This window comes from Capricornis sumatraensis, chromosome 6 (genome assembly GCF_032405125.1).
Source record: "Capricornis sumatraensis isolate serow.1 chromosome 6, serow.2, whole genome shotgun sequence".
Classification (NCBI taxonomy): Eukaryota; Metazoa; Chordata; class Mammalia; order Artiodactyla; family Bovidae; genus Capricornis; species Capricornis sumatraensis.
Window position 1 is genome coordinate 20,343,797 of NC_091074.1, and position 288,358 is coordinate 20,632,154.

The following is a 288,358-nucleotide window of genomic DNA, read 5'->3' on the forward strand; positions in this document are numbered from 1 at the left end:
TTTTAAATAATTGCTAAGCTTTTATTGATTCCAAATATGTAACTGTAGACTCACTTGAATTTTTATGTAATTATAATATAGAGAACAAAGCTGACAATTTTTCTTTCCATTCTAGTGTTGTTTTATATCTCTTGTTCTGATATAAAAAATGTTGAATTAGAACAGTGAGGGAAGCATCCTTCTCTTGATCCTAAATTGTATAAAGGTGTAAAACTGTACAGTTCTATGGTAAATACTTGAATTATATCTTTTACTTAATATCTTTTTCATTACTTTGCTTTAAAGAATTGTGTTAATTAGTATTTTTGTATAAGGTAAGTCACAGTTATCTTATGTTGAGTATGGTTATGCATAAATAAAATCAGAGGGCACAATTCTTTAAAAATAAAGCTTATTAAAAATAATTTTTGCATTAATTAAACTGATCTCAGTTTCTAAAATAACAAAATTTTAAAAAGTTTCTGATAGTCATTTAAGGTCAGAATGACTTAAGCTTGAAAGTAATTTTGAGTATTCCTGTTGTGTTTGTATATGCATAAAAATGAATGTGAAATAGTATGTGACTATTAATAATATTACTCCAAAGTATTAATTTCATAAGGAAGTATGGACTTATGCAGATTATTAAGTTTATACTTTGAATTATTTGCCTTGCCTAAATAAATAAGAATTACCTCCATGGTTTAAAACATCAAATGAAGTGTAATGAATATGGTATCACACATAGGTGAACCTTAAAAAAAAAAAAGTTGAACCAATAAAAACACAGTAGTAAGTTGTTGCCAAGGGCTTCATGGTGGGGAAAATAGGTAGAAGTTTGTAAGAGAGTAAAAACTTTCAGTTATAATATGAAGAAGCCATGAGGATCTACCATATAACGTGGTGACATGACTACAATCAATAACGCTGTTTTCTATAAATAAAAGAGAAGTAGAGCTTAAATGTTGTCACCAAAAACTGATACATATGTGAGGGGCTAGATGTGTTTAGTCACTTGATGGGGGGAGGGGGATTGTTTCACAATGCATACATACATCCAATCATCTTGATACAGACTTTAAAAATATTTGTCAATTATAACCGAATTTTAAAAATCTAGTAACAAATAAATAAATAGTAATAATGATAAGCCAGACCACTCAATGGGATGCTATAGTCTACCTTGATGCATTCCATGAGTGATTGGAATAAACTTAGTGTACATTTCCTTCAGACTCTTGAATCATAAAATTCTAAATAAGATGACACTAATTTCTCTTGCATTTGTTGTACCTAACTTGTATTTAATTTCCCTACTTGGAGTGAGGTTTGTTGAACTCCAGAGTCTGGATTTCTACTGATATCCTATTCTCATAGGTATACATGCCATAAGGGAAAGATCACATCAAAACAGTCATAAGGAGATTATCTAATTTCTCAGATATTCCCAAAAGCAGGGAGTCCGGAAGGAAGTCACAAAAACTCAGGAGTTTAAACATCAAACTATGCTTGGCAAGCACTGTGCGTTTATCCTTCCTTAAGACAAAATGAGAAGGAGGCGGCAGAGGATGAGATGGTTAGATAGCTTCACTGACTCAGTGTACATGAATCTGAGCAAACTCCGGGAAACAGTGAAGGACAGAGGAGCCTGGGGTGCTGCTGTCCATGGGATCACAAAGAGTCGGATACAACTTAGAGAATAAACAACAACAACAAAAGTAAACATGTAGAACTTGACTTTTAAGTGATATTTTTGGAAACAACATTTAAGTTAACTGCAAGTGATCAATAATTTTTTAATATAAAAATACCTAATCTTAAACATATATCAGAGGTCTCATGTTCTGCTTGTGGGAATATAAAATATAAAATAGTACAACCCCTTTGAAACATAGTTTGGCAGTTTCTTAGAAAGTTAAACATACTAAAACCTTGATGCTGAGAAAGATTGAAGGCAGGAGAAGAAGGGGATGATAGAGGATGACATGGTTGGATGTCATTGCCAACTCAGTGGGCATGCAGCATGCTCTGGGAGATGGTGAAGGACAGGGAAGCCTGGCGTGCTGCAGTCCATAGGGTTGCAGAGTTGGATATGAATGAAAGACTAAACAACGACAGCAGCAACAATCATATGACCCAGATTTCATTCTTAGTTTTCTGTCCAAGATAAATGAAAAGATATGTCCATACAAAGACTCGTATGTGAAGGTTCACTGCAGCTGAATTTGTCAGTTCAGTTCAATTGTTCAGTTGTGTCCGACTTTTTGCAACCTTAAGGACTGCAGCATGCCGGGCTACCCTGTCCATCACCAACTCCTGGAGCTTGCTCAAACTCATGTCCATTGAGTCAGTGATGCAATCCAACTATCGCATCCTCTGTCATCCCCTTCTTCTCCTGCCTTCAGTCTTGCCTAGCATCAGGGTCTTTTTCAATAAGTGAGTTCTTCACATCAGATGATGTGATGCCCAAGTATTAGAGTTTCAGCTTCAGCATCAGTCCTTCCAATGAACACTCAGGATTGATTTCTTTTAGGATTGACTGGTTTGATCTGTCTTGACTAGATGGACATTTGTTGGCAAAGTAATGTCTCTGCTTTTTAATATGCTGTCTAGATTGATATAGCTTTTCTTCCAAGGAGAAAGCGTGTTTTAATTTCATAGCTGCAGTCACCATCTGCAGTGATTTTGAGCCCCCCCCAAAATAAAGTCTGTTACTGTTTCCATTGTTTCCCCTCTATTTGCCATGAAGCAATAGGACTGGATGCCATGATCTTAGTTTTCTGAATGTTGAGTTTTAAGCGAACTTTTCCATTCTCCTCTTTCACTTTCATCAAGAGGCTCTTTAGTTCCTCTTTGCTTTCTGCCATAAGGGTGCTGTCATCAGCATATCTGAGGTTATTGATATTTCCCCCGGCAATCTTGATTCCAGCTTGTGCTTCATCCAGCCTGGCATTTCTCATGATGTACTCTGCATATAATTTAAATAAACAGGGTGACAGTATATAGTCTTGACGTACTCCTTTCCCTATTTGGAATCAGTCTGTTGTTCCATGTCCAGTTCTAACTGTTGCTTCCTGACCTGCATACAGGTTTCTCAAGAGGCAGGTAAAGTGGTCTGGTATTCCCTTCTCATTAAGAATTTTCCACAGTTTATTGTGACCCACACAGTCAAAGGCTTTGACATAGTCAGTAAAGCAGAAGTAGATGTTTTTCTGGAACTCATTTTAAAAATGAAGGTATTCATTTTATGTTTTACCAAAGTTTTACTCATTCATGAGGTAAAAAAGGAAACTTGCAGTAAAAATTTAAAACTCTTCAAACGTCTGACACCCAATTCCTTCAGCTTCTCACAATAATGAATCTGAACTTGCTTAATTTGCAAAAATGAATCAATGTATACACAATTGTTTTAATATATGAACAAGAATTGTTCAGACCTAATTTTATTAGACACGACTGGCTAAGTTTTCTAGTAATCCAGGTTTTCTGCCTCTTTCTTATGAGAAATAATTAACTAAAACAAGGTCCCATCCAGCTGCTAGATTTAAAATATTACTATTGCTTCAGCTTCTCCCAGGTACATTGATCCTTTTAAGTCTTCCTGGAATTAGGATGATAACTATTTTCCAAAAGTAATTTTTTTGTAAGCTTAATGAATTTCAATGATTTGAAGACCAGTTATTATTTCTACCCACTTAGTTCAAAATAAAGTATATACTTTTATGGTGAAGCAGAGAATGGTCAAATTAAACCAACAATTTTTTTTTTTTTACTTGAGTATTCATTTGTGTTTGCCATATAAATTGGAAGGAAGAAGATAATTTCCACTGCTAGAGCATAAAACAAATTAGACATAGTGGTACATAAAAGGCAAACCATAAGCACTCTCTGGAAGAAAATTAATGCCTTTTACAGGATATGAAGTCATTTACCAAAAACCTGTCACAACATTTTTAACCTATTCTAGTTTCCGTGTTCCAGCAACGTATCCACTTTATGTTGACCATATTCTGTGAAACCCAGTGCCAATAATTAAATAAATTGCATTGTACAAAACTTACAGTCATGTGATATGGCTTGAAGCCAACTCTTTGCTTTCATTAAAAAATTCAATTAGTATTTTATTTCTTGACTCTAGAAATTTAACAAAATGATTTTATTACAGGATTCATTTTTCTCAGTGGAATGTGTGACCTCTCCTCTGTCAAAACTAGCTTATGTTCACAAAAATATGAGCATAAAGTATTATGCTGCTAATCATGTTTTTGGAGCAAGGGCATAATACATTAGGCCTCAGGTATCCATAAAGTGGGATTATTAGATTTGCACATAATCAGAGTCTCATGTAATTGTATTAGAGATTCCAATGTGGATTTCCTAGAATTTCAGGTGAGGGCATTGCTCTGAGTCTTAAGCCAGGTCACCTTTGTGCTGGGTATTTGTGAGTGATGCCAACTGATACAGGTGCAGTCTCACTGTCTTGTTATAAATATTACCTTCAGGTTTTAAACCTGGCTGAGATTCATTTTTTTTTAATGTGCAGTGGCTCAGATGGTAAAGAATCGGCCTGCAATGCAGGAGATCTGGGTTAAAGAAGAGACATATAGGGTGGAAAAAAAAATGATGCACATAATACAAATATCTTATATAAACAGAAAACACGCAAAAGTATTATATGCATACATATAGACTTCCCTGGTGGCTCAGATGTTAAAGCGTCTGTCTACAATGTTGGAGACCCGGGTTCAATCCCTGGGTCCGGAAGATCCCCTGGAGAAGGAAATGGCAATCCACTCCAGTACTTTTGCCTGGAAAATCTCATGGACAGAGGAGCTTGGTAGGTTACAGTCCATGGGGTCGCAAAGAGTCGGACACAACTGAGCGACATCACTTCTTCACATATATGTGAATATATAACATTACTATTTATTTAGATAAAGCTTTGTAAACACATAAGTAAGAAAGATCTGAAAGAATCACATACAGTGGAGGTCACCTTTGGTAAGAATACCAACAGACACTTTGACTTTATTTGTGTTACTTGAATTTTTAACTATGTGAAAACACTGATACATTATTTGGCTAGCTAAAAATACAAACATTCACTTTGAAAATAAGTCTAGTCTACATTTCTAACCAATACCATTTTCCTTATGAATTATTTTTTAGATGCAGGTGTTGGATTTGAAAAGGAGGACCAGTGGAGTTCAAAACAAACGAGATGGCAATACAAAAAATTAACCAGATGGATTTGTTATGATGTCTAGACTAAAATGGCCATTATCTCCTATACTGAGTTTATATGGCAGAACAGAGGCTTAGATTTTGAAACTTAAGATTAAAATGTCTGTTTATTATAGCCAGAGTTAGAGCTTTGTGTTAATGGAACTGTGTCCACAGAGACTACCATTTACAATAAGTTCAAAGTGTGTGTGTGTGTGTGTGTGTGTGTGTGTGCATGCATGTGTATTAAGTTATTTCAGGCGTGTCCAGCTCTTTGAAATCCTATGGACTGTAACCTGCCAGGTACCTCTGTTGGTGACATTTTCCAGGCAAGAATACTGAAGTGGGTTGCCATTGCCTCCTCCAGGGGATCTTCCAGACCCAGGGATCAAACCTGCATTCTTATGTCTCCTCGTTGGCATGCAGGTTCCTACCACTAGCGTAACCTGGGAAGCCCATAAAACCTCTTTATTCTAGGAGTCACAAGTCTTTGGGTGCTGCTCTTCTTTGTCTACGAATGTAGTTTATATTATTTGAAAGAAAGTGAAACAAATTTATATAGTCAGAGAACAGAAAGCCTGTCAGAGAATTCCATATACCTTTATCAAATGCGATGTCCAAATATTTGACTGTCATCTGCATTTTCTCCTGTTCTCTGCTTGAAGTTGGGTGTATTAGGATTAATTTGGCTGCAAATAACCAGAAACCTGCAAATATCTTCGTTCTAAGAATATTTAATATAGTAAAAAAAGTGTTGTTGTTCAGCTGCTAAGTCATATCTGAGACTTTGCAACCACATGAACTGCAGCACACCAGGCTTCCCTGTCCTTCACTGTCTTCCAGAGTTTGCTCATGTCATGTATATTCAGATTTATTTCAGAAGCTCAACTACACCAAGAATGCAGGATTTCCATGGTTCTGCTCTACAATACTCAAAGTGTCGACTTTTCATTCTTTCGCTTTATTGCCTCAGTGTTGCAAGATAGTTACCACAGCTCCAGACATCACTTATCCATCCCGACATTTTAAACTAAAAAGAAAGATCTAGGAAAAATGAGTTTTCTTTCTGAAAGTTATGGCTGTTTATCGGCAGAGATAATCTCTCCTCAAAATTCCCCAACAGAACAAGGAAGTTCTTGTCATGTCATTTTACCTGCAACCTGAGTTCCATGGTTACACATACTATCAAAAGAGGCTGGGAAAATACATGGAAAAGAGGAGTACTGGTATCATGATTGGCTTTGACTAATCTTGATTTATTTACTGGAACCAGTGAAGGGACATACTTTCCCTCAATCTAAGGGACCGACTTCCCTGGTGGCTCAGACGGTAAAGCGTCTACCTACAATGTGGGAGACCTGGGTTCAACCCCTGGGTCGGAAAGATCTCCTGGAGAAGGAAATGGTAACCCACTCCAATATTCTTGCCTGGAAAATACCATGGATGGAGAAGCCTGGTAGGCTACAGTCCATGGGGTGGAAAAGAGTTGGACAGGACTGAGCTACTTCACTTTCAAAGGACTGACTGCTGCTTCCATGAGTGAGTCAGAGATCCTTAAGTAAGGAGAAAGCAGGGAGAGTGGGATGACAGCTGCATAGGCCCTGAACAATAGGAATATTTGGTTCGTGTAATCTTGGTCCCCAAAGTGGCATTGTTCTGTCATGGCAAAGAATTAAGATGGAAGTTGTATGTGTAGCCTCTACCTTCAGACCTATTGCTGGTCGTGTCTGACTCTGCGACCCCATAGACGGCAGCCCACCAGGCTCCCCCGTCCCTGGGATTCTCCAGGCAAGAACACTGGAGTGGGTCGCCATTTCCTTCTCCAATGCATGAAAGTGAAAAGTGAAACTGAAGTCGCTCAGTCATGTCTGACTTAGCGACCCCATGGACTGCAGCCTTCCATGCTCTTCCATCCATGGGATTTTCCAGGCAAGAGTACTGGAGTGGGGTGCCATTGCCTTCAGACCTAATTGTAGACAAAAAGGAGTAAAGATCTTCCGACCTTTTTTTTTTTTTTTTTTTTCACTTCATACTGAGAGAGCTAATCCTTAGGTAGGTTGATAAGGAGTTCCAGGGACCTTGCAGAGAAGAAAGGGATCTGGGGCTCTCAGGGAGGAGAAAAGGACAAACTTTTTTTCTGCATTGCTTTGTCTTAGTCAATGTAACAACATATCTTACTCAAGGATGTGTTTCTCCTTAAGATTAGAACCTTCTGACTAATCTTGTTATTTTAAGATGCATATTGTGGGAGTGAATCTGGTAATTTCTTTCTACAGTTCATTCTAATCTTATTAATTTAAGATGTATGTTGTGGGGATGGGTCTGGTAAAAGGATATAAGGTCTTGATAAGACTAACTAGTGGGGGGCCCTCTCTGTCCCCCTTCAGATGTTTATGTCAGAAGCTTTCTCTAACTCTTTTCATACTTTACTAAAACTCTGCTACTCAAAAGCTCTTGAGTGATCAAGCCTAGTCCCTGGTCCCAAAGCTAAATTTCCTTTAGCAATCACGAATCTGACACCGTTCACTGTAAGCTATCAACAGGACAGAATTGTATTGAATAAGTCCAGCTGAGATCTCAATTGTGCCATCTTTTACGTTATATGGGGTAAAATTGTTTTGCTGCCAGGTTAACCTACAAACTCTGGATTAAGGGATTCAGCAGTGAGTGCCAGGTGCTATGAGAAGGGCATTTTCTTTACTAACTCCAGTAATCCTAATGAGAAACCAATTAGGTAGCAATGGTGGGAGGTTTGCAAGGCATTCCTAGAGTAAAGGTTCAGTGATCAGTAGATTGCTTACTGAACAGAAAATCAGAGCAGTTCAAGGGGCTCTTTCCATGACTCATTAAAAAAAAAAAAGGACATTTTTCTGTCTCAGAGGAGACCTTAGACATTTAAGGATCAGAATATTCTTGTTTCCAGTTCCACAGTTATTTAGATAGGCTAAATTAATATTGGTATATTCTTCTTCTGAACCACTTGAACGTCTAATCTTCATATGGTCTATGTTTTCTTTGTTAGTAGTCTATATGAACTCAATTATACAATGTGTGAGATTTTGCTTTCTTAGCTAGAATTATATTTAAATCCTGCTTCTGCTCAGAACCTTTGGTGATTTTGATTGGATATGGGAATTCCTGAATTTTCTCAGACTTATATTTATAGACAAGCAACGAGTTAAATACATGTATGGAAAAATGTGCTATTTTTAAATTACCTGTATTCACTCTTAGAAGTTAAGCTTATTTTCATGCTTCAGGTGTGATTTAATGAATTTTATGTTCTGACATGTCTTAAAATAAGTTTTGTTAGTTGTGGAGTGGGAAGAGAGAAGAGAACAGGGGTGAGATCCCTTGTTAAAGAGCCTAGCATATCAAATGGGACTATAAGTAGTTATGTATTAATCCCAGCAGTAGAGTTCAGAGACTTTTGTCCTGAGTCTCTTAATTACAGGTAATTTTTGCTCCCTGAATCTTCAATATGAGGGCTCACAGAATTGTTTCACTTTCTGAATAAATGACCTACTATAACAAATGCACAAGCCAGCCTAGCCAAAACATTTCAGTTGTACACAACCATCTGCCTCAGATTCCTTCCCTATTATAACCACATCTTGTTTAAACGTATTCACATCCTTGATTTCCTTTCCCTTCCTTATTAAGTGAAAATGTCTTCTACGAAAGTCACCTGAGGAGAAAATGAAACTTTTAAAGGCATAACCCCTCCCACCCACCTATTAGAAGAAAAAAAAAAGTAGGATAAAGAAATGGAGAGAGAATTCATAAAAGTCATTAGTAGAATCACTCAGACACTCCCATGAAAACTGACAAAAGCAGAAAAATGTAGAATGTACTAAGAGGTCTAGATTCAGTGAAATCAGGGAAAACATAAATAGCCAATAGTTTCACACAGCAAAGAATCTATTACTAAAGGAATTGATAAATTTTGTTGCTGCTGTTGTTATTTAGACAAAGAGAATAAGACCCATATATTTACTGCCAAAGATTTAGAAGTTATTTCATCTTATGCAGATAAAATGGGCCAAGTAATGTGTGCAGGATCATAGTATAAGCAGCTTTGTTGTCATTCAGTCCCCAAGTCATGTCTGAAAATTGCGACCCCATGGACTGCAGCTTCCAGGCTTCCCTGTGCTTCACTATCTCCCAGAGTTTGTTCCAACTCATGTCCATTGAGTCAGTGATATCATCCAATCATCTCACCTTCTGTCACCCACTTCTCCTGCCCTCAATCTTTCCTAGCATCAGGGTCTTTTACAGTGAGTCAGCTCTTCATATCAATTGGCCAAAGTATTGGAGTTTCAGTTTCAGCATCAGTCCTTCCAATGAATATTCAGGGTTGATTTCCTTTAGGATTGACAGGTTTGATCTCCTTGATGTCAAAGGGACTCTCAAGAGTCTTCTCTAGCACCACAATTTAAAAGCATAAAATTCTTTGGCGCTCAGCCTTTCTTTAAAAAAAGAAAATTATTTATTTAAATTGGAGGCTAATTACTTTACAATATTGTAGTGGTTTTTGCCATACACTGACATGTATCAGCCATGGGTGTACATGTGTCCCCCATCCTGAACCTCCCTCCCACCTTCCTCCCCACCCCATCCCCCAAGGTCGTCCCAGTGCACTGACCCTGAGCGCCCTGTCTCATGCATCAAACCTGGACTGGCGATCTATTTCACCTATGGTAATATATGTTTCAATAGTATTTTCTCAAATCATCACACCCTCGCCTTCTCCCATAGAGTCCAAAAGTCTGTTCTTTACATCTATGTCTCTTTAGCTATCTCACACATAGGGTCATTGTTACCATCTTTCTAAATTCCATATATATGTGTTTATATACTGTATTGGTGTTTTTCTTTCTGACTTACTTCACTCTGTATAATAGGCTTTAGTTTCATCCACCTCATTAGAACTGATTCAAATTCCATATATATGTGTTTATATTACTGTATTGGTGTTTTTCTTTCTGACTTACTTCACTCTGTATAATAAGCTCTAGTTTCATCCACCTCATTAAAACTGATTCTTTTCAATAGCTGAGTAATATTCCATGTGTATATGTACCACAGCTTTCTTATCCATTCATCTGCCAATAGACATCTAGGTTGCTTCCTTGTCCTAGCTATTGTAAACAGTACTGTGATGAACGTTGGGGTACACATCTCTTTCAATTCTGGTTTCCTCAGTGTGTATGCTTAGCAGTGGGATTACTGGGTTGTATGGCAGAGTCCCAGAGAAGAAGACAAAAAGAAAGGCCATGAGAAAATACTTGAGGAGATAATAGTTGAAAAATTCCCAAAAATTGGGAAGGAAATAGCCACCCAAGTCCAAGAAATCCAGAGATTCCCAAACAGGATAAACCCAAGGCAAAACACCCCGAGACACATATTAATCAAATTAACAAAGATCAAACACAAAGAGCAAATATTAAAAGCAGCAAGGGAAAAACAGCAAATAACACACAAAGGGATTCCCATAAGGATAACAGCTGATAACATCTAATCTTTCAATAGAAACTCTTCAGGCCAGAAGGGAATGGCAGGACATACTTAAAGTGATGAAAGAGAAAAACCTACAACCCAGATTACTGTACCCAACAAGGATCTCATTCAAATATGAAGGAGAAATCAAAGGCTTTACAGACAAGCAAAAGCTGAGAGAATTCAGCACCACCAAACCAGCTCTTCAACAAATGCTAAAGGATTTTCTCTAGAAAGGAAACACAGAAAAGGTTTATAACTCAAACCCAAAACAACAAAGTAAATGCCAACAGGATCATACTTATCAATAATTACCTTAAATGTAAATGGGTTGAACGCCCCAACCCAAAGACAAAGACTGGCTGAATGCATACCAAAAAAAAAAAAAAAAAGAGACACTTATATATGCTGTCTACAAGAGACCCACCTCAAAACAAGGGACACATGCAGACTAAAAGTTAAGGGCTGGAAAAATATATTTCATGAAAATGGAGACCAAGAGAAAGCAGGAGTAGCAATACTCATATCATATAAAATAGACTTTGAAATAAGGCCATCAAAAGAGACAAAGAAGGACACTACATAATGATCAAAGGATCAATCCAAGAAGAAGATATAACAATTATAAATATATATGCACTCAGCATAGGAGCACTGCAATATGTAAGGCAAATGGTAATAAGTATGAAAGGGGAAATTAACAGTAACACAATAATAGTGGAAGACTTTAATACCACACTCACAGCTGTGGATAGATCAACTAAACAGAAAATAAGCAAGGAAACACAAACTTTAAATGTGCAATAGACCAGTTAGACCTAATTGATATCAATAGGACATTTCACCCCCAAATAATGAATTTCATCTTTTTCTCAAGTGCACACAGAACATTCTCCAGGATAGATCACATCCTGGGCCATAAATCTAGCCTTGGTAAATTAAAAAAAAAAAAATTGAAATCATTTCAAGCATCTTTTTTGATCACAGTGGAGTAAGATTAGATGTCAACTACAGGGAAAAAGCTATTAAAAATACAAACATATGGAGACTAAACAATACGCTTCTGATTAACCAACAAATCACAGAAGAAATCAAAAAAGAAAGCAAAATATTCATAGAAATGAATGACTATGAAAACACGACAACTGAAAACCTATGGGATTCAGTAAAAAGCAGTGCGACGGGGAGGGTTCATAGCAATACAAGCCTACCTCAAGAAACAAGAGAAAAATCAAATAAATAATCTAACTTTACACTTTAAGTGACTAGAAAAAGAAGACTAACCCCAGGGTTAGTAGAAGGAAAGAAATCATAAAAATTAGAGCAGAAATAAATGAAAGAGAAACAAAGGAGACTATAGCAAAAATCAACAAAACTAAAAGCTGGTTCTTTGAGAAGACAAATAAAATAGACAAACCATTAACCAGACTCATAAAAAAAAATGGGAGATGAATCAAATCAACATAATTAGAAATGAAAATGGAGAAATCAAACAGACAACACAGAAATACAAAAGATCATAAGAGACTACTATCAGCAACTATATGCCAATAAAATGGACAACTTGGAAGAAATGGATAAATTCTTAGAAAAGTATAACCTTCCAAAACTGAACCAGGAAGAAATAAAATCTTAACAGACCCATCACAAACATGGAGACTGGAACTGTAATAAGAAATCTTCCAACCAAAAAAGCCCAGGACCAGATGGCTTCACAGGTGAATTCTACCAAAAATTTAGGGAAGAGCTAACACCTAATACTACTCAAACTCTTCCAGAAAATTGCAGAGGAAGGTAAACTTCCAAACTCATTCCATGAGGCCACCATCACCCTAATACCAAAACCAGAAAACAATGCCACAAAAAAAAGAAAACTACAGGCCAATATCACTGATGAACATAGATGCAAAAATCCTCAACAAAATTCTAGCAAACAGAATCCAACAACATATTAAAAAGATCATACATCATGACCAGTGGGCTTTATCCCAGGGATGCAAGGTTTTTTCAATATTTGCAAACCAATCAATGTGATATACCACATTAACAAATTGAAAGATAAAAACCATATGATTATCTCAACAGATGCAGAGAAAGTCTTTGACAAAACTTAACATCCAACTATGAAGGCTGTCTTTTCACCTTACTTATAATTTCCTTCATTGTGCAAAAGCTTTTAAGTTTAATGAGGTCCCATTTGTTTATTTTTGTTTTTATTTCTGTTACTCTGGGAGGTGGGTCATAGAGGATCCTGCTGTGATTTATGTCAGAGAGTGTTTTGCCTATGTTTTCCTCTAGGAGTTTTATAGTTTCTTGTCTGACATTTAGATATTTAAGCTATTTTGAGTTTATTTTTGTTTATGGTGTTAGAAAGTGTTCTAGTTTCATTCTTTTACAAGTGATTGACTAGTTTTCCAAGCACCACTTGTTAAAGAGATTGTCTTTTATCCATTGCATATTCTTGTCTCCTTTGTCGAAGACAAAGTGTCCATAGATGCATGGGTTTATTTCTGGGCTTTCTATTTTGTTCCATTGATCTATATTTCTGTCTTTGTGCCAGTACCATACTGTCTTGATGACTGCAGCCTTCCCTTTCTTTATGGTCCAATTCTCACATCCATATATGACTACTCTAAGATCCATAGCTTTGACTAGATGGACCTTTGTCAGCAAAGTGATGTCTCTGTTTTGTTAATAGGCAATCTAGACTTGTCATTGCTTTCCTTCCAAAGAGCAAGCACCTGTTAATTTCATGACTGCAGTAAATATCTGCACTGATTTCAGAGCCCAAGGAAAAAAAAAAAAAAAAGACTGCTTCCACTTTTCCCCCATCTATTTGTCATGAAATGATGGGACTGGATCTTAGTTTTCTGAATTTTGAGTTTTAAGCCACCTCACTCTCCTCTTTCCTGTTCATCAAAAGGCTCTTTTGTTCCTTTTCACTTTCTACCATTAGAGTGGTATCATTCACTTATCTGAGGTTGATAATGTTTCTCCCAGCAGTCTTGATTCTAACCTATGATTCATCCAGCCAGGAATTTCACATGATGTACTCTGCATAGAAATTAAATAATAAAAGTGACAGTATACAGCTTTGACATATGCCTTTCCCAATTTTGAATCAATCAGTTGTTCCATGTTTGGTTCTAACTGTTGCTTCTTGACCTGCATACAGATTTCTCAGGAGGCAGGTAAGGTTGTCTGGTACTCCCATCTCCTGAAGAATTTTCCACAGTTTGTTGTGATCCACACAGTCAAAGGCTTTAGTGTAGTCAATGAAGCATAAGTAGATGATTTTCTGGAATTCCCTTGCTTTCTCTATGATCCAGGGAGTGTTGGCAATTTGATCTCTGGTTTTTCTGCCTTTTATACACCCAGCTTGCACATCTGGAAGTCCTCAGTTCATGTACTGCTAAAGCCTAAGTTAGAGGATTTTGAGCATTACCTTGCTAGCATGCAAAAAGAGTGCAATTGTACAGTAGTTTGAACATTCTTTGGCATTGCTCTTCTCAGAGATTGAAATGAAAACTGACCTCTTCCAGTCCTGTGGCCACTGCTTAGTTTTCCAAATTTGCTACATATTTAATGCAGTGCTTTAACAGCATCATTGTTGAGGATTTGAAATAACTCAGCTGAAATTCTATCACCTTGACTAGCTTTGTTTGTAGTAATGCTTCCTAAGGCCTACTTGACTTCACACTCCATGATGTATAGCTCTAGGTGAGCAACCTAGTATAAGCGGCTACATGACATTAAAACTGCAATTACAGGCACTGCCTCCATTGAGAACTGTGAAATCCCAGTACTCATTTTCCACACTAGGAGTTTCCATCCCATTGATCCTTCTACAATTTTCGATAATGGGATATCCTATGTTGTCCACAGTACCTAGTAGTGGTGGAAACATCTGTTAGTTTGAAAAAGATTAAAGTTGACCTTAGAAGTGGCCTAAAGTCAGTGTGGTTGAAATGCTGTAACCTCCCTGGTAGAACACAGGAAGGAAACGTAATGTTCAAGGAAATGGGAATATTGAATCTATCATCTACTTCCTCTGCCTTTTCCTAATTATACCCAAATTTGGAAGGTCCTAAAAGAAACTTCCGTCACTCAGCATAAGGATAAGTGCTGGTGAAGAGCATCAATATCTTTGAAAATCTGCCAAGTAGCATGCAGTCAGTAGGCTTGCGACGATGATGGGTGATGCTGTACTAGAAATGAGGTTTTTGAAATTTGAGGCTTAACAGATCCCAAGGTTGTAGAGGCCAGTGTCAACATTTCACTATCAATGATATGATATGTTTAGTACAACCTAAGGACAGAAAATTAGACCTACAGGAAGAGGTAAACATCTTTAATTTATCATTAATTCCTTAGGGTTCTAAGACCGCTTATAGCATACTGTGCTTGACATATATGAGAAAAACCTAAATATTAGGATAGTTTCCAGATGAATTGGTATACAGAACTGGGATCCTTTAACCTGTGTCATACAGCCATTAATAACGTCACCATATGACCCAACAATGCCGCCACTGGGCATTCAGTTCAGTTCAGTTGCTCAGTCGTGTCCGACTCTTTGTGACCCCATGAATCACAGTATGCCAGGCCTCCCTGTCCATCACCAACTCCCAGAGTTCACTCAAACTCATGTCCATCGAGTCAGTGATGCCATCCAGCTATCTCATCCTCTGTTATCCCCTTCTCTTCCTGCCCCCAATCCATCCCAGCATCAGGGTCTTTTCCAATGAGTCAACTCTTCACATGAGGTGGCCAAAGTTTCAGCTTCAGCATCAGTCCTTCCAGTGAACACCCAGGACTGATCTCCTTTAGGATGGACTGGTTGGATCTCCTTGCAGTCCAAGGGGCTCTCAAGAGTCTTCTCCAACACCACAGTTCAAAAGCATCAATTCTTCAGTGCTCAGCTTTCATCAGCACTCAGCTTTCTTCTCCAACTCTCACATCCATACATGACCACTGGAAAAACCATAGCCTTGACTAGATGGACATTTTTTGGCAAAGTAATGTCTCTGCTTTTCAATATGCTATCTAGGTTGGTCATAACTTTCCTTCCAAGGAGCAAGGGTTTTTTAATTTAATGGCTACAATCACCATCTGCAGTGATTTTGGAGCCCCCCAAATAAAGTCTGACACTCTTTCCACTGTTTCCCCATCTATTTCCCATGAAGTGATGGGATGTCATGATCTTCGTTTTCTGAATGTTGAGCTTTAAGCCAACTTTTTCATTCTCCTCTTTCACTTTCATCAAGAGGCTTTTTAGTTCCTCTTCACTTTCTGCCATAAGGGTGGTATCATCTGCTTATCTGAGGTTATTGATATTTCTCCTGGCAATAGTTTTTCAACCTGAGAAAACCATAACTGAGGCTCATCTCATGTGGTCTGGGCAAGGAGATTTCTCCCCACTACCTGTAGCACCAGGTTGGCATTTTTGGGGTTCTGTGGCTTTGGCACCTGGAACACAAGGCCTCTCACCACTGTATCTTGTGCTCCACCACACCCTCTGCCTCTGGGGCAGCGAGCATCCCTGCTGTTGCCACATTTCTGAGGGTGAGTTCCACAGAAGGAAGGCTTCTGTCTTCCTAGACTTCATATCCCTTGTTCTGGGGCACCTCAGCCCAGGCCTCCATGTCCAGCTCAGGCAGAGCACCAGCCACCTCATAAGAACCTTTTCAGCCAGGGTCCCAGGGTGTTTCTTTATCCACCTGGGTCACAGAATGAAGATGATGTAGAGCAGAGCCACAGCTGACTCTGACAATCATGTTGCAAGGGTGAGAAAACATCCTTTGTGAGATCAAACCCTGAGCCTTTGGCGTGGGAGCACTGATTCCAAAATCCTAGACTACCAGAGAACTAACCCTAGGGAATATCAGATAGTGCGAACTCACAAAAAGGACACCTCTTGAATACAAGACCCAGTATCACCCAACCACCAGTAGCACCCTGTGCAGGATGCCTCATCTAAACAACAAAACTAAAATACAAACCCAATCACCAGCAGACAGGATTACCACCTCACTCAGCCTTGCCCATCAGAGGAAAAACAAACAAACAAACAAAAACTCAGCACAAAACTCACAAATCTTACACAAACCACTGGATCAACCTTAGAAGGGCAGAAACCAAAAGGAAAAAGAATTCAACCTTGAAGCCTGGGAAAAGGAGACCTCAAACACAATAGTTTAAAAAAAATGATGAAAAGGCAGAGAAATACTACACAATGAAGGAACAAACTAGAAAAACAAGTCCAAATAAATGAAGAGGAAATAGGCAAACTACCTGAAAAATAATTCAGAATAATGATAGTAAAAATGATCAAAAACCTTGAAAAAAAAAAAAAAGGAAAAATGCTAGAATCAAAATTAACAAAGACCTAGAAGAATTAAAGAATAAACATACAGAGGCAAACAACTCAATTACTGAAATTAAAAATACTCTAGAAGTAATCATAGGAGAATATCTGAAGCAGATGAATCAGTGAGCTGCAAGATAAAATGGTAGAAAAAAACTTCTGGAGAGGAGAATGAAGTAAAAAGAATGAAAAGAACTGAGGATAGTCTCAGAGACCTCTGCAACTATATCAAATGCACCAACAGTTGAATTCTAGAGATCCCTTAAGAAGAGAAAAAGAAAAGGTATGAGAAAATGAAGGTAGGAGAAAATCTCTTCTCTACAATGAAGAGATTGTAGTTGAAAATTACCCAACATGGAAAAGGAAATAGTCAATCAAGTCCAAGAGGCATAGAGAATCCCATACAGGATAAACCCAAGGAGAAACATGTTAAGGCATATACTAATCAAACTAACAAAGACTAAATACAAAGAAAGAATATTAAAAGCAGCAAGGGAGAAGCAATATGTAACATACAAGTGAAACCCTATATGCATAACAGCTGACCTTTCAGGAGAAACTCTGCAGGCCAGAAGGGAATTGCAGGATATTTTTAAAGTTCTGAAAGAGAAAAAATCTACAAGTAAGACTACAGTACCCAAAAGGATCTCATTCAAAATTTCTGGAGAAATCAAAAGCTTTTCAGACAAGCAAAAGTTAAGAGAATTCAGTAACACCAAATCAGATTTACAAGTGTAACATGGAGTTATATAGTCAAGAAATACAAGAGGAAAAAAAAAGATCTACAAAATCAACCCCAAGCAATTAAGAAAATGGCAATAGGAACATATATATCAATAATTACTTTAAATGTAAATGGATTAAATGCTCCAACCAAAAAACACAGACTGGCTGAATGGATACAAAATCCAAATATATACTGTCTACAAGAAACCCACTTCAGATCTCAAGATACATATAGACTGAAAGTGAGAGGGTGGAAAAATATATTCCATGCATGTGGGAAGCAAAAGAAAGCTGGAGTAGCAATCCTCATATCAGACAAAATAGACCTTAAAATGAAGATTACAAGAGATAAGGAAGGATACTACATAATGATGAAGGGATCAATCCAGGAGGAAGACATAACAATTGCAAATATCTATGCACCCAACACAGAAGCACCTCAATACATAAGACAAACACTAACAGACATAAAAGGAGAAATTGACAGTGACACAATAATAGTAGGAGACTTTAACGCCCCACTCACACTAATGGACAGATCATCAAAGCAGAAAATTGGTAAGGAAACACAAGTCTTAAATGATACATTAGATGAGATGGATCTCATTGATATCTTCAGGACATTCCATCCAAATGCAGAAGAATACACCTTCTCAAGGGCACATGGAACATTCTTCAGGATAGGTCACATCTTGGGTCACAAATCAAACCTCAGTAAATTTGAGAAAATTGAAATCATATCAAGCATCTTCTCTGCCCACAATGCTATGAGACTAGATATTAATTACAAGGGGCGAAAAAACTGTAAGAAACACAGACACAAGAAGATTAAACAACATGTTTCTAAATAACCAACAGGTTACTGAAGAAATCAAAAGGGAATTAAAAAAATTTCTAGAAACAAATGACAATGAGAAAATGACAACTAAAAACCTATGGGATGCAGCAAAAGCAGTCCTAAGAGGGAAGTTTATAGCAGTACAATCCTACCTCAAGAAACAGGAAAAAACATCAAATAGACAACCTAACTTTACACTTAAAACAACTGGAAAAGGAAGAACAAAATACCCCAAAATTAGCAGAAGGAAAGAAATAAAAAATATCTGAGCGGAAATAACTGAAAAGGAAGTGAAAGAAAAATAGCAAAGATTAATAAAACTTAAATCTGGTTCTTTGAGAAGATAAACAAAATTGACAAACCTTTAGCCAGACTCATCAAGAAAAAACAGAGAAAAATCAACAAAATTAGAAATGAAAAAGGAGAGGTTATAACAGACAATGCAGAAATAAAAAGGATTATAAGAGACTATTATGAACAACCATATGACAATAAAATGGATAACCTGAAAGAAATGGACAGGTTCTTAGACAAGTTTGGTCTTCCAAGACTGAACCAGGAAGAAACAGAAATTATGAACAACCCAATTGCAAGCACTGAAATTGAAGCTGTCAAACAACAGAAGCCCAGGATCAGATGGCTTCACAGGATAATTCTGTCAAACACTCAGAGAAGAGCCCATGGCTATCCTGAAACTCTTTAAAAAAAATTGCAGAGGAAGAAACACTTCCAAACTCATTCTACGAGGCTACCATCACCCTGATACCAAAACCAGACAAAGACAACACAAATAAAGAAGACTACCGGCCAATATCAGTGATGAAAATAGATGCAAAAATCTTCAACAGAATTTTAGCAAACGTAATTCAGCAACACATCAAAAAGCTCATACACCACGATCAAGTTAGGTTTATTCCAGGCACATCAAAAAGCTCATACACTATGATCAAGTTAGGTTTATTCCAGAGATGCAAGGATTCTTCAGTATATACAAATCAATCAATGTGAGACATCATATTAACAAATTGAATGGTAAAAACCATATAATAATTTCAATAGATGCAGAAAAAGCCTTTGAAAAAGTCCAGCACCTATTTATGATTAAAACTTCAAAAAATGGACCTAGAAGGAACCTATGTCAACATAATAAAGGCCATATATGTAGCACTTGGCATGTGAGATGGAGATCCATTTTAAGATAAGAAAAGAGATGGGGAAGGTTGTTTGAATCTGGAACTTGAAGATAAATTTAACAATTCTAAACTATTCATATGAAGTCTTGGTGAGCCAGTTCTTTACTTTTAAGTTTTAGTATACATGATATATTTGTCAAGGATTTTTCTGGAGACACTTGCTTTTTCAGGGCTGAGTCTGGCTGCTTCATTGGCTTTACCAAGTGACAAATTTATTTATTTATATTGCACTAAAGACTTTATTCAAAATTCAGGGATTTAAATCCTTAATTTATGATAAATTGGTGATAATTTTGCAGACATATATAGAGATAATGAAGTTTTAATGAAAGGAAATGAAGAGAAGGTAATGAAGTAATTACTTGCTAATTGCATGTTTATGACTCATAAGTCACTATCCACCATCCTCTTTCTGAGATGAATATGTTTATATATATATATATATATATAATTTATTTACTATAAAAGGGGTATAAGAGCGTGTGTAGGAAAAACATAAGGTATAGTAAGAAAGCAGCAATGAGAGGTGGACAACAACAACAAAAAAGGGAAATCCAGGAAGAGAAGCAAATAAATAACTAATGCAGAGATATTAAGTTAAAACTGTAGGCAAGCAAGCTTTGTCTCATACATGGATTAAAATGAGGTCCTGGTAGATTTCACAGATCTTAGCATGTATGTGTCTATTAGATATAAATAATCATTGTTTAGGAAAAGTACACTAATATCTAATCCTAGACAAAGAAGAAGAACAGAGTACTAGAAAGTCAGAATATGTGTGTGTGTGTTAGTTGCTTAATTGTGTCCAATTCTTTGCAACCCCATGGACTATAGCCTGCCAGGCTCCCCTGTCCATGGGATTTCCCAGGCAAGAATACAGGAGTAGGTTGCCATTTATCAGAATACTTCGGCATAAATCATGGAATTTGCCACATATTAGCTGTGTGACTTGGGGAAAGGTAATTCACTGCTCTGTGCCTAATAATTTCATCCACTACACAGAGATGAAAATAATGTCCTCCTCAGAGCATTGTTTTGAGGATTAAATGAAACAATGCATGCAAAGTAGTTTGCAAGTCTCTGAGACTTAAAAGACTCAATATGAATAAGAGTCAACTCTTTTATTCTAGAGAAAGTGTAGAATCCAACAATCTCTTCTTATAAAAACATTGTGCTAAGTCAAGGGCATATCAGTGTTCACACTGTTGTCAGAGAACACCCCGTTTACACTTGGTTTGGGGATGTTGTGAGTATAAAGAGAGAGAGAGAGCTTTTCAGCCAATGTCTTTTTTTTTTTTTTTCTTTTGTAAGTTTAAACTTTTTGTTTTGTATTGGGGTATAGCCAATTAACAATGCTGTGGTAGTTTAGGTGAAGAGCCAAGGGACTTGGCCTTACATATACATGTATACAATCTTCCCCAAGCCCCTCTCCCATCAAGGATGGCACATAACATTGAGCAGAGTTCCCTGTGCTATACAACAGGCCCTTGTTTGCTATCCATTTTAAATACAGCAGTCTGTACAGAACCTTCGCAAAGTCCCTAACTATCCTTTCCCCCGATAACCATAAGTTCATTTTATGTCTGTGAGTCTTTTTCTGTTTTGTTAGTAAGTTCATTTATATAATTTCTTTTAAAATTCCACATATAAGGGATGTCATATGAATTTTCTCCTCTGTCTGACTTACTTCACTCAGTATGACACTCTAGATCCATCCATATCTCAGCCAATGTCTTTGGAGAAGATGACAATTATCCACATGCCTTCATAATTAATCCTTGTAACATGCAATGCAGGAATCAAAAATAAAGTAACCAGTTAATGACCCAGATCCCCAATCTTGATGTATAAGCTTCCTTCATTGGTGACTTAGCAATAATGATTACATTGTAATATATTGTAATGGACATAAAATAATACACAGTGTAATAGATCAATAGGTGATAAATGTGATGTTGGTTTGAATCTGTCCTCTTCTTCCTTCTCTTTATTCTTCTTTTCTTGTCATAAACCTCTTGTTTTAAAAGGTTTGAAAGATCAGTACATCACTAATCAGCTAGGGAATATATCATAGTTACTTCTTCAGAAGTGGAAAGTGCAGGAACACAGGCTTTTCTGAGATTCTGCGATTCAGTGACTTCACTTGGCCTATTCAGGGTTAAGAGGAAGAAAGAGAAGACAATATGGTCTAAAAAAATAAAAATGGTGTCAGGAAACCTGGGATCTTGTTCCACCTCTTCCAGTCACTTGCTTTATAATACTAGTCTACTCTCCAGGCCCCTCAGTTTTTTGTTTGTTTGTTTGTTGTTGTTTGTTTGATTGGTTTGCTTTTGTAAACAAGAAATGAGGTCAGTTCACCCTTCTTAGAAAGGGTAACATAGATTTGAACTCTTGCATGTATGTTACATATTGGGAAGGAGAAGGGAAGATAAATAGAGGTTGAATGTTATGAAGTAGTACTCAAGTTTGGTTCTCTGTGTGTGTGTACAATCTGTTATATGCATATATAATAACTTGTATATTTTTACATGAATATCTATATAATCTTATTCAGACTTCACACTTCAGAGGTTTGAATACTCTGGTTGGGATGAAGTTAACATTAATAGATTGCAAGATCAATAATGATAACACATTGTATGGTTCTTCAGAATAATGAACATGATAGTTTCCAAGAGCCCTCACCTACTTTTGAGGCTTCTTCTATTTAAAATAATGGATGTGCTTCTATAAATACTGAGCTTTGTAGAGTTATCAAGTCAGTCTAATGTGAAAAATGAGGATAAATTTAATCAATCTGAAATATTTGCAGACATTTGCAACTTATAAATGTTAACCAAATCAAGTAGCCCTCTTCAATAACCACCCATGTTTCACTGAACTTAAAACAACAATAATATCTAAAATACATTGTCTGGGACCCACAGCAAGCCACCCTGAAACCTGGCCCAGTCCACCAGTGGGCTGCCACCAGCCCCAGGACCCCATCAGCCATGCAGCCAGCCATACTGGTACCTGGTTCCACCCATCAGTGGGCCAGCAGTCATTGAATGAGGCAGGGCATGGCCGCCAACTAGGCCAGAAGCTAGACTTACCTACCAGTGTGCCTACAGTAGTTAGCCCCTCCACATTAGAAGGGCTCATGCAGCCTACATAGGGGACAGCCCCAGAGCATATACCTCTGGAGACCGAGGGAAATTCACTGCTGGACCCCAAAGGATGTCTCCTACATCATATAACTTCGCCAAGATTAAGACACATAACCAACCTACCTAATTCATAGAAATAAACACAGAGAATTAGAAAAACTGAGAAGGCAAAGGAATATGTTACAAACAAAGGAGCAATATGAAAATCTCAGAAAGAGAACTGAACAAAGAAGAGATAAGCAATCTACCAAATAAACAGTTCAAGGTAAATATTATAAAGATATTCAATAACTTTGGGAGATGAATGGATGAACAAAGTGAGAATTTTAACAAAGAATTAGGAAATACAAAGAAGAATGAATTAAGGCTGAGGAATAATAACTGGAATTAATACACAGGAAGGAAATCAACAGTAGATTAGAGGATACAGCTACCTGGAAGACTGAGATGTGGAAATTAACCAAGCTGAATAGAAAAAAATAAAGAAAGAAAGAAACGAGGCTGGTTTGAGATCTCTGGGATAACATCAAGGATGCTAACATTCACATTACAGGGTCCCAGGAGGAAAAAAAAAAAAAAAAAACACCTTATTTGAATAATAGCTGAAAACTCCCCTAACCTGGGAAAGGAAACAGATATCCAGGTCCAGGTACCATAGAGAGTCCCAAACAAGATCAGCTCAAAGAGGTTCACACCAAGACACCTTATGATTATAATGGCAAAAGTTCAAGATAAAGCACCTTAACAGTGACAGAGAAAGGTAAATAATTGTGTTCAAGAAACCACCCATAAGACCATCAGCTAACTTTTCTGCAAAAACTCTGAGGCCAGAAGGGAATGACATGATATATTCAAAGTGATGAAATAAGAAGTATCTTCAAACAATGATATTCTACCTGGTAAGGCTATTTTTCAGATTTGAAAGGGAGTTAAAAAGTTATACAGATAAGCAAAAGCTAAAAGAGTTCAGCACCAATAAAATGTTTTACAAAAAAATGTTAAAGAAATTTCTCTAAATGGAAAAGACTACAAGTAAAAATAAGAAAATTATACAAGGAAACATCTCCTTGGTAAAGGCAAACGTAAAGTAAAGATAGTAGGTCAATCACTAATAAAGCTAACAGGAAGGTTAGAAGAAAAAATAGTAAAATTGTCTATATCCACAATACGTAGTTAAGGGATACACAAAACAAAAAGATGTAAACTGTGTCAAAAACTTTAAATGTGGGCAGAGAGGAGAAAAAAATTAAGAAGATGGAAATTATATCAAGCATCTTTTATGACCACAACACTGTGAGACTGGAAATCAATTACAAGCAAAAAAGTTCAAAAAACAAAAATATGTGGAGGCTAAACAATAAGCTATTAAATGGCCAAAGGATCACTGAAGAAATCAAGGACAAAATTTAAAAATATCTGGAGACAAATGAGAACAAAGCACAATGTTCTAAAATTTGTGGGACATGACAAAAGTAGTCCTAAAAGGGAAGTTTACAGAAATTCAATTTTACTGCAGGAAATAAGGAAAATCTCAAACAATCTAACTTTACACCTAGAAGAACTTGAAAAATAACAAACAAAACCCACTATTAGTAGAAGAAAAGAAATCATAAAGGTCAGAGTAGAAATAAATGAAATAAAGAATAAAAAATTAATCCCTTAATGAGATCAAAGAAACTAAAAGGTGGTTCTTTGAAAAGATAAACCGATAAACATTTAGCCAATCCCATCAAGAAAAAAAAGAGAAGGTCCAAATCAACAATATCAGAAAGGAAAGAGATGTTACATCTGACTCCACAGAAAACCAAAAGATCATAAAAGGTTACTTTAAACAATATACACCAATTTAATGGACAACCTAGAGATAAATTCCTAGAACTGTATGTTCTCACAAGAATGAATTAGAAATAAGTAAAAATATGAACAGACCAATTACCAGTGATGAAATTGAATAAGTAATAGTAAAACTCCCAACAAGCAAAAGTCTAAGGCCAGATGGCTTTGCAGGTAAATTCTACCAAATATTTAAAGAAGAGTTAGCCCAGATATTTCTCAAAGTATTCTAAAAACTTGAAGAGGAATAAACATTTTCAGTCATCTTACTGGGCTGGCATCACCTTGACAACAAAGCCAGACAAAGACACCATATGAAAGAAAATTACAGGCCAATTTCAGTTATGAACACAGATGTAAAGCTCTTCCAAAATACATTACCAAACTAAATTTAACAATATATCAAAAGGATATGATCAAGTGTGATTTACCCAAAGATAAATCTAATTTGATGATTTATTTTTGAGATGAAGGATTTGATATCTCCAAATTAATCAACATGATCTACCACATTCAAAAATAAAGAATAAAAATCATCTGATAATCTCAATAAATGCAGAATAAATTGTGACAAAATTCATTATCCACTTATGATTAAAAAAACTCAACAAAATGAGCATGAAGGGAATATACATCCACATAATATAGATCATATGTGACAAACTCAGTCAACAGTATTCTCAATAGTGAAAATCTAAAAGCATTTTTTCTAAGGTCAGGAACAAGACAAGGATGCCCACCCTTGCCACTTTCATTCAACATTATTGAAAGTCACAGGAATCAGACAAGAAAAATAAAAAGAATTCAAATTGGAAAGGGAGATAGATCTCACTGTTTGCATATGACAGAATATTATACAAAGAAAATCCTAAAGCTGCCATCAAAAAGCTGTGAATAAAATAAATTCAGTAAAGTTGGGGGACATACAATTAATACAGAAATCTGTTGCACTTTTATAAATTGACAACTATCAGAAAGACAAATAAGGAAGACAACCCAATATACAATTGTTTTAGAAAGAATAAACTACTTAGGAATAAATCCAACCAAAGAGGTTAAAGACCCTACTCAGAAATCTATAAGACACTGATGAAATCATCACCATGAGGTTTCCTTAGGCCTCTTTATAATCCCTTTCTCTCTCCTTTCTCTCCCTTCTCTCACTCCCAAGCAGCTACTGACCTACTTTCTGTCACTATGGATTGTTTTCATTTTCCATAATTGTATATAAATGGAATCATAAAGTTTGTCCTGTTTCCCACTTTCTTTTAGTCAGCATTATTATTTTGAGATTCATTTGTGTTGTATTTATTAATAATAGTTCATTGCTTTTTTCCATTTTATTGATTCTTTGTTGTTTTATATTTTCTGTTTAATTCATTTATGTCTTAAATTTTTAGCATTTCTTTTCTTCTAATTACTTTGCAGTTTTCCCATGTTATCCTACTTTCTTAAGGTAGAGGCTAAGACCATTAACTTGAGAACTTTGTTCTTTTTTAATTAATGGGGTTCAGTGCTATAAATTTCCTCTTAAATACTACTTTAAAGCATTGTATAAAATTTGATATTTAAAAAAATTTATTTAATTCAAAGTTACTTTAAAAATCCTTTTTGACTTATTCTTGACCTATGGCTTATTTATAAATGTGTTATTTAGTTTCAAAATATTGAGAGATTTTCATTATTTACTTCTAATTTAGCTCCATTTTTGGTTATAGGACATATTGTGTGTGTCTTACATCCTTTAAAAGTGGAAGTGGAAAGTGAAAGTAGCTCAGTTGTGTCTGACTCTTTGTGACCCCATGGACTGTATAGTCCATGGACTTCTCCAGTACAGAATACTGGAGTGGGTAGACTTTCCCTTCTCTAGGGGATCTTCCCAACCCAGGGATCAAACTCAGGTCTCCTGCATTGCAGGTAGATTCTTCAAAGATTTGTTGAAACTTGTTTTATCGTCCAAAATATAGTCTAAATTGTTACAGGTTTATTGTGCACCTAATGTTGTGTAAATAATAGTTGGATTATGTTGGCTAGTTGTATTATTTAAATTTCTGCCTTTACTGATCTTGTATCTATTTTTCTGCCAATTAATGGTACAAATCTCTAATTATAATTGTGGATTTGCTGTTTCCCTGTGGAATTCTGTTATGTATTTTGAAGTTCAGTGATTGAGTACATAAATCGTATTGTTATGTTCTCTTAATAAAATTACCAACTTGTATTATAAAATTACCTTTTAAAAAGTCCTTGATAATATTTATTACTCTGAAATATGTTTTCTGATGTTAATATATCCATTCCATATTTCTCTCCATTAATGTGAGGATGGTATACATTTTTTAAAAATTCGTTAATCCATTTGAACCTTGTATTTAAAGTTCTTTTCCTGGAGGCTGCATATATTTGCACCCTACATTTAATTAATGTGACAACCTCTTTTTTAATTGGGGTATTTAGGCCAAATTTAATGTAATCATTAACATGATTTGCTTTAAATCTGTGGTATAGCTAGTTTTTATTTGTTACTGTCTTATTTTCATCTTTCATATTTTCTGCCTTCTTTGAAAGTGAAAAAGTGAAAGTCGCTCAATTGTGTCCAACTCTTTGCGACCCTATAGACTATACAGTCCATGGAATTCTCCAGGCCAGAATACTGGAGTGGGTAGCCTTTCCCTTCTCCAGGGGATGTTCCCAACCCAGGCAGGTCTCCTGCATTGCAGGCAGATTCTTTACCAGCTGAGCCACACGAATCAAATACTTTAATGACTTTATCTCCTTTTTTGGCTTATTACCTAGAGCTCTATTTTCTATGTGACTGCTTTAAGGTTTATTGTTTACATAATTGTAAACTATATGCATCTACTTGCAGCTGATATTATGACACTCTACATGTAGTCATAGAACCCTGCGATAGTAAACTTCCACTTCTCTCTTCCCAATCTTCATGCTATTGTAGATTTATTGCATTTACATAGGTTAAAATGTCACATTACATTGTTAATTTTTTTAAAGTTATATTTTAATTAGCTTTTTAAAATGAGAAACTTTTTATATATTTGCATATGTAGTTGACCTTTCTGATGCTCTTCATTTCTTTTATAAGAGTCTTTGCTGATGAATCCTTTCAGCATTTGTATTTACGAAAAAGTATTTTAGCTTTGTTTTTCACAGATATTTTTGCTTATCACAGAATTCTAGGTTATCAATTCTTGTTTTCTCTTCAGAACTTTTAAGTTCACGTGAGGAATATCCAAGGCCAGGAAAGGTCCATTCCACAGAGTTGGAGGAAATAATTTCTGACACACAGCACCAGGAATAGTGTCTGTTCCTGTCAGTCTTGAAAATGTATCAGATTGGTGCAAATGTAACTATGGCTTCCGACCATGCATTTTAAATCACTATAACTAGGCTCAAACTAATCTTCATAAATCAAAATAGGAACCAGTAAAATCAACACAGTTTTGCCAACAAGAAATAAGTTTGCTAATTCTTGTAGCATAAAAGTCTGTGTTTTAGGATTTAACGAACTCTTGGAAAGCATTTTCTGCCCCTTGCTGGTTGTGGAAGCATTTTCTCTGCAAAAAATTGTTGAGATGCTTGAAGAAGTGGTAGTCAGTTGATGAGAGGCCAGGTGAATATAGCAGATGAAGCAAACTTTTGTAGCCCAGTTTGTTAAAGTGTTGAAGCCTTGGTTATGCGATGGGTGGCTGGGTGCTGTTGTAGAGAGTAACTGGGCCCTTTCTGTTGATGAATGCTGCCTGCAGGCATTGCAGTTTCCAGTGCATTTTGTTGATTTGCTGGGCATACTTCTCAGATGTAATTGTTGCGCTGGGATTCAGAAAGCTGTAGTGGATCAAATCACCAAACAGTGACCATGACCCTTTTTTGGTGCAAGTTTGGTTTTGGTAAGTGCTTTGGAGCTTCTTCTCAGTCAAACCATTCAGCTCTGGTTGTTGTATAAAATTCATTTTTCATCACACATCTTAGTCTGATCAAGAAATGGTTCTTATTGCACAGAATTAGAGAAGACAACACTTCAAAACAATGGTTATTTTTTGATTTCCAGTTGACTCATGAGGCACCAACTTATCAAGCTTTTTCATCTTTCCAATTTGCTTTAATTGCTGAACTACTATAGAATGAATGGTCAACACTGAGTTCTTCGGCAACTTCTTGTGTAGGTGTGTAGGAGGATCGGCTTAGATGGTTGCTCTGGGTTGTTGTCACCTCCGATGGCTGGCCATTATGCTCCTGTCCTCAAGGTTCTTGTCTCCTTTTCAAAACTTCTTGAATCACAGCTGCACTGTACATTCATTAGCCATTCCTGGGTCCAACGTGTTGTTGATGTTGTGAGCTGTCTTCCCTGCTTTATGACTCATTCAGAACTCAAATTAGAAAGTTGCTTGAATTTGCTTTTTGTCTAACATAATTTTCCTAGTCTAAAATAAATATAAAATACACAGCAAGTAATAGAAAAATCATAAAGTGAGGAATGTGCATTAAAATGATATAACAACATTTATTTAGAATGTATTATAATAACAAATGGCAAATTTCAACAATGCAAAAATAAAAGTTACTTTTGCACCAACCTAATATACTCATGATGGTATGATCACTCACCTAGAGCCAGACATCCTGGAATGTGAAGTCAAGTGGGCCTTAGAAAGCATCACTATGAACAAAGCTAGTGGAGGTGATGGAATTCCAGTTGAGCTATTTCAGATTCTGGAAGATGATGCTGTGAAAGTGCTGCACTCAATATGCCAGCAAATTTGGAAACCTCAGCAGTGGCCACAGCACTGAAAAAGGTCAGTTTTCATTCCAATCCCAAAGAAAGGCAATGCCAAAGAATGTTCAAACTACCACACAATTGCACTCATCTCACACACTAACTAGTAAAGTAATGCTCAAAATTCTCCAATCCAGGCTTCAGCAATATGTGAACCGTAAAATTCCAGATGTTCAAGCTGGTTTTAGAAAAGGCAGAGGAACCAGAGATCAAATTGCCAACATCCGCTGGATCATGGAAAAAGCAAGAGAGTTCCAGAAAAACATCTTTTCTGCTTTATTGACTGTGCCAAAGCCTTTGACTGTGTGGATCACAATAAACTGTGGGAAATTCTGAGAGAGATGGGAATACCAGACCACCTGACCTGCCTCTTGAGAAACCTATATGCAGGTCAGGAAGCAACAGTTAGAACTGGATATGGAACAACAGACTGGTTCCAAATAGGAAAAGACGTATGTCAAGGCTGTATATTGTCACCCTGCTTATTTAACTTATATGCAGAGTACATTATGAGAAACGCTGGGCTGGAAGAAGCACAAGCTGGAATCAAGATTGCCGGGAGAAATATCAATAACCTCAGATATGCAGATGACACCACCCTTATGGCAGAAAGTAAAGAGGAACTAAAAAGCCTCTTGATGAAAGTGAAAGGGGAGAATGAAAAAGTTGGCTTAAAACTCAACATTCAGAGAAAGAAGATTATGGTATCTGGTCCCATCATTTCATGGGAAATAGATGGGGAAACAGTGAAAACAGTGTCAGACTTTATTTTTCTGGGCTCCAAAATCAGTGCAGATGGTGACTGCAGCCATGACATTAAGAGACGCTTACTCCTTGGAAGAAAAGTTATGACCAACCTAGATAGTATATTCAAAAGCAGAGCCATTACTTTGCCAACAAAGGTCCGTCTAGTCAAGGTTATGGTTTATCCAGTGGTCATGTATGGATGTGAGAGTTGGACTGTAAATAAGGCTGAGCACCAAAGAATTGATGTTTTTGAACTGTGGTGTTGGAGAAGACTCTTGAGAGTCCCTTGGACTGCAAGAAGATCCAACCTGTTCATTCTAGAGGAGATCAGCCCTGGGTGTTCTTTGGAAGGAATGATACTGAAGCTGAAACTCCAGTACTTTGGCCACCTCATGTGAAGAGTTGACTCATTGGAAAAGACTCTGATGCTGGGAGGGATTGGGGGCAGGAGGAAAAGGGGACAACAGAGGTGTAGATGGCTGGATGGCATCACTGACTTGATGGACGTGACTTTGCATGAACTGGAGATGGTGATGGACATGGAGGCCTGGTGTGCTGCGATTTATGGGGTCACAAAGAGTCAGACACAACTGAGCGGCTGAACTGAACTGAACTGAGCTGAATACACTCAGGGGGCATTCAATACAGGACAGAAGGATTTGTGTCATCAATTAGAAGTAATTAACCCTAGTCTGAGAACTGCTCTAGTCTCACTTAATGTCTTAAAAGCAAGACCCAAAAGAAACTGTCTTTGAAGTGACAACCACATCAGAATAAAGCTCAAGAGTATTTATAGGAATGAAAAAAGTATCTAGCACCCAGCAAAATAAAATTCACTAGATTAGGCATACAGTCCAAAATTACTAGATATACAAATAAGCAACAAAATATAGTCCATATAATTAAAAGAAATCAATGTAAACTTACCCCCCAAAACATGAAAATTCAGTTTTCAGACGTAACTACGTTTACATTTATTCTTGACACCTGACTCTTTCTGCCTTCCTGGAGATGTATCCTGGATCCCTCATTGTCCCTACTATCACTCATCTTTGGTCATTCCAGTTCATCTTGATCCATTCTAATGTTTTATTACCTTTAGGTAGAATAGATGATATCTATTGGGAGAAGGAGTTGAGACTCCAGAAAAAGACTCTGAAAAACATATAAAATCTGTATGTCTCCTCTCAGTAGACTTTAGGTCTTGCATTCCAATTATTTCTCTAAAGGTAGAAGAAATATTACCAGAAATCGTACCATATTGAAAAAAAAAAGACTACTGCTTTAACTCTAAAACTTGTTGGTTTTATTTTATTGTATATCTTTGGCATTTATATTTTAAACATTGATTATCTTACTTTTTAAAAATAGTGCTCAGTATACATGTTAAAATGGATCATAATTTAAGATAATTATTTGATGAACATTTGTTTAGGTTCCAGATGTTTTTCTACATAGGTCTAAGGTATCTTATCTGCAATTCTGAAACCCAGAAAGCACTTGAAATTGATGATTGAAAGCAAGCAAAAGGTTTTGCAGGTATTTAAAAATTGCTCTTGAAAAAAATATCAGCCTTCTGATTCTGAATTTTATGATTTTATTAAGCTTTCATCAGATTTAAAAGTTGAAGAAATAGCTACTGAATTCTTTAATGATTAAGAATGTTGAGAATTTCATAGTCTTATTGAGCATTTATATTCATTCTCATATGAGTTAATCTCATGAAAGTGAAAGTGAAGTCACTCAGTCATGTCTGACTCTTTGTGACCCAGTGAATTGTAGCCCACCAGGCTCCTCCATCCATGGGATTCTCCGGGCAAAAATACTGGAGAGGGTTGCCACTTCCTTCCCCAGGGGATCTTCCTGACCCAGAGATTGAACCCAGGTCTCCCACATTGCAGGCAGAGGTTTTAACCTCTGAGCCACCAGGGAAGCCTAAGTTAACCTTATACTTTTACCCAATTTTCTACTAAGTTGAAAGTTTTATTGAATGTCATTGTTGTTGTTCAGTTGCTCACCCATGTCCAACTGTTTGCAACCCCCATGGATGGTAGCCCAGCAGGCTTCTCTCTCCATGGGATTTCCCAGGCAAGAATACTGAACTGGGTTGTTGTTTCCTTTCCTTGCTTAATGTATGTCTCTGAAATTAACTACAGATGATCTGATATTATTAATGATAGAATTTTTTGCTTATTTACTTATTTGGTGGTTGAACTTACTTCATCAAAAGTTTACTTTACATGATCAAATTTATAAATACCTTATGGTTCCTACACAGTTAGTTCTATTATTGAAATTTTTTCCCACTACAGGATTAGACCATTCAAGAAATATGACAGTCTCATCTTTCAGTGTTTTAAGAATGCCTGGGAATGAATTAAGATTGGTGAAAAAATATGGGGGGAAAGGATTATTATACATAAAATGTTAACTTATTTAAGTAAAATCAGGAACATGACTAGAAATTAAGCTGTTGATTTACACAAAAGCATCTCAGGTCACTATCCTTAATGAGCATTTGACAAGCATAGCACTTGTAGAGATAACTTATACAATTTATAAGTGATTCATATTATGAAAGTGATTTGCTGAAGATCTCACAGCTAACAATTCTTTCTTCCTTCCTTTTTCCTTATGTAGAACCTGTTAGTGCTAATACAACTATCAGTTGAATTGAATGAATTAATTAATAGTTTATTATGACATTTTAAGTACCAATATAATTAATTTCTTGAGTGCTTAGGAAAACTAACTTCTAAGCTGATTTTATAATCAACTTACTTATTACACTTTTATTAATACTTCAATTTGGTGCATCTTGATCCAGACTTTAATTGAGTTACCCAGTATCACCTTCTTACCATCTTCTAATCATCAACTACTACAAAGATCAAATTATAAAAAATGTTGCATAGAACAACAAAAACCTTTATCTTTTACTCTTCCAGTCAGTAATCCCTCCAACTTAACTGCTGTTTTGACTGTATTCCATCTATTTGTTTCACTTATTTTAAGATATTTATGTAAATGAAATCATAGTGTATGTATCCTTTTGTGTACTTACTCAAGATTGTAGTTTTTAAGATTTATCCATGTTGAACCCTGAGGCCACTTCAGGGTTTGGAATTGAGTGTGAGCTCTGTAGGAACTCTCTTTCATAAAAGAGCAGAAAATTCATAAGAAGATATGATTCCTTCTTACCAGGGATGAGGAAAGGTACCCCTTAGAGAAGAGCACATAAAATTTGAGGTGGTCAACTCCATTCTCTCTCTTCACTGACTTAGCATCCTTCAGTAAACTCCTGCCTAAGATTGCTGAGCCCCTGCTCTACAGTCCTTAATCCCCCAGGATCACTGGGAAAGGAGTAAATGCTGAGTGAAGAGAGGCAGAGATGAGTGGTGGTGGTGCTTTCTTTTCTTTTTTTCTGGCTTGCTGATTCGCTATGGGCTGAATGGAGGTTTTTGACAATGAAGTGTCAAGAGTAACTTTGTCAGCCCTTCTCCAAGATTGTTGTTGCTCAGTCATGGTCAGCTATTTATGACCCTGTGAACTGCAGCACGCCAGGCTCCCCTGTCCATCACCAGCTCCCAGAGCCTACTCAAACTCATGTCCATCGCGTCGGTGATGCCATCCAACCATCTCATCCTCTGTCATCCCCTTCTCCTCCTGCCTCCTGTTTTTCCCAGCATCAGGGTCTTTTCCAATGAGTCAGCTCTTCACATCAGGTAGCCAAAATATTAGAAATTCAACATCAGTCCTTCCAATGAATATTTATGGTTGATTTCCCTTAGGATTGATTGGTTTGCTTTACTTGCAGTCCTAGGGACTCTTAAGAGTTGTCACCAACACCCCAGTTTGAAAGCATCAATTCTTTGGTGTACAGCCTTCTTTATGGTCCAGTTCTCACATCCATATATGACTACTGGAAAAACCATCGCTTTGACTAGTTGGACTTTGCCAGCATAAGTATTATCTCTGTTTTTCAATATAGTGTCTAGGTTTGTCATAGCTTTTCTTCCAAGGAGTAAACATCTTTAAATTTCCCCAAGGTATCAGTGGGCAAAGGATTTTTGAACAACAGGGGACATCTAAATAGTCCACATTGAGTGAAGGCTAGGTGGCATTAAAGGACTGCTCCCGAGAAGATAGAGCACCCATACAGAAGGTATATTAATTTGCTCGAGCTTTCATAAGGAAAAAGACACAGACTGGGTGGCTTCAACAAGAGGAATTTATTTTCTCACAGTTTCAGAGAATAGAAGTTCAAGATCAAGGTGCTGGCAATGTCGTTTCTTCTGACTTAACCACTGGACCACCAGGGAAGTCACCTTAAACACCTCTTTAAAGACACTATCTGTAAAGGTAGTCACTTTCTGGGGTATTGAGGGTTTTGACTTCAGTATGTGAAATTTCAGGAAACACAATTCAGCCCCTAGCAAAGGATAATCTCATAAGGCTTTTTGAAGAGCCCATCCCTACCCACATGCCACATAGAAGTGAGTGATTTCCAGAGAAGCAGAAAGGGAAAAAAGTAAACGTAGAAAGATGAAAGTACAAATACATTCTCCTCTAGCCTGCCCATCTCTCTCCTCTCTAAACTGCTACTACTCTGTCCTAACCTGTGCTGGGGAGGAGAGGCAAATAAGTGCTTCAGGACACTGACTCTTTAAATTAGCATTGAGATTTTAGGAACCAGGATGAACATTTTAATGACTAAACAAACTTAGATATTTATGAAAAGCGACTGAATGTTTTTTAAGGTATGGCAAGACCTATTGGATGCTCTTAGAATCTCTAAGAATGGTCCAGACAAAATAATTTTGAAAACTCCCCATAGGATTCTAGTGAGCACCTGGCATTGAGAAACAGTACTTCGAGTATTAATTTCTACCCACTGGGATCTTCATCATCAGTGAATTCATCACTGTTCCTACATGAGGTCTCTGGTGACTCCAAGCTAATGCCTCTCTGGCCCCTGCCTCCTTTCCCAGCCATAATTCGTAAGCCAGAGTAGCACTGTTCATACAGAAGGACTCTGTGACAAAATGCCCATTCACATTAAAACTTTCACACCTGATAGAAAATGTTTGGTTTTTCAGATTTTTCAGAACATATTCGATTTGTCCTGGAGACATGCAGGAAATGGGTATGTTGGCATTCACGTGTATTCTATTTGTGACTAAATCTTGTACCCTGTCAATACCTTAAAATGTTGGGGGGTCAATTAGAACTGGTTAGCGTCACAAGCTTGCTCTGGAAATTCTGACTTTATTATCTAATTCTACTCCTAGTATTCCATTCAGGATATTTAGATCAATGTATTTTTTGGACAAGCAGCATCAACAAAAACTAGAAGTTTTTTAGAAATACAAAATGTTTTTTTCTCACTTTTCAGAATCTCTGTGGAGGTCTCCCAGAAACCTATGTTTTAACAAGATTTTCAGAGAAGTTTTATGTCCTCCAAAATTTCAGAAGCATTGTTCTAGGTCATCCTATAATGTTTCAAATAAGTCTTGAAATCTCAATGCCTTAACAGAATAAATGTTTATTCCTGGTAGTGGTTCACCAATGTAGATCACGTGACTTCATTTAGGGGCTGTCCCCCAAGTTCAAAGGTCCAAACTCCTTTAATTTTTTTCTCATCAACACATCATCTCAATGGTCAGTGTAAATAGAAAATGAATGATTGAATGGGTTTTTCAAGATAAAGCTTAAGAATAGCATATATCATTTATGCCCATGTGTCATATTCTAGAACTCAGTCACAATGCACCAACTGAACTGCAAAGGAGGCTGGAAAATTAGAGAAATGTGGGATTTATGAGCATGGACAGTTTATACACCAATTGGTCTTTGCGTGGTTCAGTCTGTTCCTTCTTCAGGTTACGGTAAACGTGTTACCTCCTCATGCAGATTTGATGCTAACAGCCATATTTTCTCCTTGCTAGACTTGAGGATATCTAAGGTTTCAGTTCAGTTCAGTTCAGTCGCTCAGTCGTGTCTGACTCTTTGCGACCCCATGAATCGCAGCACACCAGGCCTCCCTGTTCATCACCATTTCCCGGAGTTCACTCAGACTCACCTCCGAGTCCGTGATGCCATCCAGCCATCTCATCCTCGGTCGTCCCCTTCTCCTCTCCTCCTGCCCCTAATCCCTCCCAGCATCAGAGTCTTTTTCAATGAGTCAACTCTTCACATGAGGTGGCCAAAGTATTGGAGCTTCAGCTTTAGCATCATTCTTTCCAAAGAAACCCCAGGGTTGATCTCCTTCAGAATGGACTGCTTGGATCTCCTTGCAGTCCAAGGGACTCTCAAGAGTCTTCTCCAACACCACAGTTCAAAAGCATCAGTTCTTCGGTGCTCAGCCTTCTTCACCTAAGGTTTAATTCTGATTAAAATAATTTGCATAATTTTGATACATAGTGGTAACCAATTACCTACCATTTAATTGTGCTTAAAAATGTATACTCTCAGACTTTTAATTCTCACACTATTAAAAAGTTATTTACCACCCTAATTTGAATCTCAGTTAAATTATTAGAAAAATTTTACATATTCTGATGACTTTGTTTCTGAGATTTTCAGCCTTGTTCTTAATCTAACTTGCTGAGGCATTCCTTTTTCTATCTTTTTTGGTAAGGACTTTTGCCATTTCTGAAGATATTTAGTTTTTCCTGAAATGATGATTGTTTAAAATTTTTTTTTTCTTTTTTACTGATAGAGGGTTTTTGAGTTATTTGTGGTGTGGGATATGTCACGATTTGTATTTGCCATATTTCATCTTTTTGTGGTTATTTAGTTTCCTGTCAGACTAAGGAAGGCCTTCCTTACTCGAACATCATGAAGAGGTTCTCCGTATTTCTCTACAACAACCAAGGCTGAAGAAAAAGAAACAAAAAATCATAGGAAGTAAAGACAATCTGATAGATATTAGAGAATAATAAATCTGAGAAAAGAAGAACATTCTTTTAAAAGAGTTAAAATGACTGGTTTTATGAAAGGCCAAAAGAAAAAGTGGCAGCATCATTGACACATGAGTCCTTCAATAAGAAAACCTACTATTTTTGAGCTGTTGGCAAAGGGGATGCTTAAGAGAAATAAGGCTCATCTTACAGTTTTGTCCTTCAGAGCACAGGGTGTTTATCTGATTCAGTCTCAGAGCCAGAAAAATTGACTGCTTATTTTTCTAGTTAAGTACCTCTAAAAATGGGGTTCTATTAAATAGCTTCTCAGTGGTCAGTAGAACTCATATCTAAGAATTTTCTCTCTCCAGTACACCTTATGGTTTTATATACAGCAGGTATAAAATTTTAGGATTTTATACCCTAAATTGAATTTAAAATTAGATTAAAAACCTTACACTAGGTTACATAATGCTGTTGCTTCCCTATCATCACTGTAATCACTTAGAGAGCCTCTATTAGAAATTCACAATTCCTTTTTCCAGCTTCTGTATCCTTCCACCAAGGATGCTTGATTGTCTGTCTCTATCATCTCCAGAAGATGCCGTAACAATCTCCTGCTTCATCCTGCTCTCTTTCTAGCCTGTTCATCACCTAATCTGTCTTGGTCTTCTTTTCCAAAGAAAAGGATTTGGCTAAATCCTTTACCCTTTTCCTCTGCCCGTTTTCAAACTCTACTTGATCAAGCTTGATTGCACATCAAAGCTCCACCCAGCCCAAAAAAATAGGTCTCAGTGTAAAATGTAAAATTCATTTAACTTTTTAAAAATTTACTAGGATACTGTCAGATAATCTACTAATTTCAAGTATTTTCATTCTTGCTTTTTCTTTTAATTAATTTTTATTTTTGTATAGTTGCTTTGTTTTCCTCTATTTCTTTGCATGGATCGCTGAGGAAGGCCTTCTTATTTCTCCTTGCTATTCTTTGGAATTCTGCATTCAGATATTTATATCTTTCCTTTTCTCCTTTGCTTTTCACTTCCCATCTTTTCATAGCTATTTGTAAGACCTCCTCAGACAGCCATTTTGCATTTTTGCATTTCTTTTTCTTGGGGATGGTCTTGATCCCTGTCTCCTGTACAATGTCACGAACCTCCATCCATAGTTCATCAGGCACTCTGTCTATCAGATCTAGTCCCTTAAATCTATTTCTCACTTCCAGTGTATAATCATAAGGGATTTGATTTAGGTCATACCTGAATGGTCTAGTGGTTTTCCCCACTTTCTTCAATTTTAGTCTGAATTTGGCAATAAAGAGTTCATGATTTGAGCCACAGTCAGCTCCCAGTCTTTTTTATTGACTATGCAAAAGCCTTTAACTTTGTGGATCACAATAAACTGTGGAAAATTCTTCAAGAGATGGGAATACCAGACTACCTGACCTGCCTCTTAAGAAACCTATAGGCAGGTCAGGAAGCAACAGTTAGAACTGGATATGGAACAACAGACTGGTTCCAAATAGGAAAAGGAGTACATCAAGGCTATATATTGTCACCCTGCTTATTTAACTTATATGCAGAGTACATTATGAGAAACGCTGGGCTGGAAGAAGCACAAGCTGGAATCAAGATTGCCGGGAGAAATATCAATAACATCAGATATGCAGATGATGCTACCCTTATGGCAGAAAGTAAAGAGGAACTAAAAAGCCTCTTAATGAAAGTGAAGGAGGAGAGTGAAAAAGTTGGCTTAAAGGTCAACATTCAGAAAACTAAGATCATGGCATGTGGTCCCGTCACTTCATGGGAAATAGGTGGGCAAACAGTGGAAACAATGTCAAACTTTATTTTTTGAGGCTCCAAAATCACTGCAGATGATGATTGCAGCCATGAAATTAAAAGACGCTTACTCCTTGGAAGGAAAGTTATGACCAACCTAGATAGTATATTCAAAAGCAGAGACATTACTTTGCCAACTAAGGTCCGTCTAGTCAAGGCTATGGTTTTTCCAGTAGTCCTGAATGGATGTGAGAGTTGGACGGTGAAGAAAGCTGAGGGCCAAAGAATTGATGCATTTGAACTTTAGTATTGGAGAAGACTCTTGAGAGTCCCTTGGACTGCAAGGAGATCCAACCAGTCCATCCTAAAGGAGACCAATCCTGGGTGTTTTTGGAAGGACTGATGCTGAGGCTGAAACTCCAATACTTTGGGCACCTCATGCCCAAAGTGTTGACTCACTGGGAAATACCCTGATGCTGGGAGGAATTGGGGGCAGGAGGAGAAGGGGACGACAGAAGATGAGATGGCTGGATGGTATCACCTACTGCATGGACATGAGTCTGGGTGAACTCCAGGAATTGGTGATGGACAGGGAGGCCTGGCATGCTGTGGTTCATGGGGTCGCAAAGAGTCGGACACGACTGAGAGACTGAACTGAACTGATAGTTGCTTTATAATGTTATATTAGTTTCTACTCTATGACAAAGTGAATCACCTATACCTACACATATATCCCCTCTTTTCTGGATTTCCAACCCATTTAGGTGACAGTAGAGCACTGAGCAGAGGTCCCTGAACTGTACAGCAGATTCTCATTAGTTATCTATTTTATACACAGTGTCAGTAGTGTGTATTACTCTATGTCAGTCTCAAGTCTCCCAATTCATCCCATGCTCCCCCTTTTCTCTTAGTTTTTCTTTTTAACTCCCCAAATCAGTAGCTTTGCAGACTGTTTGCTCTGGAAAAGTAAACTAAATTTTATTTAATTTCAACTTTGTGCCAGCCTATTGAAAAAAATTTTAACTGCATTTATAATTTATAACATGTATGACACATTATAATCCACATGTTAATTATTCAGTCACAGAAAGGTTGAATTCCGTCTTTAAAATCCATGGAGGAAACTTGATTTATATAGCTCCTTGCAGGAATTTATTGATGATGATATGATGTATATTATTTGTAATAATAATACATAATAATATGTCATCTTCTTTCCATTTGAGGTATACAGATCTATGTCATCTCTTTAAGGGCTGCCTGGGGTTTAAGTGCATAATTATGTTCATTTATTTACCTGGTCCAGAGCAGAGACAGATTCTGTGTTCTTGACTTCAAAGCTGATGCTCTTCTCCAACATAATGTCTAGAAAATCAGAGTCCACTCATTAAATTTGACAGATAAAGTTACTGAGGCCAGAAACAGATCAGGTAACTAGCCTGAAGTCATGCCAGAATTGGAGAAGGCAATGGCAACCCACTCCAGTTCTCTTGCCTGGAAAATCCCATGGATGGAGGAGCCTGGTAGGCTGCATGCAGTCCATGGGGTCGCTAAGAGTTGGACACAACTAAGCAACTTCACTTTCACTTTTCATTTTCATGCATTGAAATAGAAAATGGCAACCCACTCCGTTTCTTGCCTGGAGAATCCCAGGGATGGGGGAGCCTGGTGGGCTGCCATCTATGAGATCGCACAGAGTCAGACACAACTGACAGGACTTAGCAGCAGCAGCAGCAGCAGCAGTAGCAAGCATGCCAGAATTATTGGGAATACTGGAACCATGCCTGTTGCTTCTTTCTCCCCTGAGTTCCAGTGTAGTACTCTTTTTTAATATTTTTGTCTTTCAGAATTAGATGTACAAGAGATGTCTCTCAAACTGAAAACCATCAGGTACCTTAAATCGAGTTAGAAAGAATGTAATTGATGGGTTAAATATAAATCAGAAGATCACTGTGTCCAAACCGTTCACTGCCAGAAAACAAAAAGAGCAAGGAAATTGTTGATATATTTGGAGGAAACAGGTGAGGAAAGCAGTCAGCTGAGAGTCACACATATGCTTCTTACAGAGAATTATTTACGTTCATCAGTTTGGTTTTAACTACTTTGTTATTCCAAAGTCCTATTAAAGAGAGACAGAAGAAAAGGGAGAGGTGAGCAGGAGGGGACCACAAGAGTCAAGTCCCACACAGAAAATAATTTAATCACCATGTTTTGGATTCCTAGGAAATGCATGCCCTCAGGTCAGCACAGACAGCAGAGATCAAATAACACATCTCTGGTTTCGGCTGCCTCCTTGTTTTTATCTGTTCTCTGCATATTTCCAGAGCTTTCTTGTGAGCTCAGCTATGCTTTTTTAAATGATCTTTGTAATTTATCCACTATCAGCGTTTGCATTGGAGGCTTTTTCAGAAAGTTTAGTTAGCCATAAATGTGGAAGTAGAAGTTCCTCCGATTTCTTTTTTGGTCATTGTTATTCAAGTAGACCAAATAAGTAGACCCTGGGATTTCTTTGGAAGGAATGATGCTGAAGCTGAAACTCCAGTACTTTGGCCACCTCATGCGAAGAGTTGACTCATTGGAAAAGACTGATGCTGGGACGGATTGGGGGCAGGAGGAGCAGGGGACGACAGGGAGTGAGATGGCTGGATGGCATCACTGACTCGATGGACGTGAGTCTCAGTGAACTCCAGGAGTTGGTGATGAACAGGGAGGCCTCGCATGCTGCGATTCATGGGGTCGCAAAGAGTCGGACACGACTGAGCGACTGAACTGAACTGAACTGATTCAAGTAGACATACAGAAAAGTACAAAAATCCTCAATTCAATTTTATGAATTTCAAAGTGAGCCCAAAATGTAACTAACAGCAGACCAAGGGACAATACCACCAGCATCTTTGGAGCCTCAGCCTGCTTCCTCTCTGTCCTCGTGCCAGTCCCCACAAGGATAACTGCCATGTAGCCTTCCAACACCATAGGGCAGTCTTCTCTGTGTTTTGTAGAAGTGGAATCAAATAGAATGTGCTCTTTGTATCACACTTCTCACACTCCATGTTATGTTCATGAGAAGTGCCCATACTATATATATGGGTGCAGTTGTTTATTCTTATGGCTGAGTAGCATTCTATTATATGTGTGCATGAGAATTTACCCTTTTGATAAACATTTGGTTAATATGTATACTCTAAACATCCTTGGACATGTCTTTTGGTGAACATATCTACATGGTTTTTAATATATGTATCTCTCAGTATAATTTCTGTATTGTTTATGTGCATGTTTTTACCCTACTTTCTATTGAGTTGTCTGCATTTTATTAACTTGCAGAGTTCTTTATATTTTCTGGATATATGTACTTTTTCAGACATAAGTATTGGAGATTTCTTTTTTTTTCTATAACTTAAAAAATTTTATTTATTTATTTTAATTGGAGGCTAATTACTTTACAATATTGTAGTGGTTTTTGCCATACATTGACATGAATCAGTGTTTTTGGTGAATAATAGTTTTTAATTTTAATAGCCTGATTTTCAAAATTTCCCCTTATAATAAACATTCTTTGTGCCTCTGTAAGAAATATTTGCCTACCCAAGGTCACAAATACATCTTATGTTTTTCTCTGAAAATTTTATTTACTCTTTACATTTAGATCAACAGTCTACCTGGAATTGATTTTTGTATGCTCCGATTTAGTTCAACAAAGCCAAATGACGTATTTCCAGCATTGTTCTGCTAAAACTGCGGTGCTTTTGTATAGGTTATTACAAAACTCTGTATGGTCATATCAGTCTGCTCATGGAAAATATTTTATGGGTTCCATGGAAAGCACAAATTTCAAACTCACTAGTAAGGCTATGAAACACTTCACAATTGTACCCCACATTAATTTTCAAGCATCACGACCTGTAATCCTATGTTCTTCCACAGTGAATTAGCCATGTCCTTCCTATCTCTATAATAGTGTATTAGTCTGTGTTTCTCTCTGTATTGCATTTTCTCTTCTCTATTGTGGAAAACCCTATTGTTTCCTGGCCCAGAAAGAAACAAAGAAGCAAAGATTCCCCATATCCAGACAAAGAATCAAACATTCTTCATATTCACCCCGCATATCCCCCAGTCCAATATTCCCCAAGGCAAATTTACCACTCCCTCAGCTGTTCTTGAACCTATTCTAATACTTCTTAGATTCTATTCTCAATGAAATAGATATTATTAGTATGCTCATTTTGTAGATGAGAAACCTTAAAACTAGAGTTAAATTTTCCAATAATTAATGCACCAACGTTTAAATGAACATGGAGACTCATTGGATATACTCTTCCCTAATAGTTTATGATAGCAGATTTCCCAGTACTCAGCATCATTTCAAGAGCATTGGTATTTTCCTAAAATGTTATGAGAAAAGAACCAAAGGACACTGCCAGAGTTGTAAAGAAAGCTCTTTGTGAGGTTTGCTCCAGCCAAAGTGAAAATCTGTCTTGATACTCAAATCATATTAAATGAAGTTAGAGAGAAGGAATTCGATATGGTCTTCACTCCTAAAGCCCGGGATCTATGCAGGGTTCCCTCTCAGTGAGTCCCGATTAAACAAGTGTGAGAGATGCCTTGACGTTTGGAGAGGTTAACAGATATAGCGACTGAATCTTCTCCATTTCATCCTTATAATGGGGATGTCATAAGGGATAACAAGTTGAATGAGTTTAAGAGATATGATTCGTATTATGACACCTAGAATTTTATGAAAGAACAAATTATTCAAATGAACTTATTTATAAAATAGAAACAGACTCAGACATAGGAAACAAACTTGGCTACCAAAGGGAAAGGGAGGGATAGGGGTAAATTAGGAATATGGGAGTAACATATACATGCTGAGATATATAAAGTAGAAAAGCATCAAGGACCTATCGTACAGCACAGGGAACAATACTCAATATCTTGTAATAACCTGCATGAGAAAACAATCTGAAGAAGAATATATACATATGTACAAAAGAGTATATAAGAAAACAAAAACAAACAAGTTCTCAGAGCAAGTCAAAAGCCCTAAAAGACAGTCCTAAAAGACTGTACTGTGCATGAAAGAGTAATATTTCATCCTGCAGTGAGATTTTTATTAATATTATTATCACCATTACTATTGACAGCATCATATGATTTCTCACTCATGGTAATTAAAATTGCTTTTGTAGTCATTTAAAAATCAGTTTAATACTGAATTGCCATTCTCTTACAGTGTTCTGTAATTTTATATAGCCAGTAAACTGCTTCTCAGTGTGGCTTACATTTATATTCTTAGGTCTTTTTTAAGAAAGTGAGGCTTAATGAGTATGTGATTTTGCTATTCTAAGGAGTGGCAAATAATGATTTGAAATAACTTGGGGGGCAAGAAAATGGATGACTTAATCTGGGAAAAGAAAACAATGGGCCCAGCTCCTCCGTAACTTCAGGAGGTATTCTGATCCTTTTATTTTCTTTCAGGTACTCTCATGTTACATGCATTTAAGTCAAATCTTGCCTTTCGCAGAGCCCTCTCCTCTGTGTTTGAACATTTTTACATGCATGTTTCATGCAATTAGGTTTCTTGTTAATCCCCTATTAAGTGTTTGACACAAGTTTATAATGGGTTCTTTTCTTTAGAATTGTAATTATTCTAAGGGAACTGTCTACTGAGTGTTTGCGGGGTGGCTTAGTTTATGGTGTGAATTATCACCTAGATACATGAATTGGCATTTATATTTTTATAGTAAGATATATATTGCTTTATGACAGTGCTTATTTCATCTTTTTCAGGTCTTTCTTACTCCAAAATTTATGTTTTGTTTTATAATTTTTTCTGGTCCTGTCATATCTGTTCTCTGAACTATGAGTGATAGAACCGTGGTATATAACATGTTACTAGAACTAGATAATTTTGAATTGTGAATTTGGAAAATTGAGAGTGCTTTTTTTCTTTATGAAAAAGCCCCTCAACTTAGGTCAACTAGAATTATGAGTACTCTGTGAAGATAATTTCCAACTCCTACTTTAGAGTTGGTTTCCATATGGAAAGAAGAAAGGCTTATGTGGCTAGCATGGTAAAGAATCTGTCCACAATGCAGGAAACCCAGGTTTGATCCCTGGGTCGGGAAGATCTCCTGGAGAAGGAAATGGTAACCCACTCCAGTATTCTTGCCTGGAAAATCCCATGGACAGAGAAGCCTGGCAGGCTACAGTCCATGGGGTCACAAAGAGCTGGACAAGATTGAGTGACTAACACTTTCATTTTTAATGATCAAAAGGCCAAATATAGTTTGTTTCTTGTTTGAAATGCTATACTAAGAATGGGAGCTTAAATAATTTCTTACTGAATCCTTATAACTACTTTAACCTCTGAAAATTCTGTCTTTAGTTAGGTGATTCTTTGACTTGAAATCTAGGAATTCTCTATTCAAAACCAACTTAAATGTTATTTTCCTGTATCACATTTTTAGTTACAGCCGTCATACAGTAATAGTTTCTGAAACCATGAAACTCCTAGAAGAAAACATAAGCAGTAACCTCTTTGGCATGGATCTTAGCAATATTTTTTTGGATGTCTCCTCAAAGAAAATGAAGCCAATGGAATTACATAAAACTCCAAAGCTTATTCAGGGAAAAGGAATCCGTAAATAAAATGAGCAGACAACCTACTGAATGGGAGATGTTTGCAAATGATATTACCATTGGGGACTGATATTGAAAACACACACATAACTCATATAGCTCAACCTCCAAAAAAGAGAAGAAGCTCTATTGAAAATGGGCAAATGACCTGAATAAAAATTTTTCCAGAGAAGTGATACAGGTGACTGACAGGCACATGAAAAGTTGCTCAACAAAACTAATCATTAGGAAAATTTAAATCAAAACTGCAAATCAAAATTGATCATACCTATCAGAATGGCTGTTATTAAAAAGATAAGAAACAAGTGTTGGGGAGAATGTAGAGAGAAGGGAACACTTGTGCACTATTGTAAGTTGGTGCAAGTGCTATGAAACACGGTAGGAAATTTTCTCAAGAAACTAAAACTAGAACTAACATATGGTCCAGCTATTTCACTTCTATTTTTTATCTGAATAACCCAAAAACACTAGTTAAAAAAGATACATGCACCCTCATGTTTTTTGCAGCACTATTTATTGTATAACCAAGATATGGAAGCAAACTAAGTCTTCACCAAGGGATGAATGAATAAAGATGTAATATATACATAATGGAATATTTGTTGTTCAGTCACTAAATCGTGTCTGACTTTTTGTGATCCCATAGACTCCAGTACTGTTGCCTGGAAAATCCCATGGATGGAGGAGCCTGGTGGGCTGCAGTCCATGGGGTCACTAAGAGTCGGACCCGACTGAGCGACTTCACTTTCACTTTACACTTTCATGCATTGGAGAAGGAAATGGCAACCCACTCCAGTGTTCTTGCCTGGAAAATCCCAGGGACAGGGAAGCCTGGTGGGCTGCCATCTCTGGGGTCACACAGAGTCGGACACGACTGATGTGACTTAGCAGCAGCAGCAGACTGCAGCATGCCAGTTTCATTCACTGTCTCCTGGAGTTTGCTCAAATTCATGTCCGTTGAGTTGATGATGCTGTCTAACCATCTCACCCTCTGTTGCTGCCCTTTTTTTTGCCTTCAATCTTTCCCAGCATCAGGGTCTTTTCTAATGAATCAGTTATTCACATCAGGTGGCCAAAGTATTGGAGTTTCAGCTTCAGCATCATACTTTCAATGACCACTCAGGACTGATTTCCTTTAGGATGGACTGGTTGGATCTCCTTGCTGTCCAAGGGACGCTCAGGAGTCTTCTCCAACACTACAGTTCAAGAGCATAATTTCTTTGGTGCTCAGCTTTCTTTATAGTCCAACTCTCACATCCATACATGATTACTGGAAAAACCATAGCTTTGACTAGACAGACCTTTGTTGGCAATCTTAATTTAGACCATCTAATTTATGATTAACAGGAAGGATACACATAAATAATCAAACAAATGTAAGTTGAAGTAATTAGTGACTGGCTCCTACAAACCGCAGAACCTGGACCCATGCTTTCTCTAGTGGTCCACTCTAATGCCAGTCATTGCTTACCTCAAAGTAACAAAACACACATTTTACTCACTGAATCTTCAAGAAGTGTTAATGAAGAATTTTTCTGTAACAACTTTAATAGTGAATCAATAAAAAGGCACAAAGATGTTCAATATTTTAAGCCAGGAGTTGGCAAACAACAACTTGTTCCCTAATGTAGCCATGCCCATTCATCTGTGTGTTACCTACAAGTGCTTGTATATTACAACAGAGCTGAATAATTGCAAAAGAGACTAAATGTCCCACAAATCCTAAATTACTTTCTGACCCTTCACAGAAGACATTTTACTGACCCCAGACTGGGGCTCCCGCACGTAGGGATGGGGTAACTGCTTGTATATTTCTTACCTTGCACTATTTAACATAGAATTAATTGTCCAACTGGTGTAATTTTAGTATAACACATATCCAAGAAATGAAGAAGGCTGAGTGCCGAAGAATTGATGCTTTTGAACTGTGGTGTTGGAGAAGACTCTTGAGAGTCCCTTGGACTGTAAGGAGATCCAACCAGTCCTTTCTGAAGGAGATCAACCCTGGAATTTCTTTGGAAGGAATGATTCTAAAGCTGAAGCTCCAGTACTCTAGCCACCTCATGCGAAGAGTTGACTCATTGGAAAAGACTCTGATGCTGGGAGGGATTGGGGGAGGAGAAGGGGACGACAGAGGATGCGATGGCTGGATGGCATCACTGACTCGATGGACGTGAGTCTGAGTGAACTCCGGGAGATGGTGATGGACAGGGAGGCCTGGTGTGCTGTGATTCATGGGGTCACAAAGAGTTGGACACGACTGAGCGACTGAACTGAACTGAACTGAACTGAAGAAATGAATTGGTGTTAAATTTTATAATCACCGGATCAAACCAATTCAAAACCAGATATATGTTGTTTCCAGCCCACTAACTTTGAAATCAGTTAGTGACACAAAGGATAAATCCATTTTCACATTTCCCCAATTAAAAACTTATTCATAAGTTCATCTTATAGTAAAAAAGGAATAAGTACACTCCATTCTATCTCTCCCATTGACTTCAGCTAAAACCTTAGGCAAACTCCGTAAGTCAACTATTGGAGATCTCTAAAAATTAAATAAGAGCAGGTGGATTGGGTGGAGATCCCAAAGCCTGAAGAAGGATCACATTTTGGAGACCTGTTTTAAATTGTATTTACTTACTTATTTTGTCTTCCATTCCTGAAGGCAAAAGGAGAAGGGGGCAATAGAGGATGAAATGTTTAGATAGCATCACCAACTCAATGGACATGAATCTGGGCAAATACGAGAAGATAGTGGAGGACAGAAGAGCCTGTTGTGCTGCAGCTCATGGGGTTGCAAAGAATTGGACATGACTTATTGACTGAAAAATGACAAGAACCTCTTTGCTGAGACATCTGTATCTTTTGGAGTTGTGATAGTTACAGGCTGAAAAGGCTTGCTAGTCAGAGGACTAGGAAGGGGGTACACTGCAGGTGAGGGCTCTTAAGACTTTCCTTGCCTGCATCCTAGAAGAGTTTCAGTAATGGAACTGCAACCTTATTGTAAGAGTGGTGGTATGAGCATCAAAACGGGGGGAAGTGATGGTGGCCATGGAGGCCTTCTCAGGCTCTTGTCTCCTGTGAATGTATCCATAGATAGATGGAGTCTTGAATGTACCAGGTGTCAAAGATTCTGTTCTTTAGTAGAGCATCAGGGGAGGGGGCCCTGGGAACATGATCTGCTCAACTTCTTTAGAGTCAGAATAAATCAACACAACTCTTTTCAAAATACTTGGGAAAAATATGTCAGGAGCCATATTGATTCTTTGATATAATTATTATTTTGTAAGAATATATCCTTAGGGAAAAATTCAAATAATTTTAAAAGAAAAAAATATTGGAGCTTTATTATATGAATGAACTGATGTCATTACATAATCAAATAACTTAGGCTAACAACTGCTACTGCTACTGCTGCTAAGTCGCTTCAGTTGTGTCCAACTCTGTGCGACCCCATAGACGGCAGCCCACCAGGCTCCCCCGTCCCTGGGATTCTCCAGGCAAGAACACTGGAGTGGGTTGCCATTTCCTTCTCCAATGCATGAAAGTGAAAAGTAAAAGTGAAGTCGCTCAGTCATGTCCAACCCTCAATGACCCATGGACTGCAGCCTTCCAGGCTCCTCCGTCCATGGGATTTTCCAGGCAAGAGTACTGGAGTGGGGTGCCACTGCCTTCTCCAAGGCTAACAACAGATGTTAACTTGGATTGTGTTCAGCCATTCAGGGGATCATTATGGAAACTAGGGAAGAAATTATATAGCAAAAAATGAGTGGCTCAGTCAGTAAAGAATCTGGTTTGATGCAGGAGACCTGGGTTCAAGCCCTGTGTCAGGAAGATCCCCTGGGGAAGGAAGTGGCAACCCTCTCCAGTATTTTTGCCTGGGAATTCCATGTTCAGAGGAGCATGGTGAGCTACAGTCCATGGGGTCACAAAGAGTCAGACACAACTGAGCAACTAACAGAGGGAAGGAATTACAATTCATATAAAACAGCATTATGTGAAAAAAACTGCTTCAAAGTGGGATCTGAGATATGAGTAAACTACTTGAACAAGGTAATTTTAAAGACTATCTTTAAAAATAAATTTTTAGCCTTACTATATTAATGATATTTTGATGCTGAAAAAACGCATAGTGACTTACTCTTCATTTGAGGTGATTGGTTTAAGAAAGCAATATTTCTAAAGAATCATATATATTGGATAAAATCTTTTAGTGTCAGAGATGTTTACAAACAAAATAATTTGAGTTGCAACTATGGCAAGTATTTTGGTAAAAGTATCAAAATTCTTAGTATTTTCAGTCGATGAGAGCTTGGAGAATATATTGCAAGAAAACTGACAGTATATCTTCCAGTTTTTTATTCCTGAAATTATTTCCTAACACATTTCTTTTTCTATTCTTTTTAATTTGGCCGAATAGCTTCCTTGTTATAAACCATGTTGATAAGGTTGTTGGGATGAAAATAATCAAATGGTTCATATACCTAAAACCTCTGGACTGTGATTTTTTTTTTTTTCAATTTCACACAGCTTTGCACTGTGTCTCCTAGCTGGGGATGGAAGTGGAAGTGAGTGACAGGAGCAAAGCATGTCAGTTTCAGTCATGTTCTCCACTCCTGCTGGGTTGGGTGGAGTGAACTGAGACACTTAAAATACTGCTAACAGCCTGGAATTCAATTCAGTTACTCAAGCATTGATTGATTGACTGCCTGCTCTATGCATGGACCAAATCCTTTGAATTCAAAGAGATGATAAACCTTATGGTTGCCCTTCAGAAGAGATAATCACAATATAAATAATAGTGTAATACAAAGACTATAATAAAGTAGTATTCATTGGTATGGGATTTGTATTGGTATAGTGAAAGACAGGAAGCCTGGTGGGCTGCCAGGGGGCCACAAAGAATCAGACACAACTTAGTGACTGAATAGCAACAGCCCTGGTGTGGGAGCAGAATAATCAACTCTTCATGGGCTTGGGGAGCAGATCAGATGGACTGCCATACCACCACACTGAATTGATCTTCAAAGCACTGAGTAAAGAACATCAAGATGAAAAGACCGGAGCATGAAAAACCTTGTATTTACCTGAGAGAGAGAACAGAGAGAACATTCCAGATCCCACTGCAATCACTAAGATAAGAGGCAAGGAAAGTCCAAGTCAAGGTATCTCTGATGGAGATAGATGTGGATGGACAATTTTGTGTATTATTTGTAAATTATAGTCTATAGTAGTTGTTGATTAAATAAGAAAATCAAGGATGACTCTAATTTCCTAGTTGGGGTATTGGTCAAATATTGATTCCTTTAATTTAAGCCCTACAAACTTGAATTTGACTCTTGGCTTGGGAACCAACTTCCTTGCAACATTACATTTACTGCCATGTTTCAAATTATATTTTGTTTTTTTTTTTTTTTTTCTTCAGATTATGTATCTTTTTATTTTATTTTATTTTTTTTAATTTTAAAATCCTTAATTCTTACATGTGTTCCCAAACATGAACCCCCCTCCCACCTCCCTTCCCATAACATCTCTGTGGGTCATCCCCATGCACCAGCCCCAAGCATGCTGTATCCTGCGTCAGACATAGACTGGTGATTCAATTCTTACATGATAGTATACATGATAGAATGCCATTCTCCAAAATCATCCTACCCTCTCCCTCTCCCTCTGAGTCCAAAAGTCCGTTATACACAGCTGTGTCTTTTTTCTTGTCTTGCATACAGGGTAGTCATTGCCATCTTTCTAAATTCCATATATATGTGTTAGTATACTGTATTGGTGTTTTTCTTTCTGGCTTACTTCATTCTGTATAATCAGCTCCAGTTTCATCCATCTCATCAGAACTGATTCAAATGAATTCTTTTTAACGGCTGAGTAATACTCCATTGTGTACATGTACCACAGCTTTCTTATCCATTCATCTGCTGATGGACATCTAGGTTTGTATATGAGATTCATTACAATAATTTTTGGAACTCTAATGAAACTCACTTAAAGTCTGAAACCTAGACAGATGAGTATTATCACTAAGAATTCTAGAGGTCACAATGAAATGAAAGTAAATAGAAGATAAAAGTTTTGCTAGCATGAATTTAATCAAATTTAAATAATGGACTTTTTTAAGATTCAGGTAAATATCATACACTTTAGTAGAAAGAATAAATAATAATTCTATCTGTTTGGTTTATATGATTAGTGTAATTCTGGTTATCTTACTTGGTAACTTTAATATTTTATTTGAAAATTAGCAAACATATAGAAAAAATTTTAAGTGAATACTTGAATATCTGCTATCTGTATTCTTTTACTAACTTGATTTGTCACATACCCACCAATCTTTGTGTTTTTTGATATATTTTAGATTTAATTGTGAATTTCCCATTTATGGCAAAGGATTGAGTTTACCTATCTACCTGAAACAATACTACCAAAAGAAAAGCAGACCAAACATATGAAATAACAGTTTTCATGACACTGAGATCAGGTAAAACACTTGACTACAATTGCCAGAGTTTACTGCCTTGAGAAAAATACTAGGCTGTGGTGGATTACTGAGAGTCGGTTAAAATGAGGGGCTGGGGAATCAACCCAGGTGAAATTCCTTGAAAGGCCATCATGGCTAAAGCTCATTCAAGAAGGAATAGATAGCCCTATATTCTTAAATAAAATGAATTTGTAGGTAAATATCTCCATGAAAGGAAAGTATTTCTCCACAGATATCTTCAGTAATGAATTCTACCAAACACTTAAGGAAGAAATACCAATTCTGTGCCAACTCTTAGGAAAAATTAAAGAAGAGGGACCCCTTCCCAAATTACTTAATGAGACCAGCATTACCCAGGTATGAAAAAAAGGAAAAATAGATGAAGAAAAGAAACCAAGTCAATAACCCTCATAACCCTTATTGTCTGGAACAATAACCCTCATAAACTCATATGCAAAAAACTCTGGAAAGAATATTTTAGTACATCAAATAGGATAATATAACAAATGCAAAGGATACTAATTGTGACCAAGTAAAATATATTACAAAAATACAGTTTGTTTCATATCTCAAAATTAATCAATATAATTATCATAAATATAGCTAAAAAGGAAAAGCCATATGATTATCACACTAAATGCAGAAAACATTTGACAAAATCCAAGACCTTTTTTTTTTTTCGAATAAACCACTCAGAAAACTGGGCATGAAAGAGGTTTTCCTCAAACCAACTGAAAAGCATCTTCATAACAGACCTTGCAACTAACATATTTAATGCTGACAAATTGAATGCTTTCACTTTAAGATTAGAAGCAAATAAAGAATGTCTACCTTTGCTACTTCTACTCCACATGTTGGAAGTGCTAGCTCATAAAATGAAGCAGGGAATAAAATAAATAAAAATGTCTTTTGCAGCAGACATGATGATCTCATGGATCCTTAAAAAGGCTAATGAGTATGTTTAACAATGTTATATGATAGGTTATTAATATGAAAAGTTATATTTCTACACTAGCAACAAAAGTAGAGGCAACATATATGAAATACATAAGAATAAATCTGCCAAAAGATACCACAAACTTGAATTTAAAAAATATGTCACAAACTTGTACACTGAAAATGACAAATTTTCAGGTACTGAGAGGCATTAAGAAGACCTAAATAGAGACATACTCTGAGGTTCATGAACATGATCACTCCAATTTACTAAGATGTCAGTTCTCTCCAAATTGATTTATAAAATGCAAATAAATCCAGAAAGATTTAGCAAATAAATTCCAGTAGAGTTTTAGCTTATTGTAAAATGTAAAGTAATTTTAAGAAAATCTAAACTACTAAATGGCCGAAATAGCTTCGAAGAAGAACAGAGTTGGGGAACTAACACTACCTGATTTCAAGACTTATTATAAACATGTACTGACCAAGAATATGAGCTTCCCTCATGGCTCAGTGGGTAAAGAATCTGCCTGCAATGTGGGAGACCTGGATTTGATCCTTGGGTTTGGAAGATCCCCTGGAGAAGGGAAAGGCTACTCATTGCAGTATTCTAGCCTGGAGAATTCCATGGACAGTTCATGGGGTTGTAAAGAGTCTGGCATGATTGAGCAACTTTCACTTTCACTTACTTCCATACTCAGCAAGAGAAAATGGTATCAATATAAAAGCAGACTAATATGTCAATGGGATATACAACAGAACAGGCCAAAAATGTGCTCCTCTCTTATACAGAAATAGAGTTCTGTAAAATGTACAAAGGTAATTTAGTGGAGGATTTTTTTTTAATCAAATGGGCAACTGAAATCTCATAGCCAGAAAAAGAAAAAGAAATCCATCCCTTACACCATATACAAAAGTTAACTACAAATGGGTCTGTATTTAGTTAATTATTAGGTGGTTCTGCAGAGATAATCTGCAACCAATGAGTCATAAATGTGGTTTTAAAGAACTAGCCCTTTCCTGAATGTGGGGCAGCTCCAGAGCTCCTAGCAGATTAGGCTGAGTCCTTTCTTTCAACAGAATCCCAGTTCAGCTTCTCCATTCCCCTAATCATGCTTCCTTTACCCCATGGAGTTGTCCTTGAAAATACTCTCAAAAATCTTCCTGCACTAAAATAGCAGATTTCAGAGTTCGTTTCCCAAAGAACTCAGCCTGTATTAGTAATGATTGGGACAACATTTTTAACATGTTGAACATGTTGAAATTGAGCAACATAATTAAGAAGTCAGGTAAAGCCACTGTGGAAAACAGTATGGAAATTCCTTAAAAAACTAAACATAGAGCTACCATATGACCCAGCAATCCCACTACTGGGCATTTACCCTGAGAAAGCCATAACTCAAAGGGACACATATACCTCAGTGTTCATTGCAGCACTATTTATAATTGCCAGGGCATGGAATCAGCCTAGATATCCATCAACAGATGAATGAGTAAAGATGTGGTACACATATACTGTGGAATATTACTAAGCCATATAAAGGAACAAAATTGAGCCAGTTGAAGTGATGTGGATGACCCTAGAGCCTGTATTACAGGATGAAATAAGTCAGAAAATGAAAAGTGAATATATTAATACATATATATGGAACCCAGAAAATGGTACTCATGAACCTACTTGCAGGGTAGAAATAGAGGTGCAGAGAGAATGGACTTGTGGGCATGGGATGGGGAAGACCAACAAAGGAGAAAACAAGAAAACAATATTGGAAGATGTAAAACAGAGAAGTGTTGACTGACTATCAGACTCTACAAAAACAAATACTACATTATTAGTGGGGGAAACATATTTCCAGACCTACACTGCATAATCAAAAAAAAAAAAAGTGCAAAAAGATGCAGATCCAGCTGTTTCTGGACCTAGTGGTGATAGGTGGAAATTTTAAAAAATATTTAAAAAGCAAATTGATGAATAGATAAGTAAATTGTGATACACATATACAATGGAATATTACTCAGCTATAAAAGGAACACATATGAGTCAGTGCTAATGAGGTGGATGAACCTAGAGCCTCTTATACAGAGTGAAGTAAGTCAGAAAGACAAATATCATATATTAATACAAATATATGGAATCTAGAATGATGGTACTGATGAACCTATTTGCAAGGCAGCAATGGAGATGCAGATATAGAAAAAAGACTTGTGGACACACTGAGGGAAGGAGAGGGTGGGACAAATAGAGAAAGTGGCATTGAAACATGTATTACCATATGCAAAACAGATAGCCAGTGAGAATTGCTGTATGATGCAAGGAGCTCAAGCATGGTGCTCTGTGACCACCTGGAAGGGTGGGATGAGGTGGGAGGTGGGAGGGAGGTTCAAAAGGGAGGTGACATATATAGGCCTATGACTTATTCATGTTTATATATGGCAGAAACCAATGCAATATTGTAAAGTGACTATCCTCCAATTAAAAATGAATAATTGAAAAAAAAAAAAAAAGCAAAAAGCTCAGTGGTTCTCAATCACGACAGTACGTCAGGCTTGGAATCACCTAATGGGTTTTAGAGGCTTCGACCCCTGAGTCCCACACCCAGAGATTCTGAATTAATTGGTACCCAAGTAATTCTAATGTATTGAGATTGAGAGACTCTCAGTTTGGATTAGAGAAGTGTGATCAAGATTCTGGCCTGTTGAGGGGAAAAATAACCAAGGCTTCTGACATTGCATTGACTTTTGAACTAGACATAACTATTGAAGGATGGATAGGCTCCATCAAAACAAGAGAGTAATCCAAGAAAGATGAAGCTATGGACTTCAGAAAATAGGCATTCAAACCAAGAGGAAACAAAAGGAACTGTAAATATCCAAGCAGAGGTAATACCCAGATCAGTTCAGTCAGTTCAGTTCAATCGCTCAGTGGTGTCCGACTCTGCGACCCCATGAATCGCAGCACGCCAGGCCTCCCTGTCCATCACCAACTCCTGGAGTTCACTCAGACTCATGTTCATGAAGTCAGTGATGCCATCCAGCCATCTCATCCTCTGTCGTCCCCTTCTCCTCCTGCCCCCAATCCCTCCCAGCATCAGAGTCTTTTCCAATGAGTCAACTCTTCATATGAGGTGGCCAAAGTACTGGAGTTTCAGCCTCAGCATCATTCCTTCCAAAGAACACCCAGGGCTGATCTCCTTTAGAATTGACTGGTTGGATCTCCTTGCAGTCCAAGGGACTCTCAAGAGTCTTCTCCAACACCATAGTTCAAAAGCATCAATTCTTTCGTGCTCAGCTTTCTTCACAGTCCAACTCTCACATCCATACATGACCACTGGAAAAACCGTAGCCTTGACTAGATGAACCTTTATTGGCAAAGTAATGTATCTGCTTTTCAATATGCTATCTAGGTTGCCCAGATAATGGTCATGAAATAGAGAGAAGCCAATCCAAATAGTAAGACAACCAAAAATGTCTATTTATCTTTCTCTGTATGATGTACTTCACTTAGTATGATGATCTCTAGGTCTATCTATGTTGCTTCAAGTGGCATAATTTCATACTTTTTAATGGCTGAGTAATATTCCATTATATATATATATATACCTCATCTTCTTTATCCATTCATCTGTGGATGGACGTTTAGATCACTTTCATGTCCTGGTTACAGTGCTTTACAAAGACTGGGGTACTCGTATTATTTCAGATTTTAATTTTCTCTGTATGCCTAGGAATGGGGTTGCTAGCTTGTATGATAATACTATTTTTAGTTGCTATTGTTATTATTTTTTTTAGGAACTTCCATATTGTTCTCCAAAGTGGCTGCCCAAACTTACATTCCCAGCAGCAGTGTAGGAGGGTTCCTTTTCCACCAGAATTCATTATTTGTAGATTTTTTGCTGATGGCTGTTCTGATTGGTGTGAGATGATATCTCATTGTACTTTTGATTTGCATTTCTCTCATAATTAACTCTGTTTAACATCTTTTCATGTGCCTGTGGGCCATCTGTACATCTTCTTTGGAGAAATGTCTATTTAGGTCTTCTTTTTAGCAACATTTAGTTGTAAATTATAGTTTACAAATCTCTAATGAATGATTTTATATGCATGATTGAGCAGGTAGTCCTGGATGCACAGAAATATGTAAGACCTTATCACTGATTTCAGGTTACTTGCAAACCTATCTAGACATTTGACAGAAACAACAACAATATAATTATGGAGATGTTTTGGAGTCAGAGGAAAATGGTCTCAATTCCCAGCTTTCCTCCAACATTAGCACTCTGTCCGTGAGATGTGTCTGGTACATAATACTCAACAATGTGATTTTCAGTTGCCCTTCTTCCCCAAACCTTTCTCAGTTCTATGACTGTGAGAATAGATATGACCTATGTTTAACTGAATTGTACAAGCAATAGTGCTATTTGTATTTCAAGGAAGAAGCATCTCAGCTATGGAAGAGTCGGGGGAATATTCTAGGAGAGCTGCAGGTGCTCAAATGGGTACAAATAGGGCTGGTGTATCTTTGGTCCTTAGGTCTATGTCAGCAAAGAGTCTTCTCTTAACGGAAAAGAGAAACAATAACCTCCCCACCCTATAGCCAGTGTAAACCCCTGATGGAGTTATCCTAATTTTTATGTTGCCATCATGACAGATAGTCTGTCTCTGACCTTATGGTATTTGTATGGTACAAAATTCAACATCAAAACAGTTTGGCTGGAACTGATTGTAAGGCTCTGGGAATAAATTTCATCATTGAGTTTATCAAGATTGTTGGTTTTTAACAAATGCAAAGAATTGCATAAACAGATTTGCAGTTCAATGAATAAGAATTAAGATGCTTTTAAGACCTAGGTATAAATGTGACTTTAGGTAGTAATTCTATTAAGTCAGACACTCTGGATATACTTTCTTTTGATAAACCTTTTCAGGATAATTACTTGTTTTTCAGCAGAATAATGTTCTTTACCCCAAATCAGTTTTGTTGCAGTTACAGTTGTTATTATTTATTAGAACAGGTAGAACCAAGGGCATTTTCATATGGTGTGAAGTAGATTTTTATTTTTTAAACCTAAGAACAGACTTAAGTTTGCTAGTGAAACAGCTTTGGTAAATACCATCAATTCTGATGACAGATTATTTGCAATAATCCCAGGCAATTTTGTTACACTGCCATTATGTTTAGGTGATAGCAAATTAAAATGATAAAATGTCTTTATCTCTTTCCTGCAGCTGTTTTAGCAGTCCCATAAAATGAGTTTATACCATCAGCTGTACCTGTCCAGAAATATATAAATACAGGTGGCATTGTTCCTTAAGTATTCCACTAGTCACCACGCTGTGTAGACAATCTAATGGTCCATTTCTAAAGAAAATGTTGCAGTGTCTGTTTTTCAATTATTTGAGAAATAGACACATCCCTTGCTTTGCTCAGCATCAGGGTCATCTCAGCATATATATTATAGTAAATTACTATAATAGGAGCACTTGGCATGTTGCATTAAAGTGAAAAGAAAAACAGATTGAATGGAAATAAGAATTCATTCTTCCTCCTCTCTAGTGTGCATGCCCTGGCTACCACTAGGGGAGCTTATTAACCTTCCATTGTCAGTGTTTCTAGAATGTAGAACCAAATTGAACAAGCTGTGCAGTCAAAAAACCTTTCTGTCACTCCCTACTGAAGATAAATGTTTATTTTATGCTAGTTAAAAGCAACAATTTAAATGTAAACTTGTTTTTTATGAATATGAATATATAGTTTATCTTCAAAAATAGATTATTTTTTAAAAAAATATTGAAGTATATTTGACTTACAATACTGTGTTAATATCTGCTGTACAACAAAGTGACTCAGTTATGCATATATATGTACATATATTCTTTTTCATATTCTTTTCCATTATGATTTATCACAAGATATTGAATATAGCTCCCTGTATTAGCAGGACCTTATTTATCCATTCTGTCTATGCTTTGTTTGTAGATTCTTTAAAAACAGAAACATTGTCATAGTTATTCTTATAAGTAGATTCTTATGAATGTATTAAAATATTCATAATCAATAAGAAAGTATTAATGGTGTAACCATTGAATATATCTGCAGTCATGAAGAAAGATTCCATAAAGAATATTTTATGAGAAAATTGCGTATGAAGTCATTTTAGAAATGTGTACATGAAGAATTTTGGAAGAAGAACATTTTTTTAAATTTGGATTTAGTTTTATTCTCCTCAATACACACACGCACACATATATATATTTACATATATATATATGGAAAGTTTGCTTTCATGTATGTATTAATAAGTAGATTTTTATTTATTGTTTTCTGTTTAGGAATCCTGTGAGAGCTTTTGTTCTGAACTTGAACAAAATTTCTGAAATTTCATTCCTTTCACAGATTTTAACTTCTTATCAGGAGCATCACACTTGACTCTGGCCTGAGCAAGTAGCTGAGTAGACCGAGTCCATCAGAAATCAAGTTTCCCCATCTCTGGTCACTTTGTCCCTGAGGTCTGGCTCTTTTTCCACTGTACACGCTCCACGGTTTCCAGCATTCACTTTTCTGCAGGTAAGTTTCTTGGACTGTTTCTGCTTCTTGGCCACCTTTGTTTGGTCTGTATCACTGCTGCACATGATGGATTGGTGTGCCACCTCGTTTTTTATCACTCTTTCCTGAATATCTGAACCACATTGAGACTATCATTATTCTGAAAATAGGGCAGGCTACCTGCTTCTGTGATTTGGACCTAGCTAGTTGGGATCTCAGAGAAGGCAATGGCACCCCACTCCAGTACTCTTGCCTAGAAAATCCATGGACGGAGGAGCATAGTAGGCTGCAGTCCATGGAGTCGCTAAGAGTCAGGCATGACTGAGCAACTTCACTTTCACTTTTTACTTTCATGCATTGAAGAAGGACATGGCAACCCACTCCAGTATTCTTGCCTGGAGAATCCCAGGGATGGGGGAGCCTGGTGGGCTGCTGTCTATGGGGTCGCACAGGGTTGGACACGACTGAAGCGACTTAGCAGTAGCAGCAGCAGCAGCAGTTGGGATCTGGGTTTGCTTCTATCAGACACTTCCTTAAAGCCCAAGGAAGTTCATTACATTCTGCTGGATACCCCAGCTAGTTCTGTTTGGAAACAATATACCTCAGCATGTGTCTGTTATCTTGGTTAGAGGATGCCTGGTGATGGATATTTATGTTAACAAATGAATAAACAATTGGGAACAGTTTGGTTTCAGGTCAGGTCAGTGTTCACAGTCAAGATGCATGAAGTTCAGGAAGGAAATATGACACACCCCTAAGCATCACAAGTCCAGTTTAGAAAGCAACCATAATGAGGAAAGAAATGACTTAACTCTAAAAGCAGGGGACACACAGTCATAGGAAGAGAGTTTATAATAAATCCCTAACCCACCACTCTCCCTTAGCAAGTTATTTTACCCATGTAGTCCTTGTGAAAGAGAAAAATTAAAAGAGCTATTTAAAGCAATTATCACATTTCTTGGTATATGTTAAGATTTTTTTTTTAATGCAAAAGAAAGAAAAATAACAAACTGCATAAATATCACTTTGGTACATTTTAAATTTGAAAACAATGCCTTTTGAGGATCCCTGAAAACAGTCTAGCTTCCTAAAGACCTCTATGCCAATACTGAAATGGGCAGAACCTTTTATCCTGGGGAAGATCCCAGTTCAGATCCATCTATGGTCTTCAGGTCCTTCAAAGAAAGTGAAAATTAGAGCCACTGATTATCATAATTTGGCATGATGGTGCCTGTGTTTTCTTTGTGTAAACTAAAAATTATTCTTCCGTGCTTTGAAACTCACCAATACAAGTGATGAAAGTGATTCTTCAGAAATCTTAGAAAAATGTATTAGCATTCAAGATTTCAGAAATCGATGTTAACCAAAAGCAAACGCTATATTGCTTTGAAAATGTAAAAATATCAGACACCTCTTGTATTGTAGCTAAGATAGTGTTTTGGTATTTTGATTAGCTTTTTGGCTTTGTTTTTATTGAAGAAGTAAATCAGAAAAATCTCATTATAATGATTTGATCTCTACTTTTATTCAATGACTTAGAACCTACGTGCAGCATTGAAGCTACAAGATACAAGGAATTTTGACAGTCACTTAAAATATGTATCTAGGGATACTTTTAAAGAACTATTGCCTTTGTGTTAATATAAAGCACTTATATCTAGATGAATATAACTGTTTTCTGTGGGTTTGTGGAGATAAGATGCTATTTTCTTGGTTGATAATAGGCAGTTATTTGTAAACAGACCCAGTGTTCTCATTGTGTAAAATGATACTGTTATCCATCCAATTTGGAGTGCATATCATAGATCCTGACTGAGCCAATTTTTGGAAAGGAAGTCAGTATGAAACAGTATTTCATTAACTTGCCTGCAGGCATCCAAAGGAGACAAAGCAAATGAAGGAATTATTTGCCAAAATTGGAGCTACATACATGCCCCAGATAATTAGGATTTGGACCTAGAGCCATTATTCCCAATCAACATTGATGTGTTGGCCTTATATTCAAGCAAAGAGATATTAGTGTGTGTCCTTATTGGCCATATACAATGGTCTCTTGGCTGGTGGTATCTTAATCCTTCAAATCTATTTGCTTATCTACAGAGTAGGGAAATAATAGAATATTATTAATAGGGATGCCTTGTAAATTAAATATGATAATATACATAAAACACTTTGTAAAATGAATAACATAGTATATGCTTTAAAAATGTAAGCTCCTTCTCCAAACAGCATTAATACCTCTTCTACCATTAATATTATCATTAGGAAAATTATTTATTTGGTTACCTCTAATTTTTCCTTTCCTTATTCTTATTTCTATTTGTGGTATAAAGCCACTGCCTGAGATATGAAATCTCCAAGGTCATACTTACATATAAGAACAGGGAAGTCAGGTAGATTTAATGTTTGATATAAATTTATTTATATCAAGGGCAAAAGAAACACTAACCCAGTCTGTGTCACACACATATATCAAGGCCATCACAATTTGTAGAATGTAAATTTTTCAAGCCTAAAGACTGCTTTCCCATGAGTTATTGGCCTCAGAGTCTCCAGCCCTCCCATGTACTGTGTGGTAGTCATTGCCAGGATAAGAATCTACACCTGAGTGATTCAGAGAGTCCTGTACAAGGGGAGTTTTTAGTCTCTAGTGAAAGTCTGTAGTTCCAACTCCCCTTCCTGCCTCTTTTTCTGAATGTCTTCCAGGAAGTAACTCTTTGAACAGGATTAAAAATTTTCTAAGAAGCCTAGAAAAATGTAAAATATAAATTATATTTCATATCCTTTGTGGGCATTTTTTCATCTGTTTTTATTTATTCATTCATAAACCCAATAAAAGCTGACTCATTGGAAAAGACTCTGATGCTGGGAAAGATTGAAAGCAGGAGAAGAAGGGGATGACAGAGGGTAAGATGGTTAGATGGCATCACAGACTCTGTGGACATGAGTTTGAGCAAACTCTGGGAGATGGTGAAGGACAGGGAAGCCTGGCATGCTGCATTCCATGGTGTCGCAGAGTCAGACACGACTGAGCAACTGAACAACAACAACAAAACCCATGTGGGGTGTTTTGCAGGAGGCTGGAGAAACTGTGACATATAGGACAAAAATCGACTTTGTCCCTGTGAAGCTTAGAAGAGTGGTAGAGAAGAAAGACCTTGAACTTCTAATGAAAGTGTGATGAGTGAGATGAAAGAACAAGGAGAAGTGTCACGGTCACAGGCAGGAGGGGATATCTAAACTGAAAGGAGAGGTAGGGAAGTTCATGTAAATTACACCGTTAGGTAAAATTTGTATCAGTTGGATAAGTGGGATCAAATGAGAGCATGGGCTCAAGATAATGTTCCAAAAAGAGAGAAAAACAAGTTTAAATACCTAAAATAATAAATTCAAAGAGACAAATAAACAAAAACCCATCCTATTACTAAAAATGCTGTGTAATAGAAGCTTTTATAGGGAAGATAATTCGTGTAGTAGCTGTTGTGATGTCACGCCATTTTTCAATGTTATTAATACAAGCAGAACATACGTTTCACAAAGTTGTTAGGCAGCGGGGCAGTGTATAGATCTGTGGTGGGGAAGAGTTAGAGAAAGGGTGACTGGGAACTACTGCTGGTGCATTAGGAAAGATGCTATTGGCTGCAGGTGGGGCCCAGGAGCATAGACACCATGGATTCGGGGATTTGGTTTTCATCCATCATATCCTATTTAACGGAATGCTTTTATGCACAGTCCAAGTTGTGGTAGATACTAAGAAGAAAAAGGCATGATTTTTGCTCCAGGGAAACCAGGGGGGAGAAGGAGAGGGGGACTGACTGCAGAAAAAAGGAAGGTGTTTGATAACTTAGTAGCTTTAAAACCATATTTTCCTGTTTTTTGAACAAAGGGTGCTGTATTTTTTTTTTTTTTTTTAACTAGACCCTGATCAAAGTTAGGGGCTATGAAGAGCTGTCTTGTGAGATTCATCTATCAAAATGGAAGTTAACAAAGAAAATTCCACTTATGCATCACACATTTCAGAGTCAGCTAACTTTTGTAGTGCTTGGGTAATAATAGGACTCATTAGCTGAGACGCGGGGAGAGAGTGAGAGAAGATGAGGAGGGAGGTACATAGACAGACAGAGGGAAAGAAAAAGAAAGGGAGGGAGGGCCACTGAGATTGTACTTTGACATTCCTTGGGTTACAGTTGGTGAGGCAAAGTGATCAATTTGCAGAAAACAAGTTTATATACATTATCTTAATTAGTTCTCATTACCACCCAATAAATATAGAGTCTGAAGGCTCTATATTTAACACTATTTTCCAAATGAGAAAATTTAGACACCAGGAGGTTTCAGAACTTGAGTAAAGTCCCTTGGGCAGGATATAGTGACTCTTGAATTTAATCTGCCTGACTTTTGAGTCCATAATTTTAGGGAGTTAATAATGTCAAAAAAAAAAAAAAAAAAGACCTAGTAAAGAAAACATACAGAAAAACAATTGCCATAAGGCAGTAGTGGGCTAGCAAGGGGAAACAAAGGCATTCCATTTTTTGGTTTAGGGTGTTGATGTCTTTTTTAAATGTTTATCTTCTTTTAAAGATAAAAACAAATATCAAGAAACAAGAATTCAATTTATAGCATCATTTCAAGTGATGGGATCTTTTGAAGCTAAGTTTTAATTTATTAGAATGAATGTTGGAAACAGTGTCTCCTTGAGTTAGTAAAATCAGATTCCCTCCATTGGGACTGCAATCAAACAGCACATGGCTAATGGTTGGAAATTCTGATTCATCACATTTCTGCTCTTTTCTAACTCAGTGAGCTTGTACATTTACTTCTGTTTTATTGACTATGCCAAAGCCTTTGTGTGGATGACAATAAACTGTGGAAAATTCTGAAAGAGATGGGAATACCAAATCACCTGACCTGCCTCTTGAGAAACCTATATGCAGGTCAGGAAGCAACAGTTAGAACTGGACATGGAACAACAGACTGGATCCAAATAGGAAAAGGAGTACGTTAAGGCTGTATATTGTCATCCTGCTTATTTAACTTATATGCAGAGTACATTATGAGAAACGCTGGGCTAGAAGAAGCACAAGCTAGAATCAAGATTGCTGGGAGAAATTTCAATAACTTCAGATATGGAGATGACTCCACCCTTATGGCAGAAAGTGAAGAGGAACTAAAGAGCCTCTTGATGAAATTGAAAGAGGAGAGTGAAAAAGTTGGCTTAAAGCTCAGCATTCAGAAAACAAAGATCATGGCATCTGGTCCCATCATTTCTTCGCAAATAGATAGGGAAACAGTGTCAGACTTTATTTTTGGGGGCTCCAAAATCACTGAAGATGGTGACTGCAGCCATGAAATTAAAAGACACTTACTCCTTGGAAGGGAAAGTTTTGACCAACCTAGATAACATATTGAAAAGCAGATACATTACTTTGCCAACAAAGTCTGTCTAGTCAAGGCTATGGTTTTTCCAGTGGTCATGTATGGTTGTGAGTTGGACTGTGAAGAAAGCTGAGCACCGAAGAATTGATGCATTTGAACTGTGGAGTTGGAGAAGACTCTTGAGAGTCCCTTGGACTGCAAGGAGATCCAACCAGTCCATCCTAAAGGAGATCAGCCCTGGGATTTCTTTGGAAGGACTGATGTTAAAGCTGAAACTCCAGTACTTTGGCCACCTCATATGAAGTGTTGACTGATTGGAAAAGACTCTGATGCTGGGAGGGATTGGGGGCGGGAGGAGAAGGGGACAACAGAGGATGAGATGTCTGGATGGCATCACTGACTTGATGGACATGAGTTTGAGTGAACTCCGGGAGTTGGTGATGGACAGGGAAGCCTGGTGTGCTACAATTCATGGGGTCGCAAAGAGTGAGACACGACTGAGCAATTGAACTGAACTGAGCTTGTACATGTCACGGAGAATCCCTGTGTGTCCACCTCCTCACTTTTAGAAGCAGAAAAATAGTGTCCATCTCACATATTTGTCATGAAAAGTAATTAACCATGCATGTCAGCATCCAGCCAATACCATGGCATAGAAATAGCCTTGTTAGGAGATGAATATGATGATCATATGGAAAATATATGTGAAGAGAGGGGCATCACCAAGATATTGCTGCTGCTGGTGCTGCTGCAGCTAAGTTGCTTCAGTCGTGTCTGACTCTGTGCAACCCCATAGACGGCAGCCCACCAGGCTCCCCCGTCCCTGGGATTCTCCAGGCAAGAACACTGGAGTGGGTTGCCATTTCCTTCTCCAATGCATGAAAGTGAAAAGTGAAAGTGAAGTCGCTCAGTCATGTCTGATTCTTTGCAACTACATGGACTGCAGCCTACCATCCATCCTCCTTCCATGGGATTTTCCAGGCAAGAGTTCTAGAGTGGGGTGCCATTGCCTTCTCTGTCACCAAGATGTTAGAAGAGTCATATTGGAATGGTGCTGAAATTGCAGGCAATTAATATCATGGAAATGTTCACTTTTCAACTCAAGACACACAGAGGGGAGGAATATAGACATACAGCTAATCAGTAGTAAATAGGTAGCCACAACTTCAGGGTTAATTGTTCACAGATATGAAACTCAACTGAAGGTTGTCAAATAGTTAATTCTGTACAATGCATCATGAAGGAAACATTGCTTCCTGGATTAAGGAAAAATGAAGGTGTCCATTGTCAGCCAAGGATCTGTCTTGCTGTGAAAGTGCTAGATCTCTAAGAAGCAGATAAATTCTTTCTATGAAAATGTCTCTGTATTAGAATAGTGGGCTTCAGTGTAAAAGGTATCTAATATCACAAGTATATTATTGATAAAATAATGTAATTTTTTTTGTTTTTGAATGATGGACATTTTTATGTCTTCAAAGCATCCATATCTATATAACTATACATGCTGAGAAATTCTTATGTTCAAATCCTCAGAGAAAAAGTTCCCCATGAAGTTACTGAATTTATGCAGAATCACTTTTCATAGAACACATCAGAATAGGCAGTAAGGAGTGAGAAAATGAAGATTACTCAGCATATACACCAAAAATATCTTTTTTTTTTTAACTTTTATTTTATTTTTTTTTATTAAATTTTAAAATCTTTAATTCTTACATGTGTTCCCAAACATGAAACCCCCTCCCACCTCCCTCCCCATAACATCTCTGTGGGTGATAATAATTGAAATTAATGTTCATTTATGGGTATTTTCCACAATCATTACTGATTTAGTAATTGAATTAGCATTGCTAAATTATTTGCAACAGTGGGGCCATCAATTGCAACCCTAATTACATTTTTGCACTGGGTTGGTTCTGAGATCTATGCTCAAAGATATTTTTTCATTGAATAGTTCATGATACAATAGTCATTTAACTAGATTTCCTCAGTTTTTCTGACATATTTATTCAAATGTTCCACTGAGTGAATGTTTCAGTAAATAACTATTACAGACTCTACTTACATAATTCATTAATATGGAGACATTTTCAGATTCAGTTCAGTTCAGTTCAATCAGTCATGTCTGACTCTTTGGGACCCCATGAATCACGGCACACCAGGCCTCCCTGTCCATCACCAGTTCCTGGAGTATACTCAAACTCATGACCATCGAGTTGGTGATGCCATCCAGACATCTCATCCTCTGTCGTCCCCTTCTCCTCCTGCCCCCAATCTGTCCCAGCATCAGAGTCTTTTCCAATGAGTCAACTCTTTGCATGAGGTGGCCAAAGTATTGGAGTTTCAGCTTCAGCATCAGTCCTTCCAAAAAAATCCCAGGGCTGATCTCCTTCAGAATGGACTGGTTGGATCTCCTTGCAGTCCAACGGACTCTCAAGAGTCTTCAACACCGCAGTTCAAAAGCATCAATTCTTCGGTGCTCAGCTTTCTTCACAGTCCAACTCTCACATCCATACATGACCACTGGAAAAACCATAGCCTTGACTAGACTGACATTTGTTGGCAAAGTAATGTCTCTGCTTTTCAATATGCTGTCTAGGTTGGTCATAACTTGCCTTCCAAGGAGTAAGCGTCTTTTAATTTCATGGCTGTAGTCACCATCTGCAGTGATTTTGGAGCCCAAAGAAACAAAGTCTGACACTGTTTCCACTGTTTTCCCATCTATTTCCCATGAAGTGATGGGACCAGATGCCATGATCTTCGTTTTCTGAATGTGGAGCTTTAAGCCAACTTTTTCACTCTCCTCTTTCACTTTCATCAAGAGGCTTTTTAGTTCCTCTTCACTTTCTGCCATAAGGGTGGAGTCACCTGCATATCTGAGGTTATTGATATTTCTCCCAGCAATCTTGATTCCAGCTTGTGCTTCTTCCAGCCCAGCATTTCTCATGATGTACTCTGCATATAAGTTAAATAAGCAGGGTGACAATATACAGCTTTGACGTACTCCTTTTCCTATTTGGATCCAGTCTGTTGTTCCATGTCCAGTTCTAACTGTTGCTTCCTGACCCGCATACAGGTTTCTCAAGAGGCAGGTCAGGTGGTCTGGTATTCCCATGTCTTTCAGAATTTTCCACAGTTTAATGTGATCCACACAGTCAATGGCTTTGGCATAATCAATAAAGCAGAAATAGATATTTTTCTGGACATCTCTTTTTCGATGATCCAGCGGATGTTGGCAATTTGATCTCTGGTTCCTCTGCCTTTTCTAAAACCATTAGATTTTATATTTTCAATAATAGCCAATGATACTTAGTGCTAGTCTTTTGCTCTCCATTTCTTACCAGTGTTGGGTTGCATTAAGGACCTATATTAACTCACTGACCTTTAAAACTTCAAGGTCTATTTAAAAAAAAAAAATCATTCAGAAAGTGCAATTCCCCACTTTCTACACAGAAATCTAGACTGATGGAAGCACTACTCCTTGGTGCAAGTGTAACTGCATGTTGGGATCACTTGTGATGTCTGGGTCCCTCTTAAGAGAGTCTAGTTTATTAGGTACATAGTCCAACCTGGATGTGGGGTCCAGCTTGGGTATAAAGGTTCATTTTTAAATCCTAGATTATTTTAATAAGCAGCAAAATTTGAAAACTACTGAATTAGAATGTACTCCTATGTAAGCAAGGGATCCAAGAACAGCTGACTTCCCCTGCACTCTCTTTTTTCCATCTTTCCTGGAAGCTTTTAACATTTACTGGACATTGACTATGTGTCAGAAAATGTGCCAGGTAGTAAAAATACAAGGCCCACAGAACAGCCCCTGTTCCATTGTTTATTAAGTTAGTTCTGGCCTCTGTCTTTGACTCTGGCCTTGCCTGCCCACAAAGCCCCTACTGTGCTGAACCCAGCCACAGTAACCTCCCCTTAGTCCTCAGTGTGCCCTGCTCTGTACTTCTAGAACCGTTTCTCACAGGTGGTTGCTTCATCCGTGTTGAGTTACTCACTTGCACCTCCTGTGATCTCAGTTTAACACTCACTGCCTTGACTATCATCCCTGGTCATCTCCTTATCATACCATACACCACCACCCCCCCCCCCCTTTAGTCACACATATTTTTATCTATGTGTTGATACATTTTTATGTGTTTAATGTTTCTTTTCCAACTAGACAGAAATCACCAGCAAGAAGTCTACTGAGCTCCTTAATGCCAAATAAAACACGTATTGAATGAATGGAATCATTTGAGCATATAAAAGGATATGGTGGTTGTTTTTTGCTGCATAACAATCTATCCTAAAACTTGGTAGCTTAAAACAATAATTATTTGTTGACCTCTTGTGATCCTGAGGGTTAAGCAGGCTCACCTGGGTGTATCGTCTATTTCACATGATGTCATCTGGGACTGCAGCCATCTGGAGGTGCAGGTGGGTGGAATATTAAAGATGGCTACCTCTCATGGCCAGTGTCCTGGGAGGATGGGATTGGAGAGCTGGTTTCAGTTGGATTGTTAGGGCTACTTGACTTCTCTCCCATGTAGTCTAAGGTTCTTCCCTTTCCACCAAGCCTCTGCACTTGGTCTCTCCAACAGGAAGTTGGACTTCTTAGTAGCTCTTGGCTTCCAAAACAAGCATTCCAAGGGAGATGCAGAAGCTGCCAGATCTCTTAAAGGCTGGATGGAAAGCTGGTCCAGTGTCACTTTTTCCATATTTTATTAGTCACAAAAGTCACAGGCCTATTCCATAATTGTTGAGAAAAATATGAAAACTAAAAGAAAATGTCCCTTCTTTATGGTAGAGGCATAAAGAATTTGAGACCATCCTTAATCCATCATAGAAATTTAAGCAAAAATATGGTTAATGTAAAACATTTCTTCATTTTCTTTTCTTTTTGGGGGGCAGGGGAGGGTCAGCTCAAAGGATCTTTTTATTTTAGTTTCCATTTTATTGTGGTAAGAATACTTAACAAGAGGTCTACCCTCTTAATAGATTTTTCAGTGTACAATATATATTGTTAGTATAGGCACAACATTGTACCACAACTTCTATAACTTATTTATCTTGTGTCGCTGAAACATGATACCCATTAATTAACAACCTCACACTTCCCCCTCCCTCCCCCCCACCCCAGTCTCTAGAAACTAACATTGTACTCTCTGTTTCTATGACTTTGACTTTCAGAAACCTCATATAAATGGAGTCACATAGTATTTGTCCTTCTGAAACTGGTCTATTTCACTTACCATAATGTCCTAAAGATTCATCCATGTTGTCACATATTGTAGGATTTCATTCTTCTTTAAGGTGGAATAGCATGCCATCATTGTGTATGCCACATATTCTTGGTCCATTCATTCATCAATGAACATTTATGTTGTTTCCACATCTTGGCTGTTGTAAATAGTGTGGCAGGAACACGGAGTGTGAAATATCTCTCTAGATCTTGATAGCGTGTTTAGATAAATATGTACAACTGGGATTGCTGGATCTTTTGGTAATTTATTTTTACATTTTTTAGCAACCTTCACACTATTTTTCATAGTACTTACACCATTTTGCATTCCTACCAACAGTGTGGGAGGGCCCAATTTCTTGACATCCTCACCACTGCTTGGAAAAGGAAACAATCAAGAGTGAAAAGGCACCCTACAGAATGGGAGAAAATATTTCCTAACCATGTATCTGATAAAGGGTTAATATCTAGAATAAATAAGGAACTCCTATAATTTAGTAGCAACAAAATAAAATTAAGTACCCAACTGAAACATGGGCTTGGATTTAAAGGAGTGAAATAATGCCATTTGCAGCAACATGGATGGACCTAGAGATTGTCATGCTGAGTAAATTAAGCCAAGCAGAGAAGGAAAAATGTCATATGGAATTCCTAATATGCAGAATCTGAAAAAAATTGATACAAATGAACTTATGTATGAGACAAACTCACAGGCTTAGAGAATGAACTTATAGTTGCCAAGGGGAAGAATGGCGGGGAGAAGTAGTTAGGGAACTTGGGACCTCTATGTTCACTCTGCTATATTTAAAATGGATGACCAACAAGGACCTTCTGTACAGCACAGGGAACTCTGCTTAATGTTATTTGACAGCCTGGATGGGAGGAGAGTTTGGGGGAGAATGGATACATGTATATGTATAGCTGAGTCCCTTTGCTGTCTACCTGAAACTATCACAACATTGTTAATCAACTAGACTCCAATACAAAATAAAAATTTTAATATAAACAAACATGGACCAAGGACTTGAATATACATTTCTCCAAAGAAGACATACAAATAGTCAACAGGGATATGAAAAGATGTTCAACATTACTAGCTGTTGTTGTTCAGTCACTAAGTCACGTCTGACTTTGCCAACTCCATGAACTGCAGCACACCAGCCCTCCCTGTCCTTCACTATCTTCTTGAGTTTGCTCAAGGATGGCTATTATCAAAAACAAAACAACAAAAAAAATCAAGTGTTTGAAAAGGCTGGAAAAATTGAAATTCCTTATTTACTTAAGAAAACCCTAACCCCCCTTTGCCATGCTGCTGAAAGCATGAATATCAGCCATACTCAGGGATCTCACTAGCATGGTTGAGTGTTAGGGGTGAGGTGCTGAGGGTATCTTTGATCAGCATCAGGAAGTCCTCACTGTTGACAGAGAGAGTACCCATTGTGGCAACAAGTCTGGTCCCTCAGGGAAGCTGTTTTCATAGTTTTTGCTTTTAGGGGAGAGAGGGAGGGAGGGAGGGGTGGACGTGGTGTTAGGGGACCATGTGTCAATGGACATGCGCAGACCTTGCTTTCCTTGGCGCCTCCCACCTGTGGTAGTACTCTACCCAGTACTCTACAGTTACTCTACTCCATCCTGAGATCTTTCCATTCCTGGCTTTTTCTAGAATAGAAAATAACCTCTGGTAGGAGTCAGCATCATCGGCTGTTGATCGAATACTTTCGTTTCATAATCTTTGGTTTACTTCCGGTCGAGGACTAGTTTTTGTTGTTCTTGTCGTTCTGCCATAGTTCTCCTTTGCCCAAGCATCTCTTCCTTTTCATTACCCTTGGTTTCCCCTTTTATTTTGACATGACTTCAGAAAACTGTCCCTCGTAGTACAGACTAGTTCTATACTACTTCATCAAGAGTCTCTAAGGGGCAAGACTTGCTCTTGTCACTCTTTTTCTGTGTCATCCATGTTACACAATTCGCATCATTTTAAGCAGAACAGTTCATGCTTCCTTATGTGATACAGTTCACTGTGCATTTCTAAAAGCAAGGGCATTTCCTTACATAACCACATAATAATCAAAATTGGAGCATTAACTTTGGTATGTATTTAGAGGTTTTCATTTGTCCCAGCATCCTTTACAGAGAAAGACAATTCCAAACCATGCCTTGTATCAGGAATCAGGTATTTTCAGCATCCTTTATTCTGGAACAGTTTCTTGTTTTCCTGTGTTTTTAATGGCATTGGCATATTTGAAGTGTGCTGGCCTGATATTTCCTGGAATGACTGTCCATTTAGGTTTGTCTAATGCTTCATACTGATCGAAATCATATATTTAGCTTTGACAGGAATACACTTACATTCACAGTTCATCATATTAGGAAGAATTACTGATAACACTAACTTTTCTCAGTTGGGTTTTCTGCCAAGTTACTGCATTTGAAATTACTATTTTCTTTTGTTATTAATATATATATATATATATATATATATACACACAGTGATTAAAAATACTTTGAGATGATAAATATCTTATTCCTCATTGCACTTTCACTTTTTAACATCTATTGATGTTTTTGTTTGAATCAGTTTTTATGTGACGATTGCCAAATGGTGATGCCTCTTTGCTCACACTACTGATGCTCAAGGGGATATTGTCCTGAGTTGAAAATGAGCAGTTCATTGTGAAAATTCTCTTATAAACAAGGCTGATGGATCCTGAGTCAAATTTTAACTGATGTTCTATACCTTTAGATTGTGTGGTTATGTGGATGTAGCTATAGATATATCAATAGGTATAATATATGGATATGCATATATATATATATAATTTTATGGTGTTTGATTTTTATCTTTTACCAGAAGCCATTTATACTTAGAAATTAAGAAGAGCAAGAGGACAAAAAGGAAAGAAACAAACATCTAATTTAGTGGCTTAACTGTGTGCCAAGTTGCTTCAGTCATGTCCTACTCTGTGCAATGCTATGGACTGTAGTTTACTAAGCTCCTCTGTCCATGGAATTCTCCAGGCAAGAATACTGGAATGGGTTGCCATGCCCTCCTCCAGAGAATCTTGCTGACCCAGGGATCAAACCCTTGTCTCTTATATATCCTGCATTGTCAGGCAGGTTCTTTACCTCTAATACCAACTGGGAAATCCCAGTTGCTTAGTTACATAGCATTATATATGGCTTCATATATTGCATAAAACTTAGGAATATATGATCCACCTTGAATCAGGAGATTTGCTAACATAGGGATCATCAGTTCAGTTCAGTAACTCAGTCATGTCCGACTCTTTGTGACCCCATGGGCAGCCGCATGCCCCACTTCCCTGTCCATCACCAACTCCCAGAGCTTGCTCAATCTCATATCCATTGAGTCGGTGATGCCATCCAGCCATCTCATCCTCAGTCATCCCCTTCTTCTCCTGCCTTCAATGATTCCCAGAATCAGGGTCTTTTCCAATGAATCAATTCTTCACATCAAATGGCCAAATTATTGGAGTTTCAGCTTCAGCATCAGTCCTTCCAATGAATATTCAAGGTTGATTTCCTTTAGGATTGACTGGTTTGATCTTCTTGCAGTCCAAGGGACTCTCCTCCAACATCATAGTTCAAAAGCATCAATTCTTTGGTGCTCAGCTTCTTTATGGTCCACCTCTCACATCCATACAGTTCAGTTCAGTCACTCAGTCATGCCCGACTCTTTGTGACCGCCTGGGCAGCAGCACGCCAGGCCTCCCTGTCCATCACCAAATCCCAGAGTCCACCCAAACCCATGTCCATTGAGTCAGTGATGTCATCTAACCATATCATCCTCTGTTGTCCCCTTCTCCTCCTGCCCTCAATCTTTCTCAGCATCAGGGTCTTTTCCAATGAGTCAGCTCTTCACATCAGGTGGCCAAAGTACTGGAGTTTCAGCTTTAGCATCAGTCCTACCAATGAACACTCAGGACTGATCTCCTTTAGGATAGACTGGTTGGATCTCCTTGCAGTCCAAGGGACTTTCAAGAGTCTTCAACACCGCAATTCAAAAGCATCAGTTCTTCGATGCTCAGCCTTCTTTATAGTCCAACTCTCACATGCATTCGTGACCACTAGAAAAACCATAGTCTTGACTAGATGTACCTTTGTTCACAAAGCAATGTCTCTGCTTTTTAATATGCTGTCTAGGGATCACTCAGTATTATAAATTAGCACTGTAACTCTGTAGTAACATTTAGAAGTCATTTAATGACATTAAATAATTTTCAGATGAAGAAATTGAAGCCATTGTTTTTCAATAAGGCTTTTTCTAAAAGGAGAAATAGAGGTCCTTTTCTTAACAGAAATTAATTTTCCTTTGTAAGATGTTTATAAATTCAAATATTTTGCATATTGATATAAAATATTTTTAAAATGATTGAAAATTTGCCTATGATGAGGAATTACTTCACAATTTCTTCAAGTAAGCAATTACCCTTTTGACTTAGTAATGTGATCTGAGTTTACAAAATGACAACAGTTTTCAAAATTTAATCAATTTCTCTCTGTCTGCCTCCACACCCCCACCCTCCCATATATTCTCTACCCTGCCTCTCTGCCCCGAGGGCTGGCCCTACAGATGCATCACCAGGGCTTCTCTAAATTTACATTTCTAGTTGAGTTTGGCCAGTGGTGGATCAGAGTAAGGAGGAGAAAGGATGGGTTATTTCTTCTTCTACCCCCTCAAGGCCCTGGCTCTCTGATTTTGGTCTTATTCTCCCTTTAAAATTATAGTTCCTTTCAGGAATTTCTGTGGCTCCAATTTTCATCAGACTCCTACTGTTTCCTCTCCTGCTCTTTCAGACCCAGATCTTTTTTTTTTTTTTTTTCCCCCGTAAAAGAATGTATGTTTATTGCAAAGAGAGAAAGAGAAAGAGAGTCCAAGAGAGATTATAAGCCTAGTATATAAGGTTAAGAATTTAAAAGCATCTTACATTTTGCCCTAATGGCAACAGATTTAATAGGAATAAAGACTTGTGTTACTTTCTGGTATCAGCTCTCTGTAGACTTGAGAAAATTTTGTGAAATATAGTATGGAGGAAGGAAGCTTGATGGGTCTTCACTGCAGATCATGCAGGCACCACTACGTGTGACTCCTAACATGGGGATTGGTCAGTGGCTGGGCCAGAAGATAACTTCCCTTCTGACTGGATGGGCACTTTAAGATTTCCATATTGTTTCTAATATAACAAATGAGTTGCATGAAATCTGCCTTGCATATCAAGTGGTCTCCCAAATATAATACCATTGATGAGATTGCATTGCATTGGCGCTTTCACAGTCTCACCCTAGGCAGGGATTCTGAGGCTGGAATTTGACTCTGATGGTTCTAGTCTATACCTTCCACTGTGCTTTCTTAGCATGCTTCAATATTCCTTTTTGGTTTCTTTCCTCATCTTTGTAATTTCTTTCTTCACTAAATAATTTTTGAAACCTCACCTTAATTACCCTGCATTTTCTAGCAGAAGTCTAATGAATGCAGGAACACAACTCAGGAATGGAATCAGAGAGATGAAGTTTCCATTAAACAGCTAATGAGTGATGTAGCCAGTAGAAACAGATCTGGGGCAAGTGTAGCTACATTTGCTTATTTTATCTTCATTCGGTGAGGCCCTTGCTATAGACTTTCCGATAAAACCTGACAGTACTTCCTGATTATTCTCCTGGAAGCCTGTAGATACATGTTTTTCTCTTTTATAGAAAAGCAATTATTTTTTTTAGTTATGCAAAACTATTTTCCAAATATTGTTGGAAGAGAAATGGAGGGTAGGAGGCTTAGGTAACATTTTAAAGGACTCATGTCAATGTATGGCAAAACCAATACAGTATTTTAAAGTAAAATAAAATAAAAATTAAAAAAAAATACTTAAAAAAAACCTGCCTGCCATGCGACTTTTGCTTTGCAGATTCTTCCATATATGAGCTTACTTCGCTAAAATGTGAGTCAAATAAAATGCTTCTAGATTAAGTACAGGACTGTTTTTGGAGAGAAATAGAAGAGGGAATAGAGCCTTTCAGAGATAATCTTCTTTAGATAAGTGATTAAGCACTAGAATGGACATCATAGACAGAGTCTAGCCTCATTTGTTTTACTGATGCTGCTTCATTTCAGCAAAATGCCTCTTTATATCTTAGGCAATTAGGTCATGAATTAGAAGAAGAGCTAAGAGGAGAAAATACATATTATAGAGTCATTCCAGTGAAACTGGGGAGTGAATGGATATTTAAGTTACTCTCAGATTCATTAGTCTTAGTATCTATTACTATAAAATTCAGAATCACCGTCATGTAGTCACGTAAATACATTTGTTATGCTTAAATAAATCAAGAAAGGTTCATTTTCAAAAGTGCCAGGTGTTCTGTATTTCCCCAGTGGCAATATAAATCTGAAGTTGATCTAGGCTAAACATCTGTCAAAAATACACACTTGTTTAACTGAATCACCAGTAGTTCAGAAATGAAGCGCTTTGAATAACACATCAGCAAGCAGAAAGATTATTCATTCTATTTAAAAATGCACTAAGTGCCCCACAAAATACTATACATTTTTATAAATATGTTTCTTATGAGATTAAATTTCATAGTAAAATCTGTCTTATAGATGGAACTAAAAAAACCCCAAAATGCCAAATGAAAGTGGAAAGCACTAATTTCCTTTCATTATCCTATCATCTAATTTAGAAGCTGTTCACAAACATAAAAATGATAATCAACTAATAGTTTCATTCTTAATTTTTACTTATTTATTTTTGACTGTGCTGGGTCTTCATTCCTGCACAGACTTTTCTCTGGTTGTGGTGATCTGGGGTTACTGTCCAGCTGCAGTGAGCGGTCTTCTCATTGCAGTGGTTTACCTTGTGGAGCGTGGGCTCCAGGTGCACAGGCTTCAGTACTTAGGGCCCAAGGGCTCAGTAGTTGCAGCTCCCAGGCTGTACAGCACAGACTCAGTGGTTTTAGCCGCTCCATGGCACGCGGGATCTTCCTGGACAAGGGATAGAACACTTGTCTCCTGTACTGGTACATGGATTCTTTACCACTGAGCCACCAGGGAAACCCAGTAGTTTTTAACTACATTGAATTCTAACTAACTACATTCATGGAAAATATTAAAAACTAACATCTCCAAGGAAATCTTCAAGGAAAAAAGGGGACTAGAAACTTATTTGACCAGAGGATTTGTTACATTTTCCTTAGGTTAAAAGAAAAACATTGCAGAAATTAAGTTGAAAACATAATTTAGCTTTCCCAAAATGCATTTTCATTGTATTTTTCTACTTTAGAATTCTATAGGTTTGCTTTTGAGGTTTTGCTGAAGAAATACTCACGCGAACTTGAAAAATATAACCACATAGATTCTTTCATCATTGTTTTCTTTCTGGTACTGAAAATTTTTCTTCCTGAATGTCAGTAGCGAAAGATTATGACTGTAACCTGCTGGGGTAAGCACAGTATATTGTATATAAGATGCTATCAGTTGTGAATATTCATTTTCTACCCTGCACTTAACAACAGCATCAAAAATGTATAACACCACAAAATGTTCATTTCTCACTCTGTGCACTATTTACGATTTTCAGTGGCTTATTTTAGAAACAGCAAGATTTTTTGGAGCCTACTTAACATATGGTATGATGAAGTGGTAGCCTGTGATTGTTTTTATTTCCATTTTAGGCTAATTTTCTGGTAGTTGCTTTGCTGATTTTTTTTTTTTTTTTCTCAGCAGTCAGTTCATTTATTCAATAAGGCATGTGAAGATAACTTTCTTGGTTTCTCTTTTTTGATTGTTTCATTATCTATTTATTTTTATTTTGCTTAAGAAAATTAAAAAAAAAAAAAGCTTTTGACTGTACTGCACGGCATGTATTATCTTAGTTCTCCATCCAGGGATTGAACGCATGCACCCCTACACTGACAGCACAGAGTCTTAACCATTGGATCACCAGGGAAGTCCCAAGAAATATTTTTTGAAGTATGAAACTGAAAGAGCAATGGAAAGTATTACTGGTGGTATCACACTTAGAAGTCTGCAACAATTTAGCTGCCATATCTGAATCTCTCAAGCTGGAGAGCTATGAAAGATCAAAAGATGAGTATCAGGAGTCTATAGCGAGAAAAGAAAGAACTTGATGGGGTGTTCTAAAGATTCTCCTAAGTTGTGTTTCCTCACTATAAGAAAGTTTTCTGTCTGTAGTTAGGGTCAATTATTTTGACTAGAAAAATGATGGTGCAACATGAGCTGAGACTCAAAAATATATATATTAATATCATGAAATATCCATTTTATGTATGAATTGATTTATTTTTGAGTATCTATATTAAATCCATTAAAAGTCACCCTAGATGGATGAGGAGGATTAAGGGGTACAGACTCAGTCAGTCAGTCAGTTCAGTTGCTCAGTCATGTCCGACTCTTTGCAACCCAATGGACTGCAGCACGCCAGGCCTCCCTGTCCATCACCAACTCCTGGAGTTTATTCACACTAATGTCTATTGAGTCAGTGATGCCATCCAACCATCTCATCTTCTTGTTGTCCCCTTATCCTCCTGCCTTTAATCTTTCCCAGGATCAGGGTCTTTTCAAATGAGTTACTTCTTCACATCAGGTGGCCAAAGTATTGTAGCTTCAGCTTCAGCATCAGTCATTTCAATAAATATTCAGGACTGATTTCCTTTAGGATGGACTGGTACAAACTGCTAAGTGTAAAATATCTAAGTTACAAGGTTATAATTTGCAGCACAGGGATTATAGCCATTATCTTGTAATAACTTTATATGGAATATAATCTATAAAGATATTACAAAACTGTTGTACACCTGAAATGAATGTAATATTGTAAGTCAGCTACACGTAAAACAATGTATACATAGTCATCCTTTAAAAATTGCCCTAAATAGCAAATTTCATGAAAAATGCCATCTTTAAAAAAATTTTACTGAAATATAATTTATTTACAATGCTGTGTTAGTTTCAAGTGTACAGCAAAGTGATTCATATATATATATATACTTTAATATTTTTTTAAAAGAAAAAGATTAGTTAGAAGTGAAATTGTTTTATATCTTGCAAATATCTATAATGCCTGTCAATAAAAGACAGCTGAATACTTACATCAACTTTTCTGTGTTCTTTATGCTGCAATGTATTATTTCAGTGAATGCAGCCTCACTCAGATATGAATGAATGATAGAAAAAGAGAAATACTAAAAAATCATTCATATAATTGAGAATATCCTTCCCTGACGTTATACCAAAACTTGACTAGTGGTATTTGTTGAAGGTTAGTCACAGTATGGAATCTGAAACTATATCAATGGACTTTTCATACACTGTTACATAAAAATCCCTCCATATCCCTTTTCCTTTTAATAAATCTTTTACCTGTGCATGATTTTCACCATTTGGAAATTACTGATTCACTGAATTATACAGCTCATCCAAACGTTGACACATTTCATTTTATAGTATCCAAAAAGTCACACATTAATATCACCGCTGATCTCATCAGAAAGTTCTGAAGTATTGTCTTGTTCAGTTCACTGTGAGAGACACAAGTTTTCCAAAATCCTAACTTTTGTTTGAAATCTTCAATTATATTTTTGGTAACAAATACTCGTCAGTTGCTTTTCTTGAAGTGATAAATTCCTCTTGTTCATTTTCCAGGAAATAACAAATACTCAAGCTTTGAAAATCATATTTGTCTGTTAGTAATTCTTTTAAATAAAAGACTCGATGGACATGAGTTTGAGTAGACTCTGGGAGTTGGTGATGGACAGGCAGGCCTGGCATGCTGCGATTCATGGGGTCACAAAGAGTCAGACATGACTGAGCGAATGAACTGAACTGAACTGAACTGAACTGAACTGAATGTTCCGCAGGAAAAAAAAGAAGAACTAGTTTACTTTTCAGCTCAAACTATTGCACAAATATTTTTCCTTGAGACATCATACTTCAGAAAGCAGAAGTTCTCACTTTATGCATATTTCTCATTTGGTTACATCATGAATTGTGCGCAATCAGTGCAAATGCAACAGAGTAAACAATATCTTAATATTGTTATGAGAATAGCTTAGCTTTACTGGATTCAGTTGAAAGTACCTTTGGGGACCCATAGAGCTCTGTGGACCACCCTTGGGGACCCACTGTATTAGAAAGTATATGAAACCTTCGCAGACATTATAGCATGTTATCTTTGCAGGAAGTGCATATGATGGAAACATTTTCCTCATATTGCAGATCTCTCTTCATTTTACAGATAAGAATTAGGAATTTTCAGTAACTAGCTCACTCCATTAATCTACATCCCCCAGTGTGAGATAAGAGTTTCAGAACAAAAGCTGTATTTTTCTTTTTGTTTTTAATAATCGAACCTTGGCATATCATGAAAGACTTTTCTGGTGGATCAGATGGTAAAGAATCTGCCTGCAATGCAGGAGACCTGGGTCCAAGATTGGGAAGATACCCTGGAGGAGGAAATGGCGACCCACTGCAGTATTCTTACCCAGAGAATCCCCATGGGTAGAGGAGCCTGGTGGGCTACAGTCCACGGGGTCAAAACTGGACACGACTGAGCAACTAAATACACACACACATCATAAAAAAAAGTGGTCTTGAAAATCGACACAACTGACTTAGAAAACTGATAACAATCCTGGGAAGACTGGAGATTTCTGCTTCTGTCCCTGATAGAATAAGAGGAGTGGTATCTAACTTTCTTGTCTTAACCATTAAAAAAAAAGTGAAATATATGAAACCATTTTCAGATATTGAACATGCTAGCTGTGATTTCTGAGAGAGAGAAACCAATGAATGCCCTACTTTACCTGGAGGGAGGGAGGCCAGTGGTCTTATGGGGTGAAGAGGAAGATTTGCAAGTTTAAGGAAACCTATTTGGCTAATGTGTGCAAGGTAGAGTATCAGAGAGGACAGCTGTACAAAGTTAAATTTCCAGAGATGCATGGAGGGGTCCCTCATGTTCTCAGTTGAGTATTAGCATGTGAAACTTGAGGAATAACAATTCTAAAGGAGAAGGAACAGCTTCTGGTGCTTGTGCAGGGCTTTACCCAAAAATCAGAGTGGAACAACCTCTTGATACATAAGACATTTGGAAGAGTATTCAGAAGGTTGCTCCCTGAGAAGATGGCTTGTTAGACCTTGATTGAAGTGTGCTTTCATATAATTAACAAAGCTCAAAATCCAGTCTTGAAAAATAACACTGCTGTCGAGTATCTTAGCTGCATCCAGAAACATTCTGTCAATAGGCCTAATGATGATATTTAGCTCATAGCATTATTGGAGAAGGAAATGACAACCCACTCCAGCATTCTTGCCTGGAGAATCCCAGGGATGGGGGAGCCTGGTGGGCTGCCATCCATGGGGTTGCACAGAGTCGGACACAACTGAAACGACTTAGCAGCAGCAGCTGATAGTATTACAGTGAGTATAAAATGAGCTAAAGAATATGTGTAATGAATTCAGAATAATGCCTGGTACAGGCAAGGAAAAATAAAATGCTCACTGCTTCATACTCACTAGGATGGCTACTGTAAAAATACACAGAAAATAATTGTTGCAAAGTTGTGGAGAAATTGGAACCTTTATATACTGTTTGTTGTTGTTTAGTTGCTAAGGCATGTCCAGCTCTTTGTGACTCCATGGACTGTAGCCCTCCAGGTTCTTCTGTCCTAGGAAAATGTAAAATGGTGTAGCTGCTATGGAAAACATGACAGTTCCTCAAAATATTAAAAATGGGATTACCATATGATCCAGCAATTCTAGTGCTAGGGATAGAGCCAAAACAAGTGAAAGCAGAGTCTCAAAGGCATACTGGAACATCCATGTTCATAGCAACATTATTCACAATAGTCAAAAAATGGAAGCAACCCACGTGTCCATCATTAGGAATGGTTAAATGGATTTGCTGTGTATACAATGGAATATCACACAGGCTTAAAAAAGAAGGAAATGTTGACACATGCTACAACACGAACGAACCTTGAGGAACTTCCTAAGGAAAACAAGCCGGTCACCAAAGGACAAATACTATATGATTCTACATATATGAAGAGTCAAAGTTATATAGAGAAAAATTAGAATGTGGTGGTCAGGATGTGGGGATAGGAGGGAAGGAGAAGTTCATTACGTATAGATTTTTAGTTTTTGCAAGATCTAAATAGCTCTGGGGATTGGTTACTTGTGGAGGTACTCAACACTGCTGAACTGCATACTTCAAAATGGTTAAGATGGTTTTTACATTATGTGCTTTTAACCACAATTTAAAAAGAACATTAACAAGTTACAGCAAGACTGTTATATAAGATAAGAAAATAAAAATTACAAATATTATGAAATGAAATATGGCAATGTATTTATCAGTAAGATGAAATTAATTTCTTGTAAAACACAATTTACCCATATTGACACAAGTTAAATAGAAAATCTTATTAGCTCTACATTTATTAAAGAAATTTAATTCATTATCAACATATTCCCAAAGTGAGAACTCTTATGTCCAGTTTCATTAGTGAATTCTCTCAAATTTTTAAGAAAGCTATAACCATGTTTTAAAAGGTTTTCTGAAAATAGAACAGGAGAAAACAGTCCCCTTTTTTGAGGCATGCATATTGGTGATTATAAAACCAGGCTAAGATAATAAAATTTCCAAGCAATATCACTTGTAAACACAGTTTAAAAATCTTTAGGATATATTGTCAGTTATTCTTTTATATGGAAAAATGTTACTATTTCTCTTCCATAGATTTGTTATGATTATATTAAAAGTCAAGGATGGGTTGGTTCTTTGAAGGCAGTGAAATAATTCATTTTTGATATTCTGATTAATCTTGGCCCTAGGGCTTCCCTGGTGGCTTAGAGGGTAAAGGGTCCGCCTGCAATGAGGGAGACTGGCGTTCAATCCCTGAGTCGGGAAGATCCCCTGGAGAAGGAAATGGCAACCCACTCCAGCACTCTTGCCTGGAAAATCACATGGACAGAGGAGCCTGGGAGCCTGCAGTCCATGGGGTCGCAGAGTCGGACACGACTGAGCGACTTCACTTTCCTTGGCTACATGAGGAAAACAAATGAGAAATTGTTTCCTTCCCTTTTTACGAACAGTACTCACACACTACTTCCACTAGGTGGTGCTACGATCCTGAAGAGGGTCTGAGGTGGATAGTTGGAGCAGCTTGAAAGTGTGAGACAGACCTGTCTGCAAGAAACCCACTCCAGCAAATTGTGTCTGACAACTATTTGAGCAATCCCCAGATGGCAGGGAAGCCCAAACATGGAGTGTCTATGGATCGGGAGAGTCCAGTAACAGGGAACCCAGAAGCAAGGAGTTCTTACATCAGGGAAGATTGTTCTGTTCAGTTCAGTTCAGCTCAGTTCAGTCGCTCAGTCGTATCCGACTCTTTGCGACCCCGTGAATTGCAGCACGCCAGGCCTCCCTGTCCATCACCAACTCCCGGAGTTCACTCAGATTCACGTCCATTGAGTCCGTGATGCCATCCAGCCATCTCATCCTGGGTCGTCCCCTTCTCCTCCTGCCCCCAATCCCTCCCAGCATCAAAGTCTTTTCCAATGAATCAACTCTTCACATGAGATGGCCAAAGTACTGGAGTTTCAGCTTTAGCATCATTCCTTCCAAAGAAATCCCAGGACTGATCTCCTTTAGAATGGACTGGTTGGATCTCCTTGCAGTCCAAGGGACTCTCAAGAGTCTTCTCCAACACAGCTCCCAAGTCTTCCTGGTGGTCAGAGGTTAAGCTGCAGAGACTGGAACTGTAATGAGGAAAGGTGACTGAGAAATAAAATAATCCATCAGGAGGCAGCAGGACTCCAAGTCTGAAGGAAAACACTGGGCATAAATTTCAATTGAAATTGAAAGTGAAGTCACTCAGTCGTGTCCAACTCTTTGCAACACCATGGACTGTAGCCTACCAGGTTCCTCTGTTCATGGAATTTTCAAGCGAGAATACTGGAGTGGGTTGCATTTGCTTACAGTAGTGTTAATGACAATATAGATGGGGAAACAGTGGAAACAGTGTCAGACTTTATTTTGGGGGGCTCCAAAATCACTGCAGATGGTGACTGCAGCCATGAAATTAAAAGACACTTACTCCTTGGAAGAAAAGTTATGACCAACCTAGATAGCATATTCAAAAGCAGAGACATTACTTTGCCGACTAAGGTCTGTCTAGACAAGGCTATGGTTTTTCCAGTAGCCATGTATCGATGTGAGAGTTGGACTGTGAAGGCTGAGCGCCAAAGAATTGATGCATTTGAACTGTGGTGTTGGAGAAGACTCTTGAGAGTCCCTTGGACTGCAAGGAGATCCAACCAGTCCATTCTAAAGGAGATCAGTCCTGGGATTTCTTTGGAAGGAATGATGCTAAAGCTGAAACTCCAATACTTTGGCCATCTCATGCGAAGAGTTGACTCATTGGAAAAGACTCTGATGCTGGGAGGGATTGGTGGCAGGAGGAGAAGGGGACAACCCAGGATGAGATGGCTGGATGGCATCACGGACTCAATGGACATGAGTCTGAGTGAACTCCGGGAGTTGGTGATGGACAGGGAGGCCTGGCGTGCTGCCATTCATGGGGTCGCAAAGAGTTGGACACGACTGAGCGACTGAAATGAACTGAATGACAATAATAATTGCAATACTATTACCATTTATTGATAACATGCATGCTAAGTCACTTTTGTTGTGTCTGATTCTGTATGATCCTATGGACTGTAGCCCACCAGACTCCTCTGTCCTTGGGAGTCTCCAGAGAAGAATACTGGAGTGGGTTGCCATGACCTCCTTCAGGGAATGGAATCCAGGTCTCTTGCTGCTAACCTTCATTGGCAAGCAGGTTTATTACCATGAACACCACCTGGGAAGCCCATTGATGAAGTACTGAACTTCAAATACTGTGCAGAGCACTTTAAAAATTGTCTCATCTTCATTTACAGATGGCTAAATTGGAACATAGAGTAAACAGTGTGTCTCTTATTAAACTGTGTTTCCTAAAAACACACAGCTATTGATTAATAGGGCTAAGAAACAGACCTCTTTGGTGCACCTATCTTCCTAACTTCCTGCTGTGTTGTTGGAGAGAGGAGCATGGCGGGCTACAGTCCATGGGGGTTGCGAAGAGTCGGACACAACTGAGCGACTTCACTTTCACTTTCATGCATTGGAGAAGGAAGTGGCAACCCATTCCAGTGTTCTTGCCTGGAGACAGGGGAGCCTGGTGGGCTCCTTCTATGGGGTTGCACAGAGTCGGATATGACTGACTTCTTAGCAGCTGCAACAGCAGCAGCATGAATCTGGTTCTATCATGGAAGATCTTCTGAAATACATACGTGAGAATTAAGGCAGCAGAAGGGGGAGTCGAGTCAAAATGTTTCAATTTCATTCATCAAATCCTCATACCCTACCCTTAAATTTTTAATGGGGTAGAATTAATTAAAATCCAGAACATAATCAAAATGCTTTCAATTTTTTAATGTAATAAGCAGGGCTTTTGACTAATATGAAATACTTAAGCTTTTATATATATATATATATGCTGCATGCATTTTTAATTTTATTTTTTAAATTAGTTTACTTATTTAAATTGGAGGCTAATTACTTTACAATATTGTAGTGGTTTTTGCCATACATTGATATGAATCAGCCATGGGTGTACATGTGTCCCCCATCATGAACCCCCCTCCCACCTCCTTCCCCATCCCATCCTTCTGGGTCATCCCTGTGCACAAGCCCTCAGCGCCCTGTCTCATGCATCGAACCTGGACTGGTGATCTGTTTCAGATATGGTAATATACGTGTTTCAATTGCATGCATTTTTTAAGACAATTATATGTGAGTAGAAAATAGCAATGTTAAAATTGTGCTTGTTCTCAGGAATGAATTGAAATTCTCTTGCATAAGAATGGAGGATCAATTTTTTTTTTTTTTAAGTGAATGACTTCTGGGGAAAATGCATCCTTAGTAATTTCACATTTTGGACAAGTTGAGGAGGTTCTTACAAAATTTCATGTTCATGCTTCTTACAGTAGGGTAGCAATAAACAGGATTTATACCAGAGAAAAATATAAAGCTTCAGACAAAAACAGACAATAAAATGTGTCTTGCAGTGACAACAGCATTCTGTGTCAATAAAGAAGCATTAAATTCAAGTAGAATACCCAGTTTGCCAGGTCACAATATCGTATTTTAGAAAAATCATACACACACAGAGACTTGTCTTTCAGTAAATAATCAAATTTGAAATTACCAAATCAATATTTTCCATTATTTGCAAAGTCTTCTAAATCCATAGTGTATAAAAATATGTGAACTACTTATATTAAGGCACAGAAAACTCAAAACACTCATTTTCACAAATGCAGCTCAGAGTCAAGGTTAATCAGAATTTGAAATAAATTACACAGCTCCTTTAGAAAGTCAGCTAAATAAAAGAAATGAACCAGCCATTTCCATTAAAAAAAAAAATCTTTCAATAAGATTCAGAGTGTTCAATTCAAAATAAGATCAACTCTTTGCATTTGGGAAAACAGAATACCACTAAATCATGTTACCTCTTAGCATTTCAGTTCAGTTAAGTTCAGTTCACTTCAGTCGCTCAGTCATGTCTGACTCTTTGTGACCCCATGGACTGCAGCAGGCCAGGCCTCCCTGTCCATCACCAACTCCCGAGTTTACTCAAACTCATGTTCATTGAGTCAGTGCTATCATTCAACTATCTCATCCTCTGTCATCCCTTTCTCCTCCCACCTTCTACCTTTCCCAGCATCAGGGTCTTTTCAAATCAGTCAGTTCTTTGCATCAGGTGGCCAAAGTATTGGAGCTTCAGCTTCAGCATCAGTCCTTCCAATGAACATCCAGGACTGACCTCCTTTAGGATTGACTTGTTGAATCTCCTTGCAGTCCAAGGGACTCTCAAGAGTCTTCTCCAGCACCACAGTTCAAAAGCATCAGTTCTTCGGCACTCAGCTTTCTTCACAGTCCAACTTCACATCCATACATGATCACTGGAAAAACCATAGCCTTGACTAGTTGGACCTTTGTTGGCAAAGTAATGTCTCTGCTTTTTAATATGCTATCTAGGTTGGTCATAACTTTCCTTCCAAGGAGTAAGTGTCCTTTAATTTCATGGCTACAATCACTCCAAAATAGTCTGTCACTGTTTTTACTGTTTCCCCATCTATTTGCCTTGAAGTGATGGGACCAGATGCTATAGTCTTAGTTTTCTGAATGTTGAGCTTTAAGCCAACTTTTTCACCCTCCTCTTTCACTTTCATCAAGAGGCTCTTTAGTTCTTCTTCACTTTCTGCCATAAGGGTGGTATCATCTGCATATCTGAGGTTATTGATATTTCTCCTGACAATTTTGATTCCAGCTTGTGCTTCTTCTAGCCCAGCATTTCTCATAATGTACTCTGCATAGAAGTTAAATAAGCAGGGTGACAATGTACAGCCTTGATGTACCCCTTTTCCTATTTGGAACCAGTCTGTTGTTCCATGTCCAGTTCGAACTGTTGTTTCCTGACCTGCATACAGATTTCTCAAGAGGCAGGCCAGGTGGTCTGGTATTCCCATCTCTTTCAGAATTTTCCACAGTTTCTTGTGATCCACACAGTCAAAGGCTTTGGCATAGTCAATAAAGCAGAAATAGTTTTTTTTTTCTGGAACTATCTTGCTTTTTCTTTCTTTCTTTTTTTTTTGGTAATTAAAAATAAAGCTTTAATACTTTTATAAACAATAATACATTATTAGTTCACATATATTATAAACACAACAGTTAATATATTAGCAAAATAATTACAGAAATTATAAATGAAATTAATGCAATTATTGGAGAAGGCAATGGCACCCCAATCCAGTACTCTTGCCTGGAAAATCCTATGGGTGGAGGAGCCTGGAAGGCTGCAGTCCATGGGGTCGCTAAGAGTTGGACACTACTGAGTGACTCACTTTCACTTTTCACTGCATTGGAGAAGGAAATGGCAATCCACTCCAGTGTTCTTGCCTGGAGAATCCCAGGGACGGGGGAGCCTGGTGGGCTGCCGTCCATGGGGTCGCACAGAGTTGGACATGACAGCAGATGTTGGCAATTTGATCTCTGTTTCCTCCGCCTTTTCTATAACCAGCTTGAACATCTGGTAATTCACAGATCATGTATTGCTAAAGCCTGGCTTGGAGAATTCTGAGCATTACTTTACTATGGTGTGAGATGAGTGCAATTGTGCTGTACTGCGAGCCTTCTTTAGCATTGCCTTTCTTATGGATTGGAATGAAAACTGACCTTTTCCAGTTCTGTGGCCATTGCTGAGTTTTCATATTAGCTGGCATATTGAGTGCAGCACTTTCACAGCATCATCTTTCAGGATTTGAAATAGCTCAACTGGAATTCCATCACCTCTACTAGCTTTGCTCCTAGTGATGCTTCCTAAGGCCCACTTGACTTCACATTCCAGGATGTCTAGCTCTAGATGAGTGATCACACCATCATGATTATGTGGGTCATGAAGAATTTTTTTTGTACAGTTCTGTGTATTCTTGCCTCCTTTTCTTCATATATTCTGCCTCTGTTAGGTCCATACGATTTCTGTCCTTTATCGAGCCCATCTTGCATGAAATGTTCCCTTGGTGTCTCTAATTTTCTTGAAGAGATCTCTAGTCTTTCTGATTCTATTCTTTTCCTCTATTTCTTTCCACTGATCACTGAGGAAGGCTTTCTTATCTCTCCTTGCTGTTCTTTGGAACTCTGCTTTCAAATGAGTATCTTTCCTTTTCTCCTTTGTTTTTGGTTTCTCTTCTTTTCACAGCTATTTGTAAGGCCTCCCCAGACAGCCATTTTGCCTTTTTGCATTTCTTTTTTCTTGGTGATGGTCTTGCTCCCTGTCTCCTGTACAGTGTAATGAACCTCTATCCATAGTTCATCAGGCACTCTATCTATCAGATCTAGTCACTGAAATCTATTTCTCACTTCTACTGTATAATCGTAAGGGATTTGATTTAGGTTATACCTGAATGGTCTAGTGGTTTCCCCACTTTCTTCAACTGAAGTCTGAATTTGGTAATAAGGAGTTCATGATCTGAGCCACACTCAGTTCCCAGTCTTGTTTTTGCTGACTGTATAGAGCTTCTCCACCCTTGGCTGCGAAGAATATAATCGATCTGATTTCAGTGTTGACCATCTGGTGATGTCTATGTGTAGAGTCTTCTCTTGTGTTGCTAGAAGAGGATGTTTGCTATGAGCAATGAATTCTTTTGGCAGAACTCTATTAGCCTTTGCCCTGCTTCATTATGTACTCCAAGGCCAAATTTGCCTGTTACTCCAGATGTTTCTTGACTTCCTACTTTTGACTTCCTGTCCCCTATAACACTCTTTTTGGGTGTTAGTTCTAGAAGATCTTGTAGGTGTTCATAGCACCATTCAACTTCAACTTCTTCACTGGTTGGGGCATAGAGTTGGAATACCATGATATTGGATGATTTGCCTTGGAAATGAACAGAGATCATTCTGTTGTTTTGAGATTGCATCCAAGTACTGCATTTTGGATTCTTTTGTTGACTATGATGGCTACTCCATTTCTTCTAAAGGATTCTTGCCCACAGTAGTAGATATAATGGTCATCTGAGTTAAATTCACCCATTATAGTCCATTTTAGTTCGCTGGTTCCTAAAATGTTGACATTCACTCTAGCCATCTCTTGTTTGACCATTTCCAATTTGCCTTGATTCATGGACCTAACATTCCAGGTTCCTATGCAATGTTGCTCTTTACAGCATAGGACCTTGCTTCCATCACCAGTCACATCCACAACTGGGTGTTGTTTTTGCTTTAGCTCCACCTCTTCATTCTTTTTGGAGTTATTTTTCCACTGATCTCCAGTAGCATACTAGGCACCCAGCGACCTTGGGAGTTTATTTTTCAGTGTCCTAATTTTTTGCGTTTTCATACTGTTCATTAGCCTTTAATATATATTAAATATAAAGAGCAACTAATTTCATTTCTGTTATTTGATTTTGACTTGAATACATTGTTCCTCTGTCTTGTTTCAGTTATTCTCTGGTGTAAATGCCAGTTTCAGAGTGAACCATTTTAATCTTTTGGAGAAATTTGAATGCTGGGCTTTTTCTACTTTATTTGGATTTTTTTTTTTTTTTAATTTCAGAAACTTATTTGCAGGATGTTTTTGGCAGGAAAATCTCAATGTAAGCTCTTGTTCACTCATTTACTAAATGTATTTTTATCATTCACCTCCTATATGCCAGCAGTGTGCTAATCAGTGATGCTGTAACTGTGAATAACATAGAGATGTTCTTCTTTCATAATCCCCTGAGTGTCTGTTTCAGTAAGAAAAACTAATAATTAAACAAGCTCTTTCTGTAGTCATTTATGTTATAAAACACAAATTCAGGGCATTGTTGGAGCATCTGTCATAAAGATTCACCTTTGTCTTATGGGAGTTGGGTTCAAGTGATTGGTGGAATTACAAGATACAATTTCAGAAAGAATTCTGTATAAAGTCTTTCAAGGCAAGATAGAATATGTACATGTGTGTGCTTAGTCGCTCAGTCATGTCCGACTCTTTGCAACCCCATGGACTATAGTCAGCCTCACTCTTCTGTCCTTGGGAATTCTCCAGGAAAGAATACTAGAGTGGGTTGCTATACCCTTCTCCAGAGGATCTTCTCAACCCAGGGATCGAACTGAGATCTCCCGCATTGCAGGTGGATTCTTTACCATCTTAGCCACCAGGGAAGACCAAGATAGAGTATATTTCAGGACAAATGAAATTTGAGGTACCTCAGACTTTTCAGTTGAGAGTCTGTCTTAAAAACAATTCTAGCAAGGTTGAATTTTATCCTGAAACCTGTGAGAACTTATTAAAAGACATTAAACATAAGAATAATAGAGTTAAAAATGCAGTTTTGGATAGACTACATATTTCCTGGATGTAAAATGGAGAATAATTTGGGCTATGGTGGAGTATGTAGATGTAAGTGAAGAGAAATAGGAGGTCATTTCATTTATCTGAGTGATGGAACATGGTGACTTAGGCTGGCCTGATAGTACTTCATATAGTGAGATCCATGCTCCAAACACCTCAACTTTTTTATATTAAATTCAAGAAATGTGATTTTCTTGGAAGTCCCTTATGAGTCCTTCACATTACAAAAGAAGATCTAATTATAAATGTCCTGGAAACTTATTTCTCTTGTTAACGTTTAGTCCTAAGCTATACTTTGAAATAAAATATTGCCTACTGAAGACTTTGTGGCATTTGCTTCTGTTTCTCTTACTGAAGCAATAATTTTAAGATGTTTAGAGAAGCTTAATAATATCAAATAAAATTTGATATTTAAACATTTTTTTATTCCATTTTGTCTGTGTTTTATTCGCATACTCTCCCTGTGATTAATGAAGACCCTACTTTAGTAGAATCAGTAGATAGATTGAGTGTTAGTCAGTTGTGTCCGACTCTTTGTGATCCCACGGACTGTGGCCCACCAGGCTCCCCTGTACTTGGAATTCTCCAGGCAAGAAAACTGGAGTGGGTAGCCTATCTCTTGTCCAGGGAACCTTCCTGGCCCAGGGATCAAACTCAGGTCTCCTGTATTGCAGGCAGATTCTTTACTGTCTGAACCACCAGGGAAGCCCAGGGAAGATAGATAGATAGATAGATGTATATATGTATATGTTATTTGTAAGTAAGGAAGTATTTTTCATAAATGACAAGATTTTAGCACCAGGGAAGTTATTTTATAAATTAATATTTTACATGATCAGAAAATATTACAGGAAGCAAAGCACTTTGAGTTACCATCTTATTAGGTATGTGAAACAGATATTTCATCTTTTCCTACTTTTTATATTAGTAGACTCCTTTTAACTTAAACAGTAAAGATTGAAAGACAGCTGGCTAAATTAATAATACCTTTTTGGGGCATATTTGTATTAATTATAAAGCAAATGGTAATTTTAGATACTTTTTCATGAGGGAAAACTTAGAATCACTGAAAAAGAGTATAGAGGAGAAATTTATTTTTAGTAATTTGATTAGCATTCAGATATCTAACAAATATCAAAACAAAACAGGCAAATGACATATACCTTTGCAAAGGCAAAAGATTTACCAAAATAAACTTTTATCATTGTAAAATTTGTTTGTAACTCATCCTATTAATCACTAACACACCACTTTTTGTGCATACATTTATGACAGGATACAATTTCATTTTAAATTGATTCAAGCACAGTCATGGGTAAATGAGAAGTAAAGCACTTGGTCAGATTGCCAGAGGCAAGCTGACATGTGGTAAAGAAGGTCACTGCAGTCTGGATGTGTAGACACTGGCTCCTAAGAGAAATGAGTAGAGCTTGCCCAGGTCACACACATACTTCTGTCCTCTTCCTCACCATGAAAAGATTTTGAGACTAAATATTGAGGTTGTTAGTAAACTAATTAAAGGGAGACAGATCCAAACCATGGTTCCAAGCCATATCTAGCCTCACTGTCTCTCAGGAGGGATTAATCAAAAATAGCTAATTATGAAACAGATGCTCGTTGAAATAATTATGATATTGATTTTCTTTTTATCCCCAATTATATACCAACCAAATGTGTATATAATGTAGTGTTATTTTAATTTGAATAATCTAATTCCTAATTATGTTTTAATTCTAAGATATTTTTAATAATTTCTTTTATATAAACATATATATACATATTATTTTAAATAGGGGAATTTATTTTTTAAATTTTTATTGGATTTTAGTTGTGTTATATATAGTTGCTTTATAATATATTATTTTCTGCTGTTCAATAAAGTGAATTGATTATATGTGTATATATGTATACCCTTGATTAATCTGACATTCACAACATTAAGTCTTTGTTCCTGTAATAGGTCGTATATACCCCAATGGAAAAAATACATATATGTATCTTAACCTGGAGGGCTGATACAAAAATGCATTAGTTAGCTAGCCACTACTAAGGTTGAATAGCTGTGTGATCACACTAGGTCATTAAGAAGAGCTTATGAAGTACATTGTGCAACTTTCTACCCAAGAAATTAAAGGAGGAAACATTTGTTAATTGAATCCTATCCAATATTGATCAAAGGTGACTCCATGGGGCATTAATTCCCCTCACATATTTCATGCAAAGATCGGCTCAATAAAGGACAGAAATGGTCTGGACCTAACAGAAGCAGAAGATATTAAGAAGAGGTGGCAAGAATACACGGAAGAACTGTACAAAAAAGATCTTCACGACCCAGATAATCACGATGATGTGATCACTAATCTAGAGCCAGACATCTTGGAATGTGAAGTCAAGTGGGCCTCAGAAAGCATCACTACAAACAAAGCTAGTGGAGGTGATGGAATTCCAGTTGAGCTGTTTCAAATCCTGAAAGACGATGCTGTGAAAGTGCTGCACTCAATATACCAGCAAATATGGAAAACTCAGCAGTGGCCGCAAGACTGGAAAAGGTTATTTTTCATTCCAATTCCAAAGAAAGGCAATGCCAAAGATTGCTCAAACTACCGCACAATTGCACTCATCTCACATGCTAGTAAAGTAATGCTGAAAATTCTCCAAGCCAGATTTCAGCAATATGTGAACCGTGAAATTCCAGATGTTCAAGCTGGATTTAGAAAAGGCAGAGGAATCAGAGATCAAATTGTCAACATCCACTGGATCATGGAAAAAGCAAGAGAGTTCCAGAAAAACATTTATTTCTGCTTTATTGACTATGCCAAAGCCTTTGACTGTGTGGATCACAATAAGCTATGGAAAATTCTGAAAGAGATGGGAATACCAGACCACCTGACCTGCCTCTTGAGAAATCTATATGCAGGTCAGGAAGCAACAGTTAGAACTGGACATGGAACAAGAGACTGGTTCCAAAGAGGAAAAGGAGTATGTCAAGGCTGTATATTGTCACCCTGCTTATTTAAATTATATGCAGAGTACATCAGGAGAAACACTGGGCTGGGAGAAATGCAAGCTGGAATCAAGATTGCTGGGAGAAATATCAATAACCTCAGATATGCAGATGACAGCACCCTTATGGCAAAAAGTGAAGAGGAACTAAAAAGCCTCTTGATGAAAGTGAAAAAGGAAAGCAAAAAAGTTGGCTTAAAGCTCAACATTCAGAAAACGAAGATCATGGCATCCGGTCCCATCACTTCATGGGAAATAGATGGGGAAACAGTGGAAACAGTGTCAGACTTTATTTTGGGGGGCTCCAAAATCACTGCAGATGGTGACTGCAGCCATGAAATTAAAAGACACTTACTCTTTGGAAGAAAAGTTATGCCCAACCTAGATAGCATATTCAAAAGCAGAGACATTGCTTTGCCGACTAAGGTCCATCTAGTCAAGGCTATGGTTTTTCCTGTGGTCATGTATGGATGTGAGAGTTGGACTGTGAAGAAGGCCAACCACTGAAGAATTGATGCTTTTGAACTGTGTTGTTGGAGAAGACTCTTGAGATTCCTTTGGACTGCAAGGAGGTCCAACCAGTCCATTCTGCAGGAGATCAGCCCTGGGATTTCTTTGGAAGGAATGATGCTGAAGCTGAAACTCCAGTACTCTGGCCACCTCATGCAAAGAGTTGACTCATTGGAAAAGGCTCTGATGCTGGGAAGGATTGGAGGCAGGAGGAGAAGGGGACGACAGAGGATGAGATGGCTGGATGGCATCACAGACTCGATGAACATGAGTCTGAGTGAACTCTGGGAGATGGTGATGGACATGGAGGCCTGGCGTGCTGTTATTCATGGGGTCACAAAGAGTCGGACATGACTGAGTGACTGAACTGAACTGAACTGATGAGTTGAGTATGCAGGAAAGCCCAGATGGTTGCTTTGAATGCTCCAAGTTGCCCAGTGGAAAAGCGCCAGGCCAGAAATCAGGAGACATAGAAGTTAATATAATTCAATATAATATTAAGTTGTACATACATGAAACTAGACAGTCAGTAGATGACTTGCCACTACAGCGCTGGTTAGAATAAGAGTTGGGGCTGGGAAGATGGGTAGTATGCTTGAGAAATGTCTGAGGTAAATCTTATCATCACCATTGTATGGATGATGACCTACAGACTGAGGAAGCTCGTTACCCAAAGCCACATGTTGGAAAGTAGCAGAGTCAGATTTCTGCAGTTCTTGAGCCTCTCCTTGCTGTCCCTAAGCAGCTTTTTAACCACCTTGGAGCCCTCTCCCAAATCATGGCCAAATGGAAATAAAGATTTTTGCAGGAAAACAATGTCCAATGTTCTGTTACAATGAACAATGTTCTGTTACAATGTTGAATGTTAGGATAACAAGACAACTGTGAATAGGTTTCACAACATTTGAATGTGAGAAGGTTGTTGTTGTTCAGTTGCTAAGTTGTATCCAGCTCTTTGTGACCCCATGGACTACGGCATGCCAGGCTTCCCTGTCCTTCACTATGTCGCAGAGTTTGTTCAAATTCATGTCCATTGAGTTGGTTATGCTATTTAACCATCTCATCCTCTGCCATCCTCTTCTCCTTTTGCCTTAAATCTTTCCCAGCATCAAGGTCTTTTCCAAAAAATCAGCTCTTTGCATCAGATGGCCCAAAGTATTGGAGTCTCAGCTTCAGCATCAGTCCTTCCCATGGATATTTAGGGTTGATTTCCTTTAGGATGACTTCCCTGGTGGCTCAGATGGTAAACCGTCTGCCTACATTGGAGGAGACCCAGATTCAATCCCTGAGTTGGGAAGATTCCCTGGAGAAGGAATGGCAACCCTCTCCAGTCTTCATGCCTGGAAAATCCCATGGACAGAGGAACCTGGTAGGCTATAGTCCATTGGGTTACAGAGTCAGATACTACTGAGCAACTTCACTTTCACTTCCTTTAGGATCGATTGATTTCACTTTGTGTGTAGGTATCTACTTGGATAAGTGATAGGATGACCTTGTACTTCTCTGAGAAGACCTTAAGATTCTAACCACAAACCAGTAACTAGAAAGATGAATGTATTTTATTTATTCCTGGGCTAGAGAGAGAACTGTCTATGAAGCAATCAAAGGTTTCCTCAGTGAGCAAATCCGGCCCAGTTCTAGGTCTGTATACTGATTTCCCTAGTTGGCCTGCTAAGAGGACACCTGGTCACCAGACACCAATGAGACATTGTAGGCACTGCCTAAGTGAAATAGAGGTTGGTTCTGCCATGCTGGAGGGGTCATGTTTCTACTGCCTCTAGAGCCATTGCATGACTGATCCTGGAAAACCTTTGCTGCCTAATATTCTGGGTCCTTGGAATTTTAGTCTGAGTGCAGAGATGAGGGCAGGGCTATTCTTTCCATTGAATTCACTCTTCTTCTGAGCTTGAAAATTACCCCTTGGACCTTCAACATGCATTTACTGATCTTCCTCTTTTTTATTATTTATTTATTTGGCTGTGTCAGGTCTTAGTTGCAGCATGTGGGATCTTTCATCATGTTACACAGAGCTCTCTAGCTGGGGTAGGCCAGCTTAGTTGCTCCAAGTCATGTGAGATCTCAGTTCCCTAACCATGGATTAAACTCACATTGCCTGCATTGGAAGGCAGATTCTTAACCACTGGACACCCAGGAAAATCTCATATTTACTGGTATTATTAAAGATTATTAATGCTAAAATTTATAATTTCATATATCAAATAGCTTCAGTCTGAACCCAAGTTATTGACTCACAGGAACAGTATAAAAAACAAGTTCCTATGTAGTTTAGGATTGGAATTACTCACAGTAGCAGTCCTGACAATCACATGTATGCTCGTGACTTAATATTGATATTTTTCTCCTCTACAACTATCAAATTGACTTTGTTCCAACAACCTCAAAACAAACAAATGAGCAACCATTGATTTTACACATCAAGTATGTCTTTGTCTATTAATATAAAATTCTCATCATCTTAATTACAATCTACAACGTCAGAAAAATATATCTTTTTACTTTCTCTAGGCTAAATGTGGAAGACCTTCATTTTAGTTCATTTCAGTTCAGTCACTCAGTTGTGTCCGACTCTTTGTGACCCCATGGACTACAGCATGCCAGGCTTCCCTGTCCATCATCAACTCCTAGAGTTTACTCAAACTCATGTCCGTTGAGTCGGTAATGCTATCCAACTGTCTCATCCTCTGTCATCCCCTTCTCTTCCTGCCTTCAATCATTCCCAGCATTAGGGTCTTTTCCAGTGGGTCAGTTCTTCGCATCAGGTGGCCAAAGCATTGGAGTTTCAGCTTCAGCATCAGATCTTCCAATGAATGTTTAGGCCTGATTTCCTTTAGGACTGACTGGTTTGACCTCCTTGCAGTCCAAATGACTCTGAATGTTGAAGGCCTTAGGACTATAATTAAAATGCAAAGGAAAATTATTACTATAATATAAAAGCCTATGCAAAACAGTTAGTATGTTTTTTCAAGTCTCCTATTCTTTTTTCCCATTTTCTCTACATAAATTGGTGTTGTCGGTATAGTTTCAATTATGTTAAATAGAAGAGATAATTGTATCTAAACAGGTGGTTGTCAAAGCAGTATTTTATAACTAAGAATGTTTCTTATTTTATTCAAAGATATGCAAATATAGAAAAACACGTATATCAAGTAAATATTTTTATATCTAGTAGAATTCCTCTTTCTCCCTCTCAGCCCTAGACCTATTAATATTAAAGACAGAATGCCTATTTTTCTATTTTCCTCCAACTTGAGCAAAAATGAAGATGATGACTCTGTGTGTGTATGTGTGTTTTGTGGAAAGGGATGTTTGTATTCAGGTAATTATTTTCTAACTTACCAATTAAGTTTTCAAATATTCCTTTCTCTTTTCAGAGTGAAAGTGCCTTTCTCACATAGTTTCCTATATGCATTCCCAAAGTCTCCTTAGTGATGCACAGAGAAGGAGATATTTTGTTGTTGTTCACTCTCTGGCCATTCTTCTCTCTTTTCCATATAATGGGTGTGAAGTTGTGTCCTAATTTATGGTTGTTTCCTGTTATTGTTTAGTCACTACTTTTTGTCTAATTCTTTGTGACTACATGACTGTAGCCTGCCAGGCTCCTCTGGCTATGGGATTTCCCAGGCAAGAATGCTCGAGTGTGTTGCCATTTCCTTCCCCAAGGGATCTTCCTGAATGAGGGATCGAACTTACATCTCTTGAATTGGCAGGCAGATTCTTTGCCACTGAGCAACCAGGGAAGTCCCCAATTTATAGTTTACTGCTGCAGTTACTGCTAAGTTACTTCAGTCATGTCCGACTCTGTGCGACCCCATAGATGGCAGCCCACCAGGCTCTGCCGTCCCTGGGGTTCTCCAGGCAAGAACACTGGAGTGGGTAATTTATAGTTTAAGTACATTTTAATGTGTTCAGCCCCACATTTTTTATTCTATATATGCAAATTCATTCATTCATATACATGTAATTAATGGATTCATAAATTTGGCTAATATTTATTGCTTTTATAGTTGATTTGCAATGTTGTGTTATTTCCAGGTGTATAGTAGAGTGGTTCAGTTTTATATATATATATATATTAATATATTTTTTTTTCAGATTTTTTCCATTATAGATTATAACAAGATATTGAATATAGTTCCTTGTGCTATACAGTAGGTCCTTGTTGTTCACCTGTTTTATATATAGTAGTGTGTATCTGTTAATTCCAAACTTCTGATTCATCCTCCACTCTGCCCCCAGTTTCCCATTTGATAACTGTAAGTTTGTTTTCTCAGTGAGTCTGTTTCTTCTGTTTTGTAAATAAGATCATTTATGTAACCTTTTAAAATTCCACGTATATGTAATATCATGTGATATTTGTCATTTTCTGACTTACTTCACTTAATATGATAATCTCTAGATTCATTTTATTGCTATTAAAAAAAAATGTGATCCAGGTACTATAATAAGTAAATGGATCTCACAAATAAAAGCAGAAATAAGCCTCTGCCCTTAAAGATCTTCCAGTAAGGTATAAAACCAATTGGCCCTTTGTTTTAAATCTTTGCGGTGGAAAGAGGCCATGTGTGGTTAGGGAGGTATATGCAGAGTATAGAGGAGCAAAGGGAAACACCCAGAGGACTGAGGTGAGGTGTTATTCAGCTGAATCTCAAAGGCCCAGGTAACAGCTCTGAGTACTTTAAAAATATATCATCAGGCTGCCTGTCCTGGACTTGACTAAAAGTTAAGGTTGTTGATCCTTAAAAATCATAGTCCCAGCTTTAAAGAGAATAGAAATTTAACATACATTTAGGATGATAAATCCTGTCTCTTTTAGACTCTCATTCCTGCACATGTATAGCCTCTGGGTACCTGAAAAGAGATGCCACATATTGACTGCTTTAGCCTGTGTTGACCTCTATTTGTTTCGAATACAACCTATAACCCATTGATTTCCCTGGAAACATAATGCAATCAAACTGATTCTCCAGAAACCTAAATCACCCTATTAAGGGCAAATACAGGCCTTGCATCCATTAAGAGGGGTTGGACTCCAGCGTCAAAGGAGTGTAATGCTTAACAGCCTAAAAGCAAACTCACAGTACACATATTTCTGTAATAAAAGTTTTTAGATGCTATTTTTTTTCCCTTAATACAACAAACATTTTGATATGACTCATTAGTTTGTATGTGACTAGGATAACTTTATCATGCTAAAAACTTGAGATCAAGATTCTGACTTATTTGACTCAAAAAGACACAGAACATACTAAATTAACATGCTAGAGATTTTGACTTTTTAAATTTATTTATTTATTTTAATATAAATTTATTTATTTTAATTGGATGCTAATTACTTTTTAATATTGTATTGGTTTTGCCATACATTGACATGAATCCACCACGGGTGTACATGTGTTCCCCATCCTGAACCCCGCTTCCACCTCCGTCCCCATCTCATCCCTCTGGGTCATCCCAGTGCACCAGCCCTGAGCATCCTGTATCATGCATTGAACCTGGACTGGCTATTTGTTTACATATGATAATATACATGTTTCAATGCCATTCTCCCAAATCATGCCACCCTCGCCCTCTGCCACAGAGTCCAAAAGACTGTTCTACACATCTGTGTCTCTTTTGCTGTCTCACATATAGGCTTATCATTACCATCTTTCTAAATTCACATATATATGCATTAGTATATTGTATTGGTGTTTTTCTTTCTGGCTTACTTCACTCTGTATAATAGGCTCCAATTTCATCCACCTCATTTGAACTGATTCAAATGTATTCTTTTTAATGGCTGAGTAATACTCCATTGTGTATATGTACCACAGCTTTCTTATCCATTCATCTGCTAATGGACATCTAGGTTGCTTCCATGTCCTGGCTATTATGAACAGTGCTGCAATGAACATTGGGGTACATGTGTCTCTTTTAATTCTGGTTTCCTCGGTGTGTATGCCCAGCAGTGAGATTTCTGGGTCATAAGGCAGTTCTATTTCCAGTTTTTTAAGGAATCTCCACACTGTTCTCCATAGTGGCTGTACTAGTTTGCATTTCCACCAACAGTGTAAGAGGGGTCCCTTTTCTCCACACCCTTTCCAGCATTTATTGTTTGTAGACTTTTGGACAGCAACCATTCTGCCTGGTGTAAGATGGTACCTCATTGTGGTTTGGATTTGCTTTTCTCTGATAATGAGTGATGTTGAGCATCTTTTCATGTGTTTGTTAGCCATCTGTATGTCTATGTCTGTTTAGTTCTTTGGTCTATTTTTTGATTGGGTTGTTCATTTTTCTGGAATTGAGCTGCATAAGTTGCTTGTATATTTTTGAGATTAATTCTTTGTCCGTTGCTTTGTTTGCTATTATTTTCTCCCAATCTGAAGGCTGTCTTTTCACCTTGCTTATAGTTTCCTTTGTTGTGCAGAAGCTTTTAATTTTAATTAGATACCATTTGTTTATTTTTGCTTTTATTCCCAATATTCTGGGAGGTGGGTCATAGAGGATCCTGTTATGGTTTATGTTGAAGAGTGTTTTGCCTATGTTTTCCTCTAGGAGTTTTACAGTTTCTAGTCTTAAGTTTAGCTATTTAATCCATTTTGAGTTTATTTTTGTGTATGATGTTAGAAAGTGTTCAAGTTTCATTCTTTTACAAGTGGTTGACCAGTTTTCCCAGCACCACTTGTTAAAGAGATTGTCTTTTATCCATTGTATATTGTTGCCTACTTTGTCAAAGATTAGGTGTCCATAGGTGTTTGGATTTGTCTCTGGGCTTTGTATTTTGTTCCATTGATCTATATTTCTGTCTTTGTGCCAGTACCATACTCTCTTGATGACTGTGGCTTTGTAGTATAGCCTGAAGTCAGACAAGTTGATTCCTCCAGTTTCATTCTTATTTCTCAAGATTGCTTTGGCTATTTGAGGTTTTTTGTATTTCCATACCAACTGTGAAATTGTTTGTTCTAGCTCTGTGAAAAATACTGCTGGTAGCTTGATAGGGATTGCACTGAATCTATAGATTGCTTTGCGTAGTATACTCATTTTCACTATATTAATTCTTCTGATCCATGAACATGGTGCATTTCTCCATCTATTAGTGTCCTCTTTGATTTCTTTCACCAGTGTTTTATAGTTTTGTATATATAGGTCCGGGTAGCTGGTATGTAACTGTTATGGTTGTAACATTAATGTTCAAGGCTTCTTTGAAGCTAGGGCTTCCCAGATAGCACTAGTGGTAAAGAACCTGCTTGCCAATATGGAGACATAAGAGACATATGTTCTATCCCTGGGTTGGGAAGATCCCCTGAAGGTGGAAATAGCTATCCATTTTGGTATTCTTGCCTGGAAAATTCCATGGAAGAGGAGCCTGGCGGGCTACAGTCCATAGGGTCACAAACAGTTGGATTCAGCTAAAGCACCTTAACATGCACACATGTGGAAATGGGGAGCAGGGATGAGAATGGTACAGATTAAATGCTGTGAAGCTCTCTGTTCTTGTAAAACTCAGTCATTTTTCTGGTGTGCTCAATGGAAGACCATGAGTGTAAGAGTTTGAACAGATTGTTCCTTGTATTGCTGCCTTTGGTTAATTTACAGAATTTTGAAAAAGTTGATTTTAATCATTTCTGCCAGCATTCTCATTACTTTTATAGAGGAAGTGAATTTTGAACATCTTTACTCTGCCGTCCCAGCAGTGCCTCAGTGTGTGCATGTTCTTATGGACTACTGCTTCTATTTTTATGAGTTAGAATTCTAAAAGCAGGATTGCTGGGTTGAGGGATATAACTGTATTTAGTTACATTAATTATTACAGTTTGCTTTGTACAGTAGCTCCAAAAATTCACATTTTATGGAAAACATTGAGGTTAATAGTATCCTTTTTTTGTTTTAATCTAAGAGATTCAAAGTCTTATTGAACTTATTCAAATTCAAAGTCTTTTCACGGGTTCATAGACTATTTGGGTTTGAGTCATCATAGATTTATTTTGCCTATTCATCTAGTGAACATTTTTACACTATATTAAATACTTTTAAATTAAATATTTATCTATACTAGTGGATTAGAGGGAAAATTTTTATAGTGAAAGAATTTCATATGCTTATACATTTCATGGAATTTTCCTAACAAAAGAAGATGGGGCAGGTGGAAGGAGGTCTGGGAGGGAGGGGATATATGGATACATATAACTGATTTACTTCATCACACAGGAGAAACTAACATAACATTGTATAGCAATTATACTTCAATGAAAAGAAGAGTAACTGTTAAAAAAGCTGGTGAGGATATAATTTGGTATGGAGAAGAAAATAAACACAAGAAAAAATTACATGATGTTAATTTCAGAGCAATCTTTCTCTTACAAGAAAGTTTTTAAAATGCAATGTTTGATTTCTACTCCATTTTCTGAGTTGCAGAGAAAGTTCCAGAAACACATTTTTTTTTCTCTACCTTTCAATGCCTACTGACTTGAACTTACCAGGGTAAATGGCACTATGTCATATCAGACAGTAAAGGATACCTGGAATTTCTGGTCACCCTTGTCTTACTGTGGCCTAATCTCCATAAAATTCTATAGATCTTCTATTCTTTCTTTTTCTACATGTCCCACTAGCACTCTCTCATGATGGCTGTTTCTTCCTCTGTCCTTATTTCAGTGTCTTCACTGACACTTGCAGAGCTTCTCTTTCTCGTCTCTTGCATCCTTGGCTTTGAATCTCAAGCATCATATTTGATCACACACTCTGTGTCCCTTCAACCCCTGTGTTCCATCAGCTGTCTAAAGTAGTAGCTTCTGGTTCCCTGTCACTCTCTCCAGTGATCATCTCTTGAATGATCTTGCCTTCTACCCTACATCCTGCCTAAATACTACTCTGAATGCCACCTTCTGACTTCTAGCTTACTCTGTTTAGCACCCTAGCTCTTATAATCCATTGGCTTTTTCCAGGATTTCCAATGCATTGGTCCTAACACCTTTTTACTTTTCCTTGCAACCAAGATGTCCTCCTTTCCCTCTAGGCCCAGAGTAAATCTCATGATTAATCACAATAAAAGAAATCTGTGTATATCTCAACTCTCTTTTTCCATGATCCTTCATTATATTTGCTCTTGGAAAAACAGTATGGAGGTTCCCCAAAAATCTAAAAATAGAACTACTGAATGATCTAGACATCCACTTCTGAATATGTATCCAAAAGAACTGAAATCAAGGTCTCAAAGAGAAATTAATTTAATTTTCTTAAGGGACTGGATTTAGTTTCTTGAATTATCTGGTTAAATACAACCATCCATCTCTAGTCTACCTTTTATACTTGTGTAGCTAAATACTGCTAGAAAAGAACATGCCATCACACTGACTAATCATTCACAGGATAGATTTATTGCTATCAAATATTCATACATTCCCCCTTCCATTTGACTGGCTGATTAATTTCCATGTATCCCTAAGTTCACAATGCTTTTCTTCCATCCTTACTCCCACTTGATGGTTGATCCGTATTTATACATCACTGAGAAAGTGTATGAAATCAACAGAAAACATCCACATACAGACCTATCAACATCTGACCACAAACTCTTTTCTCCTGCCTATTACCAGAGACAGATTGTTGATGTCTCTATCCAAATCCAATTACAGCACTCATATAGTAGATGCTTGCCAGCTTTCCTGTACAAGGGTGCTATTTCAGAAAGCCTTTTTTCTCATATATGGTTCTACTGCATTCATGTACGCTGTTAACAATCTCATCATCCTAAAATAAAATTTAAAATATTTATCTTGACCCACTTCAAATGCCTACAAGTCTGTTTATTTTCTATTATTTGTGGAAAAATTCCTGTAAACAGTTTCAACACTTTAAATCCTATTCCACTTGTTCATACTTTTCCTATCAATACTTGGCCCTCTAAATTCCCTAGAATATTTCCATTCACATGTAATGAATACTGTCATGCAAAACCCAATGTCTATTTTTGGCTTTAACATTACTTAACCTATCAGAAGTGTTTTTAAAAAGTTTATCATTCATTTCTATTTTATGTAATTTATTCACTTGGTTTATATTACATAACACTCTCAGTTTTCTTATGGTTGCTGATTATTTCTTTGTCTCTTCTCTTGGCTCCCTCACAAATCCTTGGTTTCATGATGTTAGGATGCCAGTGGTCCCTTACTTAGCCTTTGCACATCTTTCTCTGCACAGAGCACATTGATGATATTATTCAGTTTCATGCTTTCAATACCTGTATATCAGCTCCATGTTGATAATTTCTTAATTTATATCTCCAGCTTAGACATCTCTCCCAAAATCCATATATATGTGTGTGTTTGTATGTATATCATGCAAACACATGCATACATACCTGCATCTTCTTGTTCAACACCTCCACTGAAATGTCTAATACCACATCAATAGACATGTCTGTGGAACATGGGAAGATATGCAATTTCATATAGTCCCTGAGTTGGAAAGAATAAGTAGGCCCAGGGCAGGTGTGACGAGATGGTGGAAAACATTTGGTTTGGTCAATGGTTACTAACCCAGTTGGCCAGGAATTTTTAAATACCGATAACAACAGATTTTTACCAAAGGAAGAACCAGTTACTTCTTCCCTCATCTCTTATCCCTAAACCCAAAGCATAGCATTCTTAGGATGAGTCCAGCTATTGGTGAAAGCTTTATAATTACCCCTTTGAGATAAGAATTTAATTGCATCAACACCACTTATTCCTCCAGAATAGAGTATGCCTCAGTGCCTCTTAGCAAGAAGAATGTATTTGTGGTATCCAGGCCAGGGTTTAGTCACCTCATTTTGTGTGTTACACACCATTTGTTCACCATCCTAACCAGCCCCTAATCATGTACTCATTTCTCAAAGTGCAAATCATCAAAAATAGTACCTGATTTTCAGGCAACTATCTTCCTTGAAGTTATCACATCCAATTGACTATTTATTAACTGAAATTCAAATGTATTCATAGTGGTGGATAAATGAATCTTTCTCTTGTTTATGGCTCAAAATTTATTTATGTTAGATATTGAAAGATTTTTATAGTTAGATTGGCTAGCCTGTATAACTTCTCATTTCTAGAAATGGAGAAGTGGGTGTAGGGAAACCTATAGACAGTATATTATATAGTACATCTCTAGAATTTATTCATCTGGCATAACAAACTTTCTGCTTTTTTGACAATAGCTCTCCATTTTCTCCTCCCCTGAGCCCCTGGAAACTACCATTATACTCTCTGCTTCTATAAGTTTGACAATTTAAAATACCTAATATGAGTTGGGCTACCTAGATAGCTCAATGGTAAAGAATCTGTCTACCAATGCAGGAGACACAGGTTCAATCCCTGGGTTGGTAAAATCCCCTGAAGAAAGGAATGACCATCCATTCTAGTATTCTTGCCTGGGAAATCCCATGGACAGAGGAGCCTAGTGGGGTACCATCCATGGTGTCACAAAGAGTTTGACAGGACTAAGAGACTGAGAACCATTATGCATATATCACATTTTCTTTATTCATTCATTTATTGATTGATATTTAGATTGTTTCTCTATGTGAATATTGCTGAAGTAAATATGGGATTTTAGATTTTGGCCTTGCTGTGACTTATTGGGTATAACATCAAAGCACAAGAAACAATTAGGTAAGTAGAGCTACATCAAACTAAATAAAATAAAAGCTTCTGCCCAGCAAACAAAACAAAAGAAACAAAACAAAACTGGAAACCGTATCAACAAAACTAAGAGGCAATCTATAGAACAGAAGAAAATATGTCTAAACCGTGTCTTATAAAGAGATTAATGTATGAAATATATAGGAAACTCCTATAAGTCAGTAACAAAAAGAAAACAAAAGACCTGATTAAGAAAATAGACAAAGGATTTGAATAGCATTTCTCTAAAGAAAATATACAAATGACCCACATGTACATGGAAAATACAAATCAAATCCACAATGAAATATCACCTGATACATATTAGGTTGGCTAGCCTCAAAGATTAAAAAGTAAAGATACACACTGGTGATGATTGGAGAAATTGAAACCGTGTGCACTGGTGGCTCAGACAGTAAAGAATCTGCCTGCAATGCGGGAGACCTGGGCTTGATCCCTGGGTTGGGAAGATCCCTTGGAGGAGGGCATGGCAACCCACTTCAGTTTTCTTGCCTGACGAATCCCTAGGGACAGAGGAGCCTGGCTGGCTACAGTCCACAGTGTTGGAAAGAGTCGGACACGACTGAGCAACTAAGCACAACACGGCACTGTTGGTGGAAATGTAAAATGTGGAAGCTGCTATGAAAAATAGTACAGAGGTTTCTCAAAAAATTAAAAATAGGACTACCTATGATCTAGCCATCCACTTCTGAATATATATCCTAAAGAACTGAAATTAAGGTCTCAAAGAGAAAGTAATTTAATTTTCTTAAGAGACTGAATTTAATTTCTTGAGTTGCTAGATTACCAGGGAGGAAAGCAAGAAACTCCTTAGAGAGATGCCCATGGAGCTGATATTAAACTATACTTTCCAAGAATCAGTGTGTAGCTCAGTAGGTCATGATCAATATGGGTGACAAAGATAAGATTTCTTCAGTAGCCTCTGCAGATACCTGAGATGTACATATTCATTAAGATCTCTGTATATATATCATTATGTTTTGGTTTTGCTTTTGCCTTTTGGCAGTACATTTGTTTATTTTCAACATGTTAACTGGTAGAGCTAGCATTATATTTGAAATACAAGAATATATATAGTTAAAATATGATTGTACGTTTAGAGAGATATTCAATAAAATGTTAACACAGGTTATCTCCAGATATTGAAATTATGAATTAGTTTTCATTTCTCTGTGTTTTTTGTCATTCTAGTTTCTATAGTTAGCAGGTACAATTTATATAAACATACAGTATGAAAAATTATTTATACTAATGAGACATTTACATAGTTGGTAAGAAAAAACAGATTAACTGGAAGACTTAATCCCACTCTCAGAAAATTCTCCTGATACAGAAACATTCCATAACTTTGATGAGAAACAAAATGATAATTTCAAGATTAATTTCACTCATTTAGATTGATAGGGTTATTTGGAATATGGAATGCAGTGCATATGGCACATCTTTCAGCAGATTATTTCTGACAATATCCCTAAAGACTTGATTGGGAAGTGTTGGCAGGGTTTCAGTATGATTAGGTGGAGTCATAGCTTTTAAATTATCACCAGAATGTAGGTAGATTGATGTTTAATGTCAACCCAAGGGAGGTTCTGTGGTAGAGCTCTAAATCTGACTATATTTTATTTAACAATTTCATTAGTGAAAACAGATGACATGATTATCATAATCTAAGTAATAAGGTACCCAACCAGCTGACATCAGACCAAAGAAGACAAGGTCTGATATCTAACAAGCATTATGTGGTTTTAGATAGAGCAAGAAGTTGAAAAGTGATTATATTTCTTCAAACCTATAGACATGGGTATTAAAAGTTGTTGCTCAACAAAAAAGTTGTTGGCTTCGAGTCTAGGACAGCTAGTTGCTTATAAAGACACTGAAGAGGTGATGTCATGAAACTTGATGTATAATGGATAAAGTCAACAAATCATGTATACATGGACATAAAGTATGTAAAACCTGACATGTTTTGAGCATGAGTTTTTCTGAGAACAGTTAGGAACCCATTTTAAGACTACACAGTTCATGTGTGTGTGTTTACATTTCTGAGTCTCAATGTGACTTAACAGTGAGATGTGTGGATTATTTCTGCAAGTGTCCTTCTTGCCAAGTGCTCATAAATTCTGTGTAGGTTCACTGAGAGGCTTCTGTATAAATTTATGGGGCTATCAATTTTCTGGTTAATTGATCTTGTATTTGATGATTCCAAACATGTTCAGCCCCATTAAATGTAATGTCACTCTTTTCCCAGGGGCCAGTTGATTTCAGTGTCAGTAAAAGGTTGCTATATAAAAAAAGAAAAATTTTCTATAATGCTTTGCTCTACTACCACACACAAATTACAAAAAATCATATCATCTTGGGAGTAGGAATTTTTTTTTCAAAGCATGACACAAAGCCTATGGATCATAAAGGGAAAAAAAGCAAATGCACTTTATAACACATGCACATGAGCACAATAAATAAAGCAAAAAGGGAAAATGTTTTTGCAAAGATATTTGAAAAGGGCTAATATTGTCTATAAACATTGATGTGATCTGTAAAAGGAAAACTGGAAAGGTACAGACAAAATGATTCTCAAGAATTATTCAAAGAGAAACAGAAATATTTGACTTTTACTTCCTACACTCTCGTATTTTTAGCAAATCATTTGCATTATTTTGCAATAAAATGCAATTTCAGGCTGAAGTCTTGTCACCCTCTCTACATTTTTTTGGTCTATTTACTCTTTTTCTATTTTAATAATTTATAAAGAAGAAAACAATCTATATGGAAAAATGTTCTATCTATTCATGTGATTCCTCAGGGAATGTGCTTATCTATGAGCACTTTGTGGAGACTCAGTTTTTGTTTCCTGTTTTCCTATTGCACACTTACTCAATGCATGGATAGCTTAAAATAAAGAGAATATTTATTGGCCCTAGATCAAGAACCCAGAGATTTGCTTGACCTTGCAGAAGATTTCCAGCACAGAAATGGGTGAGAATGGGGGTGGAAATATTCAGATGTGAGAAAAGACAATGACCATGAGTCTGTTCACCCTGATGGGTGATAGACATCACTGATCAGAGACCACAAGACTGGGGTGTTCTGGGATCAACATACTTCCATGGGAATATCAGTCACATGGATCTGACTGATATCTAGATTACAAGAAGAGGTTGGAAAAGGTATTCACAGCTGGAGGATTTGTCCTTCAAAACTCTGTGGGCAAGAGAATGCAAGTGCAAATGCATGTGGCAAGTAGAGGATGTCGGTGGGTAGTGACAGCGGCAGATAGAGTTAGAGCTGTAGTTGGGGATGGAGGGTGGGTTAGAGGAAGTAAATCATGGTGTGACTCAGGGATTGAGGTGTCTCTTGTAGGTTCATTGTGTGCCGGTTGCTGTTCTTGGAGAATTCCTCACATCTAAAGAATGTTCACTTATTTTCTTCACTTTTTAAAAAATTGTTATTGAAGTATAGTTGGTTTACAATGTAGTGTTAGTTTCTGGTGTACAGCAAAGCAAATCAGCCATATGTCTACATATATCCCCTATTTCTTGGATTTCCTTCCCATTTAGGTCACTACAGAGGATTGATCAGAGATTCCTGTGCTTTACAGTAGGTTCTCATTAGTTATCTATCTCATACATAGTACTGTGTGTGTGTGTGTGTGTGTGTGTGTGTGTAGGCTTCCCAGGTGGCACAGTGGTAAAGAACCCACCTGCCAGTGTGGGAGACACAAGAGACATGGGTTCAATTCCTGGGTGGGGAAGAGCTCCTGGAGTAGGAAATGGCAATCCACTCCAGTATTCTTGCCTGGAGAATCCCACGGACAGAGGGGCCTGGTGGAGTACAGTCCATGGGATTGCAAGGAGTTGGACACTATTGAGCATGAGCACTAATGAGCATAAGCATGAATGTGTCAATCCCAACCTCCTTTTCATCTCACCTCCCTTCCCCCCACCTTTGTATCCATACAAACGATAGAGTTTGTTCTCTACATCTGTATCTCTAGTTCTGCTTTGCAAATAGGTTCATCTGTACCATTTTTTCTAGATTCCACATAATCACATTTAACACAATATTTGAGTAATAAGAGGAAGTGATATTATCTGGGTGTTCTTTTATGTGTGATTTATTTGACTCTGCATAAAGCTTTCAGAGTTTATCCTCAGATAGCAAGGAGGCCCACTTCATTTCTTCATCCTTACAGTACCCTCATTGATGAAAACAAAGACTCACTCTGACCTGAGAACTTCAATCGGTTGAACTTCTTCAATTCTTCTGGCCCTCAGTGTAGCTGATGGAATGGATTGAAGAAGTTCACCTTTTTACACTGTTGCAAATCACCACCCGAAGACAAGCAACAGCAAAAGTGCATAATTCCTTTCTCTTCCTTTTAAAATAAATCATATGAGGAATTATTTTATTATAATTTTGTTGATAACATAATTATTTTTAAAAACTCCATTTAGAGATAGTTCCATAAGAAAACTCAAATTTGCCTTGTATTCAATTCTTGGCCTTTTCTGATGATGCTAACAATAGAAACGGAAAGTCTATATAGAAAATGCAAAATACTTGTTTTCTGATAAGTTGAGATCTGAGATTCCTCAGATTGCTGAGGTAAGAGATATGATCTGGGTGTGTTGGGATAAGTGAAACATGTTCATATTCAAAAGGGTGCTTGGTGAATAAAAGGAAAAGTATAGAAGTATTCAGTGTTTAGGAAAAAATACAGAACAGTGTATTGGATATGATACCAATTTTGGAAAGAGGAAAAGCTACTTCTACAAACATATCTTGTGTGTGTGTGTGTGTGTTTGTGTGTGTGTGTGTGTCTGTGTAAAGAGAGAGAGAATGTGTGTGTATACAGACATACATATCTGTGTATGTAGGTACAAAGCTGATGTAAATCTATTTCCTCTGGGAAATAAGATAGTACTACTGGGGGCAAAAGATAATTTCATGATTTATGTTATTTCTAACTATAAGGTTTTAATTTATCTTTAAAAAGTGCCTTTATTTCATTATTATGGAGGAAAAGTGTATGTAATAAACTTGTGTTATGTCAAGTGAAAGCACAAATTTGTTAACACACTTTCAATACTTGAGAATATACTTGGTAGCTGAGTTTTCAGGGAGAAATATTATTAAAATTAAATATTAAATCTTATGGAAGCATTCATATATTATCAACAGCAATGTAAGTATGTATAGGCTTCTGGGAACATAGCTTGACATTAAATATTAAACACTTAAAATTTTTTAAATTATTCTAGATCCTCCTTCTGAGGAGACTAAATAGAAAGTTCCCCAAACATATATCTAGTTAGTGTGAATGCTAGGATTTAAATTCAGAAAAGTCATAAATATTTCCTGTAGTATTATTTATTATAACCAAAGGTGTAAAGAATCAAAATTCCCTGCAAGATGCATATGGTTAAATAAATTGTAGTTAAGTCCTCACAATGTCTTTTAAACCAATATTTATTAATATAGGAATGTGGTCATGATATAACAATTTTGTTTTTCACAAACTTGCAAATGGAATTCACATAATGTTATCTTTTATAAATATATACTCATATATAGGAAAATAAGATAAGGATATATAATAAATTGCTACTTGATCTTATCCCTGGTGATGAGGCATGTATATGGTTTTTAATTTTGTTTGAAAAGAAATCTACACTCTCTAATTGAAGAAAATGAGATTGCATTTCCTTTGTCATAAAAAATGAAATGAGAGAAGAATATTTTTTAAAAGGGGAAATTATATTCCCTATAGGATTTATTTTCAATTCATAAAGATTAATGAGGCTTTCTAAGTTGTTTATTAGCTTTGAGTTTCTGGCAGTTCTTAAAGATAGATATTATTTTTCATATTTATCAAGAAGATGAATGCTGTGAGTGATAATATTTATGTAGAAAAATAATTTTTCTTTATTATTTAGCAAAGAGGAGCTATTTCTCACCATCCACAGAAGAAAAGGACAGTAAATCTCTAGTATTTTACAACGATCAGGTCAATTCAGCACATTTTTCTATCAAAGAACGTGCCAAAATGTGAGGATGTATAATCCCTGCAAATGCTTCTATAGAAAAATGCCAATAGCTTCTCCCCATAAACAGAGAGAGAAGGGTGCATTGTCATGAATGATGAGGAGAGGAAAGCACTATGTCAATAAAGTGACATTTTTAGAATTTCAACTGCATGAAAAAAGAGATGTCAGGGTGAATTTTTTTGGTCATGTTGTTAAGAATTTATAGTCTTAGATGTCACTTATATATTGCTATTATTTTACTATACTAATTCTTTTAAACCCATTCATATAATCAGAAACCATTTAGTAATACTTATTAATAACTGCCTGTGCCAGGCACTGTTCTAAACCTTGGGAATACAAATTTAATTGTCTCCAGAGAAACTCACAGTCAAGGAGACCTCGTTGCACCTACATCCAAAAAGGATTCGAAGCAATTACAGAGAAAATGCAAGACAATTATGATGTCTGTGCCTGCCTCTGTTACCAGAAAACAATTAGATTTAAAACGTCATAAATATTCCCATATCCTGGATCACATTCCTTCTCCTTTCATCTAATCTGATATCTTGATGTACACATATTTGTTGACACAGAACAATAAGCAAGTTAAACTTAATTTGGTGGCTGCTACGTAAAGCAGGCAATTCCCACTTCACCCATCCAAATATTGGAATGTCCATCACCTCATTCACAAATGTCAGAAGAGTGGGTTCCATGGGTGACTTATTGACTTAACAGCATGCTTATTTGAAACCTGCCTCAAGGGAGCATAGTGGAATCTCATTTAATATTGATTATGATTATTATAATATTTACTGTCAATTCTTTTTACCAGTTTATAGAGAAATAAATATACATTATTGATAAATGTATGAAAATTTTCTCTAGCCTGTAAATAAAAAAATAAAGCAAAATGAGATTATAAACATTTTCAGTTCAGTTCAGTCACTCAGTCGTGTCTGACTCTTTGCGACCCCATGAATCACAGCACACCAGGCCTCCCTGCCCATCACCAACTCTGGGAGTTCACTCAGACTCACGTCCATCGAGTCCGTGATGTCATCCAGCCATCTCATCCTCTGTCGTCCCCTTCTCCTCCTGCCCCCAATCCCTCCCAGCATCAGGGTCTTTTCCAATGAGTCCACTGATCTCCAGTAGCATGTTGGGCACCTACTGACCTGGGGAATTCCTCTTTCAGTATCCTATCATTTTGCCTTTTCATACTGTTCATGGGGTTCTCAAGGCAAGAATACTGAAGTGGTTTGCCATTCCCTTCTCCAGTGGACCACATTCTGTCAGACCTCTTCACCATGACCCGCCCGTCCTGGGTTGCCCTGCGGGCATGGCTTAGTTTCATTGAGTTAGACAAGGCTGTGGTCCTAATGTGATTAGATTGACTAGTTTTCTGTGAGTATGGTTTCAGTGTGTCTGACATCTTAGTGAGCATTTAAAACACTTAAATCCAGTTTAGGTGAAGGTAGGAGAATCGTTAACTCTCATACACTAATCACGGATTTACAAGTTTATACAAGTTTTCTTTTTTTTGGCAGAGCACTTTAACAGTGGCTCTCGTGTTAAGGTGGAACTTCTACCCAATCTACCACTGGGGTACCTACCATAAAAGGCTTTGTTTTCCTTGTGCTCTCTTCTCAGATCTCTCATCCTTGCTATTCTACCTGCCTTGCTTCTTTCAGTGGCCAAAAGGTTGACAACTTGCTTATTTATCCATGTAGGACAGAGTACATTTAATAACTTTTGCTTGGAGGAAGACAATGAAACCTATTCCCGTGTTCTTGCCTAGAGAATACCATGGACAGAGGAGCGTGGCAGGCTACAGTCCCCAAGGTCGCAAAGAGTCAGACATGACTGAAGCAACTTATCATACACGGGTAATACATTATTGGATTGGCCAAAGAGTTTGTTCAGGTTTTTCCATAACATCTTATGAAAAAACATATTTGGGGGCTGACCCAGTATAATATATATTATTAAAACAAAAACAAAAACAAAAAACCAAAAAACTGCTGCTGGAGTAGCTTTCCTCACAACAGGATATTATTGATCTCCATCATTTGGAGCATATTCAGAGTGTCTCTCATATTATCTCTTTATATACCAAATGATGTACTTGGATTCTATTTCCTATGTATAACATGCATATATTTCTGCTACTCTTTACCATGGTTAGATTAGATTTCAGTGGGAGAAAGAGTCTTTTCTTATCTCCAGCTCTAGGCCATTTTGGTGCTTCAAAGATGAGACACTGATACTACTATACTTGGTCCCAAATTCAGGCTGAAGTTATTTCCTGTGTGACTTCATCATTCTACATCTGGTACCTGTACCCCCATCTTCATGTTAGGAAGTCCTTATAGAGAATGGGACAATAAGGGGGTTAGAATAAGTTGTCTGCTCTAAGTCTTTGTGGTACTATTGGTCAGAAGGCTTCTGTGTTTGTGAGCCCCTGCAGAAAGAAAGAAATTCAATACTTCATGGAAAGAGAATCTTAGCAGACCCCTGAGGACTAGCAATAAATAATTCAAGGTAAAGAGGAATAATCGAATCCAGCACATTTACTGAGGGAGGTCCCAAAGTATCCTTGGCTGAGACTATATTACGATCTGATCTCATATGCAGAGTAATATAAATACAGGGGAAAACAGTAATGGTATTTAGAAACAAAGAGTACATTTCTCTCAATGCTTTTCAGAAACCTATCTTGTGATAAAGATGGATCTAACTGTTAATAGCAGAGGGGCTGATGTAATTTTTACAATCTCTAAATTGTATCAAAGATAAAATTCATTATTATGGTGAGGTTTGTATGCAAACTTGGTATCATTAAAAGTCAATGAGTATTTTTCAGTCAGTCTTAGTTCAGGGATCAGGATCATTTTAAGTAAAATTAAGGACTATTACATACTACCAAGGGATCAAGTAGTTCCACTATGTTCTGGTAGGTCCTATCTCTGAGAAATACTATTATTAAAAGGTACTGACATAGTTCTTTATTAAAGTGAAAGAGGAGAGTGAAAAAGTTGGCTTAAAACTCAACATCCAGAAAACTAAGATCATGGCATCTGGTCCCATCACTTCATGGAAAATAGATGGGGATGCAATGGAAACAATGACAGACTTTATTTTTGGGGCTTCCAAATCACTGAAGATGGTGACTACAGCCATGAAATTAAAAACCACTTCCTTCTTGGAAGAAAATCTATGACCAACCTAGACAGCATATTAAAAAGCAGAGACAGTATTTTGCCAACAAAGGTCCATCTAGTCAAAGCTATGGTTTTTGCAGTAGTCATGTATGGATGTGACAGTTGGACCATAAAGAAAGCTGAGCACTGAAGAACAGATGCTTTTGAACTGTGGTGTTAGAGAAGATTCTTGAGAGTCCCTTGGACAGCAAGGAGATCCAACCAGTCCATTCTAAGGGAAATCAGTCCTGAATATTCATTGGAAGGACTGATGCTGAAGCTGAAGCTCCAAAACTTTGGCCACTTGATGCAAAGAACTGAGTTATTGGAAAAGACCCTGATGCTGGAAAAGATAGAAGGAAGCAGGAGAAGGGGATGACAGAAGATGAGATGGTTGGAAGGCATCACTGACTCAATGGACATGATTCTGAGTAAACTGTGGGAGTTGGTGATGGACAAGGAGGCCTGGCATGCTGCAGTCCATGGGGTTGCAAAGAGTCAGAAATGACTGAGAGACTGAACTGAACTGAACTGAACTGAATTGACATACCACTATGTATCTAGAAGGGCCAACAGGGAGCAAGTGGGGTGAAGATTTATCATCATGTGGCATATGGTTATGGGCCAGAGGAAGTTTAGGCTACAGTATCTATACAGATAATGGCTTGATAGTGTTAAGCAGATAAGAACTGTTAGGTAAAATTCTAGCAAACAGAATCCAACAACATATTAACAAATCATACATCATGACAAAGTGGGCTTTACCCCAGGGATGCAAGGATTCTTTGGTAGCTGCAAATCAAACAATGTGATACACCACATTAACAAATTGAAAGATAAAAGCCATATGACTATCTCATTAGATGCAGAAAAAGCTTTCGACATAATTCAACATTCATTTATGATAAAAAAAAAACTTCCAGAAATCAGGAATGGAAGAAACATACCTCAACATAATAAATGCTATATACGACAAACACACAGCAAACATTATCCTCAATGGTGAAAAATAGAAAGCATTTCCCCTAATGTCAGGAACAAGACAAAGGTGCCTACTCTCACCACTTCTATTCAACATAGTTTTGGAAGTTTTAGCCACAGCAATCAGAGAAGAAAAAGAAATAAAAGGAATCCAGATTGGAAAAGAAGAAGTAAAACTCTAACTGTTTGCAGATGACATGATCCTCTACATAGAAAGCCCTAAGACTCCATGAGAAAATTGCTAGAGCTAGTCAATGAATATAGTAAAGTTGTAGGATATAATATTAACACAGAGAATTCTCTTGCATTCCTATACACTAACAATGAGAAAACAGAAAGAGAAATTAAGGAAACAATTCCATTCACCATTGTGACAAAAAGAATAAAATACTTAGGAATAAATCTATCTAAAGAAACAAAAGACCTATACATAGAAAACTATAAAACATTGATGAGAGAAATCAAAGATGACACAAATGGAGAAATATACCATTTTCATGGATCAGAAGAATCAATATACTGAAAATGAGTATACTACCCAAAGATTCAATGCAATCCCTATCAAGCTACCAATGGTATTTTTCAGAGAACTAGAACAAATAATTTCACAATTTGTATGAAAATACAAAAAACTTCAAATAGCCAAAGCAATCTTGAGAAAGAAGAATGGAACTGGAGGAATCAACCTGCCTGACTTCAGACTATACTACAAAGCTACAGTCATCAGTATGATGCTGGCACAAAGACAGAAATATATATCAGTGAAACAAAATGGAAAGCTCAGAGATAAATGCATGCACCTATGGACACCTTATCTTTGACAAAGGAGGCAAGAATATGCCATGGAGAAAAGGCAATCTCTATAACAAGTGGTGCTGGGAAAACTGGTCAACCACAGGTAAAAGAATGAAACTAGAACACTTTCTAATACCATACACAAAAATAAACTCTAAATGGATTAAAGATCTAAACATAAGACCAGAAACTATAAAACTCCTAGAGGATAATGTAGGCAAAACACTGTTCTCCATAGTGGTTATACCAATTTGCATTCCCACCAACAGTGTAAGAGGGTTCTCTTTTCTCCACAACCTCTCCAGTATTTATTGCTTGTAGACTTTTTGATAGCAGCCATTCTGACTGGTGTGAGATTGTACCTCATTGTGATTTTGATTTGCTTTTCTCTGATAATGAGTGATGTTGAGCATCTTTTCATGTGTTTGTCAGCCATCTGTATATCCTCTTTGGAGAAATGTCTGTTTAGTTCTTTGGCCCATTTTTTTTTATTGGGTCGTTTGTTTTTGGGGAATTGAGCTGCATGAGCTACTTGTATATTTTTAAGATTAATTCTTTGGTGCTTTTTAAAATAGACTGTGTCTGGAGCGTCCCTAGTAGCCCAGTAGTTAAGACTTCACCTTCCAATGCAGGGAGTGTGGGTTCAGTCCCTGGTCAGGGAGCTAAGATGCCACATGGTTTGAAGCCATGAAGCGTCAGTCTATGTTCGATACAAGATACAGGATGCTTGGGTCTGGTGCACAGGGATGATCCAGAGAGATGATATGGGGTGGGAGGTGGGAGGGGGTTTCAGGATTGGGAGCTCGTATACACCCGTGGTGGATTCATGTCAATGTATGGCAAAACCAATACAGTATTGTAAAGTAAAATAAAGTAAAAATAAAATTAAAAAAAAGAATTAATATTGGATAACACAAAAAAACAGAATGTAAAACAGAAACATTATTGCAAAATTAAAAACTTTAAAAATGGTCCCCTTGAAAACAAAATCTTAAAGAAAAGAAGACTGTATTCTGAGATACAGGAAAAAGAAGGATCACAGCTGTGGGGCTGCCCAAAATTAATGTTGCCTCATGTTGTTTTGCCTGATTTCCTGTTTTCTGATGCCTTGTAAAATTCCCAAAGGGAAAACATGGTTTTGGTAAAATTTTTTGTCATCTGAGCCCAATGTGAAGTGCAGGAATAGCCAAAATTGCATATCATATTTTATTGTGTGTCACTTTTTTGTGTGCTTAGAATATATTGTAACTTTTACACACTGAAGGTTTGAGGCAAGTCTGTGTCAAGCAAGTCTATCAGTGCCATTTTCCAATAGCATTTGCTCACTTCTTGTTTCTGTGTCACATTTTCATAATTCTCAAAATATTTAAAACTTTTTCAGTATATGTTTCTTACAGTAAGCTGATGGCTCAGATGGTGGTTAACATTTTTTTTAGCAATAAAGTTTTAAAATTAAGATATGTATTTATTTTAGACATAATCCTACTGAACACTTAATTGACTACAGTGTGAGTTTTATTTGCACTAAAAAACCAAAAATATTCATTGGACTCACCTTAGTAGTAGTAGTAGTTGCTCAGTCGTGTGTGATTCCTTGTGACCCATAGATGATAGCCCTCTAGGCTTCTCTGTCCATGGAATTCTCCAAATAAGAATACTGGAGGGGGTAGGCATTTCCTTCTCCAGGGGATCTCCCTGTCACAGGGATGGAACCTGAGTCTTCTGCATTGCAGGCAGATTCTTCACTGTCTGAGTCAATTGTAATATTTTCTTTATTTCATTGGTCTAGAACTGAACCCACAATAGCATGAATAATATCTCTAATTGGCTATTAAGTGAAATTAATAAATTGATAAAAGTTGATGTCAGGATTCTTTTCAAAACCTCTGAATCAGCTCTATGAAAAGTTTGCAAGATGCCTGACCAGGAAGTTTTCCCATATAGTCTAGTCTTTCCCTGGGCCATTCCCTCTGCTGGAATCCTTTTCCTTGCCAGGGTCTCAATTCTATTCAATCTCTTCAGTAAGAGACTTATACCTCCCACACACCTTTTTGTTGAGCCTGCTCTGGCTGACCCAAACAGAATACATGTCCTTTCTTTCTAGATTACTCTATTCCTTGTCCTTATGCTTTGCTATATCAGCATATTTATCCTCTGCTGAACTCTGAGCTGTTTCAGTGAAAAGTTAGGTGTATCACTAACAGCATACTGAGTGCCTGTCACAGAGTCAGTGTTTGATAATGACATTTTATTTATAATTAATTTAATTTTTTGAAGAGTGGTTGCTTTACAATATTAGTTTCAAGTGTACAAAGTAGTGATTCAATATATTTGTAGATTTTACTCCATTAAAGTTGCTATAAAATATTGGTTTTCTTTTCTATTCTGTACATTACATCCTTGCGTCTCATTCATTTTATACCTAGTAGTTTGTACCTTTTAATATCCTTTCCCTATGTTACATCTCCTCCAACCCTTCTTTCCACTGGTAATCACTAGTTTATTCTCTATATTTGTGCATCTATCTCTGTTTAGTATATTCATTCATTTTAGTTTTTCATATCCCATATATACATGAGCACATGCAGTATTTATTTTTCTCTGTCCAAATTAATTCACTGAGTATAATACCATCTAAGTCCATCTATGTTGTTGAAAATGGCAAAATTTCATTATTTTTTATGGCTAAGTAATATTTTACCATATGTGTATATACACATATGAAAATGAATGTGTTAGTCATTCAATGTGTTAGTCGGACTCTTTGTGACCCCATGGACTGTAACCACCAGACTTCTCTGTCTATAGAATTCTCTAGGCAAGAATACTTGAGTGGATTGTCATTCACCTCATCAGGGGATTTCCCTGACCCAGGGATTGAACCCAGGTCCCCTGAACTGCAGGCAGATTCTTTACCATCTGAGCCACCATGTATATACATTATATATAATGTACATATATATGCCAAAGAATGCACAAAGTACTGCACAGTTGCACTCATCTCACATGCTAGTAAAGTAATGCTCAAAATTCTCTAAGCCAGGCTTCAACAGTACATGAACCATGAACTTCCAGATATTCAAGCTGGATTTAGAAAAGGCAGAGGGACCAGAGATGAAATTGCCAACATCTGTTGGATCATCAAAAAAGGAAGAGAGTTCCAGAAAAGCATCTACTTCTGCTTTATTGACGATCCCAAAGCCTTTGACTGTGTGGACCACCACAATCTCTGCAAAGTTCTTAAAGAGATGGGAATACTGGACGACCTGATCTGCCTCTTGAGAAATCTGGATGCAGGTCAGGAAGCAACAGTTAGAACTGGACATGGAACAGACTGGTTCCAAATAGGAAAAAGAGGATATCAAGGCTGTATATTGTCACTGTGCTTATTTAACTTATATGCAGAATACATCATGAGAAACGCTGAGCTGGAATCACAAGCTGGAATCAAGATTGCCAGGAGAAATATCAATAACCTCAGATATGCAGATGACACCACACTTATGGCAGAAAGTGAAGAACTAAAGAGCCTCTTGATGAAAGTGAAAGAGGAGAGTGAAAAAGTTGGCTTAAAACTCAACATTCAGAAAACTAAGATCATGGCACCTGGTCCCGTCACTTCATGGAAAATAGATGGGGAAACAGTGGAAACAGTGACAGACTTTATCTTTTTGGGCTCCCAGATTATTGCAGATAGTGACTGTAGCCATGAAATTAAAAGACCCTTGCTCTTTGGAAGAAACGTTATGACCAACCTAGACAGCATATTAAAAGGCAGAGACATTACTTTGCCAACAAAGGTCCGTCTAGTCAAGGCTATGGTTTTTCCCAGTAGTTATGTATGGATGTAAGAGTTGGACTATAAAGAAAGCTGAGTGTCGAAGAATTGATGATTTTGAACTGTGGTGTTGGAGAAGACTCTTGAGAGTCCCTTGGACTGTAAGGAGATCCAACCAGTCCATCCTCAAGGAAATCAGTCCTGAATATTCATTGGAAGGACTGATGCTGAAGGTGAAACTCCAATACTTTGGTCACCTGATGTGAAGAACTGACTCATTTGAAAAGACCCTGATGCCAGGAAAGACTGAAGGCAGGGGGAGAAGGGGATGACAGAGGATGAAATGGTTGGATGTCCTCACCAACTCAATGAACATGAATTTGAGTAAACTCGGCATTGGTGATGGACAGGGAGGCATGGCATGCTGCAGTCCATGGGGTTGTAATGAGTTGGACACAACTGAGTGACTGAACTGAACAGATAGAAATGCACACATATATCTATAGAAGAGGATCGTGACACACAATTGATAATCTCAGGGGTTTTCTCTACATATACACAAAATCTAGCTACACTTATTTTTGTTACAGTTCAACAGTTTCTCTTTAGTGAACTCCGGGAGTTGGTGATGGACAGGGAGGCCTGGCGTGCTGTGATTCATGAGGTCACAAAGAATCAGACACGACTGAGCGACTGAACTGAACTGAACTGATATATATATATAATTTCTCACGTCCCCTTTATCTATTTACCTTTGATCAACATTTAAGTGGTTTCCATATCTTGATTATTCTTAATAAAGCTACTAAGAATATTGGTGTGCCTATATTTTTTTGCATTAGCATCTTTTTGGTTCTTCAGATATGTACCTAGGAGTGGAATTGCTGGATTACATTATATTTTAAAATTTTTAATTTCTCCATCCTAAAGGAGACCAGTCCTGAGTGAATTTGGGTGTTCACTGGAAGGACTGATGTTGAAGCTGAAACTCCAATACTTTGGCCACCTCATGCGAAGAGCTGACTCTTTGGAAAAGACCCTGATGCTGGAAGGGATTGGGGGCAGGCGGAGAAGGGGATGACAGAGGATGAGATGGCTGGATGGCATCACTGACTTGATGCACATGAGTTTGAATGAACTCTGGGAGTTGGTGATGGTCAAGGAGTGCTGGCGTGCTGCGATTCATGGGGTCACAAAGAGTTGGACAAGACTGAGCGACTGAACTGAACTGATGATTGTAAATGGGATTGTTTTCTTGTTTTCTCTCTCTGCTAGTTCATTATTAGTGCATAGAAAAACAAAATACTTCTGTATGTTAATCTTTTGTTCTGTAACTTTACTTAGGGTTTTCTATATGCAATATTATGTCATCTGCAAATAGTGACAGTTTCACTTCTTCCTTTCTAATTTGGATGCCTTTTATTTCTTTTTCTTTTGTGATTGCTGTGGCTAGGACTTCCAACACTCCATTAAATATAAACGATGAGAGTGAGAATCCTTCCTAATTTTAGAGGAAAAGCTCCCGGTTTTTTACCATTGATAATGGCATATTAAAATGATATACTCAGTTTGCTATGTGGGTGGGTTAGTCACTTAGTCATGTCCGACTCTTTGTGACCCCATGAACTGTAGCCCCTCAGGCTCCTCTATCCGTGGGATTCTCTAGTCAAGAATACTGGAGTGGATTGCCAGTTCCTTCTCCAGAGGATCTTCCTGACCCAGGGATTGAACCCAGGTCTCCTGCACTGCAGGCAGATTCTTTACTATCTGAGCTACAGGGAAGTAGTTCCTGTTTAAAAACTCTAAAAGATACATACGAGCACTGGGAAAGAAAGGGTCAAATGCTTTAGCTTCCCTCAAAAAGACACAAGAGTAGCATATGATTCACTGCCCTTTTCAATTTCTTCCAACTTTCAGACCTGGTCATCATCTACTGTATGTTTTTCAGAAACTATGGTAACATTTGTGCCACTAAAATTGCCACCTTTAGCTTGAGTCAAATTTCATGAGAAGATTAATTGTCTTTGTTTTTACTTTTCCATGCTTATTTAAATTTATGAAGATATTTTTTTATTCTCTCATATTATCAAAGTCCAAACAACAATTTTTCTAAAGAGGAATGCCTCAGGGTCATTTGTTACAGCATTTATCAATTATATTTGGCTTCATTTAATTGTTTGCAAAATTAGCTTTTGAAAGTACCACTTAATTTTCTTTCCAGTCTCACTTCTCAAGAAGGTAATTAACAGACTAAGTCTAATTAAACATGAATGATAAAGCACAGGGAACTTTTAAATTAAATCATCATTGAACTTCTTCTGTGATATCTATCAATTGGTACTCGGGTACTGAGGGCATTGAATACATTAGAGAACTCAGTGCTCTCCTACCCACACTACCCCATCCCATTTTATCACTGGCTGTAGTTATGTGTCTAATTTATTAATGTAATTAGAATGTCCCATCTGAGTTCATTTCTTAAATCTGTAAGCTATCAGAAATGTATTTAAAAATACTCTAGTAGGAGCTGCAAAAAATAATGTCAACATTGATCTGTCTAATCCCTCTGAAATAAATAACTATGTCCCTGATGCTTAGGCCCTGGTAAGAAAAATATGTCCTGCTGCAAAAACATGTGAGCATCCATTTTGTATTCTAGATGGGAGCTATACTTGCAGCTGGCACCTCCTATCTCATGTTGAGGTATATGACTGAGAAGTACAAAAAGGGACATCTCATCAGAAAACTTTGGGGCAACCCACTAAAAATAATCTCTGAATCTCATTTCTGGAAATTTTTAGATATATAAAATATGTCTGTTACCTTGATTGTGGTAATATTTTCACAGCCATATGCATATCTTCAAACTAGTATACATTTAAATATGGACAGTTTTCTGTATGTCAGTTTATACCTTGATAAAGCTGTTTTAAAAATAGAATTAGTCTCAAAGTGGCTATTCATTTGCTGTCCTTTTGAATACATTACCACAAGTTTGGCACCTTAGAACAAAACTCTTTTATTAACTCACAGTACTGTCAGGCAGATACCTGGGCTGAGGTGGCTGAGTTCCCTGCTCAGGTGCTTATAAGGCTGAAATTGGTGTGCTCTTATTCAGATTCCAAGGCTCTAAGTTGGGTTGGGTCAGAATTCACTTCCTTGCAGTTACAGAACGAGCATTCCTGTTTCCTTGATTGCTGTCAGCTGGAGGCCACTGTCCATGTTCCCCTGCCATGTAATCCTCTCAGTCTTCAAAACACTCGATGGAAAATCTTTTGACTCTGCTTGGGATGCCACAATGAAAGCATTGTGGACTAGGTGGCTTACACAACAGAAATTCATTTCCTCACAGTTCTGGAGTAAGTCCAAGATCAAGGTTGGTTTCTTGTGAGAGCCTCTGGGTTGGTTTCTGGTGAGAGCCTCTCTTCTTGATTGGCAGATGTCTGCCCTTTTGCTGTGGCTTCTATGTGTGTGTAGAAAAGGGGCTGCACTCCGGTGTCTCTGCCTCTTACAAAGACACTAGTTATATTGCATTAAGCCCCCACACTATGACCTCATCTAACGTTCACTGCCTTCTTACAGGCCTTGTCTCTAAAAACAGTCACACTGGCAGTTAGGGTCTCACCATATACATTTTGGTGGGAAACAATTCAGTCTGTGATACTTCCTCATATCAAATTCTCTCGTGCTTTGAAACTCTCTCACCAGGGAGAGTCTGGCATCTTTTAAGGGCTCATATGGTCATATCAGATCCATAGAGAATCTCTGTCTCTCAAAGTCAACTGATTTGGGACCTTATTTACTTCTGGAATACTCCTTCAGAGCACTGCCTAGACTTTAGTTTTAAACAGAATAACGCAAAGTTCATGGGGTGAATCGAGAAAGTGTGTCATGTTGGGGGCGAGAATCTTGGGGTACATCTTAGAATGGGCTAACCCCACCTGAGTCAAAGGATATGATGAATATTGCCATATAGCACTGGTGTAATATTTTATTTATTTTTAAAATTTATTTATTTTTGGTTGCACTGGGTCTTTTGTTGTTGTGGAGAGGCTTTCTCTAGTTGCGGCGAGCTAGGGTTACACTTTGCTGGCAGTGCTCGGACTTCTCATTGTGGTGGCTTCTCTTGTTGCTGAGCATGGGCTCAAGGCTCACAGGCTTAATAGTCGTAACATGTGGGCTCTGTAGTTGTGGCTGGCAGGCTTTCAAGTGCATACTCAGTAGTTGTTGCATATGGGCTTAATTGACTCATGGCATGCGGAATCATCCTGGACCAGGAATTGTCCGTGTCTCCTGAATTGGCAGGCAGATCTTAACCACTGGACCACCACGGAAGTCCTGAACTGATACATTAATTTTTAGGAGGCAAAAATTACCTTTTTGTTAGCTTAGCAGTTTTCCTTTCTTTTGCATTTTGTCTAAACTTGTCCATTTTGCTGTGCACTAACAACAGTGGTGGCACCCACTTTAGTACTCTTGCCTGGAAAATCCCATGGACGGAGGAGCCTGGTAGGCTGCAGTCCACGGGGTCCCACAGAGTCGGACACGACTGAAGCGACTTAGCAGCAGCAGCAGCAGCAACAGTGGTAATTTCCTCAAAGTTTAAGATAGGATAACGACACAAAGGTGAAAGAGTATAGCTTAACTCTCCCCTTCTAAAAAGCCTCATGATGGAAAGCATTCCCAGGGTGCTTTAGATAGCCTTCTGACTTGGAATCTGCCCCTGTGGGTCCTTTAGATGGTAGTAGCTCATGTCCACGAGGCTATATTTCAACACCAGATGACAGGAATTTGGAGAGATTTTAGTATTTTTCAGTTTTTCCCTTGTCATTTAACAGGCTCCTTCAAAAGAGTGGTGCACAGCATGGTGGTACAGAGTCCTGTGCGATGAATGTCTGATCTCCTGCTTTCATATTGCATGACTACCACCTAACTCATGAGGATTCATGATGCTTATTTTCCCATTCTAATTTATCAGCACCACCTCTGATTTTCTCTTCAGTGCTACTATTCTCCTGTGGTGCTCGCCAGTACATTGTCATTAGCCTTTCTTGAATTTACATAGTGCTTACCAGTCATCCTGACTGCCCAAAGCAACAGAAGGAGGAATTCACTTCCATCTTCATTCTTTGTCAGCTTGTAGCAATATATTTTAAACAACAGCAAACCTCTTAAGCTCTTCAAACAAAATGGATGTGAATCATCCATTGTTTTACATTGTCCACTTGTATATTTACATAAGTTCTTCAAGGAATACAGGGTGTTTGCATACTATTTCAGTGGTTCTTGAGTACTTGTCCAAGTTTACAATCACTGCAAAGAAGTGTTCATGATACTTAACTGGCTCTATTCTTTGAGATAATGGCAGTTGATTATCCTAGTGGACAGCTATAATTTTCATCTTAATATTGCATTATAGTCCTGGTTTCCTCAACCAGTGTAGCAGGTGATGATAATAGTGGTGTCTGCTAACTTCTGAGGGCATTTCCTTGGTGTCAGGTGCTAGACTAAGTTCTTTATGCATCTCACTCTACGTATATTGCATACTCCTCATAAAATCACAATTAAGTAGGTATTGTGATTATTCTATGTTCAGTTCAGTTCAGTCACTCAGTGGTGTCCGACTCTTTGTGACCCCATGAATTGCAGCACACCAGGCCTCCCAGTCCATCACCAACTCCCGGAGTTCACTCAAACTCAAACCCATCGAGTCGGTGATGCCATCCAGCCATCTCATCCTCTGTTGTCCCCTTCTCCTCCTGCCCCCAATCCCTCCCAGCATCAGAATCTTTTCCAATGAATCAGCACTTTGCATGAGGTGGCCAAAATATCGGAGTTTCAACTTTAGCATCATTCCTTCCAAAGAACACCCAGGACTGATCTCCCTTAGAATGGACTGGTTGAATCTTCACAGTCCAAGGGACTCTCAAGAGTCTTCTCCAACACCACAGGTCAAAAGCATCAATTCTTCAGCGTTCAGCCTTCTTCACAGTTCAACTCTCACATCCATACATGACCAGAGGAAAAACCATAGCCTTGACTAGATGGACCTTAGTCGGCAAAGTAATGTCTCTGCTTTTGAACATACTATCTAGGTTGGTCATAACTTTTCTTCCAAGGAGTAAGCATCTTTTAATTTCATGGCTGCAGTCACCATCTGCAGTGATTTTCGAGTCCAAAAAAGTAACCTCTGACACTGTTTCCACTGTTTCCCCATCTATTTCCCATGAAGTGATGGGACCACATGTCATGATCTTAGTTTTCTGAATGTTGAGTTTAAGCCAACTTTTTCACTCTCCTCTTTCACTTTCATCAAGAGGCTTTTTAGTTCCTCTTCACTTTCTGCCATAAGGGTGGTGTCATCTGCATATCTGAGGTTATTGATATTTCTCCTGTCAATCTTGATTCCAGCTTGTGCTTCTTCCAGCCCAGTGTTTCTCATGATGTACTCTACATATAAGCAAAATAAGCAGGGTGATGATATACAGCCCTGATGTACTCCTTTTCCTATTTGGAACCAGTCTGTTGTTCCATATCCAGTTCTAATTGTTGCTTCCTGGCCTGCATATAGGTTTCTAAAAACCACTAGTCCATTCAAGTATGACTTAAATCAAATCCCTTATGATTATACAGTCGAAGTGAGAGATAGATTTAAGGGACTAGATCTGACAGATAGAGTGCCTGATGAACTATGGAATGAGGTTAGTGACATTGTACAGGAGACAGGGGTCAAGATCATCCCCATGGAAAAGAAATGCAAAAAAGCAAAATGGCTGTCTGGGGAGGCCTTACAAATAGCTGTGACAAGAAGAGAAGTGAAAAGCAAAGGAGAAAAGGAAAGATATAAGCATCTGAATGCAGAGTTCCAAAGAATAGCAAGAAGAGATAAGAAAGCCTTCTTCAGCGATCTAGGCAAAGAAAGAGGAAAACAACAGAATGGGAAAGACTAGAGATCTCTTCAAGAAAATTAGAGATACAAGGGAACATTTCATGCAAAGATGGGCTCGATAAAGGACAGAAATGGTATGGACCTAAGAGAAGCAGAAGATATTAAGAAGAGGTGGCAAGAATACACAGAAGAACTGTACAAAAAAAGATCTTCACCACCTGGATAATCACGATGGTGTGATAACTCATCTAGAGCCAGACATCCTGGAATGTGAAGTCAAGTGGGCCTTAGAAAGCATCACTACGAACAAAGCTAGTGGAGGTGATGGAATTCCAGTTGAGCTGTTTCAACTCCTGAAAGATGATGCTGTGAAAGTGCTGCACTCAATATGTCAGCAAATTTGGAAAACTCAGCAGTGGCCACAGGACTGGAAAAGGTCAGTTTTCATTCCAATCCCAAAGAAAGGCAATGCCAAAGAATGCTCAAACTACCACACAGTTGCACTCATCTCCCACGCTAGTAAAGTAATATTCTATGTTATGTATGAAGAAATTGAATTCAGAGAGCCAAAGTAATCATGTCCAGTCATGGAAACAATAGATTGCAAAGATAGTGGATGGACCAATTATATCTCAAACCACAGAATATTCTCTGTTGGAACACATCATAAAATATTCTAACAGGTTTTAAAACCTTTTGCCTAGAAATATAATCTGGTAGGCTAGCCAGAGCAAAGGCTAAGGAGCCACACAGAACTGAAATCAAATTCCATTCCAATCATTTACTAATTTTATGTCTGTGTCTAAAGTATTTACTCTTTATACTTTGGTTTCCTTATTTCTCAAAGAGGAAATGAAACATTCCATGATGCCTGTATATATATATATATATATATATATATATATATATATATATATATATTTCATATGACATATGCAGAGATGGGAATACCAGACCATTTTACCTGTCTCCTGAGAAACCTGTACGTGGGTCAATAATCAACAGTTAGAACCCTGTATGGAACAATTGACTCAATCAGGATTGAGAAAGGGGTACAACAAGGCTGTCTGTTGTGACCCTGTTTATTTAACTTACTTGCTGAACACATCATGAGAAATGCTAGGCTGGAGAGTTATGAGCTGGAATCAAGATAGGTGGGAGAAACATCAACAACCTTAGATATGAAGATAATACCACTTTAATGGCAGAAAGTGAAGAGGAACTAAAGAACCTCTTGATGAGTGTGAAGGAGAGTAAAAAGTCTGTCTTAAAAACTAAATATTAAAAAAATATAAGATCACGGTATCCAGCCACATTGCTTCATGGCAAATATAAGGGGAAAAAGTGAAAATAGTGACAGATTTCCTCTTTTTGGGCTCTAACATCACTACAGATGATGACTGAAGCCATGAAATCAGAAGACTGTTACTTCTTGGCAGGAAGCAATGACAAATCTAGACAGTGTGTTGAAAAGCAGAGACATCACTCTGCTGACAAAGGTCTGTGTAGTCAAGGCTATGGTCTTCCCAGTGGTCACATATAGTTTTGACAGCTGGATGGTACAGAAGGCAGAGGGGCAGAGAATTAACACCTTTGAACTGTGGTGCTGGAGAAGAATCCTGAGAGTCCCTTGGACAGTGAGGAGTCAAATCAGTCAATCTTAAAGGAAATCAACCCTGAATATTCATTGGAAGGACTAATGCTGAAGCTGAAGCTCCAGTATTTTGGTCACCTGATGTGAACAACCGACTCCTTGGAAAAGTCCCTGATGCTGGGAATGATGGAGGGCAGAAGAAGAAGAGTGTATCAGAGGATGAGATGGCTTAATGGCTTCACTAATGCAATGGACATGAACTTGGACAAATTCCGGGAGATGGAGAGGGACAGGGAGGCCTGGTGTGCTGCAGTACATGGTGTCGCAAGTAGTTGGACGTGACTGAGTGACTGATAAACAACATGCAGTCAATTAAGAATGGCTAATGGATGCTGTTGCCATTTCAATAGGAAACTATTGTGATGAATTCATGAAGTCAGCAAAGAACACTTAGTTCTCTAGAGTCACCATGGATACTCCATATTGGCTTTCCCTAGGTTAGTACATAATGGAACCTAAGAGGTAAGAGATAAGGGTTCCCTTCTCCTGTTGACAGGTTTTCTAATTCTGCAACTGTATATTTAGAATGCAATTCAGCATTTAAGCTTTTTTTTCATTGTCAAACATTGAGTGAGCTGCTATGTGAAATAATATACGATCATTGGGTTTTAATAGTTCATGTTTAAGTCTAATTGTAGGATGGAAGAAGAAAAAAAACAGCTAACTTTTCTTGGGTACCAAGCAAATTTTATGTACCATAAAGGTGCAAAAATTCTCTGTTTTTATATCTGAGTAATTACTTGCACCATAGATCTAAAACTTTTATAGGAATTTGTAGGTAAAATGTCAGCGGCACCAAAGCATAACCTGACAGGTTAAAATTATTTTGCTTTCCTCTTTGTATTCTCGGCATATGTAAACTCTTTAATACCCACCTTCTCCTAATTTGTTTTAATTATTTATTTGGCTACATTGGGTCTTAGTTGCAGCACACAGAATCTTTATTGGGTCATGTGGAATCTTTTGTTGTAGCTCATGGACTCTCTAGTTTTGGCTCACAGGCTCAATAGTTGCTGCCCATTGGCTGGCTCCAGAGCACATAGGTTTCAGTAGGTGTGCATGGGCTCTCAAGTTGTGGCACATGGGCTCTCACGTTGTGGGGCCTGGGCTCCAGAGCAAGCAGATTCAGCAGTTAGGGCACACAGGCTTAGTTGCTCCACAACGTGTTAGATCTATTTCCTGGACCAAGGATCGAACCCTCATCACCTGCACTTCAAGGTTTCTTAACCACTGGACCATGAGGGAAGTCCCCTGTTCCCCTAATTTGTTTCCCTAGATGCTGTCCTATCCGAGATACAAATTGTCCTAGAGAAAGACTCAGACAAAAACACTCCTGAGTAAATACTTGTACGAAATTTCGTTTCATTTGTCTCCAGGTCCAGACTGGTCCTAAAATAGGCATCAGTCTTCTCAGTGGCTCAGCAGTAAATACTTCCTGTAATGCAGGAGACCCAGGCTGGATCCTTGGGTTGGAAAGGTTCCCATGGGAAGGAAATGGCAACCCACTCCAGTATTCTTGTCTGGGAAAATCCCATAGATAGATGAGCCTGGTGGGCTACAGACTATGGGGTCACAAAGAGTCAGACACAGCTGAGCACATCAGAGTACTCTAGAACTTGATATTGCTGGGCAATTCTTGGTGCTATGGTTAGCCATGTGCAGCTACCAGAGTCCTGGGAGGACAGCTGATGTAGATGGGCTGAGACTGAACTACATTTCCCAGCATCCTCCAGAAGTGCTCACATAACTGATGCCCCTCAGAACCCAATGCCCTGTTTGCCATCTCCTCATCCTGGTGTGCTTCAGAACCAGCTCAGCCTTCTTTTCTCAGATGTGACTTTTTTAAGTGACATCAAGGTCATTGGGTGAATGTTCATGGGCTAGATGGGAAAGGTCACATTCTAGACCTCAAATATCTTAGGAAAAGAAGGTATTGCCTTTTCTTCAAACTAGTATTTTATTTCCAAAGACTATTTGGGCACTAGACGTCCTTGCATGTCTATAGTGGTTTAACATAACCAGAGGTACATAGGTAGATAAACTATCATTCACTGACTTTGGGAGCATTGGTTCATAGCCCTTATTAGAACTATTAATTTAAGCTCTTCATTTAGGAGCTTGATGAAGGAAGTTGGCTCTGAAGCCAAGGAATGCATGTGCCTAAGTGTAAAACTGACCCTTGAGCAACACAGGGGACTAAAGGGTCAACTCTCCACACAGTCAAAAATCTGCTTGTTACTTAATAATCAGTGCTTTGTATGCAGGGCTCCTCTCTATCTCCGGTTCCCTCTGTGGATTAAGCCAAGTGGGGATAGGCTAATACTGTTGTATGTACTACTGAAGGAACTGCACATATAGGTGGACCCACGCAGTTTAAACCCATGTTGTTCAAAGGTCAACTGTATATGTGTATGTGTTTCATACAGTCCTTACCTACCTAACCCATCTCACCTTCTGTTGAGTATCTTTGTTCTTAGAGGCTCAGCAGGTTCTATTATATTTGGGGTGTTTAATGGGAGGGAATCATGATTATGACTTTCTACTTTAGTTTACATTAATTATGAACATAGAGATATTGACATCTGTAACTTTTATAATTTGTGAATGACTACATTCATTTGTCTTTTTCAGAGAAATTGAATATCTTTCAAAACCTCTGTTCTTCACTATCATGTCTAAATAAAGTTACTTGCTCCTTCAAAGACCTGAGGAATAAGATAGCTTGGCTCTCCTGGAAATACCCAACCCTGATAAGATCTTGCTGCTGCTGCTGCTAAGTCACTTTAATCATGTCCAACTCTGTGTGACCCCATAGACAGCAGCCCACCAGGCTCCTCTCTCTCTGGGATTCTCTAGGCAAGAGTACTGGAGTGGGGTATCACTGCCTTCTCCAAAGATCTTGCTCAGTTCAGTCAGTTCAGCCACTCAGTCCTGTCTGACTCTTTGGGACCCCATGAATCACAGCACGCCAGGCCGCCCTGTCCATCACCAACTCCCAGAGTTCACTCACACTCATGTCCATCGAGTCCGTGATGCCATCCAGCCATCTCAGCCTCTGTTGTCCTCTTCCTCTCCTGCCCCCAACCCCTCCCAGCATCAGGGTCTTTTCCAATGAGTCAACTCTTCACATGAGGTGGCCAAAGTATTGAAGTTTCAGCTTCAGCAGCAGTCCTTGCAATGTACACCAGGACTGATCTCCTTTAGGATGGACTAGTTGGATCTCCTTGCAGTCCAAGGGACTCTCAAGAGTGTTTTCCAACATCACAGTTCAAAAGCATAAATTCTTCGGTGCTCAGCCTTCTTCACAGTCCAGCTCTCACATCCATACATGACCACAGGAAAAACCATAGCCTTGACTAGACGGACCTTTGTTGGCAAAGTAATATCTCTGCTTTTGAATATGCTATCTAGGTTGGTCATAACTTTCCTTCCAAGGAGTAAGCATCTTTTAATTTCATGGCTGCAATCACCATCTGCAGTGATTTTGGAGCCCCCCAAAATAAAGTTTGACACTGTTTCCACTGTCTCCCTGTCTATTTCCCATGAAGTGATGGGACCACATGCCATGATCTTCATTTTCTGAATGTTGAGCTTTAAGCCAAATTTTTCACTCTCCTCTTTCACTTTCATCAAGAGGCTTTTTAGTTCCTCTTCACTTTCTGCCATAAGGGTGGTGTCATCTGCATATTGGAGGTTATTGATATTTCTCCTAGCAATCTTGATTCAAGCTTGTGCTTCTTCCAGCCCAGCGTTTCTCATGATGTGCTCTGCATATAAGTAAAATAAGCAGGGTGACAATATACAGTCTTGACATACTCCTTTTCCTATTTGGAGCCAGTCTGTTGTTTCATGTCCAGTTGTAACTGTTGCTACCTGACCTGCATACAGGTTTCTTAAGAGGCAGGTCAGGTGATCTGGTATTCCCATCTTTTTCAGAATTTTCCACAGTTTATTGTGATCCACAGAGTCAAAGGCTTTGGCATATTCAATAAAGCAGAAATAGATGTTTTTCTGGAACTCTCTTGCTTTTTCCATGATCCAGTGAATGTTGGCAGTTTGATCTCTGGTTCCTCTGCCTTTTCTAAAACCAGCTTGAACATCTGGAAGTTTGCAGTTTACGTATTGCTGAAGCCTGGCTTGGAGACTTGTGAGCATTACTTTACTACTGTGTGAGATGAGTACAATTGTGTGGTAGTTTGAGCATTCTTTGGCATTGCCTTTCTTTGGAATTGGAATGAAAACTGACTTTTTCCATTCCTGTGGCCACTGCTGAGTTTTCCAAATTTGCTGACATATCCAGTGCAGCACTTTCACAGCATCATCTTTCAGGATTTGAAATAGCTCAACATAATTCCATCACGTCCACTGGCTTTGTTTGTAGTGATGCTTTCTAAGGCCCACTTGACTTCACATTCCAGGATGTCTGGCTCTAGATGAGTGATCACACCATCATGATTATCTTGGTCGTGAAGCTCTTTTTTGTACAGTTCTTCTGTGTATTCTTGCCACCTCTTCTTAATATCTTCTGCTTCTCTTAGGTCCCTACCATTTCTGTCGTTTATCGAGCCCATCTTTGCATGAAATGTTCCCTTGGTATCTCTAATTTTCTTGAAGAGATCTCTAGTCTTTCCCATTCTGTTGTTTTCCTCTATTTCTTTGCCTAGATCGCTGAAGAAGGCTTTCTTATCTCTTCTTGCTATTCTTTGGAAATCCACATTCTGATGCTTATATCTTTCCTTTTCTCCTTTGCTTTTCACTTCTCTTCTTGTCACAGCTATTTGTAAGGCCTCCTCAGACAGCCATTTTGCTTTTTTGGATTTCTTTTCCATGGGGATGGTCTTGATTCCTGTCTCCTGTATAATCTCATGAACCTCCATCCATAGTTCATCAGGCACTCTATCTATCAGATCTAGTCCCTTAAATCTATTTCTCACTTCCACTGTATAATCATAAAGGATTTGATTTGGGTCATACCTGAATGGTCTAGTGCTTTTTCCCACTTTCTTCAATTTAAGTCTGAATTTGGCAATCAGGAGTTCATGATCTGAGTGAGCCACAGTCAGCTCCCAGTCTTGTTTATGCTGACTGTATAGAGCTTCTCCATCTTTGACTGCAAAGAATATAATCAGTTTGATTTCAGTGTCGACTATCTGGTGATGTCCATGTATAGAGTCTTTTCTTGTGTTTTTGGCAGAAGGTGTTTGCTATGACCCGTGCATTTTCTTGGCAAAACTCAATTAGCCTTTGCCCTGCTTCATTCTGCATTCCAAGGGCAGATTTGCCAGGTGTCTCTTGACTTCCTACTTTTGCATTCCAGTCCCCTATAATGAAAAGGCCATTTTTTTGGGGTGTTAGTTCTAAAAGGTTTTGTAGGTCTTCATAGAACTGTTCAACTTCAGCTTTTTCAGCGTTACTGATTGGGGCATAGACTTGGATTACCATGATATTAAATGGTTTGCCTTGGAAATAAACAGAGATCACTCTGTTGTTTATGAGATTGCATCCAAGTACTGCATTTTGGACTCTTGTTGACCATGATGGCTACTCCATTTCTTCTAAGGGATTCCTGCCCATAGTAGTAGATATAATAGTCATTTGAGTTAAGTTGGCTCACTCCAGTCCATTTTAGCTCGCTGATTCCTAGAATGTCGATGTTCACTCTTGCCATCTCCTGTTTGATTTGGGTCACTTCCAATTTGCCTTGATTCATGGACCTGACATTCCAGGTTCCTATGCAATATTGGTCTTTATAGCATTGAACCTTGCTTCTATCACCAGTCACATCTACAACTGGGTATTGTTTTTGCTTTGGCTCCATCCCTTCATTCTTTCCACTGATCTCCAGTAGCATATTGGGCACCTACCAACCCTGGGAGTTCCCCTTTCAGTATCCTATCATTTTGCCTTTTCATACTGTTCATGGGGTTCTCAAAGCAAAAATACTGAAGTGGTTTGCCATTCCCTTCTCCAGTGAGTCACATTCTGTCAGAACTCACCACCATGACCCGTCCATCTTGGGTGGCCGCACACAGCATGGCTTAGTTTCATAGAGTTAGACAAGGCTGTGGTCTGTGTGATCAGATTGGCTAGTTTTCTGTGATTCTGCTTTCAGTGTGTCTGCCTTCTGATGCCCTCTTGAAACACCTACCATCTTACTTGGGTTTTTCTTACCTTGGGCGTGGGGTATCTCTTCATGGCTGCTCCAGCAAAGCACAGCCACTGCTCCTTACCTTGGACGAGGGGTATCTCCTCACGGCTGCCCCTCCTGACCTTGAACATGGAGTAGCTCCTCTCAGCCCTCCTGCGCCCATGCAGCCACTGCTCCTTGGATGTGGGGTAGCTCCTCTCAGCCACCGCCCTGACCTCAGGCATGCAGTAGCTTGTCTTGGCTGCCACCCCTGACCTCGGGTGTGCTTTTATCTTCCTGAACTATGTATTGGGCTTACCCAATAGCTCAGCAGTAAAGAGTCCACCTGCATTGCAGGAGACATAGGAGAGACACATGAGATACAGGTTTGATCCCCAATTTGGGAAGATCCCCTGGAGGAGGAAATGGCAATCCACTCCAGTATTGTTGCCTGAAAAATCCCGTAGATAGAGGAGCCTGGTGTGCTACAGTCCAAAGCATTTCAAAGAGTCAGACATGACTGAAAATGCATGAGCTATGCATTACTTGAATCTAACATAAAAGTACCAATATTTTCACTTTAGGATGGTTCTATCACATACACAAAATATATATTAACAATCTGATTATCCTTAGAATAATTTTTCCTAACTTTTAGGCTCTGAAGTAATTAGCAAATTTCATTAGTCAAATATTTATGCACTTCAATGTATGTGCCAGTTTCTTCTCTAAGCGTTAGAGATACTATGTAAGTAGCACACACGCATAAACACACACCCTCACTCACTGTTGAGCTGCCTGTATTAGGTTTTTATTGCTACACTAGCAAATTAACCATAAACTTTGTGGCTTAAAAAACATTCATTATCTCATAGTTTGTTTGAGCAAAGATATGGAGTGGCTCAGTTGGTTCTTAGAATTTTTCAAGGTCAACTTAAGATGTCAGCTAGAGTACTTTCCTATCTGGCAGCTCTGTGGAGAATCTTCTTTCCAAGCTCATTCAGATTGTTAACTGAACTTAGTTTCTTGCTGATCTCATCTTCTGGGAACTGCTGGCATTCCTTGGTTCATGGTCCTCCTCAAAGCCAAAAAAAGGCAGAGAATCAGATTTCCAACTTTACCTCCTACCTTGTTCTGCTGTCTCTCTGACTCTACCTTTTTTCTTCTACATTTGAGGGCTCATGTGATTATATTAGAGCCTCCCAGTGGTACTAGTGGTAAAGAACCCAACTGCCAATGCAGCTAAACTTTAAGAGACATGGGTTCAATCTGATCCCTGGGTCAGCAAGATCCCCTGGAGGAGGGCATGGAAGCCCCCTCCAGTATTCTCTGCTGCAGAATCCCATGGACAGAGAAGCCTGATGGGCTACAGTCCTTAGGGTTGCAGAGTTGGACGCAACTGAGATGACTTAGCCATCATCATATATATTAACACATCTGGATTCAGGATAGTCTTTTTAAAGTCAGCTTTAAGGCCTCAATCAGGCCTTAATTAGGCCTTAATCAGGCCTTAATCTCATCTACAGAGTCCCTTACAGCAATATCTAGCTTACCATTTGATTAAATCATCAGGGTATCAGAATCGTGGAAGGACATCAGACTTCTGTCTACCATTTACCTTTTCTCTATGACATTTCTGAAATTTTGTTTTGAGATAGTAGTTTGATCCATAGCTTACAAAAGTGCAAGTAACAATGAGAAGTGAGAAGCAGTCTGTTTTCATTGTCATTTTTCAAGCATCAGCAAGTATCTTAAAGGTACACTTGTGTTTCCTTGTAACAAGTATACCAATAATGGAGTTGTCAAAGCAAACTTGTCTTTTTATTTTATTTTGTTCTCAATAATAATAGTGAGAAGTGCATAACAGTGAGTCAGCTTTCAAAAAATTAAAAGATAATGAATAAATATTGGAAATGCAATTCGCTGTAAAGTGATATCTGACTCAGACTGAGTCTTATTGTTCCAAAAGTACTCCAAGAGAAATTTTATTTGAATTGAACTGAAGAATATTTGGGGAATGCAAGAAAAGTATTCTGAATAATTGGAGAAGATATTTGACATAATCTCTCAGATATTCCTCTACTTCTTTAGAGTCAGAGGTTAGGAGGGTCATTACCCCAGTTCTGCCGAAAATGATCTCAAACTGTTCAAAATATTGTATGTCTGGTCATATAAGTCATCTGGACATCCTTGATAAATCAGATTCTGACTTATCTTTTCTGTAAACTTATATTTGAGGGTACATTGGGGTGGTGGAAGGGGCAGTGGTGATAATCAATGAGAGTGAAAGGGAAGGAGAATATTCATGCAGTTTATTTGTGTATATGTTAGAATCTATATGTAATGAAATATTAGGATATTAGAAATGGAAAATATTTTGGATAAATCACATAATTATAATGTATAAGTTATTTAAGTTGCATAGTTATTTATTTATAGTGGTTCAAATCAATATGTGGTTGATTCTTTTTAATATTTTTATATTAGTTTCACATAAAATAGTCTTCTGTATTTTATAGTTTATAAAATGATACTAGCTCTTGTGTCAAGGACAACATGGATGCTAAATGCAGTTTCCTTTAGAGTTAAGTATATTCCATAGAGCTAAGTATATTCTTAGCTCTATGACTATTCTTTCTCCTTTTAAAGCAATAATATTCAAGATTAAAATCATGTGTCCACAAAATTTGTTACTGTTATTTGAGATTTCTAGTCATGACATTAGTATTGTGAAATAACAATTCAAAAGGGACAGTTTGTAGAAATAACATAAATAATTGAAATTTAGCCTGTTGTTTTTGTAAATTACATAGAAAAAATAACCTGTGAGAGACAGGGGTGTGTGTGTGTGTGTGTGCGTGTGCGTGCGTGTGTGTGTGTGTGTGTGTGTGTGTGTGTGTGTGTATGTCAAGGAGAACCTAACACTTGAAATCAAATTACATACATATTCAACACTTAAGTTATCAAGTATCCAAAAACCACTCAGTGTATAGGTATAGGGGAAATTTTTTTGAAAGGGAGACATAATCCTGACCTTTGAGAATTAAATTTTAACTCGGCAAAAACTGGTTTAAAAAAATAAATAAAAAAAAACTTGGGAAGGATGTATATGTGAAAGCTTATAAAATGAGCATTATAACTTAATAAGAAATAGCTTCACAATGTTCTTCCCCTTCATTTTTATTATTTAGATGACTTTTATTTTCCCTTAAAGGTAAGGAGAGTCTAAAATTCCTTGCAGGTGCTTGTTTATAGGGAGGATACACACACTCACACACACACTCACACATGCACACACATACATGCACGTACACACATGAAATAAATCCATTTACAGATGACCTTCAATTATTTTAACCAAGGCAATTATTTCAATTTACTTTTGAACAAATGTGCAATGGTCATAAAACCCGACAGTGGTCTGTGCCTGTTACTGAAAATTTCATTAGGTATTGGGAGATAATAATGAGAATCTGACTGAATGAGAATATAAAAGCCACTATTTCATTACAGTCCATCTACAAGTCCTTCCAGTTCTGTGCCTTCTATGCTTATCTAGTCTCTGATGAATAGAACTTCTAACGAAAATAATGTGAATTAGTACAGAAGCTTAGATTGAATTAGCATCATAAAATGTTCTACTGATGAGCTTTCTAAGGAAAAAAAGAGAATGTGACACAAACAGCTTTAAGAATATTATTTTCAGTTCCAATACTGAAATTCTGAGAGTAGATTCACATTATTTTCTCAAGCTTTAATGTCAAGAAGGGAAAATAACTCATACTTGAAGATGGATTGGGAGCATTTGAAGGATCCCAAATAAATATATATCCTTCCATTGTATTTATGTAGAATTGCAGATTACAGAATTCTAATGCAAGATTAACAAAGACCAATTGTCCACTGAAATTCCTTATTCTCTTATTTGAAAAGACAGTGTATACTCCCAAGGCTCCTTTGCTGTTGCTGCTGCTGCTGCTAAGTCGCTTCAGTCGTGTCCGACTCTGTGCGACGGCAGCCCACCAGGCTCCCCCATCCCTGGGATTCTCCAGGCAAGAACACTGGAGTGGGTTGCCATTTCCTTCTCCAATGCATGATAATGAAAAGTGAAAGTGAAGCCGCTCATTCGTGTCCGACTCTTCGCGACCCCATGGACTGCAGCCTACCAGGCTCCTTCGTCGATGGGATTCTCCAGGCAAGAGAACTGGAGTGGAGTGACATTGCCTTCTCTGATAGGTGTGGCCGTATATGTAAGTTCTCCTCAGTGAGGGTGAATGCTAGTAATCTGAATCTCTCTCCTGCCTGGACCATAAAACGCGGAGATGGACTCTCCCTCATACTTTTCCTCCTCTGCCGACTGGATCCAGAGGGAGATGGGGCCAAGGAGATGGCACAGCCAGAGATGGAAGAAAGTTGGATCCCTGAATTATTTTAGAGAGAAAGGCCCCCCTACTGAAGAAAATATACACAAAATTGTTACACGAACAAAATAATGGTTTTAATTGTTTTAAACCACTCAAGTTTTCAAGCCTATTTACTGTCAATGGAATATTACCAAACAGACTACCATCACTCAATTCAGAAAAGTGTCTCTTTTTCGAGGTCAATACTTATTGTTTCTATTATATCCAGAGACTGAGTCTTCACAAGATCCCAAGATCAGTAATCAAAAAGCAGCTCTAAATGGTGAGGAAATTTTTATTTAGTTAAGCCTAGATTTGCCTATTTATAATAGTCACATTGGTTCCAAGTTAATCAATACAAATTGCTGTGATTAATTCAAAGTGATTCTTTCCCTTATTTTCTAGCCCTGTTTTCAGGCAGAACAATATTTAACACTTTACCCATAATTAATATACTTTGAGTAGATTTTCTACTAAGTGCTAGAAGCACAGGGTGACAAAGGCAAGCATGCCTTTATGATAAAATATGCATCCCTGTAGAAGAAAGATATTAAAACAAATAATTCCTATTGTTCTATAGGAATCATACACAAAGAATGGTTAGATTTCTAAAAACACCTGCTCTCACCATAATAAAATCATGGATTACACAGACTAGAAAGTAACACATATTATCTAATCAACTACTGCAATTAACAAGTGAGGGAACTGCCGCCTAATAAAGATACTGGCTACCCTATATTCACTTATATTGTTAATCTTTCACTGAAAACTATTTATACAATGAAATCACCCTGCCAAAGGTGATTACATCAATAAGAAAACTTGGATACACTTAATTGAAGCATGTATTTTATTTGAACTCTACTTTGTTAACATTGAGAATTTCTCTGTTCCTTAATAATACCTAAATTTTACTAATAACTTGGTTATAACATATCTATTGAAATATCAAATATGTGGGATTTGACTCATAGTTGTTAGACTTGATTGGATAGTCCCTTGTTAACCAACTGGCTTTATCATCAGGCCAATATAGATCTGGCACTAATTGGTCTTGTTATTTTGGCCAATATAGATAACTCCTCTATGACTAGTTTTATTTTATTAATAATCTAGGCAGATATAAATTGCATCCATTGGAAATGATTCAGATGAAAATAGAGAACTTTGGAAGTCATCTCAAAGAAGAGGAGGCCTATTTATTTAGCTCACATACAGGAAGGTCGAGGTAACTGACTGCTGGCATCAGATCTGCATCCTCAGCAGTGACGTTATGGCCAGCGTGCCCCTGATTACCTTCCTATCCCCATGCTCCAATATGTTGGCCACCTGATGCAAAGAGTCGACTCATTAGAAAAGACCCTGATGCTGGGAAAGATTGAGGGCAAGAGAAGAAGGGGACAGCAGAGGATGAGATGGTTGGATGGCTTCCCCAACTCAATGGACATGAGTTTGAGCAAGCTCTGGGAGATGGTGAAGGACAAGGAAGCCTGGAGTGCTGCAGTCCATGGGGTTGCAAATAGTCCAGCATGACTGAGTGACTGAACAACCCCTGATAACCATTGTATCACTTGATGTTATTTCTACCTTCCATAGAAAGATGAGGGGAGAGTAAATGGCTTTGCTTTATGCATCTATATATTTTTAAGGGATGCTTTTTTCAGAGAATCCACATACCATAATTTAGCCTGAAGTTTTCCACTGGACTCCAAATAGTTATTATATAGGGGTAATATAAGCTTTATATACTGTTACCCCAGAAATCTCAGTTCTGTAAATCATATCAGTATTGAGGGAATGGCTGTTGGAAAGGCAAGTAGCAGTGTCTGATAGAGCAGGGTACCTGCCGTACAAACCAATATGAGAATTCTCTGAGATGACAGGACCAAAGCCCTTACCAGAGGGCCCGGAACAGAGTAATCTATCAGTACAGCAAGCTATTAACTATTGTGATCTATCCAGGATCCCTGAGCTTATCAAAATGCTATGTGTATAAAATACAAGCTTCTAAGAATCCCTTGTAGCACATGATAGGATTATACTTCCCTGTCCTGTTGTGATATGATTAATGAAATATGAGCAGAAGTAATTTGTGTTATGTCTAGGCTGAAGCTTTATTTTTTTACTTTTTTAAAATTGGAGTATAATTTCTTTACAATACTGTATTAGTTTCTGCTGTACAGCAAAGTGAATCAGCTACATGAATACATATATCCCTTCCTTCCTGAACCTCCCTCCCACCCCACTAGGTCATCACAGAGCACGGTGCTAAGTTCCCTGTGCTATTCAGCAGCTTCCCACTAGCTATCTAGTCTACACTTGGGAGTATATATATGTCGATGTTATTTTAGGGTCAATATGCAACTTGCCAGGTTTCCATTTCCTCCCTTGGCAGACTGGCAGTGTTCCAGGTGGATATGTGAACCTGCATCCTTGAGCGTCATGGTGGAGCAGAACGGGCAGTTGGCCAGCCATATCTGAAGCTCAACTGGGGAAGCAAGTGTGCAGTTTTAAGCCGCAAATATTTTGGAGTTGTTAATTGCCCATAGCATAGCTCGGAATGTCCTGATTGACACATATTTCGTTAAATTATTCTGCTAAATAGGCCTTGCTGTTTTTGTCAACTGCAAGTGGGTTTACAGAGTCAAAGGTTAATGATCTGCCATGAATCACACAACTAGCAAGCAATGGAATCCAGATTTGTACTCTAGTTTCCATAGCTCATTCTGGTGAGCACTGCTGGCTGGCTTCAGGACAGTAACTGAAATGGAAGAGATGGCTTTAGTATATGCATTCTTACTTTGTAGCCTTTTATTGGGATTTTTATCAGTAGTGGACTCAATGTTTCATTTTGTCACTGACAAGTTTATGATGACAAGGACCTTTTCTATTGAACAGTAAGATAAAAATAATGAAAAATAAGTCAGCTTAGGATTTATGATTATCTTACAATAATTTTCTTTAACCTTTTTCTCTATTTTCTTACCTAAAAATTAAGGCTATAGTTCTTAATAAATAGGCTTTCACATCATATTAATGAGTTATGTCAAATAAAATATTTTCTTAAGTTTGCACCTATTATTCTAATTTTTAAGTTACGTCCAAACATTAACTATTATGTTCAAATAAATTATAGAACTAAAAAAAAAAGATCCCACTGCGTCTAAATAATCAAGTGTTACTTCTATAATCATCTTCCTTGGTGGTTCAATGGTAAAGAATCTGCCTGCCACTGCAGATGTGGGTTCAATCCCTGGGTGGGAAAGATGCCCTGGAGAAGGGACTTGCAACCCACTGCAGTACTCTTGCCTGGGAAATCCCATGGACAGAGGAGCCTGGTGGGCTACAGTCTATGGGATGGCAAGAGTCAGACACGACTTAGTGACTAAACCACTATTACTTCTATAATCATAAAAGCCAGGGAGAAAATAGCAAAAGCAGGATTTGGTTTCTATGCAAATAGACTATATGTTTACCTTTTCAGATGAATAGGAACATTTACTGGGTTTGAATACCTTGCTGTCTTTTGAGTTTATGAGTGAATACCTAACTTTAAGGGGTTGAATGTTTACTGTATTCTCAATCAAACTACTTTTGTCATATCTGATTCAGAACATATTTTCTAGTTTCAATCAGAGTTTGTAGAACATATCTGATTCCTATATCCTTAAAGAAAGAGGGAAGTTTTTATATCTTTTATTGCAAAATTATCTCTCCTTGAACAACATTCTCCACAAAAGGAGAAAAATAAATTATTCATTTAACAAACATGTCAACAGCCTTCTGTGTGCCAAAGATTGTCCTAGATACTGAATGTGTAAACAAAAGTATGAACTGGCTTGTGCCCTGAAGTGTAGCAGTGGGGAATAATGGGCCAAATTATAGTTATCACAGTTACATTGTGTTAAGGGCTCTATGGAAGTACATGCTTAGGGAAAACAGAAATACTCACCTAGGCTTTACTGAGTCATGGAAAGCTCTATGTTAAAGAAAGCATGAGCCACCCTTTTCAGGAATTATGTTGATTGCCAATGGACATGAAAAGGAAGGCCATTTCAGGAAGAGGTACCTGTCACGGATTAAGGATTGGTGGTGTATTAAAATGCCATGTTCAAGGAAATCTAAGAAGTTAGCTGTAGATGGCTCTTAGAATTCATTTAGAGGACTTACTGCAAGTGAAAAGATTTAAGAGAGTGACTGACAAATATAAGGTACTCAGATCATGGAAGGCATATTCTGTTAAATGAGAATGGGTGCAATTCTTCCTACACACTGGGTATGCATGCTTTTACCCGTTATTCCTATGAACAGATTCATCTCTCAGAAACTTTACCTGAACATCAGTATGAAAGTTGGATTTGTAGAGAATAAGGACCGGGTTCTGTGGGACCATTTGAATACTGTTCCAAAACTTCAGAAGAGATATAATGAGGGTAGAACAGAGCATATAGAGAAGAAATGTGAATTGGAGACATAGGTAAGAAATACACTTGAAAGAAATTCATAATTTTTTCATGGAGAATGAAGGAGAGGTTACAGAGGAATCACAGCTCTCTGATTCAGGTGATAAGGGAAGTGTGAAGCCGTCTACTAGCACAGGAAATACAGAACAAGTCACATGCTGGGTCAAAGAAGAATGAGTTAAATTTGGTATATGTTTCAACTGACATTCCTACTGGAAATAGTGTGAAGTTAACACAGATTTGATTAATATAGGTCAGACTATAGTAGTCTGGAGCGTACACAGGGGATTCATTATTTTAAAGGTGGCAGAAGAATCCCGGATTTTGCGTACGGTCACCAGTACAATGAGAAAGGAAAACATGGCAAAACATATTTCAAGCAATATAAAGAGAGAGAGGATATAGAGTGAGGAGGGTTATACAGACAGGGAAAGAATTAAAGCAAGTTAATATTAAGTCATTGGAAAGCTATGTAGTTTCAACAGTGTTATTTTATTTTTTATTTTTAATAGAAAGAACTTAAGCTTGCATATACGTGAAGGAAAGAAACCAGGAAAGCATTTGGACCATGTTAGTGTTGTCGGTACAGCAATAAGCATGCTGACTTAGGAGGGGACAGGATCTAACACTTAGATAAAAGAATGTGAAGATAGAGAAAGAGGTAGAATGTGGATGGAAACAGGTAATGGTGGTGATAGAACATTTAAAAATGAAAGCATTATTACCTTCAGTGATTTTATCTATAAAAGCAAAAAAAAAAAAATCATAGACTAATATTAAATCCAACTGTATTCAGACCTAAAATTTAAATCTGAAAATTATACAAATTCTAGAAGAATGTTGGAGAAAGTCTTTTTGACTTGAGGCTAAGCAAAGATTTCACAGATGCAATACCAAATGCATGATCCATAAAAGAATAAATTGATAAACTGACATTTCTGAAATCACAATTTTCTGCTTTGTGAATGACACTAAGAAGAGAATGAAAAGATAAGACACAGACCAGGAGGACACATTTGCAAATCACTAATTTGATTTAAAAAAAGGCTCATACTCAGAATATAAAAAGAGCCCTCAAAATTCAGTAAAAAGAAAACAAGCAGCCCAATACAAAGTGCAAAAAGAAAAAAAAAAAAACTGAGTAGACACTACACCCAAGAAGATATACTTTTGGCAAATAAGCACACGAGAATATGCTCAATGCTGCTGTCTTAGTATAATGCAGATTAAAATACACTGTGACATGCTACTATATACCTATTATGAAGACTAAAATTTTTCAAGATTGACAATACCAATTTTTGAATATGAGGCAACAGGAACTCTCAAAGACTTCTGGTAGGAATTTAAAATGCAATAGTCTTAGAAAACAGTTTAGCAGTTTCTTAAAAAGCTAAACATACACAGATCACATGACCCAGCCTTTCTAGTCCTAGATATTCACACAAGATTTAAAAAAAAGAAAAAAAACTCCATGAAAAGACTTGTAAATAAACATCCACATAAGCTTTATTTGTAGTAGTCCCCACCAGAGAACAACACACATGTCTAGCATTAGGTGAATGGATGAATAAACTGTGGAATACACACTCAATGGAATATTGTTCAGGAATGAAAAAGAATGTATTGATACAGCACAACATGGATGTATCTCAAAGAAGGAATGTTGAGTGAAAAAAGGCAGACCAAAGAGAATACATTTCTATAGAACTCTAGAAAATTTACCTGGGGCTTCCCTGGTTGTTCAGTGGCAAAGAACCCACCTGCCAATTCAGGAGACACAAGTTTGATCTCTGGGTTGGGAAGATGCCCTAGAGAAGGAAATGGCAACCCACTCCAGTATTCTTGCCTGGGAAATCCCATGGATAGAAGATCCTAGGGGGCTACGGTCTATCATAGAGTCACAAAGGGTCAGATACGACTTAGCAACTGATGCACACACACTTGTAGAAAATTCAACCTAATCTGTAGTGACAGAAAGTTGTTGCCTTGGTTGCTGGGGCTGTCCTAACAAAATATCACAGACTGGGTGGTTTAAACAATATAAATTTATTTTCTCACCACTCTGAGGACTAGAAGTCTGAGGTCAGGTTTTCGGCGAGGTTCGTTTCATTCTGAGGCATTTGTCTTTCATTTGCAGAGGCCTGCTTCTTTTTGTGTCCTCACGTGGCCTCTCCTCTGTCCACATGTGGCCTTCCTTTCTCCTTGTGTGTCTGAATTTCTCTTTATTGTAAGAACACCAGTCAGGCCTCCCTGTCCATCACCAACTCCCGGAGTTCACTCAGACTCACGTCCATTGAGTCAGTGATGCCATCTGGCCATCTCATCCTCTGTTGTTCCCTTCTCCTCCTGTCCCCAATCCCTCCCAGCATCAGAGACTTTTCCAATGAGTCAACTGTTCTCATGAGGTGGCCAAAGTACTGGAGTTTCAGCTTTAGCATCATTCCTTCCAAAGAAATCCCAGGGCTGATCTCCTTCAGAATGGACTGGTTGGATCTCCTTGCAGTCCAAGGGACTCTCAAGAGTCTTCTCCAACACCACAGTTCAAACGCATTAATTCTTCAGCGCTCAGCCTTCTTCACAGTCCAACTCTCACATCCATACATGACCACAGGAAAAACCATAGCCTTGACTAGACGGACCTTAGTCGGCAAAGTAATGTCTCTGCTTTTCAATATGCTATCTAGGTTGATCATAACTTTTCTTCCAAGGAGTAAGCATCTTTTAATTTCATTGTTAGAAGAGATAAAAAGAAAGGGCTCTGACATTCAGGGATCCTATGGTATAAACATGACTCCTTGTTACAAGTTCCATGTAGGTGACTTCATTTATGTTTAGATGATATACTTCCAGAGATACATGACTTTCTAGAGCAGCTCAGTCCAGTTTGAAGAAATATCAGCTTTTAGACTGCCATGAAGGATAGAAAGCAAGAATCAGTGAAAAAAGCCTTAGCACAGATGATACAAACAAGGATGAATAACTGCTGAATTTACCACTGATAATTTTGCTGAGTGATATTACTATTGTCCAAGATAGTCTCAATCCAACAGTCACAGTGTTAAGAAATTTCACTTTAGTAATGTGAGGGGTTTTTATTTGTGGGCTCAGCCTTAACAGCAAAATGGAAAACTATTGGATACTGACACAAAATATACTGAGGTGACTGGTCAAATTTTTTGGACAAGTTTGGTTCAAAAATTAATAAAAGAGGAGAGGCAGAGAGTGCTCATGCCAGACAACACTTTTATTAATATTTCTCAGATTATTTTATAAAGAGGGCACAGGTTTTATTTTCCATTATTTTCTTCATTTTAATCCTTTAATTCTAGATTCTTCTCCACATTAATAGAGACTGTGCTTAGCTGACACTAGATGGTATTGTGGCTCCTTCAATTCAAATGGCTTCTTGAGTGAGAGGCACTTTCTGTCCTTCTATAATTGGTGTGCTGTGTATGTATTTAATGTGAGATCAGTGCCTCCTAGAAAAATAATCGCTCTTTGTTTATAAAATATGGTTTAAGAAAATATAGGACCAATCGCTTTTCTAGTTTTAAACATAAACAAGATGGGTTTGTGACATTCACAGTGCATATTCTCAAATAACTACATTTGTATTTTGTCAATATAATACTATTGAGAATATAAGAAAGAAAGAACCTGGTAGGGCAAAGGAGGAAAGGCAGTATGCTGCCTATTGTTGTTATGTTTAAATGCTACTGATGCAGGTTAATGTGTCTCTGAGACAATACCATGGAAAGCTCTATTATCCACTTTTTTCTTTAAAAAAAAAATTGTAGTGAGGTCTTCAAATTAGAAATTTTTCCTTAAAATGATAAACCTTTATTTAAATATAGTGCCAACGTTTGAATACATGACTGAACAAATAATTTTATTACTGACCTAGATAATAGTAATAACATTTGTAGTAACAATATATCCAGAAGTTACCAAACGATTATTACCAAACGATAATAGTCTGGATACTTGGTTTACTTGTTTGTTCTCTTTATCAAGAAAACTCTTTTTCTTGTCTGCTTCAAACAATATCTGCCCATATTTCAAAGTCCTGTTAATGTCACTTTCTCAGTGAACCCATTTGGATCTTCCAGTCTGAGTTAATATCTCACGCTCTCATCATGCAAGATTTACTTTTTGCAGAACTTAAGAGCAGCCCATTTTGTCACAATTATCTTGGGAGATATGCATCTCCTCTATAAACATAAGCATTTTGGAGCTAGGGAAATACTTTGCTCCCTGTTTTATTCATTGTCCTCGTTTACTCAGTCACTCAGTTGTGTCGACTCTCTGAGACCCCATAGACTGTAGCCCTCCAGGAGTCTCTCTCCATGGAATTTTCCAGGTGAGAATACTGGAGCAGGTTGCCATTTCCTAATCCAGGGATCTTCCTGACCAAGAGATACAACCCACGTCTCTTACATCTCCTGCACCAGCAGGTGGATTCTTTACCACTAGCACCACCTGGGAAGCCCATTCATTTTCCTTAGGCAGAATGAAGAGAAAGTCTTTAATGAATGTTCATAAATTGATCCTTTTAACTAAAAAAAATGACACACAAAGACAGAAATCTTGAATCAAACTCATATTTACTATTTTATGAATAGACTTTGAGAATATAAAAATTACATCCACTCCATATATGTTGGTATTATTTTATGATAAAGAATCTGTGGTTTATTAGAGAAGAATAATTTATAACCAAACTCTTCAGTATATTTAGATAGTAAGTTCCCAGAGTACAGGACTATTTTGGCTCCATTTAAGAATCTTACATATTTCCATATGATATGTTTTATTCTTGTCTGAGAAAGCTTTTTTCAAAGGCAATTAAATGTAGCCATTTTCCAAGTGTAGCAAAAACAACATATAGGCGATCCAGTTAAGGAACTAATTAACTTTCGGGTATAAATTAATTCAGTCAGATAAAGTGTAAAAGGGAAAGGGGGAGCAGTTTTGCCATTAAAAAAATGAATAATATAGACAATTGGACAATTGTCTTTCTTGATTAGATGTTTCAGAGGAATGGGGTTGAGGAGAATGAGACCAATTCCATGGTCAGCTGCTGTGATAATTAACCAGGAGCACTGAAAGGTGAGGAAAACTAGAAGTCTTGGGTGAATATCCCAGAAATGCCTAATATTAGTATAAATGGAACAGCAGTCAGCAAATGTTGCCAGAGAGGACCAAGAGTAAATACTTTTAGATTTGCTGGCCATGTGGTTTCAGTTACGTATATTCAAATATGTCACTATCCTAAAATATACATCAATAGTAAATAAATGGGGTGGCCTAATTTGGCCTTTGGTCTATATATAAGTAAACATTTATAATATTTTTAGCAGGTCTGTATAAAGGAATAGATTTAAACAAGTTGATAGATACTAAGTTTTAGTTAGAAATTGACCATATTCAATTTAAGCAATTGTATATTTCATTTATTTAAACTCTTACTAAAACTTCATGAAGCTTTTTAAGACTTTCTAGAATAAAATAGTCTCCCCTCATTTCCCCCAGTCATCTCATGCATCCTATTCAACAGTGAGTTTTTTACTAGTGTCTGTTTCATACAGGTACTTTTCCTTCACTAAAATGTGAACTCCTTTAAATCAAGCATTATGTATTATTTACATTTGTTTCAACTTCAAAATATAAAGGCCATATTTTAATATCAAAATGTTCTATGGAATCTCAAATACATGAAATTGCATTTTAGTATCCATTGAAGAATACCTAATAATAAAAAGCTATAAACTTAGAAATAGTTAAAACAAATTATAGTTAATTAGTTGTAATATCTAGATATATATTTAAAAGTCATAAATTATCTAGGAAGCATTATGTATTTAGTTCATAAGTAGTGCTTGGTGCAATTATGGGCTACATGAAGTTTGTAAAGCTTCAAAATTCTTCAGGAATATTCCAGGCCTACCCTTAAGCATTAATTTTAAATAGAGTAACTTCTCCAGTGATGGTGTTAATGTATTTCTGTAACACAATTTGCTAAAATACATATTTATATTAAGTATGATTTTATGAATACTTAAATATTACTGAGTGAAAGTGTTAGTTGCTCAGTCATGTCTAACTCTTTGTGACCCCATGGACTGAAGCTCACCAGGCGTCTCTGTCTATGGATTCTCCAGGCAAGAATCCTGGAATGAGTTGCCATTTCTTCCACAGGGGATCTTCCTGACCCGAGGATTGAACCCAGGTCTTCTGCATTGTAGGCAGATTCTTTATTGTCTGAACCAACAGGGCAGCCCTCTAATCAAAATAGATAGTTTAAAAGGAGGCAATATACAGATTATATTTAACAAATATAATAACAATAGACAAATTATACTTAATAACTATATTTAAACTAATTATATTTAAATTAAATTTATCCATCACTGACTTGATGGACATGAGTTTGAATAAGCTCCAGGAGTTGGTGATGGACAGGGAAGCCTGGTATGCTGTGGTCCATGGGGTCTCAGAGAGTCGGACATGACTGAGAGACTGAACCGAACAGCATATACAGACATAAATGTGCTTTCATAGTAATGAAAAATTGGAAATATTAGAAATATCTAGCTAAAGCCACTATAAGTGAGTATAGAGTGTTAAAGTAGGAGCCAAGGATATAGGCAAAAACTTGATTTAAAAAAAAAGGTATTAAAATGTCACAGATTGTGGCTGAGAAGCCAAGAAGAATGTAGAAGGAATTCAGAATTCAATCCATCAGCAAAGAAATGAGATGAATTCAGTGTCGACGGAACTGTAAATAAAGTCCGAGTAAACTAGTTACCTAATTTGGACTATGAGGAATTGGATACTTGGGGTTTCCTGAGATGTAGGAGGTGTAAAATCAACTCAGTATGTCTACCTGAGGGCTGGGTAGGGACTGAAAACTGTTGCTTAGAGGTTAAAATAATTTTAAACCATCCAAGAGAGTAATTGTGTTAAGCATATGAAAGAAAGTAAAAATGTTAGTCACTCAGTCATGTCCAACTCTTTGCAACCCTATGGACTGTAGCCCACCAGGCTTCTCTGTGGAATTCTCCAGGTAAGAATACTAGAGTGAGTAGCCATTCCTTTCTCCAGGGGATCTTCCTGACCTAGGTATCGAACTCAGGTCTCTCTCATTGCAGGCGTATTCTTTACCATCTGAGACATCAGGGAAGCCCTCTTAAGTGTATAAGGGGTAAAGATTTGAGTATAGAGCTGGAAAGATAAATAAAGTAAATATCAGTTCAGTTCGGTCACTCAGTCATGTCCGACTCTTTGCAACCCCATGGACTGCCACACACCAGGCTTCCCTGTCTATTACCAACTTCTGAAGCTTACTCAAACTCATGTCCATTGAGTCAGTGATGTCATCCAACCATCTTATCCTCTGTCGTCCTCTTCTCCTCCTGCCTTCAATCTTTCCCAGCATTAGGGTCTTTTTCAATGAGTTAGTTCTTCCCATCAGGTGGCCAAAGTATTAGAATTTCAGCTTCAGCATCAGCCCTTCCAATGAATATTCAGGACTGATATCTTTTAGGATTGACTGTTTGGATCTCCTTGCAGTCCAAGAGAATTTCAAGAGTCTTCTCCAACACCACAGTTCAAAAGCATCAATTCTTCAGTGCTCAGCTTTCTTTATAGTCCAATTCTCACATTCGTATATCCTACAAAAGTAAATATTAAATTTGTATAAATTTGGGATAATCTGCCTTTAAAGTTAGAATTCTGATGTTTAGAGAATTCAGCATTTTAACCTTGGAGTTTCAGTTTGCAGGTCATCATTGATATTAAACTTGTGATATTGTTAGAAAAGATAAAGAAAGCCTGATTAAATATATAAATTATCTGAATGTTTTAAATCAATTGATTAACTATATGTTTAATTTATTAGATTTATTCTATTAAAAGGTCACAAATATTTTGCTTTTTTGGGTAATGTATTGGCAGGCACTCAAAGAGAAAATATATTAAATCTATAATTAAAATAATTTAAAGGAAGAAAAATTAAGGAAATTTGCCGAATTTTATAAATGGAGCTAAACATTTAAGGAAATTTGGTCTTTGTAACTTGAGATGATTAACATTGTTTAAAGAATAAGTTAAATGCGAAATTGCTAAATTTTCAAAGTAGATAAGATTTGAAGATTGAAGTCTTAAGAAAAATGAAGTTTAGAAAGTTTTTGAAAGAAGACATACAGATAGCCAATAAACATGTGAAAAAATCATCAACATAACTCAGAATTAGAGAAATTCAAATCAAAACTACAATGAGGTCTTATTTCACACCAGCCAGAATGGCCATCATCAAAATATCTACACACAATAAAATGCAGGAGAGGATTTAGAGAAAAGGGTACCTTCTTGCACTGTTGGTGTGCATATAAATTGATATAGCCACTATGGAGAACAGTATGGAGATTCCCTAAAACATTAGGGAAAAAACTACCATATGACACAGCAGTCCCCTTTGTTGGCATATGCCCTGAGAAAGCCATAATCAAAAAGACACGTTATATTTACCCCAATGTTCACTGGAACACTATTTACAATAGCCAAGACATGGAAGCAACTGAGATGCCCATCAGTAGATGAATGGATAAAGAGGCTGTAATATATGGTGGAATATACCTATATCCTACATATAATTGTGACTGATTTGTGTTGTTGTATGGCAGAAAGCAATGCAACATTGTAAAACAACTATCCTCCAATTAAAAGTAAAACAGAAATGTTTCAGTTTGCAACTTTAAAATGAAGTTGGTCTATAGAAACTCCTCTCAACAAAATCTTTTTGGTTGCCAAGGGCTGGGATGAGAGAAATGAGGTGATGTTGGTCAAAGGATACAAATTTTCAGTTAAAAGGTAAATAAGTTCTGGGGGTCAAATCATCAGTCAGTCAGTTCAGTCACTCAGTCGTGTCCGACTCTTTGAGACCCCATAGACTGCAGCAAACCAGGCTTCCCTGTCCATCACCAACTCCTGGAACTCGCTCAAACTCATGTCCATCAAGTTGGTAATGCCTTCCGACCATCTCATCCTCTGTTGTCCCCTTCTCCTCCTGTCTTCAATCTTTCCCAGAATCAGGGTCTTTTCCAATGAGTCAGTTCTTCTCATCAGGTGGCCAAAGTATTGGAGTTTCAGCTTCAGCATCAGTCTTTCCAATGAATTATCAGGACTGACCTCCTTTAGGATGGACTGGCTGGATCGCCTTGCAGTCCAAGGGACAGTCAAGAATCTTATCCAACACCACAGTTCAAAAGCATCAATTCTTGAGTTTCAAAGCACAGATATGAATAATTGCTAATCAGAAGAGGGAGGGTTTGCAAAGACAAGGAAGAAGCAGTCAAAAAACCACCTGAGGCCAGTTTCTAGGAACCAGAGACAGTCATCAAGATTAGGAGACCACCTGAAGCCAGATTCTGCACGCACCCTAATCTTATCAGCAACCCCATCCTTCAGTTCAGTTCAGTCATTCAGTCTTGTCCGATTCTTTGCAACCCCATGAGCTGCAGCACACCAGGCCTCCCTGTCCATCACCAACTCCCGGACTCCACCCAAACCCATGTCCATCGAGTCAGTGATGCCATCCAACCGTCTCATCCTCTGTTATCCCCTTCTCCTCCTGTCCTCAATCTTTCCCAGCATCAGGGTCTTTTCAAATGACTCAGCTCTTTGCATCAGGTGGCCAAAGTATTGGTGTTTCAGCTTCAACATCAGTCCTTCCAATGAACACCCAGGACTGATCTCCTTTAGGATGGACTGGTTGGATCTCCTTGCAGTCCAAGGGACTCTCAAGAGACTGGTTCCAAATAGGAAAAGGAGTATGTCAAGGCTGTATATTGTCACCCTGTTTATTTAACTTCTATGCAGAGTACATCATGAGAAATGTTGGGCTGGAGGAAGCACAAGCTGGAATCAAGACTGCCAGAAATATCAATAACCTCAGACATGCAGATGATACCACCCTTATGGCAGAAAGTGAAGAATAACTAAAGAGCTTGATGAAAGTGAAAGAGGAGAGTGAAAAAGTTGGCTTAAAACTCAGCATTCAGAAAACTAAGATCATTGCATCTGGTTTCATCACTTCATGGGAAATAGATGGGAATCAGTGGAAACACTGGCTGACTTTATTTTTCTGGGCTTCAAAATCATTGAAAATGGTGATTGCATCCATAAAATTAAAAAAATGCTTACTCCTTGGAAGGAAAGTTATGATCAACCTAGATAACATATTCAAAAGAAGAGACATTACTTTGCCAACAGAGGTCCATCTAGTCAAGGCTGTGGTTTTTCCAGTGGTCCATGTATGGATGTGAGAGTTGGACTATAAAGAAAGATGAGCACTGAAGAATTGATGCCTTTGAACTGAGGTATTGGAGAAGACTCTTGAGAGTCCCTTGGGCTGCAAGGAGATCCAACCATGCACTACTGCTATAAAACCCCTCACCAAATCCTCCTGGATTGGGACACACAGCTTTTGAGGGCAGGAGCCCACTGTGTCATCATTTGCCTGGCAAAGCAATAAAGCTATTCTTTTCTACTTCACCTAAAACTCTGTCTCCAAGATTCAATTTGGCACTAGTGTACAGAGACCAAGCTTTTAGCATCAATAGCTGTTTGAGGGGAGAAGGCAATGGCGCCCCACTCCAGTACTCTTGCCTGGAAAATCCCATGGACGGAGGAGCCTGCTAGGCTGCAGCCCATGGGGTCGCTAAGAGTCGGACACGACTGAGCGACTTCACTTTCACTTTTCACTTTCATGCATTGGAGAAGGAAATGGCAACCCACTCCAGTGTTCTTGCCTGGAGAATCCCAGGGACGGGGGAGCCAGGTGGGCTGCCATCTATGAGGTCGCACAGAGTCGGACACGACTGAAGTGACTTAGAAGCAGCAGCAGCAGCAGCTGTTTGAGAGATGTCAAAGTGAAAACAGATATGAGTTTTGTCTTCATTAAACTTATAATCTAGTGGAGCCAGATAGACATGCATGTATTTAATAATATAGGACAGAATACCTTTAATTTTGCAATGAGTAAGCAGTGGTCTAGAAAAAACATCACAGGGTGATGGATTCCATCTTTAGAGAATGAGTCACTTTTTGGAAAAAGGTGTCTTGGAGCTCAGCTGTTTGAAATTGTTTTGAGTTTTACTTGGCAGAGAAAGTCAGAATGCTTTAGCTACAATTTTTCATCTGGAAAATATAGATAGCAGTATTTTTTTTTTTTTTCCAAAGCGAACAAGCTAGTGGTTCACAGGATTACTCAAAGTCAGCTTCTAATTAAATTACTAAACCACCTTGGTAATAGAAAGGGGAAAAATAACCTATTGGTGAAGCTAGAGATGTAAGTATTGTTCTGCTGTATCACACAAGGAGAGTTTAATGATGATCTTATATCAAACTATCAATTCAAGCATAGTGTCTATTTTCCTAAAATAATAAATTATTTTTGTTGTTTCATCACTAAGTTGTGTCCGACTCTCTGTGACTGCATGGGCTATAGCCTACAAGTTTCCTCTCTCCGTGTGATTTCCCAGGCAAGAAGACAGGACTGGTTTCCCATTTCCTACTCCAGGTGATGTCCCCAACACAGGGAGTGAATCTGGGTCTCCCACATTGCAGGCAGATTCTGTAGAATCTGAACCACCTGAGTAAATACTGTCACAATTGATTTAAATTGTAGGACACTCAGCTAATACCAGAGAAAGGCTTGGTAAAGTGGGGAATCCTCCTCCCACACACACACTGGAACTGGGGACAAAAGCCTTTCTTGTGGTTTCATCTAGGGACCTTGCCTTCTCTGTAACCATTTGGCCTGTTCTAGTAGATAAGAGAGGTTGCCTCATATTTCAGATCAGAGAAATTGATCAACACTCCAGATCTGATTCTCATGAAGTGTCTCTTGAGGCTAGGGTCTACCATGACCACTGAGAAGTTCCAGGATGTTTCATTTCTCCACACACAATTAAACCAAGGATTTTTTCTTTAAGAGAAATTAATACATATAAATATGATTGTTCATGTATAATTTTGTAATTAGCACAATGTGGGAGCTTATAAATGAAAGATTTTACCCACATAAAACAGATTCATCAGAGTAGTTTTAAACCTTAAAGGACAATACTGGATTATTAACTATACAAATAAACCCTACAAAAATTCCAAAGGATAAAAGAAATATATTATTTTAGTAGTTTGAGTGTTGCTAACATCAATATGCCAGCAAATTTGGAAAACTCAGCAGTGGCCACAGGACTGAAAAAGGTCAGTTTACATTCCAATCCCAAAGAAAGGCAATGCAAAAGAATGCTCAAACTACCACACAATTGTACTCATCTCACATGCTAGTAAAGTAATGCTCAAAATTCTCCAAGCCAGGCTTCAGCAATACGTGAACCGTGAACTCCCTGATGTTCAAGCTAGTTTTAGAAAAGGCAGAGGAACCAGAGATCAAATTGCCAAAATCTGCTGGATCATGGAAAAAGCAAGAGAGTTCCAGAAAAGCATCTATTTCTGCTTTATTGACTATGCCAAAGCCTTTGACTGTGTGGATCACAATAAACTGTGGAAAATTCTGAAAGAGATGGGGATACCAGACCACCTGACCTGCTTCTTGAGAAATCTGTATGCAGGTCAGGAAGCAACAGTTAGAACTGGACATGGAACAACAGACTGGTTCCAAATAGAAAAAGGAGTACGTCAAGGCTGTATATTGTCACCCTGCTTACTTAACTTCTATGCAGAGTACATCATGAGAAACGCTGGACTGGAAGAAACACAATCTGGAATCAAGATTGCCAGGAGAAATATCAATAACCTCAGATATGCAGATAACACCACCCTTATGGCAGAGAGTGAAGAGGAGCTAAAAAGCCTCTTGATGAAAGTGAAAGAGGAGAGCGAAAAAGTTGGCTTAAAGCTCCACATTCAGAAAACGAAGATCATGGCATCTGGTCCCATCACTTCATGGGAAATAGATGGGGAAACAGTAGAAACAGTGTCAAACTTTATTTTGGGGAGCTCCAAAATCACTGCAGATGGTGACTGCAGCCATGAAATTAAAGGATGCTTATTCCTTGGAAGAAAAGTTATGACCAACCTAGATAGTATATTCAAAAGCAGAGATATTACTTTGCAGACTAAGTTCCACCTAGTCAAGGCTATGGTTTTTCCTGTGGTCATGTATGGATGTGAGAGTTGGACTGTGAAGAAGGCTGAGAGCCGAAGAATTGATGCTTTTGAACTGTGGTGTTGGAGAAGACTCTTGAGAGTCCCTTGGACTGCAAGGAGATCCAACCAGTCCTTTCTGAAGGAGATCAACCCTGAGATTTCTTTGGAGGGAATGATGCTAAAGCTGAAACTCCAGTACTTTGGACACCTCATGCGAAGATTTAACTCATTGGAAAAGACTCTGATGCTGGGAGGGATTGGGGGCAGGAGGAGAAGGGGAAAACAGAGGATGAGATGGCTGGATGGCATCACGTACTCGATGGATATGAGTCTGAGTGAACTCCGGGAGATTGTGATGGACAGGGAGGCCTGGCGTGCTGTGATTCATGGGGTTGCAAAAAGTCAGACACGACTGAGCAACTGAACTGAACATCAATGTTAAAGAAAAATAATTGGTATCATAAAAACAGTCATCTTCCAAACCCATCATTGAATGTTCTACCTTGTGCTTTAGGGACTCTGTAAATCACATTTCTCCTTTGCTGGCTAGTCTGCTCTTGGGTTCTTTCCACAGAGGGCACTAGAAAGAGACCAAAAGGCTCCAGGGGGAAGAATGGACTTGCACCCACTTGCCTGATGTTACTGTCAGCATCACCCCAGCAGTGTTCATTTATTCCAGCAGCTGCCAGTCAGCTCCTATAGCAGCAGATGGCTCCAATTTCCAGTATTCTTTTATAGTCCCCCAGAGAACCTCATGATGCCCTTTCAAATATATGATTACTAGCCAGATAGCATCCAGCCTTACAGGTCCGAGAGCCAGGTTCTTACCTTCTGAGGCAAGATTCAGGCTCCTTTCTTAGGAGTCTGGATCCTAGCTTTGTTCTTTCAGCCTAAGGAGTGGTTAATTTTTCTTGCTATTACCTCTGTAACCCATTTTTCCTAGTTGAATATCCAGTATATGTTTAAGCAGCTTCCTATATTAATTTTTTCTGTAAAATAACTGGTATAGTTTCACTTTTCTGCTGTAACAATGACTCGTAGAGAGTTAAAAATAGGAGGGACCACCTAGAGGAATAATGTAAACTTCAAAGTCAGTAAGATGAAGATTCAAGACTTGTAACCAAGACAGATCCATAATAGAATCAAGATTTTATTTCTTAACCCTGAGCCTAGAAACATATGGATTTTAGTGTTAAGTAACCCAGTATCTAATGATGACTAGGATCAAGTGGCTTAAATAATTTAGGACTCCTGTGATGTGAAATATTTGGACAAGAATATTTATTCATATTTAGCTCCAAAATTCCATTACACTTATTGAAAAATTTTTAAGGCTATGCTAAAATATAGTCACGTGTGAAAACATTTCTAATCAAAAGAGGTTTAACTTCAGGAGCAGCAACATTGACTCTAGGACACACACACACACACACACACACACACACACACACGTACACACACACACATACGTACACACACAGACTCAGACTTTATGAGACTGAAAAGCACCCAGGAGTTAACAGATCTGGAACAATTAGAGTTAACCATATTCTTCACTCATCATAAGACACTTTATATGAAGCTCTTTTCTCTTCCCAACTGGAATTCCAAGTGAAAAATGAAAGTACATCATACATACTTCACACATATGTGATGCAGTTATAATGAAATCTTTGTTTTTTGAAATTCTTATAAAAGACTTTTCTCATATATTTTCCTTAAAATATATTAAAATTAAGATAAAGGAGGTTCCTTCCCATCTTTATTTAATCTGTTTGGGAATTTATGTTTTTATATGTTACAGTGTGTTTTTGGTGAATTGTCTTGCTCAATTATTGTATTCTCTAAGTGCTGATTCAGGCCAATTTTATATACAACTTATCTTTGATAAGAGGTAACGGCAGGTAAAATAAATATACAAAAGTACCAAAACAACCTTCAACAATAAGTTATATACAATGTTGTACACTGCATTCTGACAGCAGATTAATTTTTCTCTTTCCATGATCTTTATTTCCAAGGTGTCCCTTTTTAATGAATATTTCCAAACTAATAAATAGCATGATAATTTAAAGCCAACAATTGCTGAGGGCTTTCATTTTGTCCATGCCTCAACAGGCCCTGCATCAGTTTTCTATAAAAATGAAGAATCTAAAGCATGTTCAAATCTTGCCTAACATAAAAGGAGTCTCTCCATTCTGCTTAAAGTTTCTGTCATTCACCTTTCCATTGGCGGATAGCCTAGTTTTTCTTGAAAGAAGCATTCATGCACTTGCCTGGGATTTTTAAGTTTCTCATGATATTGTTGTTGTTGAATATTGGGTGCATACATAATGTGGCTACCCTGTAAATCAGACTCTCCAAGCCTCAGGTTTTTGTGTAGTTGACATTTGTTGTTGTTATTAATAATGCTGTTTGTTTATTGACTTTCCTGAACCAATTCCATTAAGTCTCTATGCTTGCTATGTGTTGCCAATGAAATCCCCACTTGGTTGGGTTAGTAATCAACCAATGACAGGACAGAGATTTCATTAAATGCCTTGTTTCTGTTGTCCACTCACCCTTGCTAAGGGTCTATGTGTGTATCTTGGGAAAAAACTTTTAATACTCTGGCAGGCAGTTCATTTCTCTGTCTCACCTTCATTTCCACTTCTACTAACAGAGAGTTCATTCATGTTTTCCAGAATCTTTTCTAATAACTGTCTTTAAATCCACCTTTTCTCATTTTACTTGAAACAAAATATTCATACAATTGAGATTATTTAACAGATTTCACTGTTGCTATGAATAAACATGAGCTCAATTTGGAGAGTGTTCAGATGAAACCGATCTTTGGGGGAAAACAGGAATGACTTATTAGGAAAAATATCCATGTAGCAGAGGTATACATTAAAAAAAAATTTTTTTTTCTGCTACTGTAATAGGATTGGGTAAATGGCATTATAGATCTTGTCTGTTTCTTACATTTGTCAGAGAACTCTGGGAACTAAACAAACACTTGTTGACTGATGACTTGGAAGTTCTTACTCTGTCTCAGGGGAGCCAAACAACCATTGTACATCATCTTTATTCATAGGACTATGCAGTGTCTTTTTTGTGTTCTGTTTATAAATCGATTTTGGAGGCAAATATATTAGTACATACACACATATTTAGCTATAATTTCTCATATTTATATGTATGGAGATCAACTGTAATATGTGTTTCTGTTTTGTATATATGTAATATTGTGACTGAGATGGAAAAGAGAGAAAGGGGATGTCATGATTTATTCTGCATGACATTATATGTGAATCTGCTTTTAAAAAACAGTGTTGCCTATACAGTTCTTATCAGTATTGAGTATCTGAGGAAGCAGATACTGTTTTAAATGCAGAGGGAATTATTCATTCATTCTAGGTTATTAATTCATTCAATATAAAAGTATTTGGGGTGAATACCTATAGATAATTTGTAAATCTTCACAAGACAAGCCCAATAACAAGACAGTGTTCAGTTCAGTTCATTTCAGTCACTCAGTCTTGTCCTACTCTTTGCGACCCCATAAATCACAGAACGCCAGGCCTCCCTGTCCATCACCAACACCCGGAGTTCACTCAGACTCACGTCCATCGAGTCAGTGATGCCATCCAGCTATCTCATTCTCTGTTGTCCCCTTCTCCTCCTGCCCCCAATCCCTCCCAGCATCAGAGTTTTTTCCAATGAGTCAGCTCTTCGCATGAGGTGGCCAAAGTACTGGAGTTTCAGCTTTAGCATTATTCCCTCCAAAGAACACCTAGGGCTGATCTCCTTTAGAAAGGATTGGTTGGATCTCCTTGCAGTCCAAGGACTCTCAAGAGTCTTGTTCAACACCACAGTTCAAAAGCATCAAATCTTTGGCTCTCAGCCTTCCTTATACTCCAACTCTCATATCCATACATGACCACTGGAAAAACCATAGCTTTGACTAGAAGGACCTTTGACAATAAGCCAACATAAATACTGTTACTACACAACTAAATTTAAATGCATAGCCACACCTACAAATTCACTGTTAGATATATTTGCATGTTTTGTCCACTGTTGTTTAATTTGCTACCACACAGACTATAGCCTACCAGGCTCCTTCACCCATGGAATTCTCCAGACAAGAATACTAGAGTGAGGCTGGAGTCTGTTTCTAACAAAGAAGAAATGGAAGCAGACAAGCTTTTATGTCCAGGAGCCCCACAGGGTCCTGCCACTCAGCCTAGGGGCTCAAGTCTATAGGCTTTTTGCAAAACCACAAATGTTAGGGACTTCCCTGGTGGTGCAATGATTAAGACTATGTGCTTCTACTGAAGGGGGCATGATTTCCACCCCTGGTCATGGAACTAAGATCCTGCATGCCACATGGGTGGTCAAAAAATATAAATAAATCATGAAGTTTTGAAGTTTCAAGTTAATTCCTTTTCCTTTTGCATTCATTCTGTGATAATCCCATAGCTACCATCCCTTCTCCAGTCCAAAACATTACAACATCACACTTAAGCAAATCTGTTTACTACTTGGAAGTATGTAGAAGGGAAAAGGAGAAAATCTTATCCATGTGTTGCCACACTTTCCCTCTGTAAGTGGTGCAGTGAAGAGATTGATAAATGGGCACTGTGCACTGCTCTCAGAAATAATGCCTTGTTTATGTTTCTCACAAGAATATTCTCTTCTATCTTTTCTATTTGAAAAAATGAACTGGTGATTTACCTTTTTCAGTTCAGTTCAGTTCAGTCACTCAGTCGTGTCCAACTCTTTGCAACCCTATGGACTGCAGTACACCAGGCTTCCCTGTCCATCACCAACTCCCACAGCTTGCTCAAACTCATGTCCATCAGTCAGTGATGCCATCCAACCATCTCATCCTCTGTCCTCCCCTTCTCTTCCTGTCTTCAATCTTTCCCAGCATCAGGGTCTTTTCCAATGAGTCAGTTCTTCTCATCAGGTGGCCAAAGTATTAGAGCGTCAGCTTCAGCATCAATCCTTGCAATGAATATTCAGGACTGATTTCCTTTAGGATTAACTCATTTGATCACCTTGCAGACTAAGGGACTCTCAAGAGTCTTCTCCAATACCACAGTTCAAAAGCATCAATTCTTTGACAGTCAGCTTTCTTTATACTCCAACTCTCATATCTATACATGACTACTGGAAAAACCATAGCTTTGACTAGATGAACCTTTGTCTGCAAAGTAATGTATCTGCTTTATATTATGCTGTCTAGGTTGTTCATAGATTTTCTTTGAAGGAGCAAGCATCTTTTAATTTCATGGCTGCAGTCATCATCTTCAGTAATTTTGGAGACCCCCAAAATAGTCTCCCACTGTTTCCATTGTTTCCCCATCTGTTTGCCATGAAGGGATGGCCATCAAAATGCCCTGATCTTGGTTTTTGGAATGTTGAGTTTTAAGCGAGCTCTTTCACTCTCCTGTTTCGCTCTTTAGTTCTATCTCTTTAGTCCCTCAACAATTAACCTTCTTAGTTCCAGAATTTGTCTGCTAGCTCTTCTCCTCCTGTTAATCCTCTCATTCTTTTCTACATCCTCCTTGGTATGGGCAGAAACTACATATTCCTTACCAGTCTGGAATTCCATTACCTTTAGGAACACTATATATCCTATTGGAGTCATTACAAAAGGCATGGTCCAATATTCCCTCTATTCATGGGGCCCATGCCTGTGTTTTTTCACCCTGACCTTAATTATGAGAATGTTCAAACTACCAAAGAATGTTCAACCTACCGCACAATTGCACTCATCTCACAAGCTAGCAAAGTAATGCTCAAAATTCTCCAAGCCAGGCTTCAACAGTATGTGAACTGTGAACTCCCAGATATTCAAGCTGGATTTAGAAAAAACAGAGGAACCAGAGATCAAATTGCCAACATCCATTGGATCATCGAAAAAGCAAGAGAGTTCCAGAAAAACATCTACTTCTGCTTTATTGACTATGACAAAGCCTTTGACTGTGTGAATCACAACAAAATGTGGAAAATTCTTTAAGAGATGGGAATACCAGACCACCTTACCTACCTCCTGAGAAATCTGTATACAGGTCAAAAGCAACAGTTAGAACCAGACATGGAACAAGAGACTGGTACCAAATTGGGATAGGAGTACATCAAGGCTGTTATATCGTCAGCTTGCTTATTTAACTTATAGACAGAGTACATTATGTGAAATGCCAGGCTGGATGAAGTGCAAGCTGAAATCAAGACTACTAGGAGAAACATCAATAACCTCAGATATATGGATGACACCACCCTTATGGCAGAAAGCAAAGAAGAACTAAAGAGCCTCTTGATGAAAGTGAAAGATGAGAGTGAAAAAGCTGGTTTAAAACTCAACATTCAGAAAACCAAGATCATGGCATCTGGTCCCATCACTTCATGGCAAATAGATGGGGAAACAATGGAAACAGTGAGAGCTTTTCTTTTTTTAGACTCCCAAATCACTGTAGATGGTGACTGCATCATGAAATTAAAAGATGCTTGCTCCTTTGAAGAAAATCTATGGCCAACGACAGCACAATAAAAAGCAGAGGCATTATCTTGTTGATGAAGGTCCATCTAGTTAAAGCTATGTTTCTTTCCAGTAGTCATGTATGGATGTGAGAGTTGGACTATAAAGAAATCTGACTGCCAAAGAATTAATGCTTTTGAACTGTGGTGTTGGAGAAGACTGTTGAGAGTCCCTTGGACTGGAAGGAGATCCAACCAGTCAATCTTAAAGGAAATCTTTCCAGAATATTCTTTGGAAGGATTGATGCTGAAGCTGAAACTTTCAATACTTTGCCCATCTGGTGAGAACTGATTCATTGGAAAAGGCCCTGATGCTGGGAAAGATTGAAGGCAGGAGGAGAATGGGATGACAGAGGATGAGATGGTTTGATGGCATTACCGACTTGATGGACACGAGTTTGAGCAAGCACTGGGAGTTAGTGATGGACAGGGAAGCCTGGCATGTGGCAGTCCATGGAGCTGGAAAGAGCTGGACAGAAGTGAGTGACTAAACTGAACATTATTATGAGAAAACACATGCTGTGGACTGAATTGTGGAAAGGTTATGTGAACACTGTGAGAAAGAGGCGTCTGTAAGCCAGGAAGTGGATCTTCACTAGAACCTGATCATGCTGGCACCCTGAAGTCAGACTTCAGTCTTCAGAGCTGTGAGACAGTAAGTTTCTATTGCTTAAGCCATTCCATGCTAATTGCCATTGCCATAATCCACACAGACACTCCAGTGCCCAATACCTTCACAGGTTATGTAGTTTTACATAATTTTAAAATTCTACTTCTTAGTAAAGCATTTAAATGCATAGATAAATTGACACATTTTACCTTTAATAATTAAAAAAAAATATTTTTATTTTATTTTACTTTGCAATACTGTATTGGTTAAATTTTAAAAATGATATATTGATGTCCTTATTAAATATACTATGCCATTAAATGCATACTTGTGCTCAGTCATGTCCAACTCTTTGTGACCATTTGGACTGTAGCCTATCAGGGTCCTCTGTCCATGCAATTTTCCAGGCGATAATACTGGAGTGGGTTGTCGTTTCCTTCTCCAGGAGATCTTCCCCACCCAGGAATAGAACTCACATACCCTGTGTCTCCTGCATTAAAGGAAGGTTCTTTACCACTGAGCCATCACAGAAGTCTCAGAAAAGTCCATACCTAAGATAGTGGAACTTTTGATTGTTTTATGTGTTTCACATTCACTTTCTCACAAGTCACATTTCATATGATCTTTTAAGTAGATAAAATTTTTCTTCTAAATCTTATTTTAGTATTAAACAAGTGCTCATTGCAAAAAATATTTTGATCATGCCAAGTATAATATACATGCTCAATTATGTCCTACTCTGCAACCCCCTGGACTGTTGCTGGCCAGGCTCCTCTGTCCATGAAATTTTCCAGGTAGGAATCCTGGAGTGGCTTTCCTCCTTCAAGGGATCTTTTTGACTAAAGGATCAAACCGTCATCTCTTGAGTCTCCTGCATTAACAGGCAGGTTATTACCAGTGCTCCATCTGGAAAGCCCCATTTTCAAGTTTACTCACTAACTGAAAAATATTTATTTTATGTTAGAAACTAAAATTAACCTACTTGCTAATACCCCCACTCATGAAGGCACAAACATTTATCTAAAATTTTTCAATTTGTGGTGTGTTAATACTGCTCTCATTATTATTTCTGTTCTTTGTTGCTGTTCTCACTTAAACAGAATCTTATGTATCAAACACTTAATCATTTTAAATATAAGTAATTTAAAAATGATAAGCACATTAACATACTGTAATAGATTGGGCAATCCTGACATTTTGTAATATAACATAATCACTTGAATTCATAGAACTTTAAAAATTTAATTCTTGCAGTATTGCTTAATATAATTCAGTACAGGTTTATTTCACACTTCTGCAATAGACTGAAACATCCAGAACATTTAACCACATATTTGGGTGCTGGGTCCCAGCTAGCTGACACATAAAACTAGCGATCAAAATTTGTCTGCTTCCCATTATCTATCACAACTGACTCTTCAGATTGTATGTGATTATGTAATATGGTCATTGGTGATATGGGGAACTGCAAAATGAAATGATTGCTGTAGGTTGGCATGTCTGGTGAGGGAGCCACTGATTTGTGTGATTTTCAAATTTAAACTTACCATGTAGAAGAATAAGAATTCACACCTCATCCACACTCATTCTGTAACCACAAGATGACTTGTCTCTCACATCACTTCAAGCAATTCACTATTGCACTTAATAAAGTTAAACTTGCCCACCTTTGTAAATATCAAAGGAAGATACAGGCTACTAGACTGCACAGTATCTCTTCTGACCCTTCAGTTTCAGGGAGGCAGAATTTAAGGGACATACAGAGAGAGAAGTAGAGCCAGTAGAAAACTCACAAAGCTTGGTGAGGCTTCTCTGCTCAAGCCTGGGTCCAGATTTAGCAGGGTAATGTCACATGGAAAATGTCTAATATAAAAATACGATACTGCTGTGTCTCCCAAGGGCCACAGACATCTAATATTTTAAGTTTTTCTAGCATCTCTCCCTCTCTCCCTACTAAAAAAGGTTTTGACTTATGTTGGGAGATCCTGAGAGCCAGAAACTAAACTGGGTGCTCTGGAAATGTACAAAAGTTCCTGAAATAATGACTAGGAAGTAACCCTCCCATCCATGACAAGTGGGGAAGATGGATAATTTTTAAGGCATATGAAATCATGGAAAATGTTAAGAGAGAGCAAGCTGATAAAGGAAAATTTGCCATCATTTTATTGTTTAAAATGATGATGGGTTTTGGTATTTTCATTGGTTTGTAGGATTTCTAAGATTACCCTTTAGGTACATGAAAAGGTACATATATTTAATATGCATGTTAATATACTTTTTAATGGGCCCACACTATATAGTCAACATAGTCATCCTTTCATTTTTAAAGCCAAAAACTCACAAAGAAATCTTTGCTTAATGTACTAATATTAAAATAAATATTCAGAATTCTGAAAGGTATTTACTCTTATTTGTCATTGTGAAGATCTGATCATAATTATGCTAAAATGCACATTTTACAATGGAATTTTCACTCTGTTTTGATGTCTGAAAGGACAGTATTTAATATCCAGTATAAAACAGTATTATTAAAGTTTGTTGCCAGGGTACTATTGAAAATCTAGTGAATTTTTTCTCAGAATATATGGACACTTGGAGCCTCGGTATAAGAATTTTAGTTGATGACTGAAAATTTTCTATTTTCATAATTTCACAACAGAATACATCTCCAGAAGGCATATTCCAATTGGGTAGCAAAAGTTCCTTGTTAAGAGAGACCATAAGGAAGCACTATATTTTAAATGATTTTGCATAAGACCACATGCAACTTCTGAAATTGCTGATGTTATAGAAATAATTCCAAAATGAGAATAAGGGAGATATATGTTAAAACATAGAGGATCTTTAGTAATTGTTAATAAAAGAAGGATATAGGATGAAAATTAGACCGGTTATGGCTTTACTCACCATCTATTTATATACTCATTTCAGTGAAATTTATAATAGGAGTAACAGGTGCTTTTGTGAATTATATTTTCTGTATAGAAGTATCAGAAGCCAAATGAAATTTGATGTTAACAAAGCAACAACCAGTGTTTTCCAAAGCATGTTTTTTTTTATATATATAATATAGCCATTAGTTCAAAAGAGTGAGGTAATGTTACACTACGGCAATAGAAAGTTGTGTTCATCTGTTCAGCCTGCAGTATGTCTAATGTACTTTGTTCTGTTATTTGAAATGATCCAAAATGCCATTTGTGCTAGAAGAAGAGGAGGTAGAAGAGTGTGTTGAGTTACAGCTGTGTCTTCTTTTGCCCAAAAGAAGACTTGTACCATCTAGAATTCTTGTGAATCACTCACCTATTCATTCCTAGGCTTCAAGAAATTCAAACTCATCTTTTACATAACATTTAACATTAACAAAGAAAATCATATTATTTTCCTCATGTTTATGACTTTTGATCCCAAACTGGCCTTCAATGTATGTGATCTCTATATCTATCCTTTCATCACCCCACTCCCTTTTTCCATCTACTTTTCTATTGTTTGATAATTCACTGTTGCAAGTGAATTTAAGGTTCTTTCTCTGTGCCCCCCAAATTCAAAGTTGATAGGTAAGAAGTGAATGCATTCATAGAGAAACACACTTCACAGACAGAGCATGGACCATCTCAGACAGTGAGAGGGAAAGTCCTGAAATATGGCATGGTTAGTTCTTATGAGTTGGGTAATTTCATAGCCTTCCCTTGTAGCTCAGGTGGTAAAGCATCTGCCTGCAATGCAGAAGACCCAGGTTTGACCCCTGGGTCAGGAAGATCCCCTGGAGAAGAAAACGGCTACCCAGTCCAGTATTCTTGCCTGGAGAATTACACAAACAGAGGAGGCTAGAGGGTTACAGTCCATGGGATTGCGAAGAGTTGGACAACTGAGCAACTAAACACACAACAGTGAGTGGGAGGGTTATTCCAGTTATTTGGGGGAAGGAGCTGGGATTTCCACAAATTAGGCCACCACCCACTTTTTGGCATTTATGATTGGCCTCAGAACGCTCATGGCATGGTCAGTGTGTCACTTAGCATATGCTAATGCATTATGCCAAAGAACTGATGCTTTCAAACTGTGGCACTGAGGAAGACTCTTGAGAATCCCCTGGACAGCAAGAAGGTTAAACCAGTCAATCCTAAAGGAAACTGATAGGGAATCCATTGGGCCAAGTCATAGTCACCTACATCTTGGAATTTATGGTCATTTGGAATCTATGGCTCGTTACCCACAACAGAAGTGAGAGCTGGGAAACTGGTTAGTTGATAATAAAGGAGCCATAGGAACAGGCTCCTTGATGTCAGGAGACCAACCTTCGTTACAAGATCTAAAGGAAACAAACTGACCCAATGTTAACTGTCCAGTCCAATACAAAAGCTATTGTTAGTAACAGGTCAAAAGTTATATAATAAGATGTCTTGAATACTGGCAGGTGGGTCTCTCCCCACCCTCTTTTGGTGTCTGTGCCAGAAGCTGTCTCTGTTACTTTCTGACTTTAAATAAAGCTGTTGCTGCTGCTGCTAAATTGCTTCAGTCGTGTCCAACTCTGTGCGACCCCATAGACGGCAGCCCACCAGGCTCCTCTGTCCCTGATATCCTCCAGGCAAGAACACTGGAATGGGTTGCCATTTCCTTCTCCAATGCATGAAAGTGAAAAGCGAAAGTGAAGTCGCTCAGTCATGTCAGACTCTTTGCGACCCCATGGACTGCAGCTTACCAGGATCTTCTGTCCATGGGATTTTCCAGGCAAGAGTACTGGAGTGGGGTGCCATTGCCTTCTCCAAATAAAGCTGTTACACTGCTGTAAATACCTGAGCAATTACATTCCTTTGGTCCCAGAGTGAATTCTTTCCTATGGAGATCATGAATCCATAGCCAACAGCAAACATCGTGAAACAAAATCAACCCTGAGTATTCACTGGAAGGACTGATGCTGAAGCTGAAGCTCTAATACTTTTCCACCTGATGGAAAGAGTCAACTCATTGGAAAAGACCCTGATGTTGGGAAAGATTGAGGGCAGGAGGGGAAGGGGATGACAGAGGATGAGATGGTTGAATGGCATCACTAATTCGATGGACATGAGTTTGAGCAAACTCAGGAAGTAGTGAAGGACAGGGAAGCCTGGTGTGCTGTAGTCCCTAGTGTCACAAAGAGTTGGACACAACTGAGCAACTGAACAACAACAACTATGTATTACAATGAGCATATGATAAGGCTCAAGGTCTAGTGGAAGTCGAATCTTCTGCCATCTTGCACCTAGTTGGTTCTAATTAGTTTTTATCATGGCCTCCAGCCATGCCATTCTTTTGAAAGTTGTTTAAAAGAACTTGCTTCTTCCCTCCTGTTTCAAAAGTAAAAGTCACCTCTCTATCATTTATTCTTGAAGTGTGAGTTCTTCTCAGAAGCAATGTCATCTCTTATGCTTTAAAAAAAAATGTGATTCTGGGCTTCAAGCCCCATTTTTCTCTCCTTTCGTGTGACGGCTTTCTAAGCCTAAACTGTTTGTCTATGTTGCCCTCAGCATGGACTTGAGTAACAGTTTCCCATTCCACTTGCTCTTGTCTGCCACTCATCGGGCCATCCTGCAGCCCCATGCCAAATCTTCATCCAAGGAATCACTCACATGTGCTCTCACACTGCCCCTGTCAGGGACCATATGGCTTCTGTCAGACATGGCTTCTGTTACCTATGCTGGGAACTATCTGCCCACCCGGCACCTCTGTCTCTCCTGGGCCCCAGTATCATAGCCACTTATGCACTGTTATTTTGGCAATGTGTCCGCATGATTGCCACTCATTTCTCCTTCTTTTGTTCAATACCACCACATCTGCCAAGCCTTGCTGACATCATCTGCCAGGCACAACAGTGGACCACCTGGCCCTGTGGCTTCTGCCATCTCTTTCCAAGAGCTGCTGGAAAAGAAGGCTCAAAATTTAAACCTAGAAAGTGGTCTGTGATAACAATGGGAAACAATGACCCCACTTCATCTCTTCATATTATACTCCGAAAAAGGGGCCTTAAAGGACCCTTCTGTTTCTCACTGAGATTTACTGAAGTGTGTTCATTTTTAACTCAAAAGCCCTGTTTTGCCTAAGTCCTACAAAAGAGTCCTTGGGAGTTTGGAGATGCTCAGATTTGAATACCATAATCATCATTGATGATTTGTTGTATGAAGTGTAATGAGAAACAAGTGAATAAATTCATTAATGCTTACTTTGGGTCAGTTTTCCTCAGAGACCCTGAAACAAGGATTTCTGAGCAAATAGTGAATTAATTAAATGTCCATGGGAAAAAGCAATAAGGGAATGCAGAAGCAGAACCTAGACAGGGAAAGGCCAAACAAAGGTGTGATTAGGTAAAATCTCAGCCCCAGTCTGATCCAGTGGGGAGCTCTGATGTGCAAATTAGGTTTCATCAGCACTTCGTCTCAGAGGAGCTGGGCTCTCATACTTCCCATTAGTCATTGGCTGAGGCTACCCTAGCGTGGGCATGACAGAGTCAACTCCTAGGCACTTTTAGCTGCCTGAATAGGTAAAGTGGCTCCAGCAACCAGGGCAGCCATTTGAGAGCAGCCATAGATGCTGGTCATTAGAAGCAGAAAATCCCAAGGCACATAAAATTCAAGGCAGGTGTGGACAGACAGGGTTAACGATATCCATGGGCATCACAGCAGCAGAATACTGACTGGTCCACTATGCTGTCCTGGTTGCCTAGTATGAGAACAAGACAATTCTGGGACCAACACTGCTATAGAGGCCCAAAGCTGTCAGAATCTCACGTGCGTTAGAGTTCAGAAGATCATTTTTGTTCTTTTGGAAACTAAACTTGACCTAAAGGATTTTCTAAGGTTTATTTCATTGAATCATCTATTTTTTGAAGCTGAAGGAAACTTAGTGACTATGGACAACCTCACACTAGTTGGCTTTCCCCACCTGCCAATACCTAGATAACATCTAAATAAGTTAAAATGTTAACTTCAAGATGTTAAATAAATCACTAATACAACAGTTATAGCAGGTGTCTTTGTTAGTATCTTTTACATTTTTTTGTAATGGTTATTTAACTTGCAAAATATTTCAAACATATAGAAAGAACAGGAAATAACAGATACCCATTCTCTCATTATTAGTTTAGATACACAATAATATTAGATTAAAATTGGTTGAGCTGTTTTCTGTATCAAAAAAGAAAATGTTATAAATTCACCTAGAGTGTCAGACTCCATTTTCACCAGTATTCCCAGTAATTACCTCGCCTCTGGAAAGAACCAGTGTCTGAAGAAGTCATATATTATTCCTTAGCTTTTTTGTGTATGATTTTGCTATATTATAGGTAGAGACTATACACACATGAGTATTATCACATGCCTGTGTCTATTTGCTGATAACTTGTTTCACTTAACATTATTTTTTTAGATTTATCCTTTTGACACTTTTACATCTAATTTATTTGTTTGGGCGGTATATTGGATGCTGAGTGTTTCATAACATTTCCTAAGTAAGGTACACAATTATGTTGTATTCCTATTTGATTGTTCCTCAAAACAGTGTCATTTGAATTTTGTACCTGCTGTATACCTGAACAGTTTTCTCGTAGCAAATGTGGCTTTGCTAGGTTGTACTGTATGCATTTTTCCACCTATCTAGGGTTATTTTTTTATAAGTTTATTCTTTGAAAACCTCACTCACAAAAATAATTTATGGATTCTTTAAAAAATATTTTATTTTAAAACAATTCATTACTTAATGTTCCTGAAGCATTATCCTTAAAATAGTGGACAGCTATGATATGGTGATAACCACTACATCTAAAGAGTTAGTCGTTAGTTATTTCTCCTGTTTGCAGATGAGAAGACTGAGGCTCAGAGAAATTAGATCATTTTTCTAAGACCAGAGAACTTATTTCCTGGTTCAGTGAATTTACACCTGATATTTATAGCTAAATATAGCTTGGCAGCATTTATTTTTTGAGAATTATGTGACAACAAAACTTGTTGATATTCACTCAGAACATAAATAGGATCTTCAGTTTTCCCTCCAGTTTCTACTATTAAATCAGCAATTTTGACCCTGGTATGGGATTCAGCTGGAACTCTAATTTTGTCATCGTCCTTATATTCTGTTCTACTTTGGGAAAGTCATGTTGCTGAGACAGGATATAAAAACAGCCATGTTACAGCCTATCAAGAGACAATACATTGTGGGATCCAGACTCCAGATTCAGTTATGAGCCCTACCATTATTATTATGATCACACACAAATTACTTAATTTTAATTTCATCATCTATAAAATGGGGATTGTAATACACTCAATTCACAGTATTATGATGATTAAATAGATCACAGAGTGCCAGGGAAAAGTACATGTCATGTTCAGTTCAGTTCAGTTCAGTCACTCAGTCGTGTCTGACTGTTTGCGACCCCATGAATTGCAGCACGCCAGGCCTCCCTGTCCATCACCAACTCCTGGAGTTCACTGAAACTCACGTCCATCGAGTCAGTGATGCCATCCAGCCATCTCATCCTCTGTCATCCCCTTTTCCTCCTGCTCCCAATCCCTCTCAGCACCACAGTCTTTTCCAATGAGGCAACTCTTCACATAAGGTGGCCAAAGTACTGGAGTTTCAGCTTTACCATCATTCCTTCCAAAGAACATCCAGGACTGATCTTTAGAATGGAGTGGTTGGATCTCCTTGCAGTCCATGGGACTCTCAAGAGTCTTCTCCAACACCACAGTTCAAAAGGATCAATTCTTCGGTGCTCAGCTTTTTTCACAGTCCAACTCTCACATCCATACATGACTATTGGAAAAACCACAGTCTTGACTAGACGGACCTTTGTTGGCAAAGTAATATCTCTGTTTTCAATATGTTATCTAGGTTGGTAATAACTTTCCTTCCAAGAAGTGAGCGTCTTTTAATTTCACGGCTGCAAATCACTATCTGCAGTAATTTTGGAAGCCCAAAAAATAAAGTTTGACACTGTTTCCACTGTCTCCGCATCTATTTCCCATGAAGTGATGGGCCAGATGCCATAATCTTCGTTTTCTGAATGTTGAGCTTTAAGCCAACTTTTTCACTTTCCTCTTTTACTTTCATCAAGAGGCTTTTAAGTTCCTCTTCACTTTCTGCCATAAGGGTGGTGTCATCTACATATCTGAGGTTATTGATATTTCTCCCAGCAATCTTGATTCCAGCTTGTGCTTCCTCCAGCTGAGTGTTTCTCATGATGTACTCTGCATAGAAGTTTAATAAGCAGGGTGACAATATACAGCCTTGACATACTCCTTTTCATATTTGGAACCAGTCTGATATTTCATGTCCAGTTCTAACTGTTGCTTCCTGACCTGCATACAGATTTCTCAAGAGGCAGGTTAGGCGGTCGGGTATTCCCATCTCTTTCAGAATTTTCCACAGCTTATTGTGATCCACACAGTCAAAGGCTTTGGCATAGTCAATAAAGCAGAAATAGATGTTTTTCTGGAACTCTCTTGCTTTTTCCATGATCCAGCGGATGTTGGCAATTTGATCTCTGGTTCCTCTGCATTTTCTAAAACCAGTTTGAACATCTGGAAGTTCAGGGTTCACATATTGCTGAAGCCTGGCTTAGAGAATTTTGAGCATTACCTTACTAGCATGTGAGATGAGTGCAATTGTGTGATAGTTTGAGCATTCTTTGGCATTGCCTTTCTTTGGAATTGGAATGAAAACTGACCTTTTCCAGTCCTGTGGCCACTGCTGAGTTTTCCAAATTTGCTGGCATATTGAGTGCAGCACTTTCACAGCATCATCTTTCAGGATTTGAAATAGCTCAACTGGAATCCCATCACCTCCACTAGCTTTGTTTGCAGTGATGCTTTCTAAAGCCCACTTGACTTCACATTCCAGGATGTCTGGCTCTAGGTGAGTGATCACACCATTGTGATTATCTTGGTCATGAAGATATAGGAGGCATTATATGCTTGTTTGTGCAGTGTGTATGTGTGTGTGTGTGTGTGTGTGCTGTCTGACTCTTGTGCCCCCATGGACTGTAACCCACCAGTCTCCTCTGTCCCTGGGATTTCCCAGACAATAAAACCAGGGTGTATTGCCATTTTCTTCTGACTCAGGGATCAAACCGATGCTTCCTGTGTCTCCTGCATTGGCTGGCTGATTCTTTACCCCTGAGCCACCTGAGAAGCCCATATGTTTGTTTAATATTACTGTTATTCCAAATTGGGAATACAGTAATTCATTAGTGTATATTCAGCATTAGGTTCCCCAGGAGGTAGTTTTTCTGCACTCTCCAGTCAGTACACAAGGATCATGTTTATAAGAGAGCTGTCAAGTCTTCCCAAAAAGCTTCTTTTTTCATGGACATTTTTAAAGATTTTATTGAAGTATAAGTTGATTTGCAACAAGGTGTTAATTTCCAGTCCAGCAAAGTAACTCAATTATTGCATATAGTTCCCTGTATAGTAGGAACTTGTTGTTTATCCATCTATACTTGTTTGCATCTGCTAATTCCAAGCTCCCAATCCTTACCCCTTGGTAATCACAAGTCTATTCTCTATGCCTTTGGGTCTCTTTCTGTTTTATAGATACATTCATTTATGTCATATTTTAGAATCCACATATAAGTGATATTACATGGTATTTATCTTTGCCTGGCTTACTTCACTTACTATAATAATCAATCTCTAGGTCTATCCGTGTTACTGCAAATGACATTATTTCATTCTTTCTATGGCTAAGTAGTATTCCATTATACACACACACACACACACACACACACACACACACAGAGTACATCTTCTTTATCCACACACCTGTCACTGGACATTTAGATCCCTTCTGTCTTGGCTTTTGTAAATAGAACCTCTATGAACATAGGGGTGCATATATCTTTTCAAACTACAGTTTTGACTGGGTGTTTGCCTAGGAGTGGGATTACAGGTTCATATGGTAACTGTTTTCAGTTTTCTGAGGAAACTCCATACTGTTCTCTATAGTGGCTGCACCAGTTTACATTCCCACTGAGTGTAAGGGAGATGCCTTTCTCCACATCCATGCTCATGGATTTTATTGAAGCAAAAAAGTTGTAGGATTGAATATGACATTCATGACACAAGAATATGAACAAAATGGAGTTTTTCAAAAAGTCACCCCAAATTAAAGCAATATCTAGTAAACACAAATAGCCCTCCAGAGTGACTGCAGTGTGATTCTGCTCCAAGGAACCAGTAAAATGCTTAATACCATAGGGCTGTAGCAGCTGCCTGTTACGTGACTGTCTCTGTAAGACATGGATTAAAACAACTGGTGAATTTCCAGGGAAATGTGGATGGAATCTCATTTTCATGTATCATTTAATAATAAAGATAATAATAAAACACATCTAATCATATATTCCTATAAACTTTCCTTTCTTCACATGCAAGCCTCCGTGCTTCCTTCATCATTTTTTGTTTGCCACCCATTTTCCTGCAATTTGGCTTCTTTCTTTAGGACTCTTTTTATTAAAACACAAAACAAAACAGCTCAGAAAGCATTAACATCTAAACCGCACTGGCTAATCATTTCAGTAACTGATTTTAGCTGTAATGAAGGGATAGTCATCACACAGTTAAAACAGCGGTTTCTGTCTCATTTACTCATGCTTTTGGTGTCTTTAAGCACAGCTGGCCATTCTCGTTGGTAGGGTTCTCTGGCTGCCCATTTTATCTTATCTTCATCTGCCTAACAAAGTATTCTGTTTACTTCCATTTTTATTATCCCTTCCCTTATCATAATAACTTCAGTGGCTTCATCTACCTCCCAAATTTAAATACCATTTCTCTGCTGATAACTTTGAAATAGATGTTTTCAGTCTCAACTGGAACAGAAACCAATGTGAGTTTGTCCTGGAAATACAAGTTGAGTTTTACATATGTTGAGAAGTCCTTAAAATTTTAATTTAAGAAATAATTATTTCTGATTTGTCTTTTTACATCTGCAATATGTACACATCCTTCTGACGTTAAGGATTTAGGTGGTACTTGATATATATTAAATGAATGAATGAATGTCTTAAATTTTTATAAAATGCAAAAGCAGCTGCTCTATTTGCCTGTTTGAATTACCAAGTGTCAATGTCTTAATGCTAAGTGTAAATTTTAAGGAAAGGCATCTCTTCATAAACAAAAAAGTTTCATCATCATTTGTAAAATTCAGCAAGAGAGTTCTGTGTGGCTCTGAAGACCATGTCACATGTTCTTAACAAGTTCTCAGAACTGTAGTTCATTATCAAGCTGTTCTGTGGTTTGTGAAAATTACTTTCCCTGGAAGAACTTATAGCTATAATCAATCACTTACTCAAAGATCAGTTAGTGTAGTTGAGTTGACAATGTAAATCAACATTCCCCAACGTCTTCCCTTTCCGTTACTGATCTGTGATTTAACAGTGATTTCATGTTTGTTGTGTTTTGTTCTTGCTCTTTTAAGATAAAGCCTTAACTGATATTATGAAGACTACATTAAGACCTACATTTCTATGGAATAGATAAATTATATTAATAAATAAATTATATGATTTGAGATGATTTGACTCTAGTAAATTATGAACTCAAGGGGTTTTATCAGTTTGGTGACAAGGATATGTTAAGTGATTTCTCAGGTGTTTTCTCCACTAATTCCTAACAATAAGTCAATGAAAGGTATTAATATCCTTGTTTTGGAAGTAAGGAAACCACACAAGGTGTCTGAGAAAGAATGAAAAGAGCCAAGGGAGAGTGTGTAAGTAGTGATGCTAGTGGGAAAGAGAGGAGAACCAGAATAAAGTGGTTTCAGGGATGTTGGATTAAAGAGTTTTTTGAGAGAACTAGTCCACTAAGTTAAGTATCAGAGAAAATTACCTAAGTTGAGATGGGGAAGTGGTAATTAGATTTGGGAGTTAGAGAGTTCTGGTGGACTTGGTAAAACTCACTTTAATGCAAAGACAGAGAAGGGGACCAGAGTGCTCGAGGTAGAATAATGAATGGGAGGTGAGAATCTGACCAGAAAATGTACATCATCTGGGAAAACTTGATGCAAAGGGAAGACGGACAGAATAATTGCTCAAGAAAGTATCTCAAGAGGGTTTTCATTTTCATTGTGATTGTTTTTATTTTGCTCTTTTTAATGGTTAATTAGAAAAGTGATATTGACTAAAACATATATGAGATGATTACAAGCAGGAACCAAGAGAGGGAGTAAGCTGAAAACCCAATAAGTAGGTGTGATGATAGAGAAGGACACTAAGGGGATGGGAAGGTACCAAAGCCCAGGTGCAGGGCTCAGTTCCAGTCAGGAGTAACAAGCAAAGGATTGAATGTCAGAGGAAGACCAAGGCAGCTATTTTAAAAAGCATGTTGAGGGTAAATTGCAGAGCCAACTTCCCTTAGGGACAAAGTAGAAGGAACCCTATGACCCCAAGGCTTAGAGTCTGATGAATCTGATCAGTCAGTCACTCAGTCATGTCTGACTCTTTGTAACTCCGTGGACTGTAGCCCACCAGGCTCCTCTGTCCATGGGATTTTCCAGGCAAGAACACTGAAGTGGGTAGCCATTTCTTTTCTCCAGGGGATCTTCCCAACCAAAGGATCAAACACAGGTCTCCTGTACTGCAAGCAGATTCTGAGCCACCAGGAAAACCCCTGTGAATCTGATCAGACCTTCAGCAAAAAAGGATAGTACAGGCTCTGCAGCAGGATATTTCAGATAATCAGGGAAAATTCTGCCGGGAGCCAGTGTGAGGAATCCCGCCCGTGACAAGGTCATGAGGAAGGAAGCTGACATACGCAAGGCGTGCTCAGACTTCAGGGGCCCCTCTGGAAATTCCTAAGCGTGTACCCCAACAAAAATCTGCCGGCTTTTGTGCTCTGCTTTTCCACTCTTCTGACATTCTCTGGAAAAAGTCAATTCAGGGCTTTAGTCTTCTGCATTTGAAAGAGTGTTTCAATCCAAATACCCCTCTGATGGCTTTCTAGCCTGCCTGCAGGACTCGTACAGCTGCGCATGTGATTGTTTTAGGCCTCCTGACCGCAGGAGGCACAGGAAGCTTAAAACATCATAGGAATGTAGGAGCTTCCGAGGAGTCAAAATCTTTAGAATAGGACTGATCAAAAGTTTCATTTGTTGAGCCAATGCTTGCTGCCAAATTTTCATATCCTTTGTTTTTAGATATAGTTGGTATATAAAAAACAAGTAGTAGACCTAGTATTAGCAACATTAGATCTTTGAGTTAAGTACCTTCTTTGTTATAACCCATTGTGCCTTTGTTCTATAGAGATGTAACTTTAGCGCCTTTAAGGAGATGCAGATTAAAGAAAAACACTTCAGGGGAAACAAAATTAACATTCATTAAGGAAGAGAGCCAAAAAGTGTTAACAAGCCTCTTGGCCAGAAGATAATGTAAATCACCTGAGACCTTTTGTATACAAAATGATGTATAGAAAGAGTCTGGGCGGCGAACGCTACATAATTTTGTGTTACCCATTGATCTCCATGTTTTATCAAAAGTATAAAAGGCCTTCTGAACAATAAAGGATGGGACCAGCTTCTCAGACCAGCTTCTCGGACCAGCTTCTCGGACCAGTTTCTCGAACTAGTCTCTCGGCCTGGTTTCTGGGGAATCTGGCTCCCCCCGTGTCTCTCTCTCTCATTTTCTCTCCCTTTCCCTCTCTCTGCTCTTTACTTTAATTTCAGGCTGAACTTTCATCTGGGGCGCGGAGGCTCGCCAGGTCTACTTACTTGCCGTGGTTGTTAAGACCCGCGCGAAAGGGAGCTTAAAGCGAGGCACCCTTAGATATTCAAGCGGGCGCCGGCGGCCCAACGTAGATGGTGCAAATTCCTTGTCTGGAATTTTATTGGTCTTCCGTGTAAACCAAGCTATTCAGCCCTCTTCCTCCACTTAATCTTCCTACTACACTATAGTTTTTTAATCTAATCTTATATTAATAAATAAACGAGTTTTTCCACGCCAACGCCGTCCACCCTTCGAATTCCCTGGATCCACCGGGGCTGGACCCCGGCAAGATTCCAAGCCAGTCAGGTGCACACACAGCAAGCAAGTTATGCCAGAAAGGGTTAACCAATAGTTCTGGCTTGCTGAAAACTTTCCCATTGCAAGGAAAGGCCTTTCTCTAAAACTGGCTCCTGGCTCTCTCCTGGGAGATAAGCTTTGAGACCTCAGGATATACTGCCTGAGAAGAGCGTTTTCATGTGACCAGATGAGTTTATCCTAACAATGTGATTTGTGTATCACAACTGTTTTTGCTCTCAGGGAATGAGGCCTGAGAATCTGAGGCCAGTCACATGGCGGCCACCTGCCTCCCCAATGAAAATCCTAGACATGGAGGCCTGAGTAGCTTCCCGTGTGTGGTAACTTGTCAACCATGCTGTCAGACATCCCTTCTGGAGAAAGCAAATGTGTTCTCATATGATTCCACTGAGAGAGGTAACCTGGAAATTTGCTCCTGGCACCTCCTGGATATCACTCCATGCACCTTTCTGCTTTGCTGATTTTAATCTCTGTCCTTTCGCTGTAACAAAAATGTGGCCATTAGTACAACAGCTATCCTGAGGCCCATGATTTCTTCTAGCAAATCATTGAACCCGAAGGTGACTTTGGGGATCCTGTCCCACAGGTCAGTGTTATTTACTACTCCTTAGAAAGTGTCTGCCCTTATAGTTTAGTCATCTGTTTGTTTACTATTTCTTTAGGCACGTGGTTCCCACTGTGGTCCAGGCACTGTACTAGGCAGAGAACATGTAGTGGTGAGCCTCGTTCTACAGAGTAGCCTCGTAGAGCTCAGAACTATAGAGCAAACTGACAATCCCAGGGATGACAAATGCTAATCATTAAATACAAACAAATTCACCAAGAGACAGACTGACTGGAAGAGTGAGAGGGGTGGGCAATGTAGATGGTGTGGTGTCCATAGGAAGAGATGCTTTCTGGAAGGAATATAAAAGGATACATGTAGAAAAAAAGCAAATTTAAAGGCCTTGATGGTGGGAATGAGTTGACAATTTTCTTTTGAATAAAAAAAACTACGTTGACTGTAGAATAAATAAATGAGAAGAATGTTGGTAAGAATTTACAGAGCTTGAAGGATATGATTTTTATCTAAAAATATTTTTTCTTGATATTCTGTGTTCACATGGATAATCTCTCCTACTTTGACATGCGGAAATTTTTTTCTTTAATTTTGTCTTTATTCTCATATGTATTTTACTTGATGTTTTGATATAGCAAACTACTTGATTTGATATAGCAATTATTAATCATTGATACCATGTTAACCAATTGTATTTGCATTTGAACCAAAAACACATGGAGAGTATAATGCTTTTGATTTGTAATACAGTTTTTCACAGAATTATAATAATATTTCTCAAAATCTCTATGGTACACACTTCCTATCCAATTGAAAGCAATTAAGGGATATATAAATAGGATATAAGAAATCACCTATAAGCTTTTCACATTGAATTACTGTCTTGTTTAAATACTTCTTGATATAGACACTCATTAATGACATTCCTCCTTCCTCAAGCACCTGTTCCTGGTAAAAACAAGGGCTATATTGATTTGCTGCAATTTATCTTCTCCCAGGATTTTTGTCTTGACAGTGTGAGAAGATTAATTGGAATTAATGGCATTTGCACAGCTAATTAAAGTCACTCTTCCTAAAGTCAAATCAATTCCTTTAATCAGAGGAGTGACAAAGCTTTGCTTGCTTTTACAGTCTGCATGTAAATGTTCCCTGGATGAATCAGAATCTTTGCCAGCATTAGGCATAGAATACAGTAACCACTTGGGTTGCCAGGAATTTCTCTGGCATTTAGTAATTTACAAAACATTGCTATGCCACTTACACATACACTATGGATGTTCTGAACCATATGCAATTCAACAGAATTAATTTACATGTGTTTTACATATAGTTTATTATGGAGCTTACAGTGGTTGGCATCCATATGCATAGATTTCCAGGATAATTCCTAGCCAAGTTCACATAATATGATAGGAAGCAGAAGGTTAGTAATTATTGGGTTAATTTAGGCATCAAATTGATGTTTAATTTGCTTTGTTTGATTTTACCAAATTCTATCAACTCCTTTCTCCACATAGACTGTGTATTTTTGGGAAATGTGTTCATAAGGGACTGAATAATTCAGACAAGAAGAGGACACATTTCTAAGAGAAAGTTTAGAGAGATGAATCAACATTTTTGTCTTGTTTTGCTGGTCAGTGTCAGTGTGGCAGAGACACAGCAGCAAACATGGGAGGGGAGTGTGGGGATGGGGGCCTGCACATTCTCTTCCCCGTCTTGCTGTGTTAAGCAGTCTTTGGTCTGTGGTGGTATGAACGGTCAAGCATCTATCACACGTCCATGGCTCTGTTTTTGTATTGGATACTTACTAGACACAACTTACTGGCCAGGTCACTGAGCCCAGGAAAAACTATAGTGTTCCCTATAGGCTTCAACATCTTTAATCATCTTTAATCAACATCTTTAATCTAAGCTGCTGCTGCTGCTAAGTTGCTTCAGTCTTGTCCGACTCTGTGCGCCCCCATAGATGGCAGCCCACCAGGCTCCTCTGTCCCTGGGATTCTCCAGGCAAGAATACTGGCACCTTGCATCAAATATGCAGAAAGCCTCATGTTGCCCTTCCAGAAGTTTCTCTGAAAAAGAGCTGATGCATTCACGAATATGTGACTCCAAAATTCGGGGAACTATTTGCCTCATGGATCAACTCTTAAACAACAGGTGACAGGAAGTGACATATAAATCTATCACACATCTCACAGGTTCCTAAGAGGTCCTTTTAATAATAGTAACTTAACCAAGTATATTTTAAAGATCTAATTGGCCTTTATTCAGTGATTCATAGATCAGACTCCATCCCATCTAACAAACAGAAGAGAGCTCCAAAGGCTACAGAAAGGGAGAAGTTTTCTAAGACAAGATAAGGAAGTCATAAACAAACCAAATAAATGACTTCAGATGAGGTCATCTCCCTTTGAGGAAGACATGATTGCCATTGCAGTCATAATTAGCCTCCATCATGTGGCATTATTATCTTTTTCTTTTTAGTGGTTGGAATAATTCAATTCCAGTTTCTTATCAAGTTCGATTAGAGTGTAATGTTGTTGTCCATATTCATTATACCGTACATTAGATCTCTAGGGCTTATTTACTATTCATTGCACGTTCATGCCTTGGACAACATCTATTCTGTCTCCTCAACCCCAACCCCTGCTAACCACCTGCTAACTCTTTTACAAGTTTGGCTCTTTTAGATTCCATATACAAGTAATATCATTTGCTGTCTGATTTATCTCACTTAGCATTGTGCACACAAGATACACACCCCTGTTGCAAATGCAGGATGTTCTTCTTTTTCATTATGGAATAATATTCCATTATATGGGGAAACAGTGGAAACAGTGTCAAACTTTGTTTTTCTTGGGCTCCAAAATCACTGCAGATGGGGACTGCAGCCATGAAATTAAAAGACACTTACTCCTTGGAAGAAAAGTTATGACCAACCTAGATAGCATATTCAAAAGCAGAGACATTACTTTGCCAACTAAGGTCTGTTTAGTCAAGGCTATGGTTTTTCCTGTGGTCATGTATGGATGTGAGAGTTGGACTGTGAAGAAGGCCGAGCACCGAAGAATTGATGCTTTTGAACTGTAGTGTTGGAGAAGACTCTTGAGGGTCCCTTGGACTGCAAGGAGATCCAACCAGTCCATTCTGAAGGAGATCAGCCCTGGGAATTTTTGGAGGGAATGATGCTAAAGCTGAAGCTCCAGTGCTTTGGCCACCTCATGCGAACAGTTGACTCATTGGAAAAGACTCTGATGCTGGGAAGGATTGGGGGCAGAAGGAGAAGGGAACGACAGAGGATGAGATGGCTGGATGGCATCACGGACTCGATGAATGTGAGTCTGAGTGAACTCTGGGAGTTGGTGATGGACAGGGAGGCCTGACGTGCTGCGATTCATGGGGTCGCAAAGAGTTGGACACGACCGAGCAACTGAACTGAACTGAACTGATATATATGGAAGGCGGGTTGAATACTTTTGCACTGAATCATGATTTTCAGGTGAAAAGGCACTGGTTAATGCCTTCATGTGGAATGAGGTTTAAGGGAGTTGGGAAATGAGATTCCAGAGATTACTTCTGGATATTTAGGAAAGAAAGAGATAGAAACCCCATTAGATACTGTTGAGCTGAACAGACTGTCATATTTTTCCAGCAAAGATGAGTTTATTTATGATCAGCAGAGTATTGCGTTTTGGGGCCTGCCGCCAAGCCAGGCTAAGGGCAGGTCCCCTATACAGCGAGGGAAGTAAAACTCTTTTATAAAGGGTAAAAGGAAGTTGGGAAGGCCAAAATAAACCAAGGTCATGACTGTTTTGGAGAAAGCAATGGCACCCCACTCCAGTTCTCTTGCCTGCAAAATTCTATGGACGGAGGAGCCTGGAAGGCTGCAGTTCATGGGGTCGCTAAGAATCGGACACGACTGAGCAACTTCACTTTCACTTTTCACTTTCATGCATTGGAGAAGGAAATGGCAACCCACTCCAGTGTTCTTGCCTGGAGAATCCCAGGGATGGGGGAGCCTGGTGGGCTGCCGTCTCTGGGGTCGCACAGTGTCTGACACGACTGAAGCGGCTTAGCAGCAGTAGCAGTAGCATGACTGTTTATTGACTGATCTTTGCCAGAAAGGAAGAAGAGTCTTTCTTTTTCCTGCTAGGTTCTGCTATGGTCATAGGGCATGAGAACTCCCTACCAGCATCTGGTCTTACAACTCTATTTAATTGAGACTTCTATTTATTAATTTTTTTTTTATAGTACCCAGGCTATTTACTTATGTTTCTTAAGGAGATAGTAATCTGAGGCCAATTTGGGGAGGATTATTTACCACTGGTGAAATAAAGTTACACAGCTATAAATATGCTCAAACAAATAATTTTTAAAAGTACAACTTAATCTTAAATGTATATACATATATATTTTATTTTTAGGAAGCCATGATCCATCTATAAAATTCTGTCTGCCTAGGTGATATAACATTCCTCACCTCCTATCCCAGTTCTAATAACCAGAATGAATTTGCTACCTTTTTTTCTCTTACTTTCCATCCATTTTTGGTAAGAATTCTTCATTTTTCTCAGATCAAAACTAAGAAAATCTGTATGTATGTGTAAATGCTAACCAAATATTTTTATATTTATACTTTGAGTCTTCATGGTAGAGAAGAGATTTTATTTCCTCTAATTTTCTTCCGGATTATCTGAGGATGTAAAGAGGAATTCATTCCACCATTATTGTAAGAAGTCTGTAGCTCTTTCTTTGCAGGAAATAATGCTTGGGGAAAACAAGCAAACAAAAAACAATCCAAAAAAAAAAAAAAAGAATGAAGACAACGACATAGCTTTAATACACTTACCCACAGATATTCCCTTTCTCGTTTCTCTTCATATATAATCCTTCAATCCAGTGATTTGTGTGTGTGTGTTGTCTTGTTTTTTACTGCTTATTCACTTTTGCAGCTTCCTGTGTTTCTTATTGGAAATTATAACCCATCAAGTGGATAAACTAATTCAGAAAAGGCAAGCCCAACAGCAGTTTAGGGGAGCCAAAATACTCTATTCTCTCCATTATGTAGAAGCATATTTTCCCTCTGCCTTTCAGTGATGGGGTCTCTAATTTTGAGATAGCAAGGTGAGCAAATGTGTGACTGTTTTTCACTTCCTGTCTCTTTGGCCTTATTGTTCTGATTTAACAAATAGTACTTCCATTAGTAGAAAAGGCTTCTGAGGTTTTATGGATATTTCTACACTGATGAAACTTTCAATCTCTTCCTTTTTAAGGAATGTTTAAATGGGAAGTTCAATAAAATTAATGAAACACTGGAAGCTTAAGAAGCATCTTATGTGGAAGCCCAACTTTGCTCTATGTATTCTCTGATTATGACCAGGTAATTATCTGAGGTCCACTCTACTTTAAAGAGTAGCTAAGCAGTGTGAGGAAGACTCATGGAACCCAGTATGTTATTTCCTGCTGTAATCCAGAGAAGATACAAAACAGATTATATTATATTATGTTATATTTTATTATATCGTAAATCCAGTTTCTTGCTTACTTCCATATGTACTAAATATAGGCTGGGATTTGAAGTGGACCTTAAGTTAAGATAAAGGTTTGATTAAAAAGGATGGAAAGAAAGTGTATATAAAGCACTCCATATCAAATTCTAAGAGCTCTGTAAGTGTTGATTCTATTAAGAATATTGATTGTTTCAGAACTGTGAATAAATAAATGCAAATATCAAGGTATGATAGTGATAGGAATATAGAGTTTAAAATCAGAATTACCTGAGTTGAAATATCATTTTTTTACTGTGAGGTATATGACCTTTATCCATAAATTAAAGCCATTAGCAGATTTGAGCAAATTAGTGGTAATTAAAGTAAAAAACACACAGGCTGTGATTTATAGCCCACTTTGGAGTCAAGAGACATGAAAGCAGGGTAGAGTATAGCAGATGCGATAATAGCTGCTTAGGTTAGGTGCTGGTCCTGGTGGTATCAAAGATGGATGGAAAACGAGGTATGAAATAATGAAGTGAAACACTTTATGGAAACGTCAGGGGAATGCAAAGCTAATGCTTCTCACTTACCACTACCTTCACCCAACAGTTTGATAATACTATCTTTATAATGAAAACTGTCATTGTGTGGTAGATTATAATGATACGTAGGATTTTCTTACTTTGGCCTTTGTATATTCTGTAACATGTTTCACCTTCAAGAAAAAGAGACACTTAATTTCCCTAATAAAAAAAATTTTCCCCATACTTTTGCATACTTTCTCAGGTAGTATTTGATCCAAATTTATAATCAATTCAGTGGATTAATTTGTATTTCACTCCTTGGGAAATTGGACACAGCGACTCTTGTTAAGAAGTCTTCTTTTACATAACTCATTCTAAATTTACTTTCCCATCATCATCTTGTTTGATTCTCTTATGCTCTCTTATCTCCCAGCCAGAATGGTTCTTAACGTTCTCCCAGTGAAACTACTGGTAAATCAGAATATGCCATTTGCCAATTATCCTCACCATCTTCCACAAAAAGAATTGTACTTCTGAGATTTTTTTTTCTAGGTGGATATCCATCTCAGAAAACAGAGTTACCCATATATAATCACATCATGATGGATCCCACCAGTTGTTTCAACTGAAATGAATATTTTGCTGCTATTAAGCCTTTAGCATTTCACTTCCATAGCTCTTATGTTTCAATATAAATTCACATTTAATTTGTTTCCCATTAACATTCCCTGAATCATTCAATAGTAATGTTTTCTATCTTCTTTGCTCATTGAATATCTATTACTATTTATGCATCCCTGGAGATATTCGTTTGCATCCTTCCACACAGAACTATATCTTGTTATTTTGGGCTCAGAGTTCTGAGATTTTTGCATATATTTCAAGTGTATTTCTCTCAATTACAGATTTTTCAACAGTTTCTGACTTAATATTGTTGAAAACACCAATGCATACCATGTATTCCCTCCTATAAATCGTTAGAGCTATGACATAAGACCAAAGGAAATGCAACCTGCAGGCTTTAATCAGAGATCTCCTGAGTGTACATTCTTTTATATACCATCACTGTTTTTTTTTCCTTAAGGGTTTTGGATAGTTCAAGTTTCTGCTTTAATGCTCTGTGAACAGATGTTGAATGAAAAGTGGTAGATGGAAATAGAGATGTAGATGATGTTTTGAGGTGATCATGGTAGCTACTATTGATGATATTGATAACATGCATGCACTGAGGTCATAACAAATGCTTTATATGTATTACTTCAGTTCAGATTCACAATACTTCCATAAGTTAGAGACTCTTCTTATCCCTCTTTTTGCAGACAGGTAAACTGAGCTTCTGAAAGTTTCAGTAACTTCTCAAAGATCACAGAGCCAGTAAGTGAGAGATCAACATGCTGTTCTTCTTTCATTGAATTGTTTATTGTTATTATATATTTATAAAAAAAAAATACAAAACTCAAAATCACTACCTACCTACCCCTATAGTGGGGAAAAATAAGCAATAAAAAGAAACAATGGCTTTTATATAGTTTTCAGTCTTTGGACCCTACTAACTAGAAGAAAAAAAAAGCAACTCTTTTATGTATTGGTGCCAATATTTGCTTCTTTTCAGGTTTTATATTTATTTCTTAATATGCTCTTTACTCTGTGTTTTTTTGTCTCTATATTGACAGTTTTGCAAAAATCACACTCCCCCCAGTTTAAATTTTAAAAGTTGTTTATCATTAATACACTACAGTGATCTTTAAGTGATGCCATTAAATATGAATATGGGATTTTATGAAAAATAAAGTGTCTGATGGTTCATTAGTTATAATGTACTGATCATCAGCGGCAAGATATTTTCTTACACTGCTGAAGATAATATAAATTCTTATGAATAAAAAAATATTACAGTGTAACAATTATGAAACTCAGTAAGCTTTATATTCAGCTCCCTTTCAAATCATATGACTTGCTCTGTGGTCGGTATAAAAGCAACTATCTGGGTAAATCTTAATTTGTTTAATAGTTACTTCAGTGTTCGGATTCAGTGGTAACATAGCAGTTGTGAAAGGCCTGGTTTTTGGTAATTTTGTTTGTTTTTAATTTATTTTCTTCTCCCCCCCAATGGTATTTTATGACATATTCTAAATGCTGTCTAGTTTTGACTAAATATTTAACTACATAATTTATAGTAGTATTTATTGTGAAGCTTTTCCCATGTTTGGAAAAAAGCAGCATTTATAAGGATTAGAAAAACATGCAAGAAATGAGCACTCATTCTTTTAAGAAGAAAAATAGCACTGATATGATCATGAGCTAGAATTAGATTATGTTAACATCTGAGCACATTCCAGCCTCTGATTATCAGTATCAAATGCTTTTTCATTTTCTTGTGATCACTCTCATTTTTAACCAATTTTAAACTCAATTTTGTGATTTACCAAAGTAGACAAGCATGAAATGGATTTTTCATAGGAAAGAGATATTCTTGGTGAATAATAATGTTGTGCTATGGTGTCACTTCTCTAGATTTTAGAATTCTTCACTATGTAACCTCTGTTTTTGATGACCAAAGTGTGTATCTCTTGCTCTTGTGCTCAGAGCTATATGCTTCCTCAACCCCTTGATATTAGGTGGGGCCATAGGACTGAACTTGGGCCAGTGAAATTTGGGTAGAAGTGATATTATCACCTAAGTGATGGTAACATCATCTTCACATTTTTGTAGACAGACCTGAAAGCCAAGTGTGATAGAGGGTGAGTTTTAAATTGAAATGGGCCACTGGACTTCTCACCTTTCCTCCCAGTACTTGGCACATATTCACATACACACATACACACAAACATTGGATGTTAGACTGTGATGTGAATGAGCAATAATGTTTCTGTCTTAAGCCACTGTGATTTGGGATGTTAGAGCAATAAGTCTGCCCTGTATAATAGCATTATTCCAGGTGAAATACAGGCATGGTTAGTGGTTAAGAGCACACATTTTGTGTGAGATAAATCTGAATCCATATTCCAGCTTTCCTTTTAATTGTGTGGTTAATTGATGAATCTTTCTGTGTCTCAATCCCTTTGTTTGTAAAATGAGGATAGTAATAGCTACTTCACAAGTTTAAGTGTTGCACAATACATGCTATTTCATATAGTGTCTAATAAATAGTAGAATTTGATAAATCTAAGCTTTTAGAAACCTTTTTCTGTAAGAATTGCTGTTCATTTAGGTCACGCTCCATCTTAAGTTTACAGAGAATATTTCTCCACTTTATTCCTGATTACTACAATAGAACTTCAGATTTCTCTCTAAATCTCTGTTACTGTCTTTACCTGGGGCTTTGTCTCCAATCTCTCAGGGAATAGCTAGGTTTTTAGATGGTAAGGAAGGCCATTGCTCATTGTTCATGATCTGGTGCTTCTCCTGGTCTTTCAGGGCATTCTCAGGCCTCCCCCTCCCTGTAATTACTGTCCGTGCAGCATGTAAAACCCTGTGCCTTCCCAGTGCTACTGAGATGATCATATTCACTCTTCTTGTATCCCCCACAATCCTTGAAAGCAGAGTAAAGAACTCCTTTAACAGGACACCTCACCTCTGTTATTTACAGATAACAGTTTGATATACTTTTTAACCTTCAATTTTATATTGGGGTATAGTTGATTAAAAATGTGTCAGTTTCAGGTGTACAGTAAAAATTGAATTATGCATATTCTTTTCACAATTAGGTTGTTACATAATATTGAGCAAAGTTCCCTGTGCTTGTTTGTTACCCATTTTAATTATAGTGGTATGTACATGTACATAGACAACAGTTTAAAGACATTTCAAATAGATTCAGTTATCCTAAGGATGATTGCTTTTCCTAAAGTCCTTCATGATTCTTAGCCTGTAGACCAGATTCAGGAAATCTGTAGTGGGGGCTGCTTTTCTTCCCTAGAGGACAAGCTCAAGGATTTGCCTATGAGAACAAGACAAATACCCCCTCAGATTAGGACTGCAAATTCAGATCTGTTCTTTTTACCATTGGAAGTTGTCCCATTCAATATAAAAATTTAATTCAATTTCTTAAGGTTTATTGAGGGCATTTCTAGACATGGGCATAAGGGGATATGTGAGCAGTTCAAGAGGCTTGGAAATTATTGCAGTGGAGAATGAACTAGGAAGAGAGTGGAGCACTTACATAGCAGAGAGGATATGGATATCTCATGCTAATTAAGGCTTTGCTATAGAAACAATGGGAGTTCTTTGAACAACTTTTAAGAGGAGGGTTGAAGTTCAGAAGTTACAGAAAGATTGCTTTCCATCTCCATTTACTCACCTATTTAAATACCAAAGATTTGTGATATTTTAGAAATAGGATTTTAGAAATGCTGTTCATTTCCTCTATATAGGAAGAAATGAAAGTCCCCAGATGCTCAGAGACTTGCCCCAGACCTGGATCATTCTATTACAAATTGCCTCTTCTTACTTCTCTCCTCAGAGTTTTGTATTTGCATCATTTCTTTTCAAAATCAGCTATGTTTACGTAAATAGTGTCACTTTTTGAATTTTTCATAATTGTAGTCAAATTTTTAAAGAGTACGAATGTGAGAAAAGGGCTCACTGACTTCATGTATGGAAATGTGGTCTATTATTCACTGATTCACTGTACCTAGCTTGTTGGCTATTTAACATGTTCAACATGTCCTAACACAACCCTCTTTAAAATGTCATGAATTAGAAAATTATATAGCATTGTGGTCAGAGAAGATGCTTGAATTGATTTCAGTTTTTAAAAATTTACCTAGGCTTAATTTGTGCCCTAAGATGTGATCTATCCTGGGGAATATTCCATGTACATTTGGGAAAAAAATGAAATCTATTGTTTTTGGATGAAATGCCCTGTAGATATCAGTTAACTACAACTGGTCCAATGTATTGTTTAAAACCTGTGTTTCCTTATTAATTTTCTGTCTGGATGATCTGTCCATTGGTGAAAGTGGGATGTTAAATTCTCCCACTATTATTATGTTACTTTTGATTTCCCCTTTTATGTCTGTTAGTGTTTGCCTTACATACTGAGATGACCCTATGTTGGTGCATGAATATTTACAATTGTTATGTCTTCTTGGATGCTCAGCATCCCTCATTGTTAGAGAAATGCAAATCAAAACTGCCATAAGGTAGAAAGGTCTTCATCAAAATATCTACAAACACTAAATACTGGAGAGGATGTGTAGAAAAAGAAACCTCCTTACACTGTTGGTGGGGATGTAAATTGATATAGCCACTGTGAAGAACAGAATGAAGATTCCTTTAAAAACTAGGAATAAAACTATCTTATGACTCAGTAACCCCATGAATGGACATATACCCTGAGAAAGGCATAATTCAAAAAGACACATGTACCCCAATATTCATTCCAGCGCTTTATAATAGCTAGTATGTGGAAGCAGCGTAGATGCCCATCATCAGAAATGGATAATTAAATTGGGTTACATACATAAAATGAAATATTACTCAGCCATAAAAAGGAATGGATTTGAGTCAGTTCAACTGAGGTGGATGAACCTAGAGCCTGTTTTACAGAGTGAAGTAAGTCAGAAAGGGAAAAAACAGATATCATATATTAATTAAATGTATGATATCAAATATCATATATTAACATATATTTATAGAATCTAGAAAAATGGTACTGATGAGCCTATTTGCAGGGAAGGAATGGAGACACAGACATAGAGCACAGAATTGTAGACATAGGGGAGGAAGGAGAGGGTGGGGCAAATTGAGAGAGTAGCATTGAAACAGATATATTATCGTATGTAAAATAGGCAGCTAATGGGAAGTTGCTGAATAACACTAAAGTGGGGAGCTCAGCTTGGTGCTTTGTGACAACCTAGGAGATAAAGGAGGTGGGAGAGAGGGTCAAGAGGGAAGGGATATATGTATACTTATGGCTGATTCACATTGTTATATGGCAGAATCAATACAACACTGTAAAGCAGTTATCCTTCAATTAAATATAAAAGCTTATCTCATAACTGTGCCCAAAGCCAAACCCAAATACACACCTGTCAGTTTTTTCCCTGTTATTCAGAACACTAGTAATAGCTTTTTATTTTCAAGGGTGACTATTTTTCCTTATACCTGTCTACACTGTCAACATTGTAAGTGGAGAGATACAACGATATGGATAGGGTAGAGTTTGGATAGACATTGACCTTTCTGGCACTTTTCTATCTCAGTCTAATGAGACTGACTAAGTGAGATGCATGGCAATAATGGGGAAGAATGACAGCCATTTAGAACATAGCGGCAGCTGCATATTCTACCTCTGGACAGCTGGCTTACAAGTGAGAATAATAAGTTTTATTTTGTTTTCTGCTTGTTTTTCCCATTGGAGTCATAAAATCCTAGAGTTGGAAAAACAGTTACCAGTTTCTATGATGGTTCATTTTATGTGTCAACTTGTTAGGTTATAATGCTCACTAGTCAATCAAACACTAATCTTGGTGTTACTGCAAAGGTAGTTTGTAAATGTGGTTAACATCCGTATTAGATCAACTTTAAGTATAGGGGATTATCCTTGATAGTGTGGGTAGGCCTCATCTGCTCAGCTGAAAGGCCTTAAGAGTGAAACTGGAGTTTCCACCAAGAAGACGTTCTGTCTCAAGACTGAGGCATCAGTTTCTGCCTTTGCCTGAGACTTTAAAAGCTGCTAGCCTGTCCTTCAGATTTCAGATTTGCTCATTCCCACAACTGCATAAGCAAATTCCGTAAAATAAATCTCTTTTTCTCTGTCCATACATCCACGCACCTAGATCATCTATCTATGTACCTACCTGTCTATATGTATTTTTACAGGTAGATCTATGTATCTAAATGTCTATACCTATCTATCTATCATCTATTACTTATCATTAGATATTTACTGATTCTTCTGATTTGATTTCCTCTGGAAAAGCCTGACTGTTACTGCTGTCTAGTCTGATTTCTTACTCAATGCCAACATTTATTTTACATATATGACAAGAGTCCTCCATTTATTGAGTATATTTATTTATTTTGCATTGTTGTATTGATTCATTTCACTATTCTATATTTTAAGCTTCATAATAAAACTTTATACTAAAATGGTTACTCCAGCTTAATTTTCTTGTGGTCTTTAAAATTTATTTAAATAGGCTTAGGGTTTTGTACATTAGATTTTATGATGTCCATTGGACAAATTAGCACAACTCCTTATATATAGTATGCAGTGTTTTAAACTTCCTCCTAATATATTTTCCTCCTAATGTATAAGTACCTGGTGGATAAAAACTGTGAAGGACTATCACATGTTCATATGATTATCCTTTTGCCTCTCTTAGATACTCAAACGGAGAAGGCAATGGCACCCCCATTCCAATACTCTTGCCTGGAAAATCCCATGGGCAGAGGAGCCTGGAAGGCTGCAGTCCATGGGGTCACTGAGGGTCGGACACGACTGAGCGACTTCACTTTCACTTTTCACTTTCAAGCACTGGAGAAGGAAATGGCACCCCATTCCAGTGTTCTTGCCTGGAGAATCCCAGGGACGGCAGAGCCTCGTGTGCTGCCATCTATGGGGTCACACAGAGTCGGCCATGACTGAAGTGACTTAGCAGCAGCAGCAGCGGATACTCAAAATCACTCTTGAATTTGATGTGAATCTTGGGATTAGTGAAATCTGCCTCACCGTTACTCATACCTGTTAGTCCTTTCTTTTCTTTCTAGTGCTTTGGCTATCACCCCTGGCTTTAGGTCAGAATATCTTTCAACCCCCCCCCCCCAAAAAAAAAAACACTTAAAACAATCTCTCTAGAATTGGGCCCAGGTGTGAGGGTTTGGGGGCTTCCCAGGTGGCTCTATCAGTAAAGAACACTCCTGCTAGTGCAGGAGACTTAGAGAAGCGGGTTCAGTTCCTGGGTGGGGAAGATGCCCTGGAGGAGGAAATGGCAACCCACTCCAGTATACTTGCCTGGAGAAGCCCATGGACAGAGGAGCCTGGCGGGCTACAGTCCATACAGTCACAAAGAGTTGGAGACGACTGAAGCAACGCAGCATGAGAGTTTTCAAAGAGCTCCTCAGATGACTCTAGTCCTTAGCCAGGGTGAGCAAAGGTTGCTGCAGAATCATACAGAACTCTTTCCCTTTCCTCACACCACCACTGTAATATTCTGAAGACATTTTTCATATCTCCTTATCTCTTTCCCAAATGAAACACTGTATTTATAACTCATATCATTATGACTGCTTCTCTAGAACATGCACCATGCAGTCTGACTTCCTCTGGGGCTCCCATTAACTGATCAGAACCTTCATTAAATGCAGCATTCTCAGCATGGAGCTTCTGTGAACCTTTTGGAGATTATTAGCCTCCCAGCTGAGATTCAGAATTGATGAGATAAAAGCTCTATTTTCATGGAATCAGTTTTTGTTTAGCTTTTTTTGGAAGTGATGCTCAGGGTAGCTGCCATTGTCTGCTCTGCCTTATGACTGATTCCAAATTTACAGTTTAATAACCCTTGTTTTATTTATTCCTCTTCTAAAGCAGTAGCAGCCTGAAAATATAGAAAAAAGAAAACACGGGCTTTGAAATCTGAAACACCATGAATTGGTTTTTGGTTTTATCAAGTAGTAATGGATGGGTCACTTGGGAAAAGCAGTGTTAGTTGGAAGAGATTTGCTTTCCTCATCTGTAAAAGGGGTCAACGCAGTTGTATTCTCTTGCCATGATAGTGAAGATAAATAGCATTTTAAAGGATAGAATCTGGCATTTGCAAAGTATCTATTAAATTGCATTCATTTTTGTAATGTACATGGATTTAAAGTGTCCATGCCTCTTCTATCCTGATATTCAATGAACTATGCTATAACCATCTTATACTAATGTCTAGTTTTAGTGTGATAAGTATTTATAGTATGCTATTTTGAAAGGTAGAGGTCTAAAAGGCACATGGACTGCAAGTCTTATCTCTGTAGAACCCATTTAACACTTCCTGCCTGGTTCAGGCACAGAGATTTTGGTTATGGACCCACCCCTGATGGTGTTGGTAAACCATCAAAGCCTTGGTGCTCAGATTGGGTATTGGACAATGCTGGGTATACAAACCTACTTGTCAATATCCTACAAGGTAGATCCCATCTTGTTCCCTACCTGCTGTGCTTTCAATTAGAACCGAAGTTCACATCACATAGCATGGATTAAAGGGTCAGGTAGAATGGAAAATGTATTAAGTCTGAGTCAGTAAGAAAATAAAATAAAGCATACGTTCCACAGCTCTTGTTATCTGACTTAAGGGCACAGTGGGGGTGAGGGCACCATTCTCTATCTCAAATTTGGATCTATATTCTAGAAGAGGAATCCTTTATCACCGTGAGTTCCATTGTCTTTTCCTTTGGAGACGTGGGGTAGGAATTAGAGTTAAAAAAAAAAAAAAATCAACCTTGTCCATGGGGGAATATTCAGATGATTTTGACTCCTAGAAATCAGAAGCTGGGAGCCAGCTGTTTACAGGTGCTACTTGAGAAATGTACTCAGAGTCCTGGGGGATACTCTTCAGAGAGAAAATCTCAGTTTCTACCAGAGTATTTTCCTGGAGCAGTTCATTCTATCTGGAGAATGGCTGCCTAAATTTCCAGCAACTCAAGCAACCCAGAGTAAGCTACTGGAAGCTTATACATCCTCTTCCACTTGGTTTCATCATCTAAAAAATAAGAGCTAATTAAAACCATGTCTTAAACTTGCTGAATGTCTTAAGTTAAAACCTTATTATGTGGCTTGGCATAGAGATTGTCCTGAGTATAATGGTAGCTATTATCACATTCTAGATGCAACCACTCAGAAGTTGAACAGCACTGGGGTATATATTAAAGCGTATTATAATATAAATAATAGATTTTATCTCTAAGTAACTTATAGCCCACTTGCCATTTCATTAAGATCCCAAATTGCTTCCTTTATAGATGGGTTCTTACAAACTACTAGTTTACTTGGCCCAAGAGTCAAAACCATATTTAAAAGAATGCTTATGCAGAGGAGCTCGACTCCTATCTTGTCCCCATTTTCCAGGAGAAAGAACTCTTTTCTAATAATTCTAGTATGTTATTATGCTTCCACTGTTTTGAAGGCAAATGCAAACTAATATATCTATATATCCCAGGTGGCTCAGTAGTGAAGAATCTACATGCCAATGCAGGTTTGATTCTTGGGTTGGGAAGATCCTCTGGAAAAAGAAATGGCAACCCACTCCAGTGTTTTTCCTGGAGAATCTCATGGACAGAAGAGCCTGGTGGGCTACAGTCCATGGGTTGCAAAAGAGTAGGACATGACTTAGAGACTAAACAACAAATGTTCAAGCACGCCCTTCTTATGTAAAAAATAACATATTGTATACAGAGTCCTGCTAAGATTTTCAATGACTTCTGATAGTGCTCTTACTGGAAGCGGAAGTAAGGAGGGAGGAGAGAGCAAGAGATTTTTCTCTACATTTGGCCTCCTCTCGAATTTAGTTTTCCGCCAGTGGCCTTGCTTTCTGTTTCTTATGCTCACCTCATAGCATTCTCCATTACCAACCTCGGTGCAAATGGTGACCACTCTTCCACTCCAGGGCCTAGCATGCTGCTGGGCACATAAAAGGAAGTGGTAATAATAACAGTTATTGAGTGAGAAAATAAATATCTCAGGGCCTGTGACATAGGTTTGTGTGGCACACTATGGTGCTCCTGCCAAAACATCCCTCCCTGTTGCAAATTAGCATGTCTTAAGAATTTCTATAGCTCTGTGGAGATAGTATTTTGTATGTCAGTGAAGTATGAAAAAATGTATTTTTTCTTGCAATGAGACAGTTTCAGGTGCTCATAATTGTGCTGTGCACTCAGCCCATTTTAAAATATATTTAAAAACGATTCATGATGAGTTAGGCAAAGTACATTATGCAAATTATATACCTAAAGTATAGTTTTTAGTTCTTCTCATACTTTAAATATTAATCATTTGCTTCAAACGCCTGATTTTTGGTTAAAAAAAAAAAGCACCAATTTTCCAGTACTCAGTTGTATCCTAATACATTTCTATCTAGCTGGAATTTAAGATAAGTAATTGAGAAAAGATATTGGGTTATTTTATGGAAGAGGATATAGAGTCTATGATCACAGCTTAATAGAATTTCCATTAAATAGAAACTGAACTGAAATTCAATCACTTGGTTAAAATGATAATTGTCCACTTACAGTTTGAAATACTGAAGTTAAATGATGGTAGCACGCATTTAGACTTTTATACTCAATTCTGTTGAAAAATAAAGTTTTGGAATTTTGTAACACCCTGTATAGACAAGTAACCCCTCTGCTATGAAAACAGAATGATAACAGATTAAAATAAGACTATGAAATAATGAAAAAAACAAAACAAAACAAAACAAACAAAAAAACAAAAAAAAGAAAACAGAATTGGGTTTTACACTGTTTTACCAAATTCTTTCTCAGAAATAGTTCTTACTCATGGGGTCAGAACAGATAGAAGCAGATTTTATTTTGCTGTATTCCCATTTCTTTAAGGGTTTAAAATCCCATGTTTAAGTTATGGATATATTTTGATTTGTTGGATTGCTATGAGGCAACTTTAGAAGGTCAAATAGCTTGCAAAACTATGACCATCCCAGCACTTAAATTTATCATGGTATCATTAATTTAATCCTTAAAAGAAAAATAATAATCAAATGGAAGCTTTACTGCCATTTTAAAATCAAAGAAAAAAAGGCAGCATTTCTGATGAAGATTGTATATAGATTCTTATTTTTTAGGATCTCATGGAATAGCCAGCTGAGTAACTTATGACATATGCCATTAGTTGGCTCATTTACATTTATGAAACATAAATAAATTAAGAATCTTTTATTTCATGTGACTTATAACTAGTAGACAAATCTTATAGGTCTAATGCACAATAGTGTAAGTGTTAGTCGCTCAGTCGTGCCCGACTCTTTGCGACTCTCTGGACTGCACCCCAGCAAGCTCCCCTGTCCATGAGATTTTTCCAGGCAAGGATACTGGAGTGGGTTGCCATTTCCTTCTCCAGGGGATCTTTCCAATCCAGGGATTGAAGCTGGGTCTCTGCACTGCAGGCAGATTCTTTACCAACTGAGCTACAAGGGAAGCCCTAAATGCACAATAGAGTGAATACAAACAACAATATTGTTTTTATAATCATCAAACTTGGTAAATGATTAAGTCTTGGTTATTCCCACAACAAATAAGAAATGATAGTTATGTGACAGAGGTGCTGACAGTAGCTATAATGGCAGTCATGTTACAATATATAGATGTATCAAATCAACATATCGAACACTTCAAGTTTATACAATATCTGTCAAATATATTAAAAATAAAAATGTTGCCAACCATAAAAAATTAAGAAAAATAATTTTGAAATGTAGAATGATTTACTAAGATTTCCATAAAGAACATCATTGATTCCATATGCTCCTGTTTGTAAACAAAACATTTGCCCTGAAAGCAAGAGAAATTCATAAAATTCCTACTGTAGTTGTTGTTGTTATTGTTTAGCCACTCAGTCATGTCTAACTCTTTGGTGACCCCATGGACTGTAGCCCACCAAGCTCCTCTGTCCATGGGATTTCCCCGGCAAAAATACTGGAGTGGGTTGCTATTTCCTTCTCCAGAGGGATCTTCCTGACGCAGGAGACCCATGTCTCCTGCACTGGCAAGCAGATTCTTTACCGCTGAGCCACCTGGGAAGCCCATATAAGACACTCTTTATTTTGCAATTAGTTCAAGTGCTTGTTTGATTTAACATATATAGAGTAGTAAATTGTATCTGCTGCTGCTGCTGCTAAGTCACTTCAGTCATGTCTGTCTGTGTGACCCCAGAGATGGCAGTCCACCAGGTTCCCCTGTCCCTGGTATTCTCCAAGCAAGAACACTGGAGTGGGTTGCCATTTCCTTCTCCAATGCATGAAAGTGAAGAGTGAAAGTGAAGTCGCTCAGTCGTGTCCAACTCCTAGCAACCCCATGGACGGCAGCCTACCAGGCTCCTCCATTCATGGGATTCGCCAGGCAAGAGTACTGGAGTGGGTTGCCATTGCCTTCTCCAAAATTGTATCTAAAATTCATCATTTTGATCCATTCAAACTGACATTTAAATTAAGATAAATGTGAATACACACTTTAGCAAACAGTTAAAAAGTAAAATTCCAGTGACTTTAAAATACAGTGTTTGTGGTGGGTCATTGCTCTGAGAATCAGAATTCCTGACAGAGTCTGTGATCTTAAGCAAACTAATCCCCATTGTTTGCTTGGATTAGGGGAGGTGCTCAGCTTCCCTCTGTAAAATGTAAGCATAGAACTTTATCATCTCTGACCGATCTTCAAATTTCTACTTGTTTATGATTGTGTGAAAGCACGATCTGACCTCAAGATTTTTCTGCAATCGTTCTGATAAAATTTCTTTCTATTTCCTTAAGTTTTTGAAAAAAAAATTATTTACCCTTTTTATGAGAGCACTACTTTTCACTCTTTAAAACAGTCAAGACTAGATTTCCTTATAATCAAAAGAAAGCAGTATTGATAAGATTCCCAGTGATTTCAGAGTTGCTAAAATAAGTGAGTATCCAGTGGTCTTTACCTTACCTGATCTCAATCTTTAAACTGGAAAGTCTCTTTCCTTTCTGAAACTGCTACTTCCTTTGGCTTTTTGATATTACTCTTTCCTGATTTTTCTCTTCCTTTAGTGGGTGGTCACAAAAGTATAATGAATTATATAGTAAAATTGGAACTAGATCAACAAATTTGATCATTTTCTTCCATTTTGAATGGTGTTACCACACAACAAATTGTAAACATCAGAAATTTTACAATTTGGAGGCTGAAAAAAATAAGCCTGTGCTTAGCTCACCAGGCAGTGTATCTTGGTGTAGAGTTTCACGTACCATGAAGAAGGGACAGATTTTTCATCATACAAAGATAAATTTGCTCATCAAATCTATGTACTACTTGAGCAGACAAAAGGTAGTATTTGTCCTGCACAATAAAAAAAAGAAGTATTTCCCTTCTTCAGCCTATTGTCAAATGTGATAGTATGCAGTAGTATTTTTCAATTTATCTTGCTCTATTTTTATCCAGAACTAGGCAGTAAATAGATGCAGAGTTAAATTGGGTAATTTTGGATTAAGTTAGAGGACTGTTTTTGGAGAAGGCAATGGCAACCCACTCCAGTACTCTTGCCTGGAAAATCCCACGGACGGAGGAGCCTGCTAGGCAGCAGTCCATGAGGTTGTTAAGAGTCAGGCACAACTGAGCAACTTCCCTTTCACTTTTCACTTTCATGCATTGGAGAAGGAAATGGCAACCCACTCCAGTGTTCTTGCCTGGAGAATCCCAGGGACAGAGGAGCCTAGTGGGCTGCCCTCTATGGGGTCGCCCAGAGTTGGACACAACTGAAGCAACTTAGCAGCAGTAGCAGCAGCTAGATGGCTATTTATAAAAATAAGAGCAGAGTGTAAAAAAGCCTCAGATACAAAGGATAGTAACTATAGTAACTATAAGGTGTCATCACTTCCATAGACCAGAATAGCAGAGGAGTAGAGTGGTTAATTCAAGGTAGAGTTTTATTTGGAGAGTGACACTGAACAGAAGCTAGGGCCTTCAACTAAGAGTTTGATGGAAGGATACAGCCTGCCTACTATTACCTTCTTTCCTTCTAAGGATGGAAATTGATTAAATACTCCAGTATACCTTTCATCCCTCCCCTTGACCTTCTACCATTGCTACATTTTGGTGAAGTTGAACCAGAAGCCATAAGACAAGTTCAGTTCAGTCACTCAGACGTGTCCAACTCTTTGCAGTGCCATGGACTGCATCACACCAGGCTTCCCTGTCCTCACCAACTCTCAAACCTTGCTCAGACTCATGTCCATTGAGTTGGTGATGCCGTCAAACCATCTCATCCTCTGTCGATCCCTTCTCCTGCCTTCAAACTTTCCCAGCATCAGGGTCATTTGCAATGAGTCAGTTCTTCACATCATGTGGCCAAAGTGTTGGAGTTTCAGCTTCAGTATCAGTCCTTCTAATGAATATTCAGGACTGATTTCCTTCAGAATTGACCGGTTTGATCTTCTTGCAGTCCAAGGGACTCTCAAGAGTCTTTTCAAGGGAGCCCATCAATACAGGTCATACAAATCACCTTCGATGGGAAGAGCTGAGAGTAAAAAGATACAAAGTGGTTCCAGGGGACAAATTGAGGTTATCTAGAACACTTACCAAACTAATTATTCACTTACCACGTCATTGTCTCAGATTTCTTTAAAGTATAAATTCGAATATCTTTCATCATATGTAAAACGCAAATACACATTATATACAAGGCTTCTGATCTGTATTTTGTGCTATAAATCCTCCTTCCTACTGCTACTTCATGTCTTGAGTATAGCATTCTACGTGTAGTTGCTTTTTCCCATGCCATATAATATGTCTTCGTATATTTTGAGCTTTAAAGTGAAGAGAATTGCAAATTAAACTTACATATAGCCATTATATGGGCTTCTCTGGTGGCACTAGTGGTAAAGAACCTGCCTGCCAATGCAGGAAACGTTAAGAGATGTCAATTCAATCCCTGAGTTGGGAAGATCCCCTGGTGAAGGGCATGGCAATCACTCCTGTATTCATGCCTGGAAAAACCCATGGACAGTGAAGACTGGCAGGCTACAGTCCATGAGGTCACAGAGTTGGACATGACTGAAGCAAGTTAGCAGGCATGCACATAGCCATTATATATTAAAATTAAAATAAACTGTTAACATTGTCTCATCTGTTAATTTTGCTGAAGAATTTTAATGAAAAATGCTGATATGTTGGTATTAAACTCATAAACTTCTCATGTACATCTATAAAGTATGACACCATCCTTTCCTTAGTTAAATTAATCCATCCTTAACATAATTTATCCTCAGTCTATATCAAAATTTCCTAGTAGTCTCCAAAATCTCATTTTATAGATGGTTATTTTAGGGTTAGTATCCCTACAAGATTCATGCCTTGCACTTGGTTGTTAATTCACTTAGATTTCATTTATCTAGAAATATCAAAATTCAACCATTTTATTGAATAATCATTTTCTAGTGTTGGAAGCTTTTGTTTACTTTCCAAAGTTCATAAAAGATGGTTTTGATAATTCTTCCCATTGCTTTTAAGAAGGAGAGAATTTTTCAAGATAATCACTCATCATTTATGCTGACCTCATTTTTCCTTAATGTATTTGCTTTCTTATTTTCCAAAGTGACTCTTTCAAACTTTTTCAAACAAAAAAACACATTCTTTTTCCCATTGCTGCTAACTGATGATAGTAATAAAATAGATGGAATCTGGAGATAGAAACTTACCTATGCAGTTACATTACCCCTCACCCTTCCTTTTCAATGGAAAACATGGTCCCTCTCCTATTGATTCCAATCCATTCACCCCTGCTGTAAATCAGATCTCCTCTTTCATATTTGAGAGCTTTATTCTTTCAAATTTCTCTTATCTTTTGAAACATCATATTTTCTTTCTTTACTATATCAGGACCAGAAAGATACAAATACTTTATCATAATATATTGTCTCACGAAAAATTTCTTCTGTTGGTCACTTGTTTCTTTACTATTAACTATTTCCCTACTATTAATTGAATAATTCTCTGCTGAGTTTCCTGCCCAAGGTTCACAGATATGTGACCCTTAATTCTCCCCATTTTCTTAACACTAGCTTCTAAGAAAGGACTGTTTTATAGCTGAACAGTGAGCTGTGCCAGCCTCAGGAGGGCACATATTGGATCTGAGAAGGTCTTGGGGGAAGAAGTAAGAGCTGAATTATTATTTAATGCAGGAACAACTGGGGTTGATTCATAGTTATGAATCGATGTCTCTAAGGGAGACAATAATTTATTTAACATATTGGTCATCCTTGCCCCACATAATCCCTTAATTATATAAAATAAAAGAAGTGATGCCTCAGTTCAGTTCAGTCACTCAGTCGTGTATGATTCTTTGCAACCCCATGGACTGCAGAATGCCAGGCTTACCTGTCCACCACCAACTCTTGAAGCTTGCTCAGACTCATGTCCATCAAGTCTGTAATGCCATCCTACCATCTCATCCTCTGTCATCCCCTTCTCCTCCTGCTGGGGTCCAGCCCCATTCGCTCCAGGGTGATTCGAAGGTGGGGACAGAGTCGGCATCCTTGGAAATAACTTATTTAATTACAGATAGAGAGGCATTAGAAAATTAGCAGAGAAAAAGAGGCTGAATAACTTGGTTTACATGGAATACCAATCACCACCTACATAGGCCGCAGGCTTCTTCCCGTTCTCCCTAAGGAGAGGAGGCACTTAGGCCCCCCCGGTCCTATCTTAGAAGCCCAGGCAAAATTAGCAGGCTTGGTGGGTACCCATGCACCAGATGGGAATTCAGCCAAAAGAGTAAGAGAGAAAAAGAGGCTGAATAACTTGGTTTACATGGGATACCAATAAAATTCCAAGACAAGGAATTTGCACCATCTACGTTGGGCCACCGGCGCCACTTGAATATCAGAAGGTGCCCCTCCTTGGGCTCCTCGCGTGGGCTTGAAAGCCGGGACAAGTAAGTAGACATGGCGAGCACCCACGCTCCAGAGGGGAACTCAGCCAGAAAAATGGGGAGCAAGAAAGAACAACATGGGGGAATCAGTCTTTCCGGAAACTGATCCGATTTCTTTATTTTTGGATTTGCTTATATACCTTTTGTTACACATAGGGATGAATACAGAGTCATGCAGAGGTCAGCAGTCCTTACCTTTATCAAAATCAGGTGCTTTACATAAAAAAAAGATCTTAGGGGTTTTACATCATCTTATGGCCATGAGGCCTGCTGACATTTTATGACCCTTTCTTTCTGATAACCAAAAAACTTATTTTTTTCCAAGGGTGTTTTTTCTTAAACCAGGCACCACCCTCCAAATAAAGTTGCATTCCTATAGGGTGAGAGTGTAGTGAGTTACAATCAAGAAAGGAATTTATTTAACCCAAGGTTAACATGATTAATTTTAAAGGTTAATACTTATTTCTCCTATATGTTTAAATGTTAATACTTATTTCTCCTATATGCTAGTTATATTCATTATAAGGGTAGGGAATATGGAGATTTAGCAGCAAACATCAGCCCAACAAATGAAAATCCTTTCACCAATGTTCCCCATTGATCTTTTTAGTCTTAAAATAGTGATAAAGTTACATTTTTACATAGCAAGGACACAGTGATTTATAACAAAGTACAGTGATCTATTACAAAAGAGAAAATTCATTAACTCAAAAAGTCTAGTATTGCTAACCTTAAAAACTACTATATTTTCTTTTCTATATTCCAAATACATTGATTAATATATTCCCAGGTGCCTAAGGATATGGAGGCCTGGCAATCATTGACTCAACAATGAGAAAAGCCCAATGCTAATTAAGACTCTCAAAATACTCCAAAACTCTCTGTGCTGTTTATGGTTGAGAGGTAGTAAACAATCATGTGCCTAGTGGCAGGAGTATGGATAATCCTGTCACACAAGCTAGTTTGCCAGCAGAGAGGTTTGACCTGAGACACCCTTGTCACACCCAGGGCAGGGAATTAGCAGCAATTATTGGCACAACAAATGAAAAAACCTTCACCAATATAATTCCTAACCAATCCACTATACTAATAATTTCCAACTTCCCAAAGGAATTTGCCTTTAGTAAGCCTAAAACATCTCGTGCCTCTCAGGATGGGAGGCTGTAAACAATCACATGTGGCCAGACAAACCTATACAGGTGGGCTAGATAACCTTCAGAGCAGTCCATAAGTTGAAACACTCTTGTCATGCCCAGGAATTTTAATTGACTTGGAGCTACACTTCTCTGAGAGAACCGGTGGGGAACAGCCCCCCATAAAGTCAGAGGTGTAGGCAAGAGCATGAAACAGTAAAGTAGATAGACTCTGGTTTTGGGGGTAGATGCTCGGGAACAGGGCGTTCCCTGAGGCTTGATCATGCCTTTGTGTATGCCAAGCCTCCTTCCTCATGACCTTTGTCATGGGTGGAGTTCCTCACGCTGGCTCCTGGCATCCTCCCACCATCCTCCCGCCTTCAATCTTTCCCAGCATTGGGGTCTTTTCCAATGAGTCAGTTATTTGCATCAGGAGGCCAAATATTACAGTTTCAGCCTCAGCATCAGTCCTTTCAATGAATATTCAGGACTGATTTCCTTTTAGGATTGACTGGTTGGATATCCTTGTAGTGCAACACCACAGTTCAAAAGTATCAATTCTTTGGCACTCAGCTTTCTTTATAGTCCAACTCTCACAGCCATACATGACTACTGGGAAAACCATAGCTTTAACTAGATGGACCTTTGTTGGCAAAGTAGTGTCTCTGCTTTTTAATATGCTGACTAGGTTGACATAGCTTTTCTTTGAAGGAGCAAGCGTCTTTTAATTTCATGGCTGCAGTCACCATCTGCAGTGATTTTAGAGCCCAAGAAAATAAAGTCTGTCACTGTTTTCACTGTGTCCCCATCTATTTGCCATGAAGTGATGGGGCTGGACGTCATGATCTTGGTTTTTTGAATGTTGAATTTTAAGCCAGATTTTCACTCTCCTCTTTCAGTTTCATCAAGAGGCTCGTTAGTTCTTTGTTTTCTGCCATAAGGGTGGTATCATCTGCATATCTGAGGTTATTGATATTTCTGCTGGGCAATATTGATTCCAGCTTTGTGCTTCATCCAGCCTGGCATTTTGTTTGATGTACTCTGCATATAAGTTAAATAAGCAGGGTAACAATATGCAACCTTGACATACTCCTTTCCTGATTTGGAACCAGTCTGTTGTTCCAGGTCCAGTTCTAACCATTGTTTCTTGAACTGCATACAGATTTCTCAGGAGGCAGGTCAGGTGGTCTGGTACTCCCATTTCTTTCAGAATTTTCCACAGTTTGTTGTGATCCAGTCAAAGGCTTTGGGATAGTCAATAAAACAGAAGTAGATTTTTTTTTTTTTTTAACTCTCTTGCTTTTTCAGTGATCCAATGGATGTTGAAAATTTTCTGGCAAAATGATGCCTAAAATATCTGAATATTACAGTACTGTGTCTTAATACCATACTGACTCCATGCTCAAAAACTTTTTAAGTGGAATAATCCCTCAGCAGACCAAACAGTAGTGACTGACAACTGCAGCTAGAAATCTTAGGCTTTAATTAACTAGAATTGTAGCCCTAAGTTCAAACTTGTAAACTAAAATGCAATCACAGATCAGTTCAGCTATCGCTAATATTTTTCACCTTATCTGGGAGACTTAAGAAGAACTTCTGTTCTCTAGGGAAAATATATAATATTGTTATCCAATCAGCACTATTCCTATCTATACCATATGTACTGTATACTGAAATAATACAAATTATACAGAGAAACAAGAATCTAGAACCTATGTTTTAGCAAAATTTATTCAACAGAATCAACTCAGAGATGACCTGGATATTAGATGTAGAAAACAACTTTACAATAATTATTATTCACATGTTAAATTATTACAGGAAAATATGGCAAAATGAGTTAATGAATATGGACATGTAAACCATAAAACAGAAACCATAGAAATTTTAAATCTGAAAAATATAGGATAACCAAAATCTAAAACTTGGGAAGATTTGGCAGGATAATGACTACTACTGAAGAAATAATTAGTGTGAAGACAGGCCAAACTAATGCACAAAAATGAGGCAAAGGGTGGGGCACTCTCCGTTCCCCTTCTGATGTCTACATCAGAAGCTTTCTCTGTCCCTTTTATACTTTAATAACACTCTGCTACACAAAAGCTCTTGTTTGATCAAGCCTGGTCCCTGGTTTCGAAGCTAAATCTTCAGAGATCACGAATCCAACATGTTTCACTGCAAGCTATCTTCTTGGGGGCTTGTCCGGGATCTTTAGGGCAAGGTAAGAACACTCAGAGCTCTAGCCTCTCTGCTTTCTCAGAATACACGTTTTCTGCTGTACTTGACTAATTCTATGGTGTGCTTGTGTGTGTGATCGATTAAAAGAGACACCTGTGCAAATCAAGTGCTGTGTCCTAATCTGCGGTTCTGAGGTGACCGCCTAAGGCTTATGGCAGAAGCCCTTTAGGGGGATTATACCGACCTGCCAATGCCAAGAGACATCTAACATCCCTGCAAGGGGAACACCCAGAGATGGCCAAAGCATGTGGACAAAGCTTTCCATTCTCGTCACCTTTTCCTGGTCTCTGACCATTTCGTAATTGCATGGGGAGTAGGTTAGATTACTAACCTAATCTGTCAGATCACAGACTTTCCAAGGGATTTGTGATCCATGCTGTTACTGTGTACTTTTACTTAGACCGCATGTATGGAAGCGCTTAGCCTTGCTAGACTAGGCAAGCCTTGCTGGAAAGTTACTAAGAGCAGTATGGAGCAAGGTGGAACTCTAGCTCCAGGAACGTCTCTCAGACTAGTGGTCTTGGCTGCCTGCCTCAGGGGCCAGAAACCTGAAAGTGAGTCTTTGTCACGGCTGTGTCTCCTATCTATATGGATAGAAGCACTGCTGTTGACCATGAAGATTTTGAGGACACAGATTGGGAATTGCAATATGTGGTCAGATTGGAAGTGATATGGGTTTCTTTTGGTAGTACTAGCTCTTAGCAGGCCAGAGGAGGCCCTCTGATGGCCTTTGTCTCAACTCCTTAGATATTTCTTTCTGTGGAATTGGTAGAAATGAACTGGAATGATTGGTCCTAGTAGCTTGAGGACAAAAATCACTTTGTCCTCACCAGCCAGCCCTCCACAACTTCTCTTGCTATTACATATACTGACATGGTGACACTCAGTAAAGACATCTTGGCTGTTGTCCATCCCTTTATGACTCACCATTTCTATCATGATCAGGACTGTACTCAGGAATATGTGTGCATGGGCACATGTGAGACAGATGCTTCCCCTAGTAGTCCTAGTTTAGGAAACATTCCAAAAAGTTACTTTGTTCCACCCCATCAGAAAAAATGGCAAATCAAACAAAAGTCTTAGTGGTATGGAACTAAATCAAGCTGGGATGCCATCAGGTCTACCCCTGGAGCATCTCCACCTCACCTCATTGGTAGAATCAGGAGGGATGAGTAAGAGGCCTGCATCAGTAAAGGACAGACAAAGTCCAACCAGGGAAGGAAAGCTTCAGTGGAAGGTCTATCTACAGCCCCATCTAGAGCAGGGAGCAATGCCTCTGGTGGAAAGAAGCCATGGCTATGGATGCTTCTTTTTTCTCTCTTACAGATGGAAACTAGAAGTTTCAGAATCACTCCTTTAAAATGTGTTTTAACAAACAAGCTGGGACAAGAATGATCCCCAGAATTTAAGAAGACATGCCTGATATTCTCCTATGGTACTGAATGGCCATGGTGTCCTTTGGAAGACAGGGAATGCTGGCCTGTTAAAGGGTCTCTCAAAAACAATACTGTTTTTTGTTTGTTTATTTGTTTTTTTAGTTGGAGGCTAATTACTTTACAATATTGTGGTGGTTTTTGAAATACATTGGTATGTATCAGCCATGGGTGTACATGTGTCCCCTATCCTGAACCCCCTTCCACCTCCCTCCCCATCCCATCCCTCAGGGTCATCCCAGTGCATGAGACCTGAGTGCACTATCTGATGCATTGACCTGGACTCGTGATCTGTTTCACATATGGTAATATACATATTTCAATGCTATTCTCTCAAATCATCCCACCCTTGCCTTCTCTCACAGAGTCCAAAAGTCTGTCCTTTACTTTTGTGTCTCTTTTGCTGACTCGCATATAGGGACATCGTTACCATCTTTCTAAATTCCATATATATGTATTTTATGCTGTATTGGTGTTTTTCTTTCTGACTTACTTAACTCTGTATAATAGTCTCCAGTTTCACCCACCTCATTAAAACTGATTCAAATGCATTCTTGTTGATAGCTGAGTGATACTTCATTGTGTATATGTATCACAGCTTTCTTATCCATTCCTCTGCCAATGGACATCTAGGTTGTTTCTGTGTCCAACCTATTATAAACAGTGCTACAATGAATACTGAGGTACACATGTCTCTTTCAATTCTGGTTTTCTCAGTGTGTACGCCAAGAAGTGGGATTGCTGGGTCATAAGGCAGTTCTATTTCCAGTTTTTTAAGGAATCTCCACAGTGTTCTCCATAGTGGCTGTACTAGTTTGAGTTCCCACCAACAGTGTAAGAGGGTTCCCTTTTCTCCACACCCTCTCCAGTGCTTATTGTTTGTAGAATTCTTGATAGCAGTAATTCTGACTGCTGTGAGATGGTACCACATTGTGGTTTTGATTTGTATTTCTCTGATAATGAGTGATGTTGAGCATCTTTCCATGTGTTTGTTAGCCATCTGTATGTCTTCTTTAGAGAAATGTCTGTTTAGTCCTTTGGCCCATTTTTGGATTGGGTCATTTATTTTTTTTGGAATTGAGCTGCATGAGCAGTTGTATATTTTTGAGATTAATTATTTGTCAGTTGCTTCATTTACTATTATTTTCTCCCATTCTGAAGGCTGCCTTTTCACCTTGGTTATAGTTTCCTTCATTGTGCAAAAGCTTCTAAGTTTAATTAGGTCCCATTTGTTTTTTTGACTTTTATTTCCATTACTCTGGGAGGTGGGTCATAGAGGATCCTGCCGTGATTTATGTCAGAGTGTTTTGCCTATGTTTTCCTCCTGGAGTTTTATACTTTCTGGTCTTATGTTTAGATCTTTAATCTATTTTGAGTTTATTTTTGTGTATGGTGTTAGAAAATACTCTAGTTTCATACTTTTACAAGTGGTTGACCAGTTTTCCCAGCACCACTTGTTAAAGAGATTGCCTTTTCTCCATTGTATGTCTTGCCTCTTTTGTCAAAGATAAGGTGTCCATAGGTGTGTGGATTTATCTCTGGGCTTTCTATTTTGTTCCATTGATCTATATTTCTATGTTTGTGCCTGTACCATACTGTCTTGATGACTGTAGCTTTGTAGTAGAGCCTGAAGTCAGGCAAGTTGATTCCTCCAGTTCCATTCTTCTTTCTCAAGATTGCTTTGGCTATTTGAGGTTTTTTGTATTTCCATACAAATCTTGAAATTATTTGTTCTAGCTCTGTGAAAAACACCATTGGTAGCTTGATAGAGATTGCATTGAATCTATAGATTGCTTTGAGTAGTATACTCATTTTCACTATATTGATTCTTCTGATCCATGAATATGGCATATTTCTCCATCTGTTTGTGTCATCTTTGATTTCTTTCATCAGTGTTTTATAGCTTTCTATATATAGGTCTTTTGTTTCTTTAGCTAGATTTATTCCTAAATATTTTATTCTTTTCGTTGCAATGGTGAATGGAATTGTTTCCTTAATTTCTCTTTCTATTTTCTCATTGTTAGTGTATAGGAATGCAAGGGATTACTGTGTGTTAATTTTATATCTTGCAACTTTACTATATTCATTGATTCAGTTCAGTTCAGTTCAGTTGCTCAGTCGTGTCCAACTCTTTGTCACCCCATGTATCGCAGCATGCCAGGCCTTCCTGTCCATCACGGACTCCTGGAGTTCACTCAAACTCACGTCCATCGAGTCAGTGATACCATTCACCCATCTCATCCTCTGTCGTCCCCTTTTCCTCCTGCTCCCAATCCCTCCCAGCATTAGAGTCTTTTCCAATGAGTCAACTCTTTGCATGAGGTGACCAAAGTACTGGAGTTTCAGCTTTAGCATCATTCCTTCCAAAGAACACCCAGGGCTGATCTCTTTTAGAATGGACTGGTTGGATCTCCTTGCAGTCCAAGGGACTCTCAAGAGTCTTCTCCAACATCACAGTTTGAAAACAATCAATTCTTCGGCACTCAGCTTTCTTCACGTCCAACTCTCACATCCATACATGACCACTAGAAAAACCATAGCCTTGACTAGATGGACCTTTGTTGGCAAAGTAATGTCTCTACTTTTCAATATGCTATCTAGGTTGGTCATAACTTTTCTTCCAAGGAATAGCTCTAGTAATTTTCTGGTGGTATCTTTAGGGTTTTCTATGTAAAGGATCATGTCATCTGTAAACAGTGAGAGTTTTGCTTCTTTTTTTCCAATCTCCATTCCTTTTACTTCCCTTTCTTCTCTGATTTCTGTGGCTGAAACTTCCAAAACTATGTTGAATAGTAGTGGTGAGAGTGGGCACCCTTGTTTTGTTCCTGACTTTAAGGGAAATGCTTCCAATTTTTCACCATTGAAATCCACGTTTGCTGTGGATTTATCATATATGGCTTTTATTATGTTGAGATATGTTCCTTCTATGCCTGCTTTCTGGAGGGTTTTTTTTTTTTTTATCATAAATGGATGTTGAATTTTGTCAAAGGCTTTCTCTGCATCTATTGAGATAATCATATTTTTTATCTTTCAGTTAGTTCATGTGGTGTATCACTATGTGGTGTGTCACATAGTGTATAGGAATGCAAATTTGCAAATATTGACGAGTCCTTGCATCCCTGGGATAAAACCCACTTGGTCATGATGTATGATCATTTTAATAGGCTGTTGAATTCTGTTTGCTAGAATTTTGTTGAGGATTTTTGCATCTATGTTTATCAGTGATATTGGTCTGTAATTTTCTTTCTTTCTTTCTTTTTTTTTTTGTGGCATCTTTGTCTGGTTTTGGTATTAGGGTGATGGTGGCCTCATAGAATGAGTTTGGCAGTTTACCTTCCTCTGCCATTTTCTGGAAGAGTTTGAGTAGGATAAGTGTTAGCTCTTGTCTAAATTTTTGGTAGAATTCACCTGTGAAGCCATCCGGTCCTGGGCTTTTGTTTGTTGGAATATTTTTGACTACAGTTTCAATTTCCGTGTTTATGATGGGTCTGTTAAGATTTTCTGTTTCTTCCTGGTTCTGTTTTGGAAGGTTACACTCTTCTAGGAATTTGTCCATTTCTTCCAAGTTGTCCATTTTATTGATATATAGTTGCTGATAGTAGTCTTTTATGATCCTTTGTATTTCTGTGTGTAATTACAATACTGTTTTACAATTAGACTAGTTCTGTAGAAATGAAGAGAAATTGGTAAAAGTGCCATATGTGTTGTTATTTATCTATCTGCAAGGTCAATAATTACTTCAAATGTAAGCTGATTAAATATTTCAACCAAAAGACACAGACTGGCTGAATGGATACAAAAACAAGACCCATATATATATATGCTGTCTACAAGAAACCCACTTTAGACCTCAAGACACATATAGACTGAAAGTGAGAGGACAAAAGTACCTAAAGAAAATCCTGAATTGAACCAGTGACCCTAGGGCAATATCAAGCATTTTAATAGACGTAGAGTTTGTGTCTCAGAGAAGACAGAATAAGGCAAAAAATACATTAGAAGAAATATTGGACAAACCTACTCAATTTGATAAAAACTTTAATCTACAGATCTAAGGACCACAAATCACAAACAGAATAAATGTTCAGAAATCCACATCTAGGCATATCAGTGTCAAACTACAGTATACTAAAAACAAAAGAGTAGATTCTAACACTACCCCAGGTTAGAAGTTATATATTTAATACAAGGAAAAACAATTGAATTTTTATCAAGCAGTGCAAGCTAGAAAACAATAAAGTGATATCTGTAATGAGACAGCTGGCTTTGTCTATGAGGAATAAGTTAAAGGAAGGTAAAGGAAACCTTTCAAATTCTGCTTAAGGATTATAGACAAGGTTGTGGATACTACTGCAGGAGGTATATAAAGCACAGAAACAAATGACAGGTTGAGTCATAAGCAAAGATGTACAGAAATCATAACAAGATTAAAGATAGATGAACAAAGAATGAAGTGAAGGTACCCAGGATATAGACTTACACATATTGGGGTGGCCAAAGAGTTCATTCAAGTTTTTCCATACACTGCTGTGGAGAAACCTGAAAAAACTTTTTGGTAAACCCACTACAAATAATTTTTAACAAAGGCACCAGTATAATTCAATGGGGATGAGAAAGCTTTTAAACAACTGATATTAGAGCAGTTGAATATCTGTATGGGGTGAATTGAATTATGATTTATACCTCACATTATACATACAATTACAGTACAAAACTCAAGGTAGATTACAGATTTGATGTAAAAGCTAAATTTAAAAGTTCATAGAAGAAAGTAATTGCAACATGAAAGAGGTTTTGGATTTCTCAGAGAGAATACATAAAGCATTACCTGCACTTCAGCAAAGTTAAAAACTTTTACTCATCAAAATACACAGCAAGTGACAAGCATACCACAGACTGGGTAATCAGATTCTTGGTACATATATTTACTGAAGGAATAATACATTATGTAAGGAGCTCTTATAAATCAATAACAAAAAGGACAACAACTCAGTAAAAAGTGGGCAAATACTTTCTCAGGTACTTCCTAAAAGAGAATGTACAAATATGTAAAATAAACACATGGAAAGCATCTTAGCATTATCTCTCATCAGGGACATGTATATTAAATCAAAATAAGATGCCACCACTCACTAAAGTGGTTAATATTTTTAAAAGACTAACCAGTCAAATGTTGGGGAGGAAGGGGAAAAAATTGTATCTCATGTATTGCTAGGAGGAATGTATACAAGTACAACCTCTGTGGGAAAATGTTTGTAGTCTCTTACACAGTTAAACACACACGTTTATCTTATCTACAATTTCCATTTCTGATATTTACTTAAAAGATATGATGTGTAAATGACATGTAGAAAATATTGGTCATATTCTATTCATTATGGCAAAAACCTGGGAACTTTCCTATGTCTATCAGCTAAAGAATGAGTAAAAGACTGTGATATAATAAAATGTCATTATATTCAGCAATTGATAGGAACAAATAAAAAGGAATCTATACAGGAAACCGCACGAATGACTTGCAAAGAAATACAGAACAGAACAAAACAAAACAAAAAACCCCACTTCAACCTCCTCCTTGATTAGATTTCCATCTTTCATGAAGTGAAAGAAGTAGATTAGTAGATTACCTTGTATTTTATTGCAAACTTTCCTGATGTTATTCTGTCAGATATATTTGTTACTGTGTAGTTTTTTCCCATGTTGAATTGTAAATGTAGGACATGTCTACTTGTTATGACAAAAAAAAAAAAAAAAGAATCTGTTTTTTAACCGTACTGTTTAGTGATCAGGAAGTGATGTGTTAATCATTTTGCCTCTTAATGAAAAATTATAGGCAGTTTATTTGGTTATATTTTAGGAAATTAGATGGAGATTTGAAGTAGTAATACAATGTAGTATAATTTTTTCCTTTAATATAATGGAAATAACCTTGCCTGGTGGCCTAGACAGTAAAGAATCCACCTGCAATGCTGGATACCTGGGTTTGATTCCTGGGTTGGGAAGATCCCCTGGAAGAGGGCACGGCAACCCACTCCAGTAGACTTGTCTGGAGCATCCTCATGGACAGAGGAGTCTGATGGGCTACAGTCCAAAGGGTAGCAAAGAGTCGGACACGACTGAACGAGACAGCACAGCAAGCTCCAAGTTTGCATTTTTTGAAAGAATGTTTGATTGTTATGAGCAGTTTACTGATATTAAGCAAGAGATGCCTTTGTTTGATTTGACCTTTATTTGTACCTGCTGCTGCTACTGCTAAGTCACTTCAGTCATGTCTGACTCTGTGTGACCCCATAGATAGCAGCCCACTAGGCTCCCCTGTCCCTGAGATTCTCCAGGCCAGAACACTAGAGTGGGTTGCCATTTCCTTCTCCAATGCATGAAAGTGAAGTCACTGAGTGGTGCCCAACCCTCAGCGACCCCATGGACTGCAGCCTTCCAGGCTCCTCTGTCCATGGGATTTTCCCTACTTGATCCCAAAATGTGTCCATATGACATCTCTGTGGGAAGGACATGAACAGGAGATAATGCTGCAGAAATCCAAGTAACAGTTAAAAATGTTATAGATAGAGTTGAGATGTGTGTGTGCTTTGCAACCCCATGGACAGGCTGTAGCCCACCAGGCTCTTCTGTCCATGGGATTTTACAGTTAAAAATACTGGAGTGGGTTGCCATTTTCTCCTCCAGGGGATCTTCCCGACCGATGGATCAAACCCTCCTCTTCTGTGTTTCCTGCAGGCAGATTCTTTACCACTGAGCCCACCGGGGAAGCCATAATTGATATAGATACAGATATAGATATATGTCTGTTATAGATACATGCCTGATGTAGATATACGCCTCAAATACCAATGCAGATGTTTCTTCTGAACGGGAGTATGTAAACATACAGGGTTTCCCTTCCACCTTTCTTAGCTAATTCGCATCATGGTTGTGCTGTCCTGTGGTCTGCACTATGAGCCTTGAGGTAAGAGGTGTCACGAGAGCTGACCTGGCTTCCTCTATAATTGAAAGTTGGCTTGAGACTATTGTTCTAGCAGCCAAAAGAAAAAAGCCAGAAAGAAAGCACTACTTTTATTTGATTCTCCACTTCCAATTATACACAGCTACCTTGACCAAGATAGTTCATCAGGACAGATTGTACAGTGAATGCTACAGGATACTACAATACATAATGGGATACTGATGTATATGAAACAAATCCAGTTTTACAGAAGGGAAGTTAAACCCATTTCCACAGAGAAGCTCAACAGGCAAACAAGCAAAACTTTTCATTTTAAATATATTTTAAAGTTCTACAAAATGTAATAGATATGTCAAATGAGTTTTAAAATATCCTCTCCTCATTTTCAGTGCTTCCCTGGTGGTGCTAGTGGTAAAGAGCCCACCTGACAGTACAGGAGACATGAGGTGCAGGCTCCATCCCTGGGTTGGGGAGATTCCCTGGAGGAGGGCATGGGGACTCACTCCAGTATTCTTGCATGGACAGTCCCATGGACAGAGGAGCCTGGCAGCTACAGTCCATAGGGTTCAAAGAGTCGGACACAATAGAAGCTACTTAGCACACATTCATGTACTCCTTAATTTCAAAAGTATTTTTTAAACATTTCCTCAAGAGAATCCGCCTGCAATGTGGGAGACCTGGGTTTGATCCCTGGGTTGGGAAGATCCCCTGGAGAAGGGAAAGGCTACCCACTCCAGTATTCTGGCCTGGAGAATTCCATGGACTATACAGTCCAGGGGGTTGCAAAGAGTCGGACATGACTGAATGACTTTCACTTTCACTTTTCGAGTTCTTTGGTCTGCTAAGTTATATGTATTGACTGATTTTTTTTTATGATCTGAAAAGCCTTAAGTTGACACGTGAACTATAGTCTTATCAGCACATTCACTCAGGAAGCTTGCCAATTGTGTTTTGTGTCTGGATTCAGTGTCACAGGTTATTGTGGTTATCTTTTGTTAAATGGAGGAATGCATCTCTTGCAAAATGTCTGTAAATTGTAGACAAAAGTAAAATAACATTTTATAAATGTTCAAGTTTCTCATATTTCCTCCAAAATTGTTTAAAATCATTTTTTATTGATTTAATTTGCTTCTAAAGTACAAATGCCATCATTACCTTTAGAGGTTTTATAATTTTCATTTAATGATGACAACATAATAAAAATGTTCAAATTATCATCTAAAATCTGCACTCTTGCTCATTTCTGCAAAAGTAGGAGCAATGCTATTTTTCTGAAAAGTTTGTGAAAGATATAAATATAAAAAATATTTCCAGGAGTCTAATTTTATAAAGGAGAAAAAAAATCATAACCCTGATAATATATCTGATGAAGCATAGTGCAAATCAGAGTCAGAGCATGCCGGGAGCCAGCGTGAGGAATTCCACCCGTGACAAGGTCATGCAGCAGAGCTCTGATGGCAAGGCTAATCAGACCTCAGGTTTTCCCCCTGGAATTTCCTGAGCATCCACCCCCCAAAAATAAGAATCTGCCTGCTTTTCCACTCTTCTGACATTCTCTGGAAAAAGTCAATTCAGGGCTTTAGTCTTCTGCATTTGAAAGAGTGTTTCAATCCAAAAATACCTCTTGACGGCTTTCTAGCCTGCCTGCAGGACTCATACAGCTGCATGTGTGATTGTTTGAGGCCTCCTGACTGCAGGAGGCACAGGAAGCTTAAAACATCCTAGGAATGTAGGGGCTTCTGAGGAGTCAAAGTCACTAGAATAGGACTGATTAAAAGTTTCATTTGTTGAGCCAATACTTGCTGCCAAATTTTCATATTCTTTATTTTTAGATATAGTTGGTATATAGAAAAACAAGTAGTAGACCTGGTATTAGCAACATTAGATTTTTGAGTTAAGTACCTTCTTTGTTATAACCCACTGCGCCTTTATTCTATAGAGATGTAACTTTAGCACTTTAAGGAGATGCAGATTAAAGAAAAACACTTAAGGGAAATAAAATTAACATCCATTAAGGAAGAGAGCCAAAAAGAGTGTTAACAAGCCTCTTGGCCAGAAGATAATGTAAATCACCTGAGACCTTTTGTATACAAAAAGATATACAGAAAGAGTCTGGGCTGCTAACGATACATAATTTTGTATTACCCATTGATCTCTATGTATAATCAGAAGTATAAAAGGCCTTGAAGGACAACAGAAGGATAGCCAGTCGTTGGACTGGTTTCCCCCGTGTCTCCTCTTTACTCTAATTTCAGGCTGAATTCCCATCTGGGACATGGAGGCTCACTATGTCTACTTACTTGTCCCGGCTTTTAAGATCCTTAAGAGAGAGAGCCCAAGGCGGGGCACTCTCCGTTATTCAAACGGGCGCCGGCGGCCTAACATAGATGGTGCAAGCTCCTTGTCTGGAACTTTATTGGTTTTCCACGTACCCCAAGTTAATCAGCCTCTTCTCTCCACTTAATTTTCCTACTACACTATTTCTTCCTAATCTAATCTTATATTAATAAATAAGTTTTCCTCGCCGACTCCATCCACCCTTTGAATTCTCTGGATCCACCTGGGCTAGACCCCTGCAAGAGCATTCTTTCACTGTGTGTGTATGCATGTGCGTGTGTTTGGAAGTAAATAGATGTTACAAACCCTGTGCTTATCTCTTGTCTGCCTGTTTCTTAAAAATAGAATATTTGCAATATTCTTGTTCTTAAGTCCGATCTTTTCAGGGAAAAGATCAAACAGAACAGAAAGAAATAATTTTGAAATGTTTATCTGATCCTGATCCATTTAATCTTGAGCTCAGCTTCCCAGCAGCACTTTTCCCTTAAATTTGATTATCAGTAGGAAAACACTTCTTGTCAAACTACAAAGAAAATCTTTCTAAATCCAGGCTCCTGTGAGGTCCACTTGCTTTTAGTAAGCCAGAGAACTGGTGTGATATATTTGCTTGATGTAGGATAGAGTTGTGGTTTTTGTTGCTCTATTTGTTCATGTTGTGTTTATTCTCTGGAAAACAGAAGTTCTTAAATCAGTCTATGAAACTCATAATGGTTTTAGATAAGCTCCATGGAGGCTTTTACAAAGAACTTTCCATTGGGTAAATAGAAATGGTATTTCTTCATATGTTCTTCATGCAGTCATTTAAAAGTGGCTTTCTAGCAACAGTGAAAAGTTTGTGAGGATCCGTGTATCTTTGGGCCACTATCTTTCTTGCAAACCACACTTATTTGCAAAAGAGCTGGCGTTTCAGGCTATATCAACTACCTTGGAATAGTCTGGAACACCAGAAGACGGCTCTTGCCTTTTCTGACAGCCTGCGAGGGGAGCCTCACAAACATTATGACCAGACTGGGGACTAAGCCCATAGCCAGTTTTCAACCTTTGTTAAATGATCCACATTGCAAAATAGTTTATTGAAGTGCTAAAATAAACCCCCAAAATCAATATTTAAATGAGCTTTAGTTTAGACAACACTGGTATCCTCTCTGTTTATGACATGGGTCATTGCATCTAGACTCTTGGACCTTCATATGTTGTTTCCAAGAAGAAGGGGTGCTTTTAAATTCTGCTCCTAAAATTCCTAGCATTCCTCCCCATATGATTATAAGCATTCATATTTCTTTTCCCCAAGCCAAGTTATTAAAGTGTTTCAATGAAAAATACTAGTGCCATGTTACGTCTATGTGATCTTCACAATAGCTCAAGATGAATAGAGCTTTTTTCACTTTATCAAAGGGAGAACTGTGTTTTTTAAGTACCTGATTTTTAAGCAGTGTACTTGATTGATGTTTTTGAGTGAATACTTTCAGTATCTTGCTAAAAACAGGGTTGCATTACATCTGAGAGGAGCTCATCTAACAGCTAGTCTAACAGCTCTACAAATGTGAAGCTTTCCATTTTTAGATAGAAAATGTCTCTCCTGGACCTTTGTTTTTTTCATCCCCACTGTGGGTCATTTGCACCATTGCTGGAAATATCATCTCACTCAGTAGCTTTTTGTTAAACGAGGGAGTGAATTTGTCAGTGTTCTCATTGAAGGCTATATTTATATTTATCAAGGGTAGCTTTTACATATTACAGACTCCCTGCTGTATTGGGAAAGCCAGGGTGAGCTGTCAGTCATCTATGCATCTTTTTGCCTATTGAATTCAAAGAGCTCAGAAATGGCATTGGCCCAACAAAGAAACCAAGCGTCATAAGGCAGTTCATCTGCTTTGTAAGGGTCAAGCCCATGCTGATAATTTTCTAGTGTTTGGGTTTTATTACTAGCTGAAAACCAATAGGATATAGAAAGAGAAAATGCATCTATTTGTCATTATTAGATGAATTTTCATGTAAAGAAAATTGTCACTGTATTTTCACATTTAACCTCTATGCATTTACTTGTCTGGTACAAATTCATTACTTACTAAGGAGAAGAGATTTCATTATGCCAAGATTCAATCTGTGTTTGCTAGTCTTGCTAATGATTCCTGCTATACCATTTGTTACACATTCTGCTCATCATACGTGAGAAATTTGCAATCAAGTTCAAGTTATTTTAAATATTTGAGATAATCATAGAATTCTATGTTGTTTTCTCTCATGTTATGATATCAAAAGTTTTTGATAAAATTTGCTCCTATAAAATTTCCACAAATACACTAAGCAAAGGCTATGTGTATGTGTTCTTTGTTGTTGTTGAGTCACTAAGTTGTGTCCAACTCTTTTGCGACCCCATGGACTGTAGCCTGCCAGGCTCTTCTGTCCCTGGGATTTCCCAGGTAAGAATAGTGGGGTGAGTTACCATTTTCTTCTCCAGGGGATCTTCCAGACCCAGGGATCAAACCCACATCTCCTGTATTGCAGGTGGATTCTTTGCTGCTGAACCACCAGGGAAGCTCTGTGTGTTCCATATGCCTTATAAAATCAAATAAAGTCCTTTAAAGTATATTAAAATGATATGTTCTTCACCATCAAGGAGTAGATTCCTTGTAAACTCAGCTCTTCTTTCCTATTTATTGGTTCATTATTGGTGTCATTCATCAGGAGTGTGCTAAGTGACATAGATAAGACATATTCATTGCCCTTTAGGAGTTTATTATACTATGGAATCTAAAATTTTCATGGATTTATTCTTAGTCTCCATAATACATATTGAATTAAATGTTTCATCAAGGGAGAAGATACTGGGAAATATATAGATTGATGTTTCATAAAGGAGACATAAACTTATAGGAAAGGTAATGGTATTGAAATCAAGACAGGATTACTTTCAAATCAAAACTGCAATGAGGTATCACTTCACACTGATCAGAATGGCATGATTAAAATTAAAGCTGGAGAGGGTGTGGAGAAAAGGGCACCTTTCTACACCCCTGATGGGATAGCCACTATGGAGAACAGTGTAGAGGTTCCTTAAAAAACTAAAAATAGAATTGCCATATTATCCAGCAATCCTGCTACTGGGCATATGTACTGGAAAAGATTAAAACTCTAATTTGAAAAGACACATGGACCCTAAAGTTCGTAGCACCACTATTTACAGTAGCCAAGACCTGGAAGCAACCTAAGTGTTCATCGTCAGATGAATGGATAAAGAAGATGTGGTACATACATACAGTAAAATACTGGGGCTGCTAAGTCGCCTCACTCATGTCCGACTCTGTGCGACCCCAAAGACGGCAGCCCACCAGGCTCCCCCGTCCCTGGGATTCTCCAGGCAAGAACACTGGAGTGGGTTGCCATTTCTCTCTCCAATGCATGAAAGTGAAAAGTGAAAGTGAAGTTGCTCAGTCGTCTCTGACTGCGACCCCATGGACTGCAGCCTACCAGCCTCCTCCGTCCGTGGGATTTTCCAGGCAAGAGTATTGGAGTGGGGTGCCATTGCCTTCTCCACAGTAGAATACTACTTGCCATTAAAAAAAAATGATATAATGCCATTTGTAGTAACATGGATGGACCTAGAGATTTTCATACTAAGTGAAATGAGTCAGACAGAAAAAGGCAAGTATCATGTGATATCACTTATACATAGAATCTAAAATATGAAACAAATGAAGTTACTTACAAAACAGAAACAGATTCACAGGTATAGAAAACAAACTTATGGTTAGCAAAGTTGGAAGAGAGTCTGAGGAGGAATAAATTAGGAGTCTGGGATTAGCAGATAGAGACTGCTAAGTTGCTAAGTTGCTTCAGTCGTGTCTGGCTCTGTGTGACCCCATAGACATCAGCCCATCAGGCTCCACTGTCCCTGGGATTCTCCAGGCAAGAACACTGGAGCGGGTTGCCATTGCCTTCTCCAATGCATGAAAGTGAAAAGTGAAAGGGAAGTTGCTCAGTCATGTCAGACTCAGCGACCCCATGGACTGCAGCCTACCAGGCTCCTCCGTCCATCGGATTTTCCAGGCAAGAGTACTGGAGTGGGTTGCCATTGCCTTCTCCGAGATAGAAACTACTATATGTAAAATAGATATACAACAAGGTCCTGTGTATAGCACAGAGAATAATATTCAATTCCCATGATAAACTATAATGGAAAAGAATATGTGTATGTGTAAAGTATGTCCCCTATATACAAACCTTGCAGTTGTGAACTTTCAAAGATATGAGTGTGCATGTCAGCCCCTATATGCCTGCTGTTGTACTGAACTGCTAAACTTTCAAGGCACTTACTGTGAGATTAAAAATGTTTTCTTTATTTTTTATGTTTGATTTTATGTATTATTTGTGTGAAAATTATAAATCTATTTAGCTGATTGTGTTAGTTAAGTACCTGGGCTAACTTTGTTGGACTTATGAACAAATTGGACTTATGAACTGCTCTTAGAATGGAAGTCATTCATATGTAGGGGACTTATTGTAAAACTGAATCAGTTTGCTTTACACCAGAAACTTAGACAACATGGCAAATCAACGATACTTCTAAAGAAGAAAAAGAAAGACAGGCTTTCTGACTAGCCTTGCTCCTGCACACAATGAATTTAGATGAGTCACTAAAATCTCTAGATCCTGATGTCCTCAGTTTTGCAGAATGGGAAGAGCTTATTTAATTTTTGCAACAATATCAAGTGATACAGAGGGTCAAACATTTGGCATATATTTTACCTTTATAAAATTAGTGGAAGTCATATTTGCCACATAAATCAACAGAGAAACCAAGAACTGTGAAACTAATAACTTGCCTCTCAAAGCAACTTTTAAGCTATTTTTACCATCTTTTCTACTATTCTCGTGGCTGCTGGACTGATTCCTAACAAGATTGATTTATGAATTGTTTTTTTTTTTTTCCCTTTTGTTAATTTTCAGATAGACTAAAAGAGAGTAACAGAAAAATGTAATTATCAGAAGTGGAGGGGAAAAATTAGAGTTTTTATAAAGCAAAGGAACTCTACACAAATTATTTCTGTGATTCAAAGCCAAAACAGTATTTTGCACATAGTTCACAATAAAACTTTCTTTAAATTAAAATAAGCAAAAATACCTGATGCTTCTACTTTAATAGGTATGGTATATATAAATATATTTTGTGGATGATGGAAAAAACTTCAGGAGCCATAGCTGATATCAAATGTCAAACTGCTCAAAGTAACTTCTATTTGTTCTGCTACTTTAAATAACACAGAAAGGAAACCAGGATTCAGAGAAATAATGTTTAAGTGGAACAAAAAAATCACAGGACTTGTCTGAAAGTTGACACAGTTCCCATAAAGTTCACTATAATGATAAGTAATTATTATGACCTAATATTATAGATACTAGAAAATACAATATAATGTTGGTAAAATACCTAAAATACAATAACAATGATAATTATAATAATTATATTTCTAGATTGAAGCCATTATTATGTATCAAGTACTATTTAATATATTTTAATATATTTACATATATAATTATTATTTATATGTAAATGTTGCAATAAAGTACCTGTATTGTTATTTTCAACTAAAGGTGAGGAAACCAAAGTACTTGGAAGTTTGGTACTTGGTTCAAAGTTTTGCTGCTCTTACAGGCTTCCCTGGTGGCTCAGACAGTAAAGAACCTGCCTGCAATGCACGAGACCACGGTTCAATCCCTGGGTTGGAAAGATACCCTGGAGAAGGGAATGGGTACCTACTCCAGTATTCTCACCTGGAGAATTCCATGGACAGAGGAACCTGGTGGGCTACAGTCCATGATGTCACAAAAGGGTCAGACACAACCGAGTGACTTTCTCTACTACTACTACTAGTAGAGAAGAACTTCTTACGCAGAAGAACTAGAATTTGAACCCATGCAGTCTGACTTCAGAGTCTATCATTATAATCATTACATCATAAAATGGTGCAAGCAGCAGAATGCTCTTGTGTTTGTCTTGCATTTGGCTTCTAATTCTAAAAAAGACAATAACGAAATTGACAAATATCCTTTTAAGTGGCCGATCCAAATCAATTTCAGCTACTCACTACAAGATAAACCTTGCCACTATTGTGTACACTCCCTAACCCTCCGCCCAGCACGTACACACACTACAAATAATCTGATCCATATAACATCAACATTCAGAACCATCTTTAAACTATCTGTTCATGCTTGAAAAATAAGACCCCTACTCAATCATTTTTATTGTCAACAGAAATAAACATAAGCCTTCTGGTAGTAAGAGCATTGCCTAATTAACTTTTGTGTTAATCATGCACTGGCTGCACTCTGAGCTTTTCTACAACAAACTTTATATCATAAACTTCTAACCCTAGATATTCTTAAATATTTAAGAAGGATATTTGAATGAGGAGCTTGAGTGAGTGATGTCTAATGAATATGTATTTGTAGTCTCCCATCCTCCCACTTAAGGTAACTTACATCAAAATGTCTGTCACAGAACCTGCATTCCTATATTAATCTCACCATTTGCTAAATGTGTTACTTTAGATTCTAAATAGTTTTATGTCTAAAGAGTGATATATTTGGACTGAGAAAACCTAGACTCGTCCTGTCTTTTGAATGACCTTGGAAATGTCTTTTCTAGATTATGACCCTGAACATTGCAGCAGAGTCCTGATCCTGGCTGGCTCCCTGACACCCTCCTTCTCTCTTCTTGTCCTCACTACTCTTCAACCTACTTAAAAAATAGCTTTGTTAAGGATTAGATAATAAGAGAAAAACTACACAGATTTACTTGGGTGACTTGTCTGTTGTGAAACCTCTTTAGTACTTTATATTTTTAGGGCATTTATATGGGAAAATCCCCTTAAACCTACCCACCCAGATCTTCTGCTTGACTTTTCTCCATTCAGGTTCTCATCTTAAATAACTCCTTTTCATAGGAAGTTTTCACTGGTTACCCTGTATAAACCTGACTCAGCCCCCAACCTTACTGTCTTCTTAACAAATCATTATTATCTGAAATTATCTTTTGGTTACACCTTGTCTGCATGCTGTTGTCTGTTTATCCCTGGAAAAATGATATTTCTATTAATGCCCAGGCCTTGTCCACCTTTTTCAATGTATTATTAGTTCAGTTCAGATATTATAAAAAGTGTGTAATTTATCACTGTTATTTTTCACATAGAAGAAAGTGTTTCTCAGTCATCAGTTCAGTTGAGTCACTCAGTCATGTCCGTCTCTGTGACCCCATGGACCGCAGCACGCCAGGCTTCCCTGTCAACCACTAACTCCCAGAACTTGCTCAAACTTACGCCCATCAAGTTGGTGATGCCATCCAACCATCTCATCCTCTGTCATCCCCTTCTCCTGCCTTCAATCTTTCCCAGCATCAGGGTCTTTTCCAGTGAGTAAGTTCTTCACATCAGGTGACCAACATATTGTAGCTTCAGTCAGCCTTATATCCTGATGCAAAGTAGATGGTCAATAAATGTAGATTTAATGGAGAAAAAAAAATTACTACCATATCATTCTGAGACAAATAAGGTAACATTTATCATGAGGATAAATAAGGTATCAGAGATGAACACATCTCCTGAACTGTAAAGTACATTGCAAATTACTATTATTGATTAGATCTAACACTTTTACATGATTTGCCCCAAGTTATAAGAGCTATTATGTAAAACTAGATTCTGAACCCCGACAGTCTGACTCAAAGGCCTATAACAGTAGTCATTTAACTGCAGTCGCACGCATGCATCTACAGAAACTAGGCAAGATGGTGATGACCAACTACTGCAAACCAAACAATTCTTTCTCGATAAGCTCAAAACGTTTCAGTAAATCAGGGCTTCCAGTAGAGTCCAATATGAGTTGGGAAACTTTGTAACTCATTTTAGGAACTTGGTATGGCCCATTTAACTTTTTGTTAATGTCTAAGATCTCTTGGATTGCCATGGCTGGTTGGGATTGCCACGGCTGGTTGCCACAGTGAACCATTCTTCCCTTTTAACCTTACTTTGAAATGACTAAGGACATGCCAAGTAAGGACTCACTGGTGAAAAGAGTAGCAGGGAAGTAGCTTCATGAAGCCGATAACTTTCAACCCACTTTTGCATGACCTCCAGAGAGAAACGTGGCTATATTGAGTCTGATTTCAATATTAAAACATATTTGCCTGGTGTGAACTCTCGGGATTTAATGCACAGCTGTTAGAAAGAAAATGACTTAAGCAAAGCCATATGTGCTTATTTTATAATTGCTTGACAAAATTGAGGTTTTTTTTTTAACCTTAAAATATTTTTTATATAACTTGCTTATATGAGTGCCAGTCCCGGAGCCTTTTTCATGATATAAGCAGGACATTGTGTGAGTATGAGTTTTTCCTTTTCTTCTGTCAGTGTCATTTTATGCTCATTTGATTTGTCTCCATAGTTCTTATGTAATGTTGAGTAAGTATTTCTTTTAGACTTAGAGCAAACTTATATTTTGTCCTCTTCATAAGTTTCTTTGCACAATTTGCCCAGGAGATATAGCTCTGAATTACTGATATTCCATCAAGAAAACAATGATAATATATTAGAGGAATTAAACACTAAATAAATTCAAATGTTTTAAAGTTTACTTTTGGTCAAATATGGTAACTAATGAAATGAGAAAACCTGCATTATAGGAGAATTCTGATAAATATCTTTGAAAGTGAAAAGTTTAGGTCTTGTGTAACAAACTTTGAAAGGAGTACTGGCAAAGTAGAAAAATCAGAATGCTGAGCAAGCTCAAAATTATATCATACAGCACAAAGGAAACAGGATATTTTCAACCTAGGAAAGGAGAGATTGCAAAAATACTTATTATTGCTATCAAATATTGGAAGGAAAATGTACTGAAGAGCCATGAGAACACATATTGTTAATAACACATTCTTTGAACCACTCTTTCAAAAGCAAGTGTATTAGTAGGTGATGAGTTTTCCATAACTGTGATAGATGACTGTTGACTGAAGATGTTATAGGTAAAAATCAATTTTTCAGATTGACAAAATATACTTCAGGATTTTTTCAAGTCCTGTATGTTTAAGGAATGAAAATTTATTGGCAAGATCAGAATCCTAGATGTCAAAAGACCTGACATGTATAACTAGTTCTCTTGTTGACCTTTGGCCACATCACTTAAGCAGTTTTAATATGTTTAGTAACTCTTTTATGTCCAGCAAAGTGCTTAGATAGAACTGTACTTTGGAGCACCTTTGTTGAAATTTTTAAGTATTTCTCGATTACCTGGGACCAGTCAGGGCTGACGGTGTTCAGCAGGCTGCCCCATACCAGTGCCAGGACCTGTGTGAGTCCCACCTTCCGATAAACTTCTGGATACTCCTAACTCTGCTGCATTCAAGGGGTTGACTAGCTGCCTCAATAATCTCCAGAACTGACAGCACCTAAGGGTCCCAGCTTTGAGTCCAAGCCTGGCAAGTTAATTGCTTCCACTGACCAGCATGGCATTTCTTTCCAGATTGCATGAGACTGGTTTAACATGCTGAATTTGATTGAGCTTTGCTCGTGTTAGTCTCAGGATAAATTCAGGATGACCAGTGCTCCACTGTCAAACTCTGGACTGAAGCCATGTATGTAGCTTCATATGTAAGTTTTCATTCATCTGTGTTCCAATCTTAACGAAGTCTCTAGTGTTCAGCAACTGAGAGCAACAGGACAAACACCAGAGAAATTTGACCTGTACACTTCCTGCCGTTGACACTCACAGTGGTCACCTATGCATTCTCTGTGGCATAGTCTCTGATAGCAGCAGAACCTAGTTCTTCTCAGGACTTCCACGGCTTTTGCTTCTCTAAAACAATGCGATCTCTTATCTGATGTCTTCTCTGGATCCAATCAATGAAGTGACATTGTGCTTCCCCAGGTCAGTAAGCCACCCTGGATAAAGAACAGGTGTTCTTTGTGTGAATGAAACCACCTATGACTCTGCTCATGTACTTTTTGTCTATCCTTCCACTGTTGGTTTAGGGTGGAAAACAATTATGACCAATAGTGAAATAAATTACCTGGTAATTTACCCTGTTAGGTGACCCCATGATTCTGGGAGTGCTTATTTTATAGACTTTAACCTAGAGTCTGGGGAGGAAAGGATGTCTTGCTGAAGGGCTTTCCTCATTACCATAACCAAGGTCATACAGTTAGTCAGTTGATTTATTGGTGTACAATTCAACCCACTGGCTTGTTCCTCAGGCAGGTCTGGCTATAGGCTACCCTTTGTTCAAAATAAGTGTCCCTTACATTAAAAAAAATGAGAACAATTAAAATATCAAGGTATATATTAAAAATTAAAACTGCCCAACTTTTTAGGGCTTTGTAAACACGTGAAATAAGTTATATCCACCTCCTTAATCAGGGAATGATGGATTTGAATAGTATTTAATGTGAGGACTCCTGGTATTATAATGTCTTTATCCTTGAAACATTGAGCATAATGTGATTCAAGGGCAGAAGTGGCCATGAGTATTGTTATTAAGTCTAGAGACGAATCTGGGGGAACTGTAAGATACTTGTGGGGGAAAAGTTGATAAATGAGCTCCAAAGATGACACAAAATTTATTTGCCAACTTTCACACTGAAACGCGTAAAGAAGTGAAAGTGGTGAATAATCTGCCTGCTAGTGCTAGTGTAAGAGAAGCGGGTTTGATCTGTGGGTTGGAAAGATCTCCTGGAAAAGGAAATAGCAACCCACTCCAGTATTCTTGCCTGGAGAATCCTGTGGACAGAGGAGCCATGGGGTCTCAAGGAGTTGGACACAACTGAAGCGACTTCACTTCAGCTTCATACTAAAATGGGAGGAACCAGGGATTCAAAGATTGCACAGCACAGTGGATGCATATGTGTTTTGGTGTCAGATAACTTGACTTGAGAACTCATTTGTTATTTACTTGTGTCTGAGTGACTTCACTTTCAATTTTCACTTTCATGCATTGGAGAAGGAAATGGCAACCCACTCCAGTGTTCTTGCCTGGAGAATCCCAGGGATGGGGGAGCCTAGTGGGCTGCCATCTATGGGGTCACACAGAGTCAGACACAACTGAAGTGACTCAGCAGCAGCAGCAGCAGCAGCAGCAGCAGCAGCAGCAGCAGCAGTGTCATTGGAGGGACTGATGCTGAAGCTGAAACTCCAATACTTTGGCCACCTGATGCAAAGAGCTAACTCATTTGAAAAGTCCCTGATGCTGGGAAGGATTGAGGGCAGGAAGAGAAGGGGATGACAGAGGATGAGATGGTTGGATGGCATCACCGACACAGTGGACATGGGTTTGGGTGGACTCTTGGAGTTGGTGATGGACAGGGAGGCCTGGTGTGCTGCTGTTCATGGGGTCACAAAGAGTCAGATACGACTGAGCGACTGAACTGAACTGAACTGAGTGTCATATTGAATGGCTCCTCTGTGTATGGTTGTGCAAGTTATATACTGCCCAAGATCTCCCAGCTAGTAGATTTAGTCAATGATTGCCAGGAGACACTCAGAACTGCTTCTACCTGGAAGTAAGGAAGCTTTATTCTCATTTCCACAAAGGCATTTTGTGTCCTGAGGATGCTAGTTAACATCTCTGAGACTCAGTTTCTTCACCTTAAACATGTACATAATACTATTTACCTTGTGGGCTTGTTGTGACCATAATAGAGAATGTACGTGGAGAAACTTCCACAGTACAGGCACCTGATTAGAGGCTGTTAGAATAAGAGGACTATTGCTTTGTGCCTAGCTCTATGTACGAACAATTATAAGCCTTGTATAATGTCTTCTGGGAGATTATGAATTATCTGTGGAAAAGATAATGTGTACATGAACCATATTGGTTAGGAAAGGATCAGGTTGACCAGGAGAATAAAGTTCCATGGCAGAGGCTGGGGCATTTTACTGCGTTATTTACAAATGATATTTCCTTGAGGAAATGTTTTTAAGAAGTCTTTTGTTTAGGAAAAATGCGTATTCATCATGACTAGTAATATGCAAAGTGTCCCTTGAAAAGAAGCCTTAGATGAAATACACCAACACGTTAATAGCTTAGAAGGAGCACAGTGAGTGGGCTAGAGTTAGAGTTAATCATTTAGTCTCTTTCTCTGCTGTTTATCAGCTTAGTGCTCTTTATCAAGTTATTCGCTGAGCTCCTCTTTCCTCAGAAGAAGAACCTAACACTATAGAAGAACCTAATAAAATAGAACCTAACACTTCTGCTGTGAGAGTCAACTGAGATCGTGAATTAAATAACTATGAACTATGAAAGCATTATTTTCATCATTGAGCAGGAGCACCAAAGATGACTGACTTCATTCATTTCTGAAGTTTCAGTTTTTCTGTAATGAACCTGAATTATATATGTAACATGAAAATATAAACAAGTAGAAAAACATTTCTGTAAAAGGAAAACTGTGATTGTATGAAAGAAAGCAAGTATGTTTCAGAATCAAAGGCAGTGAAAATTTCTCTGGCTTATCTTAAATGGAGGGGAGAGAAGTACTTTCTTATGCATAACTTTTTTCAAGTTATACTTGGTACCTCTATTGAACCACAGAATACTTTTATGGAACCATCTTCCATGTTCCCACTGAACTAATATAAAAAATGCCAAAAGAAGGGAAGGAGTGAGTGATCCTGGGTCAGATTTAGAAAGAAAATATAAGAACATGCAGTTACATTTGAATTTTAGATTTAAAAAATGAATGTAATTTTTTAGTATGTTTACAGCAACAAATACCCTATATGAAATCTGAGTAATACTTGAATATAAATACTCAACTAGTATTCATTGCTTTATGAAATAAAAATTTAACTGAGCATTTTGTATTCTACCTGTCAAGGCTTCACAAGGGTTCAGTAATTGCAAAACTTTAATCCCTTATCTTTCCCGAGGCAATGAAGCTCTTTCAGATTTGCAGAGTTAACTTCTCCGTAGGCTACCAGAAGAGGGAACAGAGTGAACCACCAATACAGCCTAGATCTTTCTCTTTACTCAAGGGATAATTAGGCTAAAAGAACAGAAAAAAGAAAAAGGGAAAAACCTGAGAAGAGATGTTTCAGAGGATAGCCAGATGACATCGCAAGGACTCAGCATAAAATACAGAGGAAATGATGGAACCAGGAGGTACTTTAAATGTAGTATAGCAAGGCTAGCTATAGTCTTTGGAATAGTCTTAGAATAGTCTTTCAAATCAACTTTTTCAACGCAAGCATCGATTCACTTCACCTGAAGAGATCAAGGTATAAGAGGAGTAATTTTTCAAATTTAGAAAGCTATCTAACTCTTAAAAAAAATATATTTATTGATTTGGCAGTTGCCAGGTCTGAGGCACATGGGATCTTCAATCTTTTTTGCAGTGAGATCTTTGGTTGTGGCATGTGGGATCTAATTCCCTGACCAGGGTTTGAACCTAGACCCCTTGCATTGGGAGAGTGCAGTCTCAGCCACTGGACCACTAGGGATGTCCCAGAAACCTATGCAACTCTGTTGATGTGGGAAATTAGGATTCAAAAGTACATTTGAACCTGGGGCTAGAAGCTGTCAACAGTTGGCATCTCACACCAGAGGTACATGAATCTGGAGTGCATGTGGGACCAGCAGCCCTAAGTGCCAGGAAGATACATCCGCACTGCCTTTCAGAGAGGTCCACAAGGTTTTGAAAAGGGTCATGTCTAATATACTGAGCCTAAGTTAGTTTTATATAACTGAATATTTGAACAGTAAAAGAACTATTCATATTCAAGATTACCTGTGAGAGGAACTGATGACACGTGATTAGAATGTTCATTTGTTGATTGAAAAAAAATGCATTATGAAAAAATGGAAGAACATTCCCATTCTACTTTTTATCATCAACATTTTCCATTTGGGTAAAGGAAAATCTAGCTTGAGAATCCCTATTGCTTCATTTATTTTATGTTAATTATGAAAGCATTACTTCAAACACATTAGGAAGGATTGTTTATGTAAAACTTTTATAAATTATTGTGTAGATTGGTTATGAAATTCTAATATTTCACATTTTTAATCTACTTCTTTGAAAAAAATTCATTTTATTTGATGTGATAAGGAAAGTGTTTTAGCATATATTTGTTAGCAGAAGATTTTACCTCAGTATATTTTGGTGAGCAGTTTTTAGAGCAATTAATAATGCATTAACTGAAAAGTTATCATTGCTTTTTTTTAATCAAATGTCTCACCACACCACTTTGTAATTTTACTCTCAGCCATCTGCCAACCTAGGTACTTTAACCACGTTTTATTTTATACATGTGACCTACTTTGAAAGTTTCAACATTTGTCTGGCTTTGTTTTCAACAGACACCAAATTCAAATAACTGAATGTGTGAATGTTCCACATTTTTATACAAATATAAGCACCACAGAAAATATACATACTATTATTACTTGAGAAATATTTCTTGTTAAACTGTATTTAGTTAAGTGCTTACTTCCCGATAAAGTAATCTGAACATTTGTCTCTTGGTTAAAAGAATACTTTCTGATGGCTGGAAAAGAAAAAAGCCTTTAAAATTTCCTTGACTTTTGGTTATCCTCAGACTTAGTGAAAAAATAATTTTTTCTGCACCCATTGCTGGTAGACGTCCCACAGATATGGCTTCAAGCAGGGAAGAGGATAAAGTTCTAGTTTTTTATGTCCACATGGTAGGCATGAATAGAATAATCCATATTTGATGGGTCATATATATGCCAAAGAAAGCTTCCTAGTGTTTAGTGAGCACAGCAGTAGGCTGAAAAATGCCCCCAGCCCACCAAAGATATGCCCATGTCCTAATCTCTAGAGCCTATAAATGTCACCTTATTTGGAAAAAGGGTCTTTTCAGATCTGACAAAGGATGTTGAGATGAGGAGGTCATCCTGAATTATCTGGGTGAGACTTGAATGCTATCAAAAGTGTTATAGAGAAAGGAGCAGACACACACATGTTAAGAGAAGGCTTTGTGAAGAAAAGGGCAGAGATCAGAATGATGTGGATACAAGCAGAAGAGGATACCATCATAGATGGAAGAGGCAAGGAGCATATTCTTGATTTTGGCTCATTGGAAATGTTGAGCTTTTGACCTCCAGAAATGTGAGAAAACAAACTCATTTTAAGCCATCAAGTTTGTGGTAATATGTTAAGGCAACCACCAGAAACTAATATATCAGCCCACTATGGTCAAGGCCTAAATATGTGGTAGGTGTTCTTGTTATGTTATCCTACTTATTCTTCAGGATTATCTATAGTTTTGATGCTAAAAGCTCTGCCTCTGTGCACTGGTGCCAAATTGACTCTCTTTCGGAGACTGAGTTTTGGGTTAAGTAGAAAAGAATAGCTTTATTGCTTTGCCAGGCAAAGGGGAACACAGTGGCTCCTGCTCTCCAAAAACCATGTGTCCCAACCAGGGAGGATTTGGTGAGGAGTTTTGTAGCAATAGTTCAAGGGTGGGGTCACTGACAAGAGTAGGGTGTGTGCAGGTCCTGTATTCCTCTAATGTGGTCTCAAGTAATCTTCTTAATGCGCTTGATGTGTTCTGGTTCCTTCAGTGTAGCCTCAAGTGGTCTTTCATTGGTGTGAAGAATGCTGACAACTTAGAGAGCTTAGACATCGTTATATATATATATCCCTTGAGGTGGAATCAGGACCATTCCTCAAGGCTGCACTATTGATTCTTGGCCGCCCCTCTTTAGTCTTTGCATCCCTTCTCTTACAACTGTTTGAATTGGACCTTTGGATCAGGGAAATTCATGGAAGCCAAAGTCTGTATCCTACAAGAAAAGTGACAGGGGACTGGAAGGCTTCTGCACCCAGAAACCCCAGAGTTTTCTTAGGTTTCAGTTTTTGGAAGATTATATTTATGCTAGGGATTCCCAGGTGGCACCAGTGGTAAAGAATCTGCCTTCCAATGCAGGAGACATAAGAGATGTGGGTTCGAACCCTGGGTGGGGAAGATCCCCTTGAGAAGAAAATGGTAATCCACTCCAGTATTCTTGCCTAGAGAATCCCACGGACAGAGGAGCCTGGCAGGCTATAGTCTGTAGGGTCTCAAATAGTCGGACATGAATGAAGCATCATAGCACATACATATTTATCTTGATTGTACGGAGGAAGAAAATGAGGGAATTTACCCAGTGTCCCGCAATTTCAGTGCATCATGGAAAGATGCAATAATTTGTCTTAGTGAATGCAAAACTTATGGTGGCCTACTCATGTTTGGACACTAATGTATCATTCTTTTAATTACCACCCTAAACACTGATGGTGTCTCATTTAAATGTTGCTGAGGTAGGTAGTAATGAAAAGAAGAGACAGCCATGGTCTTTTTTTTTTCTTTTTTTTAGTATATCTTTTTTGGTTGTGCTGTGTCTTATTTGCGGCATGCAGGATCTTTGATCTTTATTGCAGCATGTGCGATCTTTAGTTGCAGCATGCAAGCTTGTTAGTTATGGCATGTGGAATGCAGTTCCCTGAGCAGGGATAGAACCCCAGCCCCTTGCATTGGGAATGCAGAATCCCAATTACTGGACCACCAGGGAAGTCCCAACCATTGTCTTAAAAAAAGCTTTCATTGGTAATTGCTAGGGAAGGAATAATCATTATATATTTCCAGTATTTTTCTACTCTTATTCACCATGATAGCTATTATCACACAAACCTGGCCAGCTGAAGACAGACTGGTTAGGTAGACTTTAAAATGGGTAGTGAACCCCAGAGTCTTGACAGCTGGAGTTTGAACTTATGAAAATCTTAGCTATACTCATAAGACCAAGTCTGAGAAAGCCTGTTACTCAAGAAAATGATAGATTTTCATTTGTTACCAAAGAAAAGAATAAAATCAGATTAAAAGTGATAAGCAACATGAACACATTAAATGTGTTCATTAAAAAGTGACTACATGAATGCATTTAAGACATAAATGGTTTTCTGTCTTCACTTCAGTCAGTCAGTTCATTCGCTCAGTCATGTCTGACTCTTTGTGGCCCCATGAACTGCAACATGCCAGGCCTCCCTGTCCATCACCAACTCCCAGACTCCACCCAAACCCATGTCCATTGAGTCGGTGATGCCATCCAACCATGTCATCTTCTGTCGTCCCCTTCTCCTCCCACCCTCACACTTTCCCAGCATCAGGGACTTTTTAAATGAGTCAGCACTTCGCATGAGGTGGCCAAAGTATTGGAGTTTCAATTCGGCATTAGTCCTTCCAATGAATATTCAGGACTGATTCCTTTAGGATGGACTGGTTGGATCTCCTTGCAGTCCAAGGGACTCTCAAGAGTCTTCTCCAACACCACAGTTCAAAAGCATAAATTCTTTGTCACTCAGCTTTCTTCACAGTCCAACTCTCACATCCATACATGACCACTAGAAAAACCATAGGCTTGACTAGACAGACCTTTGCTGACAAAGTAATGTCTTGCTTTTCAATATGCTATTTAGGTGGGTCATAACTTTCCTTCCAAGGAGTAAGTGTCTTTTAATTTCATGGCTACAAGCACCATCTGCAGTGATTTTGGAGCCCAAAAAAATAAAGTCAGCCACTGTTTCCCCATCTATTTTCCATGAAGTGATGGGACCGGATGTCATGATCTTAGTTTTCTGAATGTTGATTTTTAAGCCAACTGTTTCACTCTCCTCTTTCACTTTTATCAAGAGGCTCTTTAGTTCCTCTTCACTTTCTACCATAACGGTGGTGTCATCTGCATATCTGAGGTTATTGATATTTCTCCCAGCAATCTTGATTCCAGCTTATGCTTCTCCCAGCCCGGCGTTACTCATGATGTACTCTGCATAGAAGTTAAATAAGCAGGGTGACAATATACAGCCTTGACACACTCCTTTTCCTATTTGGAACCAGTCTGTTGTTCCATGTCCAGTTCTAACTGTTGCTTCCTGACCTGCATACAGGTTTCTCAGGAGGCAGGTCAGGTGGTCTGGTATCCCCATCTCTCTCAGTATTTTCCACAGTTTCTTGTGATCCACAGTCAAAGGCTTTGGCATAGTCAATAAAGCAGAAATAAATGTTTTTCTGGAACTCTCTTGCTTTTTCCATAATCCAGTGGATGTTGGCAATTTGATCTCTGGTTCCTCTGCCTTTTCTAAAACCAGCTTGAACATCTGGAAGTTCATGGTTCATATATTGCTGAAGCCTGGCTTGGAGAATTTTGAGCATTTCTTTACTAGCGAGTGAGATGAGTGCAATTGTGTGATAGTTTGAGCATTCTTTGGCATTGCCTTTCTTTGGGATTGGAATGAAAACTGACCTTTTCCAGTCTTGCGACCACTGCTGAGTATTCCAAATTTGCTGGCATATTGCATGTAGCACTTTCACAGCATCATCTTTCAGGATTTGAAACAGCTCAACTGGAATTCCATCACCTCCTCTAGCTTTGTTCATAGGTTCCTAAGGCCCATTTGACTTCACATTCCAGGATGTCTGGCTCTAGGTGAGTGACCACACCATCATGATTACCTGGGTCATGAAGATCTTTTTTGTACAGTTCTTCTGTGTATTCTTTCCACCTCTTCTTAATATCTTCTCCTATCATTTCTGTCCTTTACTGAGCCCATCTTTGCATGAAATGTTCCCTTGGTATCTCTAATTTTCTTGAATGCATTTATGACACAAATGGTTTCCTGTTTTCACTTAATTTGACAGAAAATTGCACTGTGTTTCTCTTACCCATCCTTGTATTTCACTTGTAACATGCTAACAAAATACATTCTAACCTAAATCTGATTTTGTTACTTATATCTTATAAAATCAGATGTAGAGGTGACCAAGGCTGTTGGTAAATTATAAATGTGTCCTCAAATTACTTTCTTCTTGTTCACTGGTCTATCTTACTGCCTTTAGATTCAATCTTGCTCTAGTTCTTATGTCAGAATAGATTGCTGGGAGGAAGAACTATGTTTGGTGATATGAAGAGTAATCTTTAGTACAATCAGATAGAATCAATAGGTTGGATAATTCCAGTCAATAGGTTGGATAACGACTAGAAGGGTTCTTTAATTTTAGGTGTTATCCAAAATATTAATTGGAATAAAATGAAGCCATTCAAAAGAATACAAAGATAATGTTTCATTATATAAAATTTATGTTTTATATGGTTTTATTCACATGAACATAAATCTATCCATGAATACATGGCCCATTGTTATTAAAGACACAGTGATTCTCCTTCACCTACTGTTGTTGTTCAGACACTAAGTCATGCCCAAGTCTTTGCCATTCCATAGACTGCAGCATTCCTGGTTTCCCTGTCCTTCACCATCTCCTGGAGTTTGCTTAAACTCATATCCATTGTGTCTATGATACCATCAAACAATCTTATCCTGTGTCATCCCCTTCTCCTCCTGCCCTCCATCTTTCCCAGCATCAGGGTCTTTTCCAGTGAGTTGGCTCTTAGCCTCGGCGGGGGATGGCCTAATTATTGGAGCTTCAGCTTCGACATCAATCTTTCCAATGAATAATACTCAGGGTTGATTTCCTTTAGGATTGACTGGTTTGATCTCCTTGCTGTGCCAGGAACTCTCAAGAGTCCTCTCCACAACCTCCTAGGCTTCTCTGTGCATGGGATTCTCTAGGCAAAAATACTAGAATGAGTAGCCATTCCCTTCTACAGAAGATCTTCCTGACCCCAGGACTGAACCTGGGTCTCCCACATTGCAGGCAGATTCTGTAGCATCTGAGCCATCAGACAAGCTCCCTTAACCCACTAAGTTAAGTCATAGTCTTTACTCTTGATGAGGCTGGACATCCATTTTTCTTAGGCTGCATCCACTGAACTGACCCTTTTTTTTCTGAGTCTTATGAAATCTGATCATCTGTCATTTGCCATTAGGATACTGTTGCCTCATTTCGTGACTTGAATTGTGATTTCACTTAGGTCATTTATGTAGCTTCTCTACATAGTCAAGGTTCACTCTGTGTTCAGTCTTTGGAGTGGTTTGTCTGATCTTATATTGTACACAAAACAGGTGCCTTCTCTGCTGGGTAATTTTGTCAGTCTGCTTGGCTTGGCTGCTTTCTCTCTCTCTCTCTGGAGCATACTCACCTCCTCCATCAGCATCCTTCTCTCATTTTCTGTGGCAGTAACAATTATAGAGTATTTTCCTCTTGGCAGAAAAAGTTACTTTTTAACTAAAAATAGATTCTGCCATGAAAACTGCCATGATAGTTGCTGACAATATCACTTTGGCAGCAGTATCTTTTTATCTGTGAGGTCAATTTATATACTGTAAAATGCACATATCTTAAGTTCACAGCTTGACAAATGTTGACATCAAGATATAGAATTTTTTCATCACCTAATGTAGGTCCCTTATTCCCTTTGCTATCAACCCATCCCATTCCCCAGGCAATCACTATTCTAATTTTATCACATTGATTGGTGTTGCCTGAGTTTGAACTTCATGTAATGGGATAATGTATCCTACATTGTTAATACATCATACATGCATTGTGAATCTTTTGTGTCTAGCTTATATTGCTCATTATAATGTTTTTGACATTTATCCATATCTTTACACTCATTAATACCTGAATTTTGTTAATAGATGAATAGCCTTCTATTCCAAGACTATACTACAGTTAATTCTGCTATTGATAGATATTTGGACTGTTTTCAGTTTGGCGTTGTTATGAATAAAATTGGCTTGACTATTCTTGCACAGAAACATACCTAAAAATGGAATTGCTGTGTTGCAGATCAGTGTTTGTTTAAATTGATGAGGAATTGCAACATCAGTATTGTAAGGGCAGTTAAAATATTTTATGGCCACTTTGGACAGGAAATGAGTTCAAATCCCTGTAAAAACATGAAATCAACACAATGGCTTTTATTTCTAAATGTTTGAGACTGAGTGTTGAACGTTTAATAGAGAAAGAAAAGCAGGATTGTCATATGCCTGACCCTAAAAACTCAACTTGCCTCATTACAGGTGGGCTATAAGCAAGGATGCTTTTCTTAACAGGAGGAGATTTTCTTACCCAAATGACTTTCCTTGACACCAAATATGTGCCTAATGCCATGTCCCTATCTTCCTCCAGTCTACTCTGTCTTGCTGCAAATATATTGCCATGTCTAGTAGTTAATTCTTCAATGTTGACAAGAGTAATTCTATGAAAGGTCTGCCCAGGTGGAACTAGTGATAAAGAATCTGCTTGCCAATGCAGGAGATGTAAGAGATCCAGGTTTGGTCCCTGGGTTGGGAAGATCCCTTGGAAAAGGGAATAGCAACCCACTACAATAACCCACTACAACCCACTACAAACCCACAACTTCCTTGCCTGGAAAGTTGCAATGAAGAGAGGAGCCTGGCAGGTTACAATCCATAGGATTGCAAAGAGTCAGACATGACTGAAGCAACTTAGCACATATTGTATGCACAGTTCTATTAAAAAATAGAAGATGCTGATTTAATCCTTCGTTATCTTATTTGTGGCAGATAACCTGTTTGAGAAATTTGCTCTGGTACCTTCCCATGGACTTAACAGGAAAGGATGGCAAGTGTTTGTTGCCTCTTTTTCCGTAAGGACTCTCTTTCCCTTACTCTCACTGAATAGATAAGAGTCTTAGGGAAATAGATGATAGACTGAGACTGATTGAATTCTAGTTTTGAAAAAAGAGAGATGACTCTGAGAATATATCTATTCCCTAAATCTTGAAAATTGGGTGCTTTGAGTTTTGAAACAAACCTGCACTCCCAGTTTCCACATTGGCCCAGAGGTGGTAGGAGCATTTAAATAAATATTTAGACTGGAGACTGAAATATAAGTTGTAGAACTGTGGGAATCATAGCAATGGAAATTCTAGGTGTTGGTTCAGAGAATCAGCAGAGTGAGGCCTTTGAATGGTCCATTCAGTCTCAGACAGTGAACATCTTTTGGAAACCATGGCATAGAAATCTATGGTTGTTCTTCAAGGTTTCCTAAGTTATTAAGTATGGAATCCTGCATGACTCTAAAGTAAGGGAAAGGATCTCCTGCAAAATGACTGACTGAATTTCTCATTAAACATTTAAGGAGATGTCAGAGATAAGGAAGTCTAAAGTCAAACTGAACTCAATTTGGAACATAGAGGGAGAGAGTTCATGCACTCAAGTGTTGAGAATCAGGCTTCCCTGGTGACTCAGATGGTAAAGAATCTGCCTGCAATGCAGGAGACCAAGGTTTGATCCCTGGGTCAAGAAGATCCTCTGGAGAAGGAAATAGCTACCAACTCCATTATTCTTGCCTGGAGAATTCCATGGAGAGGAGCCTGGTGGGCTACAGTCCATGGGGTTGCAAGGAGTTGGGCACAACTGAACAACTATGTCTCACTTCACTTTACATTTTACAGTGTTGACTCTGTTAGATTTTGACCATATGCTCTTATGGAGACAGACCATCCATCTTGAATTTATATCACTTTATCTTTCTTATTTTTCTTCATGACAATACTATCTGGTGTGATGCCAATTGTATGTCTGTTTACTGCTTTTCTCTCTTACTAGTTTTAAGCTCCAAAAGAAAGAAGCTTTTTCTTTCTTATCCACTGCTCTATTTGTTGTTGCTCAGTCACCAAGTCGTGTCTGACTCTTTGTGACCCCATGGACTGCAGCATACCAGGCTTCCTGGTCCCTCACTATCCCCCAGAGTTTGCCTAAGTTCATGTCTGTTGAATCAGTGATGCCATCCAACCATCTCATCCTCTGTTGTTCTCTATACCCCATATTTAAAATAGTGCCTGGCTTATAGTTGGCACTGAATAAATAAATAACTAATTTATTAATAAATAAATAAAAGTAATTCAGTCATAAATATTTAATGACTGAATGAACAGTATTCAGAAATTCTCATAGTAAGTAGATAGAAATAGTGATGATGTCAAAATATTTAGTATTGAAATATTGGCAAGAGGTAGCTCTCTATGAAATAAAAAATAATTTTCTGGATTTCTTCAAAATAGTCCTATATGATCATTTTATATTTTGCTTTAAAATTCTCTTCAATTTATTTAATACCTTTGCTTTCCTTCACTGGCTTATCTTTGTTCAGAGATGGCCCTTATGGAGTGTATCAGCAGCTGGGAAGGTGCATGATTTTATCAGTTTACTTCTTTTACAATCTTAGACTTCTAGTTAGTCAGAAGTGATCTTGTTTATGTACATCTTGGCATATCACTAATATATCTTGCTATTTTTAATATATCTTGATCTATATACTTTATATCCTCCCTATTTCTGATTTTCCAAAGTAATAATAGATCATTTTTATTTGTGTTTTTCACCTTTTCTATTTTTTAAATCATGAAAGTATGATAACACATTTACAGGAGACTTAGAATCTCTGTTCGTTTCCAACGCAAACCATTCAATATCAAATTAAAACAAGTCTATGCCCCAACCAGTAATGCTGAAGAAGGTGAAGTTGAACGGTCCTATGAAGATCTACAAGACCTTGTAGAATTAACACCCAAAAAGATGTCCTTTTCATTATAGGGGACTGGAATGCAAAAGTAGGAAGTCAAGAAACACCTGGAGTAATAGGCAAATTTGCCCTTGGAATGTGGAATGAACCTGGGCAAAGACTAATAGAGTTTTGCCAAGAAAATGCACTGGTCATAGCAAACGCCCTCTTCCAACAACACAAGAGAAGACTCTACACATGGACATCACCAGATGGTCAACACCAAAATCAGATTGATTATATTCTTTGCAACCAAAGATGGAGAAGCTCTATACAGTCAGCAAAAAGAAGACTGGGAGCTGACTGTGGCTCAGATCATGAACTCCCTATTGCCAAATTCAGACTTAAATTGAAGAAAGTAGGGAAAACCTCTAGACCATTTACGTATGACCTAAATCAAATCCCTTATGATTATACAGTGGAAGTGAGAATAGATTTAAGGGCCTAGATCTGATAGATAGAGTGCCTGATGAACTATGGACAGAGGACCGTGACATTGTACAGGAGACAGGGATAAAGAACATCCCCATGGAAAAGAAATGCAAAAAAGCAAAATGGCTGTCTGGGGAGGCCTTACAAATAGCTATGAAAAGAAGAGAAGTGAAAAACAAAGGAGAAAAGGAAAGATATAAGCATCGGAATGCAGAGTTCCAAAGAATAGCAAGAAGAGATAAGAAAGCCTTCTTCAGCGATCAATGCAAAGAAATAGAGGAAAAGAACAGAATGGGAAAGACTAGAGATCTCTTCAAGAAAATTAGAGATACCAAGGGAACATTACATGCAAAGATGGGCTCGCTAAAGGACAGAAATGGTATGGACCTAACAGAAGCAGAAGATATTAAGAAGAGGTGGCAAGAATACACAGAAGAACTGTACAAAAAAGATCTTCATGACCCGGAATCATGATGGTGTGATCACTCATCTAGAGCCAGACATCATGGAATGTGAAGTCAAGTGGGCCTTAGAAAGCATCACTATGAACAAAGCTAGTGGAGGTGATGGATTTCCAGTGGAGCTATTTCAACTCCTGAAAGATGATGCTGTGAAAGTGCTGCACTGGATATGCCAGCAAATTTGGAAAACTCAGCAGTGACCATTAGACTGGAAAAGGTCAGTTTTCATTCCAATCCCAAAGAAAGGCAATGCCAAAGAATGCTCAAACTACTGCACAATTGCACTCATCTCACACACTAGTAAAGAATGCTCAAAATTCTCCAAGCCAGGCTTCAACAATGTGTGTACTGTGAACTTCCTGATGTTCAAGCTAGTTTTAGAAAAGGCAGAGGAACCAGAGATCAAATTGCCAACATCCGCTGGATCATGGAAAAAGCAAGAGAGTTCCAGAAAAACATCTATTTCTGCTTTATTGACTATGCCAAATCCTTTGACTGTGTGGATCACAATAAGCTGTGGAAAATTCTGAGAGAGATGGGAATACCAGACCACCTGACCTGCCTCTTGAGAAATCTGTATGCAGGTCAGGAAGAAACAGTTAGAACTGGACATGGAACAACAGACTGGTTCCAAATAGGAAAAGGAGTGCGTCAAGGGTGTATATTGTCACCCTGCTTATTTAACTTATATGCAGAGTATATCATGAGAAATGCTGGACTGGAAGAAACACAAGCTGGAATCAAGATTGCTGGGAGAAATATCAATAACCTCAGATATGCAGATGATACCACCCTTATGGCAGAAAGTGAATAGGAACTAAAAAGCCTCTGGATGAAAGTGAAAGTGGAGAGTGAAAAATTTGGCTTAAAGCTCAACATTCAGAAAACGAAGATCACGGCATCCAGTCCCATCACTTCATGGGAGATAGATGTGTAACCAGTGTCAGACTTTATTTTTTTGGGCTCCAGAATCACTGCAGATGGTGATTGCAGCCATGAAATTAAAAGATGCTTACTCCTTGGAAGAAAAGTTATGATCAACCTAGATACCATATTCAAATCAGAGACATTACTTTGCCGACTAAGGTCCATCTAGTCAAGGCCATGGTTTTTCCAGTGGTCATGTATGGATGTGAGAGTTGGACTGTGAAGAAGGCTGAGCGCCGAAGAATTGATGCTTTTGAACTGTGATGTTGGAGAAGACTCTTGAGAGTCCCTTGGACTGCAAGGAGATCCAACCAGTCCATTCTGAAGGAGATCAGCCCTGGGATTTCCTTGGAGGGAATGATGCTAAATCTGAAACTCCAGTACTTTGGCCACCTCATGAGAAGAGTTGACTCATTGGAAAAGACTCTGTTGCTGGGAGGGATTGGGGGCAGGAGGAGAAGGGGACGACAGAGGATGAGATGGCTGGATGGCATCACTGACTCGATGGACGTGAGTCTGAGTGAACTCCAAAAGTTTGTGATGGACAGGGAGGCCTGGAGTGCTGCGATTCATGGGGTCGCAAAGAGTCGGACATGACTGAGCAACTGAACTGAACTGAACTGAACTGAGAATATACAGACCAAGTTACATATAGTTCTGATATATATTACAATTATTTTTTAAGTAGCTAAATTAAGATCTTTAGTTGGAATTTCAATAGCAAACTTTCAAAAATTAATAGAATGAATATACAGAAAAATAGCAGGATAGGAGATCTGAAAAGCACTATGGAGCAATTCAACATAATTAAGATTTATACAATTTTTACACTACAATAGGACAAAAGTTCTCTTCAAGATGCCATAGGCTGTAAACTTGGAGACACTGAAACATATCCAGGGACATAAAACAAGGTGCAAAAATTTAATGGTCTAAAGGTATTGAAATCATGCAATCTATTCTCTTTAACACTGTAGAATCATGTTAGAAATCAACATCAAAAAATATTTGAAAATAATCCATATATTTTCAGGTACAATGTGACTTTTACCAAGAGAGATCTTTGTGGTAGTTATTTAATATTCTTTACATCTATAGTCTATGTGATATATTTACATTGGTGTCGACATGGCATTTTTAATATACTTTGAAGCATAGAGTTCATGCTAAAGGGATTAAGACAGCTGTCTCTATTTTTCTAGAATAAAAAAAAAATGTGAGGTTGGAGAAAATTGTGCGAATTTAAGAGAAGGATTGTCCAACGTATCTGGAGCCAGATTCCGCCAGATTCTTCCCAGCAATGCATACTGCCTAAAGAAAAGAGAAACTCATTGAGCTGTAAGACTTTTCTTTATCATGAAATCTCACCAGGTCATATGTCTCTCCAATGGGATATATTCTCCTTCCTTTGTTATCTAGCGCATGCATGCTAAGTTACTTCAGTCATGTCCAACTCTTTGTGACCCTTTGAATTATAGCCTGCCAGGCTCCTCTATCCATGGGATTCTCCAGGCAAGAATACCAGAGTGAGCTGCTTGCCTTCCTCCAGGGGATCTTCCCAACCCAGGGATGGGACCCACATCTCTTATGTCTCCTTCATTGGCAGGTGGATTCTTTACCACTGAGCCATCAGGGAAGCCCCCAGTTATCTAGTGCTTAGTAAAAGATCTTCCAAGTATGAATGTCTTAATCCAACTATAATGATTTGATATCTTTCACATTTTCTCTGGGTCAGGAATTTGAAGGTGACTTGGCTGGGAATTTTTGGCTCAGGGTCTCTCCTGGGTTTAAATGCAGCCAGATGCCAGCTAGGCTATAGCCACCTGAAAGTTTCATTAGAGCTGAAGGATCCACTTTTAGGAGAAGATTCTGTTACAAAGCTGGCATATTGGTGCTGGACATTATGAAGAGGCTTTGGTTCCTTTTCACACAGGCCTCGCTGTGGGGCTGCTTGAAATCCTGACATCATGCTGAGTTTTCCACAGAGTTAAGTGATTAAGGAAAAAAAAAAAAAAAACACACAAAAAGCAAACAACCTAAGCAGAAACTGCAACGCCATTTATGCTATAGCCTTGGAAATCACAATTTTACTATGTTTCTCAGCCCCTCCTGTTTCAATGTGGAAAGAAACTAGACAAAATATTATTACAAGGAGACAGTACATATCAGAGTCCATCTTGTGGACGGACTTATACGATTTTCATAACTAAAACTGTCTCTAGACAGAATTAAGGCAAGAGAAAGCAGAAACTTATTTTCCCAGTTGTGAATGCCCATTTTATTAGTCTTAACGGTATTTTTTCTGCTCTCTGAACTGCTAATCAAAATCTACAATATCTAACCATATGATTCCTTGAGAGAATTCAGATGATATTCAAATAGACATGATGGAGATCTAAATATAAAACATTAAGGTACTTTTTCTTTTTTTCTCCCTTTAATTTTTTTCAAATGTCAGTATTGGTAAACTCACCTGTTCTAATTTAATATTATAAAGGGGAGAAATAATAGAGCAATAATTGTACCACATTTTCTTAGTTAATTTTCTTTTTCTCTCTTAAATTATCATTTTCTGTTTTAACTTTTCTCAAGTCTCTAAGCTTCCTATCTTCTCACTGTCAGATGATGACCTTGTCTCTTAGTTCCTTAACAATGAAACCCACTTTTAAATTAATTTCCCTACATCTGCACTCATTATTAGAAAATTAATGGCATATTGGTGCTGGGTATTATGACTCCCATTATTAGAAGAAAAAAAAAATGGTCTGTGCTTTAGCTACTATCAGCCCTTCCCCTCGTACTAGAATGCATAATCTTTTACTCATGGAATCTTCTCTAGAATCTGGTTGCTTTCTTTCCTCCATTTCAAGTTTTTCTTTTTGGGGTCATTCCTCTCAGTTTAAGAACACACCATTAATTTCCCCTTTTTATTACTTTTTACCTGACCTCACACTCATCTCCAGATGTTGCACTTTTTTCTTTTCCCTTTTAAGAAAGCTCTCCAAGAGTATATTAATACTTGAAATCTCCACTTCCTCCTGTTACATTCTCTCTTGAACTAACTTCTTTCAAGCTTTTTATTCTCATGGTTTCACTGAAGCAGCTCTTGTTAAAGGCCAGTAATAACCATCATATTGCTATGCTTAAAGGTCAGTTCTAAGTCCTCTTTTTACCTGACTAATCAGTAATATTTGACACAACCAATCACATCCTCCTCAAAATATTTTCTCCATTCCCAGGCTCCCAATACACTCCCACATTTCCTACCTCTCACAAAGGCTGCTTGTCTTCCGTTTGTGTTGTTCCTTCTTTCTCATCTATCTGATCTCTTGACAACAGTATATAACAAAAACAATTCCAGTCTCAGGAGTTTACAGAATTGAAGTCTATATAGAAAAAAAAAAAAACAAACAACTTGAAAATTGGAGAACTTAATATGCTCTTATCTCATGACAAAGAAAAAAAAGGGTATCCAAAATATATGGGTCACATGATTATAATGCTCAAATAATATAGACTAGCTAAAAATAAGCCCTGGCTGATGTTTACTGAGAAGGATCTCTGGACTCCCATACTGGGACATAAAACTGATGAGTTGCCACATCCATGCTCTAAAAGAGCCTTCTTTCTACCAGATATATAACTGTTCACATCCCTTACAACCCTACTCATAGACTTAGGATCTTGTGATTTGTTTACATTGTTTTGTTTTCATTGTTTGTTTCTGTTAGAAGAAAATAATAGGAAAAAAACAAGGAGAAGAACAAACATTTCTGCTGCCACTAGTGTTTAAAGATTTTCTTGTGGGCCTCCAGTATTGCATATGTACTATGAGTGTAGAAAACTGAGGGAGAAAGAGATTAACAGTAGGTCATGATGATGCAGGATCTAGCATTTTAGGTGAAATTACTGGACAACTGTGGGTTAGGAGAGAAATTCACTAATAAAGTTTTTGGTTGCAGGTAAGATATATGAGAATTTATGTCTGGGGTTTGCCAGAAATTCTGTGAATAAATGGTATATACACTTCAATGTTTAAAATGTATTTACTGTTAATTATTTTAGTATGTTAGACAATGCCAGCAGTAAAGAATTGGGTAAGAATATTCTATAATTTTTCTACATGGGGAATGTGAGTATAAGAGTAAAACTCTTGATCAAATAAAAATACAAGAGTTTTATAGCACACAGACTGATAAAGACTTGCCTTAGCAAGAATGATGTGACTCTCAGCTAGTTACTTACTTTACAGCCCTTGGTTAGGTTTCATTGTTATTTCAAAGATGAGTAAGTACCAGTATTATATGTGAAGGCATAGTAGGAGTTCTTATGAAAAACATCTGACCATTTTGCTTGTAGAATGTCCATTATCTTTAGCAATGCAAATCCTCTGTGACATTTGCATTAAGTATTTGCATTACAATGTACTCTCTCATTCATTTTTATCCATAATTCATAATTGGGACCCATTTTGCTTAGAAGAGGATTAGGATCATCATTATTATTAGGGAAACATTCCTTTCTATTTAGAGTCAATGAATTCACTAGAGATTTTGCCTGCATGATGATACTTGATTAGGTACACCTGGAAAATCATAACAGGAAAGAGCCCGAACAAGAGGGGATCTTCTTATTTTTGCTGTTCAGACATGTGTAAGCATGTCTGAAGATACTAGGGATGCTCAGGCTATGGAAATCAAGCTATTTAGCTAAAACATGAATCCATGACCCTCATTGACACTGGTGTTCCCATAGCAGAGACCTGAACCCTACTGCATTTAAACTGAACAGAAGCTAGGGCTAAAATAATAACAGAATAGGTAGGAAAGTAATTTTTAAAGTTGAAATGGATAGAGAATTTTGATGTAAAATACCATACATATACAAACTACTTTGACAAGAAGTATTAAGCCTATAGTAATTTTCTGGGGTGCAAATATAAAACGTTAGGTTTTTTTCATACCTAGGTTAACAATTACTTTTTAGAAAGCATTATAATAAATAAACATGATCCTATTCCTGCTAAACATTTTACTGAAGCTAGTATTTGCAATAAATTAAAAGACTTTGAAGGACTATTATAAATGCTAGTGGTGATTTAGTGGCTAAGTCGTGTCTGATTCTCATGACCCCATGGACTGTAGCCTGGCAGGCTTCTATGTCCATGGGATTCTCCAGGCAACAATACTGCAGTGGGTTGCCATTTCCTTCTCCAATTATAAATGCTAGTGAGAAGTATATATTGATAGAGTTATTAGGTAATTATGTTATAACTCATCATCTGAGGTATCAAAATTGTTTTGTTATTAAACTATCATGATTTTCATCTTATGAACTTTTTGAATTTTAATTTATAGGCTGTCTCTCGTAAGAATAGCATTGTTTATTTATCACATGAGTCTAGTGGCCTCCTTATTTAATTATTTTATAATACTAAAGAGCTAATATTATAAAACATGGAAATGATAGCATTATTCTACAATGGAACATATATTCCTTGCAAATCTGGAATAGATTTGATAAGAGACATAATTTTTTTCTGCAAAAACACACATAGTTTTAATCTATAAATTAATTCTGTTAGAGTTAGGTAATATTTATATTTTGTTATTCATAATTGGTAATATTTATTGTCTCTTACTTGCTAAGAAAGGCTATGAATGTTGGCTTGAAACTAATTAGAGTGGGTTTTATTCCTTTCTTTCTTGATCTTTATGGTTTTTTCTGGTGGGTTATTTGAAAGCATGATGTGATGGGAAGCATCTGTGAAGTCACTCAATGTCTGTTGTAGTAAGCTCTTGTGCGATTTTTGTTTTAAGATGAAACCCTGTCAGATTATTCATATTTTATTATCATTGCTATTTAGTGGACAATGGCTTCATAGATGAGTGTTTCATGTTGTGTTAGTGCCTGCACAGGCTGAGTATCACCGCTGCATATCAGAAAGGCCAGGAAAGGAAATTAAATTGTTAAATCTGAAATTAAATTGTTAAATCTGAAATAATTGTTGGGCTTTGCCTCATATAAGGTATAGTATATATGTTGAAAATCATTTTAAAATTAAAAAAATGTGAAAAAAATGTGAAAAAAAATAAAATAAAATTAAATTAAAAAAAAATAAAATCAATAAATACCTCCAAAAAAAAAGAAAAAGAAAATCATGGGAATAAGTAAACAAAGGCACCTATGATAATAAATACTGCTTCTGTAGATAGATGTGATAGAAATGAGCAACAACATAATATGTATCTTTTAGAATAATATATAAAAATGAATTAGATAATTCCTTTTATGGCTGTTCACAATAAGTAGGAAAATAAAGTCTACGGTTCACAGTATAGCTGGTAATTATTAATTATTTCATTCTTATAGTTAGTCAAAGACTTTTACCTCTATTAGGACAATAATAATTATGGCAATAATTATAGTAGCAGAAATGATACATGCTTGAATATCTATTTCAATACTTAGGGCATAATTACAATGTTGGGCATGTAGTATATCAGTTCAGTTTAGTTTAGTTCAGTCGCTCAGCTGTGTCCGACTCTTTGCGACCCCATGAATTGCAGCATGCCAGGCCTCCTTGTCCATCACCAACGCCCGGAGTTCACTCAAACTCACGTCCACCGAGTTGGTGATGCCATCCAGCCATCTCATCCTCTGCCATCCCCTTCTCCTCCTGCCCCCAATCCCTCCCAGCATCAGAGTCTTTTCCAATGAGTAAACTCTTCTCATGAGGTGGCCAAAGTACTGGAGTTTCAGCTTTAGCATCATGCCTTCCAAAATTCCAATGGATTGGAATTTCCCAGTGACCCAGACTATTTTTATGCAACTAAAGAATTTTTTACTGAAAAATATGTAATAATACTTGAAATTATTCCAAAAATACATTCTTCAGGATGTGTAATTACTCAGAATAAATATTAAGCTAAGGTCTCCACCTCCTGCAGAATCAAAAGGTTCCATTTGGCTAACATAATCTCTGCTGCAATTATGGAAAGTATTACTACTAATAAAATAGCAATAGTCAATAGAAATCAAAGTAGTTTCTGGTATTATGATGTAAAAGGTGGCATTATGTTAGTTAGTTGCAATAATATATTAATGGTGCCTAATATTGGTGAGACCTCCTCCTCTAGATAAGGCAAATAGATAGTTAAATCTATTGCACCTACAGGTGTTAGATTGTCAGCTAATGAAAAGGCACATAGTTCACTTTGTTCTTGCTTTGACTTCTGCTGTTGATGATGCAAATGGTAAAAGGAATCATGGGAGTAATAATCCATAGCTTATTTATTTATTATAATGCTATATCTAATGTACTTATCATTACTGCTATTAATGAGTTTCAAAACCCTCCAACCATGGTGGCATTGCTATAAAGACTTATTACCAAGACCTGAATCATAATAATCAATGATAAATTTAAGTATTTCCCAATAAAAGCTTCATTTATTATAAGCAGCCTAAATTAGCTGTCTTGATTAGTCATCTGTACTATTCTATTCTAGTTTAAAAACCAAGTAGTCAATATACAGAGGTGACAACTTTGTGATTTACTGAGAATAGCGGAGTGAATAAATTTATGTAAAATTGCTAATAATAAACTTTATAGCAGATATAAGGGCAGAGACTAATTCTTCATTTTACCAAGTTGGGATGTTTAACATAAACTGAATTACAAATTCCAAGAAGCAGTTAAATAAAACCTTGTCTTGGTTTCTCCTGCTTCTGTCTCTAAAAATTAAATGTAGATAAAAGCCAGTATTTAGGGAAGGTAGTTGTAAATAACACACATGCATATATTTGTAATTATTACTACATAGAATAATTACTAATGTGACCTCATGTGGAAATTATGTTACACACAGAGTGTTCTGACTAGGGCATATTCTGAACTTAATTGATTATATAGCTAAGCTTGAAATGAACAAATTAGTATTTTGAGGTTTAACTCTGTTAGTAGATATGGTCTTAGAGTGGACATTCAGATTTCTTATGCAAAGTCAATACAATACTAGGTTATACAAATATTGATAAAGTTAGAGGTCAAAGTTGTTCTTTGATGTATCATTTTATGACATTTGCAGTTGGTTGAAGTCCATGAGGACCGTGATATTTGATTCTTTCTGAAATGTAATGTGACCTAAACTTTTTGTTAAAGCATTAAGAAGGCCAAGCAAGTATAGTTGGGAAAATTGATAAATATTAATTAACTAAGTATTTGTTTGTTAAAAAAGTTGATCTGAAAACAGTTTTACATTTACATTACTGGATCGTATTACCTCGATGAGTGCAATTCTTGACTTATATAATATGTAATATCTGTCTCTTTTGTGGAATTGACCTCATTTCTTAAGTCCTTTCATACTGGGAGACATCTTTGAGAGGAACTAAAGAGAAATGCTCTGATTTGAACTCAGCTCACATAGAATTTTTAACTAGGGAATGAAAGAACCTTTTAAATAGAGGTTACATCTTTAGAATGTCTGGACATAACAATAAAACCACAAACTTTAACATTGATTTGACCTTTAAAATAGGACCATATTGTTTCCATTTGAGGAATCTGTTTCATTGGTGAAAATTTTTGAGTAAATTAATAATAGTTATATATTTAGAATAATTAGTCTAGATTTGATCATCTGTTAGCCAAAATTAGTTGTCACCTCAACCAAAATAATTAATTCAATTTATTAGTTACCTTGACAACTAATTTTCATATTCAATTAATAATGTTAAGTTTTATGGGTTGTTTTAGCAAGCAGAGGGAAGGCTGAATATTTATGAAGTTACTTTAACTTCTTTTAAGCTTTAATGCATTTACAGTTTAGGTTGTTGTTTCATTGCTAAGTCATGTCGAACCCTTTGCGACCCCATGGGCTGTGGCCTGCCAGATTCCTTTGTCCCTGGGATTTCCCAGGAAATAATACTGGAATGGGTTGCCATTTCCTTCTCTGACTTTTAGGTTCACAGTATATTAAGCAGACACATTCAAAATTTTTCTTGATCTATTCTCTAGAAATAGCTTATTTATTTTGGCAAAGGGTTATGCAAAAAGTATTTCTTATTACTTATGTTAATTTTTTGTCTCTACATATATAGTTAATCCAGTATGGTGTTAGGAGGTGGTTTGCTTGTAGGCAGTTAGTATGGTTGTGCTGGTGTGCATTTTTGATTGTGCTTCTCTAAAACCAATTACAATTTTATGAGTGATTACAGTCTGAGGAAGCTTTTATTCTGTTTCAAATGATCTGTCCATCTTCTGAATAATGTTTAAATTGACACTGGATTGATTCTTCTTTAGGTAAATTCATTTTTTAACATTTAAATTTATTTATTTTAATTGGAGGCTAATTACTTTACAATATTGTATTGGTTTTGCCATACATCAACATGAATCTGCCACGGGTGTACACATGTTCCCCATCCTGGACCCCCCTCCAATCTCCCTCCCAGTACCATCCCTCTGGATCATCCCAGGGCACCAGCCCCAAGCATCCTGTATCCTGCTTTGAACCTGGACTGACGATTCATTTCTTATATGATATTATACATGTTTCAATGTCATTCTCCCAAATCATCCCACCCTCGCCCTCTCCCAGAGTCCAAAAGAGTGTTCTATACATCTGTGTCTCTTTTGCTGTCTCACATACAGGGTTATTGTTACCATCTTTCTAAATTCCATATATATGTGTTAGTATACTGTATTGGTGTTTTTCTTTCTGGCTTACTTCACTCTGTATAATCGGCTCCAGTTTCATCCACCTCATTAGAACTGGTTCAAATGTATTCTTTTTAATGGCTGAGTAATACTCCATTGTGTATATGTACCACAGCTTTCTTATCCATTCATCTGCTGATGGACATCTAGGTTGCTTCCATGTCCTGGCTATTATGAACAGTGCTGCGATGAACATTGGGGTACATGTGTCTCTTTCAATTCTGGTTTCCTCGGTGTGTATGCCCAGCAGTGGGATTGCTGGGTCATAAGGCAGTTCTATTTCCAGTTTTTTGAGGAATCTCCACACTGTTCTCCATAGTGGCTGTACTAGTTTGCATTCCCACCAATAGTGTAAGAGGATTCCCTTTTCTCCACACCCTTTCCAGCATTTATTGCTTGTAGACTTTTGGATCGTAGCCATTCTGACTGGTGTGAAATGGTACCTCACTGTAGTTTTGATTTGCATTTCTCTGATAATGAGTGATGTTGAGCATCTTTTCATGTGTTTGTTAGCCATCTGTATGCCTTCTTTGGAGAAATGTCTACTTAGTTCTTTGGCCCATTTTTTGATTGGGTTGTTCATTTTTCTGGAGTTGAGCTGCAGGAAGGAATTGCTTGTATATTTTTGAGATTAGTTGTTTGTCAGTTGCTTAATTTGCTATTATTTTCTCCCATTCTGAAGGCTGTCTTTTCACCTTGCTTATAGTTTCCTTTGTTGTGCAGAAGCTTTTAATTTTAAAATAGAAAGCCCAGAGATAAATCCACACACCTATGGACACCTTATCTTTGACAAAGGAGGCAAGAATATACAATGGAGAAAAGACAATCTCTTTAACAAGTGGTGCTGGGAAAACTGGTCAACCACTCTTAAAAGAATGAAACTAGATCACTTTCTAACACCATACGCAAAAATAAACTCAAAATGGATTAAAGATCTAAATGTAAGACCAGAAACTATAAAACTCCTAAAAGAGAACATAGGCAAAACACTCTCCAACATAAATCAGCAAGCTCCTCTATGACCCACCTCCCAGAATACTGAAAATAAAAGCAAAAATAAACAAATGGAACCTAATTATTCTTATTATTTTGTCTCAGAGGACAATTCTGCCATATTAATTGCTTACTAGTACCTTGTATGTTTTCCATCTGTGTTTTGAATTAAAGTTCTGTTTTTTACATTCTAGTTAATTCATTAGTGTGTAAGTGTAAGAGTTACTCTTTCATTCTTTTCCTGGTTTTTGGCCTGTAATGAGAAAAAATGTACTGCTGAACTCAAAAATATTGTGTTTGAATGTCACTGGGTCGAGAGTTGAGGATTGAGCTAGAACTAGCAAATAGGTTATACATAAAGATATACAGGATCATGGAATGAAAAGCTGGTGCCTGGCATGCTTATGTCTCAGTTTCTTATCCCTCATGTTGGGAATCCTCAGGCACTGTGAATAGGGATCTACTCTTTAGGTAGTGCAGGGTGCCCTTCAACACGTCCACCTCCAGCAGCACGTGGTGACTCTTCCTCAGATCTGTCTCATCAGGTTCCTCCTTGTGAATCAGCCCTTTGGTACTTTACCAGATGCAGTATATCCGCTACCTCCAGAAGCACTGCTCACTCCACCTTGTGTACCACGCACTGAGAAGTTTGGGTGGAAGTTCACTGGGTTGATGCAGAACTTGGCCTGGAGATGCAGAGGGAAGGCTTGGGCACTGCTCCCACCTCTCCTCTCACCTGTGACTTCTGAGGATTACACGTTTGCTTTGGCAACCAAGCCATCTAGTCAGGTTGAACAGGAAGGAGGTTGGAACTCCACCTTCCTCCATTCCAGGATGTTCCACTTGCTATATCCTGTAGGATGGCTGGTAGGAGCAAAAGTGGGTGACTTGCTGGAACTCTTTCCTTTTTTTATCTTTTTTTTTTTTTTCCTTTAACTTTGTGATAGTGTCTTTAACATTTAAATTAGATTTTTTCTTCCATGCTATACTTTTAGATATTTGGTATAATTGTTAGTAATAGTTATATTTGCTTTATTATTAGTAATTATAATCTTTAATTTGAGCTAGGATTGGTTCAAAGTGGTTTAAAGTTTAGTTTAAATTCCCTAAATGCATGCTTGGTGTTTTTAAGTGTAAATTATAGTTTAGTTTGCCCAAGTGACTTTCTAGTGTACTTGTTATTGTATAAGATTTTTAGATAAATTTGACTTATTTTTTATTCACATTATGTTTGGATTTTTATATGTGGAAGATGAGCTATGTACACTCTTCCAGGCCTGATTCAGTTGACTTTTTATTGTTAATTTGCTTTTAGCTTTTTAGTTTCCAAAAAGGTTCTGTTAATGGACTCAGAGAATGTAGCTCATTCTCTATGTGTAGCATTGTTATGATAATTCTTGTTATTATTTCAAAACCCTTTGTAATGTTTGCTGAAATGGCATTATCCTGGTTAAATCAGCAAGTGGTAATGAAGATTTACAGATTATAGAACAGGGTTCTGTAGAAGAGTTTAATGCATCACAAAACATTTTCAGTTTTGATCTACAGCTAGTAGTACTTTGGTGATTTATTAAAATATGTAACAGTGTGTGTCCTAATGCTTATAGGCCAACTATTACAATTTGTGGGAATGCTTTTAATATATAGTGACAAAATATTTTTTCACAGGTTTTTAGAGAACTTTATTTCCAAGTCAAAATAAGTTCTCTTAAAATCTTATCTATAAGTTAAATTGAGAAAATTATTTTCCTTTAAAATATGTCTTTAGAAAAGATATAAACATAACATAATGTTGTTAAATATATTATAAAACTCTCTGAAATTCAAATAAATAACTTTTAGGTCCTTTGGTTGAATATCCATTCCTAGTAAAATGAGAAATAATCTCTATGCTGTTGGCATATTATAATGTTTTCAAGGTGTTAACCTTGAGTAAAACAATCTTATTCTCTTTTTGAAACTTGGAGGAAGAATAAGATGGCTTTTGAATGGATTAGTGAAAGTACACTTTATTCTACTAAATTTTTATATGGTTTCTTTTCTTTTAAAAAATCAGTATTAATACATTCATTTAATTCTTTGATATTTTAATTCACATGTGCTTGCACATAGGAGGAAAGAACGAATTCTAAAGAATGAGTAGGAGGTAGTCTTGGAAAAAGTGTAATTGAGGTTTTTCAAGCTCTGAGAACTGCTTCTGCCAACAGTCATAAGGTAGGAAGAGTATACATCTTTCATGGGGCTGCATACTGTCTCATAAACCAGGATGTAGAACTTGATATGGACAGTGAGAAAATGAAACATGATGCTAGCAGCTCATGGCTAGAAGCTGATAGCATAGTGGTAGTGTTTTGAACTAAACATAAACAACTTAGTATACAATCACTACTCAGATGAGGCAATTCCATGACCACAATAGAGTAAGACAGAGAAAAGGACACTTCATAACCATCTAGGATCTACTGTTAGTCACTCAGTCATGTCTGACTCTTGGAGACCCCATGGACTGTAGCTCACCAGACTCCTCTGTTCATGGAATTCTCCAGGCAAGAATACTGGGGTGAGTTACCATTCTCTTCTCCAGGGGATCTTCCCAACCCAGGGATCAAACCTAGGTCTCCTGCACTGCAGGCAGATTCTTCACCATCTGAGCCATCATGGAAGGGGATTTTGGCACTCTGCTTCCTACATAAAAACTATGAAGATGCCCAGTGACTCTTCTCTGCTACCTGACAGCATTCTACACCTAATAATCCACAGGTCACTAAATCCTGCTTAAAATCTCTGCTTAAAATATTACAAAAAGCTCCTTCTAACTCTCTTTTACAGAGGCACTTCAGTGATCTTCTGATGTGTGTTCTCCCTGTTGTAAGAAGTTAAATAAATCTAAATTTGTTTGATTACAGATGTGTGGTGGTCATTGGTTGGCAAGCTTTGGTAGTAGTGGCAGGAAATGGTCCTGTATACTTAGGATAGAGCAAGATCATAAAGGGACACTAGAATGTATATTGTCAAGGGAATGTCCCTTTGTCTTTTCTGCTATGGATGGTCATTGGAAGGTATAACACATAGGAAGTAATATAACAGAATTGTTTAAACAATCATTTTGCTGGTAGCTTGGAATTTAAATTTGTGTAGGGGAAAGATTTAAATGAAATAATTGGGGAGACACTTTTAACAATCTGGACAAGAAGTAATGATATGCTGTGCTTAGTCACTCAGTTATGTCCTACTACTTGCAACCCTTTGGACTGTAACCTGTCAGGCTACACTGTCTATGGGATTTTCCAGGTAAGAATACTGGAGTGGGTTGCCATTTCCCTTCTCCAGCGGATCTTCCCGACCCAAGGATGGAACTAGTGTTTCCAGTGTCTCCTGCAGACCACAGTTTAAGACTGCCAGTGTGAATTTAAAGTCGACAGAAAGAAAGAGCATAGGGCTCAGTAACTGAAAGTAGCGATGCCTTTGGGCTTCCCTGGTGGCTCAGATGATCTGAGAATCTGCCTGCAATGCGGGAGACCTGGGTTCGATCCTTGAGTTGGGAAGATCCCCTGGAGAAGGGAATAGCTACCCACTCTATTATTCTGTCCTGGAGAATTACATGGACAGAGAAGCCTGGCAGGCTACATTCCATGGGGACACAAAGAGTCAGACATGACTGAGAGACTTTCACAATGTGTAAGGAACAATTTTGGGGAGGTTGGTTGATTAACTGAGTAGGAGTTATTTGTCCGACTAGAGTTTGGTAGTCTAAGAGGCAAGTCAGTCCATTGATCTGAAACTCAGGAGAGATATTTGGGTTGGAAAACAGATTTGGTTGCTACCAGCAGAGAGAGGCCAATTACAGCCATTTCATTTTTATGTGACATTTAGTTATACACTGAATGAACGCAGAAGGCTCTGCTATTCTAGTTTTTGCTGTCTCCTTCTATCAACTAACTGATTGATGCATTCAATTGTAAAACACCATGTGAAAGTTAATAAGATTATTTTTACCTGCCTTAAGAAGGCAAATAAACTAGATTTAGACAATTTATACATGCAGCTCAGCTATGAAGTAAGATAATAGACACTCTCTCCTATTCATGAATCCAGGTTGCCAGGCAGGAATGCCCTCAGCAGTAGAGTTACGCAGCTAATTTCTCAGATCCAACCAAGCCCATGGTCATGGTGGGGATCAGATGAATAGATGCATAACTGGAGGATTTCCCTATGAAAAGAGTTTAATCCCTCTTGCTTTTCTTGGGGGAGATGATATACATGAATGAGTGCGTTAAATGCCGGCTTGTATAGTCACTTCAGTCATGTCTGACGCTATGTGATGCTATGTATGGTAGCCTACCAGGCTCCTCTGTCCATGGGATTCTCCAGGCAAGAATACTGGAGTAGGTTTCCATTCTCTCCTCCAGGGGATCTTCCTAGTCTAGGGATCAAACCCACATCTCTTACCTCCTGCATTGCAGGTGGGTTCCTTACCAGGTGAACTTCCCTGGTGGCTCAGATGGTAAAGCGTCTGCTTACAATGTGGGAGACCTGGGTTCGATCCCTCCATCGGGAAGACCCTTTGGGGAAGGAAATAGCAGCCCACTCTAGTACTCTTCTTAACTGCTGAGCCGGTAAAGCGTCTGTCTACAACGCCGGAGACCTGGGTTCAATCCCTGGGTCAGGAAGATCCCCTGGAGAAGGAAATGGCAATCCACTCCAGTACTATTGCCTGGAAAATCCCATGGACAGAGGAGCTTGGTAGGTTATAGTCCATGGGGTCGCAAAGAGTCGGACACGACTGAGCGACTTCACTTCTAGTACTCTTGCCTGGAAAATCCCATGGATGGAGGGGCGTGGTAGGCAACAGTCCATGGGGTCTCAAAGAGTCGGACAGGACTAAGCGACTTCACTTTCGCTTTCTTTTCTTTCTTTACCACTAGCGCCACCTGGGAAGCCTGAATGAAAGAATAGTTGATTATTCCCAAAGTGTAGCTGTAGGGAGCAGAATGTTGGTAATTCACTGTCGGGATTTTCAATAATTATTCATTTCCACGTCCTTTTCATTCCAAAGAACTGTTTACAGATAGCCTGTATCTTGAAGGGCATATAGATTCTTCCAGAATAAAACATTCTTAGTCCATGATTAGGCAAAGCCTTTCTATACCTGGGTTTTAATGTTGTTGTTTATATGTTATACGCCAGTAGCTATAAACAATGAACATTAATTGTTCGAGTTGACTCTTTTTTCAGTCAGAGCTTTGGACAACATGAGTGTATGTTACAGGTATAAAAATATTGGACTTTCCTGCAGTAGATGCGATACTACACACTTTACATACATTGTCATATTTAATTGCTATCTCAATCTCACTGAGTTAGTTAACAGTTTCATCCTGATTAAGGGGTTGGCGCAACTGTGGTTTAGAGGAATTGCTCATTATGATATAGCCTAGTAGGTCCAATACCTCCAATGTCTCCAGTGGTAGAAGTCTTAAGTAGTATATTTTCATTTACATAGTATAAAAGTTAGTTCTTAGTGTTCTGATAAGGAAAAAATGTCATCAACCTAATCATTATATTGTTCCTACTTCATAGTAGTATTTATTATAGTTTGCTTTGAGGTTTTGATTGGTTTAAAACTATATCATTGCCAAAGTTCATATAGAATTCCTGACATTTTACATAATATTGTGGTTTCCATTTCTCATTTAATGCAGTCTCATAATGAATCCATCCTCTCTCATTATCACATCTTAAAACAGGAAAATCCTTGTATTATCTATTATAATTAGTCTCCCTTTCAGGGATATACTCTTGAACAACAGAAAGCTTTGATATGGATGTATGAACTTTTTCATTTCCTACTGTTTATTTGGGTTTTATCTTTATAGCCTGAGGAAAGTTCCCTCTCATCTATAACCTCTACTTATCCTTAGGTCACATTTGGCATTTTACCTATGATGGGTTGTTTTTAAAACTCAGTTTCCTGGACTCCACATTATATTTATTGAATCAGAGTCTCTAGGGATGAAGCCAGTGAATCTGGAATTTTATCAGGATTCTAAGTAAGTTTTATGTACACTCTAGTTGATGACCACAGCTCTAGGGAAAGATGAGTTTCTCAGCTGCTAATCTTTAACTGTTATGATGAAAATAACACATTTGTTTTTCTTCCCTCTGAAATTGCAAATAATACATTATTGCTCCACAGTCCTTATAATTATTACAAGACATTTTTGGTAGCACATAATTAGTATATGAATATAATCATACATATAAAGCTCAAGAATGAAAAGATGCACTTTATGCAACGTATGACTCACTGTTGGAAGTCATTAACATGAACTAACACTTTTAAAGAACAAAGAAGACCCTAGCTAAGGACACAGGGAATAAGTTTTATGTTGAAAGGATGAAGGAGATGATACCAGGTATTTCTTACCATATTATCAGAAAAGAATTTTTCTTTATTTCATAGCTAGCCCAACTGAAAGGTGTGTGAGTGAGAGGTTGATTAAATAAATCAAAGGCATCAGGGCTCTGTCAATTTCTTTAGAAGAAAATAAATAATTAGTCTTGCCACTTTCAAAACTAGTGTAAACATAAAATTACTTATATTGAATAAAATGAATATAAAGAATGTATTTTTTTCACAGGGCTTCCCAGGTGATGCTAGAGGTAAAGAACCCATCTGCTAATGCAGCAGACATAAGAGATACAGGTTCGATCCCTGGGTTCAGGAAGATCCCCTGGAGGAGGAAATAGCAGTTTTGGTTTTATGTTATATTTAGGTAAGGAAATGAAAAGGACATGTAGGTAACAACCAGGAAAGTGAAGCCATAGAGAGAGAAAACAGCAGGATGAAGATAGGGAGGCTTATGTGTTTTGTTGTTGTTCAATAGCTAAGTGATGTCCAACCCTTTGTGACCCCATGGACTATAGCCCACCAGCTTCCTCTGCCCTACACTATCTTCCTGCAGTTTGCTCAAATTCATGTCCAACCTATGTATTAGCAAGGGGAAAAACAGCAAACTTTTTCAGAGACTGATAATTGCTGCATAAGACGTATTTCCTCCCTCTTCTTCAGGAGCAGATCCTGGGAATTACTTGAGTACTCAGTATTCTGGTGGGCTTCCCTGGTGGCGCCAGTGGTAAAGAACCTGCCTGCCAATGCAGGAGATGTTAGAGATATGAGTTTGATCACTGGGTAGGATCCCCTGGAGGAGGGCATGGTGATGTACTCCAATATTCTTCCCTGGAGAATCCCATGGGCAGAGATGTCTGGTGGGCTACATATGGTCCATGGAGTTGCAAAGAGTCAAACATAACTGAAGCAGTTTCTCACGTGTGTGCATGCATCCAGTCAATATTCTCAGCTAAATGAAAACACTTCCCATTCTCTTGCATCTGGATATAATATTGAGGTAAAATATGAGCCAGGATGATATAAGGGAGCCGCAGGTGTTGACTAATGGTGTCTCTCTGGTTGGAAGAAGCACTCTTTATTATTCTATTCTTCCTCTATCCTGTTGCCTGAATTTGGGTGTGGTGGACACAGCTCCAGAAGCTCTCTTGTACCATGAAGTACACTTGGGCACAGACACCAAACAAGGCTGTGGCAGCAGCATGATAGGAAAAACTCCATCTCCTTGGTGATGCTCATATCAACCCTGCACTGCCCATATCAGAGATTTCTATATGAAAGAGAAATTCTGTCTTGATTTGGCCTTTGTAGCTTTTGTGGCCATAGTTCGACAAAGCTGAAACAATTTGAGTCAAACAAAAGGTAGACTACAAAGAGTAAATACACAATTTTCATTTTAATTTTTCCCGTCACTTCATAAGGGTGCTACAACTTATCTTACTGCAACCAAAATCCTAACCAGAACTTTGGCTTTAAATTCAGTTGTTTGGCAATTCTAGTAGTAGGGGAAAGTCATGTTACAGACTTGTATTCAGGGAAAGTTATCCTACTTTGGAGAGTCTATGAAAACACTTGAAGGAAGGTGATACTTTAGAGTTTCTGCTTCCCAATTTAGTTCTTCCATTTAATGTCACTAATAATATTCTTGATTAACAGCATTAATTCCCACAACAAATCAGTGCTGACTCATATCCAATACATAGTTGCTTGAGGATCCCAGACAAAATCCCACTGGTATAGGTCCTACTTTCTTCATCATACTTTTCAAGCTGTTGCTTTGTAGTTTACCCTTACTAATCTGGCCACGATCTCTTATGTTCTGAGAGGGCCATTTCAGAAAAAAGCAATGAGGAAAGGCCCTGAAGCAGTTAAGTAAGGCCCCCAATCTTTTTTTTTAAATTAATTTGTATTGGACTATAGTTGCTTTACAATGTTGTGTTAGTTTCTGCTGCAAAGTGAATCAGTTATACACAGACATACACAACCTCTTTTTCAGATTTTTTCCCCGATTAGGTCAGCACAGAGCATTGTGTTTCCTGTACTATACAGTACCTTCTCATTAGTTATCTATTTTATACATAGTGGTATATATATGTCAGTCTCAATTCATCCCACCTCACTTCCCCCCTTGGTATCCATTTGTTTGTTCTCTACCTCTGTGTCTCTATTTCTGCTTTGCAAATAAAGTCGTCTGTATCATTTTTCTAGATTCCATACATAAGCAATATTATATGATATTTTTTTTCTCTTTCTGAACTTACTTCATTCTGCATGACAGTCTCTAGAAAATTTGGGAATCAGTTATTGATACATTAAGATACAAAGAACAAAGCAAACAGAATAAAATTAACTATTACTTCAAGGAAACTATTACTTCTATATACAAAAGAAAATGAAATCATAGTATACTTCAGCAGTTGTTTTATTTACAGTGTAATGACATTGACACCACTCATTGACTTTAACAAATATTATGTTACTCTACTGGGAAAATGGAGGGATGGGAAGTGTATTGTGGAGTTTGTCATGTAAGAGATCAGTTAAATCCATACTGGATATTTTTAAAAACTGAAAAACAAGAAATAACAGGTTAAATATGTTATTTAGAAATATGTAGCTATATAACAAATGATCAGTAAAAGGAGTTGAAAGGGGTGGCCTCTGAGGAAGAGAAATAAATAGTGAGAAAGAGTAAATGGTTTTCATAAAAATGTCTTGTAATTTTACTTAACATCTTAATCTATAGTGTTTTCATTTACAATTCTAAATACTATCACCAGTATTAAAGAAAAAGATGTAAACAGTCCTTTTGTGATTCCATTTTAAGCCTGTCATGCCTTTGACTTTTGGAGTATTATGAGCTACTTTCTAACATTGCTTTGTTCAGGGAAGTGGGAGCAAGGAAGCACAGAAAACTCTCTGGAGGAGATTGGAAGAAGAAGACAGAGCAATGCAGGTTTTATATTTTCTAGTTTACCCTTGTGTTGCTTAGGATTCTTATTTATTACTTAATAGTAAAAGACCAAGTATAATCCACTAAATTAAAAATACTAAGCTCTTTTAGGAAAATTGCAAAATGCCAGAAAACACTGTAATCTCTCTAAAAGCTTAAATATATATATACTTATATTATTAGGCAATATGCTTTTCTTTCAATTGACCATTGCACAGTATACAAAGTGACCTAAAGTAGGACTCTAGCTTTCACAGTTACTTCAAATTATTCTGCATTAGGGCAGAATAATTTACTTATTATCATCAAGGCTTTTATAAAAAAAAAAAATCATGCCTATTCTATGTTATCATTTTTATTCCACCTTCCTTTGGCAATCAGTATTAATGGCATTTCAAATCATGATAGGAAAATCAATCTGAGAGCTATTTTTTTTCTAGCACTGACTCCAGGGACCTGTTTACAAAGTTAAAAGTCTTCCCCTGGACTCTCTTGCCTGGTGTGATTGAGTGAAGAGATCAATGAAGTCAAACAAACTTGCAAAAATCTTTTAAGAAAAAATTCTGTTATAGCCTAATTTTATAAAGCAGGAAAACCTTAATATTTTGTTAAAACATGCCTTTTCCCTCTCTCTCTGTCCTCACCTCTCTCCTTCTTTCTGTACATACACATGCATGCTAAGTTGCTTCAGTCGTGTCCAACTCTTTGTGACCCTATGCACTGTGGCCCACCAGGCTCCTCTGTCCATGGGATTTTCCAGGCAAGAATGCTGGAGTAGATTGCCATGCACTCCTCCAGGGGATCTTCCTGACCCAGGGATCTACTTCCTGACCCAGGATCAAACCCACTTCTCTTTTGTCTCCTGCATTGGCAGGCGGCTTCTTTAGTACTAGCACCACCTGAAGCCCACATGTACGTACATGTGCATAGACATGTTGATATAAGTAGCCTCTCTCTCATCACCGTATCTGTGTATAATTACATGTACAAAAGTGTATGGGTCTGACATGGCAACAGATATTGTAAAAAGTGCATAATTTATTACTTTATTATTTTTCATATAGAAGAAAATGATTCTCAGCCTTGTCTGACTCTTATTTCTCACATAATTCCAAGCTAAATATAAATACATATGGAGCATGACTCCTAACAGTCTTTAATCACCCAAAGCAAACAACATTCTTTAATCCAGTGTTTCGCAAAGAAGTTCAGTTCAGTTGCTCAGTCATGTCCGACTCTTTGCGACCCCATGAATCGCAGCACGCCAGGCCTCCCTGTCCATCACCGTCTCCCGGAGTTCACTCAGACTCATGTCCATCGAGTCAGTGATGGCGTCCAGCCATCTCATCCTCGGTCGTCCCCTTCTCCTCCTGCCCCCAATCCCTCCCAGCATCAAAGTGTTTTTCAATGAGTCAACTCTTCGCATGAGGTGGCCAAAGTACTGGAGCTTCAGCTTTAGCATCATTCCTTCCAAAGAACACCCAGGGCTGATCTCCTTCAGAATGGACTGGTTGGATCTCCTTGCAGTCCAAGGGACTCTCAAGAGTCTTCTCCAACACCACAATTCAAAAGCATCAATTTTTCGGCCCTCAGCCTTCTTCACAGTCCAAATCTCACATCCATACATGACCACCGGAAAAACTATAGCCTTGCCTAGACGGACCTTTATTGCCAAAGTAATGTCTCTATTTTTAAATATACTATCTAGGTTGGTCATAACTTTTCTTCCAAGGAGTAAGCGTCTTTTAATTTCATGGCTGCAGTCACCATCTGCAGTGATTTTGAAGCCCCCAAAAATAAAGTCTGACACTGTTTCTACTGTTTCCCCATCTATTTCCCATGAAGTGATGGGACTAGATGCCATGATCTTTGTTTTCTGAATGTTGAGCTTTAAACCAACTTTTTCACTCTCCTCTTTCACTTTCATCAAGAGGCTTTTTAGCTCCTCTTCACTTTCTGCCATAAGGGTGGTGTCATCTGCATATCTGAGGTGATTGATATTTCTCCTGGCAATCTTGATTCCAGCTTGTGCTCCTTCCAGTCCAGTGTTTCTCATGATGTACTCTGCACAGAAGTTAAATAAGCAGGGTGACAATATACAGCCTTGACGTACTCCTTTTCCTATTTGGAACCAGTCTGTTGTTCCATGTCCAGTTCTAACTGTTGCTTCCTGACCTGCATACAGCTTTCTCAAGAGGCAGGTCAGGTGGTCTGGTATTCCCATCTTTTTCAGAATTTTCCTCAGTTTATTGTGGTCCACATAGTCAAAGGCTTTGGCATAGTCAATAAAGCAGAAATAGACGTTTTTCTGGAACTCTCTTGCTTTTTTGATGATCCAGCGAATGTTTGCAATTTGATTTCTGGTTCCTCTGCCTTTTCTAAAATCAGCTTGAACATCAGGAGTTCACGGTTCATGTATTGCTGAAGCCTGGCTTGGAGAATTTTGAGCATTACTTTACTAGCATGTGAGATGAGTGCAATTGTGCGGTAGTTTGAGCATTCTTTGGCATTGTCTTTCTTTGGGATTGGAATGAAAACTGACCTTTTTCAGTCCTGTGGCCACTGCTGAGTTTTCCAAACTTGCTGGCATATTGAGTGCAGCACTTTCACAGCATCATCTTTCAGAATTTGAAACAGCTCAACTGGAATTCCATCACCTCCACTAGCTTTGTTTGTAGTGATGCTTTCTAAGGTGCACTTGACTTCACATTCCAAGATGTCTGGCTCTAGATGAGTGATCACATCATCATGATTATCTGGGTCATGCAGATCTTTTTTGTACAGTTCTTCCGTGTATTCTTGCCACCTCTTCTTAATATCTTCTGGTTCTGTTAGGTCCATACCATTTCTGTCCTTTATCGAGCCCATCTTTGCATGTAATGTTCCCTTGGTATTTCTAATTTTCTTAAAGAGACCTCTAGTCTTTCCCATTCTGTTCTTTTCCTCTATTTCCTTGCATTGATCACTGAAGAAGGCTTTGTTATCTCTTCTTGCTATTCTTTGGAACTCTGCATTCAGATGCTTATATCTTTTCTTTTCTCCTTTGTTTTTCACTTCTCTTCTTTTCACAGCTATTTGTAAGCCCTCCCCAGACAGCCATTTTGCTTTTTTGCATTTCTTTTCCACGGGGATGGTCTTCATCCCTGTCTCCTGTACAATGTCACGAACCTCATTCCATAGTTCATCAGGCACTCTATCTATCAGATCTAGTCCCTTAAATCTATTTCTCACTTCCACTGTATAATCATAAGGGATTTGATTGAGGTCATACCTGAATGGTCTAGCAGTTTTCCCTACTTTCTTCAATTTGAGTCTGAATTTGGCAATAAGGAGTTCATGATCTGAGCCACAGTCAGCTCCAGGTATTGTTTTTTGTGGACTGTATAGAGGTTCTCCATCTTTGGCTGCAAAGAACATAATCAATCTGATTTTGGTGTTGACCATCTGGTGATGTCCATGTGTAGAGTCTTCTCTTGTGTTGTTGGAAGAGGGTGTTTGCTATGACCAGTGCATTTTCTTGGCAAAACTCTATTAGCCTCTGCCCTGCTTCATTTCGTTGTCCAAGGCCAAATTTGTCTGTTACTCCAGGTGTTTCTTGACTTCCTACTTTTGCATTCCAGTCCCCTGTAATGAAAAGGACATCTTTTTTGGGTGTTAGTTCTAAAAGGTCTTGTAGGTCTTCATAGAACCGTTCAACTTCAGTTTCTCCCGTGGTACTGGTTGGGGCATAGACTTGGATTACCGTGATATTGAATGGTTTGCCTTGGAAATGAACAGAGATCATTCTGTTGTTTCTGAGATTCCATCCAAGTACTGCATTTTGGACTCTTTTGTTGACCATGATGGCTACTCCATTTCTTCTGAGGGATTCCTGCCTGCAGTAGTAGATATAATAGTCATCTGAGTTAAATTCACCTATTCCAGTCCATTTTAGTTCACTGATTCCTAGAATGTCAACGTTCACCCTTGCCATCTCTTTTGACCACTTCTAATTTGCCTTGATATATGAATGCCCTGGATATTTATTAAAGTTGCAAATTACTGAGTCAATGTCTACAAAATTGCCATCTCTGGACATAGAGCCCAAAATGTGCACTTTAAAAATGTTTGTTTGTCTGTAAAATTTTTTTGAGAATCACTGACCCAGTCCTGGGTCTTTTCTTACATTTGCTATATATTCTCCATCTGAAAAATTATCCTATTACCATGAACATAATAGTCAGCATCTAAAATTTTGACTCAATTCACTGTACTGTCAATGGATATGAAAAGAAAATCTAGTTAGATTAAATCAGGAGCTCCCTAAAGTGGGCTTGTATACTAGCTGTATCAAAACCTCCTGGAGGTTCATATTTAAAATAGATTTAGAACTTATCCCACAGCTTTAAGACCTCAACCTTTTCCAGTGTGTTCTGTTAGCTAAGAGATAACAGTTAAGATGTTTAAAACTACCTGCTTAGTCTGAGATTATTTTTGTCTTTAACACAGCCTTTGTGTGCACTTAATTGTAGAAACCCTGAAGAGTAATTGGGCTAAATAGTTTCAGTCACAGATTTAAAGTCATTATTACATAAGCCACAGCCTCAATGGCTGAAAGTAGATCTTCCCTAGAAATACATATTTAAAGCACAAGAAACCAGGAAAAAAATCATTACTTTAATTTGTTCCTGAGTTTTGAGCTCTTGCCGCTTTCTTTTGAAATACAAATTCATCCTTTAGGGTTTCAAGTTATTTTTTTCAAGCATTTCACTTTCAGAACTGCTTATGAATGTCTCAGGGAACAAATAGTTCAAAGCTTTTTCTCAAACAAGATATTAAGTCACATGTGTCATGAGGGAGCCAATGAAACTTCAGACACGGAGGCCCATATTTAATTGCCAGAGAACTTCAGGAAAAAATAATTTTATCAATAATAATGCATTAAAATAAAAGACTGGAAATTACCTAAATGTTGCTAATAGCTAACTATGAGTTAAAGAGAAAATGCATGTAAGAATTAAAGATTTTAAAATTAAAAATTTTTTTTTAAAAAAATAAATAAAAAACAACAACAACAAATAATAATTTTTTTCTTCTTTATTGCATTCTTTTAACTTTTTGATAAAGACCATATATTACCATTATATTCAATAAAAAAAAGCAAACATAATTATACATGCTTTCTTTAATGACAAAACAACAAAAGATTTTTCTCAAGATTGCAAAGCTGGAAAGTGAGGGGGAATTAAAATTGTACAAATTCATCCTATACATTAGGAAGTCCCCTAGTTCATTTTGAGGTTTTGGATTTTCAGTTTGGGATGTGAGGGAACAGTGTGTCTCTAGGAATAAAGAACAGCCTGAGAAATAGCTATTATATGGGATAATATATTAAATTAAACTTACCTATGGTGTTACTTTAGGAGATAAAGAGACTTTATCTCTGAAGGCTGTTAATGAAGATACAGAGAAAATATCCAAGTAAAATTAGGACATTCTTCTCCTCTCTGTTGTGAGATTACCAAAAAGACTATGATTTTAGTAAAGTTCAATATTTACTTTAGCTACAGACTTAGATAGATGTAGCTATGAATTTGACAATCCCATGTGACAATCTGTTTGTTAGATGTTGATATAGCTATTATTAAGTCTGAATTTGCTTATTGTAAAATAAGTACTAAAATGTTAATTTATCTTAACAGTATGGATATAAATATAGAGATGGTCAAGAAAACATTTTTTATAAGGAAACAGGATTATCAGATACTGACTAACATTTCTAGACTGGAATATTGATGAATGGTTTTCTGCTTATAACAACTTGGCAACTGTTACTATAGAGAAGGACATTTGTTCAGAACAAGTCTGCAGGTCATGGTCTGAGAACTGTATTTCATTAAGAAGTCTAATTCTCTTTAATTTCACATTTGAGTCACACATGTGTAGCTAAATATGAAGTTTTCAATTTATGTTGTGAAATTTGATACCCCTTCTTACTCTTTACAGTCCTCTAAAAAAGGAACTAGGAAGCCCTTCTTATGGGACATGGAAGTATGGACAGATATCAGTTGCCTGGATATTGCCAAGTCTGTTCCCTGATCAGTCACTGTACTTCATGTGAGTTAAAACAATGGCATGATCTCATATCCCATTTGGAGAAGGCAATGGCAACCCACTCCAGTACTCTTGCCTTGAAAATCCCATGGATGGAGGAGCCTGGGAGGCTGCAATCCATGGGGTCGCTGACAGTCGGACATGATTGAGTGACTTCTCTTTCACTTTTCGCTTTGATGCATTGGAGAAGGAAATGTCAACCCACTCCAGTGTTGTTGCCTGGAGAATGCCAGGGACGGGGGAGCCTGGTGGGCAGCCATCTATGGGGTCGCACGGAGTGGGACATGACTGAAACGACTTAGCAGCAACTGGAATTCCATCACCTCCACTAGCTTTGTTAGTAGTGATGCTTTCTAAGGCCCACTTGACTTTACATTCCAGGATGTCTGGCTCTAGGTGAGTGATCACAGCATCGTGATTATCTTAATTCTGCCTAGTTGCTCCCTATTGACACCTTCCCGTGGCATCTTGGGCAGATTATATCAATGATGGTTTATGCCTTGGACTGGCATGATCACAATGCATTTGGTGAGTGACTCAGTGGAGCTGAGTCTCCTCTACAATCAGATCCAGAAAGTGACTCAATATTACAGGCTCTATTTTTAAACATCTCTATTTTATAACCATCAACATCTCCCTCCTACTTTTACTAAATTATATTAAGATATGAACTTCTCCTTGGACAGCAAGGAGGTCAAACCAGTCAATCCTAAAGGAAATCAACCCTGAACATTCATTGGAAGAACTGATGCTGAAGCTCCAATATTTTGGCCACCTGAAGGGCCTGCTCACTGGAAAAGACCCTGATGCTGGGAAAGAGGAAGGAGAAGAAGGCGGGACAGAGGATGAGATGGTTGGAAGGCATCGCCAACTCAATGAACAGGAGTTTGAGCAAATTCCAGGAGATTGTTAAGGACAGGGGAGCCTGGTGTGCTGCAGTCCATGGGGCTGCAAAGAGTCAGACATGACTTAGCAATTGAACAACAACAGTCTTCCCTGGTGGTTCAGTGGTTAAAAAAAAAAAAAAAAAAATCTGCCTGCAATGCAGATAGCTGCAGAAGACATGGGTTCGATCCCTGGGTGAGGAAGATCCCTGGAGAAGGACAAAACCCACTCCAGTATTCTTGCCTGGAGAATCTTATGGCAGAGGAAACTGGTGAGCTACTGCTCATAGTGTCTCAAAGAGTTGGGCATGACCTAAGAGACTTGGCACATACACACACACACGCACACACATATTAAGATATGGTCACTCTTTGCCTGAATTCTACAGTGGTCCAGCTGGTCTCTGGCCAATTCTCTTTATTCTTTCCAAGCTCCAAGGTTAGACTTTCTCCCTCCTAGCAAGTCTCCAGGTGCTCTCTCTATCTCTCAGAGTATTCTTATATGTCTTTATTTTATAGCAGTATATGTCATATGCCAGATTCCTTTTATAGGAATGATAATTTACTTGTTGAGTTTTAAATAAATTAGTTATGAATTGAAAATAAATTGGATAGCATCCCTACTACAGGCCTTCAAAAGGTAAATCAGTTTTCAGGAAATAGATTTACGTTTTAAAGAAAGTATATCATTATTCAAATAGTATATTTCTAAATTATAATTGGTATGATAACTATTTTATCCAGTTATTGCAGAAAACATAACTTCTTAAAGTTATTATTATAGGAATCAATTTCTTAATCAAAATCCTAGGAAGCCTAATCAACTCTGCAGAACATGGAAACATTTCCTAAAATGCCTCATTTTAATGAAAAAAAAAAAAGAAAAGTGCTCACAAATTGTCCTGCTAGTTTTCTCCTCCCCTAGTTAACATAGGTCAAATCTAAATATCCTGGGAGTAGGACATTCCATAAGACAATAAATAGATTTTACATTCAGACTTCAAGACAACTTATTAAGCTATTTCATTTGGATCCCCTTTCTGTAGAGGTCCTTTCTGCACAGCACATCTGACTTGATGTAAGGAAGTAAGTGTGCATGAGTAAGGATCGTGAACTAGAAAAATGAAGGGAGTGAGAAGGGAGAATAAAAATAAAAAGCACTTTCATGGGGATAATGTGAAACAAAAGCTGTAAATGATCCTCAGCGCATCCTACTGGATAGCACATTCCCTACTTCTTACCTTTCACTGTGTTAAAGTTCAAATCTGAATCAAATCACCAAACTAAATCCTATGTCTAACGCTTACTCATTTCTTTAAATAATTATTCTGTTACTAAATATCATGTATTTTAGATAACACAATAAATAACTCTATTTTTGTTTGAGATGAACAGTTATTTCAGGGTTTTGATGCAATGTAGCTCCCAGGAGATAAATTTAATCATTCAAAGCATAAAATTACAAAATATGTTTTAAAAAGCAAAAAGGATTTTTAAAGCACTCCTAAGAATTATTTAAAAATAAATATTCATTTGCTAACCAGTTAATCATCAAAATTTATTTACCATCATTTTGGTAGAGTTGTCTAGAGACCATGGAGAATTAAATTTTGAATATATACCAACTCTCATGAAAATTAAAAACAGAAATACTGGAATAATAAAAGCTGCCATATGTAAACAGAGCTACTCAAAAGTGCGAAAACTATTACAATTAATATGTGTTTGGTGCCTACTGTGTGTAATATTTTGTAGCAGGTGTTGGGTATATAAAACTGAATGAGAAGCACAAGATTCTGGGGTCTGGAATAGTGAAAAAACTGAAATGAAATGAAGTTAACATGGGAAACTATAATGCGAATATTTCTTCCACAAATTCTGGGATGAATGAGAGGAAGTGGGAAATAAAACACATAATTTCATTTATTGAGTATAAAAACCTTACCATAATACTAACTAATGTTTATATCTTGTTCAGTGGGTGCCAGGGGCTCAGTTAAAAGCATTAAATGAATTAATTTCATTTAAACCACAGAAGATCACAGGAAATAAAGACTATCCTTATCTTCCATTCCTAGAATTTTGCCCTGAGGCTCAGAGACTCTCTAAATTTACACAGCTTTTAGAGGCAGACTGATCCCAGAGGCAGTGCCATTAGTAACTACTTTGTGCAATCTGAGACCTGAGTATGAGAAACTTAGTGAGGGAACTCAAGCCAGGAGTAACATTCTCAGTGCGCAAAACTTTTATGAGAAAAAAGTGCTATTAAAAGTAACACCGACATGATTTCATATTACCTGTTTATTTTTTTTTTTCCTACTAAAGCAAAGCTGCCTCCTAATTAAATTAAAATGGAAGTTTTGTATGATGAGCAAAAGCTAGAACTGTGTAGAAATAAGGTTGACTGGGCAGCAGGGTGAAAAATAAGTGGGAGGTTGAATAATTCCTAGTTATGCAAGTTGTGTATTTTTATATTATAGCTTGACACCTTTTCCACATTTCAATTTGCATGAATTTTGGAAGAATTAATGTAATGAAAAAGTATATTTAATCTTTCAGAAGAGAAAAAGTAATATTTATTTTTATTTCTCCATCCAAATGTCACAGACTCTACAGTGGCTAGAATGTAAATGAATACTTTAAGCAAATAACACTGTAAATCTTTCAGGAAATATGAGTTCTTTAGATCTTTGAGGCAAACAGTACACTTTCCAGAATTGATGATGTGTATTTACATTGCACTTGGAGAGAAATAAGTCATTTTCCTCCAAGTTGTTGGATGAACCTTTATTTTATGAATTGATATTTCAGATGTTGCTCTGATGATACATTTTGTAACCATTCTTGGTTAAGAAGCTTTTTGACATACGATGCTCAGTATGTTAATAATTTATATTGTTAATGATGACAATGCTAATAATTTTATGCTTTGAAGGGCATTTCTGAACTAATAATTAAAGCATATACATGTTCTCTTTATTCTAATGTTTAATGATATTAAATTTTTTAAACAAGCTTTTATAGAAATACAATTATATTAGAAATAATTAACTGTGATGTTATAATAACTATGCTCATTGATTGCTTGTAATTTTCTCTGTTTAAAATCTTTGTATGAGTTAAGTCATTTAAGTATTTTTTTAGATGATAAAATTATTAGGCCTGTTTTACAAGTAATGGGCTTCCCTGGTGGCATACAAGTAATGTTCTTTGGCTTAGAGAATTGAAGTAATTACCTACAGCAAAAAAGAAACACAATTTGTATTAGAAACTTGTCCATAGACCTCATGCTTACTCTTTTATCATTTTCTAAAATTCATTTATTTATTTTAATTGGAGTTTAATTGCTTTACAGTGTTGTGTTGATTTTTGCCATACACTGACATGAATCAGCTATGGGTGCACATGTGTCCCCATCTTGAAACCCCTGCCCATTTCCCTCCCCACCCATCCCTCTGGGTTATCTTAGTGCACCAACTTTGAGTGCCTTGTTTCATGAATCAAACTTGGACTGGTGATCTATTTCACATTTGGTAATATACATGTTTCAATGCTAGTCTCTCAAATCATCCCACCCTCACCTTCTCCCACAGAGTCCAAAAGTCTGTTCTGTATCTTTATGTCTCTTTTGCTGTCTTGCATATGGGGTTGCCATTACCATCTTTCTAAATTCCATATATATGCATTAATATACTATATTGGTGTTTTTCTTTCTGAATTACTTCACTCTGTATATAGGCTCCAGTTCATCCACCTCATTAGAACTGATTCAAATGCATTCTTTGTAATAGCTAAGTAATATTCCATTGTGTATATGTACCACACTTTCTTATCCATTCATCTGTTGATGGACATCTAGGTTGCTCTCATGTCCTAGCTGTTGTAAACAGTCATTTTTATTCCTAAGGTCTTTCATTCCTCACATTTCTTAGATTGTGTTCTCTCCTATAAAACTGTACTTACTTAAATAATTCAGAATGTCAACATAATAGCTCCACCACAATCACAGAATAGTATTCAGGTAGCAAAACAGCATTAACTGAATAAATTGCTTCAAACACAACTAAAAACGCAAAACAAAAATCTCCACGTATGATTTGTGTTGTTTACTATTCATCAACAGGAGATATTGCAAAACGATCCCTAAACTATATATTCAAATACTTTTAACTTTGTCGATGTATATAAATATGTGGCATTTGATGAAAACTTATATCTAGAAAAGATTTATTTCTACATGGCTGAGCAAGAGTAACCAGGGTCCTCTTTTTATATAATTAATAGCTGCAAACATTTTATTGAGTCAGAAATACAAAAACTCAAAATCTCTTGAGAATATTGGAATTAAGAAAGGGAGAATTAGGCTTAACATACCCTGGTATAGAATTTGACACCAAACAACTGTGGTGGTAGCTTTATAAATGTCAGTTTAGGTTAACTGCAAATGCATTTACCAGAATTCCCTTCCTTAAGTTAAATCTGGAAAAAGGTTGGGAAATTTGCTGCATCAATTCCACACTGTAAGTCATGGGCATATTTCCCAACCAACAATTTCACTTTGTAAATCATGGACAGTCTTTACTCTCACATAGTCAGTGTAAGGTTACACAATCCTCAGCTGGACCCGCTGTTCCTACAGCTCCTGAGGTTCTCTCCTTCCATTTTATAAAATCCTGAGCTAGTTTCCTGTATGTTTCCACGATGTAGCACACCAGTTTTTTGCTGGCCACTTGCACTATCTGAATTGAAGATCTGGAGGCAAATAGAGACCAGTGTATATTCCAGAGAAAGACAGATTCAGGTATTAAGTTTATACTCCTGGGTTCACTCATCCTCATGGGTCATTTATTCTCATGGGTTCTAGTTTGTTTGTCTCACACCATGTCCATCTCTTCTTCCCAGCTGCCAGCCCTGCTGACCTGTGGTTTTGTACCAGACTCAAATGCAGCAGACTGATTGACACCAACTGCTTAAATGAACTCCCACAGGTCAGGAAAGGTCTAATCCAACCCTCCAATCTATTGGATCTCAGTAGTTCTACATCTCTGGGTGAATCCTAAAAAAGTACAGTTAAATGTGTTAGCCCTGCTAATCTTCCCATTTGTCAGTGTTAATACTTATCATTTTCAATATACTAATCAGTTTTCACTAATGTCATAATGTACATATGCTCAGTTCAGTTCAGTCCAGTTCAGTCGCTCAGTCATGTCCGACTCTTTGTGACCCCATGAATTGCAAATTGCGGCACCCTAGGCCTCCCTGTCCATCACCAACTCCCAGAGTTTACTCAGACTCATATCCATCAAGTCAGTGATGCCATCCAGCCATCTCATTCTCTGTCGTCCCCTTCTCCTCCTGCCCCTAATCTCTCCCAGCATCAGAGTCTTTTCCAATGAGTCAACTCTTCGCATGAGGTGGCCAAAGTACTGGAGTTTCAGCTTTAGCATCATTCCTTCCAGAAATCCCAGGGCTGATCTCCTTCAGAATGGAGTGGTTGGATGTCCTTGACGTCCAAGGGACTCTCAAGAGTCTTCTCCAACACCACAGTTCAAAAGCATCAATTCTTCGGTGCTCAGCCTTCTTCACAGTCCAACTCGCACATCCATACATGACCACTGGAAAAACCATAGCCTTGACTAGATGGACCTTAGTCGGCAAAGTAATGTCTCTGCTTTTGAATATGCTATCTAGGTTGGTCATAACTTTTCTTCCAAGGTGTAAGCATCAAGAGAAAATTGTAATTACACTATTGTATTGTCAGTGAAGGAGGACTTGGTGTAAAAAGGCCACTATTATATAAAGAGTATAAAAATCACATTTCTGAAAAGTAATGTGAAAGGATACCATTGCCTCCCTCCTACTAGATTTTTCTGTCACCTTCCCACAAATATCTATGTTCTTGGGGAGAGTTTCCTACCTTTTCTGACATACTTTAAGAATTAGAAACACTTATCCACAGTGGGCTGAAAAGTGGTTTCTGACATCAATTCTATTCTTTCCCCTCTTTGCTTGGGAAACTATTCCTGGGAGTCATTGATTCTGTTTGAAGCCTGACCTAGATATATTCATCTTAACTTCTAATTTTATCACTTTTAGAGGAGTAGGAAGTCTGCTCTTATGACTTTGGAATTTATTCAAGCAAATGCTGTCATGGAGGGAAATATTCTCAGACGTGCTTCCTTTGATGTCCATGAGTTTCCTGAAAAAATCTGAATTGCAGGAGGGCAGTAGCTTACAATTGTTTTTCTCACTACACATTTATCTTCATTCTCCTCTCAGTTTGGACAACTCTTTGTATCTCTGGAGGCGTGAGGAAAGAAGAAAAGGAAATCTTTGTATATATGATATTTCTTTCTGAAGACATGATTAACTTGTCTCAAGGACAACATTTTTTGAGATAAATTGCTTTAGTTTAGACATAAATAGTAAGGATTAGAAAGGTCTTGAAGATATAATGTAAAAAGAATGTTCTGAATCAGGAAATCAGTAAAAAGAGCCCCCCGTTGGAAGACACAAAACCATTTTTATTTTATTTTTTCTAATATAAATTTATTTATTTTAATTGGAGGTTAATTACTTTACAATATTATACTGATTTTGCCATTCATCAACATGAATCCACCACAGGTATACACGTGTTCCCCATCCTGAACCCCCTTCCCTCTTCCCTCCCCATACCATCCCTTTGGGTCATTTCAGTGCACCAGCCCTAAGCATCCAGTATCATGCATCGAACCTGGCCTGGTGATTCATTTCATATATGATATTATACATGTTTCAATGCCATTCTTCCAAATCATGCCACCCTCGCCCTCTCCCAGAGTCCAAAAGACTGTTCTATACATCTGTGTCTCTTTTGCTGTCTCACATACAGGGTTATCAGTACCATCTTTCTAAATTCCATATATATGTGTTATAATACATACTGTATTGGTGTTTTTCTTTCTGGCTTACTTCAGTCTGTATAATCGGCTCCAGTTTCATCCACCTCATTAGAACTGATTCAAATGTATTCTTTTAAATGGCTTAGTAATACTCCATAATGTATATGTACCACAGCTTTCCTATCCATCCATCTGCTGATGGACATCAAGGTTGCTTCCATGTCCTGGCTATTATAAACAGTGCTGCAATGAACATTGAGGTACACGTGTCTCTTTCAATTCTGGTTTCCTCAGTGTGTATGCCCAGCAGTGGGATTGCTGGGTCATAAGGCAGTTCTATTTATAGTTTTTTAAGGAATCTCCACACTGTTCTCCATAGTGGCTGTACTAGTTTGCATTCCTACCAACAGTGTAAGAGGGTTCCCTTTTCTCCACACCCTTTCCAGCATTTATTGCTTGTAGACTTTTGGATCGCAGCCATTCTGACTGGCGTGAAATGGTACCTCATTGTGGTTTTGATTTGCATTTCTCTGATAATGAGTGATGTTGAGCATCTTTTCATGTGTTTGTTAGCCATCCATATGTCTTCTTTGGAGAAATGTCTGTTTAGTTCTTTGGCCCATTTTTTGATTGTGTCATTTGTTTTTCTTGAGTTGAGCTGCAGGAGTTGCTTGTATATTTTTGAGATTAATTGTCAGTTGCTTCATTTGCTATTATTTTCTCCCATTCAGAAGGCTGTCTTTTCACCTTGCTTATAGTTTCCTTTGTTGTGCAGAAGCCTTTAATTTTAATTAGATCCATTTGTTTATTTTTGCTTTTATTTCCAGTATCCTGGAAGGTGGGTCATAGAGGATCCTACTGTGATGTATGTCAGAGTGTGTTTTGCCTATGTTCTCTTCTAGAAGTTTTATAGTTTCTGGTCTTACATTTAGATCTTTAATCCATTTTGAGTTTATTTTTGTGCATGGTGTTAGAAAGTGTTCTAGTTTCATTCTTTTATAAGTGGTTGACCAGTTTTCCCAGTACCACTTGTGAAAGAGAGTGTCTTTAATCCAATGTATATTCTTGCCTCCTTTGTCAAAGATAAGGTGTCCATATGTGTTTGGATTTATCTCTGGGCTTTCTATTTTGTTCCATTGATCTATATTTCTGTCTTTGTGCCAGTACCATACTGTCTTGATGACCCTGGCTTTGTAGTAGAGCCTGAAGTCAGGCAGGTTGATTCCTCTAGTTCCATTCTTCTTTCTCAAGATTGCTTTGGCTATTCGAGGTTTTTTGTATTTCCATACAAAAGTATGTTGAATAGCAATGGTGAAAGTGGGCACCCTGTCTTGTTCCTGACTTTAGGGGAAATTCTTTCAATTTTTCACCATTGAGGATAATGATTTCTATAGGATTCTGAAATATCAAAGTGTCAGCTTTTAGGCGAGCTGAACTATGGCAGAGTTTGCTTTGCTATTCACAAGAATAGAGGCTTGCACCTTCTTTGCTTTGTTCCAAATTTTATTGACAGACCTCATCACAGGGCTACCTCAGTCTAATTGAGAACATTTAAATAATAATAAATATCTAGGATATTATACTCTATGTAAATTCAGACAGATCCTCAGTTATGGTCTAGATCCATATGGGAAATATCTTCTATAATACAGATGGTTCAGCCTTGAAAAATCATGTACCATTTCTTTTCTTTTTGGTCGACTTGCACAGTCTCAGTTTTCCAATCTCAGATCTCAGGTTCCCACCAGGACTGAACCTGGGCTATGGCAGTGAAAGCCCAGAGTCTGAACCACGAGGCCACCAAGGAAATCTCCATTTTTCTCCTTCTTTTCTCTCTTTCTATGGACAAGAAGGAATCCAATAGCCAAAACAGCAAATCAGTTAGGTGTAAAATATGCTTCAGTTACAATAATCCAGTAGATTTCATCATGAAAACATTAGGCCTCTAATTAAAGGACAAAGGTCATCTTATCATAAAATATTGCAAAGGTTTAACCACTACTCAGAATAGAGACCATGCACACTGACTCTGAATACTGAGCTATTGCTCCAAGGGGGAAGTACAGTTCCTGCAAACCTCTGGTCACATATTTTTCCAACTGAAATATCTTTTATGTTAGATAGTTTGAGTTGCCAAATTCTTTTTTTTTTAAAAATGTTTTTCTCTTTTGCATAAGTCTCTTCCTGTGTAACACAGCATGCGTGTGTGCTCAGTCATGTCCTGCTCTTTGTAACACCATGAACTGTAGCCCACGAGGCTCCTCTGCCCATGGGATTTCCCAGTCAAGGATATTGGAGGGGCTGCCATATCCTTCTCCAGGGGCTCTTCCCAATCCAGGGATCAAACCTGAGTCTCCTGCATTGGCAGGGGGATTCTTTACCACTAAGCCACCAGGGAAACCCACCTTTGCCACTAAGACTTTTTAATTTCATGCTTTGAGGTTTTTATTATTCTGGTACATTTTGTGTAACCCTTGGTAATTGTGGCAGTTTATTTACACTTGCACCTTGAGAAAATATTAAGTCACTCATGCATTTTGAAAAGACATTCTTGCATAGGCACAATTTTTAAGATAAAGAATGAAACCAAAATGGAGAAGTAAGGAATTTTAGGGCTGTTAATGAGCTGGGGAAATTGTCAAAATCAACTTTTACGGAACTCTGGAATCTAGTCAGATATTTGCAACTACCAGAGGAAAGTTTATTAAAGAAATAGACTTCTGTTTTACAGAAAGAAACACTGTGGCATTTTAAATTGTCCCATAACTGTGGTGTCCATTAGGAATGCAGCCCACATCTCATTGCTGAAGAACTTTGTAGAATGTTACATGATTTCTGATAAGAAGTCCATCATAATTTTTACTCTTATTCCTCTCTGGTGGGGTGGTGGTTTAGTTGCTAAGTCGTGTCCGACTCTTGTGCCCCCATGGACTGTAGCCCACCAGGCTCCTCTGTCCATGGGATTTTCCAGGCAAGAATACTGGAGTAGATTGCCATTTCCTTCTCCAAGGGATCTTTGCAACCCAGGAATGAAACCCAGATCTCCTGCATTGCAAGCAGATTCTTTACCAATTTTCTTTGTCTTTTGTTTTCTGCTGGTTGATTATGATATACCTAGATGCAGGTTTTGGATTTGGTATGTCATTAAATTTGGAAAAGTTTTTATAATTATTCAAATATTCTATATATAAAGTGTGTATCTATTTGTTTTTCTTTCTTTTTTGCCATTGTTGTGTGTGAATATTGTATCTTTTGAAAATTTCCTATAGTTTCTGGATCTTAGATCTTTTTCATCCTTTTTCTCTTTTCATTTCACTTTGGGATATTTTTATTAACAAATCTTTAAACTCACTGATTATTTCTTTAGCCATGGTGAATCTGATGAACTACATAAAGGCATTTTTCATTATTTTTATAGAGTTTTGAATTTGTAGAAGTTAACTTTTATCCTTTTTAAGAATTTCCACCTTTCCTTACAGTTCTCATCTATTTCATGTTATCTTTCTTTTTTTCCCACTAGACCCCTTTACATATTAATCATAATTGTTTAAAGTTTTCTCTCTAATTTCAACATTTGTGTAATATCTGATAAAGGTGTGACTATAATTTTTGTGTGCCTTATTTATTTATTTATTTATTTTTGTCTAAAATCAGACATATTACATACTGTGAATTGAGGTAAGTAATGTTCAGATTTGAAGATTTATGCAATTTCTGGCTAGGAGTTGGCTTTGTTTAATACTCCCTATAGCTGTAGATTTCAGAGACTCAAAATCTCTTAGGGTCCCATTTTTTTTTCCCCCTCTTGACTTTGGGCTTCCCTGTGCACTCTTCCTCAGAGAGAGGCTGTGTCTTGTACCATTTTCACCTATAGTTCACTTTTATGATACTAGAACTGTGTTGGCTGTCTGGTAATATATGAGGGAGAGTGCACATTGTGTAATATTTCAATTAAGTCTCCATATTTCATTGGGATTGTATTTCTGGCATATTCCTTTCATGAATGTTTTTACTTGGGTAGCATTTCCACACTGTAGGTGAGACAGGAAGGCTCAATGGCACTGGCCAGGCTCCAGGATAAGGCTCTAGGAGAAGGCTCTGGATGAGATTTAAAAGGTTTACTCTCCCCTTTACTCTTCCACAACACATGGGATAGTTAATTCAATCTTCACTTTGATAGCCTAGTAGATTTCCTGGATATATAACTTATATAAGTGTGCCTAGCCCCTCCCATAGCTATCCCTGGTGGCAGGTCACCAGGAGTATCTCACTCTCAAGTTGGTCTTACAGTTTGCATTCTAGTGGTTACTGTTCCAGGTAAGAGCTTAGTTGTGACACTTTGGATTCTCCTTTCTCACTCAATTTTGGGATGGTGGTTTGTCCTACACATGGGATTTTTCTGATAGGTACAAGGAAACTCATTGAGTTTCTTTATGCTTCAATTTTTCTTCTTGTAAGGATGAGAGTGATGATTTTTAAGTTCTTTGCATATTGGAATTGACACAAAAATTTTCATTTTAATTACAAGTGTGTTTTTTAATTTTCAAATATTTTGATGTATCTCAAATATTTGGAAAAAAGTATCTTCCAGATACTTCTTTACACTGATTATTAGTACTTTGAGATCATAATTTGTATCATTTCTTTGGTTTTAAATGTATTTGGTTCAGTTCAGTTCAGTCACTCAGTCATGTCCGGCTCTTTGTGACCCCATGAATCGCGGCATGCCAGGCCTCCCCATCCATCACCATCTCGCGAGTTCACTCAAACTCACGTCCATCGAGTCCGTGATGCCATCCAGCCATCTCATTCTCTGTTGTCTCCTTCTCCTCCTGCCTCCAATCCCTCTCAGCATCAGAGTCTTTTCCAATGTGTCAACTCTTCACATGAGGTGGCCAAAGTACTGGAGTTTCAGCTTTAGCATCATTCCTTCCAAAGAACATCCAGGGCTGATCTTCTTTAGAATGGACTGGTTGGATCTCCTCGCAGTCCAAGGGACTCTCAAGAGTCTTCTCCAACACCACAGTTCAAAAGCATCAATGCTCTGGCGCTCAGCTTTCTTCACTGTCCAACTCTTGCATCCATACATGACCACTGGAAAAACCATAGCCTTGACTAGACGGACCTTAGTCGGCAAAGTAATGTCTCTGCTTTTGAATATGCTATCTAAGTTGGTCACAACTTTCCTTCCAAGGAGTAAGTGTCTTTTAATTTCATGGCTGCAGTCACCATTTGCAGTCATTTTGGAGCCCCCAAGAATAAAGTCTGACACTGTTTCCACTGTTTCCCCATCTATTTCCTGTGTAGTGATGGGACCAGATGCCATAATCTTCATTTTCTGAATGTTGTGCTTTAAGCCAACTTTTCACTCTCCTCTTTCACTTTCATCAAGAGGCTCTTTAGTTACTTTTCACTTTCTGCCATAAGGGTGGTGTCATCTGCATATCTGAGGTTATTGGTATTTCTCCCGGCAATCTTGATTCCAGCTTGTGCTTCTTCCAGCCCAGCATTTCTCATGATGTACTCTGCATAGAAGTTAAATAAGCAGGGTGATGATATACTGCCTTTACGTACTCCTTTTCCTATTTGGAACCAGTCTGTTGTTCCATGTCCAGTTCTAACTGTTGCTTCCTGACCTGCATACGGGTTTCTCAAGAGACAGGTTAGGTGGTCTGGTATTCCCATCTCTTTCAGAAATTTCCACAGTTTATTGTGATCCACACAGTCAAAGGCTTTGGCATAGTCAATAAAGCAGAAATAGATGTTTTTCTGGAACTCTCTTGCTTTTTCCATGATCCAGCGGATGTTGCCATTTGATCTCTGGTTCCTCTGCCTTTTCTAAAACCAGCTTTAAATGTATTAATATATGTTTTTTGACTGAGGATGTTGTCTATTTGGGGTAATATTCTATTCAAGCTTAAAAATGTTTATTTTGCTTTTATTTGATTGTGTATTCCATAGATGTCAATTGGATCAAGTTAGCTATAAATGTTTGCACTTTTGATACAAGATTATAAACTATTTCCTCTTTCAATGAAAATATCATATAGTGGTTTTCTTTCATCCTCTCCTTCCACACTTTTTACTTGAATAAAGAATTCAGGAGTGTCTGGAAGGGTGATTGCAGGGCCTAGAATTGAAAGATCTGCCCTCTGCCCTCTTAAAAATGCCTGAAACTTTCTTGCTGAATTAAGCAAATCACAACTGAATTTCTTTCTTGTAATTTTTTTTTTTTAGTTTCTGGTCTTCAATTTTTACTAAAAGTTTTTAAACTTATTCTCAAACTACAAATTAACCCTGTCAAAGTTTACAATTTTAAACTCATTTGACTATTACAGAGAAGAGCTTTCATGTAGTCATTTTACTTCCTTATTCAGTATATGAAAATCCATGGTTCACTCAATGGAGTATAGTATTCCAGGATAGGAGGCAAAGTCTTTGTCACATTCATGCAAATTTGGAAACAACGAGTTATATCTTAAGTTACATCGAATTTGTAATGTGTTGCCTGCCATGTATTACAGACACTCAATAATTCTACACGTCTCCTGGGTTATTCAACTAATTAAAGTTTTGATAATTAAGGAAGCATTTCCTATTCTGAGGTTGTCAAACATAATTGTGTGTTAGATGACTCCATAAAGTAATATTTAGCTGGTGACTCTAGTCAGACCTTACATGGTGTCCCAAAGAGGTTTATGTAAAAGCTCCTTTTTTAATGACATCAGCAAACATAAGGTATAAAAAAAGAACACAAGCTGGTTGCATTGAGATGACAGGTGTTTTTCCAATTGTATGCTGAAGAGAAAGGGCATCATTTTTCCTATCAGATATAACATATTTAAAACATTACTTTGCAAAGGCACTTTTTAAAGTTTCTCTTCTTTCCTTCAAATCATGAAACAAAAGTAGTAATTCAGGAGAACTTGACTTCATAAATATCTTTTCCACTAGTGATAGTTTTTAGTTTTCTTTTTTTTGATTGGCAAGAATGTATATTTGCCCCAATTCAAAATAGTAATTGGTAGGAAGGATGATTATGTCTCAAGATACTATTTTGAATTGGGACAAATATACATTCTAATGATTTTGTTACTTTGTTACAAACTGTGTTACACTCTCATGAAAAAGTTCTGCAGCACCTGAGGTATTTTATGTATTAAAGGGCTTCCCTGGTGACTAGTGGTAAAGAATCCACCTGCCAATGCAAGAGACTCCAGCTGATCCCTGGGTCAGGAAGATCTCCTAGAGTAGGAAATGGCAACCCACTCTTGCCTGGAGAATGCCATGGACAGAGGAGCCTGGCAGGCTACAGTCAATGGGGTCACAGACAGTTGGACAGGACTTAAAGACTAAACAACAGCAACAACAGCTATTAAAAGTTGAGACCAACAGTATTTCTTTAAAAAGTTGATCTATCCTGGAGATGCCTGCACAAAGTGGATGGAGGAAGGAAGAGAGAGTGAGGAGGAAGAGGAGAAGGTGAGATCCCACAGTATGCAGTCGGAGGGTGGGCAGGCAGTTTGTATCCAGTTTGTGACTAGATGGTAGCCTCCATGGGCCTTGCTGCTGCCTCTGTCTCCGTTTAACAGGAGAGGAAGCATTGCAGAGGGGTGGAAAATGGCAGAGCTGCAGATGTTGCTAGAGGAGGAACTGCCCTTTGGCTAGAGGGCCCTGAGAGAAGGTTACCAGAACCCGACCTGGGTGGCAGACTACTGTGAAAACAATTGCATACAGCTACTAGACAAGAGAAAAGCTTTAGAAGAGACCAAAGCCTACACAATCCTATCCCTAGCTAGTCTTGCTTATCAGATAAATGCATTAGTTAACAATGCCCCAATTGCTAGTTAACAATGCTCCAATCCAAGGCTCTCAGCTCTAGATAATGGAGTTTTCCACAAGACTGGACATTCGTAAAGAGAAAGTGGCTCAAAGAGAGATTGGTATTTTGACCACAAATAAGAATACATCAAAAACTTACAAAACAATAGCTCATGCAAATATGGAGCATCCTGTAAGTTATGTTCGGAAACCTACTGACCATAGAGTTCTGATAACTTGGGCCATGGTGTCGAGCATGGAAATAACCAGCTTGCAAGAACTGGCACACTGTCAAGAACAAATCCTACTACTCAGAAACCACTGCACCCTCCCGTGTCAGGCTGGGGAACGTTGGGATGAAATATTCCTTACAAAACCCTGGAACCTATTCAGTCTCCAACAGTTCCTAATGAATGCATGACAAGTCCTGCTAGCCTTGGAAGTGAACATAATCCGGCAGGAGAGTTTTATTATAAGTCAGAGGCTAGGGACACACAGTGGCAGCAACAGTATTGGCATTCCCATCGCCATGCCCACACCCTCACCACCCACTATTGGACCAGTTACTGATAGTACAACTCCACCAATGATAACCTCCAGTGGATGACATTCCCATGTTTGATGACTCCGCCACCACTGAATTATGAAGTTGAGAAGGCTGCTGTAGTTCATATAATGACCCATATGCAGTTGGGGATCCTGCTTGGGTGCCCAAGAATTATATTGAGAAAGGTAAGGTACGGGCATCGTTGAATTCCTGTAAAGGGAAATAACTTATTATAGTATTTTAGAGCGGTAAAGAACAGCTGGCCAGTGTTTCTCCACCTTTTAAATAGTCTTTCAAGCCAAGATGATTTAGTTCCCATGCATTCCTAACATGAAGCAAGCATTCTTTATTTTTTATTTGTTTTTAAATTGGAGTATAGTTGATTGACAATGTTATGTTTGTTTTGGTATATAGGAAAGTGATTCAGTTAATGTGTGTGCATGCTCAGTCACTGCTGACTCTTTGTGACCCCATGGACTGTAATCCATCAGACTCCTCTGTCAATGGAATTTCCTAGGCAAGAATACTGGAATGGGTTGCCACTTCCTTCTCCATGAAATCTTCCCTGCTCAGGGATCAAACCCACATCTCCTGCATTGGCAGGCAGATTTGTTATCAATGAGCCACCAGGAAGCCTCATGCCATACAGTAGTAGGTTCTTGCTACTTATCTGTTTTATATATAGTAGGTTTTGCCTTCTAATCCCAAAGTTCTAGTTTATTCCCACCCTACTCTCTTCCCCTTTGGTAAGCATGGGTTTGTTTTCTATGTTTGTGGGTCCCTTTCTGTTTTGTAGGTGGGTTCATTTTTATCCATTTTTAGATTCCATACATACATGATATCACATAGTAAAAAAAAAAATTGATCTATTCCAATTTCAGAAGCATAAAAAATTTGTCTATCCCAATTTCAAATGTATCTCAACAAGAAGGACAAAAAATAAGCTCCTTTGTGATGCTTTTTTAAAAGAGTCACATTTTATAGGATATTTCACTCTTAAAATCAGCATGTATTAGGTTTATCTTATATATATTAATGTCATCAAATATGTGATCTAGAAATTTATGGTTATGATCACAAATGCAAATTATAAAAATCATTTTTCACACATTTAAAAGAGATTTATTTCTTTTAATTTTCGGCCGCACTAGGTCTTTCTTCTGTGTGTGGCCTTTCACTAGTTCCTGCGAGTGGCGGTTACTCTTTGTTTAGGTCCAGAAGCTTCTTACTATGGTGGTTTCTCTTGTTGCAGAGCCTGGGCTCTAGGGCATGTGAGCTTACAGGTTGCAGTGGCGTGGGAGATCTTTTCGGACCAGGGATCAAACCCATGTCTCCCGCATTGGCAAAGGATTCTTAACAACTGGACCCTCAGGGATGTCCCTAAAAATCATTTTTAAACAAGAGGAGTTTTACTTCATTCCTATGTTATTATAAGTGATGGATTGGGTTTACTTCCATAATTCCTTATAAAACAGAAATTTCCCCTGAGATTATGCATAAAATAGGAGAAATGCATTCTAAAAGCCCTTATGTAGAAATACTAACATACATTCTACAGTATGTTTTAGGTCTGTTTTCTTAGAACTGTTATGGAAATAATTCTAATGTAGGAGGATTAAGTACGAACAAGTTTTAGAAAATGTGCCTTGATGAATGAAACATAACAGTGGAGGTGTTGGTATTTATCATCATAGCAGGGGAAAGGAAAATCTGTTGCAGACTTTCTAGATGCTTCCTGTGCATCTCGTGAGGCAAGATAACTAGTTCTGAAAACTTCACATCAGATCTATTTCCTTTTATGTGTCTATTGGCACTTTACTACACAAACCCAAACTATCTTGAGCAGTGTATCCGCTACATGTATGGAATTTAAATTTATCTTCGAGAAGATAAAGGTGTTTGCCTTTAGAGAGGCATATTTGAAATTTTGCTTTTCTGTGAAAAGCATAGAAACAAATATTTTAACAACTTGTTGAATAATATTAAAATAATTTAAGAAATCAAAATATTACTTTCTTTTTGGATATCATTTGTCAGCTTAGATGTCAAAGACTTAAATATATACCAATGAATTTAGTTTAAAAATGTATGGGTTAAGAAACATAGAAAGACATATTTTTTAATCACTGTATTTTTTCTAGTTTTGATTTGCAGTAGTCTTTGTGATTTTAAAATGTTATTCATGGCAGAAATTGTTATATACATAAAGTGACTCCTTGCTTTCAAATAGAGTAGCTTTAGAAAAAAGGAAAATGTCACTTGCCTCATAAATGCTGAATGTGATCCTTCCAGCAAGGAAGGCAAAGTGATATATGGGTGAGGACGCGATAGGTTTCGTCATTCAGACTAATTCTAAGGATTATGAAGGTAGGCTTGG

The 288,358-nt window shown here is 37.8% G+C and overlaps 1 pseudogene; it reads left to right on the forward strand.

Annotated features, from left to right (window-relative positions):
• The first annotated feature begins 285,233 nt into the window (after positions 1–285,233).
• Positions 285,234–286,207, forward strand: LOC138081267 (abl interactor 1 pseudogene; annotated as a pseudogene).
• Positions 286,208–288,358: the final 2,151 nt, after the last annotated feature.